This window comes from Crotalus tigris, unplaced genomic scaffold, assembly GCF_016545835.1.
Source record: "Crotalus tigris isolate CLP2741 ecotype Arizona unplaced genomic scaffold, ASM1654583v1 scf7180000024337.5909745, whole genome shotgun sequence".
In the NCBI taxonomy this organism is placed as follows: Eukaryota; Metazoa; Chordata; class Lepidosauria; order Squamata; family Viperidae; genus Crotalus; species Crotalus tigris.
This window is the reverse complement of record NW_024100507.1, coordinates 5,530,996-5,819,353: the sequence shown is the minus strand read 5'-3', so window position 1 is coordinate 5,819,353 and position 288,358 is coordinate 5,530,996. Positions and strand designations below refer to the sequence as shown.

Below are 288,358 nucleotides of genomic sequence, written 5' to 3'. Positions count from 1 at the left end.
TTTTATGTGTTTATGTGTTTTTAAATGCAGGATTTTAAATCATTGGGTTGAGGGGGGCTGAATATGACTGACGTCTGCAAGACGAATTGTTCACCTTCGATCATACAAAAATCCACCGAGCTATTCAGCTGCTTTTTCTTGACCGCAGTCTGGCGCGCATGCTCAAACCCGCCAGAGAAATGCATGCTGGAACTTGTAGCTGCAGAAGAAAAACTTTGCAGGCATGCCTCTATCCCACAATTCCTTTTGACGAGGCGAAAAACATGAGACTCTGTTATGCAGTCCACGCGGAGGGGCGGGCAAATACAGTAAGCGCGCACCTGCGTCACCGCGGAGGCTACAAGCACAAGACATGAAAGAAGGAAAATGGGCGTGGCTCAAACGGCTACGTCAGAGTTGGGAATGAAACAAGAGCCTGTTCGATGAGCTTGCTCGAATTTAGCGTCTGCCCCTTTAAGCTTGTCCGGGCGCGAGAAAAGGCTGTCTCGCGCCTGCGCATGGGGATATTGACCTCGCGCTCGTTTGGCGCCGCTCGTGACTACTTCTTGTTGTTATTTTTTTTTTTCTGAAGGTGGTAGTTGGGTGTGGGGGAGGGTAAAAGATAACGTTTTGCGTTCGATTCTTCCAATTCAACCGATAGAGGCGCCGCCGTTGCCATAGCGACCTGCCCTTGGACGGGCCCGGCCTGGGACGAAGCCCCAGTGGCTGAGGCCATGGAGGAACCGGAGGCAACCGGCTCAGTCTGTGGAGACGCCGCTGCCGCTGTCGCCGCGTCTGAAATGACAGAAATACTAGTTCCTGGCCCGCAGCCGCTGCGGCTGCTCGAATGGAAAGTAGCGACTGGAGCGGCAGCGAAGATCGGCTCGGTGCTGGCCGTCTGCGCGCCTATCCAGGTCCCAGCACGTCCAGGCGAGTCGCCTATCGAGCCCGGCTCGCAGCGGGCGGCCGAGCGAAAGGTCAAAGCCGAGCGCCCGGGAATCGTGCGAGAACTGCGTGCCCAGCCGGGACAAGTCATTCCGCCGGGGTAAGGAAAGGAGGACGAGCTGAGCGGGTGGGCCGATCCCTGGGCGAGCGGGGGGAGCGCCGCCGCCTCTGATCCGTGGAACTCGAAGCCCTCGGTTTCGGCTTTCGGGGTCTTCCTGGAGAGATGGCGGCAGCAGGGCTACGCAGCCCCGCTCGCTCTGCTTGCCCCTAAAGCGCGGTGAAAGATGAGGAGCTTCGGGAAAGCGCGCGAGGGGCAGGCCGTCCCTTCCCCGCCCTCTAGCGCTGCGGCGCCGGTGACAGCCGAAGCCCCGCTCCTTTCCTTTCTTCCCTCCCCAGTCCCAATCCGGCACCGCTGTTGGAAACGGGACGGGGGGGGGGCGGCTTTTGTAAGCCTAGCTTTCCGGCGACTGGCCGAGGCGACGCGTTCCCAGAAAGGTCTGTTACCTGGATCAGAGCCTGCCTCTATATAAGCACCTGACGCTGCGTGAAGTGGGGGGGGGGGAATCCTGCGGTCAGCGTAAGGAAAAGCCGCAGTGTGCATCTTATTAGAGGGCATTGATGAATTGGACTTAAGTCCCTTGGATTTCCCCCTCCCCTTTTAGGGAAGAAGTGGGAGGAGTGAATAATGAAACCAAAGCGTAAAGAGTTCAGAAAGATGAAAGTAAAATCGGGGACTCGAACCGTGCCTCTTGATCAATTTCCTTGTGTTTATATTTTGATTATGTATCTCTGATGACTGTGGGCTTTCATTCATTTTCATTTCTGTAACTGTATTAAGTGAGATGCTAAAAGAAGCCTATACACTGACAAACCACTTGCAGATAAATTGAATACTAGGTCAGAAGAATGGATGTTTGCATTTGAGGCGGGTCCGTGTTTTCTTAATCTTTTTCATGACGGTAGTGTGTGATCATCTCTGACTAATGTTTTAAGTTAATGTTTTATGTCCATCTGATTAAATCGAAAGACTTAGAAATAATTACACTGGCTAACTAGCGATTAGAATATATTTCAAAAGATTTTCAAATTTTAAGATAATGTAAATTCTGTTAAGTTGGACAACTGCTTTCTAGATCCAATGGTTTCAGATGAAGAGAATGTTGAACAGTGTGGAATATTTCACTAGAAATGGTAGATACTGTATTTTGTTGCCAATTTTTATTTATTTACTATATTCATTTGCAACGCCAAATAACACTATTCTCAGAAAACTTTTAGAATAGCATTGATTACTCAGACACATTCAGAGAGAAAGATGAAAAAATATAGCTAACAAATACACTGCACATAAACCAGTGGTTCTCAACCTTTTTAATGCCGCGCCCCCAACTGGTTGTAAGTCGAGGACTACTCAACCGGTCGTAAGTCGAGGACTATCCAACCGGTTGTAAGTCAAGGACTTTCCCTGCCCGGGAACGCCGCGCATGCGTGGTGCCGCCCCCTGCGCCGGCCGAGGCGTAACTGGCAAGGGGCAGTGACGGCGCAGGGCGACCACCGGCTGGGCCACCAGCTGGCCCAACCCAAGGGAGGTAAGGCACCCGCTGGGCTCCATGCACGCCAGCAACCCTCCCTGCGCCCGCCAGCCTCCCACCTCCCACCCCTAGCCCTCTTTTACTTACATTTTTAGTAGTTGCTCAGCAGGGAGGGGTGGAAACTTCCAGACAGCTCGCCTTCGCTGCAGACAACTTGCAGCACCGTTTGCAGAATGGGACTTTTGGCGGGCTCAGCAGGGCAGAGACAGCCTGGACAATTCCTATTGGCTTTTGAAAGCCAATAGAATTAGACTCTACTCAAGAGAGTCTATTCTATTGGCTTCCAAAAGCCAGTAGAATAAAAGGGAGTAGCACAGCTAAGGAAAAGGGGGAAAAAATGGCGGACTGCGTTGTTTGGCGACCCCCGTGAAATGGTCGTTCAACCCCAAATGGGGTCGCGACCCACAGGTTGAGAACCGCTGACATAAACAGTTGTGCAGAAAACTGAATTTTAAAATGATTAAAATGTATTGACTTTAATTTATACTGACCTTTTAGTGAGAAGGCATTATTTAATGGAAAAATTATCTTCAAAAGAAGATGCTTCCAGTGCAGAAAATTCATTTCATTAAATATAACTTTATGAGAAAGAATATTATTCATAAACCTCAGTGTATAGTTTGGAATTCTGTAAAACACAAAACGAGTATTTTATTTAGTTTTGAATTATACCTAGAAAGAAACTAGAAAACGTTTATATTTAGTTTATATTTTAGTTTATATTTAGTTTATATTTTTCTTCCCAGTATTTATCCCTCAAGTGCAGGGTCTTGTTGATCCATTGGTTGTGACAGGAATTGACCAACCAGCTTGTCACCTAAGCCTGACATCATGAGCTGAGATGGGATGACTGGTCCAAAGTCACCCAGCCAGCTTTCATGCCTAAAGTGGGACTAGAACTCACTCTCTCCTGGTTTCTAGCTTGGTCCTTAACCACAGACCAAACCAATTGTCATAGTCTAGAAAAAAGTCCACAGGAAGTGTATTTTAGTAATCTTAAAACAAATATGTTACATACACACTTTCTTAAGGAAGGATTAAATTAGCATGCTGTTTTACATTGCATACTCATAATCAAAACCTGAATGAAAAGCATTCCTGAGTAAAGTCTGGTTGTTAATATGGAATATGATTGCATCCAGAAATTGCCAAATGTCATTTGATTGATTATAGCTCCCTACCTACAAACAGCATCTCTAATATAGTAACTAAAGTAGATAAGAATAGATAATTTGAGGTTCTGAAATCCAAGGAGCTCCAAACAGCAGAAATTTGTCTCAATATCTTTTTTTCCTTTTTTTTTTTTGGGTCCATTTAAAAGAGCAGGCAGATTGTAGTTTTTTTAAAAAAAATATTTAATGTTGGAAGTTATAAACAGAGTTTGGGGTGTTTCATATTTGTAATGTAAAATGGTATATTTGCAGGTCAGCCATAATTTGACATTAAAATGCTATCTATAAAGAGGTCATAAAAATAAACACATTGGATATTGTATGTAATTAAAAATGCTGATAACTATTTATACAAAAAAAACGCAACCATTGAAATCTTGTATGCTGAGGTAAGACTGTCATATTATTGTATAATATATGATATATTTATTTTTCCCACTATATAGTTTTGTGCCACTGTATTGTGGCAATTTAATTACTTGATCAGATTTATAACACTAGTTTGTAAAAAAAAATGGTCACAGAGGGTTGTGGCAGTGTTGACTCTATTAGTCCTGTGAAATTCTCATATACTGCTTTGTTCATAGTTGTGCACAAGTAATGTTAGCTTGTTATGGGATCAGTAATGAAGTCCAGCTGATTTATACCTTATTCCAGCATCTCTTAGTCTGTGTACATGGAACATTAGTACTCACCAGATATTTGAAGGTTGACAGATCATTCCTTATACATCACTTTGAGCTAAGGGAGGGGGATCATAAAATCATCAAAAAGCTAGTGAAGGTTTAACCAACATTTTCTTCAACATATTTTTATGATGATGGATTTTTAATACTCACTACAGCGGTTCATATACCAAAATAGGCTGAATATTACAAAGACATGTTTAAAAACCTTCTAAATATTGAAGATCAGTAATCACATATGCACTTGCATATGCCCTGTTAAATTTATAATAGAGTCTATATATAGGAGAAATAAAGAATATAATAAGAATATTGTTTATTGAAGCTGTTCATAGCTGTTCCTTATTCAGAATGGGCCATAGAGGTCCCTTGTTTGAAAAAATTACGTTTCGTTGGTTGAAAAATTAAAGGACTATTTCTTGTATAAAATAAGATAGCATCTAAACATAAATAATATACATTATGTATTTAGTGTGCTATTTACAGAGATTATGTATAATTTACAGAACCTAGTTTTTATGGAAACGGAAATTTGACAGAGTCCATTTTTTTCTTAAATCAGATTCTTTATTGCTTTTCAGAGGTGTACTGCTAAGGCTAGAAGCATGTAGCCATCCTGTTGTTATGAAAGGTTTATGTGCAGAATGTGGTCAAGATTTGACACAGTAAGTACTATTGTATGGAGCTGGATTTCTCTTAACTTTATAGGACTAAAATTGAAGATTATAGATAGTCCTTGACTTACGACCACAATTGAGCCCCAAATTTCTGTTGCTAGGTGAGATATTTGTTAAGTGAGTTTTGCCCTATTTTACAACCTTTCGTGCCACAGTTATTAAATGAATCACAGCAGTTGCTAAGTTAATAATACAGTTGCTAAGCGAATGTAATAATTTGTAGTAGAAAATCCAGTGTGGGTCTAAAGGTTGGTACAGGTAGTCCTTGACTTACAGCAGTTTATTTAGTGACCGTTCAAAGTTACAACAGCACTGAAAAAAGTGACTCCTAACCGTTTTCACACTTACGACCATAGCAGCATCCCCACAGTCACGTGACCAAAATTCGGTCACTTGGCAACTGACTCATATTTATGATGGTTGCAGTGTTCTGGGGTTATGGGATCACTTTTTGCAACATTCTGCCTGGGAATTCACTTAACAATTTTGTTACTAACTTAACTGTGGCAAGAAAGGTTCTAAATTCACTTAACAAATGTCTCAGCAATAGAAATTTTAGGCTCAATTGTGGTCGTAACTTGAGGACTACTTGTACATAAAACCATAGTATATTGTGTAAAAACTAAAAATAGTCATAATACGGAATGTACTTTAATTGCTTATATGACTATGACAGTATAGAACTAGATTAATCACATTTACTTTTTACTGAGACTCTTTACCATTTCCACCCACATCCCCATATAAATGTATTTATATTTCAGTATTCAGTTAGTTTTTAACAGTGTTTCTCAACCTTGACCATTTTAAGGCATGTGGACTTCAACTCCCAGAATTTCACAGCCAGCATTGCTGGCTGTGGAATTCTGGGAATTGAAGTCCACATGCCTTAAAATGGTCAAGGTTGAGAAACACTGAGTTAGTAGAAGAGTGTTCTCGTCCTTCATTTCAGCACTCCCTGCAAAGTAAGCTAATCACAAAAACATTTGATTAAAACTAAACCAGATGTTTAGTGTCCTATTTACTTTCTCCTCAAAGAGAGGGAGAAATATGGACACTTCCTCTTCCTTATTGAGGGCTAGTGAAGAGCAAATCAAAGGGGAAGCTGGGGAGGCAGCAGTGGAATTGATGCTATTTCTCCCAGTAGCACCTCAAGTCCCCCCTGAAGCATGTGACATTTGCAGTCCAAATCTGGATCTTTAATGAGACTGTCCAAAATAGATTTTAGAAGTTGTATAATATATAAAAAGAATCAGAAATCCCATTTGGGAAAAGATCTTGTGTTTTTTTTTTTTAACTATTGCCCACTCTTTGAATAGATCTGTGAGCACTTGAAGTATGCTGTTTCTCAGGTTCTCAAAATATGATAATTTGTTTACGTTTTTTAAAAAATCTTGCCTTTATTGTTTTCATAAATAGGTCAAGGTAGTGAACATTCCTAATATTCATTCCTCCTCCTGTTTTCCCCACAACAGCCCTGTGAGGTGAGTTGGGCTGGAAGAGCGTGACTGGCCCAAAGTTACCCAACCGGATTTCATGCCTAAGTCAGGACTGGAATTCACAGTTTCTTTGGGGGGGGGGGGGAATAATGTTACCTACCTGGCAATTAAGCACAATTTTTACTTGTGTCCACTGAGGACTACTTGACATATACCGTATATGCTGGCGTACAAGGCGATCCGCCGTATAAGACGACCCCCGTCTTTGTCGCCGAGCCGCATTCCTAGAACGTCGTCTTATATGCCGGAAACTACCAGTATTTCTGGCGTATAAGACGACCCCCGTCGTTGGTGCCGATTTTAGCGCTTGCAGAAATCACCTTATACGCCGGCATATACGGTATATTGTATGAGATGGTTGTGAAAATTCATACCACAGTAAGTTGGTTGGCCCTTTACCTTTTGACAGTTTATCAATTCATTTAATATTCTTTGTTCCCTTTCTCTCAATTATTAGGTTACAAAGCAAAAATGGAAAACAAAACATGCCCGTTTCCACAGCAACTGTATCAATGGTTCATAGTGTCCCAGAATTAATGGTTAGCTCAGAGGCAAGTATACGCTACTCTTTTCTTTTGGGGAGAAGTCCAGAGTTCAGCAAATTTCATTAGAGATATTTCTTCATAATGCATACGGTATCCATCTTAGCCAGTACTGAAATTGAAAACAATTCTAAGTGGACAGAAATCCTTTGCTGAGCTATTTAAAAAAAAAAATCAGCTTTTGAAGATGAAACAGTTGCTTATTTTAAAATGTCAGTGTTAAATAGAAGATGGCATATAAATCATCTAAATTCCAAAAACATGAAAATGGCCTTCTGCTGTATTGTCTGTTACCCATGCTTATTATATGTATGTTTCCTTTTGGGAAAAAAAAATACACTAATATCTGATCCTCTCTCTTCACATTGTTTGTGGTGGGTCATAATTATGGGACTTATCTCTGAGATGTTACATCTGTACCTTACACATTCAGCTTAACATACTAGATTTGGAATACAGTATGCATCCCCAGCATATGTTTTCAGAAATGGTAATAAAAAACTCATGTTTAACTATATTCTGTATATAACCGGTCAAGACAAGATTTTAGAATGATAAATATTTTTTGCATTTAAATGAAATATTATACATACTGTAGTATGACCAGCTATTTATGCATTTATGCATCCTAATGTATAATGACATTAACATATAAGCAGAATTTAGTTGTACACCACTCTTTCTCACAGTACAAAACAGTTATGTAGGAAAACATTCTGCTCCATTTCTTCACATGCATCTGCTACATAGTGTGAATAAAAATAAAACAATGTTGCTAGAAAATTTCATAATTAGAAATGTTAGTATAATCTATTTTGAATAAGTAGGTAGGATTTCAGGCTTGAACCTGAAACATTGCTATTGTACTCTCATTACTCCTCATTACAATTGACAAAGAAATATAATTATATTTCTCTTCTTTTGAGCCTGTGGTGTTTGCATTTAATATGTTATATATTTTTCTTTTAGCAAGCTGAACAGTTGGGAAGAGAAGATCAGGAAAGGCTACGCCGAAATCGAAAACTGGTGCTGATGGTTGATTTGGATCAGACATTGATTCATACCACCGAACAACATTGTCCACAGATGTCTAACAGAGTAAAGCAATTTTATTAATTACTGTCCTCTTTAATAAGTATAAAATTATTTTTAAATAATATTTTAAAGTAAAACTGATTTGTATGAAGTATTTTTTAAATGGTCATGATAGATGGATAGACAGATAGATAGATATGGCGTATTAATTATATAAGTATACAGAGAATGTACCAAAGTTTGGTCCCAATATATAGCATTATATAAATTACATTAAATGTTCAAATCAGTTGCCATTTTCTTCTAAACGCTTTATTACTCATTTGATGCTTGACTATTGAACTTTGCATAGTAGTAGAATACTATAATTTTCTATAGTAGTGTAGTAACTTCTATGGGGGGGGAGGAAAATCATACTGTGATTTGCCTGACTGTACCCGATCCTAATTTCTTTGAAATCCAGCCATGGTTTTCTTTTGGAGCATGCAGATTTTTCCTCATTATTCATATATCTTATCCATATGTATGACATAATGTCTTAAGGTCTTACTGTGGATCTTTCTCTCCCTTAGGGAATATTTCATTATCAGTTAGGTCGAGGTGAACCTATGCTCCATACCCGATTGCGACCTCATTGTAAGGAATTCCTAGAAAAAATTGCCAAGTTGTATGAGCTGCATGTTTTCACATTTGGGAGCCGGCTTTATGCACATACTATTGCAGGTAAGTAGTACTCTGCATTAATAGTTATTCCATAATTGTTAGGCTATTTTTCAGTAACTTTTCAAATCTATTTGCATTGAAACTTTAATTATAATGCTCCTGAAAGCTAAAAATATTAGTATTTCAGTTATGTACTCATTTCTAACAATCCTATACAGGTAGCCCTTGCTTAATGACCCCAATTGGGACAGAATTTCTATCACTCAACTATGCAGATGTTAGGCAAAACATCACATGGCTACATCATTTAGCAATAGCAATTCCAAATAGTCCAGGTTCTTGTCATTAGATTAGGTCATACTCTCCTCCTCTGCTTTGCTCACCTCCACTTGAACTCCCCCCCAACTATATACCCCCTCATACCTTTGCCTTTTTGGCCACCCAGCACACTACTACCACCACCTACTCTTGCAGCCCTCCACCACCCCCACTGACCTTCACCATCCTCTTTCATTATTGATGAGGTACATCTGGTCAAGACAGCTGCTGGCCTTTTGGGAGATCAGGAGAGCAGAGTTGAAGCACACATTGTGGCTGTAAATGTGGATGCCTGCCAAGCACCTGAATTTTAATCAGCTGATCATGGGGATTCTGCAATAGCCATAATGCCAAGGATTAGCCATAACTACCTTTCATTTAGCACTGTTGTAACTTTGAGTGATTGCTGAACAAATAGACACTAAGCGAGGACTACCTTGTTGGAAATTATTAACATTAGAAAGTTTGAAGTTAAATATCCCTTATATAAAACATTTGCTTCTCGCTGGCTGAAGAGGAATGAAGAATATAAATATTTCAACAGACAGTAGTGCATTGTTTGAACCAGTTGTAGAATTGTGTCTCGTGATTAAAATTCAGTGTTGGAATTTTAATCCTGTTTTGATCCAGCATTTTTAAAATTTGCTTGACATTTGTGAATTTTCTGAAAGTATAAAAAAAAACATAATTAAGGATGTCTATAGTTAAATGACCAGTTATGTATTGTGCTGTATATATACTGTACAACTATTCTCTAATACTGTTGCTATTTATCCATATATTCAAGGATTTCTAAGTTTGATTGAGTGGGACTATAAATTGCTTAAATAAATAAGGGTATGAAAACATTGAAATTTTGATATTTTCTAGCTCAGGACTCTGCAGTATTATCTTGGGTTGTTTTTTTTTAACTTTTCTTGGTTTTCAAAGACACTGTCAAAATTTGTCTAGCTGAAAATGCAAATATTTTTATTTGTCTACATGTAAATATTGTTGCACAGGAACATTTGTTGTATAGAATAGGTAAGACCTAGAATGGGCAATTTGTGATGTTTGACCCTATGCTGAATATTTCAGCTCCGAGAACTATTCTCAGATTGGGTGGAACTAAAATTTTCAGCCTATTTTTTACATGCATATGTTTTTAGGTTTGGGCAGGATGTGAAAAGATTGGAAACTTGCAGAGAGTTTGCTTCTTGAAAAGCTTGAAAAGTGTAAAAAAAGAATCAAGCTGACTTTTTACAATTGGGGTTTAATGATATATAGCCCCAGGAACCTCACCCATAACATAAATAAATTGGGCTAAAAATGTCAGCACTCTCCATTCTAGTGTTGTCATAGTGTCTTTGACTATGATCCTACAGCCCCAAGAAAGGGCAGAAGGACACCCTTTAGTCTGAAAAAGGTTTCTTATTCATACTGTAAACCAATATGATCATAAGAGAAAGAATGGAATAGAACATTTTTGTTTTATTAAACCAATATCCTGAATTAATAATACCAGTCAACTTGATATTATTGGAGATGTTTAACCTTACAAATCCCTTTTAGATCAGATCTTGTGCCAAGATTTTTCAAAGCTATTATTAGTTTCAGGATAATTATTTTATGCTTATATGTAAATAATATTGACAATATTATATTATTGTAAGATCTGCCAATTGATTTGAAAACCATGTTTCAGAAGAAAATTAGATTGTTTATTTACATACACATCTACCCGGCCCATAATGAACAATGACCATGCCATTTGCTTAATGATCATATCATTCACTTTATGCCTGTCAGATTCGCTTAATGACTGCTGCAAAAATAGGTTGTAAAATTGGGTCAGTCAGGTTATGATCTGCTTTACAACCATCATAACTTATGACTGTAATTGCCAGGCTCAGTTATGGTCACAAGTCGAGGACTACCTGTATGTTTTATATGCTTATGAAGATTTTGTCCATTTCCTTACCACCTTTTTTATTAAGCTTGTTATATCTGTATGATTCCCTGCTAAATGTGATACTACTTTTTAGAATCATAATGTTTTAAAGTTGAAAGAGGCCATTTGAAGCCTTGATTCATTTTCAATGCAGAGATCCAAATTAAGCATCAGCAACAAGTGGTTCCCAAACACATCCACTGAAGAAGGAAGTCTGTCATGTTTTAAATTAGTTCCACTATGGAATTGCTGTTTTTAGAATTTTTTTCTAACATTCATTTGGGATATGTCTAGTAATGTAAATGCATTATTCCTAGGCACATACTCTAGAATGAGATGTTTTGATTTACCTTCTGACATAGTTTCAGAATAATGCTATTGTGCATCTCTCCAGTCTTCCTTCTCTTCAGGCTAATTATATCCAGCTCATCCAGTTTTTTCACGGGGTTTTAGTTATAGTTTTTCACCTTCTATAACAGTTTTCCTACTTGGAATCTGTTTCAGTGAAGCCAGAATTGGACTCAATGCTGAAGACGAATTACTTCCTGTGACTTGTAACCTGATTTATGTTGATTCATTTGCTTCCTTCCTGACCTCATCACAGTAATCGGTTATTATTCTAAGAACGTTTTCATAGGTTCTATTACCAAGCCAGGTATCTCCTATTCTGTTCCTGTGTATTTAAATTTTTTTACTAAGTTAAAAAGTTTCTACTTCATTAAATTTCATTCTGTTAGTTTCAACACATTTCTCTAACCTGTCAGGATACTTTTAAATTTTGTTTGCATATTATAAAAATATCCCATCCAATTTTATGCTTTCTGCAGATTTGATAAACATTCTTTCAGCTTCTTTATCCAAAAACAAGAGGAATAGGATTGAGCCCTGTGGCATCTCTCTGTTTCTTCAGCTTCATGAAGAGCATTGATAAGAGCACTCTTTGATCCAATTTTTGAGCCAAGATGCCTAATTGTCCTACCATTCAGTCCACACATAATTGCCGAAGAGAATGTTATGGGGCATTTTGTCAAATATTTTACAAATAGTCCTCTATTATTGATGGTAACTGGGAATTTCCATTACTGTGGTTGTCAAACTCACTGTCAAATAACTGTACCATTTAGGTATGGCAGTTATAGCAGAAGTCCCCAGCCTTTTGGGCACTAGGGACCAGTTATGTGGAGAGAGGTTTTCCCATGGATCAGAGGCGGCGTGGTTTTGTGTGCTGCCTGCATCATGTGCATGGGGCTTTCCTTGTTTGTGCAGATCGGTTGTTGCCATGCCGCGGCCCGATACTGGTCCATGGCCCAGGGGTGGGGACCCCTGAGTTACAGTATATCCAGTTGCCATTGTTAAATACAATGTACGAATCACATACTGTTGTTAAGTGCAATTTCATGTGATTCTTATTTGCAACCTTCTGCCAGCTTCCCTGTTGACTTTGCTTGTCAGGAGCTGTCAGTGAAGATCGCAAATGGCAATCACATGACTGTGGAACACTGCAAAGTTGTAATCATGAGGCAGCCGCCAAACACCATCACAATCTGACTGGAGAGACACTGATTATAACTTCAGGGTCAATTGTAAGTACCGCTTGTTCAGCACCATGGTAACTTTGAATGGTCGTTGTATGAGTGGTCACTAAGTAAGAACCATGTGGACTGAAATGAAGATACATTATATCTGTTTGAGTTAAGGTTAGTCTGGCAAGACTTGTCTGGCAAAGCCTTGCAGACTTTTACTAATTAACTACAGTACTTTTAAGGGCCTTACAGATTGAGCTATTTAAGATCTGCTTATGATCAATTTTAAATCTTCCCAAGTATCTGTGCCACTCAGATTGGCATTCCTCACTCAACCAACCATCCTCATCCCTTTCTCATTCCCACTTCCATTTCTGTCTTTTTTTTTGCTTAAAACTTTTAACAGAGGCTTTATTCTCATCAAGACAAACAGAAACCAACTCTTCCACACTTTTCTCTTATCCCAGATTGCTCAGCCTCTCATAGAACTTCCTCAATATATGTCCTTAAGGCTGCCGATGGTAGTTAGATAAGTATTTCAGGACTTCAGATCTGCTGGAGCTTCCAGGAAGGATTCATGGCTATTGCTGGCACTTGGCCCCACCACTCTCATTCTCACCTGAGGCCTAGGACTAGCAATTTGGCCGTCTCCAAGTGACCATTCAGTTTTACCATTGTTCTCCAACTCATCAGATATAATACGTAATGTCTGGCTAATAAGATCTAACAGAACAGAATAACTAGGATTTGGATTAGGTCTGAGTGGTATACAATTATTCATCAGAAGTGTTCTGAAAGAGTACAATTTCATTACCTTCTGAAACTGTTCCAGAATATATGTGCCATTAGTTTTCAATAATGCTTTCTGGCTTCAGCCCTTCTCAGCTGTTGAAATTTGGGTACTCCGGGCAGCTTCTGAAAAGATTTTGGGTTGACTACTGGGGATAGTTTTGAAGATATCTGTATCATTTTTGAGCACTAGCAGGCCATCCCTAGGTCTGATGAGCCTTCTGTGTATGTCACTTAATCAGGATGGGTAATGTCTGTCAAAAAGCAATGTTCATTAAAAACACCTCTTTTCCAAACAATCAGCCCTTGCAACATCTTTGAAATCTCTGGAGTTCATTCATGTTGTTTGATCAATACTACCACAAAACAAGAGTCCTATCCCTCTATCCCAGGGGTGGGCATTAATTTTCCCAGGGGGCTACATGAGAAACTGAAACTGTTATGGAGGGCCAAATCAATGTAACCCAATTTGATGTTCTCAAACTCCATCACCTCAACGACTCAGATTGCTCCAAGCAAAGGGTGAGTACCGCACAGGCACAGAAAAGTATTTTCTCTCGTCGACCGACTGAAGGAGCACACACTGACTGCAGAGCCAGACCTAACTTGGCTTCTTCTCCTGTCCCCTGCAGCGCTCTTATTTACATTTGACTTCTAATTTCCAATTGACCTCATGCGGGCTGGACAGGAACAGGGCCAGATGTGGCCAGGGGCCATAAAATGCCTGGGTCTGCTCTATCCTTTTGGTTGTATGTCTCATGGGGGCCCTTATGCAGCTTGCTCTGAGCTTCTCCACAAACACAAATGCAACACGGTGGGATGAGAGAAATATATGTATGTGTAACATGTTATTTTGGTAGACAGAAGAAAATATAGATGCCTCCCACTTTTGATAAAGGAATTGGGGAAAAAATTCTAAGAGTCATCTTCTGCAAGCTTTCCTTTCCTTACTTCAGAGATCTTTATTCTGTTTTTTGTTTTGTAGCTACATTGCATTTTTCCACTGACTTTTCTTTCATTCTCCCCCCCCCCCACTGGAATTGTAAAATGTTAAATGAAAAACATGTTATGCTTATGTGATGATATAGTTATTTGTTTATTTATTTTGATTTTAATTTCTGTGGCCAAGAGTAGATCTCTTGGTGGCTTATAGAAAATTAAAATTAGAGAACATTCATCCTGGGGAGAAAGAGAATACAAATTGATTACTACAAATGGCAGATTCACATATCATCCTAGCCTAGTGCCTGTGAGAAGAGCCAGGTCTTTTGGGCTCCTTTAAAGAACAGGAAGGATTAGAGTCATGTGGACTTCAGAAAAAATGCTGTTCCAAAGAGCAGGAACAGCAACAGAAAATGCATACTTCCTTGGTCCCATAAGATTACATTTTGTGATAGACAACAGCCTAAACATACCAGTCCCATTATATTTTATGGAATGGGCAAAGCAGTTGGAGAAAGGCAGTTGGACAAATAACCAAATCCTATGCAATCTTGGGATTTAAAGTTTACTAGCATCTTAAAGGGTCTATGACAACTTGCCATGGCCAATTCACAGCCAATTCATCGCGGCCAAATCGCCACAGGACAATTTGCCATGATCAACTTGCCACAGGACAAGAATTACATTAATGTCAAAGAAATAGTGCAATAGAATTATTAAAGAAACGATGCCAAAGGAGGGACAAAATGAAATGTGAATGACAAAATGCCCTGAATGTTGTGCTGTTCAATGTTTTTATCAAGATGAGTAAGTCTCAGAATTCAGATAATTCAAGTAGACTGCTGGGAGACTTGACTAATTCTTTAAAGAGAGAGAAGACAGAAAGATATTGACAGGCTTGAGCAGTGGGCAGGAATTTATATGATGCAATTTAACGGGAAATTGTAAAATTCTGAATCTAGCTAAGTAAAAAAAGGCATAGACAAGATGGGGAGGCTGGCTTAATAGTTGAACAGATGCACAAAATTCAAGTAGCCTTTTACACTACAAATATCTTGGCACAGAGTCCACTGAACCTGGGCAAGTAATAAAGTAAATAACAACATAATAATGCATATGGTATAGCTACTAAAAAGGCAAACACTATCTTGGCATGTTTTAACAGGCATAGAGTCCAGATCAAAGTAAGTAATAATTTTATTCTACTTTGGTCCAAACCTCTCTTAGAATATCGTATTCAAAAAGAACAGTAACGTACTGGAACAGGTTTAAAGAAAACAGTGCGGGGTCTGGAAACCAAGCCATAAGAGAAGCATTAAAGGATGTTGGTCATCTTTGGTCTATAGAAGAGATGATTGAAGGGACATAATAGGCTTTAAATAGTTGTTACATAGTAGACAAAGTCAGCTTATTCTCTTTTATCCCAGTGAGCAGGACCAAACTAATAGTTGAAAGCTACAGGAATTAGATTCAGGATAGACGTCAAGAAGAGAGTCCTGATGTATAGCTGTCAGTTTGTACAGCTGTCACATGGAAGCGATGAGTTCTTCTCCAGAGGTTTTCAAACAGGCTGGATGATTATCTGTTAGATGCACTGCTGGATCCTGCACTGAGAAGTTGGAGCATACTCCTAAGGTTAACTCCAACTCTAGATTTCGTGATAATTGTTGAATTTTTTTTCATAGATACATGTATAGCAGATCATACCTAATTTAAACTCTAGATGGCAGCATTTTGCAGTTAAATGTATGATGTCTATTTAAAAAATATATTTAACAGGCTGATTTTTGAGTAGACTGTTTCAAGTGTATGTTCTTTTATTTATACATTTATACATTCAGTACGTTTTCAGTATAGTGGATGTTGGTCTGAACTCTTCAAAGTTTCATTTCTCCATGCATAATATTTACATATAATATACATAAAACTATGGGAGTTATCCAGAGTTTGGGAGTTGAGTGGCACTATTATGCTAATGTATAGCTTTTGCTCTCTTTTCTATCAAAATCCAATAATTTTCTAAATGAGACTGTAATAGATTGGCTGAGGATGAACAAGTTAGGGCTTGATCCAAATCATATAGGACTATTTCAAATAAATCAGAATGCAGATTAGTAATAGACATTCAATTTGGCACTGAGTGGGATTATATTTACTTATTTAATATATATCCTACCTTTATTATTTCTTTATAAGCAACACAAAGCAGCTAAAATACCTAACACTCCTTCCTCCTATTTTCCCCACAACAGCAACAGCAACTCTGTGAGGTGGTTTGGGCTCAGAGAATGTGACTGGCCCCAAATCACCCAGTTGGCTTTCATGCCTAAATTATGATTAGAACTCATGGTCTCTCTCTTTCTAGCCAGGTGCTTTAACCACTATACCACACTGGCTTTCAATCAAATTGCCTTTAAAACAACTATTCACAACTTAAATGCCCTCCAGTTCTCAGCTCTTTTTGAGGAAATGTTGAGAATTGTAGGTTAAAAACATAGATAAAATGCAGGTTGAGAATGGCTATTGTAAAGAGCCTGAGTCATAGTTTGGATGTGCTTGTGAATTTACCCACAAATAATGAATATGCAGAGAGACCAACAGAAATGTGTTTATGCCACTGAGTCTTGCTCACCAAATAGGTTCATTTTCTGGAGATGCTAAACATGATTGTTATGACATATGCCTAAAATATATTTCACATGGATTTGAACTCTACATGAGCTACCTTTGAAAAATATTTGGTAACACTAGCTATTCCTGAATGCTGCACTGAAGACTATTGACAAGTGCCTGTTAAAAGGGTATATGACTACTCTGGGTTTATATTCTATAAATTGCAGATTAAGACTAAATATCTGAATATACACATGCGCGCGCGCACACACACGCATACACATATAAACACATTATCCTTTATGAGCTTGCCAGACTTTAGGGACTTTGTTTTAATCCTGCCATTATTTAGATGCATTTTTATAAGAATGCAAGAGAAACCATTTTTGTGGCTGTTTTTGTATTTATAATTCTCCATAAAGGAAGGTATGACTAAATTGTCTGCCCTTTTGAGCATGTGGTTTCATATCAAATTATATAATATATTGTTTGATTGTCATGTTGTTCCTTTGCTTCAATGTACTTAAGTATGCATACATTAATTCATACAGACTAGGAAATTATAATTAAGTTCCAAAAAAGATGACCATTGGGAAACTAATTTCTATTTATATTGCTATTTCAGTAAGTCTTGTCTACAGGAGGTAATAGTCAGTTGTGAGAAAGCCTGTATATGTATATATATATATATATATTGGCTAGATGTAGGCTATTAATCTAGTCAGAATTTGTTTCTTAAGTATGTATGTACAGATATAGAAAAATAGTTGACTATGGCCTGGTTTTATTGATTGAAATGTATTTTATTTTAATATATTTATATCCTTTTGTTTTCCAAGTTAAGTGTCTTCTTTCACTTCAGTAACTCTATGCATTTTTCTAAAGTTTATCTGGTGATTATTCTCCTTAGCTAATCTTTTCAATTCGTTATGCCTAGGTACTGCAGGGGTCTCACAACAGGGATGATTCTACATGAATTTGCTGAAATTCTTAAGCAAACGCGGGTGAGTTAAGGTTGAATTTCTATCCTTAACTCTCACATTTTCTTGCTTTTGTGGGTTTTAAGTTATTACTTTAAGATGTAGTAGTACATGTATCTGCTTTAATAAATGACCAGTGATATCTGGAGGTGTTTTGCTAAAAGTCTTTTTAACTTACAGAAAATACTGTGTAGTTGCCAATAAATACTATATTGCTCTAGTGCATTGCATTATTTCCTGAATCACCAGTCATATTTAAACATGGAATTTAGACAATTATGGTGAAAACTTAAAAAAAATTAATATCTGCTTTTAAAAAGCAAGTTTGTATTGATTATCTCTAGAATATAAGTATTATATAACCAGCCAAGCTGGATATTGCCTATCTGATATATAATTTATCAGGTGCTAAATATTTTACACTACTAGGCAAATGGCAAAACCAAGAGATGTATAAGATGACTTTTCATTTTTCCCAGATCAGAAAAATCTGATAAAGCTTTGATAAAACTGATTTTTGTATATCGCAAAGTAGCATACACTATTTTTTAAAAAATAGTTGACAACGCAATTATGATTAAAAAACAATACTAATATAAGGATAGCTATGCAGTATTTATACACGAGTGTTAGAAGTATAACTTAAACCTGCAATTGCAAGAAATTTCTATTGAAACGTTTCCCTTACCTTGCCCATTTTGCTTAAGCATTACAGCACAGCTTTAGTGCTTTGCCTAAAATGCCAAAACATTTATCAACAGAGACATGTTGTTGATAAATGAGAGACATTGTTCAATCCTGAGACTTGCAATGAAAATATATGAATGATCAAGATGAGTATATTGTTAATATTAACAAAATGATACAATGTTGAAAACCAGACATTTCTGGTTTAAATTTCAAGTAAGAATCTATAAAATAATAGACCAGCTTCAAAAAAAAATTGTTTAATATTACTTATTCCAGCATGTTCTAAAGTATTATAAATTATATATCAACTCTTGAATTAATTTGCAGTATTATTATTAGATAATTAGATATTTTGGGATTTAATAATAAATTTTATTTATTAGGAAAACCCAGATGAAAATGTTTGTGTGTATAATTTGTAGTGATTTAGAAGACAAACACATAGTATACAAATCCCTGCAGAAAATGTATTAATACTAGAAAAATTAATTTCAGGCTTTCTTTCCCTTTAAAAGCATTTTTGGACTCTGAAAAGAAGCTTTTTTCCCATCGAATATTGTCAAGGGATGAATGTATTGATCCGTATTCCAAAACTGGCAACCTTAGGTATGTATTGTGAGTAGACTGTTGTTTATGGAATAAATATGCAAAGTATATTGATGGAAATAGCAGATAAAAACCAATTAAACATTACAAGTATTTCCTGTATTTTCATCTTATATTTCAGCTACATGCACAGCTATTTGTATTAGCTAAATTGAATGCTGTGTTTGTGTCTCTGTCTGTGTATGTTAGAAAAATCATAAGTTAGACCTCGGTAGCAAAAATGAGTACTAACTTATATGAACTTTTTAAAAATTGCTATTTTGTAGAGTACATTTTTAAAGTTGGATTTTTTTATAATTTATAATGCTAAATATATTGTCAGGTGCAAGAAATCAGGGACCAAGGCTGTTCAAATGAGTATAAGTTTATTCCATTCTAGCTCGCTGCAAAAATCTGAACAACTAACAACTGCTATTCTACTGCAAATTGACGGTAGATAAGAATCAGTGGAATTCAAAGAGGGCTGAACTTAGATTTCTTGTGGCCTGAAGGGTCTCTAAACTGATGATGCGCCAGACCCTTCCCATGGGCTCAGCTGGTCATCTACATGTATCATGAGAATAATTCTGGTTTTGTTTGTTGCATTTTGATTTTTGTTGTGTATAACAAACATTATAATTGATGTATGTGCCATCTTACTAACATCTATGCATTTTATTTAGACTGTCAGGATCTTGCTATTGCTTTTCCTGGACTGTCTTGCCTGAGCTTTATGTTACTAGTTTTTTGCATGCACTTTATGTTATTACTGACTTTTTCTCTTGCTGCCCCTTCCTCGGTAATTAAGCTAAAGTATCTACTAAGCAAAATGGTATCTGTTTTATCTTCATCTGAAATGGAATTCCTTCTGTACCCAGTTACTGGTTGCTTTAGCCAACAGAGGATCATACTTGACCACTTGGTGGTAGAACTGAATGTCAGATGAACTAAAAAATGGATGTTTGCTTGTTATGTTTCTGTCAACTTGTCATATCCTACTAATAATTATTTTAGAGTTATCTAAAAGTAGATAATCAAAATTAATTAATTTTGCTCCCTGGCTGTAGGAACTTATTTCCTTGTGGAGATTCTATGGTTTGCATTATTGATGACAGAGAAGATGTCTGGAAATTTGCACCTAATTTGATCACTGTGAAGAAATATGTATATTTTCAGGGTATAGGCGATATTAATGCTCCACCTGGCTCAAGGGAAGCTCAAATGAGAAAGAAAGGTAACTGTCTAATATATACAGTGGTGTGAAACTATGTTCTGATTTTCAAGATTTTCATCATACAAAGACAGTTGCCTTCATCTGTGTTTAAGCAAACTATTAACTAATCTAAGACAGTATTTGAAAACCAACAGAATCAATTTTTTCTATTATATATTAGCAGATATCTATAATTGCTTTTAAAAATGATTACAGGGTTGCTAGAAATTGATGTATAGAAATGATTTTTATTGCACGGAAAGTCATCAAATGCTAGTAAGCATTTACACATATCGACTATATTTTAAAAGCTGCCTCCTTTAAGGATAAATCTGCATCAATATTTTAATTGTTCAGAGATTTTTCAACAATATTAGGATAGATTTTCAACAAAAATAAATTGATATAGTGAGAAAGAAATGAAGTATTTTTCTGTGGTATGGTCTCAGCCTGGATTCTTTTGTCCTACTACTTGCAACTTTAGGAAGAGAAGTGAGAGAAAGAAAGTTGTAAAAATACATAATAACTTGTCTACCATCTAATCTGTAACCAGCCAATTAATCTGGCTCAAGCAGGTCCAAATTAGGTACCTCAGTCTAAAAAGGAATTAATAGCCACCATAGGTGCTTCTTAGAGTAGTTCACACGTTGTGTTGAACTATAATTTATTCATAATTTATTAACAGTGGTTTGCCTTATAGATAATAGTAAGATATAAGCTATGATTTATAAACCATAACAGCTGGATTTATATGTTGTGCTTAGCCACAAAAAAGCCCAAATAGGCATAATGCATTGTTTGAACCCAGCCAGTGACAGTAGAACTAAATGTGCCTTATTACAGATTGAACTTAATTAAAGCAGACTGATGAACAACAGCAAAGAGACCCAGTTACACACTTCTTATGTATGCCCCCCACTTGTGCTGGTGTATATTCATAAGTCTCCTTTACATGATGACTGAAAATAAGGATGTAGTGTTCTCCCTATCCCTAATTACATGCCCAGAATGTTCTCTCTGCTGCTTATCTCTTTTGAAAGGTAAGGCAAAAGAGTTAGTCCAGGCTACAGGTGACATTTATGAAAATGGACATCTAAAAATGTAGAAACAGGAGTATACAATTATATATATATTTTCAATGAACTGTGTCATTATCACCATTTTGGTGTTAAATTCTAATAGAATTCACACTATCCAGCTGGTATACTTCAGTTAAGAAAATGATATAAATGGAATAATCTCCTTGATCTCTTGTACTCAGAGAGATAATACATTCTAATTGTATGAATTTTAAATAGAGATATAATCTTGTAGCTGAAGATAAAATAATGTGTTTTTCACTATTTTAATTGTGATCCAATTAAATCTCTGTGCAACATAAAAATACAATTGGCTTAGCTTCCTTCCCTCCCTTCCCCATGGATAGGGGTAGGGAAGGAGGAATGTCATTAACTAATTTCCATGGGGTTTTATTTGTATTTATGTGATTATTACAGAAATCATGCAGGCCCAGGTTTTTGCCTTAAATAAAGATACATTTAATTGGATAATTTATATTCTTTGGTTGATTTATTATCTATACTTGTGTAAGCTAAATTTGAATTTAATTCATATTGTATATTTAATTAGCAAATCATTCCTCAAAATTAATGGATGCGTCTGATCCAGCAGCAGTAATAAAAGATTCTGAAGAAATAAAGAACATTGGAAATGTGGAAGAACAGAGTAATGGCATTAAGAAATCTACAAAAGAAATAAATGGCGATAATTCTGTCAACAGTGAGACTTCGCCAGGGGATTTGAATTCTAACGATAAAGGAACAGACTCTTTGTGTGATTCCGATCAGATAACAAATGTTCCTAATACAAATAATCAGATGAGTGTCAAGGAACCTTGTGTACCTTCAGACCATGAAAACAGGACAGTTATAGGCAAGCAGCAGATTCAAGACAAAACAGCCAATTACTTGGACTTCGAGTTGTCTAGTGATAGTGAAAGTGATAGTGGCCTAGAAGCTAAAAAATCTTTATCCTCTTCTGCCTCAGATAGTGAAAATGAAGGGAAAAGAAGCTGGAAAAAGTCAAAACATTCTGTGCAGGAAGAAAGTAATGTACATTTGCTAGGAAATGATACAAATTTAGAAAAAGATGGACAATTGAACCATTCTGGAGACTCTGCATCTTCACTTACCATCAATACCCATCCCAAAGCTTTTGATTTGGAAACGCATGAGGAAATTGAACAAGATAGCCTTTATAGTCTAGGAAATGGTTGTGTAGACAAGAAGGAAGCTGAGACAGAGTCTCAAAATAGTGAGCAATCTGGTATAACTGTAGGAGAATCTTTAGATCAAAGTATGGAGGAAGAGGAAGATGATGACACAGATCATGATGACCATTTAATATACCTTGAAGAGATTCTTGTCAGAGTGCATACAGATTATTATTCCAAGTATGATAAATATGTCAGAAAAGAAACTGATGAACTTCCAGATATACGGAAAATAGTGCCAGAATTGAAACAAAAAGTATTGTCAGATGTCACCATATTGTTTAGTGGATTGTACCCTACAAATTTTCCTATAGAAAAAACACGGGAGCATTATCATGCTATTGCACTTGGAGCTAAGATTACAAAAACTCTTGAATTGAACGAAGATGACCCCAATAAGCCAACTCACCTTATTGCAGCCAGAGCAGGTAAATAGAAAATAAAATTACTTTGAATTTGAAGAGTGAATCTTCCCTGGGTAGCCTTCATGCTTTTTTCCCTGTTGTATTAGTTAGATCCTTCAGTAAAATTATATAGCTATGTACCGTAAATGCCGGCGTACAAGGTGACTCGGCGTATAAGACGACCCCCGTCTTTATAGCCGGGCCGCATTCCTAGAACGTCGTCTTATACGCCGGAAACTACCAGTATTTCCGGTGTATAAGACGACTCGGTGTATAAGACGACTCCCGTCTTTGGCGCCGATTTCAGCGCTCGCAGAAGTCGTCTTATACGGCGGCATTTACGGTACTTCTTTTGCACTGAATTAAATTAAAATTTAATTTTGATTTTCATAAAACATAATACATCTGAAAATCAATTCTGTCATTATAACTAAAGTACAACAAATTCTTATTAAAGCAGGTTATAGGAAGAACCTCAGAAAGTTAGGACCATTGAACCTGAATTGAAATCAATATTGTTTATATACATTATTTTAACTCTGCTAAGTTTAGTGGGACTTGGGTATGTGCAAAATATAACCAGAATTGACTTATCACAAAAAAATTATTTCCCAGACACTCACATTTGGTTGTTTAAATAGGCACAGAAAAAGTCCGGCAAGCTCAGAACTGTAAAAATCTTCATATTGTAAATCCAGATTGGTTATGGTGCTGCTTGGAACGATGGGACAAAGTAGAAGAACAATTGTTTCCTTTGAAGGAAGATTACTTCAAAACACAAAGGTAAAAAGTAATAATTGATTATATGCAGATTCTCTGGTTGTGTATGACTTGCTTGTGTTTAAAAATTAATGTCCTGCCTTCAGAAATAAAGGTATTGGAGAAAAATCTCTAAAGCTTGTAAGGGAATGTGAGAATAACCTTGAAGAAAGGAAACAATCAGACAAGAGAGGCAGGAGCCTTCAGTAGAAATTCAAGAAACTTAGAAAGGTTAGTCCTCATGGATCAAGCAGTTAAAAGTGACAGTGGAAAGTTTATATTTTCAGATTTCCAAGTTTGATGTTTATCCTCCCAGACAGGAAACATGACTCCATAAGCTAAGTCTACTTTATTATAAGGCTACATTAACAGAATCTTGACCTAAATATATCAGGGTTCTTAGAGGAAACAGATTATCTAGACCCATTTCAATCTGGATAAGTGAAACTACCTTAGGTGGGTGGGTGGGTATGGTAGGCCAATATAGAAGTGTAGCCCTTCCAGACGTATTTGCTCTCAGCTTTTGATAGCATCCTTCATGGTATCCGTTTGGAATACCTCTGGAAGTTAGAAGTGGGGATAATAGTGCTCCTTCAAGAAATAGCTTCAATTGGTATTGGTATGGAAAAGAATAAACCTTACTGAGTTGCCTTTATGATCCTTCATTTTAGAAAGAAGCTTCCTTCAAGTGAGAGAATGGCTAGGCAATTAAGGCAATGGGAGTCAAAGGACTTCTGGGAATGGATTATTTTTAATGGAAACTTACTTTAATGGAATTTCGGGCAAATCTGCCTGGAATGGTTACAAATAGTCCTCAATTTACATCTACAATTGAGCCCAGAATTTTGGTCATAATTTGTTGTGGACATAAGTCAAGTTCCCATATGACTGGACTTAATTTTATAGTTCTATAACTCTATAACTATAAAATCCTTTTTAATAAAAACTTACGTAGTATATATATTTATAAAAACTGGTTGCCAAGTAATCGAAATACAATCACATGACTGTGGGGTGGAACAACAGTTGTAATTTACAGAATGGGTCCTAAGTAACTTTTTTTAAATCCATCATGAACTTGAAATGTTTATTAAGCAATTGGTTGTAAGTTGAAGACTACTTCTAGTTAATAAATGAGGGATTTACTGTTGAATAGACTGAGAATTATTGTGATTAGGCTAGCCATCCTGTGCTTTATTATACTAATCTAATAAATAGTGGTGTAAAAAATAAGGAAGACGGACGATAGAAATAAGCAAGAGCTATCTATTGATCTATGGGATTAAATAACTAGAGCAATACCATTTAGACTTACATAGCGCCTCATAGCATTTTACAGCACTCTCTGGGTGGTTTACAATGTAAGTATTATTTGCATATTGTCCCCAACAATCTGGCTCCTCATTTTACCAACTTCAGAAGAATGGAAGGCTGGGTTAACCTTGAGCCCCATCATGATTGAACTCCAGGCTCTGGACAGAGTTTTGCCTGCAATACTGCACTTTAATCACTATGCCACTGTTAAGTGTTCCTGGGGCAATGCGTAAAGTGCAATATTGTTCCAGCAAGCCTCTGCCCATTCACCGATCGCACATAACACCTTGGAGAGAGAGATTCCATACTTTGATCTTTGACCAATAAACATTGGTCTTATTATATATAAGTAACACATTTTGTTCAATGCATTCTGATTAAAATCGGATAAATAATATTGAATCCTTATAGAAATGACTGTTGTTTTGTAATTATTCTATAAATACAGAAAACTTTGTACAAAATGAGAACATTTTATGTGCAAATTTCTATATCGGTTATGGATGTAGTCAGCCTATACAGTTAATAATGTGGCAGTTAAAGAAGTAGTGAATACTAGCTGAGTTTCTTCCTTTTTTTTTTCTTTCCTATTTTTGAATAACTTATTTATTAGATTCAGTGTCTTTCCTGAAATTAACCATACATTATATAAGTGTGTCCTCACAGTTGTTTTAAAAACCTGAGATAGAAGTGAAATAATTATCTGTTTTGTTTTTCTAGCGCTTTCACATTGGTTCTTATACATATTTATACTCTCTAGCTCAGTTATTTTATTAAAATGCAAATTATTTTCTCTTTATACTTTATATATCATTTTCAATGAAAGAAACAGGAAAAGCTGATTGCTAACAGTGTTTTAAATATTTAATATAACAGAGAAAACAGTCCTGCCATGTTTCCAGATATCCCTAGTGCTTTCCAAACTGCTCTTTTTCATCCAACTCCCATTCATCCAAAGTGTCAGCCTGGGCCTGAAGTCCGACTTTATGATCCCAATACTGGAAAACTAATTAGGAAAGGATCTCCACATTCCAACCAGTCTCCGTATATCCAAGCACCAGCTCCTCCTCTCACTTTACCAGTCCATGGGGAACATTCTTTATTCAGGTATATAAATATATGATTTTCCTCTTTTCTATTATATTAACATGGAAAGAAATCATTCATATTGTATTTATATATTTTATTCTTTTAAGAAGTGATTTATTAGAAAACTGAAAAGCAGTGCAGTGTCCACTTTTAATACTTAATAAAGTATTTGCAATACCTTTCTAAGTAATTAAGAATATCTAATTTCTGTATATCTTGTATGCAATTATAATTGTGAATCTATTACATAGGATGATATAATGTTTTACTCTATCCTATAATTGCCAGAAAGGAAATTATAAAAAAATAGCGGAGAAATGCAGATAAGCATTGTTATATTTTGCAGAGTCTGATGAGTATTTAGGGCACAATAGATGTTATTTTAAAAGCACGAGAGCTATGGCAACAGTTAATTAAAAACTTTGATGTACTTTGCTAAATTGACTTATTTTATATTTTTAATTTTAGTAGCAAAATCTCACACTTCTAAACACAATTTCTATTTTGATAATATTACCTGATAGAATATGAATCACTATCTGTCCAAATAAATTTATAGGTATGCAAAGCACTTTTAAAATTCACACATATGATGAAGTCCTTTGTTCTGAATTTTCTTTATTTTTATAAGTTCTTCTAGCGGTGGAGAGCTTCCTAGACTTTTATCTTGACCCTGGGAAGAGAGGGAAGTAAAAGGGCATTCTAATTGATGCCTCCTTTAGAATTCTTTGAACTATGACAGAGGGAATTCCAAATTGAGCCTCATGATTAATGATATATTTTTCCATTGTACGAATTTTGAAATGGTTCTTTATATTATGCCAAAACTGGCATTTTTGTTCAGTTCCAGTCATAACACTTTTAATAAGGAGGTCTGAATTTTCAGAGCTGTTCAACCACATCAGCAGCTTTTTGATGAAGAAGAGATTCCAGCAAGTGAAACTGAGGAGCCAGGCCCATCTAGAAGGAAGCGCCAGCCAAGTATGTCTGAGACTATGCCACTCTATACTCTGTGCAAGGAGGATTTAGAAAGTATGGATAAAGAGGTAAGCTAAAATAATTGTTCATTAAGATTTAAAAATTTATTAATAATGTGTGAACAGGCCATAATTTTGGCTAGATACAATTATCTTGGACTTCCTTTTGTTAATATGTCCCATGATGAGGAAATGACAGTTAAGCTAAAAGATAACATCTTTCATTTCCATTTATTTAATAGTAGTAACAATAATATATTTATTATGTTTCATCCACTTGAATGAGTTGCAACATTTTTTTTGTTGACTTCTTAGCAGACCTTATTTCAAACAAGTGTGTGTGTATATACATACACACACACACACACACACACACACACACACACACACACACACACACATATATATATATATATATATATATATATATATCTGCAGCTCTGCATCGAATATGTGGAACACCAGCTATAATAACTAAAATTTAGGTAAATTTTAACCTCAATAGATCAATCCTACATCCAGATATTTTAAAATATTCTAAAATTTATATTAGAGTAGTTCTAGGTAAAGTCAAGGCCAAAGAATAATGTAAAGTTTATGGATTCTCCAGAACTTGTCAATAAGATGTAGAGAATACACTGTACATAAAAAAGTTATAAATTAAAAAGAAAAATGGAAACAAACTATGACTCTGTGATGAAATGTGAAAAAAGTCGATGGTGGCGATGCAAATGCTGAGATGTTTTAGGTTATACCTTGGACTAATCCAAATGATCATTCGCCATTTTGGGAAATATAAAATCCAGCTTTCTGATTCAATAGCCTTTAGGAGAACAGAAGATTTTCTTTTAGAATTTTCTTAGTTTCATATCTCAAACATCATCAAGCGATGTAGAAAAAGTGGATACGATTCCTTCTTTAGTTTCCAAATATATGTTGTTCTTTTCTGTCCCATGCTAATAACCTTCGTCCTATATGAAGTTATTGAAATGTTCTCCTCAATTATTACTTATTGAAAAACCACACATAAACAAGATAAATAAGTATTTTTGCTTTGCCTACTTCTGTCATAGAAGTTTTCATGTTTTATTTAATTAAAGCTTTAAATGAAAAAAAATCCTGTACTGCTTTTCATTGAGATTATCAATTAATCGCTAATATTCTTACATTAATTTAAGCTTTACATTATGCCTTCTTGTTTAGAGGAGAGGAGGGTTAAAAGTAATAAATACATTTCAAATCAAATGTGCAAATGTCATATTTTGAATATTCAAATTAAAAAGACATACTTTGAAATATGTTATTTAAATTGGTATTTTCATTTTTTTTCTGAAATTTTTTCACTCCCAATTAATATTCCTTCACAGGTTGATGATATTTTGGGAGAAGGTAGTGACGACAGTGACAGTGAAAAAAAGAAAACAGAAGAAGAAAAGCAAGAACCACATAGTACTACAAACGAGAGTCTAAATTTAAAAATAGAAGAAAGACCGGTATCAACATCATCAAGTGAAAGAAGTTTGACAGGCAGTATACCTAGGTATGTATTAACATTCTTAAATGAATCCTTCACCTTAGGTTTCTGGATTTTAAATACAGAAAACAACTGGTTGCCAGTAGCTCATTAAAGCATGGGTATTTGTCTACCTGTGTATATTGAAGAACAGCTAGTAATTGACTTATAACCATTTGTTTGGTGACGGTTTAAAGTTACAATGGTGCTGACTCACTGGTGAGGACCAGTGACTGACAACTGGTCTCACACTTACAGGCATCACAGCATCCCCCTGGTCAAAAGATCAGAATTCAGGCACTTGACAACAGGAGTGTATTTGTGAAACATGCAATGTCCTGGAGTCACATGATCACCATTTGCTATTTTCCCACTGGTTTCCCACAAACAAAGTCAATGGGAGAAGCCAGACTTGCTTAACATCCATGCAATTCACTTGATTGTGGTGATTCGCCTAACAATTGCAGCCAAAAAGATCATAAAATTGGACATGACCCACTTAATAACTGCCTCACTTAGCAAAGCAAGTTCTTGTCCCAGTTGTGGTTGTAGGCTGAAGACTACCTCTTAACACATTTTTTTAATTAAAAGTTTTACAAATTTATTACAATATAAACCCCCCCACCCCTTCCCGCTCTCCCCCACTTCCCAGAGCTGATTATAGGGTAACAAATAAACAAACATAATCTAATTAACATAAACCAACTATACTATCAATCAAAACCATAACACACTTTAACTCCTTCTCAAAACAGATATTAACCAATTAAAACAAAAATAATAATATAATTAAAACTATTAATAATTATCTAAAATCTACTCAAAAGCAAGGTAATACTTTTCAGTTTCATATTAACACATTTTTGAAGGGTAAGCTATCTGAAATATGAGCAGCTTGTTAGGGAATTCCTAAAATATCAGCCTGCTTTTCATTCTTCTTGAAATCCTGTACCCATCTAAATGTTTATTACAAAATACCCTATAGAACAAAGGGGGGTTATAGCAACCAAACTTGTTTCATTGAATTGATGTTAAGACGAACCATACTTTCATGATATACTTTACTATTGTAGTTTAATAATTAATGTTTTCAGATTCTTCATAACCCGATTGACATCTGTAATCATCCTCTTGATTGCTTATCATTTTCTCCAAAGACTTGTTTCCTAATATTATGTTTCCAAAATATTTAAGATTTAGCTTCATTATTAGTGTTGTTTTGTTCTCCAGTGAATTGTATTTAGTCCTATTACCATTGTGTTCTCCATCAGGAGTCTCTTTGTGGGAATGCAAATAGAATCATTAGATTTCTCAAATCGTCTTCACTACTGCAAAAGGATTAGTATTCTTAGTATAAGGCTACAAATTGGCATGCATAATGAGAGATTGAAGTCTGATAAAAACAGAAAATTGTCTCATAAAAACAGAATGTAAATTTTCCGTACAATATGATTGAGGAACAGTTTGTTAAGTACTATCCGTGCTGGCAGGAACTAATGCATTAAAAAGATCTTTCTCAAAGAAATGGGTGAAAAAGGCAGACACATAGGATTATCTTATTTCTTCTGTGGCAAGAGGCTTTCCTTGAACCTACTACTGGATGTAGCTATTTTTATTTATTTTATTTTACTTGATATAATTTAAGAGACTTCCCAACTCCAGATGATTCAATAATTCATCTTGCAGGGGCTCAACCACCATTATTCCCCCAGGCCTGAGTGAACAGCCAGATTTTCCCTGACTTTCCAAAGGTCATCAGGGAGGAAGCTGTATGGAACCTGGGCAGGGATGCTGTCCTAGAGGCCAAGTGCTACAACCGAGAACATAAATGTTTTCCAGCAGAACAATTTAATAACTTCATCAAATTTGCCGTCAGTTCACTTTACTTTCTATTGCTTGAAAGTTTTCACAGATCTAAGAAAGTCATAAAATACGAGCTTGTAAATGTGACTGATATAGCTAATTGGCACAGCTGTTATTTGGATTAATTATATTTCCAGAAACTATAAAGTGATAGAAGGTGCCAGTAGGCATGTATTAAGATAATCCTGGGATATTGATAGAAAATGTGCTATGATGAGGAGCCTGCAGAAAACCTTAAATAAAATATTCTCAGAAGTCAGCAGTGCTAGAGCTCTTATTGCTATTTAGGAAACCAGATCAGAATCAGTTTTTAATTTATATTTAGATTAGCCGCTAATTCACAGTAATTAAAAATCAAATTTAAATCGGTTGAGATGGATAAGTAAATTTTGAAAATAATTATTTCCAAAAGGTATATTTCAAATAGGCTATTCTTTACTTAAAAGAATGGCATTAAAAATCTGGTTATGTTCAAGGATTTTTGGAACTGCTGGCTTAAAAGATTTTTAAAAGTCATCTGATTGAGCACTTTGGATTATGACTGTAACAAATGTACAGGAGAACTTCCTTTAACTGCCATGTCAATGTATTTTTACTGTCATGTTATATATGAGCTCAGTAGCAATGTATATTATTCCCATGGTTCTGCCATCTTCTTTGTTTTTCTTTGTTGTGACTAAAATTGAATGGCTCTTTATACTGAATTTATTCTTCCTTTAAAAATAAATGGAATACAGATATGTGAAAAAGTACACCCTGTGTACTTTTTTTAAACATGTGGGCAAATCAATATTTTACCTTCATTCAAACAGTATATTAATATAAAGGTGATGTAATTCAACAAAAAGCTATGAAAAAAATGAACTTGTAATCATTTATTTAACTAAACCTTAATATGTATTCCATTTCCTTCTCTGGAAAATTGAAGTTCATTCTTGTTTCACCTGGTATTGCCCCTTTAGCAAGAACAATCTCATTGTTATGTATAAGGTTCACTTTTGGTTGAGCCTCAATCTCATGACAGTTGATCTCATGTTATCCTGAAGCACCCTCTGGTACCAGGAAGAACTCATTATGGATTCTGTGATGGCCAAGACCCAGGCTCTGATGCAGCAAAGCAGCCCTAAACCATAACATTTTCACCTCTGTGCTTTACAGATTGTATAGTTTGTCCTGGTGAAATGCTGTCTTTGGTTTTCACCAAACAGAACTTCTGGTACTGGGGCCAAATAGTGCCAGTCTAGAGTACATAGTTCCAGAAATTCTGCTCTTTGGCTAGGTGTTCTTGAGCAAACTTTAATCTTGCTCTGGTTTAAAGGGAAAAAATTCCAGGCAGCCAAGAATTTCCCCAGCACATCTCTCATGTAGATCTATTTTATGCAGCTTCTTTCTAATGGTAGTCTCATGATCTTCTGTACAGTGGAATGATTGATATGCAATCTTTTTGAATCCCTTCCCAAACTCATAGACATCTATAACCTTCTTTCTGAAAGCCTCAAAGAGCTCTTTTGATCTAAGAATAGTGGTACAAAACACTTCCACAACAAGAGCAAATCAAACTAAACGTTCAAGATTTCAGTCAGACAGATTCCTTCTAGAGCAGGGGTGTCAAACTGCCGGCCCGCGAGCCGGACGCGTCATCCGGAAGCCGCACCCACCCCATTGCCAGCAATGGCAAAACTGTCCCGATACGTTGCACGACGTCATGTGACATCGCGAGTTTGATATGTCTGTTCTAGAGCCTTTCAAATGAAGTAACCATTTGCACCTGATCTGGTATACCAGATTCTAAGGTGGAGTAGTGAAAAATGTAGAAGTTTGTACTTAATTAACATTAAGTTTATGCTTAATTTTTCTACACACAAAATTCATATTTTTTATTCAAATCAGAGTGGACTACAAAATGTAAATAGTGCATCATGTTTATTATATTCTCATTTATCAATATTATTAAAATAAATATTAAATTGGATTGAAAAAGTACAAAGTTTCACTTACTGACTGCCTCCTTTAGTAGCTATTCAAAGTTATGACAGCGCTGAAAAAATAAGATACCCACATTTAATGATATTTGCAGTGTCCCACAATCATGTGATCACCGTTACAATCAGTACTCTTTGTTCTGTGCCTAACATATTGTTTTTCCCATCTTGCAGAGTGGAGAGATTGGAGAGGAAGGGTTACAGGAGAATAAGCACCACCACATTCCTTTTGATGTGTATTTCTCATTGTGTTCCTGCATACTCTTTTGTAATCCCTTCGTCACCAATGCTCTAATTTATTGTAATTCAATATAACTGAATTGTAATTGTAACCCAAAAAGAACTGCTGGTTTCATTTGTAGTCACTAAATGAGAACTTCCTGTTAAAAAAAATCAAAAATGCCTTTTCACATTTATTTGTAAAATTTATTGGCCATGCAGCTTACCCCAGAGTAACTCTAGGTGGCTTACAATCTTAAAAAGATAAAAATATATAAAATCTAAAAGATATAAATGAAAGACATCTAAATCTATATTACACAGTAATTGCAATTAGGATACACAATCTTACTTTTTATTGTTGCATTCATATGCCACTTTATTTAGAGTTCAAGGTGAAATACATGGGAATATCCTGACAGCAATAAAATTTTTGTGATGGGCCATGGCTTCAAATACATCTCGGTAGTTGACTAGGGACTTGAACCTGTGCTTTCAAGCCAAGCATCTTAACCACTAATCTACATATACATATTCTCAAATACATTGAAATATAATGTATGTGCTTTGATACAGATTACATATATTCACATAGATAATACAATTTAGCCAGGTGTTTTCGTTAAAAAACATAATGCAAAATCTCTTAGTACAGTAAACTTAAGAGTATCATAGTGCCTGTTTCTGATCTTGTGTCTGAATTTTTAGCAGAAGTATTACAGGTGAAATGCATTGTGATAATATGTCAAATTCTAATTGTTCTCTTTGAGGAGAAGATTAATAAGGATTTTTGTCTGGTATGCACACCTGAGCCATCTAAAATTACTGTCCTTACCCAAGTTAATATTTGTCTTATTAAAGTATTTTCAGGTGAATCATGGGGAAGTAGGAGAGGGAGGTGGGTGTTCCAAAGCACAGATCCAAGGAAATCTTAGTGCATTTTTACTTTCTTACACATTCTAACAACACTGTTGAGCTTATCTTAAAATATAAATAATGTTTTGGGGACAATTCATCAGAAGCAGTACTGTATAATATTGAAGTCAATGTCAAGTGTTTGATGTTAAGGCGAAGAAAGCTTTTATACTTGTTAAAAAAAGAAATTCTGATTTTAAAATTAGCATAAATAATGTATAGGAAGAATTTTCATGCCACAGAAGTGGTTTGTTTATTTGGTTGTCTGTTTTTAATTCTCAGAACCCTGATAAAGAAGCAAAGCTCTTGTGATAAAAAAAAATTGGCGCATTCAGCTGAACTTTTATTTTTCTTTCTTTTGGGGGGGGGGGGTTTCTTAGTTTCTCACAGAACTCTGCCAGGTTCTCAGAAAACCCAAATGTTCTGTAGAACAGTTTGAAAAACTGCAGGGTACAATCAACAAAATGTTGAGCAAATCAGAAACAAACATAGATACTTGCTCATAGAGTCATTCTGTGATGGAAATGAGCAGTTCCTGTATATGATAAATAAAATAAATATTCTGGGGTTTTGTTATTTCACTAATGGATTTTAAAAGTGCCATTCAGGTTTCAAGGTACACACACTTTCATAATTAAAAGGCATTGGTTTTTATTGAACAGTTTTTAACATTTTTCTGTTCATCTTACATCAAACCTACCCTGTTGTTCCTAAAGCATTTCTGAAGTTGGGAGTTCCCTTCTGCAAAAGGGAGAGATTGAGAGCCATTCCTGAAGGCAACTGAGCTCCCACTTTCTCTTCTAGGCACTTTAATCTTCCTAAGCAAGGCAGGCACAAACCTACAATGGATATTATCATTTTACCTACTACTTGTTTAAGATTTCAGGGGAAGATGTTGTATTCAACATCCAAAGGCCTATTGCTGCAGTAACATGGAATGTCTGATAGCACTGGACTTGGCTCAGTTGATCAAAATTCTTATAGAGTATAGTTGGGTTTTAATCATAATCATTGTCTGTGTCCATACTGCAGGGGTCACAAGCGAAAGCTAGCTGACGATGATGTTGCCAGTGAATCAAGCAAAGGATCAAGCAATGAAGATGAGGAGGGTAGCAGCTCAGAGGCAGATGAAATGGCAGCAGCACTGGAAGCCGAACTGAATGATTTTATGTAATTGAATTTATGCAGGAGTGAGCTTGTTATTTGAGCTTTTTGCAACCACTCCAGATTTGAATGGGCAGGTATTTCCCATCACCTCCAAAAAAAAAGGTGTATATTTTGCAAATCGCATAGGAGGTGTAATGCATTATTTTGCGAGGTCTGAAATAGATGTTTTTAAGATGCTTACTAAAAGAATGTATACTTTTTTAAAAAGGAAAAGTATTAAAGAGGGATTCAGTGTGATATGCCAAAGACATAAGTTCTGTAAAACCTCCTTATACAGCGGTGCAAAATTTTGAACTGAAAGGTTTTTTTTTTTTTAATTGTCATGATGGCTTTGGGAACCAAGCTTCAAAAGAAAAGATCTAAGGAACATATTACTAAGGAACATATTGCATGATTGAGCTAAACGGATAGATGGGATGATTTCCTTCATTGTGAAATGTTATGGAATAAAAAAGTTTTTTTTTTAAAAAAAGGAACATTTTATATTTGTATAGGAACTGAGAAGGCTATATCCAAGCTTTATGAATTCTGCACTTCATGTACCCACCGCTTGCTTCTAAGAGAAATGTAATAATTGACTTTCATGTGTTGTTACTTTATGGATTAGTTGTATTCTTTTAAGATTCCATTTAAATTTTAACCTCTATAATTGCAATTTAAACACGGGCTATGCTGTGTATTACTGTACTGCCATTTAAAAAATCTTTTATTTTCTGCTGTATTTGAAGGGAATGGCTACAAGCTAATTCTAGATAGTATTTTATTTCTTTGAAAGAAGAGATGTAAAGTTTTTTGTACATTCTATTTCATATTTGATCTACAAAACAGATTCTTTTCATTTAATAAAAGACGTTTTATAAGCTGTGGTTCCAAGTCATGAATTGAAATGTTAATTTCCTAAGATGTATCTTTTCCAAGACTAGATATAATGAATTTTTAACTTTATTTTGAATGAAATCAAAGCATATGTGGTAGAATTTTTCTCATTCTTGCTATCTGATCCATTGTGTTAGGTTAGCTAATTGCTGACTAGGAATGCTTATAAATCAGTTCAAACATAGAGTTTTTAATGTGTTTGAATAGATGCTTTATTTTGAGTCATTATTTTTCAAAAACACTTGTTGAGAGGAGATTTTTAATTTTTAATAAAACTAAAACATCAACAATAAATATCTTTGAATGATATGGTTAGGAATTCATTTATAATTTAATTGTGCTTTCAAACAAAAAGATTTATCTAAGTGGAATGTTGGCTGTAATCCACAATCTTGCATCCTACAGATACATTTCAGTTGAACCTGTTTGTTATATCCCCTTGAATACTACCATACACTTTGTTGATGGTCTGTCCAAGAGGGGGAAAAAAGAAAGATCTAACATAATATATAGTTAGCATGTATTAGTAAGTAATTCTTTTTAAAGTATCTTTCTGGTTGAATAGATTGATATAAAATGTACTAATGTCTATACAGCAAATGCATTTTGTTGGCAAGGCAACCACGCATGCTGTTTAGTAGTAAAATTGATCTTGATTTTAAGTGAGCTAAAATTTCTTCCTTTAGTTGTAGTTAAAAAGTGGGATGTCAGCACCGATGCTATGATTACTGCATGCAATGTCCTAAAATTTTCTTTATGAACTGATAAATGATACTATTCACTAGGAGCAAAAGAATAACAGAATAACAAGAGTTGGAAGGGACCTTGGAGGTCTTCTAGTCCAACCCCTGGTTCTAAATATTTGTATTTGCTTTGCCACATAATATGCAATACATCTGGAAACCTTTCTTGCTTGAATTTGCTTAAACTTCTTTTTTTGTATACATACTGTTACTTTTGCCATTGCTGCATATTTTCCATTTGTTGCTAATCAGATATTGCTGGTACTACATCTTTACCTTTATTTTTAAATGAGGAGAGCAGTTATGGTTTTCAAAGCAGAAAAGGCAGTACTGCTGTGGAGGCGGCTTTAGAAGATATCGTGTCCAGGGCATTCCCAATCTTACCGATGGACTGGTTCAAAAAATACTTAAAGCTGCAAGTGTCCTGCTCCTCTCTTACATATTACTGTCATTTCTGCACATTCTATGTGCTATCTAAATTCAGAAAAAGCTTAAACAATATTTAAAATAATATAGGGAAGTAAACTTTACTCCAAAAGAGAAAAAAAGTACATTCAGCATATGATTAATCAATGTTCCACACAATTATTTTTATCAATGCCAAGACAACAGTTTTAATCAAGAAGCTGTGATTTGAAAGTCTTGTGCTTGGATTAATTACATTGCCATAAATTCATTGTGGCAAGGTGTTACAGTTTTTGTTGGGGTTAAAACAGCAACACCTAAAAAAATTACTACAAATTCTTTCTTCTTCCCTTCCTATTCTTGCAATTTGATGCATGATGCTTCTGGTCACAAGGGAACCCAACCGTGCCATTTCTTGAAGCACAGTTGTTCTACTCTGCACTATATAGTCATTCAACTAACTTGGTTTATTGTTCTGGAAAACGTGTTTGACTTATCAGCTGGAGAGAGAAGTATAGCAACCTACGCCCCAAGTGCTTATGCAGCTAAACCACTTACCTCAGCAAATACATTTAAAAAAAAAATCTTCTACACTTCAAGTATTATTTCAGGTTGAAAATTATGTCATTTAAAGGAACTTGAAACAATCCTTCAAAGGACATGTGATAAAAGCTAACATGGAGTTGAAATTCCTCTTTCCAAACATGATGCAAACTCTTCTCTAAAATACTTTTAGTTGCTTGGGGCATCTTCAGGGTTTCAATAAGTCAAAGTGATAGCTACAAGGACACAATTTAAACCCCCACCCCCCAAAAAAAGATTTTCGCATCCAGGTTTTTCTGTTTTTTCCCCAGGGTTTCCCATCTCCCGTTAGGGTTGGGGGGCAGTGGGTGTTAGAGTTTAAGTATGGTAGGCCTGTGTATGGCCTCACATGGATCAGATGGGGAATCTGCCAGGCCTCATGGCCATGCCATTGGCAAGTGCAATGCGGCTTGGTCGAAAGCAGCTACAGAACAAGTGGGGCAGGTTTCCTCCTCACCTGCCCATTTTCTTCTCTGTCAGAGCCACCAAAGAGGCAGGTGGAATGATGGAGGTTCAGGAAGGGAGAGTGATGAATTCCCCCCAGGAATTGCCTTTCTTTGCTTCCCTGACTCGCAGCCCTGTGCCGTTTCTCCTTCGTGATCCACCACCGCCGCATGCAGGGAAACAAGTTGATCGCATGCAGGGAAACAAGTCCCACCTCGGCGCCCTCCCCATGGCCACCCCGAGGTTGCAAGTATGGCACGGAAGGGCATGTGTCCTGCCCACTTCACCACCCTCCCTCCCTGAGCCTCCAGGGCTCCACCTGCCGCTTTGATTGGCCTGACGGCCCCCACTTCACCACTCTGCCCGTCGCTGCCCAGCACAGCTGCCCAGGGGCTGCAGGGGTTGGCCTGGCACAGGAAGGGCATTGCACCCCACCCTCCCACCCCCGCACAGAGTAAGGTTGCCGTACCTACCCCCGTCCAGATACCCTCGCCTCCCCCAAGCATTTTTTTTACTAACCTGCCTTTCAGCTGCATTGCATTTCTCCATTCACTTCTCAGCCTTCGCCGCGTGTTTGTGGGACTATCAGTAAAAAAAAAAGTTCATCAGACTTTCTAACTTCTTGAGATCTCACGAGAAGTTAGAAAGTCTGATTTAACTTTTTTTTTTAACCAGTAGTCCCACAAACAGAGCAAAGGCTGAGTAGCGAACAGAGAAATGCAATGCAGCTGAAAGGCAGGTTAGAAAAAAAACGCTTGGGGGACGTGAGGGCATCTGGACGGGCAGGCACGGCAACCTTACCCTGCGCGGCTTCGGCAGGTGGAGGGAAGAAACTCCAACCCCCCTACGGCAACCTTACCCTGTGTGGCTTCGGCAGGTGTCTGGCAGGCGGAGGGAAGTAACTCATCCGCCACCACTCTTGTTGCTGCATTGCTTCTCCCCCCCATGCACAGCCGCCCCCGTGCTCACGGCCTACTGGTGCCGGTACCTGCAAAAAGTAAGCCCTCCCCAAAAGTAAAACCTAGTGCTTACTTCAGAGTCCAAAAGAAAATAAGATAGGGTCTTACTTTCAGGGAAACATGGTATATTAGTTTGCTTGTTTTGCTACTTGCATCTTATTTAAAGTATTATAGAGCCAAAATGCCATGCATGGCTGCTATTTGAAGCAGATCAGCAGTCAGATGTGTGACCACTGCTAAGTATCGGCATTTCCGCAAGAAAGATAGGAAAAGGCAAAATCAGGCAAATCAGCCTGTGCCCTCTGCAATGACACATGGAACCTCCCACATTTGAAAGCTGTGTAGACTGATTCCTCATTTCTTCATCTTGACTTATTTTTTAACTGCTGGATGTGTTGGAGAGAAATGACCAAGTAAATCCCTATCTCTCAGGTGGCCCATTAAATGTCAGAAGGTGAGCCTTTCTCATCCTAACCTTGTCCTGCAGGGATGTGATTACATGGGGAGGGGGGAAGCAGCAGCCTTGAATTCCCTGGAAGAAGAATGGGATAGAATATATATACTGTAAATAGAGTTTCAATAATATTTTCAGACAACTTATAAAAAACATGTTAATTCACAGACTATTGTATGTGAAAGCACTAACTTGGGCCAGGCCAATTGGTCCAGATATTTGGGACTGCACATCCTGTAAGTTCTGAGAGCAAGCCTATGATTAGGAATTGTGCGAAATTATTTTTGCCCCAACTTCAGCAAACTGGTACACATTCTCAGATGTGAAGAAACAGAACAATGTATCATGACTATGTAGATATTACCTGTGTAAGATTGAGCATTAAATGTAGAAGAAGGGGGGAGGAGGAGGAGGAAGAAAGAAGAAAAGAGGAAAGAGAAAAGAAAAAGGAAAGGAAAAAGGAATGGGAAAGGAGGAGGAGAAGGAGGAGGAGGAGGAAGAGGAGGAGAAGAATTCACTACAGTTCTTAGAAAATGCAGAGCAAAATTTTTCTAAGGAATTTCTCCTCATTTTTTTATATTTTAACTGTTTTTCATATTTTTACAGCCTTTAATGCTTGTGTTATCTTGGCAAGCTTTTTTCCCTGAACTGAAATGAAACTGCACTGCAGATAAGGTCATGAAGTACTGAGAAGCCTGGTTTCTTTTAACTCCGAGCAGATGGCTCGACTTTAGAGGTACCAGTAACAGGATCTGGAACCTAAAGACATTTTCCAACCTGCTTTATTTTCTTTAACAGCCATCTATCATAACAGGAACCACATGCTATTAGAAAAAGGTGATAATGGCTAATGACAACACAAAGTTTATGCAGTACTGCAAAAGAGAATAATCACAGTAATGCTCTCTGAGGCCAAGCGTGTTTAGCATCCTGATAAAAGGAAGTTGATAGTCCTATAGGCCCTGGCAATGTATCACCTGGAAGCTAACAAGACTAGATAGCACTAAGAAGACATTAGCTTTCTCCGTTTTTATATCAAGGCTAGACCTTGATATAAAGGCTAGACCTTCCTTTATAAATCTGGGCTGCATTTTTCATTCATTGAAATTCATAACACATTTTGAAATATAATTTTTCAGCAAGCGATGTAATAAAGAAACACAGGCAGGCCGTTCTTGAAAATTATTATGCAGTGATTTATTTGAGAACAACGCTTATTGAAATGTCACTTTGAAGAATATCAATTATATTTTGTTCTTTTTTCCCTCCGTAGTAGAGCTTAGTGTGGGTTTACATGTAGCAGTTATTCCTCAGCTGAAGGCTACTTATTTGACTGACTTACTTGCAAAAGTTCATACAGAAAGATACCGTAAATGCCGGCATATAAGGCGACTTCCGCGAGCGCTGAAATCGGCGCCAAAGACGGGGGTCGTCTTATATGCCTAGTCGTCTTATACTCCGGAAATACTGGTAGTTTCCAGCGTATAAGACGACGTTCTAGGAATGCGGCCCTGCTATAAAGACGGGGGTCGTCTTATATGCCGGGTCGCCTTGTACGCCGGCATTTATGGTACTTGAAATATTTCACCACCCTTTATATTCAGCATAGGGCGTATGGTCTAGGAAAATTGTGTGACACAGAACTGGATATAGCACCAAGGGTTGCTTTGCAGTTCCCAGTATATCTCCAAGCTTTTGTGAAGTTCTAATTTAAACTTTAAGTTAAAATATATCAAATCTCCTGTTCAGAAAGATGGTTTATAACCATGGTTTATGTTTGGATGTGTTGAATACTGTGGTATTCAGTAAAATATCTTTAAATAAACCACCACTTATTTTTGCACAGAGCTGTTTGATTCTACTGTTGCTGAGTTCGGGTAAATATTAGACCACAGTTTACAAATTTCCGCTATAGCAGTGATGGCGAACCTTTTAGAGACTGAGTGCCCAAACTGCAACCCAAAACTCACTTATGCATTGTCGGGTGCTGGATGGGTGTAGCCTATTGGATGGGTGGGCGTGGCTGCAGTGGTAACAGCAGACTGGGTGGGATTAAAAAGTTCAATCAATCAATTCCAAGATCTTTTTTTCCCCGCAAGAAGTTGAAATTGACTGAAGCTTTTTGGGGGGGGACACGGCAGCGGGGGCCTAAAGCAAAAAGGTTTTATAAAACCCAGCTGAATGCCTAGGACAGGGGCAATGATGTGCATAGCCACAGAGAGGGTTCTGAGTGCCACCTCTGGCACCCGTGGCATAAGTTCGCCACCACTGCGCTATAGTCTTCCTAGGGCAGTTGATAATGAATATTTTTCTGTAATAGTATTCTCCTTTACCAGAAATAATTCATTATACATTCCTCTATTAGAAGTCACACATCAAATCAGCGCTTTGCAGTGTTTTTCCCTCCGGGTTTTGTGGCAACATAGTTATATAGTTATATCATTATCTGATTAGTTTAATCGGTCTTTTCAATGGCCTTTTTATTTTACTCAAAATTCAGGACTCAGCAAAGCATCTGAATATAGGTTCAGGGGTTGTCTTTCTCAACAGTAAATATTCCCTTCTAACACTTTTCACTTGGTTCTGCATGTTCCTTTAGACCACAGGTGTCAAACTCCTCGCATCACATGACATGTCACAACGTATCACCACTTTTTTCGCATTGCTAGAGTTGAGATGGGAACGGCCTCTGTATGATGCAACCGGCCGGGAGGCTGGCAATTTGACACCACTGCTCTAGACTTTGCTTGTAATTAAACCTAGCTATATCAAGGATCCAGCCATTTCACAGAATGGTTGCAGCTTGTATAAACATTTGCTTGGAAAAGTTGCTTAGAGAGTTATCCAAGGGATGTGATTCTGCTGGCTGCAGATTTCTTTAAATATATATATATTGATTCTCCTTCCCTCTTGTAAGATTGGTCTATTCCTCCATAGACGAGCAGAAGAAAGGGCTAGCCGATTTCCTGAACCATGCACTCAGTACTTCCCTTTTCCTTGGCAATAAGTCATGCAGACTGTAGGAGCATTATCCCACACTGGCTGGGGGTATGGGGGTTTATACTGAATAAATGCCTCCCCCTGGAAGAGGGGTGGTGGCAACAGGAATAACACCAAGCCATTGGATTAAAGTAGGAAGTACGGCTAGATGGTGCATAGAATGAGAAGGTTTCTGGGACAGGAAGTAGAAAACCTCTCAACTTTTTACTCTGTAGATTCAGTCAAGCCACTACAGCTATAGAGAAGAAAGCCAGAGCATGTGCTGGCAGCTTGAATGTATAGGTTGGATACTGGTGATCCTGACTTTTCCATTCAACCTAAGCCTCTGTTTTTTCCTCAGAGAAAGAGTGTAATAATTGGTTTACAAAAATATGACCAACTGACTGGATGATACTCCTGCTGTTGTTACATAAAGGAAGACAACGGGATGTTCCCAACTCCATTTCCACATAGTTGTCTTTGGCTGCTACAGTATATTGATACATAACAAAAATACAGTTCTGTAGGCAATAACGGTTCTATGGAATATTTAGCAATCCTGATTCCCTATGGCAACAACAGCAATAGCTGTGTCCTTGGTTTTTCATTCAGGGTTCTTAATAATGAAGCTAGACATCGCATACAGTCCATCACAGACATAACAGCACTTCTAAAAATGTAACAAAACTGGGTGAATAAAGGAGTTAGATTAGAAAATCAGGAGGGCCATAAAAACTAAACAATTCATTGACAATCAAAAGAAAGGGTTATTTATTTCTATGATCTGCACAATAAAACAGAAATGGATTTAGAACAACTAATGACCTGCTGCTGTTATGAGCTGGTCTGCTTTTATCTGTGCTAGAGACCATTTTCAAGACAGAGTAAAGTATCTGCCAGTGCAGTGAAAGACAAGAGTGTCTGACATTTATTTTGTCAAGAATGAAGGGTCCCCCCCCCCCGGGTTTACTTTGCAGAGACCTCTTTTATTAAAAAAGCCTACTAGCTCTTTAGTTAAATATACTTACAAAGCAGCAATGAACACTGCTAATTTACAACAGCAAATATTTTAAGAGCTAATTGGGACCTACTGTATGAAATATTAATTTATATGAAACTTTTATAGTATAATGAATTTACCTTCTTTGTTGAGTTTCTGCCCCTTCTTAGTATCAATTACCTGTACAATAATTACAATGACTTTGTTCATGTCTGTTTTAGATGCAAAAACCAATGCTGAAGGATAATGAAGATTTTAAAAGGATAATGGAGATTTTAAAAACAAACATCTGGTTAGGAAACCTGTATCTGTGAGCCAGATCTTGAGGCCTTTCTGCCACCTAAAAATTAGCTTGCCAAATGTGTTGAGATGTGTTGAATTAATCTGATCAAATTTAGCAGAAGATTAAAGAGAATGCATAATGAAAACCCCACCCCTTGGGTTTTGCTGGGGAAAAAAGATGCAATTTTGTCTATTGTTCATATATTCCTGGAATACATTTTTTGGTCCAAAGCAAAAATGCTACTTTGAACCAAATGGAGAATCAAAAAAAGATTCAAAGAACAAAAAACATAGATTGAATTACTGTGTAGTCATTATCAATCCGCTTAGAATGGCATAGCAAAGCAGAAATGTTAGACTTGGTAGCGTACAATATTTTAGGTTTCAGTCTTTCAAAATGATAGTGTATGATTAAAATGCAGATTAAGACATGATTACATGATTACACTATGAGAAGTTCTCTCAGGTTATCCCAGGATTGCCTTCTCATTTTGTCACATAAGGGATCTTTGTCACATAAAAAAGGGATCTTTATCAGTTGTTGCCAGCTCAGATTCCATCAAGATAACAACGAATAAGCAAAGTTTGGATTTGTGGAGTTTCCTGGGACTTGCTCCTTCATACTTGTAGGTTTGGGAGTGACAGGTTTTCATTTTTCTATATCAGGGCTTTCCAACCTTTTCACCCATTGTACCACTTTTAGGCTATGGAAACATCCGAGTACCACCAGTCGCCTAGCAAGGTGTCAAAAACTTGATGATTAAAAAAAAAAGGAAAAAGTGATAAAGTTATAGGTAGTCCTCAACTTACAACAGTTCCCTTAGTGACTGTTCGAAGTTACAATGGCACTGAAAAAAGTGCCCCCCAAGCCACAGCCGAGCCAGACACCTGCCTGCCCACCCGGCGGCGCTCTTCCTCCTGTCCGAGGTTTTCATTGTTGTGAGCATTTCTGTGAGGATTGGCAGCGGGGGTGGGGTGGGGTGGTGTTTGGTTTTTATTTTCCTGGTCTGCTGGGTGGTTGCAGCAGGTTTTGGTTAATCCACATGACCCTGGGACATTGTGACCATCATAAATATGAATCAGTTGCCAAGCATCTGAATGTAAAGCACAAGACCCTGGAGATGCTACAACATTCCAACTGATTGGCGCTTCTTCTGGGCTCAGCAGAAGCACCAGGATCAGCATCAAGCTCCAGCTGGAGCCTGGTGCTGATCTGGTGGTTTCACTGAACCCTGACAGCCCTGCAGCTCCAGCCATCTCTCGCTCAGGCTTGTGCGGTGCTGCCACTGGTTCAGCTCATTCCCCTCCCCTGCTACCACTTTTCTAGGATGGTCGCGTACCACCTGCCAGGTGCCCATGTACCACAGGTGGTACCCATACCACTGGTTGAAAAGCCCTGTTCTATATGACTTACTCATTTCTGGCTTTCATAATCCACCTTTCCAATTAATATAAGAAAAGCAAAGATATTCAGTCAGGAACTGGGATAGAATCCTTCATCCTGGACAAGATATATAATCCAGGAACACTGCACTCCCCCAGTTTCTTCTGCACTTCTTCTACCTCTGAATCTTGTCAACTCCAACTCACTGAGAATGAGGTCCAGAAAAATGTTTTACTACTAATCACTCCAGTTCTGGAGATCGATAGAGCTATTAAACTCCATTGATTGTCCTTAGCCCACACTATGCTCACTACAAAATAAAAGAATAATAGCTGATAGAACATTTCTCATTTATTGATGATACAAGTATTTTTTTTTTTTGACATAGGCTCCTATTCCAGAAAGTTAACACAAGCTCCTCTTCCAAATTAGGAAGAACCCAGGTACAAACGATACAACCTTCTGCACGTTCAACCGTTTCAATAAGAACAGATCTCTGCTTATAACTGCTGCCAATCAGAATATGTAAGATTGAGAAAAATATATTTTTTTTATTAAAAAGTTTTACAAAAATTACAAAATATACCCCAAAACCCACCCACCCTACCCACCCTCCCCTCCTGCTCCCCCACTTCCCAGAGCTGAATACAGGGTAACAAATATAATAATCATAATCTAACTAACATTAACCAACTATATAGATAAACAAATATAATGCACTTTAACTCCCCTTTAATACAGAATAAACAATTTGCAAATAAACTTAATCATATAAACAAATTAAAATCCTAATTCATAAACAATACGATATAATAAAAATTTCACTATAATAAACTATTAATAATAACAATAATAATTCTAAAATTTAGAGAAAAATAATTTGATGTGATTTAGGGTGCTGCCTGTATTCACATTTTTCCCTGAAAGTCACTGTCATTATTATCTTCATCCATAGTTGTAGGCTCAAGAATTTAATTGTTTACCTGTAATGGACTGTACTAAAAAAAAAGTTCAATAGTTCAGATTTCTAAAGATTGACCTATGATAGCAATGCCTAGGCTGAAACAATGTACCTGAAAGAAACTATCACCTTGTTCTACGTGTTCTGTCCAAAATACCACCTTAGTACATCAATTTCCTTCTTTCAATAAGTGTGACATACGTGTAGGCAACTGTAAATTAATCAAGACACCTCTCACCGCTTGTGAAGAAATAGCAAAATTGCTACTGCTGTTTCTATTCTGGGTGCTGCAATTCTTGAGTGCCAGAAATCATAGAAATGCTCCTGTGGATTGTATTATTACATCCCTTTTTATTTGACAAATAGCCACATTACTAGGCAAAACTGAAGCTTTGCAAGCCAGTGGCCTCATTCGTCCAAATAATATCCTTCTTCATTAATAGTTCTCAAGCTCCCTCTCACACACAAAAAACCCCCACCTAAGTAGAACACAAAAGACTAACTAGAAAAGTTAAATATTAGAAGTCAGCTATCTCTAAATATTACAAAAGTTTATAGAGATTTTGAATAGAAGTCTGAATTTCCTGAATAGACTGCACTGATAAGACAGGTGTTTAATCTGACCCAATGTTTTTCTTATGCTTTTCTGGTCTATGCACCAAAAATATCAGATTTGACCTGGAAACTTTTGCATTGCATTCAGAGCATTACTAAGCTGTGGCTCTTCACTCCCAAAAGTATTTGGATGTCACAAAGTAAGCTTTGATCTTCCATGCCTCTTTTTCTTAGAGAGGAAAGGATTAGCCTTCTATCCAGTTTTCAGGTTGGCAGAAGCTTTGATTCTATAAAAAGAATACAGGTGCAGAAAGTGTTTGGCAAATTACTTTGTTTATGGGCCATTTAGTTGTGGCAAGGAAATGAGAAAATTTCCCCAAAGTATTATGAGAGCAAGTAAAGGCCTTCTGGCTAGGGAGAACTCTAGTGGAAAAAGAGACTACTGTAGCCTTTGTAAATGGCTCTAGATTGGCAAAGTCCTTTGGATGAAATAAAAAACAGGCAGGGGCCACACAATATACTCCACCTTGGGCTTTTTTCCCCTCCAACCCCCCCCCCCAATACTTCTGCACATGAGGACAGGTTTGAAAAAGGCTGCTTCTAAAATGTGGCCTTATTTTTAGAGCCAAAGTTAAATATATGCTTTTATTAAGACTCATATTGCCTTTTGGGGGGTCTTTGTTTTAGAAGCAACTGATGAAACAGGTTGCCCAGAAATATACTGTATAGATTCTTTTGCAGAGCTATAACCAAGTTAAGTCAGCCACAGTTTGGTTTCAAGCAATTTGACTTTATGTGCTAACTTTAATTCTAATATTTCAATTTAGAATCCTGAATCAAGTGCACATCCAACATATGCCAATTGCCATTTCTGAAATAATTTTTGAAACTTTGTGCTGTTTCTGCCCTCCCCCCCATTTAAAAGATGTTAGCTCTTCTTAGTCATAACAATTTCTTTAAATATCTGTTATCATCTGACAAACAACATTGTTAGGCAGCACTTTTCAGACCTGGAAGGATTTCCATCTCCACAAATGTTTTGTATTAACTGAATAGCAACATTTTCAAAAAAATAAATGTGACAAATGCCTTCAAATATGAAATATGCAAAAAGATTTTTTTTAAAATATGAAAAGCATTTTCTCTTACCTGCACTGTCCATGGCATCTGGAGACTGGCTAGAGAATGCCAAACATGTAATCTATGATGATCATTGCCCTACAGCGGCCATTGCATTATTACTATTACCATTATTCTCAGAAAACAGAATGAGAAGTCTAGTCTAACATACCTGCATATATAATAATAGTAATAGTAATAGTAATAGTAGTAGTAGTAATAATAATAATAATAATAATAATAATAATAATAATAATGTTGGAAGGGACCTTGGAGGTCATCTAGTTCAACCCCCTGCTCAGGAAGGAAACCCTATACCATTTCGGGCAAATGGCTGTCCAGTCTCTTCTTAAAAACTTCCAGTGTTGGAGCATTCACCGCTTCTGGAGGCAGGTTGTTCCACTGGTTAATTGTTCTCACTATCAGGAAGTTTCTCCTTAGTTCTAGGTTGCTTCTCTTCTTGATTAGTTTCCACCCATTGCTTCTTGTCCTGCCTTCAGGCACCTTGGAAAATAGCTTGATTCCCTCTTCTTTGTGGCAGCCCCTGAGATATTGGAACACTACTATCATGTCCCCCCCTCGTCCTTCTCTTCATTAAACTAGACATACCCATTCCTTATATGCTTTAGCCTTCAGTCCCCTGATCATTTTTGTTGCTCTTCTCTGTACTCTTTTTAGAGTCTCAACATCTTTTTTACATCGTGGTGACCAAAACTGGATGCAGTATTCCAAGTGTGGCCTTACCAAGACATTGTAAAGTGGTATTAACACTTCACATGATCTTGTTAATGCAGCCTAGCACTATGTTGGCCTTTTTGGCAGCTGCAGCACACTGCTGGCTCATATTTAAGTGATTGTCCACTAGGACTCCGAGGTCCCTCTCACAGTTACTACTATTGAGCAAGGTGCCACCTTGTGCATTTGGTTTTTCTTGCCTAAATGTAGAACCTTACTTTTTCACCATTGAATTTCATTTTGTTAGATAGTGCCCAGTGTTCAAGTCTGTCCAGATTCTTCTGTATCTTAAACCTGTCTTCTGGAGTGTGGCTATTCCTACCAGCTTGGTGTCGTCTGCAAATTTGATGAGTTACCCATCTATCCCCTCGTCCAAATGGTTGATGAAGATGTTGAAGAGCACTGGGCCCAGAACCGAGCCCTGGGGCACCCCACTACACACTTCCCTCCATGTAGATGCGGTTCCATTGAGGACCACTCGCTGAGTACGGCCGGTCAGCCAGCTACGGGTCCATCTGGTGGTGATGCTGTCTAACCCACATTTTTCTATCTTATCGAGTAGTAGGTTGTGATCTACTTTATCAAATGCCTTACTGAAGTCCAAGTAAATTATATCCACAGCATTCCTCTGATCCACTAACTTTGTCACTTGGTCAAAGAATGCAATAAGATTTGTCTGGCATGATCTGTTTTTGACAAACCCCTGTTGGCTTTTAGTAATGACTTTGTTTGCCTCTAGGTGTTCGCTGATTTGTTGTTTGATTATCTTTTCCAGAATCTTCTCAGGTATCGAGGTCAGGCTGATAGGTCTGTAATTTCCTGGGTCCATTTTTTTTTCCCTTTTTTGAAGATGGGAACTACATCAGCTCATTTTCAGTCCTCTGGTAGTTCCCCTGTGCCCTGTAAGATCTACCTAATCTTTTTATTGTCCTCAAAAGGGAAAATCCAACTCTAAGCTCCAGTTAATGGAAATCATTTTTGCTAATAGATTAGGAGAGAGGAATCTGCTCTAACTGACCTTACTCATTTTAAAGAAGCTGGTCAAAAGAAAAAGCACAGAAGGAGAAAAATCACATAGCAAGGCAGTTTGGTTTATTTTTACATTTTGAAAGGGCAATCAAAGCAAATGAGGAATATATGCTTAACGACTGTTTGAAGTTAAGGTGGACCCTTGAAAAGCTACTTATGATCCAGTTTTGAAGTTCCAATATTGCGTGCACACATAAACACACACATGCACATACTCCACTTAACAACTAGAGTTGTTTAATGAACACCACAAAAAAAAAATCATAAAATTAGATCCAGCCACATGATGTCCCATTTTATGACCATCATGACTTACAATCATAATTGCCAAGCTCAATTATGATCAAAACTCAAGGACTAACTACATATGTATTCTTTATATATGTCGCTTTCTATTAAATGCCATGATTTTTTTGATCCCCACCCTTTCACCTAGGGAGACAATCCAAGGGTCAATAAGGGAAAAGAATTCAGCTTGGAAACCTGTAGTTCTATTATATTATTTAAAGGCATCCCGAAAGAGCCAATAGCTTCATACAATAACCCATTCTTTTGCATTTTGCACACCAAAGCATGCAATCAGTGCTTTCCTCCTCCGTGTCATTTTCATTTCATTGCTGCTTAGAATTCTTCCTGGGAGCTGCTTTTTGAGCAACAATAGTTCAATACTCCATGCCACAGGCTTTTTTAAAATGGATTCAGGAGCCTAGACTGAATCATTTAAATTGGCCGGCCAGTCGCCTTCTTGTTCTCAACCCACACACAATTTCCTAGAGCCCTTATGACATTACATAGAATATAGTTGTGTTATTAACTCAGTAGTGACCGTGAAGTAGAATTGGCCAGTGTTGTGTTAGTAATAGGCTTAATGAAGAACAAATAGTTTCTAGTGGCATCGCAAACACTTATAAAAAAGACATTTACTGGTGGTGGGAGAGAAATTATAAACCCCAGTAACCCTGCTGTATATGCTGTATATTTTTGTAAATAGTCGACTCTAATGCTCTAACCACTTAAAAAATGGTGGGTAGGGAACTTGCTGTAATAAAATCAGAAAAGGGGCAAATAGCTGGGTAGGATTGGTATACTGGCTAGCAACCCCTCCATGGTCATTAAAGAGAGGACATTAATGAGTATTGTTGAATTTCAGCAGTACAAACTATTCATCCATGTCCTGACTTAATTGCGTTCTTAGTCCCCAACCAGAGTAGCAATCTCACTTTCTGTACAGCAAGTGGCAATTTTGTGTATAGCGGCTTAATTATTATGCTTTCCCGTTCAACATGAAAGCAGTGCTACTATGCACAGTGCATTCAGAAATCTTGCTATATCTTTGGTCAGCTGGACTTCTAGATAGTCTGCTCTTAAAAACTCTAAAGAGAACGAGACACATTGTGCTAATAAAAAGTTATAGTGGTGAAAAGAAATTCTGTTCAGCACTTGACAGGAATGGGGCTAAATGCATATTTCTCAGTTCCCCATTTCCATTTCATTTATGCAAGACTAATTTTATATTCACCTCGCAGCACTGAGATCAGAGAATGATTGCACAGGGAAATTATCTTTGAGTTGGTAGGAAACGAGCGCTGATAATCAGATATCGATAATCTTTGTGTTTTTTTAAGCTTGGATGATGGCTTTCTCAAATTAATAAAAAAAAAACAAGGGGCCTCAATGTGTATGTTTTGGCTACACATTTTACGCTTCTATTCTCTAGAATAATTTATGATCCACAATGTCTGGGTTCATACATTAAATGTATGCCTTAGTGCAAAGTACAGACCTGGTTTGGTGGTGATTTTATTTTATAGTAGCAAGCCTATGCACTTTTAACTAGGAGTGCACTCCATTAAGCTACATAAGCACAAGATTGCCAAGAGGGGAAATATTCCAAGGCCAACACTGCTGGTTATAGCAAGGATGGATAAGCTGATGCAATCCTACAATCATATACCGGTAGCTGGAAAGGCTATTGACTAGCCTCCAGTTTCATGCAGGAAACTAAGTTAAGGCTTCCCTGAAGGAGATCTGTCTAGCCAATTGCAAAGATACATTCATTGGGAGCCTACCATTTTGCATAATTAGTTCCACTGTCAAACTGTTCTTATTTGGGACTTCAGCTTCCATCAATGGCACCCAGCATAGCCAATGCAAGGAATTATAGAAGTTTGAATGTTTGAATTTAATCTGGGCTGTGAGTAATGAATATGATAGCATTTGAGAATCAGATTGTTTTGTCATATTCACAATTATTCAATTATCTCTCTAAAATTATAATCCAAAAGGATCACCAAAATAAATGCTATTGTGTTCTTATTTCAGTTAACTCCCATATTGACATTTGCTCCTTGTGAATCCTGGTAGTCTTTCTTCGTTTATTTTTTCCTTTTCTCAAATTCTGATAAATAGCTCATTCAAAAAGATAGGTGTATCAGGAACACTTCTAATTATTAGCTTTTCTTGATGAAATATTAGCCTGTTATCTCAAAACTATTAACTAGTCAGTTATGCCTTTCTTAGCTAAAAATACTATTGATTTAAACATAATGTTAAAGATGTATTTATTAGAAATACTTGTTGGTCTTTTTGCATTGGAAAGTATTAATAAGAATTCATTTTCTAGTGCTTAACTTGTTTTGCATTATTACATTAAAAACATCAGATCAAAAACGCATTCAGATTTCTAAAAACAACCCTTCAGTTAATTTTAGTCAAATATATTATTTCTTTTTTAATGTATATTGAGGATTTTACATAAAGTAAATGACAAATCTAAAGAAAAAGAAAAGAAAGAAATTACAAGAGATGAAAGAAATAGAAAAATTCATAAATTTATGAAATATAATCACTTCTAACCTTTTCTTCAACAGTTATTAACAAACCTGTTATCTCCCCTCCCTCTTAACTCTTCCCCAAATCCTTTCAACTCTTTTACTTAACTCTCATCTATTTCAATCATTAAATTCAGAAATCATTTAAACTTTTATTCTTCTTTTAGTAAACGGTCTGTAAAAAGTTCTAAATACTGGTAAAAATAACTGTTGAAATTACTTATATATTACAATAGCAGGTAAATTTCAAACTGCTCTAGTTTGTTGCCATTACGGAAACATGGTGGGATGAAACCCACACATGGAACACACAGCTAGAGGGATTTAAATTATTTAAAAGAAACAGACCAAATAAAAGAGGAGGTGGAGTTGCTCTCTATATAAGAAATAACTACATCTCCACAGAAATAGAGCACAACAATGATAAAAACTGTCTTGAATGCATTTGGGTCAATATAAAAGGGGGGGGGAAATGACATTGCCATAGGTGTATACTACAGACCACCCAACCAAACAGAGGAAATAGATGAACTTTTTGCTAGTCAGCTAACTAAGGTATGTAGGAAGCACATCACAATAGTAATGGGGGACTTTAACTACCCTGACATCAACTGGGAGACAAACTCCGCACCAAGTGGAAGATCAAACAGGTTCCTGGCAAACCTAGCAGACAACTTTGTCTCCCAAAAAGTAGAGAAGGGAACTAGGGGATTAGCCATTTTGGATCTAATTCTCACTAACAGAGATGAAATGATAGACGGTGTTGAAGCCATAGGAACCCTGGGAGGAAGTGATCATGCAATATTAGAATTCAACATTATAGAAGCACAAGCAATAGAACACAGTCAAACTAGAGTCTTGGACTTCAAGAGAGCTAATTTCAATAAACTTAGAGAGGGCTTGGGAAGGATTCCATGGATGAGAATCCTCAAGGGGAAAACAACTCAAGAAGCTTGGGAAATTTTGAAAAATGAGATAATAAAAGCACAGTCTAGCACAATACCAACAAAGAGGAAAAACAACAGCTCTCAAAAGAAACCAGCATGGCTGCATAAAGAACTCTCTGACAAATTGAAAGATAAAAAGGACAAGTATAGAAAGTGGAAAGAGGGAACATAACTAAGTCAGAATATCAGCAAATAGCCCGAGCCTGCAAAGATGAAGTGAAGAAAGCCAAGGCTCAAAATGAACTAAGGCTTGCGACCAAAGTCAAAAATAACAAAAAAAGCTTCTTTCAACATGTAAAAAACAAGAAAAAAGTGAAGGAAATGATTGGTCCATTAGTGGGTGGAAGTGGCAAGAAGGTGACAAGCAACAGGGAGAAAGCAGAACTATTTAACTCATTTTTTGCATCTATCTTTACACAAAGGGAAAAAACAGACCAACCATCAAAAATAGTGCCATAAAAAACAAAACAGAAACACTAGGCAAGAAAATGGTTAGGGAGCACCTGTCCAGCCTAGATGAGTTCAAATCGCCAGGACCAGATGGATTACACCCCAGAGTTCTCAAGGAACTGGCAGATGTGATATCGGAGCCACTGAACTATATTTTTCAAAGATCCTGGAACACAGGGGAACTACCAGAGGACTGGAAAAGAGCTGATGTAGTTCCCATCCTCAAAAAAGGAAAAAAAATGGATCCAGGAAATTACAGACCTATCAGCCTGACCTCAATACCTGGGAAGATCCTGGAAAAGATAATCAAACAACGAATCAACGAACACCTAGAGGCAAACAAAGTCATTACTAAAAGCCAACATGGGTTTGTCAAAAATAGATCATGCCAGACAAATCTTATTGCATTCTTTGACCAAGTGACAAAATTAGTGGATCAGAGGAATGCTGTGGACATAATTTACTTGGACTTCAGTAAGGCATTTGATAAAGTAGATCACAACCTACTACTTGACAAGATAGAAAAATGTGGGGTAGACAGAACCACCACCAGATGGATCCGTAGCTGGCTGACCGGCCGTACTCAGCGAGTGGTCCTCAATGGAACTGCATCTATATGGAGGGAAGTGTGTAGTGGGGTGCCCCAGGGCTCTGTTCTGGGCCCAGTACTCTTCAACATCTTCATCAACGATTTGGATGAAGGGATAGATGGGGAACTCATCAAATTTGCAGATGACACCAAGCTGGCAGGAATAGCCAACACTCCAGAAGACAGGCTTCAGATACAGAAGGATCTGGACAGACTTGAACACTGGGCACTAACTAACAAAATGAAATTCAATGGTGAAAAAAGCAAGGTTCTACATTTAGGCAAGAAAAACCAAATGCACAAGTACAGCATAGGTGGCACCATGCTCAATAGTAGTAACTGTGAGAGGGACCTCGGAGTCCTAGTAGACAATCACCTAAATATGAGCCAGCAGTGTGCTGCAGCTGCCAAAAAGGCCAACACAGTGCTAGGCTGCATTAACAGAGGGATAGAATCAAGATCACGTGAAGTATTAATACCACTCTTCAATGCCTTGGTAAGGCCACACTTGGAATACTGCATCCAGTTTTGGTCACCACGATGTAAAAAGATGTTGAGACTCTAGAAAGAGTACAGAGAAGAGCAACAAAGATGATTAGGGGACTGGAGGCTAAAACATATAAGGAACGGTTGCTAGAATTGGGTATGTCTAGTTTAACGAAGAGAAGGACAAGGGGGGACATGATAGCAGTATTCCAATATCTCAGGGGCTGCCATAAAGAAGAGGGAATTAAGCTATTTTCCAAAGCACCTGAAGGCAGGACAAGAAGCAACGGGTGGAAACTAATCAAGGAGAGAAGCAACCTAGAACTAAGGAGAAACTTCCTGACAGTGAGAACAATTAATCATGGAACAGCTTGCCTCCAGAAGCAGTAAATGCTCCAACACTGGAAGTTTTTAAGAAGAGACTGGACAGCCACTTGTCCGAAATGGTGTAGGGTTTCCTGCCCGAGCAGGGGGTTGGACTAGATGACCTCCAAGGTCCCTTCCAACTTTACTACTATTATTACTCAAACATCAATTGTTTTGAAGTTATATCAAGAATCTTATCACTCTTAATTGTATTAAAATAAATACAGAATAATTAGTAAAATCCAGTAGAACTCTAAATGATCAAAATGTACAGGGCAATATAAAAATATGAATATTTCTTTCTTTCTTTCTTTCTCTGTTTTTTGTGGTGTGGGATATTTATTTATTTATTTAAATGATTTTATAGGGATTTGCACCTCATTGAATTCTGCAATTATCCTTTCTCTAAATCAAATAATGTGTAATTAGTACTGTGTCTTAGATCAATACATTCCTCACAGACTTGTTGAAATGCAATATTTAATCTGCCTGCCCATCAATTGACAATGCACATGTTCCCAAGATCTACTTTTGTCATTAAAAAAATGGATTGCCCTCATTCAGAAACTCTCATCTTCTTTCTATTCTTTACTAATTCTCCAAATCTTTCACATAAACCGCCCAAATTCCTTTACTATGTGTATGCCTTAGATCTGTCCTAAGATATGTATTCAAAACAGATTGTTTTTAACTAGATAGTCATCAACAATCTTTTTTAACTAGATAGTCATCAATTATTCTCTTTCATTCTGAGGTCTCCAATTGTCCACTAAATTCTATTGTGCTTATTCCCCTCTATCTCACCTGATCAAATATACTGTAATTTACTCCCAGACTGCTTTTTATTCAAAATGTTATACAATTTTTTCCCAGATCTTATCCCTAGCTGTTTCGTTATCACTTTGCACTGGACCATAATAGTCAGCAATCACCAAGTTCTGAAGTCCTGTTTTACAGCTCCTACAACAGTTCATGGTTTCTGATATATATGTTAATCCTTCCAGTCAAACTAAGGTCTCCACTTTCATGCATGAATTCACCAACTGTACAAGAGTGGACCATCTTCATCTATAACATTTCCCCTTGTTTCAATCCCTACAGGGTACATGCAGAATACTTTAAGGATAAATATTGATGTAATGTTTTTAGGTTGCATAAACAAGTGTATGGAATTATACATTTTCATATTTATCACTTCGTTCAATGATGTTTGGGGGGCAGAACAACTACTGTATAGAGACGTTTTAATACATACTGCCATGAGATATCACTCAAAGCCAAGATCACCAAACAAAGACTATCATACTTTGGTCATGTCATGCAAGATGACTCACTTGAAAAGTCAATCAGGATGGGAGTGATCAGAGGAAAAAGAAGGGGCCACCCTAGTAGCCATCGCCTGGACACTATGAAGGATGACACTGGGAATGACCATGGTGGATCTGAAGGAGGCAATGTGAGACAGAGAGGCATGGAGAGTGTTGATCCATAGAGTGGCTAAGAGTGGGACATGACTAAATGGCTGATGACAATGCTGCTGCCATGAGATCTCTCTTGATGCAGTTATTACATCGCATTTCTTTGCAATAAAATATTAAATAGAGATGAATAGTGTTGATGTTCCACAAGCAATTAAGCATGGAAAAACAAAGTGAAGGAAGGCTCATAGCTGAAGCCTGCCCATCTCTACTGTTAATTAAGATTGCCCTTTTAAAACATCACTTCTGTCACTTGTATTGTGCCAGCACTCTTTTAGCACTCAGGATGTTATCCAAAATTTCCCTTCTATTTCTATACAACGGATAGAATCCAACGGATTGGATCCAACCCAAAGCAATGTAATCCTGTTACAGTAATTTCTACAACAGCTTCTTTGAAAGGAAAACAAGAAGACAGAGCAGAAAAACAGATTGATGCTATTCAAGTGCCCTCTCTACCTAGCCTCTGTATAGTATTAGTTTGGACATTTCAAAACCATTCTTTGAGCCTTACAATGCTATGAAAAAATAATAACAATTCCTGAAATCAGAATCAAAATCTTACCTTAATGCACCAAACTGAGCTTCCATTTTGGCTGCTCAAAGAAAGAAGAGAGCAAGAAAGATGAATATGGAAGGCTGAGAAGCAAGGAGGTGTTGTGACAGGTCTCCCTGACTATAAATAGCTAAAATATGGCTGATAGGGCAGCTGAATAATCTGAGTTTGGTGATTAGTTATTTGGTAAAAGTTGACAGTTGACAGTATCTGGAGAAGCCCTCCAATTAAAACGAACAATTAAATAGAAAAAAAAAAGATCTCCAAAAATACACAGCTATATTAAAATGGGGTTAAGGCACAATAAAGAGCTAATCAGTAAAAAGGGGATAAATATAAAAAAAAGGTTTTTTAAAAAAATATCTTTAGTTGAATACATTAGTTACATGTCTATCCCTTTTTTTCCACATAGCCATGATGAAATTTAACATAGGAGAATCATTCTTTGGAGAAAGAGGAACACCTCAATATACTTTATTTTGTTAAATTAACATTCACCATTTATTTACTGTGAATTGATGATAATTATAATGTTGTAAACTAGCATTAACCATATCTTATGAATGAATCATTTTCATTTTTCTTTCATTTTACTGAAGGGAAAAGCAAAAAAGCTTTCCAGGTTTTGATGAAAGTTTCAGGACAGGCTTACACTGATTATAAACCTTCTGCAACTTTCTGATAAGGATGCCTGGAGGCAATTAAAAACAATAATATCAGCTCCTGGATTTTTGCTGAGATAATCATTTAAATATGTTTGAAACTCTCATCTAACCTAAATATCTAAGAATCCAGAACCAGAGTTGCAGATACAGTGATACAGAAATGAGCTGAAAAACTGTTTGAAAAAAGTGGTTCAGAGTATGTGGGAGAAAATATAGCACCTTTTTAAAGCAACAGAGACTCATGAAGAAACCTATGTATAGTTATAGATATTTATTCATGGGGATTTGAATTCTCAGGCTAGGAAGACTAGCAATGGTGCTGCAAAGCTATAGCCAATGGTCTTGCAGAGAATTGAAATAAATGGATTTGAAATTTGAATTCTCAGTCCTGCTCTGCAGGTCAGAAAGGATCATACCAGATTAGGGCTTTTCAACCAGTGGTATGGGTACCACCTGTGGTACATTGGCACCTGGCAGGTGGTACACGACCATCCTAGAAAAATGGTAGCATGGGAGAGGAATGAGCTGAACCGGTGGCAGCACTGCACACGCCTGACTGAGAGACGGCTGGAGCTGCAGGGCTGTCAGGGCTCAGCAGAAGCGCCAGGATCAGTGCTGCTTTCCAGCTAATTGGCACTTCTTCAGGGCTGTCAGGGCTCAGTGGAAGCACCAGGATCAGCGCCAGCCTCCAGCTGGAGCTCGGCGCTGATCCTGGCGCTTCTGCTGAGCCCAGAAGACGTGCCAATCAGCTGGAATGTTGTAGCATCTCCAGGGTCTTGTGATTTACATTCAGATGCTTGGCAACTGATTCATATTTATGATGGTCACAGTGTCCCAGGGTCATGTGAAGTAACTAAAACCTGCTGCAACCACCCAGCAGACGGGGGGAATAAAAACCAAACATCCCCCACCCCACCTCCACTGCCAATCCTCAAGAGAAATGCTCACAACAATGAAAACCTCGGACAGGAGGAAGAGCGCCGCTGGGTGGGCAGGCAGGTATCTTGCTCAGCTGTGGCTTAGGGGTCACTTTTTTCAGTGCCATTGTAACTTTGAACAGTCATTAAGTGAACTGTTATAAGTCGAGGACTACTTTTTTCCCTTTTTTTGGGTCAAGTTTTTGACACCTTGCTAGGCGACTGGTGGTACTAAGATATTGCCATTTCCTAAAAGTTGTAGAATGGGTGAAAAAGTTGAAAAGCCCTGTACTAAATAATTGTTTTTTAGGAAAGGTGAATGAATAGCAGAAGCTGCTTAGATCAATATACCCCCTCTACATAAAAAATGAGTATAATAGATATTGGGATTAACTCTATCAAATACTAAAATATAACATTTTTCAAAATGTTTAAAATCTCAAGTCTGACTCCTGATTTTCTTTACAATGAAGAAGTAATTTGTCTTCTTCCAGGATTTTTTTTTAAATTCCTAAATAGTCCCAGAAGCTTGGAATTTCCTGCTATACCTAGGAAATCCTGCCCCCCCCCCCAGATCTGAATCTGCACTTGTGTTTCTTTTTCAATATCATCCAAGTGAGTTAAGTGCTGTTCTGCCACTTTCTGACATTAGAAAGAGAAGTGTTCTACAAACTGATCTGAATACATTCTGAGAAGTTTTGCAAATTACTTACCACAAAATCAACATGAATTTCATGTGGTCTAATTTTAAACCAAAAATAGTTTGCTGCTGTTAAAACGGCTTTTATGTAAAACCTTCATTTTAAATAGCTCTAATTATACCATACAGGGAGAAGCTTTTAGCCAATGAGTGTTTCTAAACAGAAGAGGGTTTTAAGATGCATCTCTTTCTAAACAGATGTATTTTAAGGAAGCCTCGATTTGTTGCTTTATAAAACCTCAACATCCAAAGTTCCCTTTTTTTCCCTTTGATACTGAGTACCTAATCATCCATTATTCTCAACAGTGCATTTTAATAGGCACTGTAAAGTCTTTTATCTGGATGCACAATGAGAAAATCCCTTCCAAAGCTACTTTGTTAGCATTTAATAAGAATGCCCGGTTCAAAGCTGGCTAAATTTAAGAAGCCAGTTCTGACTGATATTAGCAACTCTTAAATAACCTTAAAATAAACAGAAATAAACTCTTCATGGAAGCTACTTGGAAGTAGAAACATATTAAGCACAAATATGTTTTTGCTTCTTTGCTTCAGCTTAATTAGCTAACATGAAAATAACATATACAACATAATCTGAATGGTTTCAAATGAGTTTTCCCAAGGACCATCATAAAATTAAAAATCAGAAGTACTTTAAATATAAGTATTCTGAAGATAGCCATGCCTCTCCGTACCAGTATTTCTCAACTTTGGCAGCTTGAAGATGTGTATGTTGGCTAGGGAATTCTGGGAGTTGAAGTCCATATATCTTCAAGTTGCCCAGGTCAGAAAGGCTGCTCTATATGCTTATTTCCCATCCTTGCTACTCCATATGCAAACTCTGCCTTCTCCCACAAGAGCATGAAGGCTTACCTTTTGGCAAGTCAGACCAAAGACAGGCTGGAAGCTGAAGGCTTTTAACAGGATGTTCTGTATTATTGCAACATGGAAGCTGACAGCCAAGTGTGAAGATATGACAAAGATCCAACAATGATCAAACAAAGTTAAGGTTGTTGTTTTTAATTTTTATTCCTCACCGTTATCATCAGAATACACATCAAAACCATAATGTGGATTCCTTCCCCTTCCTCTCCCCCACCTCCCATTTCCTGACACAACAAAGATTCTAATGTATGTTGTGTAAGAACTGGGAATCATAAGACAGGAATCAGCAGATTCCAGCTAAGTGGAACTGTTGTGTAAGCACAACTCGGTTGCCTCCAAAAGTCATCAGAAGACCAGCTAAATATCCATTAACTCAGAAGAAAAAGAGGAAAAACACTAATTTAAACCCTAGAGCAGTGGTTCTCAACCTTTTTAATGCCACGACCCCGCAACCAGTCGTAAGTCGAGGACTACTCAACCGGTCATAAGTCGAGGACTACTCAACTGGTGCAGCACCGTTTGCAGAATGGGACTTTTGGCGGGCTCAGCAGGGCAGAGACAGCCTGGACAATTCCTATTGGCTTTTGAAAGCCAATAGAATTAGACTCTATTCAAGAAAGTCTATTCTATTGGCTTTCAAAAGCCAATAGAATAAAAGGGAGTAGCAGAGTTAAGGAAAAGGGGAAAAAAATGGCGGACTGCGTTGTTTGGCAACTCCCGTGAAATGGTCGTTCGACCCCAAATGGGGTCCTGACCCACAGGTTGAGAACTACTGCCCTAGAGCATATTTAGACAGAGATACTAATTAATCATGGAGTATAAAACTCATACTTATCTGCAATAAAGTTTCTAAGCTAGATAATTTATGTCTGAGAGTTTTCTGTCAAGTCTAGTCAAAGGATGAAGTATGGATTAAGTGTCTGGAAAATTTACTGCTAATTTTAGGGTGATATTATGGCTGCAGATCCTCTAGCAAATCTTTTAACTGTTGGACAAGTCAACAATGCCTTGTTTTGGGATCAGAACAAAGAGACAAGCAATGCAGCTAACCCTGTTCCCTAGCAGTTGGGATGCAACTCACCCACAACTAGTAGTCCTCACACTATTGCTGGCCAAAGAATCTTCCAACATATTGGAGCAGCTGTCACAGCTCTCAAGTGCTGAATATCCAACTCTGACAAATATCTTGAGAATTCAATCAAGCATTTTGCCTTCCTCACTCAGCATAAACTTATAAATCCCTCAGACAATCATTTGAACCTCTGTTCAATTTCTAATTAGGAGTATAAATAGAAGTTTGTAGAATACCTCTGTGAAGAAAATCAGAAGCCACTTCTTTGTATTTTTTCTTTTTTATTATTTTTTCACCTTTTTTCTTTTCTTGCAATTTTTGCCTTTTCTTTCTTTCTTTCTTTCTTTCTTTCTTTCTTTCTTTCTTTCTTTCTTTCTTTCTTTCTTTCTCTTCCTTATATTAGTTTGTGTTAGTGTTCTTGATTAAGTAAAATTATATTCAAAAAAGAATAAATAGAAGCAAATAAAAAAATTGACAGGAAACACATGTCTTTCATTTGTATGGCCTGTAAAAAACACGTCTCAGTGCAGAGCTTATGTTCACAATTCTGAGGGAACAGCTATGGCCTTTTTTTACCATTCTACATTCTCTTACTGGCTCCATTCTCATCAGACTGCTTTGGAAACCACTAACGTTTAGGGATTTTTTTTCATAAAAGTTTTTTTTATACCTTCATAAACATCAATGATTCCTTGAGGCATTTAATAATTTCTTCTTAGTGATAAACAAGAGCATTTTTGTTATATAAACCCAACTAAATATCAGGAGGAAGGGCAATATTACTCTGTTAATATTATATTAACAAATGCCAGTTCTATCCATTAATTTATCTAATATTTTTCTGCTGCCATGTGACCTAATGACTATTTATGTGTCATAATAATAAGTTCTCCATTTGTCATCCTGAACTTGTTAATAAGCAATTTTGGCAGATGGTTGTGAGTTCCAGTGGAAAACAGAAGAAACTTCTTTTATGTTCTCACTGTCTCCATAGTGTTCTTTTGTAACCTTCTGCTTTGTCTTTTATTTTTCTTCTAAAATAACACTCTGTCCTCATTAGAAAAATGGGCCAAGATCTGGATCATTTCAGCTAACCTTTTCTGTTTTTCTCAGTGCTCTGACATTTTTTTGTTTCCTTTCCAAATATGGTCTTGTTTCAATCTATTTTCTTCACAAATGCTGGTACAGAGTGCCAAAAAGTGAGTTATGGGTTCTTCCTCATATCTGTATTTAAGGTCTGTTCTGCACTCTTAGTGTGTGCAGAAAAGTCAGTGAACTGCAAAATTTTTAGCAGAGAGGATGATGGGTCTATCAAATAGTAAGGTGACCTTTTTTAAGTTCTGTCCTCCCTCAAAAAGTGTCCTCCTACATGTCCTCCTTTTCAATATTTGAAGACTAATCTGCAGGGCTTTTTTTTTTCTCATAGAACACTCAGAACAGCGTTCCAGCACCTTTTTTTGATGTTTTTTTTTTCAACTTTTGCATGAGCTGTGCTACTCCCCCTATTGGCTTTTGAAAGCCAATAGGAATTGCTGCTGAGCACGCCAAAACACCCGGCCAGCAAACTTTGCACATGTAAGTTGTTTGCAGCGAAAGCAAATTGACAGGAACTTTGCACCCCTCGTTGCTACCCAACTACACCATCTCCTAGTTAGTCCCAAAGATACCTAGAGGAGAGTGGAGCGGCGACGCCATGGTAACTTTCTCTTGATTTTCGGCCCTGCTAGGGCAATAATGGCTGTGGGCGCAAGAGGCAGGGGCACCGGGGCTGCTGCGGGTGGGGGGGTGAGGGGCAGCGGTGGCCAGCTGCCCCCCTGTGCTGTGGGAGCCACGGGGCCTGCTCTACACGGGGCTGCGCAGGGTGGGTGGGGGTGCTAGCGGGGCAACTGCAGGCAGGGTGTGTCAATGGCGGGCTGTCCCCCGGGGCCAGAGCCGGCGCAGCTGGTGCTTTGGGAGCCACAGGGCCCGCTCTACATGTTGGGGCAGCAGTGCTGGTGGGGCAACTGAGAGCGGGGGCACGGCATGTAAGCATAATTACAATATAAAATGTTATTGTTACAAATGTTTTTATTATGCATTTATCATATTATAGTGTATTCTGTATTATTGTTGCAATGAATAAAATGTTTCTTTTATTTACGATATTTTTTTCTTCAATTTATTTGTGTCCTCCTTTTCATTGTAAAAATGTTGGTCACCTTACAAATAGGCCTAGAAGAACAATTCCATTTGTATAGCTTTGATGGCTCAGAGATCTTCATGATGTACCTAATTGACAAGTAGAAATTCTTCTTGATTTGAAGAGATGCTTTTCAGGTTACATTAGGGAATATCCAAGCAGGTTGCATAGAACACTCAGAAAAGACATTTGATTTAATTTTAAGAGCATTTTCAACAGCATTCCTCTTTAAATTGGGCAGACTTGGAAACAACAGAAAGAAAACTATAAAGTTATTAATTCTTTCTTCCCAGGCTGTAGCTTTTTAAGCTTCTCCTATGCAATTCAATGGGGATAGTAATATTGCCATTGGATTGCCGAGAAAAGGCAATGATGCTTTGAGGATTTAAAATCTAATCTGGATATTTGTGAAAACCAGCAAATCATGAACTGAATCCTGTAAAGTTAGAGTCCTTTGAATCTATTTAACATCCCTTAAAGTTGAAACAAATACTGCAGGAAAGTGACCATTCCTAAGTTAAAAATAAGTAATCATTAATTAATTATCCATTATTTTATTATTCAATTAATATAAACCATAAAGGCTCATTTGCCTTGCACAATATTACAAAGATTTGTAAAACAAAAGTCTGGAGAAAACAGAAAGGAAAATAATTAGAGGAAAAATGTTGTTCTTAATTCATGTAACCGCCTTGTTTCTACAGTATTCTTTATGGTCATTATAGAAATGAATATAAATATAAATATATTTCAAGGACATTGGTAGGATTAATTTCCATTTTGGTTTCTAAATTAGCTATGCCATTCAGCAGAAGATTTTGACAGTAACTGTAAACTATTCAGTAAAGATCTCTGCTCTTTGTTACAATATAAGGCAAAAATAAAATCCTGCAAGAATACAAAGATGCATTTTTCAGAAGCAGAAATGATATAAAACTACCTATGTAAGTTAATTCAAAATAGTAAAACTAAACAGATTAATGGCCTTTTATCTTGAAGTTAGTAGGTCTATATCAAATAATGCAGGCTAATGTTAAAAATGCCTTCAGTTTAGAGCTATCATCTCTGGGCTGCCTAAATCTCAACAATTACTTGTTAATAGCAGACATACAAAAAACATGGCATAATACAGCAATCTGTATTTTTGCAGCCAGATATAATAAGCCTATTCTAACAAGAGAAAAAGTAAGATCTAACACTTCTTTTATCCCCAAATTGAAAATCAAAAAGGGAAGGCTATAGTTATTCATGCTTACTCAATGAGTAATTACTTTTCTTGTATTTTCTGCTATAGGAAGGCCTTTTAACCTCCTATTCCAAGAAGTGGACAACACCGCAAAGAAAGAATGTTTCTGAATAGCTATTTCGTGACAATGCACAGGTAAAAATATAGCCAGACTGACCTCCTGTATTTTAGTGATCATGCAAATATACTGTATCAGTATATTTTCACTTGATAAACCAGACATAACATTGGAAAATACTTATTTAATGCATCATGTGATCTTTCCTTACTGTAATATTCCTATTATTCATATAACTTTTGATTTTTCATTTTTATTGCTATCTGTGAGCAAAGATTAGTGTAATAACTAATGCATGACAACGACAATCTGAGCTATAGTAAAGTCATAGAACTTATGGACCCCAATCTATTATGTTTGTCCAGTGCTGGTTGATAGATTTAAGATTTCCAGCTTCCCAGTGAAGAGAGAATGATTGACTAAAATTTCAGTCTCCTGGCTCTTCCATCACTTTAACTATTTTAACTACTGTACCATGCTCACTTTCAATGACTAGTCCTATATAATAGTAATCACGAACAGCATCCCTCCCCTCCCCAAGATTTAGTTGGAGGATCCCATCCCATCTTTATTTATATAAATGGAATCTCTTATTGATGTCTGTAAAGCCACCCACACTTTAATGCAGTGGCAATTTATCTGTTGATATTATTGGTTTATTTATTTATCAGACTTGTATGCTGTCCATTTCACCCAGTTCTTAATTCCAGCTATATTCTACACAAAGCTGCCTTGTGGCTTGAACAAATTGTGTTGTCTGAGATGGCAAACTATATTAAAAAGGATATACAAGATCAACGTTATTAGGAAATTCCATAGAGCTGCTAAAGTACTTTGTTTTCTTTGAAACACAAAGCTAGTCAGATAATGGTCAAAGGAGAAACAAAACCATCTTAAAAATATCAGATTGATGAACAGCATGCTTCTGTGTCAGACTTAGTTGAAAAGTACAAAAAAAAAAAAAGAAAGGAAATAATTTACATCATGGAAAGCCTGTAATTTGTCTGAGTCTAATGCCCTTAAAATTCATTACAAATCCACTGTGCAATCTAATTAGTGATTTGGATATTTTTTGCAATTCTTCTGAATATTGCAAATTATATCTGTATGCCATAGGTTACACATCACCATCCTTTAGACATTCTCCCAGGCCATTTTCAATTATTCATTTAGTACAGTGGTTCTCAACCTGTGGGTTGGGACGCCATTTGGGGTCGAACGACCATTTCACGGGGGTCGCCAAACAACGCAGTCCGCCATTTTTTCCCCCTTTTCCTTAGCTGTGCTACTCCTTTTTATTCTATTGGTTTTTGAAAGCCAATAGAATAGACTCTCTTGAATAGAGTCTAATTCTATTGGCTTTCAAAAGCCAATAGGAATTGTCCAGGCTGTCTCTGCCCTGCTGAGCCCACCAAAAGTTCCATTCTGCAAACGGTGCTGCACCAGTTGAGTAGTCCTCGACTTACGACCGGTTGGGGGTCACGGCATTAAAAAGGTTGAGAACCACTTATTTAGTAAGTCTAGCTATCTCTGAAGTACCTAGATCAGTGTTTCTCAACTTTGACAACTTGAAGAAGTTAAACTTTGAGACCTCATTTCCCAGAATTTCCCAGCCTGGTGAGGAATTCTGGGAGTTGAAGTCCATCTTAAAGTTGCTAAGGTTGAGAAATACTAGTCTCTAACACTTCAAGTTTTGGGTTTAGGGTCAACTGACTGAATGTTTTTCATATATCCACTTCCCCAAGTCTTACAGGGAAATAGCTTAATAGGGAAGAACATTCAGTAACATGTAATTTGTAATATTACAACTCTGATATTGATTTCTTATCTCTTTGATAGTAAATAGGTAGTTGTACATTCACTTCTACCAATTCCTGGCACATGTTTAAGACAAGAACAGCATCTAGCATGATGTGAGCTATTACTATGTTTTATACTGCATAAGAATCTGTATCAGACTCTGAACTGTCCAATGGGAACTAGTTAACAGGGTTGATACAATCATTATCTTAATGAATATTGTCCCAGCAGGGTGAGATTTAAGAATTTTATAGCTAATTTACCTGCTTTAACTTTTCCTGACTTTGTCTGATTTAAACTAAAACATGGAATACTGCTGTTGTTTCCATCGGAACAAAAATAGAAAACAGAAGACTTCAGCCTGATGAAGGGGCATGGGTCATCTGGACTGATCAGAACAAAACACAGAAGTTTTCCCAAATCAGTTCCTGGAGTTCTGGAAAAGAGGGTTGGGTTTTTTTTGCAGGATCCAATCTGGGTTAGTCACTGGGACCAGAGGTTTAATCTTCTGAACTGTCGGACTCATGCTGAAAACCATCCTCAAGGAACTTCTTTCTACCAGAATGTGTCACATTCTAGTAGAGAGAAGTTCCCTGAGTATGTGCTCCAGCCCTGGTCCTGGTGATCAACCCAGATTGGATCCTGCAACATTATCCTCGGCTATGTATATTTGCCTTCAGTCAATTTTTTAAAAAAAAATCAGATGGGGATTAGAATGCAAGCACAGCTTGTCCCAACACAATACCATACCATAAGAATCTACAGCAAGAATTCAGAGTTTCAAGGCGAGGGTTGAAATAAAGGGCCGAAATAGCCTCTTCCAACTCTATGATCCTATGAAACTTCATAAACCATGCTATGCTGGACCACTGTGTATTCTGTTATAGAAATGGGAAAACCTTTTTGAACCTTTTTGCCTCTCATGGATTAAACAGAACAATGTATAACATTTCAACCTGCCAGACCTTTTTATCTGGCTAAATATTAGTATGCCTAAAGATATGAAATTGCTGACATATTCTATCACTCTAATTTAACAATTGTTGGCATGATTCCTAAAACTTTTTATGAAGTGTTGTTCCTTTCTGCTATATGACTATATATTATTTTTCAAGGTTGAAAGCCCTTTTAAAGGAAAAGAAAGAATATGCAGCACTTTCATAGATGCTGAATTTATACACTAGTTGTTCTCAAATAACAGCAATACTTAAAATTCCAGAAGCTGGATCTCATTTTTGGATTCTAGTCATTCAGTAAGGTATGATCATTCTTTCATTTTTGAGAAAATAGTATTCAGCAATAAATATATAATATAGGCTTGCTTAAGAAAGTTGGATGCTTGTATGACACTGAAAGGTTAAACATAATTCTTAATACAACTATCTCCAATATTTTATTCTGATTATTTTATTGTGAAATTGCTGTTTGCAACACAAATAGCACTTTAAAATGTATTATATTGGCTAAAACTGAATTCAAGCAACATAAATTGGAATATCATAACTGAATTATACAACTCTGAATGTGTCATTACTTTAATAGATAAAATGGAGATTTGAGAAAATCAAAGCTTTCCTAAATCCAAAGCAGATTAGTTTTGCTAGTCCATATAAAAATTGATAATGAATACACATGATTTCTTATTGAGTATCTTTTTATCATTTTAAAGTTACATAAAAAGAGTCTCCTTTTCATTTCTACTTAGCCACAATATGTTATATTAAAGCACTATTTTAATGTTAAAGTGTGCAGAGGGTAGGATTTGCTGAACAACCTTTTATTTTTACTTGAGCTTTTTCTTGGTGTTTTGAAAATGAGACCAAGTTTAATTAGAAGTTATTCTATGCTGTTTGATATTATGGTGTACATTGGAACAACAGGATATAAAAAATGATAGCAAGCAATGCCTCTCAGTAAGGTAGCTGTATGACTAGGTATTTGCCAGGCATATCCTGAAATATATTAATTTCTAAGAAACCTGAAGTGAGACAGTTTGTTAAGAATTACCTTGAAACACTGTATTTCACATTAATACAAAAGTAATCCATCAACTCTAGCAATTTACTGTCTTTATATAATTGCAAATTTGTCTTTCTCTAGGTCCTGAAGTTAAATACAAGCAAGGGTCTAAGCTATGCTTGAAGAGCTTAGACTATAAATTGAAAACTTCTTATTTATACTATGCATTACTGAGGGCTGCTGACCTGTTTCCTCTTGGTTTCATTTATCATATTACATTGTAAGGTGAGAAAAGTTGTACATATACGTTGCCCTTGTTTCCTGACTATTTAGTGTAACATATGATATATGTTTAAAAGAAGCATGATGAGATTTCCTATATATCAATTACGCTAGCAAATTGAAATGTTATACATAAGATTTTTTTTCAATTTCTGAAATGTTTAGCAATTTAAATATTTTTCTTTCTTCCCCACTGAAGGCAGCTGTATGACTAAAAACTATCCACTATTCTTTTCATATATGTTAAAAGAAATAACTATAAATGAAAAAATAGCAATTTTGGAATTGCACAATTATGTATAATACTTAAATTAGATTAAATATATAAATATTCTTCCGAAGTTAATCTGAGGTGTGCTAATAAACTCTAATAATAAACTCTCAGCCATTATCCTTCATTTTCATGAAGCAAGTAATCTAGCCAATAATTTATTCCCTGACTATGTCTATTTGATATCATAGTTAAGCCCAATGCTTAGACAGAGATTATTTAGAGAAAAAGTATGTATGAAACACAGGAAGCAGATTGATAAATCAAATGAAATTCTAGGTAACTTTTATTGTGTCAAAGTTTAAAGCAAACATCCCCAAATATTTTGGTCAATAAGCAAACAAACATAGCTGTGACTGCTATGGAAATAGGTGGGTCTTACAAATTTCTCAAAATGTCTTCTACAGTGGATGGCCAGCCATAAAATAAAAAGTTAGGAGGAGTATTGGCCATCCACTAGTTCATTAGTGACCAGGAACCCAAAGCCCTTAGACATCTTTAGGAAGATTAGGATAATGATATATTAGACTGGTCTTGAACTTTAAATTAAAAACTGATAAAGCTATTCAGAAGATGACGGTAGATTATGTCTCTCAATAAGCATGTGCACAATACATTCTTAATTCAGTTCTACAAATGGATGGAAGTAATCTTGCCATTATAAGTTTTGTAAAATATTTTTCCCCTCATGGTTCTTTTGTTCTTAATTAAGATAAGCTTAGCAGTAGTTTAAACATCATAGGAAATATTTATCAAAGAGAATTCATGGGAAGTTAACAGAGGTTATCTTGTCCTTGATGGGCTGCTAACTATGATTTCTTTCTTATCCAGAGGGGGAAAAAATCTGCTTATGGAAGATGTCCCTGAATGGTAATTTATAGCTATTAGTGACATCATCTCTGTATGTGATGCTAAAGAAAAGAATTAGAGGCTACTTGTGTCTCATGTAAAAGTACTCCATCTCTGAAAATAATGCAAATAATATCTTCTCTATAAGGAAGGAAGGAAGGAAGGAAGGAAGGAAGGAAGGAAGAATCTGAAGAGGACGTCAAAATAGCCACAGGTTCATGAAATTTTTCCTTCCACACAGGATTCATCTATTTATTAATCTTGAAGAAAAACCTAGTTTTGCCCTACATTTCCAAAAAAAGAACTAATTAATGTTCCTTTTCAATTTAGAATACTTCACTCAACTCACCATTGTTAAAATCAGTGCAAATCTGCTGTTATCACTATGCACTAACTTCACAGAAGCAAATAATTGAAAGAAAAAATATTTCTAGGATCAAACAGCTGTTCCCTATATCATGATTATTTATAATGGTAAAATGTCAGACCAAGGGCCAATCAGTTTTTGTTTTGCATTTTAGATAACAAGACAGTATATCTACTCTGCTCATTATTGATGAATTTGAGCTAAGATTTCCATCCAGCTACTAGGATAATAAGCCTTTGTTCAATCTCTTGCTTCAAACCACACTTTCAGTTTTCAGCCACAGTAATTTGTTCCTGGGTGGTAGAATGTAAACACTGAATCATCTGCCATGTAAGCTTGGAATATTTCCTAAAACTAACAAAATAGTAATTAGACATAGCCAATGTGCAACAAAGGGTACTTCCAGGTGATCATCCCAAAGTCTTCTGATTTCAAACATAAATGAAATAGGGCTTGAGTAACTCATCCTGATTATTTAGATCAGTGGTTCTCAACCTGTGGGTCGGGACCCCATTTGGGGTCGAACGACCATTTCACGGGGGTCGCCAAACAACACAGTCCGCCATTTTTTTCCCCTTTTCCTTAGCTGTGCTACTCCCTTTTATTCTATTGGCTTTTGAAAGCCATAGAATAGACTCTCTTGAATAGAGTCTAATTCTATTGGCTTTCAAAAGCCAATAGGAATTGTCCAGGCTGTCTCTGCCCTGCTGAGCCCGCCAAAAGTCCCATTCTGCAAACAGTGCTGCACCAGTTGAGTAGTCCTCGACTTACAACCGGATGAGTAGTTCTCGACTTACAACCGGTTGGAGGTCGCGGCATTAAAAAGGTTGAGAATCACTGATTTAGATTAATAGGACATTCTGGGAGGAAGTATGGTTGCTTCTGTTTGAATATGGAGCCCATCAAAGCTCACCCTGCCTACCCAACAGATGTGCATAGTGATATCTCAGTCAGTAAATACTCAGCTACTAGACACGAAATGAGTGTTTTCTCTATCACTTAGTTTTGTGCTGAAAATCAAATCTCTTTCCAAACACACAAATAAAAATTGCTAGGCAGCGCAGACTACAATGTGCAGTTGAATAGAACAAGATGCAGCTGGTATTGGCACTGCATGCTTTTTGCAAAATCTCATGACTGCAGCAACTGAAACCTGGAATCTAGAGCTAGAGCAGTGATGGCGAACCTTTTAGAGACCGAGTGCCCAAACTGCAACTCAAAACCCACTTATGCATCGTCGGGTGCTGGGTGGGTGTGGCCCATTGGGTGGGTGTGGCTACGGTGGTAACAGCAGACTGGGTGGGACTAAAAAGTTCAATCAATCAATTCCAACTTCGCAAGATTTTTTTTTCTGCGAGAAGTTGAAATTGACTGATTGATTGAACCTTTTTTTTTGTACACGGCGGCAGAGGCCTAAAGCGAAAAGGTTTTATAAAACCCAGCTGAAGGCCTAGGACTGGGGCAACGGCGCACGTGCCCACAGAGAGGGCTCTGAGTGCTGTCTCTGGCACCCGTGCCATAGGTTCGCCACCACTGAACTAGAGTATCCACCAACAGCACAGACAGATTAGTGGAGGGTGGGCTTAGTCTGTTTCACAAGCAGCTTTAAATCAAAAACATGAGAAATAATAATGTCCAAAACATGAGAAATAGGTTCTACCCATGCTGGCAGGGGAATTCTGAAAGTTGAAGTCTATACAACTTAAAGTTCTTGAGGCTAAAAAACTCTGCCCTTGTGTGTAATGGTGACTGATACCTCAGTACAATGTCTTAAATCTGTATTTTAATATTTAGGCTGGACCTACTGAAATCAATTGGAGTTTATTTATTAATTATTTCTGAAAAAAATCCTTCAATCAGAACAATCCAAAGGTTTGTCTTAATGGACTGCAGTAATGGAAGCTTGCACACATCTTATTCAGCAGTACGAAAGTCAGTTTGTTTCTACTCTGTATCAGCAGGTCTTTTTAAAAAAAAAAAAAAAATCCCTCCCTTACAGTCAGTGTAAGGGAAGTAATTTAGACTAGCTCAATGGGTTTTCTAAATTTTCTCTTAAATAAGCATCTTGGCGGAAAGATTATTTGATTTCATTCTTTGAATGTACAATCTTTCCTGACATGATTTCGCTCAACCTCTGCTGCAATCTATTACTCTCTTTGCAATGTTACATTTTCTGATATCAACACAATTAATCTTAGAGGCTGGTAGGAATGGGATTAAGGAGATTTTTAAAATAAATTTTCTCTTTCAAGCCTGGAGCTTTCTCACAAGGATATAGGATTCCAGCCTGTACAAACTTCATATATTTTAATAAAGTGAAGCATGGCCTACAGCAAGTTTAACTTGATTTTAGTATATTATTAAAACTATGGAATAGTCTTCATATCTTTAAATATTTTCGTAGGTCCCAAAAGTCTTAGGTTCTTGTGTTTATCAGGTAAGTATGGGTGTCAACTGCTTTGTGTCAACCTATTTTTTTAGTGATTCCTGCAAGCCTGTTGCTACTGTGCAAGGCAGTAAGAAATAGAATAAAAATAGTCTTCTACATATTTTACAGCTTCAAGGAATTGGAAGATTCAAGGCACATCTCTTGTCTCTGTCTCTTTCTCTCTTTCATCTCTTTCTCTTTTCCTCCTTCTATGCTGCATTTATAACTGGAGTAGTGACAATAAAGATATGAATCTTTCAGAGAGCTACATTAACCAATAAAGTTCATAACAACTATGACCAAGTCAGGCAGTTGGAAAATATAATATAAATATAAAACTTATAATTGCCATATTATTGTGTTCTTTTAGACAATTTGTCTACTTTTTCACTTTTTTATGGTAAAATAATATTGCTGAGTGTTATCCTGCTGAACATTTTAAAATAAGAGTAGGAAGCTACATTCTGCCTTTGTTCCCAATTAGCAGCATATCACTTGCATTGAGCTTGCTATTAGTATCACTAACCTTTTTCAGTGTTTGACCCTTATAGATAGATTACATTATAGATGCATTGTTATGAAGTATTTTAATGTTTTTATTTAAATACATTTAAAATACATTAATATAGCTACAGTAAAGAGTCATAAACAGATTATAGAATGAGATTCCCTTACAAAATGTTTTTATTGATCCTGCTGGATTAAAATGGTGAAAATCAATAACTGACCGATTCAGTTATAATTAGGAAATTCATTAGGAAAATATAGTACTGGGCTGAATGCTTTTAACATCAGAAATGTATATTTAAACTAACAGAGACAAATGATGCAGGAAGGAAGAGCATAGAGATTAAACAATGTATCAGATAAATGTAATATTTTATTATAATTTTTTAAAAAAGAAAAGAGTGAAATTATATAAATAAGCAAAGGAAATAACTATGTAGTCCAATCTTTGTTATCATTTGCCTCCTATGTTTTTTGGAGGTGGTGATTTTTGTTGAAGTGTTTAGTTTTATAGTTTTATTATGGTTTTTTATGTTATTTATGTTTTTTATTGTGAACCAACCTAAATTGGGCAGACATATTAATGTTTTAAATAAGTAAATAAATACATTTATGGGCAGATGGACAAACGTATTAGTTTTAAATAAATAAATTCTACATTTCTCACTGCTTAAAAAATGGAAAATACTGTAGCTTTTTAATAGAATAACAAAATAACAGAGTTGAAAGGGATCTTGGAGGTCTTCTACGTCAATCCTCTGCTCAAGCAGGAAATCGTATACCAGGAGTGTCAAACTGCCGGCCCGCAGGCTGGATGCGTCATGCCGAAACCACACCCACCCCATTGCTGGCAATGGAAAAAAAGTTGCAATACGTTGCAACACATCACGTGATGTTGCGAGTTTGACACCTCTGCCCTATACCATTTCAGACAAATGATTGCTCATTCTCTTCTTAAAAACCTCCAGTATTGGAGCACCCATAACTTCTGGAGGCAAGTTTTTTCTTTAGCAATAGGCACTGCTGTGGTAGAACCATTAACTATAATTCCAATTCAGCATGCAGTTTTTTTCCCTGTCACTTTTAAGATTAAATGCAAATAAAAGGGGCAACACAAGATGATATTTAAAAAACTATATAAAACCTGTGTCAAAGAGTCACCAATTTTTGAAAAATATTATTTTTTTTTAATTGGGATTTTGTGGTTACCTTGTTTCCTTTTTCCTAAAAAGCATTAATTGCATTAGAAATTGAAACTATGGTAAAAAAGTATATTTCAAAATTCCAAAAAGATAATAGCTATAATACAATTGCATGGCTGATGGTCAGTATATACCTTTTAAATTATTCATGCTTCCTTCTGCACTACAGAAGAAGTCAAACTAAGATGCCGCAAAGATCAGTACATACTGATGTTATTTCTTGTGGCAACATGCTTGCTGGCTGGGAAATACATCAGCCAGGAAACAAAACTGAGATTAGTTGAATACAGAGTGTAGATTTAAATTCCTCCAGTATATTTAAATGGCCCAAAAATAGTTTTGCTAAAATTCAGATAAACATCCCATAAACAGAGATGGGTTATAAATTAAACATTAGACTGTGCAATTGTATGTATCACTATTGAAATATAAGTCTGATTTTATTTGGCCACGTTACATAAATATAATATATCAGCCTAAGGGGAAATGAACCTCAGGTAAAATAATAGTTCTTGAAGACTGTGCTGCCTGAGGCTAACTAGAATTAATTTTAAATGGATAATGTCTTTTTAAATTACTGGTAGCATTAAAGGAGGACTAGATCAATCTTACAAAATTACAAAGCAACTATGTAACACTGATTAATATTTGAGTTCATTACATCATCATAAAATAAAAAATAAAATTTGGGATCCAATTGCATAGTTATCTGGAATAAGTTCCACTAAATTCAGTAGTGTGTGTGTGAGAGAGAGAGAGAGAGAGAGAGAGAGAGAGAAAGAAAGAGAGAGAGAGAGATACCCACACCTATGCACATACAAACAATCCCATTTACTAATCGAATCAAACCTTTATTATGCGCATAGACCAACAAAAGGAGAGTTAGCCAATTAAAGGGAATAAAAGGTACATCAAAGTCTAAAATAATAAATTTTAAAACACTAAAAGATATAAAACAGAAAATATATATAATAACAAAAATCTAAAAAGAATCTAAAAAGTGAGGTAGGAACATTAGATGGATATAAAGCAGCATAAAGGTTAATATAGACTATATCTATCAAATTACAGAATATTCTAGTATGATGAACCAGCTGCTCATTTAGTCTAGTTGATGGCACAATTCATCATCATCTGATGGATTTTAAGTGCTGCTGCACAGAACCTGGTAACATCATATGTTGTGGCAGGGTGGGTATCTGAAAACAAAGGGACAAAGGTGTTCTCATCACCTTTGAAGAAGGCAATGGTATGTCCCTTGCTTCAAGAGTCTTTTGTTGATCCAACTGTTTTAGACAATTGTAGACTTGTCTGTAATTATAGACTTGTCTCCAAGCTTCTTTTCTTAGAAAGGTAGTGGAAAAGATAGTGGCCCTACAACTCCAGAAAAAAAAGCATTATTGGGCCCTTGGCAGTCAAAAGGCAAACTAATACAGCATGGAAATTACATTGGTCATGCTTGAAGTTGATCATTTGAGGGACTGGGATGAACTAGAACAAAGAGGTTTTGGTTATAATACACAATACACAAAGGAGAAAATATGAGAGGATTGAAATTTACATGATGTTCCAATCTTGAAGAGAATTTTTATAAAATAATGTATCATTAGTAAATGTCATCAGAAAAATTGTCTAGAATGGGTAATGATACCTCAAATCCATGTTGATAATGTGAACAAAAAGAAGGGACACTTTATCATGCAGAAAATTTGGGATACCAAGGCATACACTAATTCAGAGGATCTTAAAGATTGAAGGACCTTTCAATTGAACCTGGATGTTTTTGTTTTGGGATCGATGGGAATAAACAGCTGGAAAAAGTCACAGAACTTTATTTTTATGTATGATAACTGCAGCAAGATTATTATATGCACAAAAGTAGCAAGTTTTAGCACTACCATAGTGATTGAGGAAGATGATGGAACTGGTAGAGATGCTAAATTGACTAATTAGAAAATAAACAGTATCTACATTTACTGCTGACTGAAAACACCTTTTAGACTTTTGCATGAAACAGAGAAAATGAACTTAACTTAGCGAACCACAGAAATCTCGGTTCCTGCAGTCTTCTATTGAGGAGCAGTGTCCAGAGTATATGTGGACAATCTCATAACCTCTCCTTTCTCTGGAAAGATTTTGCTAGTCAGGATCCTGCTCCTTCAGGGATCTCTAGCTCACCATGTCCTCACTGGAAGTTTCCACTTGGCTCACCTCTATCAATAAGGTATGTATTTTAGTACAAGTTCATGACTTCAAGGAGCTTAAATTACTAATATTTCTTTATCCCATCCACCTCCACATCCTAAGTGTTGTACAAAAATTTAAAAAGCTTTTCTAAAAAATTAATTAGGCAGGAAAAAAAGTTAATCAGGAAAAAAAGAAACCAAGGTGAACAGATGTGACCTAGTGTAATCAAATGTTTGAAAGGAGAATTGGTTTTTAGATGCAAAAACATTCTAGTGCTGAAAGGTTTTAAGGAAAAAAAAAAGTATGTAGATATACAATAGACTTAATTAAAGTATTAGTACATGTTAACAAAAGAGTCCAAGGATAAACTTACATAACCTATAAAGAAAGAGGCAAAAAAAGTTAGTCATAAGCAAGGAAACTATTCATTCAGGAAATTTAAATATAAAATGGAGAGAGATATCTGAAATAGGAAAATTTAATACTATATTGCTAACTAAATGAGAGTTAGCACAAATACTCAAATAAGTACAATGTTTAGAAAAGAATGGAGAGTTTAGAGTAAAAACTTGTCAACCCTCTTGGGTAGACCAGACAGAAAACATAATCAGATGAACTAAATGAACTAAATGTAAGGCTACATGAACATTTTGAGTTAGAAAGTACAAACTTTCTACCCTCCACGTTTACCTGCTTACTTCATTAGGATGGGTCTTACTTTTTTTTTCCTGACCATTCAGTGACTGCAGCCCCCTGCCCCTCTCATCTGATCATTTCCTAGGCATTATCTCTTCTCCCCATTCCTCAAGGTCACCCATGCATCCCATTACAAAACTGGAAGATGAAAGCTAAATGTGAGTAATAGTCAATGAATATCCATAGACAGTTCAAATCAAAGCTCTACAATAGGAGAATGAAATATAATTTATTAAATATCTCTAATTAAAGAGTTGATTTGGAAATATTACTCAATTTCTGGCAGAACAGATGACCCTGTAAGAGTAGAAGGCCAGAGGTCTTCAACCTTCTCTCCTCTAAGCCCTCTGGGATTTCATACTCTGCCCCCAACTTCGGATTTCTAATTGGGATAATGGCTTGGTAGTTCCTTATGCTCCTACCTTTCTTCTAAGGAGCACTACACCTGCCATTGATCCCAATGCTTGTGTATGACAAAGCCTCTCACGCTCAATGCTTTCTTTCTAGTAATTAACATGCTAAAATACAAAAAGCAAAATAATAGTGTAAGTTGGTGGCTATGCAGTAAAGAGACATGACTAGTTGACCCGTGTATTCCTTTTTTCCTAATCTCACCAGAAATAAACAACACAACATTTTATTTGTGTGTGTCTGTGTGTGTGTGTACACACAAATAAAATTGCTTTTTTCCTAATCTCACCAGAAATAAACAATATAAAATCTCCAGTTAATAGCTTTGATAGATCAAATATTGATAGAAATATTGAAGTACATATATTAAATATGTATAGAGATATCAAGTTGAAAGATATGAAAATATAGTGAAATTGGATTTTAAATAATATAGTATAGATAAAGACTTTATAGAAAAAATAGTTAAAAGATTTTTAAAGTTTTATTATTAACATTAATTTCTAAGACAAAAACCTTTTTTGTAATATATTTATACAATGTGCAGCAATTTTTATATATTATATTTGGTTCTGAAAGAAAAAGCTAAAAAAATCTCATTGGCATTTTAGATCATAATTAATATTGATATAATCTCTTGATTTTTACCTTCAGTGGTCTAAATTATCCAAACATCAGAGTGTTAATAATCTTTAGTCAATACTATACAAATACCACTATATCAAAGAATATAATGGATTATGTTTTACACACACACACAGATACATATATACATATATATATTCTAAAAAATAATTTAAGTCCACACATCTTAAAGTTGTCTAGTCTGAAAAACATTGCTGTATATCATTACATCAATGCATACCTTTTGTTTCAGGTTTCCTTGTTCAAGATGACAATTTTTATTGATTAATAATAATAATAATAATAACAATAATAATAAAGTTGGAAGGGACCTTGGAGGTCATCTAGTCCAACCCCCTGCTCAGGCAGGAAACCCTATACCATTTCAGACAAATGGCTGTCCAGTCTCTTCTTAAAAACTTCCAGTGTTGGAGCATTCACCACTTCTGGAGGCAGGTTGTTCCACTGGTTAATTGTTCTAACTGTCATGAAGTTTCTCCTTAGTTCTAGGTTGCTTCTCTCCTTGATTATTTTCCATCCGTTGCTTCTTGTCCTGCTTTCAGGTGCCTTGGAAAATAGCTTGACTCCCTCTTCTTTGTGGCAGCTATATATTTTTGCTGGTTTAGTGCAATTTAATAATACAGTGTGCCTTCAACAAAGCGCATAACAGCTAACCAGTCAAAAACAATTATAACATTAGAATGCCAAGGAAAGGAAATACAAATTTGACACCAGAAAATTACAGAAACATCACAATTTATAATTTATCAATTTAAATAATAAAATAGCTAAGCCTGCTAAACATGCAGTCCCGTACCATTCTTTAAATGAGAAAGCTCTTTTTCCTTTTTTGTCGGCCACTAGTGTTAAAATCTCACATCCAAAATGTTTTTGTTCATCACAAAAGTAATTGATTAGTGTAATATCCTTGTTGTGATTATAGCATGGGCACATACTATAGAGAGATAACTGTCGACCATTGATCGAGAACCTTGGCCTAACTCATTTGGTGAGAAAGTACAAAATGGTTGAAATAAGCGGATATAATTGATTGGTGCACAAAACTCACTAGCAAGCGAAAAAAGAACAAGAGCCAGTAACATCGCACTTTTGCAGTGCCACTACTGTATTTCATAGTACAGATCTTTCCTTCCTTCCTTCCTTCCTTCCTTCCTGCTAATGAACTCCTCCTCCTAAAGATATTTCCTTATGTAACAAATAGACAAAAGGTATGGTTATACACTACACCCATTAATAGTGTACATATATATACTCACTATATATGTGTGTGTATGTGTGTGTTTGTGTTATGTAAGGGGACAATTATGAGAAGTTTTACATCAAAATATATTTTACTCTTTATACTGTTTCCATCTTCCCCTTAAAATATTAACAGAGTCCACAATAGTTTGATAATCAGTTTCTCCACTAGATAATTGATAGTCAAGCTTAAACTAAATTAATCAAGTAAAATAGCAAACGGTGAAATCTCTTTCTTAAACTTCCTCAAACTTCCAAATAAGTTACTAAGATCTAATCCACATATTAAAGAATAGCACAGTTAATTAAATTAGGTCTCCCAGAAGAAATGCATGTTCACAATACACATACACACTTCTCAAGTGTCACCCTAGAATCATCAGGAGACACTCCGGAGAAGCTCTCCTTATAAAAATCTCCTGAACCTCAATTCTCTGCAGTCTGCTCCTAAAAGCAAACTGTTTTGCTTTTAGGAATAAATATTTCTTCTTTCCTCACATCTGTCTGGAGCCCATTTTTATTTATTCTTGCACAGCCCCAGCTTGAGTTGGAACCCCAAATTATTCTTCTGACCCTTCCTTCCTTCCCTTTCAATCTGGGGAAGAAAATAATGCCAAACCACTTCCAAAAATCTTGCCAAGAAACCCACTGGAAGTTTGAATGTTTGCATGCATACAACTCAACACGGGTGCCCAAATGCATGCCTGCTTAACAGCCCCCTTCCCCATAAGTTCCAAGATACTAAAATGGTTAATGTTAATTGTGGAAGTTCATACTACTATGATTACTGTTATTTAGGTAGCATTCTTTTGAATTGTTTCTATTTCATAATATTCCATTTCTCTTGTTGAAGCAATAACTTGCAATTGACCCGTCTCTTTATCTACCAAGTCCCCAAGATAAACTCTCATCTTGAGCTTCCTTTGATCGCAGCATGCAAAAATCTAAGGGGCAGGCCAGCTGAATAGAGCATATGTTGTGAACAGAAAAGCCTACGATTATTAAGTGAATGTGTGTGTGGGGGGGGGAATCCGAATTAAATGTCGTGAGTAAAGAAAAGTGTTAGGCTGCTATTTTCGTTGGGTATCTACCTCATGCCCCGAAAGTTCAGGGTGGGCCCGGCCACCTCGACAACGCCCTGCTCTTTCGCCTCCGAGCTAGCCAAGACTTAGCAAAGCTCCCGCGGGCTCTCGGCGATCCCTTAGGCGGCCCCGACACCCTCACACCCAAAGGTGGGGCGCAGATAATTCTCTGAGGCCAAAGAAAAGCGCAACCTGAGGGGGAGCCAGTCCGGTTGCGCCTTTTCTTCTGGGGGTTTCGCGGCGTGAGGGGGCGCGGAAGGCGGTGCCTGAGGCGAGGCTGAGCGGGGCGGGATTCTTCCCACCCGCCTCATTTCGCGGCTGCCGCTGCTTGCGGCGCTTGGGCTTCTTTTTTGGGCGAAGCGAGCGGGGAGGAAGCGCTTGCAAGCGTGCCGCCCAGTCTCCGGAGCTGAAGCATCGGGGAAGAGGGAAAGCCGCCGCGCCTTCCCGCGACCCCTGCCTTCCATCCGCAGCGCCAAAGAGAAACTCCGAGGTGGGTGTCGGGACTCCCCAGCAAATGCAAGCCAGCTCTCAAGGGCGAAGGAAGGCAAGGGATCACTAGAAGACTAGAGGTGAACAAGGGGAAAGTTTGGGTGGGAACCTCAGTGCAACCACCTTAGCGGAAGAATCGGGGCCGTAGAACTAAACGGTTCGGACAAGGGTGGTTATAGCAGCCCAACTTTATGCATGCGCAAGCCTGTTGAGCAAGTTACAAGCAAGTGCGTAGAATATAGGATTACAGCGTGAAGCCCCTTAGCAAAACGTTCTTTAATTTGCGCTCTTGTTATGCACCTGCTTGCATGGCTGCTGTCTGTGGTGGCTGCAAAAGAGTTGGTTATACCGCCTCGAGGTTGTTTTTAACTTGTGAAGACTCAAACCTATGGCTTCTTTCTATAGCAACAGGGTTAGAAATGTGACTGTTTCCTTGGGAAATGGGTTTGTGGACACTTCATCCGCTTTCCTCCATCCCTCTTCTCGTGAATTCCTCCATTAAGTAAATGGCTCGCATCATTTGACCTCTCACATCATATTTTGGGCAACTGTCTCTTCCCGTTAACTTCTACCAGCATATTCCATTAGGCAGGAGCAAAGCAAACCTAAGGAAGAGCATGTCTCGGCTTAACGGTTAATTACTGTATTTGTACTCTCACTTTGTAAAGCAGACTATAAAAATACATCGGGAAAAAGTGAAATAATTTAGTTTTCCATTTTATTTCAAAACACCAGTTCCTGTTTTATTAAATTATCTTTTAAATTGCCAGAACAAACCATGTGCAATTACAATTGTAATGTGTGGCATAAGAAGTCTATGGCACTATAATTTGGATATGGGAGTATAAATTACAGTAATATTTTGAGGCACAAAGTAAAATACCAACTAGATCCTGCTGCTGGAGCAATAGCTATTTGGACCACTAGTCGATACATAAAAAAAAATTGATCCAGCTTGACTGTTTTGGAAGATTATTCATATGCAAATATATTTTCCTAGACCTGTGATAGGGAAATAAAAAAATTATGATATAATGTAATTTAATTTATTTAATTATGATGTTAATTAATGCTCAGTTCTAAAAATATTTTGTTATGGCTCTTCCCTAATAAAAAATTGGTGGATTTCATTTTTTTGGAAGGGTGCATAGTGCAGCTGATCTGAGGTTTCAGATACATTTGGCTAGAGCATTCCAATACTATTTTTTCCTTTTTAAATGAACCTCCTTGAATTTAATGCAATTTTATCTTAAACATATAGCTGAATAAAATGTATGAACTTCAGAACAAATCAGTAAGCAAGCTGTTACTTTCTTAAATAAATAATGAGATACCCAGATACTTTATATATTATATATAGTATTTATAGATATTTTCAGGAAGCATAAGCTATGTTTATTGTACTATGTACAATGATGTAATTTAAGGTTTCATCTCTGTAGGAGATCTATTGCATAGGTACAGTTCTTGATGCCTAATAATAAACTTTTGTTTATAATTTAAGTGATAAATAATGCCTTACTAATAATAAGACCTGATGTTTATAGATGTGGAAGCATGAAAGTCAGTTTCTTATTCATGTTCAGAATGTGTAGTATTTCATGTTTGCTATTCATGGCTGTATGGTCTTTACCAAGTCCTAATCAAGTTAAGGAGTGTTTAACTTAAAACAGCTTCTCATGAAATGGCTTATCTTATGAAACTCCTATGTAAAGAGAGTTTTTGCCAATTTCATCATAAGAAATGTCCTTAAATTTTTATCTTTAAATGTTTATAATATTTCCTGATCTGATAACAAAATAATTGAAATTAGATTTAATTTTAGTTCCAGAAATGAGATTAAAATTGCTTCCCAAAAAGTTTACTTCATTGAAAAAGTAGGTACTTTACTATAAATAAAGTTTGTTTTTTTTAAAAATGTATATTGTTTTCTATTTCAGTCATATACTAATGTAAAAGTGTCCCAAATTTTGCAAATCAGTATAATTTCATTTTTAATGTAGGAAAAATAATTGCTGTAACATGAAATAATTTTCCACTTTGAATGTCTTGTTGGACTATTAAAGGCTATTTAAATGATTTGTATGAAAAGCATTTTGGATGCATATAAACTGGCTCCAGCTCTTCCAAAGAATTTCATGGCTTAGCAGGCATTTGAACCCAGATCTATTCAGTATTATTTGATGCTTTATCCATTATCATGCTTACTCAGTGACACAGCAATGGCATTTTGTTAGTTATGGTTTCCAGCTCATTGCTATAGTATGCATTTAAAATATACATGCATTTATTTGGAAGAGACATCTAGAAATAAAAATATTGTGAAAAGAATATCAGCATTCTGAGTGTAAATAATTATCACATCATCTAGGAGGCCTACAAGATGTATCATTGATGGAAGTTCAGCTATGGGGAAAATTAATATTAGTTCATTAATTGATTTTCTGTAGCCCTCTAAACCTCCAAAAACTTGTCCCAAAGATTGGGAATTATTTGGATAATACAGTGAGCTGTTTAGGATAGAAAAAACTAGTGAAAATCATGTTCCACTTTCATTACCTTATTCACAAATCAAAATCTCTGCTGTATGTGGAGCTATTCTTTTACAATAGTTCATAGTCAGGCCATCAAATTCAGTGATGTATAACTCATAAGTACATGTATATATAAGATTGCACCCTTTGTATCTTATAGAGTCATGTTTGATACTTAGTTGGAATAAAAAAACAAGCAAGCACAAAGGTCACTGATTCTTGAGGTAGAATATTAATATTTTAAATGAATAAATTTTATTTCTTAAAAGATAATGTGACTTGCAAAACAGTTCTAAAAGATTTCACCTGTGAAGCACCTCTAATTAAAAAATCATAGCGACAATGAAATAGTTTCCCAGCCACAAAAACCTTTTGAAAGAAAAATGTCTTGTTCTTTCTTTAAAAAGTTTATTATTATTATTATTAACAACAACAATAATAATAAATTAATAAATAATTAATCCACTGGGCATTGTGTAAAAAATACGACTTGCCTGTGTCCGAAAAGTCGTGGGAACATAGGATGGAAAAAGTTGTTGAGAATGAGAGGGTGAAGATCTTGTGGGACTTTTGAATACAGACAGATCGCCATTTGGAACACAGCATACTGGATATCGCAGTTGAAGAGAATCAAAGTGTACAGCTGATTGATATCGATGTACTAGGAAATGCCAGAGTCAAAGAAAAAGAACTGGAAAAAATTACGAAATATCACGACCTGGTCATCGAAACTGCATGATTATGGATGAAACGTGTAACAGTGATACACATTGTCATTGGGGCCACTGGGAACTATGTCCAAAAACTGCAAAATATTTTAAGAAACTGCAGCTTCCTGCAATAATTCCAGCAATGCTATACAAAAAACTGCGCTACTCGGAACATCTTACATTTTAAGGAGGTACCTGGTTGATACCTAAGATGCTGGCAGCAACCCATGTCAACCATCAGCGCCAGTCAATTTGAATGTTCAGTTGACTGAGGTTCACGTCTAAATAATAATAATAATAATAATAATAATAGTAAGGACTCGATAGGTAGACAAAATGCCAAATCCAGTCTGAACATCTGGCTGACTGTGCGATGATTAATAATAATAATAATAATAATAAACAACCTAGGTGAATTTATATACTGTAAAGAACTATTTCTATACCAAACAGGACACAGACTAGCAGGAGGCATACACATTTAAAAATAGATATTTGTAGACAGTACTCAGAATCAAATTTTAATTCAGCCATATGGCATAATTTTTCCAATTTGGGAATAAAAAACTGCTTGCAAAATAGTTTGATATTTGTTTTCCCAAGTAGCTTAAAATTCAAATGTAAAAATACCACATTACAAACTATGGAAATAAAACTATACCATGAAGTATTTCCATCATGTACAAAATTTAAGTTTCTAAAAAGCGTCACTTTTGTTCTCTTTAAATTCAGAATTATCAAGTTTGTATGGAATGAAGAGTAGGTTCTCAACTATGAATGACATTGGTATGGGTATATACAATTCCATAATTTTTGCTTAGCTTTTCCCATTTCTGTTACTGTATTATCAGGATCTTCTTTTTGCATGTTATCCAAGTTAAAGATCCTGACTGGTTATTTCAAAAAGCTCTAGCATTCATCATCATAAATGTCTCAATTTAGGGGATATTGGCTGGAAAGGGAGCAATAAGGTAAAACATTCTTTGGGTAACATGCTAAAAAGTCATTTCTATTTTTTTTAGCTGATCATGATAGCATGTATAATGATAATCTATGCCAAGTGCAACTGATGAAGTCAATATTCACTGGAAATGAGCTTTATTATACCATTATCTCAGCACCTTCCCCACATGCCTAACCATGGCATGGATATGCCTCAGCAATTTACATGTTTTTTTGATATGTCTCCATGTTGTTGTCGTCTATTTGTCTCAACCCATCATGAAGAAGGCTGTTCAGTGTTAAAAATAGTGCTTTCTTCGTTAAGTAGCCAACAAGTGGTAGTTTTACCATAGATACAATCTTAACAGGCTTCACCAACACTTTTGTTGGTGGCAACTGTCAGATAATTTTGGGGTGGGAGGGGGAGGATGGGATCAGCTTAGTTCCTAATGGCCACTTTAGACTCATGCAGATGTATCCCTTGCTCCTCGGGCACTCTCTTCCAGGGTTGGTGTACTTGGGGAATGGAAGATTTTGTTCTATCATACTGGGCTCTCCTCCTGTATACATCCAGATAATTTGAATATTTGGATCTGCCCAATTTTTCACTTTGCTTTTTGAACAGTCATGTAGTGCTTTTCTGGGGGAAAAAAGATGTGATTGGTGAAATGGTAGAAAATGGTTTGTGGGTCCTCCTGTTGGACCTGTCAACTATTGTTTGAATTGCCAGTTATTTCATAATACATTTAACTATATGACATGGTTTACCTATCTCTGTGCTGAAGGCCCGACCCAGAGAATTGGCAGCTTGGGAGCTTCCCTTTCCCCTTTTCCTACCACCTCCCCAAACCTTTGGAACTGATCATTAGGATCGGAGATACACCAGGTGAATGGGCAGCCTCGGAAGATGGCTAAACCTACAAAAACAATTGTCAGTCACTGTAGTGTTGATAGTGTTGACTGATAAAATTGAGGAGGTAGAAAAAGGGTGGCCTTCCCAATACAGGAAAAGGGCAACTCTCCTCCGGCTACAAGGCAGAAGACAGCCTTTTCCTCCTGCTCACAGATGGGAAGAAAACACTCAGCAATGGGAAGAACTTTCAATATGAGGACAATGAAGCAGAAGTTTCAGGAACACTAATTTCTAAATGCTAATTTTAGGCTTTCCCAGGTAATGATAGAATTGTAGTTGAACATAACTGTTGGAGAGCACTTGGTTGGTATTTATGTATTTACTGATTTAGCATTGAATTAATTTTAAAAGGCTGATATTTTATATTTTTTCGGAAGCACAGTTTAATTTTTTGACTTCCCTGGGAAAGAAAAGTGTATATAACAGCAGGCAACTTTCTCTCTCCTTTATTGTTTAGACCTCCTAGAGGTTGCACTGTGATATGCTGTATCTTTACTTAGTTCTCTCTCCCAGTCCAATAAAACCAAACCTGTATAATGTCATTTTATGGATCAGTTACTCCGTCATAAAAAGAATCCTCACATTCATTAATGGACAAACCACTTTTAACACTGAATGAGGATATTACAAGTATGAAGAACTTCTAGAGAGATCTTCAGTTCCTCAATGAGAAAACAGCATATTGGAATATGCTAGGGAAGCTGAACAAGGCAAAAATGTCTGTCTGGGAATTTGTCTTCTGCTATATCAGATGTTCCGAACCTTTTGGGCACCAGGGACTGATTCTCGCGGATGGGGCTTTGCTTGTTTGGGCGGACCGGTTGCTGGCATGCCGTGGCCCGGTACTGGTCCATGGACTGGAGATTAGGGACCCCTGTCCTATATAACTCATGGATGGCCTCAGATCTTAAAAGCATTTTGGGATAGATAAATAAGAGGCTCATGACAAGATGAGCTGAGAAGATCTATTGGATTTGCTTTTGATCCCAACAGGATAAATGACCAGCCATTAAATAGGATTCCCATAATTTAAGACTTATTTTTATTGCAGGATATTTCTCTCTAATGCATAGTTGTTAAGCGATTAAAGCCAATTGCCTTAGAAGTCTTGAGTCTAGTACTTAATGACAAACAGCAATTTCAAAGCTAAGAATAGCTTTTAACCTAAAGAAGTCACTTGTGTATACTTTTAATGTGGCATAGAAGGTGGAAGAATGCTATTTTTAAACTGGCAATATATTTTTAGCCAATGTACTCTCTATTATAGTTAAGGAAATAATCAATTTAACCCACTCATGTGAAAACAGAAAAAAAGCTTTCAGTAGCCTCTGACCAAATCATGATCAGTTGTATCTTACAAGGTATTTGCCTTGATAAAACTTTCATAGAGCATGCTTGTCAAGGAAGAAAAAGATTGTGTAGGTAAAAAAAGCTCATGGAAGAGATAGATCAAGGGAAAACATGTATATTGGATGGAAGGAAAGAAGGAATTTTGATTGGATGGTGGAAAGTGTTTTATGTAGTTTGGATTTTAATATCCAGAATTATTCAGCAATGGAGTTGTCAGTTATACATAGTTTATATGGAAATTAAATGTTCTTGCAGTTTAGATAAAATATTAACAATATGAAAAATAATGAATTCAGTGTATTGTCTCCAAAATACTATATCTGTAGGGTTTGTTATTAAAAAAATCACAAAAGTTTATAATCAGAAATTCACAAATGCTTTATGGTAATGTAGTTAATCAAAGCAGATTATTTCTACTGCAAGATTTTTCCCACAGAGGATTCCCACCCCCAATTATAGCAAAATAAAGAGAATATTTAAGGACTGGAATTCAAAATCCCAGTGTTTTAGAAGACAATAGAGAAACTGGTGATAACATGACATTATCAAAAGAGATGAGAGACAAATTTTGCAGCCTATTATGCTCTCAATTCTGTTAAAATGTCCCCAAATCTTAATATATTTTTTCAGAATTACCATTTTGAGTGTGTATGAATGGAAATGGGAACAGCTTGTTTCCAAGCACCCATATGGCCAGACCTGATTTTTACAACTGTTTTTACAGCAGTTGTTAAGTGAATCATGTGGTTGAAAGTCTGAATCCAGGTGGCCCCCGGAAACCAGCAAAAGTCATTGCAAATTATGGTCATATAAGTGTGAGCTGGTTGCCAAGTGCAGGAAATGCAGTGGTAGCACAACATTTTATAATAGCCAGAAGTGTTTTTACAGGCCACAAAGTACCTGTTTCATAGGCTATTGGAACTCCTAAGAGTCATTAAATGACTAGTCTTAAGTTGAGAACCACCTGTAATTTATTTTCCTTCTAGTACGTATGAGTTTTGCGATATGTCATGTCCATTATGGAAGCCATTTTGCATGAGGATCCAGAACATGCTCTCAGAATTTCATATGTGCACATGAAGCAGTTTTTGTTTTGCTTCCAGCTACTCTATGAAACCTTTTTGAACTTGAAGTGAAAATTGATTAGATTTTTTTTGTTGCCTTTTGAGGGGGGAGGGAGCTCATTTAGTCATCATCAAAGCACCAAAGCCAACTTGTCAATGAAAATAACCAAAACTGAAAAGAGACATCACTTTGCATTAAGCACATTAACTAAGTTTATAGGGTCATAAATTTGGAGTGATGTTATATGAATAATTTCTCAGCTGAGATTTTTTTTTGTTTAAAGTACAGTACAGTAATCAAGGTGATTGCTTCTGCTGATGATTTCAAATGTTTGTCTTAGGCAGACTTTGGGCCAAATTATCATGTCTAATAGTCTAAAGCAAAGTGCATTAAATAAAAGACATACACGATATATCACTTTGTAATAGAAATAGAATTGTTTTCTATCTTTTGAGCAGTGGTGTAGTGGTTAAGGTACCAGGCGAGAAACTGGGAGACAGTGAGTTCTAATCCTGCCTTTGACGCAAGACAGGTGGGTAACCTTAGTGTAATCACTTTCTCTTAGTTCTAGGAAGGAGGCAGTGACAAAATCTTTTCTGAAAAACATTGCCAAGGAAACTGCAGGGACTTGCCTGGGCAATTTTCGAGAAATTGAATAGAAGAGGAAAAAAGGCTTTGAACAATCTGTATAAAAACATTCTTTCCATTCTTGTGCAACATGAGTTGCATTCTGATATTCAAAGTGCTAGTTTGTTCCATGCAAATGTTACGATGTTGCACATAATTTTTACCTGACTCATCTTACTTGACTCATTCAAATTAAGAGATATCCCTCGACTTATGACCACAATTGGGATCAGAATTTACATTGCTAAGCTAGGCGGTTGCTAAGTAAGACAAACCCGATTGTACAACTTTTTTGCCACCGTTGTTAACCAAATCGCTATAGTTGCTAAGTGAATCATGCAGTTGTTAAGCAACTCTATCTTCTCCCATTGATTTTGCTTGTCAGAAGCCATCTGGAAAGATCGCAAATGGTGATCACATGACCCTGGATGCTGCAACTCTCTAATACATGTGGTTGCCAAGCGCCTGAATTTTGATCACATGACCATGCTGCGTCAGTTTTAAGTATAAGGACCAGTCATAAATTAGTGCCGTTGTTACTTTGAGTAGTCACTAAAGAAATGGTTGTAAGTTGAGGACTACTTGTACTGTCTGTTGAGTTATTGATCACAATAGGCATTGAGAATCTAACTAAAATCCTCTAGCCAGTCTATTGAGTTTGTACGATTATGTACGTTATAGATCAGCCTTTCAGTTTAAAAATTGACATCTTCTTAAATAGTTAAAGAAGACTTAAATTTAGCCCAGAGATTTTACTATATTGAACCCTTCAATCAAATACTTGAAACCATCATTAGATTTCTAGTTTAAAACCAACAAAATATGGTTTTAAAAATTTTAAAAATTCAAAATTTTCTGTTTTTTAAACAATGTACTACAGCATGGTTGTCAGACTGCCGACCCGCAGGCCAGTTGCATCATGCGGAGGCCATGCCCACCCCAGCTCCAGCAATGTGAAAAAAGTCATGATATGTCGCGACAAGTCACGTGACGCGACAAAATTGACACCCGTGTACTACAGCATGGGTTCCCAACCCCTGGTCCGTGGACCGGCATGCCAAAAACTGGGCTGTGCAAACAAGCGAAGTCCCATCCACAGGATGCAGACAGCATGTGAAACCACACCCCTTCCAGTCCGTGGAAAAACCTCTCTTCACAGAACCAGTCCCTGGTGCCCAGAAGATTGGGGGCTGCTGTACTACAGAGAATTATAAATTTATTGGAAAGCTAAATCAAACAAAGTAATTTCTGTATTTTTAACTAAAACGTTAAACAGCAACACTGAAATAAGTTTAAATTGTACTTATGTATGCTTGTATGTGTTGATGGTATATTGACTTGATTCCTTGACTCCTGACAACTGCCTGGATTAGTCCCTGTGCTTTTCTTGACAAGATTTTGGAAGTCGTTTGCCATTGCCTCCTTCCTAGGAGAGAGTGTGACTCTCCTCTCTCTCCCTCTCTCTCTCTCTCTACACACACACACACACACACACACACACACACACTTTAAATAACTTGAAAAAATTACATATTTGAAATATTTACCATATTTACCAATTGTCTCTAAAGATTAATTGGGACTTTTAAAAAATTATTTGCACCCCAGATTAACAAACATTTGAGGAAGAATTGCAGATATTCAAGCTATGTTTGCCTTTAGTTACAATTTTAGAGTAGACTATAGATATGCAAGTTCAATCCTACTGTGCTAAAATAGTATTTTATTACATTAAAACCCTTCTAAGGACTGCTGAAAAGAAGCCAGAAAACAAACCAAACTATAGAAAAGTAATGAATAGATGATGAGATTCTTTGATCATGGTCATGGGACAACCGTTAATATATGTTGCTTTTAATTGATAAGAAGAATTCTCTGAAGGTGTCAAACTTGAAGTGTGTATGTGTCTGTGTGTATAGTGTTTGAAGCAGTAGTAGCTTAAATATAAATAGTCTATCAACGAAGGCAGGTCATCCCAGTATTATATTGAATTTGAATAAACAAGAAATCTAACTATTTTTCTGCTAAAATATCTTGCTGCTCTCAATGGATCATCTATTCCAGTGGTGGTGAACCTATGGCACGGGTGCCAAAGGCGGCACTCTGAGCCCTCTCTATGGGCACGTGTGCTGTCGCCCCAGTCCTAGGCCTTCAGCTGGGTTTTATAAAACCTTTTCGCTTTAGGCCTCCGCCGCCATGTGCAAAAAAAAAAAAAAAGTTCAAATCAGTCAATTTCAACTTCACGCAGGAAAAAAAAGTTCTTGCAAAGTTGAAATTGATTGATTGAATTTTTTAGTCCCACCCAGTCTGCCGTTACCACTGCAGCCATGCCCACCCAATTGACCACACCCAACCAATGGGCCACACCCACCCGGCACTCGACAATGCATAAGTGGGTTTGGGGTTGCAGTTTGGGCACTCAGTCTCTAAAAGGTTCGCCATCATTGATCTATTGCTGTTTTTCTTTGCCCCTAAAACTTTTCCTTCCTTGATTTTCCTTAGCAGAATAAAGATAAATGATAAAAGAGGAAAGAAGAAAATCCTCAATGCCTAGGAAATTATGTTATTATTCAAAAACTCATTGCATTTTCTCAGGATCCTATGTCAAGGGCACTAAAAGACAATGCCATATAAATATTGTGCACAATTCTACCTTAACTATATAAAATATGATAAAAATCCAATACATACTATTTATTATAAAACATAAAGCACAATTTGCAATGACTACTGTATTGTAAAATTTATTTTGTCCCAGTATAACATAAACTAGACTAGAACCTACACAGAAAATCATTTATACACATTTCCACTTTTGGAAAGGAAAACAATTGGATGATAAATCACATATTTTTTAAAAAAAACTTTCATTGACTTATCTTTTAAATCACTATTTACTTTTGAATATTTGCATTCCGAGTTCTAGTGCTGCTTTGTGGTGTTAGTTCTAGTCCCACTTTAGGCACGAGCGCTGGTTGGATAAATTTGGGCCAGTTACCCAGTCTCATCCCAAACAGGGTTATTATATTTGTGAGGAAAACAGGGATATTGTGTATGCTTGACACTTTACATTACTTATAAATTAATAAAGGGAGGATAAAAATCTAATAAGTAAATTTAAACAATAGATACCTCCTATCTTTATATACTAGGTAAGACATTTCCATTGTAATTCACTAGCAGCCTACATTAAAGACAAATTAGATTTGTTTTCTTACATGGCTCAATGGAAAACAGACTTTGATTCTAAGAAAGCCATTAGCAGATGAGTGGTTTATTGGTGGTCTATGTTTTGAACATTGTATTTTATATTACTTCTGTACCACAGAATTAGTTCTGTTATTGGAAGTGCAGATGAACACATATTTTCAGTAAATTAGACATAATTTAAGATTAGACAATCTATGACCATTGGGTTATTGTTTTGCAGATACTTCCTCACCAGATTCATCAATTCTTTCAATAATGGCAGAGCTTCTAATATACTTGAAAAGTTCTTAAAAGTTCAGAGAGATAGAGATGTATCTGCCTTGAAAATAGCCCATACTGAATGTATAGCACAAACATCAGGGGTTGACAATAGGAAATGTTTTATGACGTTTTGTTTTATGTCATAAAATACTTTATAATATTTTTTATGTTATAAAATGTTTTATAAAATTTGCCAAATTTCAATTTCACAGGAATCATGAGTCCTGGATTTTGGACGCAACCATTAGAGGCACCTGGATTGAAAAGTTTGGTCCTGTGATCACCATTTCACCCAGTTCAAGGTTATGAACACGAGAGTTTCAGTAGTATACTAGAAAACCAGGGACTGGTTGAGAGAGATCCTTTCAGAGACATTTCCTTACCAGATTCCTCAATGCCTTCAACAATGACAGAATTTCCCTGGAAAAGTTGAGAAACATTTAGAGAAGTATCTGCCTTAAAAATAGCCCATGTTGAATTGTATAGTACCGAAAATGTTTTAGGACATTTTGTATTGTGTCTTATACTGTTTTATAATTTTTTATGTCATTAAGTATTTTATAAAATTTGCTAAATTCCAATTTCATAGGTCCCAGATTTTGAGGATATTTGTAAGGTCGCCCATTTGAGGTAACTCGGTTCAAAAATAGTTGCTACATGATGTAGTGTTTTCCCTAGTTAAATATTATGGTAACAAAAGTCTTAGTGGTATTTAGATAGGTAGGATTCATAATTTGAATTCTTTTTCCTAATCTGTTTAGGAATATCAGTTTTTCTTTTAAACATTTTTTTGCTGCCATTGTATTTGTTCTCAGAAAAAAAACACAAAATATATGTTTTAACAATAAGTAGATGAGATGGGCAGCACATAATTAGATAAAATGGGCAGCAAGCACATAAATAGGGATATGGCTAACATATTTAAAAAGAACAAGTTTATTTGTAACAATACAAAAATGCAGGAGATTCTCAAGTTAACAAGCACAATTGAGCCTGAAATTTTTGTTGTAAATTGTTATGGCCATTGATTGAGACACTTAAACTTTTATAATGAGTCATTAAGCAAGTCACTATAGTTGTTAAGCAAATCACATAGTTGTAATCCAGTTTATCCAAAGTATGCTGCAACTGGTCATAAATGCAAGCCAGTTGGTAACCACCCAAAATGTGATCACATGACTGCAAGGGTAGTCATAACCTTGAAGATATTTTTTTGAGTCCACTGTAACTTTGAACGATTGTTAAATGACAGTTGTAAGTCAAGGACCGTTTGTAAACTCAAGATTCTTTTGTATATGTTTGCCTCATTATAGTTACAAAGGACAGAGAAAGTTCAGCTATTTAGAAATATGCCATTTTTCCCCTTAAAATGCAGACTAATTTTTTTCTATAACTCTTTGAAGTTCCTTCTGCTGCCTTAGTCAGATTGTTTCTTCCTAACACAATCTCATCCTTAGTTTATACTCCTAAATTGATTAAATATTAAATCCACAGTGGCTAGTGGTAAGGTAAGTTTGTTTCCTTACAGAAGCAATAGTGCAGATCATAAATCTCACACCAGACCCTCTGAATTTTTTTTTACAGGGCGCTAAATGCATCACTCCCTGATGGAACTTCATCTTTGTTTCCAGAAGCAGATTATGTTTTTAGTTCCTGTTTCCTCACAACTTGTTCCTCCAAATTCTGCTCTTCTTCCTTCTGAGTCATCTGCAACAATCTCTAGTGGTCTGCTAGTTCAGTCAGTTGCTGGCCTTCATATAAGCTTTGCCTTCCAAACCAGCACTCAGCTGATTCATAGCAAACCCGGAATTCAGCTATTTAATTGGCAGCTAACACAGACTTCTTGTTATCCTGTCAACTCATTAAAAGACCAGTGCCAGATCATCTTTGATTTCTAGGATATCTTCCCTGTGACTAAAAACTGAATGTATTTAGTCTCTGGATGAGTGCGTATCTTCAGCGCTATTCACTCATATGATTAATATTTAAACTCAGTATTGTGTAACTCAGTTGACACAGTTCTCACAAATTTTAGATTTTTTTAATACTAGGATACAAATATTAACTTTAAAGATGATAAACAGTACTGAAATTGTCATACCCATTGTCATGTCTTCTACCATATCAGAACAAGGATAAAATGGTGTTCAAATTTTAAGAGGTTATAAACAGAAAGATGTAATCTTTCCTATAGTATTTCTTCCATTTTCTGTTGTCAGCATGCCAACATTCTATACAAATATATAGAATATACAAATGTATAGAGCAGTGGTGGCGAACCTATGGCACGCATGGCATGCCCCAGCCCCGCCTCCCCCGTGGCCCCTTCCTCAGCAGCAGCCCCCCTGGAAGAGAGTCACCCCCAGGTGCGGCCTGCACAGAGCAGCGCAGCCAAGCACATGGCAGCCGGGCAGCAGGGACAAGACTCCACCCTCATGCCCTGTTGCATGCAGATGATACTGCGGGGTGTGGGCGGAGGGCATGGCCGCCATGGTGGTGCAGGGCCATCTGGGCAAATTGCGGCGGGCTGTGGAGGCAGCAGATGGCCCTGTGGGCACGGGGCGGGGTGGGGGCAGAGTGGGCGGAGCATGAGGTGGGGCAGGGTGGGACGGGGGACGGGGCGGTTTTGGGGCACTCAGTCTCTAAAAGGTTCGCCATTACTGGTATAGAATAATGTATGGAACTTTAAACTGACCTAAGTATTTCAGAAGGAATAAATAATTTATACAGTCTTATAGATGTAAATCATTTAAGACCCTCAAGTTTTATTATGCCAGCCACTAAGTAGACTGAATACTTTTAATAAGCATTAGATCTGTTTAATAAATAATGCTTAGTTAAATCTCATGGGCCATATAAAATAGTTTAAAATATAAATGCCTATTCTTTATTCTCTGATCTAAACAACTTTGGTGTATGTTTTGTAGTATTGTGATTTTAAAGACTGGCCATTATTAAAATCATTTTCTGAAAGCTCAATGAAAATGTATGGTACGTTCATCTGAATGTTATCTGGCTACAAGATGTGTTTTGCCATATTATCATGAGCTGTAAGGGGTCCAAGTTATCTCATAAACTCTTTGACATAGTGTTTGGAAATTAAGAAAGTTACCCTTTACTTTTTTTTGCCTACCAATTAGACTTAACTCCTGGAAAGGACATGGACAATTCCATGCAGATTTCTTGGAAGCACTTTGCCTTATTCGAGGGCTGAGAGAGAGAGAGAGAGTAGCCCAAAGACCCTCAGCTGACTTCCATCCCTAAGTCAGAATTGGAACTCAACTTTCTCCACTCCTAGTTCAGCACTTTCACTAGTAGATCAGATTAGCTCTGAAATATAGTTAATCCTTGATTTACGACTATAATTGAGCCCAGAATTATGGTTGTAAGACAGGGTAGTTATTTAGTGAGTCATCATATGACTGATCCAATTTTACAACATTATTCTGTGGCAGTTGTTAAACAAATCCATCGTTCGCATGTGCATTTTTTGACAAAAAGTAAACACCAGTTTCTGGCAAAAAATGTAAGTCGTGGTCACATGACTGTGGGATGCTACAACTGGCCACAAATGTAGAGGGTTGCCGAACACCCAAGTATGAACACCTGGGGAGGAAGCTATCAGAACTTCAAATCTGGGTCATAAATATCTTTTTGAGATTCATTGTAGTTTTGAATGGTCATTAAGCCAAAGACCATCTGTAGTGATAATAGCAAAGAATGGTTTTATTTCTCCAACATTAAACACAAACTTCATAAGAAAAATAGGAAAGGAAAAACAGCAAATAAGTTAAAGATCCCATGGAAACAAAATATATACAATATATAACAACTTATTTTTAATAGTAATTTTATTAAAGATTATAGTTATAATAGTAACAACTAATACAAACTGCAAAAGGAATAAAAAACCGGGCCACAGAAGTGAGTGAGCGGGTGCATGCAAAACTATCCCCTCTCCCCCCATCGCCACCTCCGCCAATCCGACGACCCAGAAAGGTTGGAGACTGCTGCCATATCCCATCTCTTATTTATAAACAAATCCATAAACCTTCTCATTTCAATTCAGACGTCAGCAAAAGTCTAAGGCAGTGGTGGCAAACCTATGGCACATGTGCCAGAGGTGGCACTCAGACCACTCTTTGTGGGCATGTGCGCCATCCCCGGAGATGGCAACCGTCCCTCTTCAACCAGCCACCAACTAACTTGCTGAGGTCCTACATGGCTGGATGCATCCCAGCACCCATGCACTCACTGGCCTCTGTGAGTGTCAGGTGTCAGGCAGCCGCCACCCTAGCCCCTTCCTCACCTTTCCCTGTGACAATGGCACCCCCACCTTGCCTCACCTTGCCTCGCCTCACCCCTCAGGACGAGCCTTCTGCCCACTGCCCCACCTGCCAGAGACCCCCTGGATCTCCCCCAACCCTGGCTGGCTCCCACAGACGTCCCTCCCCACGAGCAACATCGAGGTGATCACACCCACCCAATCTGCCATGCCCACCTGCACCCGGCGATAAATAAGTGGATTTTGGTTTGCAGTTTGGACACTTGGACTCTAAAAGTTTTGCCATCACTGGTCTAAAGGTTACCAGAAATAACAATACACGTATGTTAACCTTGATCAAATAAGCTAATTTTTCTTTTCTCCTAATAATCTTGATCTTAATGCTTTCAAATAATATTACAGAACTTGATTACTTCTCATTTTTTCTTTAGCCCTTATAAAATTCTTCACAACTTTTAAAAAGCCTCTTTTATAAATCCAGTATAGGAAAATTATCCAGGTCACTGTCTTGATTTGTTATATGTATATTACTTTTAATTATTTCTTCTGTTATGTCCAGTTTATCATCCTTCGTCATGTGATTCTTGTAGTCTGTCAATTTTAAATCCACATTCAAGTCAGTCTGGATCTTATCAGGAAGAACATGTTCCTCTTCCATGATATCTTTTAGACACAGCCTATCTATAGAGGCAAAAACCTTTAAAATTAACTCTGGATTTGTTGTTCAAAAATATTCATTAATTATGTCCAGTGTTAAAATATTTGGCTTAATTTTACAAGTGTAAGTTGAGTTTGAGTGTTCTTCTCCATTAATTGTAGTCTATAGTTCTTTTAGTTTCTTTTTATGTCCAATTTTTAACATTTGTTATTTTTAAAAAAAGCATTTTCCCATGAGAAGGATTCTTTACAATTCGTCTAACTTCTTATTTCAAATTTATCTGTATCATTAATCCATTTGTAATTTCTTAAAATCAAAGCTTTTTGCTGTTTATTAACCCCCACCAAAAAAAATTAAGTTCTTAAATCTGTATTTAAAACTTCTTTAGCTAAGGTTTGAAGGAAACTCTCCCATTGCCGTAAAATGTGTCAATCCAAAAATTCCTAATAGCTGAAAAACAGTTGACACGCAATTTCTGAAAGTGATTAGAAAAGGAAATAAGTGAACTTAATGACCTTTCAGAGGTTCCAATGTGGTTGTAGCAAGGTAGTTGTTCTCTTGTCTCCCAGAACTCTAGGTCTGCAAGAGACCACTAACTTGCAGTTACTTTGTGGGAATCTCAAGTCCTTTCCTTGTCCCATGAGGAATTATGGAGCTCTCTGGTTTTTTATTCCATGAGGTTGTCAGTTCTGTTTTGTGCAGAGCTATCTTCACCCTGTCATTTCTTTCCTGGAACTCTAATAGCATATTCTTCAGTTAAGCAGAAGTAAAGGTAGTAGACATAGTATATATCAACATATCAAAATAGGCAGTGCTTTTTTTGTTAAAAAAAAAAAAGGTGCCAGAACTCATATACGTCATACAACCTGCCTTGCCTACCCTACAAGATTCCATCCAAAAAGGTTGCCGGAACTCCGTTCTGGGCGTTCTATGACAAAAAAGCCCTGAAAATAGGATTCTAAGCATTTTTTGTTTTAAAATATTGGGTGTGTGAGAGAGGGGAAGCTACAAACAGAAATGATGAAGACAAAGTAATCATTTAATTTACCAAATCTTATCTAAGATACCAATTTCCAAATATAGTCTCAGTACAATTGATTTTATTGAAGCTTTGCTCTGATTTAGTTTTAGTCTTTAATAAATAAAAATAAACTGGAAAGGCTTTTTGCTTTAACCTGCATAATGAAGGCTTGTATCTTTTCTATCCCATCACCCATGATTAATCTACAGCCTTGAGACCCTTAAAGATTCCTCTGTTTTAGTTAATTATGCAAGATGTCCAGGGACAATAGTCACGAATAGTGTAGAACATTTATTTAATTTGTGTAGTCCTTCTGTACACAGATGGTGTTACTTGGCCTACAGCCTGATGCAAATTTATATGACATTCATATTTTCTTCTAATCATTGGCAAGAAAGAAATTAGAATTATACTAAAACTGGTCCATTTTTAATACATGTAATTCATATAAGATCTTCTGTAAGAAGGTAAGTTTTCATGAATCTTCTGTAGTCATTCTTTAAGATAGAACTGCAATTTATCCTAAGCTGATTTTCATCTGACACTCTTAAACTCAGCCACTTGTAATTTATTAACTAAAAATAAAGCCTTCATGTGATTTTTTTTCCTTCTCCAGTAAAAATTACATTTTAAATCTTAAATTGTTTTTTTCTGACAAAATGTTATTTCAGGGAATGTAAAGGAAAGTTTTTGACTAAACAAAGGCAGTTGGGACTGAACTGCTAAAAATCCCATTATTCCAACACAGTCAAGGAGAGATGTAGAAGGTATATGAAGACTTTTCTGACTTTCTGAAGGACCACAGGATGCCATTTGGAGATGCTATGATGTCATCATAGATGTCATGGCTGAATTTGCTTGGTCCATTTTGGGGCCTTTGGTCGTATTGACAGCAATGATTCTTGGGCTGCTGGAGGACCACCACCACCAAAGAGATGATAAAGGGCTTCATGTTTGTCAAAACTTATATTGTCCATCTGCTTTCCTTGGCTCAGCTTTCCTTGCTCATGGCTCACATCTAACTATTTCTGTAGTTTGTTTTTTCATGCACAAAGAAAAAACCCTTAGAAAACATGGATGACTAATTGTTCTTAAATATGCTTCGGAAATTGTTTCCACTGCAGTCCTGGGTCGCATTATGGTAAAGATTAGCCTTTCTGTCTGAAAAAAAGGGCCTGAACATATTTCTAACTTATTTCTAAAACAGTATAGGAGAATTACTATATTTAGACTTAAAACAGCAGTAGTTTTCTAGAAATTATGGAAATAAAACAACTGTAACAGTTGCACAATTATCTAAGAGTACTTTTTAGAAAAAGAGATGGAGGTTGATTTACGAATGTAATTTAGGTTTTGTAAGAAGAAGACAGTGAAGAAAACAGGAACAGAAAAAAATGAAAAAGACAAAAACCTGATTTTTAAAAAATTTGGTTTGGAAATCGAGTGGGGGAGGAAATTTAGGATTGCAAGATAGATTCCAGCCATGATTTGTAAACTTAAGAAATGCAAAGGAAGGAAGGAAGGAAGGAAGGAAGGAAGGAAGGAAGGAAGGAAGGAAGGAAGGAAGGAAGGAAGGAAGGAAGGGGAAAAAATAATAAAGATCTCTATTGAATAATTTGATGTAGTTGAAAAAAATTCATTTTGCTAATCAATTTAATGATATTGGTAAAAAAAGTATAATAAAATATTGATTTGGACCCAAAATCCTTCAATATTTTTATTAATGGCAAGATGAAGGGAATGTATAATAATTTCAGGTTTTGGATAGACACCCAAAAACACTGAGGAACAGACACTCTGACCTATAGCTAGAAAGTTCTTACACCTTTTTTACTACCAGAGCAGTATCATCAACATATTTGAGGTTCTTTTTTCTTTTAATCCAGCCTTACTCATGATACATTTATGTTGAAATATCCATCAACTAATTTGGCTTACAGTTACAAAGGAGTTTATGTAATTTAGTCAACTATCTTGAGTATTATTTTCCTTCAACCATGTTTCAACTTAATAGTAGATACAGAAAGAAACTACTAATATTCCTGGTACGATTTCTTCTAGTGAAATGAAAGGGGACTGGGATATTTCCTTTGATATATACATGCAGATCATATAAATTTTTACTAAAGAAATAATATTAATGTCTAATTTCCTAGAAATGTCTCATCTCTGGCAGAAGAGAACGCTAGTTAAAAAGACAAAACATTTACAAAGAGCAAAACTTCTTGTTTTGTAATAAATTATCAGCTTTATTTGTAGGTATACATTTCAGTCTTAGGCACACTTAGAATGGACCCATTAAAATTAATGGGTTAATCATGATTAACTTTCTCCATTGAGTTCTGTAACTTTCTCCATTGAGTTCTGTGCGTCTAGTTCAGATATAAGTAAATTGAGATCAAAGCCATTATATTTATTTCATTATGCAAGATTTTGCATTGCAAACATTAGACTAAAGAGGCATTTGTCAGGTTGTCAAAAGAGAGCTAAAAGTGTCCATAGCTTTCCATGCTGAACAAGAAAATGCTGAGGCAGTGCTACCCCATTTCATTTATGTGGAGGAACTGTAATAAGCTTGCAAAGGTGGGAGCATTAAATCTTGTTCTTCCTCTTGTGAAGTGTTCTTTAGGGAACTACACTTCATTAAGAGAAAAGGAAATTCATTCCAACTTGTTGCCTCCAAATAAAAAAGGATGAGATAAGCAATGGACCACATTTATTACAAATAAATAATTGGACGCTGTTCTACACGAGAAAGAGCCAAGAGCTATCAACCTAGGAAGTGGATTCAAAATAATTTTGAAGAATATAGAAAGCAGTCACATCAGAGAAGCTTTTTCATAGTAAGATCTGAAATCATAATATGTATTTCCATGGTTTCTGTTCAGTTTGATATTCGTAGCATAATTCAGTTTTTCTTATTTGTAAATCTATTCTCTTACTTGATTGTCTTCTTCAAGTTTATTGAATTTGTTGTAGCTAATGGAGTGCCTAATCTAATTTATCATGTGTCTTAAAACATTTTTTTACTTTGAAAGCTAAGAACCAATGCCACCTGAGAGACAGGCAAGGGACATCAGAATAACATATAAGATGTCACAATGAAAACCCCTCCTTTTTTGTGTGTGCATCGAGATGTTGCATGCATGTGATGTTGCTGTCAACATTCTGATGAAATCAATAAAAACCAGTGGCTGCCATTACCAAGAACAGTAAATTGTGGGATACTGCTTAACTTCAGTATTATGAAAATGCTAGTTGAATATAGTTTAAATTTTGTATAATGATGACTATTTGCGTAGTCTTTGCAATTTCCTATATAGGTCTGATTGAAGATTGAAAGGGAGAACACCATCAAATAATTACTGTTAAGGACAATTCCATTTTAACTTTTAGATTGCACATATTTAAATTGGAGAAAGCTAACTTTCTTGTATTGCAAGTTGAATATTGTTGAGTTGGAGGCACACATTATTAGTTCTTTTTGTATTTAGGTCGAATATCTAATTGGTAATAACTGCATTATAGAAATTTTAACGAAAAAATGGATTGCATATAGTAAAAAGATAACAAGATAAATATTATTTTAAAAGACATTTTTTATTCAGCCAGCACAAAATGTGTGTTTTTGTGTCAATTTTGTTTTCATGGGTCAAACTTAAACATACTTTTAGCAATAAACTGGATATAAACATAAAATTTTTTTCAGCTTTTTGAACTATACAAATGATATTTTGCATTGTTATTTAGCACAATGCATTCTCAGAATTGTATCTTGAAACATAAAAGCATATTGTACCTTAAGATCACTAAAAATACTTATCTACGCTGAAAGAATAATACGTATTTATTTCCCAAGTAAAAAGCATTATATTTCAGAGTTTTATGAAATTGTAGCTATGTAATATTTATATGTTATCATTTTAAAAATCTAAGTGTTATATAAGAAAGATAAAAGACATCATTCATAGTATCAAAAGAATGTTACATCACAGGAGTTATATACCACATGCAGCAAATAATACAGACTTTTTATTTAGGATTCTGTTTCTAGGGGTTGTTTTTTTGTTTGTTTGTTTTTTTGGTTCTCTTCCATTGTATCATATTATTAAAGCTGGTGCTAAAAATCAAGATCTTATGCTTTCTGATAATTTTCCAAAGTTCTCTGCTTAGTACATATGGTGGTAATTTGGAGGGCTAAGAATGAAAAACTAGAGAATAAATTTTGATAATCTTATATTTTAGTATATCTATACTAAAACTATTTTTCTGTATGAAGATATTGACTAAGTATATAACCTACTTTTCCTAAATATTTTGTTTACAATATAAGAAAAATAAATAATGTGCCAGTTGACAGCATGCTCCAGTAAAGGATAATAATTCACACATAATTACAACATTACTTAGAAATGCTTGATTATAGTGTGCATTTTTATAATTAGTATCTGACACTTCAAAAAAGCAGTGAAAATCACCATTTAAAAAAGCCCATACATTTCAGAATTGAAACATAAAGCTTCAAAAATATAAATGATAATAAAGGAAACAGGAACAATGTGCTAGAACTTGAATTGATTTTTGCCATCAAATATAAGGTTTGCAAATTATTGGGGGTAATAAGAATATAATGTTCTTCACATACAAAGAATTTTTATGAGTGATCTACTTAAATATATTGCATTCCTTTACAATCCACATAACTGTTTTATTCGTAGAGTGATATTTGTGAATGTCTTGGCATGTGCAATATCCCAAGTGGCATCTGAGGATCTCCAAATTATTATTTTTAATAATGACCAAAATTTCAAACAGGTCTTTCAAAATATTATTTTAGTGCCCATGATAGTTTGGGCACTTATAAAGATTGCTAATCCTTATTCTATTTATTAAATCTCAACATTGTATACAGTAATTCCACAGTTAAAAAGAAAACAGCCATTTTAAAATAGACCAGTGTTTCCCAAACTTGACAATTTTAAGGCATGAGGACTTCAACTCCCAGAATTCCACAGCCAGCAATGCTGGCTGTGGAATTCTGGGAGTTGAAGTCCACATGCCTTAAAATTGTCAAGTTTGGGAAACACTGAAGTAGACTAATAATTAAATGAGGAATTTGGTGAAATTCATTGTGTAAAATAAAAGGCATTAAATAAATAATGAAGAACCTTGGAATTTGATTGAAGAGATGTAAAGAGCATTTCTCAATTCCATGTGTGAATTTTCCTCATTTTCTTCAGAGGCCTTGGGCCTCACTGAAGACCTTACTTTCATAGGCTTACAGTGGTACCTCGGTACTCAATTGCTTTGAAACTCATGGAATTTGGTTTTCAACCACATTTTGATGCGAAAGTTTTGTTCTGATACTCATCATTTGTTTGGTACTAAACTCACAAACTAGAATTTGTCGGTGCCCGCTGCTTTGTGACTGACTACATTATTGCTTAAGGAAAATTTTTGTTTGGTACTCATTGTTTTTGGTACACATTGCACCTCCCGGAAGCAATGAATGATGAGTACTGAGATACTGTATAAGTGAGCAACCTCTGTAATGAAAAGGCTTTTGTGCAATTACATTCTTTCTCAAGAGCTCTCTGCTCAAATGAGGGGGGTGGTTTCCTTAGTAGAAATAATACTGTTTCCCTCTCAGGAAGAACAACAGTTTTAAGAATATGTAAAGGTTCGTGGGCTTTGCAGTTAGCATTTAGATAATTTTGATTTAATAACTACATTTTTTAACTTTATAGAAAAAAGATGAGTGAGTTTCAGGTATTTTCAGTTTGCAGAGTTGGGAGAATGCCATACCTCTGTTATGTTAACGCATACATCTGTAAGTTTACAAAGCCTGTAGATTTTATTGCAAAATAGATAAGGTCATCTGTTATCTGGAACCATTGATGCATTCTCTTTTCAAAATCAACTTTGAATAATGCAAAATGGTTATAGCTTATTGCAGCAATAATTCAAACTAATTGATTGATTACAGGTAGCCCTTGACTTACAACCATTCATTAGTAACCATTTGAAGATATAAAGGCACTGGAAAAAGTGGCTTATGACTGGTTTTCACACTTAATGACTGTTGCAGCATCCCTGTGGTTATGTGCTCAAAATTCAGACGCTTGCATATATTTATGATGGTTGCAATATCACAGGATCAGGTGATCCCCTTTTGAGTCCTTCTGACAAGCAAAGTCAATGGGGAAGCCAGATTCTCTTAAAAACATGTTACTAACAGCTGCAGTGATTCAATTATTAACTATGGCAAGAAAAGTAAAAAATGGGGCAAAACTCAATTAACATCTGTCTTGCTTAGCAATAAATTTTGGACTCAATTGTGGTCGTAAGTTGGGGAGTACCTGTATGTGTTATTAAGTCAGTGTTGACCCTTACCACCCACATAAACAGACCTTCTCAAGGATGATCTGATCCCAGTGTGGCTCTATTTACTGTATATTCCAGCTGTGCACCCACTGCCACTGTCAATCTACTTTACTGCTAATCATTCTTTTTTTTTTTCCCCTTCCACTTTTCCCAGAATTGTGAACTACTCAGTGAAATAGGGTTTTGACACAAAGTGTCCAAAATACTATAATTTGAGCCTGCTCGAGGATGCCTTGAAGAACTTGGATTGATTTATTCTGTGATCCATTACTTTGCTTCCTTGGATATCCATGTTATTCTCAGGAATTTTATCCATCACCAAAGTTCATTCAGTACTCTTCCAATCCTACTTCTTTGAATTCCAGCTTGTTCTGATCTTTATAGATGTAGATGTCATACCATCTGAATATATTTCCCATCTTCATTGTTCCTCTACCAGTTGCTGGTCCACAATGTATTTCTTGACTCTTGGTTCCCTTACTGTTGATATTGATTCTAAAAGGCAGAAGCTGTACACCAATTTAGTATGTTCATTGCCAGATTTTAACACTGGTTGTTATACTTTTTGTCATTAATTTGGGATTCTTTATATTATAAAGATTCATTTCATCTTTCAACATATTCATGGTCTTATGTTCCGTGATTTCTAATGTAATTCTCTTTCTGCAGCTTTGCATTTTCTTACCAATATCAACAACTAGATTTCCTGAAGGTTTTAATCTAGCTGTCTCATAACCATCATTAGTACTCTAAAAGATCCTCAGCAATTTTCAGTAGTATATTGAATGCTATCTGTCCTGAGAGGCCATCTTCAGATATTGTCAATCACTTTATTTTGTCTAACCATATGGCTTTCTTGGTAAAATATAGGAGTGGTTTATCATTGCCTTTTCCATGCAGGATGAAATTATTTATTTGCAATGTCATTAAAGTGATCATCTACTTCCAGTATCTTCCTGTATTATTGCAAACAATGAAATTGCCCACTTCATTTGGGCAGCTGCAATGACCTTCATCCCTTGAGTGACTTTATTGGGAGTATATACTCTTGAGGTACATTCTCATCATTCTTTGTTCATCTTCTCAGGAATATTCATCTGATATCAATCCTTCAAGATAGGCCAGGTTATGACTTCCGGTTTGCCATTGTGGCTGCTGCGGCCGCTGGAAGGCAAGCACCGTCTTCCGCATTCATTTCACACCACTGGGGGACCCTGGGAAGGGTTGAAAGTTGCCTGTAGGGGCGACAAGCAAGGAGGGGACCCCCACTTGATCACGGGAGGGCGGTAACCCTTCCACTTGATCCAGGGCAGCCCTCCAAACTGGCGGACGAAAGACCGGCCATAGAAATATGGCTCGTTACTAAGCTGCAGACAGCTGAAGTCAAACTTACCTTACCACCAGGCACTTCTAAAGCAGCACGGATGAGACTGGGTGAGATCTGAACCTCTCTTCAATCCTAAATATTTTCTTCTCCTGTAAAAGCTGCCCAAAGTACTTTCCCCCCTGTGAGGAGAGAGGGAAGGGAACTTCTATCCCACCCTCTAAGAATAGTGGTGACTGACTATCCAGAGGAGTTAAAACAGTGAAAGAATAACCTTAAAGTAACTGGATTTATATGCTTTAAAATTTAGGGACCAAAAAGGTTCTTATCTTTACTGAAGACTTTGGTTTTATTTACGAAAAAATAAAATTGGAAAAAGAATTATAAAAAGTTTGGACTTAAAAAATCTTAAACGGCAATGTTGATATCTTGTGGCCAAGTTTGATATTACAACTTGTTATTGTCTAAAGGAGACTTGGCTTGAAGCCCAGACTATAGATAAGACTTCTTCAACCTTGACAAATATCAGCTGTGAAGAGCTCAGCTGAGTTCTATACTCAGTTATAAAATTATTTTCATTCTCTGACTTTAAAGCTTTCAACTTAACAAACCATTAAGAGAATATGGATGAAGACCAGGAACAGATTCATTTTATGTTGAAAGCAATACATGAAACCATTCTTTCAACTTGCAATGAAATAAGATGCTACAGAAAAGAACAAGATGTCAGCCTAGATATACGAACTCAAACTTTCCAGCAGATCTGTAACCAAGCGGGACAAATAATCTTGGTAACAATCACAAAAGTCAGAATGCTTTCATTTTTCAAACCTGTTTTTTAATGAAAGGATTTTATTATGTACTATGTGGCTAGCTTCATAAAAAGCAAAGCTGAAGTTCTGAGCCTTTTCTACTCCCACTGATAATTCCTATTCAGCATTATACATTACAAAGAAAATGATAATAATCACTATATCTTAGACGTGTACATCATTTTGCACCTAACACAATTGAAGTAATAATTTTAAAAATCTGTTACATTTTATTGGGCAAAAAAGTGAGGTTATCTCTTTTTCTTTTGGTTAAGGTATTTTTTCCCAACGCTATTCTTGGAATTTTAATTCCTGCTATATATACATCAATTAGAATTTATTATGTAGATGAAACTATATAAAAAGTATAGCCACAACTTTATTGCATTTCACTAAAATGACTGCTCAGAATATCTAATAGGACTATGCATATTTTGAGAATAATTTTGAAGAAGTATTTTGGATCTTGTGTGAGCACAGCTCCTCTCTACTGTACAATAAAACAGCCTATATTTTTTCAAACTTCCATTCAAGCTTTAAATGCTGCTACTTTAAGATGTCCAGTGGTTAATCTTATTCTTAATATAGCAGCATTTTTTATGAAAACACATGGAAGTCTGAAAAAGCCAGGCTGCTAATGAATAGCAGAAATTTGCTGTGTTTGTGCTCACACAATATCTATCATTTCTAATATTTACATAGTTTAATATTAAGTACATATTTTTATTCTAAAGAAAAACTGAACCTGGAACCTCTTTCACATGCTGTTAAATTGAAATCTGCTTGGAAGAGGAAATTATTAAAATATGGAAAAATATTAAGTATATATAAAATATAATTATTTAGATTAAGTTAAACAATTTTATCTTGACTCCAATCTCTCCTTTTGCCTACTCTTTTGAGTGGGCTCCCAGGATGCCATATTATTCTCTTATTTCTCTCTATATCAGGGATCCCCAAATTGGTCAGATATTGATGAGGCTATCCATGATTGTTGTTGTTATTGCTGGTTACACCATCAGCCAAATGGATCTGGCGTTTTTATCCACCTATTGAGTCCTTCCCAACAACCTAGAATAGGCAGATGTTGATGTTTGAAGTGTTAAAGGTATTGTAAGCTGCTCTGAGTAAAGCTATCTGTTGCAATTGATTGATGGTAATTTTGTCATTGACAATGGTATTCAAGTGGCACTCCAGTTATTTTGGGATTACACCTAAAGTGCCTATCACTATTGATACTATCTTCTGTAAACACTAGTCCTTCTTCTGTTTGGGGGTTTTGGTATTTTGTGATTTTCTCCAGTTCTTTCTTTTTCTATTCTGCTGTTCCCAGATGTCCACTATTCAGTCTTTTTTGCCTTTCTTATCAACAGTTGTTAAGTCTGCGGTATTATGTGGCAGGTGGTTGTCTGAGCCAGAGTACTTTAGCTTCTTCATTTTCTACTACTTTGTCTATTTTGTGGTCCCACCAATGTATCATTTTTGTTACTTTGTCATGCTGTTTGTTTCAGTCAGTCTGTATGATTTTGCAGCAGCTAACTAGGTGGTCTACTGTTTCTTCAGCTGCTTTGCAGAAATGGTATTTGCTGTCTGTTGTTTTCTTTTCAATTCTGGCTTGTTTGCATTTATTCTTTTTATATATATATAAATATTTTATTAATTTTCTAGTTTTACAATCAAGTACTTAATAGACAACGTGTTGTCTGGGTCCATTAGTAATTCAGTGGTATACATTTACTTCTTCGATCCTAGATCCAATATTGCACCAGTAGTACCTGCTTATTTATTCTTAGGGCTTATTATTTATTCTTAAGGCTTGCTCTTATGCAGCCAAAATTAACCCCACATTCTGTTCCTTCAATTTTCCTGCTCTTAGCTATTGCCAGGTCTTGTTATCTGCTTTGCCTGCTAGTTTTTTTTTAAAATGTATGACCCATGTAATAATTTGCCTTACCATGTCTACTTTCTACCTCTGTTTGGTGTTTCTTGTAGACCAGTTTGATGTCTCTGGTATTTACCGGTAGTTATTGTTGTTATTATTTGTTATACTACTAAAGTAGTATTTATTAAATTATTTTCATATAATAAATGTTTGGGGGTTGATGAACAACCTGCTTCATGAAGGGGTCAATGAACTGAAAGGTTTGGAGACCTCTATGCTAGAAAGAGAATTTACAAATTTGATCCCACTATAGAAAAAGCCCCTTTATTTAGCTCTGCTTGCTTTGACTCCTTTCTCAGTGTACAGGCAGAATAATTTTGTCAAAAATACAAAACAAAACAGGTTGCTTAGAGGCTAGTAGTCAATGCTAATGATAAATCACTTCCCTGATATGACTATATACATTTTTTTGTTTGAAATAAATTTTTGACGCAGAATTTGTGTTGATTTTCATTGGAGTCATGTACAAATCTGTGCAGAAATAAGCTCGATGGAATTCATTGTGACAATTTTTCTGGAATAAAATTGTTTATCTTTTCATGAACTCAAATTCCTTATTCGCTTTTTATCCATTCCCAGTCTCCCATTTCATTTGTTGATCCTGCATGTGTAATTTGTTTTCAGGTTCGTGTGAATGAATATTCTGATAGAGTCAACTGGACACACTTTAAATATGGCTAATTAAGTTTGCCAGGCATTAGACATATTTATTCTGAGATATCTGGTTCAGGAATTGGCTATTGGAGAGATATACACACTTAACAGACATATGCAAGGAGGAAAATTTATTGTTTAAAGAACAGATGAGGGCTTTGGGAACAGTTTGAGACATGCCAGGCTGTGATAACTGAATGGATAGAAGCCGTGGATAAATTATTCTAAAACCATTTCTATTTTTGAATATGATACAGGTATGAGATAACGCTCATAGAAATCTGTTCAAAGGAAAATGCATGTTTCATTTTTTTTTATTTGAAAGAATCAAAACTTCAGATTATTTCCCCATTGTTAATAGGATTTGAAAACATAGCACCCTTTGACAGGATGAGGAAAATAAAATCCTGGCAAGTGTAAAATGTGTATGTGATGTTTAAAACTGACACATAGTGACTTTAATATGTCTAGAAGAACAATATCTGTTATATCTGAATTACAGTAGCTTGTGCGTTGCTTAGAAACAAAATATGTCAGTCGATTTTCCATATTTTTGGACTTTAAAAAACCCCAACCACTCCATTGCCATCTCTGGATAATTTTTTTTATAATTTTCATATATATGATGACACGTCATAGTAGGAGGCAGGTAATTTAGATTAAATTACATTTTCAAACAGGAATGTTTACCCAATGCAGCACATGGACCATTAATAATAAATGCAAATTAACCATGCATTTGGAATCACAGCTTAATTCTTAGTTTGTACAAGATCATGGCTTCTTGTACAAACTAAGAATTAAGTTGTGATTCCAAATCCAGCAATTATTCTGCTGCTGTTGAACTGTGCTTTTTGGAAAGGATTCAAATGTAATTAAGACATAGCATGCTGAACTTTAGTATGGGCAAGCTAAATTAGCAATTCAAATTATGGACCTTTTAATATTATTTTACATTTTTCTTTCTAATTTTGGAATCTCCTTCCAAACTGATCATAGTAGGGCTTTTCCGAGCACCAATTTAGCAAGTGACCATGCAGAAACATTGGCTTAGATTGCTAATTTGTTAATGGGCTTACATTAACGTTCTCATCATTAGGCAAATGAAACGTTTTCTTCAACTTATGTTGCTGCAAGCATATTTTTCATATTTTGGATATTGTTAGGTCTAATGGGTGCACACACACACACACATACACACTGTCTTCTCATTCCTCTGTTGTTTTTTCAAGGTGACATACAATGCCTCTTCTATGTATGTGAAGAAATGGAAAGTTTAGGAAAGTTAGAGAAGTAAGTTAGATGGTTGCTGGATGGTAATAAAAAAGAGGGGTTGTAGTGACAGGAAGTAAGTCTAGGGTTGGTAAAGTAATGATTTAGGAGTAGAAATGTTGGATGAGATTAGATGAAAGGTGAAGAATTAGGACAGTGTTTCTCAACTCCGGCAACTTGAAGCGGTCTGGACTTCAGTTCCCAGAATTCCTCAGCCAGCTATGCTGGCTGGGGAATTCTGGGAACTGAAGTCCAGACCTCTTCAAGTTGCCGGAGTTGAGAAACACTGAATTAGGGGAAGATTGTTGGAAGGACTGATTAGTAAGAGGTTCACTGCTAAAAAGAACTATTTAGCTTACAAGATATTCCAAGAGCCGAGTCAAGACTGCCTACTAACTACTACATGTAGTGAAAGTAGATTAGTCCAGTTTTGGATCAGTCTGTTCTAGGTATTATTTGTATTTATTTATTATGTAACTGTTCATGACTCAGACATTCAATTGTCATTCTCTGTTGAATATTTAAAGGCTTTACTGCTTATCCATAAAGGTCCACAAATAAAACTGAGTAGTCTATTCTTATCTGATCTTTTTTTCCCTCTTTTCTTGAGAAATAGTTGTCAGAAATCTCAAATCTCTTCTCTTTCTTAATATATGGAACATCTAATAAAACTTCATTTATTGTGTCTCCAAATTTTAAAGAAGTATTATGCTCCTTTGTTTTAATACTACATTTTTTTCTTTAGAAATTGTGCTGTCCGTGTTTTTAAAATTCAATATATTTATTGAATTTCCAATAGTGCATCTTGTTCTAGATTAATGTTTTTCAAACTTGGCAACTTTTAAGATGTGTGGACTCCCACAATTCCTCAGCCAGCTTGAAGCTTATATATCCTAAAATTGCCAGGCTTGTAAAACTCTAATCTAAAACCAAAATGCTCTTTGAGTAAATTTTCCATTTTTCTAAGTCTTCTCTACCGAAATCCAAACCATGAATATTTTAATGCAGTTCTGTTTTTGCTATTAGTAAACTAGTTTCTATGTTTAACTTTGACTTTCAAATTCTCTGATATGAGGTCAATTCTTGTTTTGCTTGCATGGGTTTATTATGCCCTTTTATTAGAGGTTGTTAATTTATCACATTTATCATGTGAATAATATATGAATATTAGGAGCTCCTTAGATAGACGTAATCTATATTCTTTCAAGCTTTTTTTAAATGTGGTCCACAACACAACTTTTTGGATTTTTCTGAAGGCTAAAGCCTCACTTAATTTTGAAAAATATTTTTAAATATTGTATTTATTTAAAGATTTAATAACCAACCTTTTGATTTTTACAGATAATTAAGTAGATTGTTATGATAAACAAAATCTGGCATGCATAGGAAACCTCATAATCATTCAACCTATGGTTGATGTTAAAGATTAGAATGTGCTTCTTTCAGTGCTGCAGTTCTAAAATAACTTTGCCATATTAAATATACTGCAGTTTGAAAACAGTATAATCCTGTACATATGCATTAGAGGCTAACCTGTCCAACTCAGCTATAAAACAAGAAAGAAAACTCCAAATACTAAAATGGCCAGGAAAAACAATTAGAGTCAAGACAAAGCTAAAATTGATTTAAATTCAATTAAAATATAGTGAAATCAGCCCAGTACTAGTAAAATGATGATTTCCATGTATTTGATTATTTTCTCTTTCTGTCAAAATTACAATTTGTTGTATGGACACTGTGAGCTTACATAAGCAGCCTGGAGCCTCAATTGGGTCCCCTGATTTTAAGTGCTTTGAAGGCCGGGGTATCTTTCTGTTCTTGAGGTAAAATAACGGAAGGGGAATTCCTGAGGTGGCAGCATCAGGTTGCTAATAGCAATAGAGCTTTCAGCAGTGGTGCAACAAATTACACTGCTATCTAATGTGTAAATCTGAATGGCATGTTTGTGATATCAGATAGAAATATGTAGGTTGTATCATTTGAATGATGACACAGTTGACATCATTTGCCTTGCATGTGGCCATTCTTCTCATGCCTGTTGGATGAAGTAACATAGCATATTCCTGTCCAAGAATAGTTGCTAGGCATGACTGCAGCTAGTGCTTAATAAAGCTCTATATTATATATCACTACTGAGAGGCACATGACATGGATTTTGTAATTTGGAACCTTGGAACAGATTTGGCTATCACTATATAAGAAAAATACACCACTGTCCATTGGAACATCTCCTTTCCCTCAATCTTCTCTATCAAAACCCTCAACATTTTATATGTTCATCTATATATTTGTGTGGTTAAAATACCAATTAACATTGTTTGGCAGTCTAATAGTTGAAGTCATTAAACTGATATGATATTTACATAGAGAAGTGAATCTTAGCATCACCACAATACAAGCAGAGAATAGAAAATTTTATGTACACTAAAAAAATAAAGGAATTTGGTAGAGGGGTGTCTTCGTTTTTCATCAGAAATAAAATGTTTTTTAAAGTTTTCAACTTTTGTTCTACGTATGCTGAAATGGAAAAAGAATCTCCTGGCTTTTGATTGCAAAAACTAAACTAAATTTAAAGAATACCGCAAAGTAATGGGATGAAAATGATGCTCATATATCTAGCTCTGAATATTTTATCTCATTAATTGATATGTTTTTTTATTGCAGTTATATTGATGGTGGAGGTAAATATTGTTTTAAACTATCCTTTTTAACCTCTATGATTTTATTTGAAATGAGGCATTACATTTTGTGTGTAGTGAACCCTGTTGAAATGTTGAAATATTTTTTACATCCCATAGGGTTTATATAGGATCTAGAGACATTACTGTAAATAAAGACAGTGATAGTGGCTTTTGTTTCCCAATTTGCCAGATTCTCATTCATTTTTCTAAAAAAAATTAATATACAATAATATGAAATGAGGTGGAAGAGGAAGCTTGGCAAGGTATCAAGAAAAAAGTTCATTAGCCTAGCCAAAATATTTCCATAATAAGAAACCATGCTATCTTTGATAATTCAAATATGCGCACCTTGATACTGTATTTTGATTACATTAATTTTTTTCTGAGAAATAATTAAAAACACAGAGTTTAATATACATTCTACACACACTATAGAAAGTTAATATTTCTTTGTAAAATTATTTCACATGAATGCCAACATTATTAGCTGCATTAGAATATTAGTACTTCTTTGCATGGATTTTCTTATTTGTGCATTTTTATTCTAGGACCTTAAAGAACAAAGTGCATAAAGTTATATAAGAATATTATGATGACAAATGTAAATCTCAATATCAGACTCGGATTTTTATTTTTGCTTAAAATATGCTAAAGACAATAATAAGAATAAAAATAAAGAAATAATTTTTATCTTTAACTTCCATAAAAGAAAAAATCTTGCAGCTTTTCATGAGAAACTGATTTTCAGAGGTACTGAATTCATGAGAATGAAACTTTCTCGTCTTTTGCTGGAAATAATACCATTAGCAAATAAATTTGCAGAATATTTTTATATATTTTGAAATAGTATAATCGAGCCATATTCTAATGAAGTACAATTAAAACTGGACCAATATTATACTCAGAATATCTGCTACCGAAATTTAATCAATCAATGAGCTGATTATACCACAGGATGTATTGATACAAATATAATCCATGCTAACAGTAATTTGGCTTGAATTTTTTTTAAATTTAGCTTTAAAGATCCTAGTCAACACTACCAATTTATCATGATAGGTTCAAGGAATTAGTATTGTATGATTCTAAAGATAATGGCTATTGAAAATTAAATGGGTTAAAAGGCTATAACAAAAAACATTACTTTCCTATTTTGTGCTAATAAGATCTTTTCTTCTGTTCCGTCATGCCCATTTTTTGGAAACTGCCTGTGCAAGTCAATACAACTTTCTTGGCAATGTTTTTTTAGATGTGGTTTGCCATTTCCTCATTCCTAGGGCTGAGAGAAAGTGACCAGCCCACTGACACCCAGCTGGCTTTGTGCCTAAGGCAGGATTGGAAGTCATGTTCATATAGTTTCCTCTTAATAAAGGAATCCTTAAAAATGTGATCCAACTTCAGAAATAAAATTCTACATTCTATCTGCCAATAAACATTAATGAATGTTTATTCCATTTTGATAAGAAATAAGTTATTTGGCAATTTCCAATAAAAGACAAAGACAGGTAAGCTACCTGTGAAAAATCTGTTTCTCCTAAAGAGTTGCAAGATGTTTTTTTTTCCTTCATGACAGTTAAAGAATGAAATGTCCAGAAGATATTTATAGGAATTTCAATGTAGAAAATATGTGGGAATTCTGATCCATCAGTGTGTTCACACATGATCCATCCAATTCCCTTCTTCCTTAAGTTGTCTATGTAGAGAACTGTAGGGCAGAGGTCCCTAATCTTTTGGGCATCAGGGACCAGTTACGTGGAGAGAGGTTTTTCTGCGGACTGGAGGGGACGGGTTTTGTATGCTGCCTGCAATCCACTTGTTTTGCTTGTTTGTGTGGACCGGTTGCTGGCATGCCGTGGCCCGGTACCGGTCTATGGACCCAGGATTGGGGATCCTTGCTGTAGGGCATGATGCAAGGAGTCAAAGCAAAATTTATGGGGGGGGGGATTAACAGCTCTCCACATCTTGAACTGCCCCTCCTTTTAAAGTTGCTTTTCCTATTTAACTTGTGTGACATATGTTGAAAATTCTCATGTTGAGATTTATTGAAGATTTACAGGTAAAGATACATGTTTGCATATATTTTATTATATTTGTCGGACTCTGAAATGTGAAAACTGTTTTCCCAGTTATTTTCTGTACACTGTAGAAATATTGAGGAAAACCAGCAAGGTTTCTTGAGAAAAACACCATGTAGTTCAGAACATCAGAAGGAGTTTGTTTTGCCTTTATTAAAAATGCAATTTCTGACACTAATATGTACACCTTTTCTATCCTCACTAGTTAATACTCTCATTTCTTCAACTGCTCTGGCCCGTTCATGAATGTAACAAATGTATCAGGAAATGGCATTGCTGCCTGGGAATGCAGACCCCGAATTTACTGCATACTCTTATAACAACTTGGAGACACTTTGTGATGTGCAGACAAAGAAAGGCGTCTTCTACAAAAAAGCAAAACTTCTCAGTCCTGGGGAAGACTTGTATTGCTTTGCCTGTAGGGAGGACCAAACCAGGAATGTGATAATCAATGTAGGTGGCATAAAATACAAAATTCCATGGACCACATTAGAGAATTGTCCCTTGACCAGGCTTGGAAAGTTAAAATCATGCAACAACTATGACGAAATAATGGATATATGTGATGATTATGATGTCAACTGCAATGAATTCTTTTTTGACCGCAATCCTTGTGCCTTCAGGACCATCATGACTTTTTTGACCGCTGGGAAGCTAAGGCTCCTCAGGGAAATGTGCGCGCTCTCTTTCCAAGATGAACTGGTTTACTGGGGGATAGAAGAGGAACATCTGGAATGGTGCTGTAGAAGAAGAATACGACAGAAAGAAGAAGAAATGGCAGAGGCTACCTTATTTGAAGACGAAGTAGAAGCTAACGAAGCACCCCAATGTGCCTTCAAGGACAGCGGCCGTTTGCCTTTGTGCATGAGAAAGCTCAGGGACATGGTGGAAAATCCTCATTCAGGGATCCCAGGAAAAATCTTTGCTTATATATCGGTTTCTTTTGTTGTCATCACTGCAGTTACCCTCTGCATTAGCACCATGCCAGATCTCAGAGAAGAAGAAGATCGGGTAAGTGTACGCTATAAAAATAATGTTTGCACAATTGTAAACATTTCCAGAGGCTTCTGTGTAATATTTGCTTTTTTAGCTTGTCTCTGTTTGTGCATATGTGCATATGGAAGTAACATAAACTTTATCCCAAGCCGATGTTCTGATTGAGATTAGCGTAGTTATAATTGCTTTTTTGCTTTTAAGTTAATATTGTATTATATATTAACTTTCTGAATTAGTTAGAACAGATACCTCAATAACTGTATTTGGGATATTGTCCCGATTCTTTTTGTCTTCTCGTATCAGAAACTTTAGCTGAATCAAGGCTGGATTTTATTTTTGAAAGAAGACGTTACAATGGACAGAAAGGGGATTTCTTTCCCCTCTGCTGTGAAGGGAGATAAATTATCTGGGATGATGAGGGCCCCAAACCACAGCAAATTCAAATTTGTGAAACTAATAGAGTTGAAAACTGAACAAGATTGGTTTTGACTGTCTACAGTTTCCCTCCCCCACTACACTTGGCTGGGCAGGGCCGCGTATCACCTGCCACGTGCTAATGTACCATAGGTGGTACGTGTACCACCGGTTGAAAAGCCCTGAGCTAAAGGGCTTTCCTGAATTGCACAAAAAAATTCAGGACTACCTGTGTTCCATTGCACCTTTGCTGTATATAAGAAACACATTGTGATAGTGGCGGATATCTATAGCTCAGGGTGGAGGTTCGTTCTCCGAGCTTGTGGGTTGGTTTCCAAATGTTTCATTACCAGACTAGGAAACATCTTCAGTGAAATTTATGGAATGTCCTAAATTCCACTGAAGATATTACCTAGCCTGGTAACGAAACGTTTGGAAACCAACCCACAAGCATGGAGAACAAAATTCCACCCTCAAGAAACACTTTATTCTTAGACAAAAAGGAATTACCTGAGGTTGATCCATTTGTTGTGGGCAAGGCTGAAGAGTAGTAACTTGACAACACTATCTTGATCAGTTTGAAGAATGTTGGGGAGAGGGTTTTCTCAGAGCGGTTAATTTACACAACCTGCACCTGATGATTAACGAATATTTTCCTGCTACTTGTCAGACTTAGCTTGCTCAACTCTATAGGCTTTCTTATTATTTTTCATTGGTATTCTCTTCTGTTCAGAACAGCAAAATGTGATATTAAATTTCTCTTCCTATGCCAACAACAGTTTTATAGCATGGGCATGTCCTGAATAAGTTAAATTCCATTTAATGCAGGTTGTGTAGGAGAAGATTTTGATGCACCTATGATGTCTTTCTCCTTCTGCTTCTTGCAATGATTAGTTTGTTTTTTATTTTTGTAGTGTGTGAGACGGTGGAGATGGGACTAAAAGTAAAATAAACAAGCCAATATCTTTAAAACAGAGCACAGGAATTATGTTTTCAGTCCAAAATATGGCTTGAGGATAGCTAAGAAGAAATGCACTTATAATCAAAGCATCAGGGAATGTGGTATAATAATTTTTAGACAACCAGTGCTGTCAAGAAAACTACAAAAATATAGTTTCAGGATAAAACTGTTAGTCTTACTTGGCTGATAATAAGCCATTGTCAAAATGCAATCTCCCTAAAATAACACATTAATATAATTAGTGGTAGCAACCAAATGGTGGAGATAGTTAAAATTCAACAAAGAAATGATAGGACACTTATTAATATGCCAATGGAAAAGTAAAGCAAAACATCATAAAGAGCCTTGAATTGTAGCGCCTATTTCTAGTCTAGCGTAAGTATGAAAGAGGAGCAAATCTATTTTGGCTTTGCAGATCAGTGGGAGCAATCTAATATTAAGATGATACTAGGTGTCAAATAAAAAGAAGCATTAGAATGCTTCCAAGCAGCCTGTAATCACCTGCTAGATTATTATAATAATTACAGCTAGCTTTTGGACTCTTCCAAAGCCTATTCAATTAAATATAGTTACTGGTTTATGCAGAGGACCTGCATAAGTGTAGGAAAGAAAACTAAAAAATCATTTTTAAATGTTTCTGTTGCATAATTTTGGCATCCTCACTCAGAATTGCCAGAATAACAAGTTAACAGCCTTGAAAACTTGTCAAATTTGTAGTTCTTGAAATATTATGACAATTTTGTTTTTGTTTATTTTAATTAACTTTATCTTTGCATTAAATAGTGCTTTTAAAGAAAAGGGAGTTGGAAAGTTCTGCTGCTGTTTATTTGGTTTTAGGTAGACTTTTGTTATCAATTACCAAATGTTTATTGTTTATTTGCCACTTTTGTATGATTTCATGCGTGGAAAGAAGTTTGATTGCTGTTCCCTCTTTTGGACAAGGTCATTTTCTGTCCTTACTGATTGTTCAGACTGTCTAGACCAATTTATTGTTATTAGCCACTTTGTCATGTTTTACTGCTGTCATCTCTTCACAATATTCTGAGACAGTTCTTTCTTTATACTCCCCCATTAATCTTATAATAGTTTATCAATTCATTAGTCTCTACTAAGGAAATCATGCAGTTCTTTTTGTCTCTGATTGGATTCCTTTGCTTGTACTAAACTGATCCACATTTTTCCATTTTTTGTATTTATTGGTTTAGATTGTCTGCTGGTATTGCAACTCACTACTTTTTCATTTGTGCCCATTGTTTTCATCTGCTTTCAGCTTTTCAGTCTGGTCTTGATTTACTCTATGTTTTCCCCACTTCTTCCATTCATTCACCAAAATGGCCTCCCATAGTATTAACATAGTATATCAGTGGTGGTGAACCTATGGCACACGTGCCAAAGGCGGCACTCAGAGCCCTCTCTGTGGGCACACTCACCATGCCCTGGAGATGGCAACCATCCCTCTTCAACCAGCTGCCCACTAACTCGCTGAGGTCCCACATGGCTGGATGCATCCCAGCACCCATACGCTCACTGGCCTCTGTGTGCAGGGGCTGATGGTGTCAGGCAGCAGCCGCCTCGGCCCTTGCCTCACCTTGCCCTGTGATAATGGCACCCCCGCCCTGCCTCGCCTTGCCTTGCCTCACCCCACAGGACAAGCCTCCTGCCCACCGCCCCACCTGCCAGAGACCCCCTGGATCTCCCCCAACCCTGCCTGGCCCCCACAGGCATCCCTTCCCGTGAGCAACATTGAGGTGATCACACCCACCTTGGCCACACCCACCCAATCTGCCATGACCACCACAGCCATGCCCATCCAGTGGGTCACACCCACCTGGCACCCGGCGATAAATAAGTGGTTTTTGGGTTGCAGTTTTGGCACTTGGTCTCTAAAAGGTTCGCCATCGCTGTAGTATATTATGCATGACTTAATTTCACAAGTGATGTATAGTACTTCATTTCCTAGTACTAAATATGCTAATGAAGTGACTTCTAGTGATTACGAACAATGAATTAACATAGTTTGCATTTCTCAGATGGTTATATTTTAACACCTTCCATCACAAGAAAACTCATCCTCAGAGTATTACATTTTCAAATATTTGCTGCTAGGCTGACTACTATATTGGTACAGTCTGGAACAATTTAAGCTCGTAGTTGCATCTAGTAATTTGATAAAAAAAACATTTAGAAAGTTGGCTTGCCCCATCAAATTGTAGAGAGTTGTTCTATTGTCATCATAATCAACTTTATCCAGTGATGACAGTAAAAAACAAGAAATTGGATGAGACTGCACATTTTAAGATTGAAAGCAAAGGACAGAGCTGTCTTCTCCCATCTCATCCAGATTCTTCTTCTCCCATTATCAAACCTTCTTTGCTAAATGTGTTAGTTCCTCTCATCTTTGAATGATGGTGTGTAAATATATTTTTATTTGCTATTTTGCATATATATGTTTTTCTAGGCTTGTTCCTTCAGAAGGAGCACGTAAAGAATTATCTAAAGGCAACTTTTTAGTTTTTCTTCAACATTTTTATTCTTTTTGGAGATTCTCTTCCTTCCTGGAGGAGAGGAGATTATAGCCAGGAGATATTTGATTGGTGGAGAGGTGTAGGAGATGACCAGTCTGAGCCCATGGGAGGGGTCAAGTGTGTCATCAATGTGGATCCCTTCATGTCCACAAGAGATCTTAAGTCCAGTCCTCCTTGAATTCCATTGACTCGTATCTATCGGCAGTTCAGATTCTTATGTAGAGGTAACATAAAATAAACTTGTACTCATTTCAACTTAACCCTGGCTCCTGATTTCCTGCATCTGTCAGTAGGATCAAAAAGAAGATGCATGAATTTAAAACATAACAAGAAAAGGTAATTTTTACTTTCTAAAATGCCAACTGCCTATTTTGAATCTATTTTAGAGTATTATTTGTTCATTGGTATTTTATAAATATATGCATTTCTGACAGTCCATGAGAATGATGCTAGATAACCATCTGAGACTGGAAATTTGCCTTCATTTATTAAACTAGGTATGGGTGGGAGGGAGAGATGTTGCTTTTAGAATTATTTGATCACTTATCTTAAATATGCTACATATTATTTTATGAGCACGTGTAAAATAATTGTCCTAAAGATTCAAGTGTTGCTATTCAATATACAAGTGAAGAGAAAAGGAATGCTTTTAGATATGACTTAATCTTGAACTGTAAGGTCTCACACTCAAAGTAATAAACTTTGTGCCAAATCATGCAAGAAAGCTCTTAGAGACCTCAAGAATACAGAACAAATGTAAACTAAAACAATTCAAACAGATATTTACCTAATGTTTTAGGCAGGTGCCTATTTGCTAAGGATTTTTGAGAAAGCTGTTACGAATTTGTGTCTTTTAAATGTAGAACTTGGACTAAAACAGCGGGTATAGGGAGGGAAATGTCTTGGCACAGAGATATAGTCCAAAGCCAACACTAGGTTTAATTGCATATTTTCAATCAAAAGGATTGGTTGCTGCTTAGTTAGTTTCTTGGAGAGGTTTTTCATGAGCCAGATGACTCATTTGAAACAGATTGTATCCAAGAGAAATGTCAAACTCCTTGTTCAGTGGCAGGAAACATGACCAGACGTCCATAAGGAAACCCCCCATTCCTCCTGCTTCAGCAGAACAAACCCAGAGGCCTGGGTTAGCAAATGAGTAGCATAAAATGTCCTGGACACTTTATCATACTAAGAAAGGAGATTACAATCTATGGGTGTGATTATGAATACTATGGCTATAGAAGAGCATGCAGAAGTGGTTCACAAGAGTACATTTTTGAACTGGGTTTTTAAATTTATAATAATAATAGTTTTCCCTCACATTAGTACATTCTTTCTTCAGTTCTTCAGTTTATTTCAGACAAACTACAACATTACATTGCTTTTTGACATAATTGCCATTCAAATTGAGGCACTTGTCATAACGTCTTACAAGGTTTGAAATTGCTTAGCAAAAGTCACTTGGCGCCAAATCTGGGCTCTAGGGGGGGTGATTGAAAACATCCCAGGGGAACTGCTTCAAAGGATCTTGGGTGTGTCTAACGGTATGCAGGAGAGCATTATCATCAGCATGCCCCGACGCTTGTTATGGATGGCTCATCTGAGTTTTCGTGACGTTGCACAGTAGACTTCTGAATTGATGGTCAAACCACTCTCCATAAACTTCACAAGCAGTACTCCTTTGGCATCTTCACATTTGGCGGGATTTTCTATGGCACCACTTCCAGTTGGTTCATGATAATGCTCGCTCGCATACCACTAGACACACCCCAGAACGTTTGAAGCAGTTCTATTGGGATTTTTTGATCAGCCCCCCCCATAGCCCAAATTTGGCGCCAAGCAACTACTATTAAGGAATTTCAAACTTTGTAAGACGTTATGATAAGTACCTCAATTTGAATGGCGATTATGTCAAAAAGTAATGTAATGTTGTAGTTGTCTAATGTGTATAATAAAAGTTCTGTATCTGCGAGTGTATGTCATTGATAACCAAATGGAGGTTTATTTCCAAATTGCCCTCATATATTCTTTGCATGTTCACTGTAATATGGAATCCCACGTCAGAATTTCTTTAGAAATGTGTCTGTCAGTAAATGTAACGGGAAAAATTGAAGTTGAAGAATCGATTATAGTATCTTAAGAATGGAAAATAAAATTGATTTTAAAATCATGGCATTGCCAGGGTGTGATACTTTAGCATTTGTTAACAAGGAATATATGGTACTGGCTGGCTAGTGACTCTAGATCCCACTTAGTTTTAGAAAACCATTGGCCTCTTCCAGAGATAAAATTAAAAGTTGCCTTTCTGGCTTCAATCCTCAGAATAACAAGGAATAAGAGCAGATGTCTTGGCTGGCCTTGTGACTCAGGCCTTCTGCCCAAAAACCCTGGAAGAACTGGAACCAGTGGGATAAAGCTGCCAGAGAAAATATAGGCAGAAGAATCAGAGATGTTTTATTTCTTTGCAGTGCTATTTTGCTCAGCTGTGTGTTAATATTCTTTGTTCGTCTATGTCATAGGTGTCAAACTTGCCATGTCACATGACGTATCATGACATATCGTGACTTTTCTTGCATTGCCAGAGCTGGGATGGGCGTGACCTCCTCATGATGCAACCAGTCCGTGGGTCAGCAGTTTGACACCCCTGGTCTATGTCTTTGTATGTTTGCTTGCTATTGAATAGTTGTTAAATGCAGATAAATCTAGGAAACAAGAACTCAGTTCACATCCCTTATTTCCCAAGTACCCTCTTAATTGTATTTTTGAAAAATAAAAGTTTGATTCTATTGTACTCTACTCTACTCTACTCTATTTGTTATGTTACAAGTATTACAATACTTGTTATTGAATACTACAATTGAATAATAATTTCATCATCAACAACAACATAGTTGGAAGATCTTCTAGCCCAACCCCTTGCCCAGGCAGCGAATCCTATACCATTTCAGACAAATGGCTGTCCAATCTCTTCTTAAAAACCTCCAGTGTTAGAGCACCCACAACTTCTGGAGGCAAGTCATTCCACCGATTGATTGTTCTAACTGTCAGGAAATTTCTCCTTAGTTCTAGGTTGCTTCTCTCCTTGATTAGTTTCCATCCATTGCTCCTTGTTCTGCTTTCAGGTGCTTTGGAAAATAAGTTGATCCCCCTCTTCTTTCTGGTAGCCCCCTTAGATATTGGAACTGCTATTATGTCACCCCCTAGTCCTACTAGTGAGTTTGTGTGTGTTCTACTATCACACATTCCAAAGCCACATAGACATCATCCCCTTTTAAAGGGAGACTCTGGAGCCATTTTTATAAACGCCTTATCATGTTCTGTGCTATTCAGATTCTAGGAAAAGGGGGAAGCATTTTCCCACAAGTAATAGCAGCATAACTACTTCCTTGAGTAAATACATCTTCAGTCAGTTGGGGGAACAGATGCACAGACAACCTGGAGTTCATGTAGAGGGGGTAAAAGGAGGGGATCCCAGGAAGAGACCAGATAGGCTTGTGCTCTGTGATCAGGATGGTTAACTGCCTAAAGAACTGTTACTTAGTTATCTGTGTAGTGATTTCTAATTTTTGACTGTGAAGTGGGTAAGGGACAAAAGATAATGTAATCTTCTAACCTGGATCCCCAATTCATCCATTAAATGACATTCATCGTCATCATTACCACCATCATCAGTCATCCAAGGAAATTCTATTTTCAATTGTTCCTGGAAGTGTAAAACTAGCAGGACACCTCAGTTAAAGCATGGGCTATTCAAAGCATGGGCACTGCCATAGAAAAGCAGGACCTACACCTTGTGGAATTGGAAGACTACCAACAGTTTCTCTCAAGATAAATGAGTTGGTGAGATTGATTCTGATTGAAGAGAGTACTGATGGTATTTCAGTACCAAGCTATTTTCAGCTTTAGAGATAATCACCAGCATCTTAAATTGCACTCAGAAGCTAATTGGAAGCCAGTGCAGGCAATAATGATATATTACTAACAGCAGCTGCCAACCAATGAGCAGACAATTGCATTGTGAACTAATTGAATCTGTTGGGTGGTCTTCAAAAACAGCCTCACATCTAGCACATTGCAGTAATCCAGACTCAGGATGATGTGCGCAGGAATTATTCTCCTATGCCAGGTGTCATGCCTTGCAACTGGTCTAGATAATCTGCTTCTAAAGTGCTTGAATCACAGTGTTATAGCAGGAATGGAGGAAGCCTACAGGGTTTTGTCGACTCTAAGTTTCTTCCTACACCATTTCTTACACTCTATTCTATTTTATTCACCCAGACTGAATAAAGTTTCCTTAAAACAAAAAACAATCATAACTAGCTATCCAAAGCATCTGCATGAGTCTTCTCCATTATCAAAGTTCAAAAGCATCAACAGACTCCTGCTTCTTCAGAGCCCAACTTTCACTTCCTTAAAGTGTCATTCCCTGCATGAATCTGATCTTCGTAGGTATAGACACATTGCAATATCTGAATATTTTTTCCAGTACCTTTATTGTTATCTTAGCAAGTTCTAATCTATAGCATCCTTCTTTAGTGTTGGTTCCCTTTAATTGTTGATATTCAATAATAATACCCATGCAGCGAAAAAAACTATAACTTGTTTCATTCATGGCTTGGTGTACTGTGAACACAACGGCATGGAGACATGGCAGGAAAAAAGATGTTGCTAGAGCATGTTTGTACCAAACTCTTTGCAGAAGCAACAAGCCAAAAGAAGAAAAAGAAAATTTTTCACTCTTTTGCCTGTTATTTTATTAAGATGCCCTCACCCCCCAAAAGAAGTTCAGATTTGCTTCAGGAAGACAATACAATAATGTACTGTAAATCCTGGTAAGAGATTTTGGATTTCTTCCTCTGGGTCTAACTCCCAGGATTCCCTGTTTATTATATTTTGATAATTTAGTTATTGGTTTTTAGTTCCAGAATAAAAATGTTTATATGAGAGAAGAATGATGGCTAGGAAGAGATTATACTATAGAAATTATACAATTATATATGGCATTGGATATTTTAATCCTTTTCTAAAATGTTAGGACCTAGAGCAAGCAATACAATGTACTGGCTGGAAATAAAGTACCTTCCACAATGTATAATTAATGTAATTCACTACCACTGGAATCATAATTATTCACCACACAGTTGATGTTGGTTTTATCATTTGAAAGCAATTTAGGAAGAATGGGTCCATTGGTGGCTATAACCTGTAAGAACTAAATGTGAAAGGGAAGAAGTGAAGGAAGCGTATTGCTTATACAGCTGATCATATTTGAAAACCGAATGCAAGACTAAATGGATCTTTATTCCAATCCAAAATCTAGTTGTGCCAGCTATAAAACTATAAAATATATGCACAATGAAATGTGGAAATAATTCTCAGTTCTCCTTCTGAAAGAAATTGAATGTACGTGAACTTTTAAAAGAGAGATGTCAGCTGTGTGTTTTCTCCCTGAATTACATGTTCTTTTCCCATGTTACAATTTTCTACTTGAGGCTTCTTTGTTTAAAAGGTTCATTCCACAGCTAGAACTAGTTCTTTATGATCAGCCTATTTTATAATATGCATGAATGTGCCACTTAGTTCTCTGGCAAATTATCTTTGCAAATTATTTAAATCATTTTAAATCATTCCTTTCCGTAACAACTTTAACAATATTCCAGTATGATCTAAAATACTGGAATGGAAATATGGCGAAGTTCGATTTCATTTTTTCCCATATAAGATATGCATGGTTATCTACTAAGTAGATAACATTCTGACTTTTGTTTTTTGTTGATCTGTGACCTGAATAAAGACTTGAATTGACCACTGTTGTTTTCCCAGATAAAAACTTAAAAATGTTTTTTGGATAAGGATAAGGTGACCAACTTTTTTACAATGAAAAGGAGGACACAAATAAATTGAATAAAAAAATATCGTAAATAAAAGAAACATTTTATTCATTGCAACAATAATACAGAATACACTATAATATGATAAATGCATAATAAAAAACATTTGTAACATGTTGTAATATATTGTAATTATGTATATAATATATTGTAATATATTGTAATTATGCTTACATGCTGCGCCCCTGCCCGCAGCCGCCCCGCCAGCACTGCTGCCCCGCCGTGTAGAGCGGGCCCCGCGGCTCCCAAAGCACCAGCTGTGCTGGCTCCGGCCCCGGGGGGGCAGTCCACCATTGACACACTCCGCCTGCAGCCACCCCGCCAGCACCACACCCATCCTGCACAGCCCTGTGTAGAGCAGGCCCCGTGGCTCTCACAGCACGGGGCAGCCGGCCACTGCCGCCCCTCACACCCCTGCCCGCAGCAGCCCCACTGCCCCTGCCTCTTGCGCCCACAGCCATTATTGCCCTAGCAGGGCCGAAAATCAAGAGAAAGTTACCGTGGTGTCGCTGCTCCAGTCTCCTCCAGGTATCTTTGGGACTAATTGGGAGATGGTGTAGTTGGGTAGCAGGGAGAGGTGCAAAGTTTCTGCCAATTCGCCTTCGCTGCAGACAACTTACATGTGCAAAGTTTGCCGGCCGGGTGTTTTGGCGCACTCAGCAGCAATTCCTATTGGCTTTCGAAAGCCAATAGGGGGAGTAGCACAGCTCATGCAAAAGTTGAAAAAAAAACATCAAAAAAAGGTACCGGAACGCCGTTCTGAGCGTTCTATGAGAAAAAAAAGCCCTGCAGATTAGTCTTGAAATATCAAAAAGGAGGACATGTAGGAGGACACTTTTCGAGGGAGGACAGAACTTAAAAAAGGAGGGCTGTCCTCCCTAAAGGAGGACAGTTGGTCACCTTAACAAGGAAATCTTACTGCTAGGTTTGAAAGTGAGGCTGGAAAATTGTCATCGAAAACAGGGCTTTTTTTGTCATAGAACGCCCAGAACGGAGTTCCGGCATCTTTTTGGGATGGAACCTTGTAGGGTAAACAAGGCGGGTTGTATGATAGGTGTGAGTTCTGGCACCTTTTTTTTTCACAAAAAAAGCACTGATTGAAAGTAACATTATGCCTATGTGTTGCTGGCTTCTATTGATGGAAATGAGAAGCTAGTGGTTGTTTTCCTACCTTTTTCTTTTTTGTTGTCTAATTGGGCAAAATTACCTCAGTTCTTTGTCTGGTTTTAGGGGTTTTTTTTGCCAGAATAATGAGGGAGCCTAGAATCCTACAGAACCTTGACTTTGTTTAACAGCCTTGTCCTTGCACATCTCTTCCAGCAAATTATATCAGTTGAGAGAACAGTAATTTAGAAATGTCATATCTGCCTCCTTTCCTTTTCATTAAAATATTTCAGGTTCCTTCTCCTCCTCAGTGTAAAAAGTGATCTAAATCACTGTTAGACCTTTGAGATATTCCAGACAAGAAGGATGTCTGTGATTACTGTTTCTATTGTAAAGTTGCATTAACAGAATCTTGCAAGTCTGAAAGACACCCTCCTCTTCTTCACTTTTACACTCCCCAAAACTACGGAGAGTCCCTTCTGATACACTTTTGCTCTCCCTTCTCATTAGGTCTGAAATTTTATCAGTCCACAGTCTACAGTTGTGGTTCTTCCTCCTGTCCCCCAAGGTCCTTCCCATATACCATCACAACCACTCAGTAGTCCCTTGAGCAGACTTGTAGGAAATGTCTAATATTTTTTTTCCATAAATGATGGTGGATTTTAGGAATTCAGCAAGTCAGCACTCTTTTAGCTTCAGATAAAAGGAAAGTGCATTGCTGGAAAACAACTGTATAATTCTGTTCAGTAGTGTAAGTTCCACTACCCATATGTCTATGGAGATTCTCAATCATGTGGGTCCAGGGTCTCCAAATTTGGCAACTTTTAAGACTTGTGGACTTCAACTCTCAGAATTCATTCTGGGTAATTCTGGGAGTTGACGTCTACAAGTCTTAAAAGTTGAGAAGTTTGAAGACCTTATCCAGGTCATGATTGTCCCAAAGGTGCTTCTTCCAAAATTCAATTCTGAGCTGAAAAAATTTCTTGGATGAGAAACAAAATGTTTTCAAAGGGGGGAACCCCCCCCCAAAAAAAGTCCAGTTGCCTTTTAGAAAAAAAACATTTGCTACCCATATGTTGCCTATTCCCCTGCACCCAGAAATCACATTGTCAAAATTCAGCAGCAAAAAGACTGGTTTTCAGTGGTACAATTTGTGGCGTTCTTTTTTTTTTCAAAAGTAAAGATAGAAATGGAAATGAGAAGACTGTTGGAAGGCAAACCTTGTTCCACCTTTAAACCCTGCACTCCCCTCATCAAGTACATTGAATTTGTAAGGAAAAATATTTCATGTTTGTTCTAATAGCCTTGGTTTGTTCTGTTTTCTTTTGGGAGTGATTAACATTCACACATAACGAAAAGGTATATGCAGCTATATTTGGAATTGGAGATGAAATAGCCAAAGAAAAATGATTATTCATTGTTGCTTAAGTGTAGGGTCGGTGAGTATTTTTGCAGCCTTTAAGTAACAACTTTGTTCATTTTCCAGGAAGGAGTAATATTCAAACAGATCTCTTACCTATTGGATTTTTTTTAATGGCAGTTATTAGTTTTAATTTAGAAGGAAAATGTTTTGTAGAATAAGCTTTTTTAAAAGCTTTTCCAATAAAATTGTTTAATGTAAAGTAATTACTACTTTTTTTTATTTTGCCAGAATCAAGCCCCAGATTTAGTGTGAATTTGGGATTTGGTCCTTGGGGAAAAAAGCTGTTTTTAAACCCATTATTCATGCTAGTTGGAGGGAGTTGAAGTCCACATATCTTAAAATTGCCAGGTTTAAAAACTGCTCTCAAGGGTTTAGGTATTTATAAAAATAAAGTCAGTCTGATCATTATTTTTAGAGAAATTTACTATAAATGTTACAAATTCATTAGGAAAATGAATACTTTGAACAGTTCATGTGATAAGGAGGCTACTGTCTGGGTAGGTCCATCCCATAATAAATCTGTTGATCTCAAAGATGCCAATGCATAGAAATGCATTTAGTTTAGCTTTATATCGCAGCTTTAAACTGCAACAGATTACTTACAGGAACACAGAAGACACAACACAAGAGCATTTTTGGCATCTTAAACTAAAGATTTTTGGCTGGCTTGCTAAATAACTCTTAATTTTCTGCCTTCCTTGCAGGGGGAATGTTCCCAAAAGTGCCATGACATCTTTGTGCTAGAAACGGTCTGTGTGGCTTGGTTTTCTTTCGAGTTCCTCTTGCGCTCCATCCAGGCGGAGAGCAAGTGTGCCTTTCTGAAGACGCCGCTCAACATTATAGACATTTTGGCCATCTTGCCCTTCTACATCTCTTTGATTGTAGACATGGCTTCTCCCAAAACCAGCGACAAGCCTGGGGGAGGGGGAGTTGGAAACAAGTACCTGGAGAGAGTGGGACTGGTGCTGCGGACTCTGCGAGCCCTTCGCATCCTCTACGTCATGCGCCTGGCAAGGCACTCCCTGGGGCTGCAGACACTAGGACTCACTGTGCGCCGCTGCACCCGGGAATTTGGACTGCTTCTCCTCTTTCTTTGCGTCGCTATGGCACTCTTTTCGCCCCTTGTCTACTTGGCGGAAAACGAAATGGGCGCCAAGCATGAATTCACCAGTGTTCCAAGCAGTTATTGGTGGGCTGTGATATCCATGACAACCGTCGGCTATGGTGACATGGTGCCTCGCAGCATTCCAGGGCAGGTTGTGGCCCTAAGCAGTATCTTGAGTGGCATCCTGCTGATGGCTTTTCCTGTCACTTCCATTTTCCACACCTTCTCGCGCTCATACATCGAGCTTAAGGAAGAACAGCAGCGTGCTGCTAATAGGCAATTTCACGAACTGGAAGAAAGCAACCACTTTCCAGAAGACAGCAGCTCTCAAGAAGAAGAGTCCTCCTCTTTGCGGGGCAATAACGGAGCAGCGATTCCCGTTGAAATGGAACAAGGGACTAAGTATTGCTGACGCGAAGGAAATTAGAATCTTGGAGAATAGAAGGAGAAAAATGGATGGAGGGGTATTTATGTCTTAAAGCAGGAGTCTCCAAACTTGGCAACTTTAAGACTTGTGGACTTCAACTCCCAGAATTCCCCAGCCAGCATGGAAGTTGAAGTGCACAAGTCTTAAAGTTGTCAAGTTTGGAGACCCCTATCTTAAAGTAAACAAACTACTTAGATCTCTTTTTACAATCAGAAAGACTGTCTTTTGAGCAACAGCTTACATGATCATAGTGCTGAGAATTGGTTGGCTTTAATGTAACATCCTTTAGAATTTCAGAGACTCTCCAGCAATAACGATGCTGCTAATTGCGCTTTCAAAGGCAATTTTCAAACTTGTTTCTGTTGTGTGTATGTGGGAAGAAATAACACAGCTAATGTATTATTAAAAGTATCCAAAGTCAGGTAGTTCTTGTTCCATTCATTCGCTATAGAAGCTGACAGATTGCCCAGCAATAGTTTCTCCCTAGCTGTATCTCTAGTGGATTCAGGTTGCGGTGTACATTATGAAGTATGCATAGAGGTTAAAAGGGAAAATTTGCTATATGGGTAGGAAGACATTTTGAAATTAATTGCGAAGCCAATCTCTGCGTTGCCCATTATTTATTTTTTCCTTCAATAAAAAGGCCTGCTTTAGTTCTTTATGCATTATTGCTATTGGCAACAGGAAGTTTTGCACCTTAGCTTAAATCAGGTGGGCAACTATGGCCCCTTTACAACCTGTGGACTTCAAATCCTAGAATTCCTCAGTCAGCAGGTCATAAAGGGGCCATAGTTGTCCACCCCTGGCTTAGATGGTGTTTCCTTTGTTCAGATTTAAATGTGTGTTGCTTTAAAATGATTCTAGTTGAATTTTTTTCCGTATGCCTGATCCATTGGTACTAAAGCCATGATATTTTTAAAATGGACGAAGACACTTCTGAGGCATTTATAGCTGGCTGGCTCCAGTCCTCTTTAAACTAAACAGCAAAATTGGGCTTTCATTTTATTCCAATAATTATCACCTGCAGTGTTAGGTTAAAAAAAATGGGAAGCTTTTGCTCTTTTCTCAATAATAATAATAATAATAATAATAATAATAATAATGAAATTAATGCTATCAATAATAAAAAGAATTGTATTGGCCTGGAGTTGAACATAGGATAAACCACAGAACATCCAGTTAATGTTAGCCCTGGCCGTTGCAAAGATGCACAATAAAGGAGGAAGCACAACACATTTGCACTTCTTAATTTCTTCTGTTTGCAACAAAAGTTTTGTTCCATGGGGCATGTGGGATTTACAAAATGTGAGATAAAAGCTTTTGGTTTGGATGGATTTTGACCCTGCAAATCTTTTCCTCATAGTTAAAAATGTCAGAAACAACCGCACAAGGGTCACAATGAAGCGGTATGTTTGAAGTATATTTTCCTACCGGAAGGCAGGAGCCTTTTACAGTAATTAGTAATTGTGATGACTTCCAAGTCCCGGATCTAAGCAAAAATTAAGAGCCTTACCGCTTTTGAAAATAGAGGGTCTTAGTGCCGAAGGTACTAATAAGTAAGGCTGAAGTCCACTTACTCTTTCATTTGTATTGATTCTTGGTCCGCAAGATTGTGATGACGCTGGGAGTTTATGCAGTCTTGTTTTGTATGGCTGAGCTATATTAAACATGTCATCTGTTAGCAAGGAACATTGTAAAAAAAAAAAGCTTCTTAATTTCTATTTGCTGATTCTCATTTGTTCCAGTTCATTTTGAAAATAAGAAAGGAAAATAAAATTACCTTGTGGCACATAATCTAAAACTAGTTTTCTTTTACCTATGGAAGCCATTTCTATCACACACAAACTATTTGTTTTCCATGTGCATTTAATATTGATTTAATATGTAGAACTGTACATCATTCACAATTTTTCACATAGGAAAGTGTTTCTGGACTTAGGCTGGAGTCAGAAGAACCCAGGAAAGATAGAAGAAGCTAAGCTCACACTACAATAGAAAGTCCATTCCTACTTTGGAAGTGTGACCAATTAATAGTATAACTTGTTCCATTTTCCTGAGGTCTACTAAAATAATGTGATTAATTTGGAATTAATCTCTCTTCTAGCTAGTTTAGCAAATAATAGGCACTTCTACAAACCATTTCAGCCCCCTATAAGTAATGTGAAATGGTCCAAAGTAACCATCTTTGCTCTTGTTGATTTCAGAATTTTGAGCAGGAATGCTTTCACTTCAGTGCCAATCAATGCTCTGCTTAAACTACTATTTGTCCTGGAGCAAAAACAACTTCCATTCCAAACCAAAAGGAAGTTACATACATGGCTAACACTCCCCCAACATGCATTTGGCTATCATCCCCCCACCCAATGCATTAAACCTATCTGATCCTCATGTATTAAAGCCTCATTAAAAACTATAAAGGTAGCATCATGCTCTGTACTTCTTGCAATCAAATTCATTTATCAAATTTATACTGGCTGCCCATCTCACAGAAAGTGACCCTGGATGGTGTTAAACAATTCAATAAAATTATATAAAATAGTCATGACCTAAAACCATTATAAGCAATCATTACAAAAACACTAAATATTATAACAACAGAACTAAAGAAGGAAAATAACAGTGGGATGTTAGTAATGGAGCCATTTCACAAGTTCGCCCCTCCCCTGGAGTTTTCAGGCCTGCTGGCACAACCAGATCTTCAGGGACCTGCAGCAGCTCAAGAATGATGACACTGGCCTCATCTCTGGAGGGAGAAGACTCCGTAATCCAAGTGCCACAGCAGAAAATATCATTGCCTAGGGCTCCCTAGATGATGGAATCTACAATATGTCTACTCTATTAGAAATCAGGAAGACAGTGCCTCAAGTATCCCGGCCCCATGTCATGTAGGTCAATACCAGTGCCTTGGACTGGATCCAGAAACAAACTGTTAAACCAACGCAACATGTGCAGCAGAGGTGTAACATGAGTACTACCAGGAACATACATAACTGTATTTTCCACCAGCTAAAGTTTCTGGATGGTTTTCAAGGGTAGCCTAATGTAGAATACATTGCAATAGTCCAACTGGGAGATGACGAGGGCATGAATGACTGTGTGCAAGCCCCCTTGATCCAAGAATGGTCTTAACTGGACCACAATATACAAAGGCCTTCCTAGTTATGTGTGCCATCTGCTCCTAGAGCAGGAGTTAGGAGTCCTGGAAGACCCCAGATTGTGCACAGGGTCTGTTTGGGGCAGTACAATCCCATCCAGCATTAGAGATGCTTCACTGTATGTAATACCAGTGAAAGGAGGCAACATGTAATTTTTAAGCTACAGGAAGTGGAACTCATTGTAAGAGAAAGTTGTGCCATTTCTTCCTCATAGGACCAACTAGAATCTTTCCTTCTCCCAATACAGAGAGAGGGAGGGACGGACGGAGGCAGGGAAGGAAAGAGAGAGAGAGAAATTAAGCAACTTGTTCTTTGCTGTATAATAGAATGGAAAGGGGAAAGAAAACTTCTCACTTTCATCCCAGCTAGTCAGATTAGCATTGCCCTTAAAGTTGCTGCTAGAATGGTGGACAATCAGGAACTCAGAGGGACACAGAGACAAGAGGTACATCCAATGGAGAAGCAGAGTCCGTTTTGTTTTTGTTTTGCAGTTTTGGGTTACACCATTTAGTTGGAAATAAGATGGCTTAGCTTCTGAACTCATTGTGCAATCACCATGCAATTACAACACCGGTTCTAAACTGGCAGAGTCCTGATGCGTAGTGCCTAATGTTGTTTGGGGGTATGAATTGGAGCAACAGTTGTCAGCCATTTACCCAAGGACTGTTTAAATTTTTGTATTATACTAGGAGCATAGCTGCTGCTGCTGCTGCTGCTGCTGCTGCTGCTGCTGCTGGAATATATGGCGCACTCTGCCAAAAGAAATGTTAGTGCAACTGACAGAAGCAGCGCTTTTTCTATGATACCCAGACTTCTAGATCAGAGGTCCCCAACCTTGGCCTTTTTATGACTTGGGGACTTCAACTCCCAGAATTCCTGGCTGAGGAACTCTGAGAGTTGAAGTCCACAAATCATAAAGTGGTCAAGGTTGGGGACCCCTGTTCTAGATGGCAACAGTATCATTTTTTTCTATTTTTATGTCCAAAAACAAAGGAATACATGTAGTCCTTGACTTACAACACAAATGAATCCAGAATTTATGTTGTTAAAGTGAAACATTTGTTCAGTGAGTTTTGCCTCATTTTACTACCTTTCTGGCCACCGTTGTTAAGTGAATCACTGCAGGTGTTAAATTAGTAGCACAGTTATTAAGTGAATCTGGCTTCCCCATTGACTTTGCTTGTCAGGAACTCGCAAAAGGTGATTACGTGACCACAGGACACTGCAACCGTCATAAATATGAGTCAATTGCCAAGAGTCTGAATTTTGATTACGTGACCCCGGGGATGCTGCAATGGTCATGGAGTGTGAAAAATGGTCATTAGTCACTTTTTTCGGTCCTGTTAATAATTTCAGTCACTGAATGAACTGTTGTAAGTTGAGGACTACCTGCAGATTAAAGCAGCACAATTTGACAAAAATAAAGGCAGAAAGGATAGGACAATGTGCTTTAGTAGAGTAACTGGAACCTTCAGATTATCACACCGTCATATATATAGGATTGTAGATGTGATTCAAATATCACATTCTAAGGCTTGTGAAGAGATTCTGGTGCTGCAAAGAAAAACTAGATTAAAAAATGGTCTTTTGAATAAATAAAATTCCTCATGCAATTTTTTATTGGAATTTGAAATAGTTGTCTCTATCCTACAATCCTAACAAAATTCACCATGCAGGATTCATTGAGTTCAGCCTGTACTTTATATTGTATTCTGGGCAATAAAGTATATGAAATGTTTTAACTTTACATGCCAAAACGTATAAAATAGTGTTTTGCTGTAAACCGATGGATCAGAAGAGGAGGTCTATTGGAATAGGTCAAAGATCTATTCAGAAAGTTGTTATCCAGAGGTCTGGTTCTGTGTGAATGGTGTGTAATAAGTGCATATATTAACATCTCATTAGATCAGGGGTGTCAAACTCAATTTCATTGAGGGCAGCATCAGCATTGTGGTTGCCCTCAGGGGACCGGGTGGGTGTGGCCAGGGGGGATGCGGCCTACTGGGTGGGCGTGGATGGAGTGGATGTGGCCTACTGGGTGGGTGTGGCCAGTTCTACACCATTTGTGTCAAGGGTGCCTGTGGGGGCCTGGGCAGGAGTGGGATAGATTTGAGGGTCTCTGGCAGAAGGGGTGGGACTAGGGCAAGCACCAAGGCATGGTCCACTGGAGGAGCCTCACTGTTCCTCTCAGACCATGCAGGAGGAGGGGGCTTATGGAGCTAAGACTGAATGAGTTTCAGCATAGATGGCCACCACAAAATTGTATATTGGCTCCCAGCTGGCCTGGGCCAGGGCCAAGGCAGAGGGGGCCATTCCCTCACTGTTTCCAGGATGGCTTCGCGGGCCACATGAAACCATTCACAGGCCGCATCCAGCCCCCGGGCCTTGTGTTTGACATGTCTGCATTAGATCATTGGTATCTTGGAGAAATAAAATCTTTGTTATCAAAATGCATTATTTTAAAGTATTACATTATTAAAACCATCAATTTTAGAAGACTGGCCATTGAGTATAAATGAGTTGTGCTGGAAATGAGTATGTTACTGAATTTCTTTTGTGCAGTGGTGCACAATCAGTCCTGAACACAATAAACAGCAGCCTTATTTCAACACCAGAAACTCAACTCAGTTCTCCTGTATGTATATACAAATTAAATGTTTTCTTTCTCAAGTTCAGTATACCTTGGAGGAAGAAGCCAGGCTAATTGAACCCACATACAACAATATTTCTTCTATTACATTTGAAAAGAAAAACAAATAATGCACTTGTGTATAACTTTATTTTTTTTAAAAAAAAAATCAAACTGATCATTAATGAGTGCAATTGGATTTTTCCATACATTCAACATGTAGCTAAAATATACAAAAGTTCTTTACAGATTTTTTTTTTAGGAAATAGTTTCCTAATTACAGAGGTGTTCTTTGGATACTCTTACAGATGTATCAGACCTGCTGCTTGATGAAGAGTTTACCTGTGACTAAGAGAAGGCTTAAGCAAGTGATGGACAACCTGTATCCTATGGTGAAATGTGGCCTCTTAGCATCTCGAGAACTTTTGAAATTTGATGGCAACATAGCCAGTTTTCAGGGAAATGGGTCATCCATCCTCCCACACCCCAAAAAAAGCTAAGAGAACATTTATTCTCCCGCATTGCTAGAAGACATGCTACACTTCTCTAGTTGATCAGGAGAGTGAGCTTTACCATTGTCTAATTAAGATTGTCCACTCTTGGTTTAAATCAGGAATGTCCAATCTTGGCAACTTTAAAACTGTTGGAATTTAACTCCCATTATTCATGCTGGCAGGGGAATTCTAGGAGTTGAAGTCCACAAGTCTTAAAGTTGCCAAGGTTGGACAGCCCTGGTTTAAATGTTCAAGCCATGGCAACAAAAAACGCAGCAATTGGCTCTCTTCTATGTAATGGATTAGTTATGATCCCCTGGAAATCAATTGATATTGATCCTAAAACCGTATGTGGGTAGTGTTAAAATGGCCCTTTTCTTAAATACGTGGCTATCTGGAGTTCAGGAGTGACCCACACAGTTAAATACTGCACATGTGCATAAAATCTCGGGTTTACTTGTAGTTCTGTGATGTTCTGAGCCTATATTTTAATAATGACAGCAGAAGTTAAGAATCTGTGGACAGTAACTCATCTGGAAAAAAAAGTAGGTGTGTGTGGAATACTATTAATTTTACCTTCAATAACACTTGTTTTAAAAAAAGAGGTATTTGTATATATTCAGGCTACACTAACGTAATAGTTTAATCCCGTATCTCTTTTCAAAAGACACTGGGAAAGCAAAGAATATTACCCCATACAAAAACAAAACCTAGCATTGCAAGTTTAATAAATTCTGTTGTATGAGTAGAAATACAATCCTCGCTACAGCAGCACACCAGGAAAAACTAGGATGAAAATGTATAATTTAAAAGACGATTGCCACCCTGTTCTAACACAGTTAGAACATTTGTGAAAGAGAGAGCAATGCAACATTCACATTCAGCCATGCTACATAAAATCAGCTTGGTAAGGTCACTTCAGGCACTAAGGAATAAGCAATGAAGCCAGTCAACAGCACAAGTCTAGTCAACTACAACATTTCACACCAAGCTCTCATTATAGCGGCTTTCCTGAGGTTTTCTTTATTTGCCAGCCGGGCAGAGAGAACTCCATTAAAGCGATAGCCAATTAACATATTGCCTCATCCTTTAGTTGCCTTATCTTAAGTTTTTTGCTCTTTAAGGAAGGGATCGAGTTCCTGGGCATTCAGAATTGCCCTAGTGAAATTGTCCCTCAGACCTGAAATATAGGAGAGGACACATAGCCAGATCAGATGTGCAAGTGGAAGAGATTCAAGCAAAGCTTCTGATAGATTCCCACTCTTGCAAAGATGGAATTTTGATGTCTTCAGGTCAGCCCAGATTTGGAAGAGAGAGAACTGGATGAGGCAAGGAGGAGATCCAGCTGAAGACTTTTGGTCAGACTTCAATATATTTTTCTGGATAGTTGAGGGGAATCAATGAATCGGCGTTTAATAAAATCCCCCTCCATGTAGGCCAGGAGTCCTCAAACTTGGTCACTTTAAGACTTGTGGACTTCAACTCCCAGAATTCCCCAGCCACATGCCTGGCTGAGGAATTCTGGGAGCTGAAGTCCACAAGTCTTAAAGTGGCCAAGTTTGAGGACCCCTGATGTAGGCTATATCTAACAACAAAAGCACATACAATTTTGTTAAGGCTACAAGAAGAGAGTGGTTCCTGAACCACTGTTGAATGCATATATATATATATATCTCATAGCTATGGAAGCAAATTTGCCTTGACAAGTTAGTCAAGGAACTTTTAAAACAATACAAGCAATGCTTTTCTTGCAGCCCAATCAAATCCCAAAATAGACTTACATAAGTCTGGTGAACTTGTTTTATAGATTCTTCAGTTTCTCTACTCTTATAAATATGCCTCCCTAAGTGCTTTTTCATTCTCCCTTTTCAGTTACTGGCGATGGCATTGCTAAAATGAAGCAACTTTCAAAACTTTAATGGACTCAGAATTACTATCATTTATCCCCTCGTTTTCAGTAGCCCCACTTCTTCCCAAACATAAAATGACATTTGGTATTAAATATTTAGAAAAATATCACACACAAACATCTATGTAAAAAAAAAAGTTTGCCCTATTATCCAGCACTAAAGTATTGCCCTCTCTTCTCTACCCTAGTCTAGTAGACCATCTCTTTCACAGAGAGAAGATTACTCAGATAATGTCTTTAGCTTAAAAAGCAATACTACTGTAGTTGATCTGTGCAACTTAAGAGTATAACTTTACAAATGTCATTGTGCTCGCATTGCGAAGACAAGATTTGGCTTTTCCACCAAACAAAAATACAGAAACAGAATGCAAATAATGCCTAAACTAAACGCAGACTTTCTTTCAAGCTCCTCCACTTTAACGATAAATCCTTTTTAGATTCTGTTAGTAATTTCTCCAAGGTGTCAAAATTACTCATCCTTCTGAGCTCTCTGAAGACTTACTGTGCATTAGTCTGTTCTGTTTGGCTGTAGTAGCATTTGTATCAAAATCACTAATCACTTTGATGTATTTATACATCACACTGGCCCAGCAGTGTGCACATATATATTTAACACAGTTGCACAAAATCTATTTCTTGACATTATTCACTAAATCATTTCTTCCTAGTATCAACTCTTACAATCTTACCAAGTGTGGCCTACCACATTTAAAAAAAAACAAAAAAACAGGTTCTGCACATTCATCTAAGGAATGTAACATATTCCAAATACATAGCCCATATGCATATAAATAGGTAAATGCTTCGGACAAAATACTCCAACTTTTATGACTGACCTTTGAAAAAATAGTATTGAGAACATTAACAACCAGCCCTTGTGATACACCCATTTGTCTGTGCACAGATATTTAGAGAAGTGAGTAGAACGGAAGAAAATAAAAGAAAACCCTTCACTGTAACCCCAAAGAAGACAAACCCATTTCAATAGATATGCAACCCAATGAAAGAGGGAAAAATGCCAAAAGAAGTGTCCATGTAGCTATGTAACTTTGATTCTTCTGTTTCTAGTTCCTCAGAAACACAGTAAGTACAAGCAGCGTTGAAGCTAAAACTGGCTCCCAGCCTCTTCTACATCTACAAGAATAAGTGCTTCTGTTCTGTGCTTTAAAGTGCCTTCGTACTGGCTGGATGTGATGAATGAGGAACAGGTTTCTGTGGGTAATAGCTGAAAAAGTAAACCTGCAAAAGGATGGCCATGTCTACAAAAACCTGGAGAAGTCCACACACTGAAAACTGGAATGGAGCTTGATTCAGGAGGAAATACACCGTCTTGAAGGTGTCACCACTGGTCCACATTAGCACCATCTTTACGCTTAAAAGAGAGAGAAAAACAAATCAAAAATAGAAAAAGAAAACAGTAATAAAAGTATTCCCTGACATTCTACTAATGGCAAAACAAATATGTCCTTTTCATGAAGAATGAAAATATTACAATGTTTATCCAAAAAGCTATCAAGACCAGTAAGGGAAATAAAACAAACTACAAATCACTGTCATCAATGCTCAAATATAAAGAATGATAAAAGTTTGATCAAATGCCATTGCAATGATGATAACATACAGCAGTGATGGCAAACCTTTTAGAGACCCAGTGCCCAAACTGCAACCCAAAACCCACTTATCGTCGGGTGCCGAGTGGGTGTGGCCCATTGGGTGGGTGTGGCCCATTGGGTGGGCGTGGCTGCGGTGGTAACAGCAGACTGGATGGGACTAAAAAGTTCAATCAATTCCAATTTTGCAAGATCTTTTTTTTTCCCGCAAGAAGTTGAAATTGACTGATTGATTGAACCTTTTTTTTTTTTTTGTACACGGTGGCGGAGGCCTAAAGCAAAAAGGTTTTATAAAACCCAGCTGAAGGCCTAGGACTGGGGTTACGGCGCGCGTACCCACAGAGAGGGCTCTGAGTGCAGCCTCTGGCACCCGTGCCATAGGTTTGCCACCACTGACATACAGGGTATATCTTTAGTTCTGCTCCTCTGCAAAGTAGTAAGTCACAAACTTATCAAGTTCATCCAGATCAGGCCATACAACTTCATATGACACACAGCGAAACGTGTCTTTTAAGGCTAGATTAATTTACACATACACATAATTCAGACACATCTCTTAGATTTTTTTAAAGGTACCCACATAAATAGATGTACTTAACTTTGATCCAGCTTAAAACGTGCAGTGCTGCTGGCTGCAGTCATGCTCAAAGTGTTCCTTAAGCCATGCAGTATTTCATATTTTATAAACGGGTAAAAGAGTCTGAGAAATGACAAATTGCTGAAGGCTAAAAAGGAGATGACCTATTTCAGACTATAACACCTTGTCTTAACAAGTGAGCTCTGGAGAACTCTTTTTTTTTGCCCATGAATAAAATCTCCTCGCTCTACTTTTTTTAATTAAGTTTTAATTAATCATGATAATTAGTCAGGATATAAAATGAGGAACACAATTTACCAGTGTTTCTCATTTTATATGAACCAAGATATAGGGGTTCCAGCTTCAAAATAAACCAAGATATTCAACTATATTTAAAATAGAAGTATGCTTGAAACACTTGTTTGTTCTGAGTATGAAACCAATGCATTGTGTTTAGGAAATCAACTGAACCATTTTGGATGAATCATGGAGCATCTCGAAATGAAACAGGGAATATCTTGATTGATTCATGTTTCAGCTTAGAGATGTTTCAGGTGGGTCCTGCAGGATGAACAAAGCAAGCTTTGGGCACCTTGTTCCTCTCTACTCTCTGCTTTTGTATGGTTTGGGCAGCAAATCTTCCCTGTCCTTAGCTACCCCATTTGAATTCAAAGGTGGCATAACCAAAAAACTTTTCTTCTCTGGTATCTTTGCTTAGCTGCTGCTGCCAATGACCTTGCCACTAATGTGTTGTCTTCCACCATACAACATCTATGCCAAGATCCAATATGCTTGTTCTGGGTTCGTACCTAAAATGAACACTTTGGTCAAGATGTGGACCCCCTGAACCTCACTGTTCCATGCAAGACCCTTTGGAACATTTTCTGTGATTTCAAAGCTAGACACACCTTCCACAAATGGAAAATTAAGTTAATTAGAGGTTTCTCGATTTAATGGCAGCATTTAAACAAGGATGTTGCATATGGGAATCACCTGGATACAAAGTCTGTCCTATGCTGCCAGGTAATCAAATTTTGTGGGCACCAAGAAATAAAGCAAATATCCCAAACTATAGAATTTACTAAAAAAGAAATAATATATAACATTATTTTAAGCCACTGTTTTTTAGTTTAAAGCACAATATTTTTTTCTCATAATACTAAAATGAAAGCAATCTTAAATAGCTTTTATCATTTAAACACTATTTTCATTATAGAAACTCAAAGACATTGCCAGCTTTTAAGTGACACTGTCTTAGCACATTATAAACGCATAATCTTTTAAATGGAAATTATAAGGAATGTCCAGTAAAAGCTTCAGAGCTGTTAGAATAATTTAAAAAGGCATTGTGCATCATGTACAAAATATAACTGAAAACCATGAGCATTTCAGGTCTTATTTACAATTTATGATGTGCAAAAATGAATATGACTGAATTCAGAAATGGCCCAGCTCTTATCCATCCAGTGCAGTAAGAAAGGGAGTCAGAAATGCAGGTTAGAGATAATAAACTTTATGTTAAGACCCCAAAATGTCTTCAAACGTTGATGAAAGAGAGATGCACGATCTTCAATACTATCTTCTAAGAATAAGCTTCATCATGTAATGTAGTTAGGACTTGCTGAAACTTGTAAGGTAGCAAAAATATGTATTGTATCTGTGAATTATCAAAATCTGATGACTAAAATTAAAAAGCTATATTCTACAGAGACAAGCTATTTACTACTTACTAAGAAGCTATCTCCTTAAAGACAATGTCCGAAAACTCAAGTAATTTATACAAAATATATTTTAGAGCAGGCTAAATTAATTAAACATACCTTTCCCCTAAATAAAGTAAGTTCTTTTGCAATGCAACTTGATTTCAATGGGACTTGAATTCAAATAACCTCATCACAATTCAGTCTACTATCTGGCTGTCCAATCTCTTCTTAAAAACTTCCAGTGTTGGAGCATTCACAACTTCTGGAGGCAAGTTGTTCCACTGATTAATTGTTCTAACTGTCAGGAAGTTTCTCTTTAGTTCTAGGTTGCTTCTCTCTTTGGTTAGTTTACTTCATTTGGTTCTCCTGGTAATTCATGTGGATTGGAAATAAATATTCCAAGGATCAGTATGCCTATCTGAGCAAACTATCCCCAATAATCTAGAGAAGTATTGAAATTTTCAGAAGAAAGTTTGTGTCTAACTATATCATCAGTTCACGTCAGAAGTTCCCAAACTTTCTTGATTAGTGACACTTTAGCGTCAGTAATATTTTCACAGGTCAAAAGATTGACAGAAACACAGCTTCACAAAGATACAATGTTGCAAATGGATGGTGTCAAACTCATTTGCAAACGGACATCACAAAAAAAAATAGAAAGTATCTTCATAGGAACCATGGTACACAAAAATGACAACTTTAAGGTTCCATGAAGAGATCCATTATCCAGGAAGCAATAAATTTCAAGATGACTATATCCATGAATTTCCCAAATTTCCCAAAGAAAGAAATGGTTGAAATTTTGGAATGTCTTTTGCATGGCTGAGAGCCAAGGCAGCCATTCCTACATGAGATCTTATTTGATTTCTGCCTAAAGAAAGATTGTTGTTGTATCTGCCTAGAATTTTCTCCAGCACTCAGTATATGTGAAGTTGCAATAATGAACACTATAGATACTAATGAAGCTTTTATACATCCATAAACACCAGGAATGTAACAGCAGGATTAAAGATAACTGTTAATGAACTGTGGTCTCTCTTTTCTTTTAAAGAAACACAAAACTAAGTAATTTAGTGCACAGTTTGGGTACCATTTCCTATAGATCCAATCCTACACTTTCACACAAAGGATTACAAAGCTGAAATAAGTTGTTTTGGGTTAATGACAACCCTTCTAATTTTTTTTTTAAAAAAGCAAACTGCTAACAGTTCTCTTTCTCATAACCATGAAGTGTTTTATTTAAAAAAATAGATATGTTTTCCATATTCCATATTTATGCACAAAGGCTTAGGCTTAGGACCAATGTCCCAAAAGCATAAATTGTTAAGCAGTGCTTTAATCTGTAGCTGTAGTTCTACAATATGATGGAGTTATTCTGACTATGGTACAATCCATGACATGAAAATTTCTGCTTCGTGTATGCTCCCATTTTAAGATATTGTTGCCTCTTCGCTGCACATCCTCCCACCCCCTCCTGCTTCAAAATAATGGAACTTTTGCATAAGGAAAAGGAAGGAAATCAACCTAGCCTTCTGCAATCAAAAAGAATGGGGGGGGGGGATATGTGTCTTTTCTGCAAAGGCTGAACAGCTGCTCAGGCTCACTCTTACTTCTGAGGACAGAAGAGGAAAAAAACAAAACAAACCCCCCAACTTGCAGGAAGCTAGAAGCAACACACAATCTGCCTGGAAGCAAGAAAGAAAGCCAAGTGCACGGACAGATAGGAGTTTTATTACACAAAGGTTATTTTCCCAATTTTGAACAGCTGCTCCACAGAACAATCTTCCTCTCCATTAATTAAAAAAAGCAGATATGTAGCAGGGTTGCAATTCGGGGGTGGGGGGGAATCCAAAAGTGTTTTGGGGGATTAGAAATATGCTAAGAAGACTTGGGCTAACCAAGTTCATGTCACCTTTCCCCCCCACACACACACACACAAAAGACATGACATTAATGTAGCGTGGAAATTCACGGACCAACCTGAAATAGAACTATGTCCAAAAAGCTACCAAGTGAATTTGATTAATCATTCATGAATGTCAAGAGTATATAAATAGTGAAAGGAAAGATTAAAAATAAAGGCTACATTCTATATGTATGCAACACTACCATTCAGTGGCCATAAAATTCCAAAGCATAAAAGCAAAAATAATGTGTGCACAGCATTGAAGACGAATGCAAAAAAGATTCACAAACCAGGATCTGTATCAGGGGTCATAGTGTCAAAGAAGTCAATATGGCAGCGGTGACCGCAATCAAAGCACTGCCCTTTTTTCACGGGCATTGTATCACACATAACAAAGAGGAAGGGTTTTGTTTGTAAGAGTGCAGCTACCATCTCGACTTTTTGACCCTGCCCCACAGAGAGACAAACTAAAGTTTCTTACAGCCCTGTTAAACAAAAACCTAAGTAAAGTATGCAAAAATTGCATGAACACTCAGGACTATATTTTCATAGCAGTATAACCTGTACCGGTAGTCCTCACAATTGAGCCCAAAATTTCTGTTGTTAAGTGAAGACGTTTGTTAAGTGAATTTTGCCCCCATTTTATGACCTTTCTTGCCTCAAGCAAATCACAGAAGGTTGCAAAAAGTGATCACATGATCTTGGGACACTGCAACCGTCATAAATATGAACCAGCTGCCAAGCATCTGAGTTTTGATCACATGATCATGGGGAGGCTGTGAAAATGGTCATTGTCACCTTTTTTTCAGTGCTGTTGCAACTTTGAACAGTCACTAAAAGAACTGTTGTAAGTCGAGGACTACCTGTTTCATATGTACTAATGCACATTTTGAAGATGGTTTGAAAGAATGGCTGATTTTAATCACCCCGTCATTTTTCATTGCTGCTGTTTTAAGGAGTCAATGCATTAATGTGAAAGCAGATCCACTTTTTTCAGGCTTGTACAGAAGCCAGAAAACAACAGCTTCCTTCAGCGAATAGGAATTTGGCAAGTTCAAAAGTTCTATATCTTTTTAAAGAATGCAAGCCCTAATATACCCCAATCACAGCTTCCCATTATAGCTAATGTTTCTATTACGAGCACATTTTCTGCAAATCTTCTAAGAACCATCATCTAAATGGCCCAGATTTAAGGGGGGGGGGGAACAGAGTGTCATCAAAAACCAGAGGTGCCAATTAGGAAATGCTGCCGGCTTCGGGATGATCAGAAAAACAAATCCATATTAGTCGGGAATCCGATCTATAAAATACTGAAATGTACTGCAATATGGCTAGTTAAATAACAAGAGGAGCATCCAATTTTGCGACAATACATATGGCAGAGAAAACAAAAGAAGCAGTGGCTGGGTTGGAAGAAATGCTATTGCCAGAGGCTCAAGCGACAAAAATAGCATTTCCGTGCGATGTAACTCACTGCCATGATGTCCAATGTCAAGCATGCCCCTCTAATATAAGTGCCTTAGAGCGGAGCATTTAAAAGTTTCAACACGGGAGGCAAACAAGAACAATCCATTTACGCAATGCAGACCACTGTATTTGCAACAGAGGATTTAACAGCGGTAATTACATGCATAACAGGAAAGAATATTACAGATAGTCCTTGACTTACGATCAGTCAGTTATGATGGATCCAGAGAAGGGGACAAATGACCTGAATCTGAAGCTCTGACATTCCCCCCTCCCCATCAGCCACATGATCGCACTTTGAGCACTCAGCAACACCACCACATTTATGGTGATTTGCAGTGTCCCAAGTTCACTTGAGCATGTTTGCAAGAGTTTTGCCAAAAACTGGCACCTCACTTCCAATTTACGGCAAAATGGCACCATAGCAAACAATGGATTTGCATAACGGCTACGCCGTTCATCTAACGACTGCAACATTCGCTTTATGACTGCTACAAAAAAGTTTGTAAAATCAGGTTGGTCACGTGACCTGTTTTGCAACCATTATAACTTGTGGCCATAATGGGCAGGGTCCATTACAGTCGTAAGTCAAGGACTCTCTGTATTCTGTACTAAAGAAATATATGGTTTGTAGTCTGGGACTCTGCTCTGATTGTTTCTCCAGATTTTCAGGTGCTGGCAATGGCAAAAAGTTTGTGCATCCAACTTCAGTGCAAGGCTGAAAATCCATGATTAAATCAACCTGTTCAGAGCAGATTACTAATTAATTTAGTTTACTATAGTAAAATGCAGGGCTTTTTTTGTCACAGAATGCCCAGAACAGAGTTCCGGCACCTTTTTTGAATGGAACTTTGTAGGGTAGGCAAGGCGGGTTGTATGACATGTGTGAGTTTCAGCACTTTTTTTTTTTTTTTACAAAAAAAGCACTGGTAAAATGTAGTCTGAGGCTCCATGGGGCAAAGCACAGCAGGGTGATTTTGGGCCAGTCACTCTCTCTCAGCCCATCCCACCTCACAGGATTGCTGTTGTGGGGATAATAGGAGGAGGAAGGTATGTTGGATGTGTGAACCAACTTGAGTTATTTGTAAAATAATATAGACAAGAAATGAATGGATGAATGAATGTCTCTTAGGATTCCACAAAAATCAAAATTATTTGCCATCCTACGTCAAAAAATAACACAGTATTAAACCCCATCAAACAATTGTGAGAAGCAATAGTGGGAGGGAACACATCAATCTTTTCTGTTTCAGAAAAGATTACCCATTGCACTACACACATAGCCCAGTCTGTAAACTTCATGACAAATTCAGAACACGTTTACAGGGTTAACTTAAAAAAAAAATCTAGGAATGTGCAACGTTAAGCAAAAATAAACTTCTCATTCAGATTTCTAAGATTAGGATAATGGTAACTGACTTTTATAATATAAACTGTGAAATTAACCATTTCAAAACATACATGATTCTTCCATCATTATCTCCTCTCTCACACACAATCTCTCCCTCAGGTGGGCCATTAAAACAGTGTGGGTAATATCTAACTGTGGAAAGTATTCTTTTATTAGTCTTCCTCCTGAGCGTTTTAGTCCGCTATAAGATTCCCAGCAGAAATTTCTCCATTATTAGACTCATCAGTCTATGGCCTGAAGCTGCTTATGCCAGGATTTTTGTTGTTAATTCCTCGACTTTTTGCTTAGTTATTTCTTGCCGTTTCCTTGGGGCTCTTTCTGAGAAATGGAGAAACACACAAGGCAGAGACTAGACCCCAGAGGCAACGCCTATTCACACGTTGTTGTTTTTTTTAAAAAAGGTACGTTTCTGTGGTGCAGTTTAATAAGAACATAATCAAATCAGAGAAACACTTGTTTTCTGGCAATGCACTATCAGCCTTGTTGACCACAGAATTAAATTTTTCAGGATCTTAGATTATTTCAAACTTGCGCTCTAAAAGTAGGTCAATAACTCCACTACCTAAACTACAGTAAAATTTCAGAAAAGGAAAATGAGAGGGCGATATTGGTATAGTTGCATCCAAAACACGGATATCTGAAAACTGGAGATGATGCTGTCAGTTTCTTCCTCCTGGAAAAATACAGATAATCCTGGCTTACCATCCACTCATTTAGCAATCGTTTGAAGTGGCAACTGCACTAAACGAGTGGGGCTTACAACTGGCCCTTGAACTTCTGGCTGCCACAGATTCCTCACAGGAATGTGGTCATGATTAGGCACTTGGAAACTGGCTCACAAGAGAGTTGCCATGTCCCATGGTCATGTGATCACCAGCGCAACCTTCTCTGCTGGCTTCCCACAAGCAAAGTCTCTAGGGAAGGGAAGATGTCCTTGGTAAGTCCCCCCTGGCCTTCCTGAGCACACGCCCTACCATACCACATCCACATCTGGCTTTCCTGCACGTGCATCTTGTCATGCTGTCCCCCTAGCCTTCCTGCACATGGGCCCTTTCCTTGCCTCCCTTTGTCTCCCCCAATTCATGCAGGGCCTACACCGGCCCTCCCAGGTCCTCTCACACGACCCCTAAACTCTTTACCAAGGACTCCTTCTGCTTGCCACTTAACAATATGTTGGGATTACAACAGCAACCAGACTGCTTGGATTTATCATTGCTAAGCCAATTTCAAAGCACAGTTTTGCTGAAAATTATTGCTTCTCAACTTGCCAACAAACCTGGGGGGAGGGAAGGGATTGGAATGTGAGCTGTGAAGATTAAGAGGCTAGCCCAGTGTTTCCCAAACTTGACAATTTTAAGGCATGTGGACTTCAACTCCCAGAATTCCACAGCCAGCGTTGCTGGCTGTGGAATTCTGGGAGTTGAAGTCCTCATGCCTTAAAATTGTCAAGTTTGGGAAACACTGGGCTAGACCATGATATTCAAGGACATTCTACCAAGCATCTGGGTAGACTTAAAGATGCTTTTCCATAACAATATTTTCTTGCTCAATTGGGGAATGTGACCTGACCGAGAGGGAGGAGGAAGAATTCTATGCTTTTAATATAGAGGTTTGGGTGGGGTCTGGCCAGAGATGGTTTTGCTTTCGCTGAATTAATGCACTCAATGAAGTTTTACATTAAGAGATTGGAATGTCTCAAAGATGCTTATTTGGTTGGGTTCATCAGTCTGAATCTTGACAGCCATGCTGGCATGTGACATACGTTTTATGACTGCATTGCTTAGGGATGGCAATACTAGTCCCAATTACCATTGCAACCTAAGGACTATGTATAGCATTTTAAAATATTTAGAACAGAGTTGTGTAATCATCTAACTCAGCAACTCCCAACCTTTTGGGAACCAGGGACCAGTTCTCTGGAGGGCAGTTTTTCTGTGGACTGGGAGTGGGGCCTGGTTTTGCACGCTCTCTGGATCCTATACATGTGCAGATGGGGTGTCGCTCACTTGCATGGCCCAGTTCCTGACGGGCTGTGCACCAGTGCCGGTCTGCAGCCTGTGGATTGGGGACCCCTGATCTAACTGAAGGGGGAACCTTACACTCTCATTGACGGTTGCAGATCTAATAATTACATAATTGGAGAAAAGCATTTATTACACCTCATTTATTTACCAGGAATAAGCTGCCTCACAGTGAGGTGAAATCTCCTTCCTTGGAGGAATTAAAAGTGGTTTAGACAATAGAAATCTCACCAAATGTCAGGGAGACAGTTTAGCAACAGTGATAGTGAAACATTGGGGCAGAGATTCTAGAAAACCAGACTTAATTTAGGGCCATTGCATCTCAACTCTAGCCTCTGTGTGCAAAGGGAGAATTGGGAAGCAGAGCTCCTCCATTCCTTGCAATATTGAAAAAAACAACAACATGAGATCTCTGCACTAATGACAATGATGTATTGAGCCATATCAGAAAACTGTTCCTCTGAATTCTGGGTGCGTTCAACAATTTCACCAGGAAGCTGTGTTGGCACAAGTACCAATTTGTCTATCTACTTATCTTATTCTGCCACATTCAAAATCAGTTTTACAAGGTTCAATCCACACAATTTATGCAGCAGAGAGTCAAGACATAATTCTTACAATGTAAACACTGCAGTCAAAAAACCTTGTCCCAAATAGCACTGGTGATGTTTTTAAATGTAATTCTGATTATTTCATAATGTACCTTTCACATTTCATAAATCTGCCATAATTTTCCCAACATAGGCTTCATTTCTAGGTCTGTGTAATTGGGAACCCTGCTGAATAGAATGGAAGTCCTTCAGAGATCACATTTCAGGGCAATGAAAAATTATTGTGTAGCAGACAGAACCATTTATCTATCTATCAAATTTATATAGTTGCCCATCTCACCACAGGCAATTGGGAAGCACACAACAAACAGATAAAACCACATATAAAAATTAATAAATATTAAAAATAAAGATCATTTTGAAAAGTTTTGTAAAAAAAAAAAACACACACACACACAGCCCGGCAATGAGGCCATCTAAGCATCTCTCTGGTTCCCTGGAAGCCCCAGGTCTAATAACACAACCAGGTTTTGAGCGTCATATTTTTAGACAAACCTTCTCAAAGAATGAGTCCATCAATGTGTATGATGAAAAAGCAAAGGTAGCAATAAAAGCGTGTTTCAAAGAAGGATGGATTTTCAGATGAATAAATATTTCATCATCTGGAATCAAGTTTGATTCCAGGTAATGGTTATATGCAACTACCAAAGTGTTTTGGCCCTGCCTGTTGCTGGGAATTTTTCCAACTTTTCAGCCCAATACACAGGCCTGGCATTTCCTTGTGGCTTCCATCCTCTACAAAACTGTGATTCAACTAGTTTAGTTTTTTAGTTTAGTCATGATCAGTTAGATATTTCTACCTAGCCAAGTAGGAGAAAAAGAAATAGAGATAGATAACATTCCAACATAAATCAATCATTACAGCAAGCAGAAACTGTTAAAAATCAACAACAAAGCTCAGGTTATTTATGCCAGGGATCCCCAACCCCCTGGCTGTGGCTGGTACCGGGCCATGGAAGTGGCCACTTGCGTGCGGAGCGGGCAGGCAAGCATGAGTGCACAGCTCCAATTATGCAAGTGGCAGGCGTGCGTACCGGCTGCTTGCGGGAATGGAGCTGCTTGTGTACTCACTCACCATTTGCCTGGAACTATCATCCGTCTCCCCCACCCACCAGTTCGCAAAGCCAGAAAGATTGGAGGCCACTGATTCATGCAACTCTCCTCTTGGTATAGATGAGAATGCATACTAACCGGAATACAGGATAACAGGAACAGCAGACACTGCAGGAGAACAACTGATGAAATATACAGAGAAACCAATAATGAAAAAAAAATAAACTAGATAGGAAAATTTATATCCTAAGAGTTGAAGGGTACAGCAATATCCAGAAATGGGTTTGTGTATCAACAAAGGAACATTTTTTCCCCTTAAAAAAGTGATATGTCAAAGAAATGCATACTAAATAAGCAGAAGTGAAATTTATAGAACAGCTGAAAGAATTTCAAATGCCTCATGTGCCGCTTGTTGACAAACAATGCTGTAAATTATGGCACCTGAGAAGAAATTTAAAATAAAGTGAAGAAGTCCCCAAACTGGGGGTAAACAGTTGGAATGTAATAATAATAATAATAATAATAATAATACATGGATGATCTGAAGCTGTATGGAAAAACATCATCTGAAATAGAATCGCTGCTCAACACTGTCCGTATATATAGCCAAGATATTGTAATGGAGTTTGGCTTGGACAAATGTGCCACACTTACTATCAAACAAGGAAAAATAGTGAAAACTGAAGGAATCAAGATGCCCCACGAAAATAACATTAAGAGTCTGGATGAGGAAGAGTACTACAAATACTTGGGTATCCTTCAAGCTGACAACATCAAGCACACTGAAGTCAAGAAAAAGATTAGAGGTGAATACATCAAGAGAGTGAAGAAGATCTTAAAATCCAAACTCAATGGAGGAAATACCATAAAGGCAATCAACACCTGGGCAATCCCAGTCATTAGGTACACAGCTGGAATAGTGGACTGGACTCAAGCAGAACTAAAAGCAATGGATAGGTAGACCAGAAAAATAATGACAATGAATCATGCCCTTCATCCACGCAGTGACATTGATAGACTTTATCTACCAAGGCAAATAGGTGGGCGTGGAATGCTACAAGTACATCAGATGGTTGAAGAAGAAAAAATGGCTTTGGAAGAATATCTGAAGAACAATGATGAAGATGCACTGAAATTAGTATATCAGGAAGGCTTACTAACTACTGGAGAGACCAAACTGGCCTACAAGAAAGACCAAATGAAGAACAGAATAGAGGCATGGGAAGACAAAGCACTACATGGCCAATACATGAAAAAAATAGCTGGGAAAGCAGATAATAATAAAACCTGGCAATGGCTAAGAGCAGGAAAATTGAAGAAAGAGACCGAGGGACTAATTCTGGCTGCACAAGACCAAGCCTTAAGGACAAATGCATACAAAGTCAAAATTGAGAAGACAGCAACAGACAGTAAGTGCCGCCTATGCAAAGAAGCTGAAGAAACAGTGGACCACTTGGTAAGCTGTTGCAAGAAGATTGCACAGACTGATTACAAGCAGCGGCATGACAAAGTAGCAACAATGGTGCATTGGAAGATCTGCAAAAAATATCATTTGCCTGTAAGCAAAAACTGGTGGGATCATAAAATAGAGAAAGTCATAGAAAATGATAAAATTAAACTGCTCTGGGACTTCAGAATTCAAACAGACAAGCACCTGCAACATAACACCCCAGACTTAACAATTGTCGATAAGAAAGACAAAAAAGTCTGGATAGTGGACGTGGCAGTGCCTGGAGACAGCAGAATAGACGAGAAAGAACTGGAGAAGATAACAAAATACAAAGACCTACAAATAGAAATAGAAAGACTGTGGCAAAAGCAAGCAAGGGTAGTACCAATAGTCATAGGCTCCTTGGGCGCAATCCCAAAACAACTGGAGCACCACTTGAACACCATTGGCATTGACAAATTTGCTATTAGTCAATTGCAAAAGGCGGCCTTATTAGGAACTGCTTCCATCCTGCGACGATACCTGTAATACCATCAAACATCCACATCTGCCTATCCCAGGTCCTGGGTAAGGACTCGATAGGTAGACAAAATGCCAAATCCAGTCTGAACATCTGGCTGACTGTGCGATGATCAATAATAATAATAATAATAATAATAATAATAATAATAATAATAATAAAGTTGGAAGGGACCTTGGAGGTCATTGAGTCCAACCACCTGCTCAGGCAGGAAACCGTACACCGTTTCGCTCATTTAGTGTTCATTTAGTGTCCCTCTTAGCAAAAGATTTTGTGCTCCAGAAATAAAGGCTAATGTACCAGCTTTGCCAAGTATTTTTGTAATAACCACTTTATTCTCTCCACAAGTTCTCCAGTGGAATATGATAATGGAATATTTGGAGTGCTGGCCAATTCTGATAGCCAAGCTTGAACTTAGCAATGAAGAAATAGCTGGATCTGCTAGGGCCAAAGTTCTTAATGTGGGTTTCAAAAGAAATATTCAATCTTTAATCACTATTCCCAAGTCTAATTCAGTTGTCTTGAACAACATGCAGGGATAACTTTTATTTTTAATCTTGCTGAAGCCTGAGAAAAAACAAAAGTATCCTTCAAAAGAAAGATGGGCAAGGACATGTGAACCATAGACATTAATAAAGAATGAAGCCGGTACCACCCGTTGCTCATTTTCTTAGCAATATTTTCAATACTTTCTAATCAGTAAATCTTTATCTGTTGTTGAAACAGGAACCAATTACAATATGGGCATCCATTTTTGCAAGTGCTGACTATAATAAGATACCAATAGTAACTCATGTCAGAGCAAAAGGTCCCCTGTTCAGAAAATATAAATATATACTGGTGATTTATTTTACCTATTTTTGCAGAGCAAAAAGCCAAATAAAGATATAGAATATAAAAAATAACCAATGACAGAAACAAAAACTTGGCAGAATTTGTATTATGCACAAACACACAAATATATGTGAAATTTTAAGCAGAAATAACAAAAACGAAAGTTTTCCGCAAGTCCAGGTCAACTTGTAGTGATATGCTAGCTTACAAATGTTCTTCTCTTGGGGAAAATGCTAGTGTGGTTAGCCACTGCCTTGCTTCCAGACTTTGTTTCTTCCTAATCTAGTCTATAGAGCAAATAGATAGATTGGATGGATGGATGGATGGATGGATGGATGGATGGATGGATGGACGGAGAGATGATTGATAGATGATGCATGCATGGATGGATAGCCCCAACCAATTAGTTGCTTATTCTGAGATCAGCTCAGAAATCACCAAGATCAGTGTTCAATATTCAACACTGTATAGTTAAGAAATATTAAGAAAAGTACATTAGCGACAAGAAACTTCACCCAAAAAACCCCCAGCGAAGATGTTAGCTAGTCCGGTAACAAAATGTTTGGGAGCTAACTAGCAAAATCGGAGGACAAATCTCTGCCTAAATCTACAATCCGAGCTACAAATATTCTCTACAATTAGGAAAAGTCTTACTAATACAACTGGTGAACAATGTAAATTCACTGCCTAATCAGGTGGCAGCACTTGGTCAACACTTTGTGAGACTGAAACCTAAGCAGAGTATGGTCTTTGAACAGGAAACGACCACAAAATATCATAGCTGCAGATTAGGCTCCGGAGTCAGAAAACATCCCAAAAGAAATCGATGACCAATCTCTGTGGCACTGGCATGAAAATGGCACATTTGTGACTTGTTCTTACCTTTCATGTGGAATTCAACTAAGTTCTTTGCTGTGTCAATTTCTGCGGCCAAAGTAATTTGTTGTACCTTTCAAATCATACTGCTCCAATGAAAGACGCACTGCTTCGAATCCTCAACAATGAATTGAATTACTGTATTCCCCTAATTAAAAGAAATTAAAAGATGCTTGCTCTTGGGGAGGAAAGCTATGGCAAATCTAGACAGCATACTAAAAAGCAGAGACATCACCCTGCCAACAAAAGTACGTATAGTCAAGGCCATGGTTTTCCCAGTTGCAATGTATGGCTGTGAAAGTTGGACCATAAGAAAGGCTGAGCGCCAAAGAATTGAGGCCTTTGAACTATGGTGCTGGAGGAGACTCTTGCGAGTCCCCTGGACTGAAAGGTGATCAAACCGGTCAGTCCTAGAGGAGATCAAACCTGACTGCTCTTTAGAAGGCCAGATCCTGAAGTTGAAACTCAAGTGTTTTGGCCACCTAATGAGAAGGAAGGACTCACCTAATGCTGGGAAAGATTGAGAGCAATAGAAAAAGGGGACGACAGAGAACGAGGTGGCTGGATGGAGTCACTGAAGCAGTAGGCATGAGCTTAAATGGACTCCAAAAGATGGTAGAGGGCAGGAAGGAGGAACGTTGTCCCTGGGCTCGCGATGGGTCAGACACAACTTCGCAATTAACAACAACAACATTCCCCTAATAACTTTACAGGAAGCTGAGTACTAAAGAACATGCATCCAGATAATCTCACACAACAAACAAGAATAGAATTTCCTTGCCCAATATGTAAATTGTAGTTTAAACAGTTTTAACATTAAATATTTTTTTCACTAAAATGAATTTAACTGACATTAAATGGAACCTGCTTTATTATGAAATTATGCTGTTTTTCTAAATCAGCTATGCACAGGACTATTTTTATATGACTTTATTCAGTAATGTCTTTGCCATACATGACAGTTTAAATGATCATAATGAGCAGGTTTGAATCTGCTCTAAAATTAAGGCCAGGAGGGAAAATGCATGAAATTAAAGAACCTAATGAGAATTTAAATGCAACCAAAAATTCAGGTAGGTATTGATGCAATCCATCTCCAAATTTCTAAATAGCAGTTTTATGGATAGAATACAGGTAGTCCTCAATTTACAACAGTTCTTTTAATGACCATTCAAAGTTACAATGGCACTGAAAAAGTCCGGAAAAAACGGACTTATGACCATTTTTCATACTTACGACCATTGCAGCATCCCCAAGGTCACGTGAACAAAATTCAGACACTTGGCAACTGGCTTATATTTACGACGGTTGCAGTGTCCTGGAATCATGTGATCACCTTTTGCGACCTTCTTACAAGCAGTGTCAACGGGAGAAGGCAGATTCATTTAACAATCGTGTCGCTAACTTAACAAATGCAGTGATTTCACTTAACAACTGTGGCAAGAAAGGTCGTAAAATGGGGCAAAAAAAATCTCTTAACAAATGTCTCACTTAGCAACAGAAATTTTGGGCTCCACTGTGGTTGTAAGTTGAGGACTACCTGTATTTTTTTAAAAAAATATATCTTTTTTTATTTTTTTTAAATCTGAGTCTGTCCAGTTTCACCTAAAAAAATGGAATTCCTGAATGAGCAGGTAACAGAGGCCAATCTTTTGAGGCCAACTCTGAGATCCCAGGGCAACGCTTAGGAGTTCTAAATTCAAAGCTCATTCCGGCATGCATGCCGATGCGCAACCCCTCGGAACAGGAATTTCTTATGTCACTTTGCAGCAATCCGTCTGGCGTGTCAGCCGCACTAATAATCTCAAGAACGAGCAAGATGTCCAGTCCCATCTATCAGAAAAATCAGTTAACTGGGACTGGGAAAGAAAGAAGAGCTCCAATGTTATTTTGGGAACTATGGTATGAAGCAGAAACTGTATCCCCAAGTAAAAGGATGACCTAATACAAGAAGTTTGTTTCAGCTAACTTTGGGACAGGGGCAGAGATATAATGCCTGACTCTTTAGCAACGTACCATAGAGAAAGATGATCCTGGGTCACATCCACAAAGCAAATACAGCATCATCTTAGAATGTGCTCATGGCTGGTAGACTTAGTTTTTAATAAAATTAAGGACAGATTCGTGTAACTGAAAGCCACCGAGAATCCCACAGACATCTGAGACAGCAGTTAAATACTTAAATCAGATTTAACAATGGGTGTCCGGTTTTTCCTTTTCAGGTTTTTGAAGCGTTCTTAAAATTAGCAGCTCTTCATGCTGGATGAAACCCACATGCTAGGGGCTCCCCAAGAGAAACCTTGTTTCAAGGATCATAAAGGCGGCAATAAGAATTCTAACTCTCAGTTGTGTTATTTGTCTCTCAGACACTGCAGATTTCCTACCCACACTGCTTTGAGTGCGCTATCAGAAATGGAAGCTATAGATAGGCAGATTTCCAGCTCCTTATGGACGAGAGGTGATAAAGACAGAAATGCTGTTTTTTCTTAAGGCGCTGCTACCATGACAATATTGCAAGCTATTCATTACTCAGCGCAGAAGTATTAGTTCAAACAGTTAAATCTTCAAACAGCAAAAGCAATGGCACTTTTGAATTAGGCCCATGACAAGTGGAAATGAAACACTGTACACTTAATTTGAGGCCATGCTGCACGTTAGGAAAAATGCATGAGTTGCGTATTTCAAATTTCAGAGACAATTTAGAATGCCAAAGGGGCAATAATCTACCATTTAATTAGAGATTAATCTTGTCTGGGGAACTATTTTAGGAATTGGAAGACCAAACCAAAACTCATAATTATCAACAGAGATTAATTTAATACTGTTGTCTTGCAAATCTCTCAAGAAAATGCAGCATATTAAGTTCTTCATTTCTTTTAACTGGGACATCATGTCAGTAGTTCATACTGTTATTTAATGATTCTAAGACCAGTCTAGGCAATTAAATATTAGATTTTAATCCATAGCAGTTGTTCAGAATCTGTCTTTCAAAGTATCGCTCATAAATATCTATCAAAGAGTACACAACATACAAACATCCAATCTTAAGAATTATATTTAAATATATAAAGGTATATTTTAAAAAATTGTTTAGAGTTTTTTTTGCAGAAGATAGAAGAAGTTCTATAGCATGGAAATTGGACAGTAGAAGAAAATTTATACTGATAAGAAGGATATGAAGAAATAAAACAGCCTGTCTCAGGAGAGGGTGGACTCTCCTTCCTCCAAGGATGTTTGTATGGAGCCAAGATGTCATCTATCATGATTGGTATAGTAGTAGTGACTAAATTAGTAGACCAGCGAAATGCCATGGACATAGTATACTTAGACTTCAGCAAGGCATTTGACAAAGTAGATTATAACCTACTTGTTGGTAAACTAGAAAAATGTGGGGTAGACAGCATCACCACTAGATGGATTTGTAACTGGCTGACAAACCGTACTCAATGAGTAGTCCTCAATGGTACTACATCCACATGGAGAGAAGTAAGCAGTGGGATACCACAAGACTCTGACTTAGGCCCAGTACTCTTCAATATCTTCATTAATGACTTAGATGAGGGAATAGAAGGGGAACTCATCAAATTTGCAGGTGATATAAGCTGGCAGGAATAGCCAACACCCTAGATCAGTGGTTCTCAACCTCAAACCATAGACTTTCTTGAATAGAGTTTAATTCTATTGGCTTTGAAAAGCCAATAGGAATTGTCCAGGCTGTCTCTGCCCTGCTGAGCCCGCCAAAAGTCCCATTCTGCAAACAGTGCTGCAAGTTGTCTGCAGCAAAGGCGAGCTGTCTGGAAGGTTCCACCCCTCCCTGCTGAGCAACTACTAAAAATGTAAGTAAAAGAGGGTCAGGGGTGGGAGGTGGGAGGCCGGTGGGCATAGGGAGGGTTGCTGGCGTGTGTGGGGCCTGGTGGGTGCCTTACCTCCCTTGGGCTGGGCCAGCTGGTGGCCCAGCCGGTGGTTGGCCTGCACCGTCGCTGCCGCTTGCCAGCTATGCCTCGGCCGGCGCAGGGGGGCGGCACCATGCATGTGTGGCACTCCTGGGCAGGGAAAGTCCTCGACTTAAGACCGGTTGGGTAATCCTCGACTTACAAACGGTTGGGGGGTCGCAGCATTAAAAAGGTTGAGAACCACTGCCCTAGATGATAGGATCAAGATCCAGATGGATCTTGACAGACTTGAACACTGGGTCCTATCTAACAAAATGAAATTCAATGTAGAAAAAATGAAGTCTTACTCTTAGGCAAGAAAAACCAAAAGTACACATATAGATTGGGTGAAGCCAGGCTTAATAGCAGTAACTGTGAAAGGGATCTTGGAGTCTTAGTGGATAATCAATTAAATATGAACTAACAGTGTGTGGTGGCGGCCAAAAAAGCCAATTGCATTAACAGAGGGATTTAATCAAGATCATATGAGGTACTAATACCATTCTATAAAGCCTTAGTAAGACCACACCTAGAATATTGTGACTAGTTTTGGTCACCACACTATAAAAAAGATGTTGAGACTCTAGAAAAAGTGCAGAGAAGAGCAACAAAGATGATTAGGAGACTGGAGGCTAAAACATATGAAGAACGGTTACAGGAACTGGGCATGGCTGGTCTAATGAAGAGAAGGACCAGGGGAGATATGATAGCAGTGTTCCAATATTTGAGGGGGTCTCGCAGAGAGGTCAATCTATTTTCCAAAGAACCTGAAGGCCAGACAAGAAATAATGAATGGGAACTGACCAAGAAGAGATTTAACCTAGAAATGAGAAATTTTCTGACAATGAGAACAATAAACCAATGGAACAGCTTGCCTTCAGGAGTTGTAGGAGCTTCATCACTGGAAGCTTTCAAGAAGAGACTGGACTGACATCTGTCAGAAATGGTGTAGGGTTTCCTGCTTGGGTGAGGGGTTGGATTAGATCGGTGGTTCTCAACGTTTGTGTGACGGTGACCCCTGTCACACAAACGTTATGCGCATGCGCGGCGGCGCGCACATGGGGGGCACCGCCCCATGCGCGGCATGCATGCGCGGCGGCGCCCCCATGCACGGCACGCATGCGCGGTGGCGCCCCGAGGGGAGAAAATGGTGGATCGCCGCCCTTGGCGACCCCCGAAAAATGGTCAATCGACCCCAAATGGGGTCGCGACCCATAGGTTGAGAACCGCTGGATTAGATGATTTACAAGGTCCCTTCCAACTCTTATTCTATTCTATTCTAGTTTCCTGCACTGAGCAGAGGGTTCAATTAGATTATCTCTAAGGTCCCTTCTGGATCCCATCACCTCCAAGTATAACTTAACTACTGACAATAATCTGAATCAGGTATTTTAAAATGCAGTAATATCCTTCCTTAATCTAAGTAGCCAAATTTGGCATATTACACATAAGGGGCATCTAAAACCCAATAAATGGAATTCTTTCCCAATTTTTTATTGGCCATTGATAACAAACTGCTTCCACTCAGTTCTCTGTAATACTAAATCCCATGTAATGGTTACCAATATAATGATAAAGTGTAAGCAATAACTTCTTTGGTGGAAGTGCAAGCCATATGTTCACTTTGACCAATGGTCAACAAAGAAAATATTTTTTAAGGGTGCATTTATGAAGGCAGGAAGGATCTCCAAAAAGAGAGGGAGGAAGGAAGGAAGGAAGCTTCAAAACTGAATTTTTCTTCCTACCAAACTTTCCTACTACCAAAATCTTTCTTACACATGACTCATCTGCTTCTGTATGGCATCCGTTGAACAGTTGAAGTCCATTCAACAGCATTAGCATAATATTTACTGGGAGAGGGGTTTGCACACTTTTCCAGTTCTTTTAAATAACATGGCTGAAGTGGTTAAAAAATCCTTCATCTTGCATTAACCATTGTACTCTGCAAATTATATAGTTCAGCTATTATTTTTATTACATGTAGGTTTTCACGTTGAAGAATCTACTAATATAAGCTGAACACATTTTTAAGAGTATTAGAACAATATTTACTAAGTAGCAGAAAGGTTATCTGTATGCAAACGGACCCCAGTGATATGAAAAATAAAGGCTCACCTTAAGCAGTGTCTAAATCAGAGGCTCATTGCATTTATAAATTGCTAATTTTCTTTCTCTGCTTGTTCAATCATTATTTTTAAATATTTAAAAAAGGAAATCAGTTTACTGATAGTATGTGAAGTTTTAATATGCTGTCTCACCTTGCAAGGATCAAGTTTATTCTGTATGCCTACATCAAAAGCTTAGATTTATTCACTGAATCAAATCCCATATCAGAATTGCTTTTATAGAGAAATTTGCCGGATTCCACACCGACAGCCAATTATCCATAGACTCAACAAATAATTGCTTGAGGTGCGGCATTATAATGCTCAAAAAAGAACTCTTATTCCAAATGCTTTCCTATGTGCTGTAGTCAAACAATGCTCCTGGGCTGACAATGATTTGGCTCACCAGGTTCTCATTTGAGGCAACCTGGTGTTACCCTAATTAAAAAGTCAGAAGAAAGAAATAGTTGCAGCCATACTGACCAAAGTCATTCAGGTCAAGGTGGTAGACAAGGGAGCTGTAGAGAGGCTATAAAATAAGGACAGGTAGATGACAGAGGCCAATATTGAAAGCATGGGATTTACCAAATAAGCATGAAGGTGATGAAAAGGTTGATGGCAGAAAAGGCAAAACGCTGGTTCAAAGCATAGTCAAAATTGTGGAAGCTGATGAGCTATATTGGTAACAAAAAACACAGGAGGAGGGAAGTAGTAGTAGTAGTAGTAGTAGTAGTAGTAATAATAATAATAATAATAATAATAATAATACGACGATATCTGTAATACCATCAAACATTCACATCTGCCTATCCCAAGTCCTGGGTAAGGACTCGATAGGTAGACAAAATGCCAAATCCAGTCTGAACATCTGGCTGACTGTGCGATGATCCGTAATAATAATAATAATAATAATAATAATAATAATAATAATAATAATAATAATAATAATAATAATAAAAGTTGGAAGGGACTCTGGAGGTCACCGAGTCCAACCCCCTGCTCAGGCAGGAAACCCTACACCAGTGGTTCTCAACCTGTGGGTCAGGACCCCATTTGGGATCGAACGACCATTTCACGGGGGTCGCCAAACAACGCAGTCTGCCATTTTTTCCCCCTTTTCCTTAGCTGTGCTACTCCCTTTTATTCTATTGGCTTTTGAAAGCCAATAGAATAGACTCTCTTGAATAGAGTCTAATTCTATTGGCTTTCAAAAGCCAATAGGAATTGTCCAGGCTGTCTCTGCCCTGCTGAGCCCGCCAAAAGTCCCATTCTGCAAACGGTGCTGCACCAGTTGAGTAGTCCTCGACTTACGACCGGTTGAGTAGTCCTTGACTTACGACCGGTTGGGGGGGGTCACGGCATTAAAAAGGTTGAGAACAACTGCCCTACACCATTTCGGACAAATGGCTGTCCAGTCTCTTCTTAAAAACTTCCAGTGTTGGAGCTTTTTAAGAAGAGACTAGACAGATTTGTCTGAAATGGTATAGGGTTTCCTGTAAAATAAAGTTAGAGGAGACATTCAGCCTTGGGAGAAATGGAGTTTAAATGCTGACTGTCACAATATGAGAACTACAGCAGCTACACAATCCTGGAAGAGAGTACAGTGTTTATTTACTGTGTTCCCCCAAGGTAATCCAAAGAAACTTTTTGTCTTTGGATCCAAAGGGTTGAACAGCTCTAATGTTAACATCAAAGAAGTCTGAAATGACATACTTATTTCCAGATTCTACAAATCAGATGCTATAGGCCTCATTAATTCAAAATTTAACTCTCATTTAAATTAAATGTTCTTTTATAGTAAGAAATGATGGCTGACATACTAGACTCTTCACCAGAAAGAACTTAAGTAATTACTTCTTTGATGTTGCTAATGTGTCATTTTGAGAGATTGAGCATTTAGTAGCCAAAGAGTTGAATGACCACAGTTTATTATCAGTGTATAGCAAAACCTGTTTTGCTTAACATATCTTCAGAAAAAAAGTATGAATTATTTTAAAGATGTTATATTTGAGTTGACCTACCTAGCTTCTTTGATCTATACCACAGAAAACAACGGCCATGCCATTACTATTTGTAACACATTTCACAAATGTATGCTCCTATCATAAGTGTCATATATTCTCTGGCAGCTGTGAAAAAGGGAATTAACATATGGTGGAAAATTCTCAGCAAAATACCAAGCTCTTATGGTTTAAATTCTTGCTATAGTCAATCACTAATTGTATTTTTTTTAAAAAATCCTTATGATATCCTTTTATAAAATTCTTAGCATTTGGGAATATTCTTTTCTAAACTCTTTAAGAATGCTATTAATAGAATAATCCTGTAAGGTAGGTGAGATGGAGAGAAAGTCCCAACAGTCTAACCCAGTGGTGTCGAACTGCCAGGCCACAGGCCGCATGCATCATGGCGAAACCGCACCCACCCCATTACCAACAATGGAAAAAAAATCACAATACGTCGCAACGTGTCATGTGACATTGCGAGTTTGACACCCCTGGTCTAACCCAACCGTCTTGCGGCTTTGTCCCGAACTGATAAAAGTAACAAGAACGGTTGTAGTCCACAGATGTCAACCCTTTAAGATAAAATAAACTCCAGAGATTTTTGAAGTAAACAGTGAAACCTATTTAATGGGATTGCTAAAGAAAACTCTCTCCACCCCACTAGGGTTGATGAATTTATTTTAAATAAATAGATTTAAAATAGAACTCTCCACTACAAAAAGGCTGATGCGACAATGCTCTACAGTTGATACACTGTATACATACCATTCTTAATTCTAGAAGGCATGCCATTTAGAATAGAAATTTTATATCCTTATATTGTATTGCTATTTAAAAAAAACAAGCTAGTACAGGAAGAATTCTACCTTTCTTTTAAATAACAGCAGATCTGGAGAGAAAAAATTGCATTAATTCAGTTCCCAATATATCATTAAGAAAGAGAAAGCAACAGAATTCATGAAAGGCATAATTAAGATAGGATTGCAGAGGGCAAGCAGGTCTGGCATCAACACAATAAGACTAAGGGCTGACAGTAAAAGACTTTACTGCTCCCAGATGCTAAGTAGATTAAAAACAAGCATTCAGAAAGAAATTGTGCAGCTCACTCAGAGCTAAGAGCTCTGCCAAATTCATAGAGTGCCTCAGGCTTCCATCCATGAGGGAGGAAAGAGAGCTGAGCCCCAGAGCATCACTTCAAAAGTTTTTCTCTGATTGGAAAAATCGAAATGGCAAAAAAAAAAAAAGGTTCCAAATGAGAGCCTGAAAAAAAAGAGAGCACTTTCAATGAAATTCTTCTTAGAAGTTAATCCAATTCTATTCATAGCAGACAATTATAAAGCACTTCTGTGCATACAAGGGTAACACACCTTACAGCCTCAAAAAAAAAAAAAAAAGTCAGAAAGTTGAAATAGAGACATAGGTCAATTTGGCTTTTTTAGAAGCTATCAGTTGTAAGAAAGCAATGCATAGCCAGCATATATCAAGGGCAATGGCCGTTAAGAAGCAGGGCATGCATTCAGTAGGAGATTTCACTAAATTGCAACTTGACTTTGAAAATGGAATTTATCAGCATTTTATGACACCAAGAGCAGAAGTAACTCTGTGGAAAGACAGAATACTAGCTATGGTGAATTCATTAAAGGCAAGCTCCATAATGGGCATAAGTCAATGACTATCTGTATATGCTAAATCTAGGGCAGGGGTAGGCAACCTTGGCTCTTTTATGACTCGTGGACTTCAACTCCCAAAATTCCTGAGCCATCTGGGAGCTGAAGTCCATGAGTCATAAAAGAGCCAAGGTTGCCTACCCCTGAATTCCAGGGCATAAAAAGGTAGAGGAGAACCTGGAGCGCTATGGTCCATGGGGTCATGATACGACTTAGCGACCAAACAGCAACAAGGGTAAAATGTATTCAACCAGCCTAATGATAATATTTGTTAGCATATTAGGTCTACCTATATTTTGAAAGTTATTTAGAGGTGCTTTGGAACCTGGATAAATACAGCCCTATCTGAAGCCACTTGGCATAATTAAATGAATAACAGAGAATCAGTGCATTCACATGAAATCTGAAGTGGCTTTCCTCTATTTTTTTTCAAAATGTGCAGGGCAAAGTCATAATTTTTATAATGTGTCAATCAGTCTATATATAGATTCCCCAGCCTAGAGTATAAGCCAATAAATCAAACAATGCTTATTTAAAAATGAAGGGGGGAGGAAGCTCAGGTGATTGTGATGCATCATTACATTCAAGTTTGTAGAACAAACAAAGACAGTATATTTCCTAGTTTGGGAATTTTTTTCAAGGTTGTATACGCTACATATAATTACACTGACACACACACTGTTCTAATATTACATTTTTCTGAATCTTCCTTGCCTCCCAATTTCAGTCTTGCCATTTTTGCTTTGCAAAAGGAGCTTTTTACAATTTTCTACCACCAATATTCCCACAATATTAGAGCTAAGGCAGAATTATGAACATACCATATATACTTGTAGATAAGGCAAGGATTTTAGGTTCCAAATTCTAGCAATTGGAAATTGGAATTGCTTTATCTATGGATGGGCTTATCTACAAGTATGTGGTAATGCTTTTTTTAAAATATCCAAAAATACTTGCAAATAAACCAACCCAGGGTTAAGCTGACTCTTTAATTTTAAACCAAAATACCACAAAAAGTGCATCACCTATGACTAATTTAGTTATAAAAAATATAAAAAGGAAAATTTTGAGGGTCAGCTTATCTGCATGTCACTATTTTCAGGGTATCTAGGCTACAAATTTGACGGTTTGCTTAGCAGCAGAGGGGTTAATAAGCATATATGGTATTTTTATGTTGCTGTTTTTAATTGACGAAATTCTGGGGCTGTCACTTATGAAAAGAAAACAACCACATTTCAAGAATGCAGAAATTATGGTACATGCATACAATCTTACCTCATTCCTTCAGTTGACCTATTCTGATAATTACGGTAGAGCTGCGGGATACCCACCATGGCTTCAATGAAAACAGCAAGGAAACCCAGGGTTTCAACAAAGATAATGGAGTCAAGGGAAAGGTAAGTGATGCATCCTGTTACCCCAGTGAAAGCCAGAACGCACTGCACATAATCTGCAAACTTGTTCCAGTGCCAGAAAGAGTTCAAGTCAAAATCTGAAAAACAATGTTTATAAATAAATGAAAATCAAAATGGACTGCTTTGCCAATTCAATGCCACTTGCACTTCCAAACATGAGAGGAAGACAGGATTATTTGGAAAGTATAAGGAAACTGTCATTAAAAAACTATCATTAAATAAACTGAGGCGGTAACTTATACAATTAGATCACTGATAAATCATAAGGTTATAACAATAGGGAGAGAGGATGGTGTGGAAAAATAAATGTATAATGCAACTCAAACTGAAAACTGCCTTCGTGAAATATTGTAGGGCAAGCAGTTACATAAACCATGATCAGGAATATCATTTGTGCAAAGTCTGAAGTTGTGGAGGGAGGGAAATAGACAACATTTGTCCTCCCGACAATGGTTGTCTCACAAAAGCCAAGTTTTATAAGAATCCAAAGCCATCCATTCAGAGAACAATAAAGAACAAGAAAATAGATTCAGAAGTCATGTTAAAAAAGTACTAGGATCCAATGGCTATGGTTGTGCATCAAAGCACACAACTTCCATCAAAAGATTTTCACAGGATTCGGAGATTTTCAGGGTTGATTCTTCCCTATTGATTATTTTGTCAAGAAGAAAAATATATTCACCCTGTCCTGAGAATATTCATCCCTTTTCTGGGGCTGGGACTTGGGTCACTGTACAAATTAGTATCTATCAATTAAATGGGAAATCTTCGCTCCCAGCGATGGGAGGCCTCACACTTTCTTCAGCCATTAAATTATCAGTCGAGAAGGATGGGAGCTATAGCCTTAGGCATTGAAGGTTTGGTATAATTTACTGCAACAAGGGTTGATTCTCTAGGGCAGGGGTAGGCAACCTTGGCTCTTTTATGATTCGTGGACTTCAACTCCCAGAAGGAATTCTGGGAGTTGAAGTCCACGAGTCATAAAAGAGCCAAGGTTGCCTACCCCTACTCTAGGGTAAAGGAAAAGCAAAAACATGTTGAAAACATTGCTTTTCTAGGGCCTCGTGATGACAGACAGACAGACAGACAGACAGACAGATAGATAGATATTGTGACTTCTTTCTTCTAATCTCCTGGGATCAGAGCAGGTGGCTGCACCTAACAGTCTTTCCCGATTCCTAGGAAAACTAAGTAGAGATGGACTGGGTTGGAATTTGAATGGGAGAACCCAAGCAAATCCCAGCCTTGTTTTAAAAAAAAAAAAAATCACAGAAAATGTAAAGATAAATTGCTTCCACATGGTGGCCAAGGAAAAACAAGGATGTATCTATCAGTCAAAGTTAACTTTTAGGCATTATCAGAAGGCAGCAAAATTGTGTGACTTTTTTATAGCAATCCTGACATTCTCTTGCTTGCATCTGCTGCAGCAATAAAAAACATTCTTCGCCATTGCAAGCCATCTTATTTGCCAGATAAAGATAGGAAAGCTTTACTTTACTGCAAATTCCATCTCCCAACCAAAATAACTGGGACATAAAACAATTCTCTGAGAACATTAAAAATAGAAATAATTTATTATCCCTTCTCTATAAGTACTGCCTAGCTGAGATTAATTGTATTTCAGCTATAATGAAAGCCTCACCCCATAACAGACTGGTCCACAACTGTTAGCTGAGAGCAATAAGCCATACTCCGGTGTGTTTGCAAGATAAAACCGAGCCTGATAGATCTGAGGGAGGATCTGCTTAATTCTGTCAATAATGTATGAGAGCAGTATTCAACTTGCACAAAATAGTCCTGTACTTGTGCTTCTCCCAAAAGGAATTTATTCTAATGAAGATGAAGACCAATCATTACATATTTTTAAAGAGAACAGGAGATATTGAAATCCTATCCCCCAAACACTACATTTAATCAATGATTAACATTGCTCTTTGTTTCTTATTCAGACAGAAGAGATGATGAATCTAGTCTCCCAGAGATAAATGGCAAGAGGATGAATATGTATAGAATCGTTTTTCAATTTATAGAATCGTTTTTCAATTCACCACACCTAAACAATGTAGTATGTTATCAAGCCTTTATGCTCTGAGGGATGCTTTCATTAAAAGGATTTGCTTATTCAAATAGGACTCCTTTAGAAAATAAGGGGAACCTTAATTTAAATATGAATTATCTCCATAATATGAAGTTCAGATTAAGGGAACAATCTTCACTATTTAGTAATTTAGTTCATTCAACTGGGAATAACAGTTCTTCGGGTAACTGCAGAAATTAAATCTATCTGTCTGTCTAAAATGTATCAGAACTCTCTCTCTCTCTCTCTCTCTCTCTCTCTCTCTCACACACACACACACACACACACACACACACACACACGCCATAACAAAGTTGATATCAAGATAGGAATAAGGGTGATTTCTTCTGATATTTTTAAATGGCAATGAGAAAGCAAAATTCAATTACTTTATCAGGGTCTAACTTTTCCATCTACATCTAAGCCATAAAATGTGATTAAATTAAGCTAGATAAGGTTAAATTAGGACTCCTATGATAAAACTGAAATTTTGTTACATCTACCCCACTGAAGATTTTAAGCTCTAAGAGATTAGTAGAAAAGTCAAGGACATCAAATTAGGATACAGGAAATCATTTTTCTAGCTCAGCGGTGTCAAACTTGGGCTGGATGCGTCATGCCAAAACCGCACCCGCCCCATTGCCAGCAATGGAAAAAAAGTCACACTATGTTGCAACATGTCACGTGACATTGCAAGTTTGACATCCCTATTCTAGGTTATCCCCCTCCCCCCACAAAATTCTTAAGCACTGTTTGAATTTTCACAACTAGAATTAATATATTATTCACATATAAATAAGACGGGTCTTTATTTTTTGTTTGAAAGCCATAAAAAAGACTCTGTCATGTTTTTTGTCTTTAAGAGACATAGGATCACTCAGCTGGAAATGGATAATATCCATCTGAAAGATGATCAAATGTGGTTTCTTTCTGAAAAAAATATTTTCTCTCACCGTTCTATAATTAGCAAGTGTAACTGTCATTTTAAAATGAAAACTGAAAGAATGGAAATCTGAAGAAAAAATTAAGTTAGAAATTATGACATCTTTCCTAACAGTAAATTCAGATAGTTTTGTCAAGTAAGAAATTTTCAGTGACCATTTCCCCCTCGGAAAACTAAAGCCCTGAATGATATCTTACGTTAAACAAAACTTTAAACCTTTTTATAAGTTAGCTTCTTACATCAAATATTAATATGAGATTTTAAAGTAGAGATTAGGAAAAGATATACAGTTATCTAAGAGCTTAACCATGAACAATTTGCACTATTTATCTATTGTTACTAATGATGCAAGTCTAATGCAGCTGCTCTGGTTTTCATCTTTTTCAGCTCTTATATAAAAAGAAGAATTTAGTATTAAGCTAGATACACCCATGGAATGATCAATTGGTTGAGTAAAGATTATGTATGTGTTCCCATTTTTACAGCAGAAAAGGTAATTTCATCAGACTTTAGTTATCTGTCCAAACGGCAGTGTTCAAGCCTGTGTGTGGAGGGAATTCAATTACCAAATTGGAGAAGGGATCAAAAGATAATTAAATGTAGTAGTACTACAGCAAAGACATATTCAATTTTTTTTGACAGATTTACATGATTAGCATTTTATTTTTATATATCTCATCTTCATGGAGGAACATGTTTCTTTAGCAAAGGAATAAAGGAATAAAATTGTGGCTAGAAATAACAATAAAATCAACAATCTTTAAAAACAATCGTAAAAATATTTCAATAAAAAACAATATAAATCTGAAAGTCTAATTTTGGGATATTTGTTTTCCTATTAATGCTGAGGTAAACAGACATGTTTTCCTCTGCTGCCTAAAAAAAGATGGGGGGCAGCTGGGAATGGGGAAGATGGGGGGGTTCTTGAGAATCAATTCCATAATAAGTGTGATACTATTGAGAGGTTCCAACAACCACTCTGTGAGTTAAACTAGGGGTCTCCAAACTTGGCAATTTTAAAACTTGTAGACTTCAATTCCCAGAATTCCTCAGCCAGTAGAAGTTCACATATGTCTTAAAATTTCCAAGTTTGGAGATCCCTGAACTAAACCAACCTGCAGGAAATAGCAAGGGCTCCCCAGCCAATTTTAACGCAAGAGCTGAATGGCACTAGGTGCATCAGTTTTTCAAATATTAAGCTTCTAAACCTTATTTAATTTGCAGGAAACATTTTTTCAATCGTCTTCCAACAATTTACAAAACAAAACAAAAATCCATCTTATACGCATACTTTCTACAGAAATATCAAAGTCCCAACTCAGTCCACTATATGTTCCTCTACAATTCCCAAACATGATAGCCACAACATGGCCACAACCACAACATGACATCCCAGAGATTCCCTGCCCCCTTCACTTAATTTTGAAGAAACTTTTAATTTTCAAACTAGCATGCTGAAAGCAGATTTCTGCCCTATTCATATTGTTTTCATATCATGCGAAGAACTACTTCTCTGAAGAAATTACAATGCTGGGAAAGGCAGAAAGAAATAGAGGATGACCAGATGTAAGGTGGATGGATTCAATTACAACAGTGATAGGTACCGCATTGGAAAACTGGAAGGACCAGCTTGGAGAACAGAAAATCCTGAATAAAATCTAGCAATGATTGCCAAGAGTCAACATGGAGCTTGATGACACCAAATCAATCAATATTATCATTTCTACAAATTCCTCTGGACTTCATACAGAAAATCCTCAGAAAACAAAATAAAGCCACTGAGGCTTTTCACTTATTGTTTTGCAAAAGCTTTTGTGGCTCTGCTGGGAAGAGAACATATGGCCCAAACCATAGAAAAATACTGATGTATACCTAAACATAATGCAACAGAAGGAATCAAAGAAAAACATTTATGAATGTCTATGAATGAATAGAAAATTTTACAACTTAGAAGGAACTTTTATTTTCTATCTTTTTTTTCCATTTTCACAGCTGGAGAGGTAGTTTGGTGTAATGGTGATGGCCTAGGAAGCAGGATATTACAGGTAGTCACAGGTAGTGACTGCTCGAAGTTACAACAGCACGGAAAACAGTGACATATAGCCAGTGGTGGGATTCAAATATGTGAACAACCAGTTCTCTGTGTAGATGCCGCTTCCGGAAGTCCATTCTGGGCATGGGCAACAAAAATTTAGCTACTGGTTCGGCCGAAGTGGTGCAAACTGGCTGAATCCCACCACTGCGTATGGTTGTTTTTGACACAACTGTTGCAGCATTCCAAGAGTCACATGACCAAAATTCAGGTGCTTGGCAATTGGCATGTATCTGTAATGGCTGCACTATTCCGGGATCATGTGATCATCATTTGTAGCCTTGCCATCAGGCTTCTTGCAAGCAAAGTCAATGGCGGAAGCCAGATTTGTTTAATGACCGCATGACTGACTTAACAAATGCAGCAATTCGTTTAACAACTGTGGCAAAAGGTGATAAAATGAGGCACAACTCACTTAAGAACTGCCTTCCTTATTAACAGAAATTTTGGGCTCAACTGTGGTTGTAAGTCAAGATTACCTTTATTGGTTCTAGGCCTCCCTTAAGATTGAAAACCAGTTGGGTGACTTTGGGCCAGTAACTGAAATTATACTTTACTAGCAACAGAAACATTAATTAATTAATTAATTAATTAATTAATTAATTAATGTTTAGACGCCATTCCTATTTTGACCCTTAAATTATATCTATCGTGGTACCTTAAACTAATAGTAAGATCCATTTCAGCACCTTTCACACATATTTACCAATATATAACATTACATAGCTAATTTTGCATTATTATTTTTTTTATCAGAGGTTGCCAACCTTTTTGGCACCAGAGATAGGTTTTGTGGAAGACACTTTTTCCATGGACTGGAGAAGGGAAGAGGAGCATATAATCTAGACCAGTGGTTCTCAACCTTTCTAATGCCATGACCCCATAATACAGTTCCCCATGTTGTGGTGACCCCCAACCACTTATATATCACTGGGTGCCAGGGGCGTGGCCAAAGGGGAAAAAAATGGCGGACAGCCTTGTTTGGCAACCCCCGTGAAATGGTCGTTCGACCCCAAATGGGGTCCCGACCCACAGGTTGAGAACCACTGATCTAGACCCTTGCATGCACAGTTTTGCTCACCTGCCGCTCATCTTCAGCTGCATGGCCTGCTTCCTAACTGGCCCATGGCCTAGACTTTGGGACCCCCCTGATTTACATTATTTAGGAGTTTAATAAATTGCTGCCATCCAGATCTCTCCCTATGAATTTGAGTTTTGAATTATTTAACATTCTTTTCGTACTAAGTACCAGGGGTAATGCTTGGACGATAGCCAGAGGTATAAATAATATGTGTAATAATTTTCAACTGCTCTATTTGTGTCCAAAATCTGCTCCGGAAGGTTGGGAGATCCTTTAGGACAGGTATGGGGATGCACGGCAGGAAAGAGAAATCCCATCAGGCAAGCAAAAATCCACTTGCATGATGCTAAATGAATGTTACATTTCCTAAGAGAGTGCTGTTTTGCTTTCTGGTCAATTATGACCTAATTGTGCTGAACCAGATAAGAAGCAGCAATTCCACTTGATTAAACCTGACTCTTGTCCAAGTCCCACATAAAGCAATGGCAAAAAAAAAATTTAGAATAAAATATGGTACCTAGTTGAATGAAATGCTGTCATTCCATTGTAGGAGAGTCTTTCAAAAAGCTCCCAGATTTTCCTCAACACAAGCCATTCTTATTTATTTATTAAATTTATACCATAAGGGAAATGTTGGGGGCACCTCTTAAATAACGCTGAGTATTAAAGTAAAATAGATCCTAGAGAGGAGCCAAATGCAGGAAAATACATTGCTGGCTGATAGAAACTTTAGGTTCCTATCCATCCATCGAGAAACCTATATCTCATTGTATGTATCTGGCTGCATTTCCCCCTGGATTATATATATATGCTGTACCTAGGAGAGTGTGGATCAGCTCTTGCAACAGAAAATCCTCTTATCCCAACCCAGTCCAGTAGCTGACAACAGCAGATTGCAACATTCCAGGATTCCCAGCTAAAAAAGAACATTGCCTTTCCAAAAAGAGGGTTCTTCCTACAAAACTTCAGCTACTAAGCAGAGAGAGAACCCGAGTATAAAAATCACACTGCTAAATCATTTATGTAGCTCTCCATCCACAACCATTATAAGTATACATAATAATTAAAGCTTAGTCAGGATGATAATGTCCTCATGGCTACGGGTCATACTAGTTGGGAATTACGGGGCATCTGTGCAAAATATCTGGATGGCACCAAATTGTATAAAGTTGCATACTCTAAATAAATTGTATGACATTCCTGCTCTGGGGGAAAGGGAAGTTCAAAGAAAATCAAGCAGAGATTTATTCTGCCTTTCTCACCAAAGCTACTTCCAGCTAACTTTTTTGCAAGGATCCCTGAACCCCCGAGAGCTTTTTTTTTAACGAATGGATGGATATTTATAGTCAAAGCCACCTACTTTCATTTATCATATCACACCATATACCTGTATTACAAATGTTTGTTCTTTGAAGAATTTTTCCCATTTAAAAAGGTTTAAGCTCTCTACAGTATTCTTAAAACAAATTAGAAAACCAAGTCATATTTTGTCCCAGAATAGTAGAGTAATGGGAACATCTACAATCTGTGCAAAGGCAGACATTTTACACCAAACCCTTTCCAACCTGGTTTCCTAGAAACTGCAGGACCTAGAATTTCTAGGCACCATGAATGTTGACTGGAGGTTTAGAAAGATGCAGTCTTATCATCTTTGAAGGAAGTCAGGTAGAAGAAAAACAGATACAGCCTGTTCTCCCCACTATACACTGTATTTATTTGAAATCAATGGGTAAGAGATGACCAGGCGGAGCCCGAGGGCAGGGTCAAGCACATCATCAGTTTGAAGTCATTACATTCCCACAAGAAACCTAACTCCAGTACCTCCCCCCCCCATGAATTCCGTTGACCCTTATCTAACACCAATTTGGCTTTACCGTTAATAGATCATTCTCAAAAAATGGCTCCCGAGGACAGGAAGCACATTTACCAGAACGCAAGCCGGGTGAAATTATAACACTTCCTCTCAGGGTGCCTTGTTTTTTTCTGAGTCTACAGCACACTTCAAAGCAAACCCTGGGTTGTAGTCTCTCTCTCTCTCTCTCTCTCTCTCTCTCACACACACACACACACACACACACACACACACAAACAAACAAACACACACACACTGATGGAAAATATAAAATCTGCATGTCATTTTCCATGAACGACTTTGAGTTCAATGCAGGGCTAGAGGCATTGTAAAAGAAATATAAATTATTCACACAAGCTTCAGATTTTTGTTTGACACTTTTGTCAAATTATGATTTTGAAATAATTCCAATATCCATAACCTCTTCAAACACATTTTATAAGACACATGGATGTTCATTTAAGATATTTTCAGTATATATTGAATATCTTTTTCTTTCAAAAGTTCCAAATACAGAAAAAAAAATGCAGTTTCTCTTCTCATTCCCCTGGCTGCTGGTCAGTACATTTAACATGTCTAAATGTTTGCTGGACAATGATTCAATCACATCTCAGATGTCAGAACATGCTTTTTTGCTGCACCTTCATACTTTCCCTTAAGACTTGAGAATAATGTACACATTTTTCTAATTGGAACAGCCTGATGTTAATATTTTGAAAATCTAGTGGCACCCTCAAGTGTTCAAATATAGCAATTGCAGCTTTGGTAGCATTTTCAGATACAGTACTCAAACGTTTTCATCTTGGCATAAAAGCTCTTTTGTCCAGACTAACTTTTTATCTAAATTGTCCATCTCCAAAAGTATGAATCTTTATCACTGACATCTATCATAATCCATGCATATTTGTATCTACAATTACGCCCCCTGGATCGACCCATACACTTATGGTATCTACATTATCTAGTGCAATGGTGGGATTCAAATATGTGAATAACCGGTTCTCTGTGTGGATGCCGCTTCCGGAAGTCCATTCTGGGCCTGGACAACAAAAAATTAGCTACCGGTTCTGCCGAAGTGGTGCGAACCGGCCGAATCCCACCACTGACCTAGTGGCTAAGGAGATCCAGCAATGTTAGGCAACCTGGTGCCCTACAAATGTTTTGGATTGATATCAGACCCAGCTTACATGACCAATGATGAAAGACTGTAGAAGTTACAGCATTACATGGTTATTTCTCAGATATTCCCACTGCTTCCACTTTATTAAACAAACCGCTTTGTTAGGAATAAGTCTAGGATAGTCCATCCCCTTCTGTCTTCCTACACTGGCTGGAGGAGAAAATTCTCAACAACATAGGTCAGGAATTTCCCAGAATGACCATGCTTGGCAGAGATACCTAGCAGATGATGAGGCCAACTAAATTCACCATTATTATTTCTTCAGGCTTCTTTTGCTTTTGGAAACTGTCTAATCTTTCCTGCCTGGAGAGTTGGAAATGGATACTACCAGTAACAACAGTGCTATTTGTATTCCATCTTTCATATATTTTAACTATGATGCTCTCAATAGTGCCATCAAATCCATTTCCATGGATTTTTGGACAAATGCCAGTATTTTTAACATGCAGTGCAATTCTTTCTTCTTTTCTATTGCTATTTCTTCTTGAGCAAGTCCTGTACTGTATTTAGAATATTTGTCATCCTACCAGGTCTCAGCTACACCTTTAAATTATTTATTGCCCTATAATAAAAATCCAAGCTTATTCCATTTAATTTCTATAATCCAAACTTGAATATGTAGAATAATTAAGGCAGTGAACTTTATGAATTAATGCTTTTTCCCAATTTTTCATTGAACCATTTAATAAGTTCTAGTATAGTTATTTCCATTCACTCTATAGTACATAAATTCTTGTTTATAGATTTCCTTCCCCAATCCCAAAATTCAATGTAAGGTCCTTCTGACCAAGTTGCACATGATTTGGCCAAGCACAGCAGAGACCCAATCTCTCCTAAGGAACCATTGCTCTAACATAGTGGTGGCGAACCTATGGCACGGGTGCCAGAGGTGGCACTCGGAGCCTCTCTGTGGGCACACATGCCGTTGCCCCAGCCTTGCCTCCCCCCGCAACCCCCTCCTCTCCAGCAGCCCCCCTGAAGGAGAGTCACTCCTGAGTGTGGCCCACACGGAGCAGCGCAGCCAAGGACATGACAGCCAGGCAGCGTAGACAAGACTCTGCCCTCACACCCCATTGTGCACAGCTGATGCTGCAGGGTGTGGGCAGAGGGCGTGACCGTCATAGCTCTGCTGGGCTGCCTGGGCGATATGCGGCCGGCCCTGGAGGCAGTGAGTGGCCCTGCGGGCAAGCGGGGTGGGAGATGGGGGCGGGGCAGGGGCAGGGCAGGGGGTGGAGCAGGGGCAGGGCCAGTTTTTGGGCACTCGGTCTCTAAAAGGTTCTCCATCACTGCTCTAACATAAGTGTTTTTCAAATTTGGCAACTTTAAAATCTTGGACTTCAACTCCCAGAATTCTGGAAATTGAAGTCTACGCATCTTAAAGTTACCCCGTTCAGGAAATACTACTCTAACAAATCATTTTCAAAATTCTTCTTTCCCTCTTCATCATCTTTCATGAATTGAAGAATGTATGCAAATATCTACCAAGCTCCCAAATATTCCAGTTTTCTTCACAGATCTTTACAGTCCAAGATGTGATCATAACTGATCTTGATAGTTATCACTTGTTCTGGTATAAAAGAACAGGAAGGGATATATGCAATGGTGGGATTCAGCCAGTTCGCACCAGTTCGGCAGAACTGGTAGCTAATTTTTTGTTGCCCAGGCCCAGAATGGACTTCCGGAAGCAGCATCCACACAGAGAACCGGTTGTTCACATATTTCAATCCCACCACTGGATATATGTCAATTGGCTTAATGAGTCATAGCAACTTTCCCTCATTCTTGGCTCTGCTCCCAACTGTACTTCATGAGCAGTGAATCCAGACAGCACATATTTGTTCCTCATAGTAAGAAGTCATCTTCTTTGTCTTTTTGTAGATAGCAATTGCATTGTGCTGCTGTTCAGCTGTCCAACCTCTCATCTTCTGTCTAGCCCAGTCTTTTGTTTCTTCTTTGCAAACTCAGAAATTTGAGAGCCTTCTCCAACAGCTTATTACTGAATTCCAACATTGTAGATTATCTTCTGTAAATACCTCTTGTTTCTCTCACTTTTGTTTGTTGGGCTTGCGACTTTTTTTGATTCTTATTCTTATGAATCATTATGTTTTCTTTCCGTTCCCGTTGTTCTGTTTCTTTTATTTAAATCTAATAAACCTTCATCCTGCCTTACAATTTGAAGCACTTGCTTCATAGACAGCTTGTTTTGAGACAAAAACATAAACCTGCCACAAGTATTTTGGGTCATGCACGCATAATCAGATCTGTTCTTTTTCACTTCTGTTTCTTAACCTAGAGAAATGTTTTTGGACCTTCTTCTACTTACCTAAATTCTTAGGTTGACCATGTACACAACATCAACTCAGAGGGGAAATTAATTAGGGGCTTCATACTTGAACTTCCCTGCTATAGCCAATGGCCATGACCTTACCACAACTAATAAAATGTGATAACACTTGTACCTGTGATACTTTATCACTATTAATTTTAAGACTAATATAAATATACAATGTTTTGTCCTCTTTACTTTAAATGGGCAAAGATAATCCTTGCTGAATATTATCACTGATCCAATATCACATTTTACTTACACAGCTGAAGTTTCAAGAGAAAAAAACGATAAAGAACAATAAGTTAAGGCAGGGTACCCAATCATAGCGCATTCTAAGAGTAACACTTCCAGTCTGGATAATCAATAAACAATTCCATTGGTGGCTTGGGGAGATATAGTTCTAATCTGGGGAACACTAAAACAGAATATGTTTTCATTCCACTCCCTTTTTAAATCATCTCTTTCTTTTTCCAGTTTCAAGATGCAAACTTCATACAATTAAAAGCTAGAATGAAACCTCAAAGAACCGCATGCTGAGCAAAGTCACAGCATTGGATACCAAAGACAAAAAATGTATCCTATAATTGAAAGAGTCCTAGTTCAATTTAACAGAACTCTGTTAGACTCGTACTGTTTAAACTGGTTTCCTTCAGAGCAGTAAGGAATGGAAAATACAATAGTTACAGAGACAGACTAGATTCTATCATTAGTGAAAGTAGGACCCTGCAAAATAGGGCAACAGTACTGAAATATTCATATACCAACCAATTAAGATATTTATATTTAATCTTGCATTTTTAAATAAGATTTCCTTTAGGTAGGCAAACTCATATTAATCTATGCAAAATGATAATTAGATTAACATTCATAATTGGAAACTGGCTGGTAATTTCAACAGATGGGAAGGAAGAATGAAAGGACATTGTTATAGGAAGTGTGGGGCAGTGAAATTTCAAATACAGGAAAAGCTAGAAGAAACCACCTGGCTGGTTTTAAATAAGAATGGCTTTCCCCCCCCCTCCCAAAAAAATAGCAAGTTGTTAAAAAAAAAGACCATCTTTACCATTTCAATTGAATTGATAACAGCAACAGTAATTTTCTCCCCAGGTGAATATGCAGCAATAATCCTACTATAGGAGATATTAGAAAAATAATTTCCTAAAAATTTCCTAATTATCATTTGAAAAAACAAATATACCATCAACGCTATAATAATAAAAGTTAATATTACCACATAACAAATCCTTACGGTCAAAAATATTGTGCCAGTAGCCAAAATGGTGAACTATATCAGTCAGCTTTGAAGACAGACAACAATCAATGAGAAAGTTTATCATTTATATTTAAGGTTGGGTATGAAAAAGAGAATATGTATTTTCTTTCAACCTCACTCCCCCTCCCCCCAAAATTTTATTTTGGAATTTTTTCCAAAATGTTCCAGCTGGGCTGCAGTTCAGCAGAACTGTATTCTGACATATTTTGTTTATTCTGCTTCAGCCAAAATCTTCGGGCAAAGATGACACAGTCAGTACATCTCATCCCTCTCATCTCTTTGCGGCTCGGGTTACACCTCATCTGCTGATTTGCTCCTTTTCCCTTTCTCCCTTTAGCTCTTCTTTAGCTACGGTACCAATGTTCTTGCGTTCATGTATAGCATACTGAACCAGCCATCTGCCACCTATCATCCCAGCATTTTTTTTCCTTATCTCCACTCAGCCATGTTAATGTCCTTGGCCTGCTCCCTTTCTCCCCCAGCCCCCCAAAACATAAGTATGTGATTTTCAGTCGAGATAAGTGATGGCGAACCTTTTAGAGACCGAGTGCCCAAAATGCAACCCCAAACCCACTTATGCATTGTCGGGTGGGTGTGGCCCATTGGATGGGTGTGGCCAATTGGGTGGCCATTAGGTAAGCGTGGCTGCCGTGGTAACGGCAGACTGGGTGGGACTAAAAAGTTCAGTCAATCAATTCCAACTTTGCAAGATCTTTTTTTTCCCACGAGAAGTTGAAATTGACTCATTGATTGAACCTTTTTTTTTTTTTTTGCACACGGCGGCGGAGGCCTAAAGCGAAAAGGTTTTATAAAACCCAGCTGAAGGCCTAGGACTGGGGCGATGGCGTGCATGCTCACAGAGAGGGCTCTGAGTGCCGCCTCTGGCACCCGTGCCACAGGTTCGCCATCACTGATCTAGATACAGACCATCCAGAGTAGTTGTTCTGCATATGAAATGCTTGTGTGGCAAAATTTTATACATCCCTAATTCAAGAGGTGCTTTGAAATGTGCAGGACTACAAATGAAGCTCTTCTCCTTCGGTCATTAAAGCAGTCATGTTCCTTGTGTGGCTTCTATGTGAGGCTGCTTTGGAAGTGTTTCTGCATGAACGAGAAAGAAATGGCTGTGTGTGTATGTGCACACAGACCCAGCCAAAGCAGATTTCAAATCAACTATGCATGCAAAATATGCAGTTTTAACAATGAGATGAGAGGGGAGCTTCGTTTGCACTCCTATATATTGTGAAGTATCTCTTTATACACTTCTATTATGTACAGATCCCAAATGAAGCAGAAGGTATATATCTTTTGATGATCATCATTACCAGATTTGAAACTCCTCAGAGGGTATACAACTGAAAAAAAATGTTATATATCAATATTACCACCATGTAGTATAAATATAAAGCAGGATACTAAACTCTAAATAGAAAAACTAAATAGGAAAAAAAATCAAACTAGCCAAATCATAAAAATATAGTAACTTCAAAGCATGATGACAACAAAACAAGAGACATCACACAAGTATTTGTTCTCCATTCAGATAAAAAGGAAATTAGCTTTAAAAGCTAAAGACTTGACAGAGCAACTGCCTAAATTAACAGTTCCTAACCTTGGTTCTGTAATCTCAACCACTGGCACTGCTGAGTAAGGATTACAAAGCACACTAGTTAGCATCTGGGTTAAATTTAAGTTAGAACCCATTTAAAAAGCTAATTGAGAACAAAGCAGCTTTATTAGATGAATCATCTTTAGCCATCAAACAAAAATGCAACTAAACCATTATAGCATTAACACAGAAAAACTTACTCAGGTGCTAACAACTCTGCAATAAGAAGTTTGTGCAGTCTCTTGATTTAGAGCAGTGGTTCTCAACCTGTGGGTCAGGACCCCATTTGGGGTCGAACGACCATTTCACGGGGGTCGCCAAACAATGCAGTCCACCATTTTTTCCCCTTTTCCTTAGCTGTGCTATTCCCTTTTATTCTATTGGCTTTTCAAAACCCAATAGGAATTGTCCAGGCTGTCTCTGCCCTGCTGAGCCCGCCAAAAGTCCCATTCTGCAAACGGTGCTGCACCAGTTGAGTAGTCCTCGACTTATGACCGGTTGAGTAGTCCTCGACTTACGACCGGTTGGGGGTTGCAGCATTAAAAAGGTTGAGAACCACTGATTTAGAGATTCTTTTAAGATAATACATTGAACGCTATTTAACTGAATATTCTTTCTTAGAGAAATTAAATGATTAAGACCAACAATTCATCAGTTTTTTCTAATTAGCTCTGTAAATAAGACAAAGGCTTAATGAGAATAGTAATCTGCACTGGAATTCATTTTTATCTATTACTCTTGCATAGATAAGCCTGACCAATATTTTGTTTCTATTTGAAAAAGGGATATTGTAGCTGCTGCCTGGCATAATAACAATTAGATTTCTGAATAAAGCATTTAGATAAAAGCTTTGTACTGCTCTTCTTGGTAGTGATGATGGAGACAATTAAGAACAATAAATAGTTTTCTGGACTGCTGAAAAAGAAGAGAATCAGTTTCTGCTCTGAAGTTAATGCCAAATGACTATTTCAAATAATCTCCTTCAATTTATATAAACCAGCGGTCTCCAACCTTTCTGGCTTGGTGGACTGGTGGCAGTGGTGGCAGCAACAGTGTGGGGAGGAGAGGGGGGTGATTTCGTGTGCATGCGCACCACTTTCACAAATGCAGGTGTGCATGAGTACGAACACACTCACCCACCACTTCCGGGGCCCGATTCTGAATGGCTGCAGCTCGGCCCTGGCCTTGGCCACCCTTTATATAAACCAAATAGTCTATAGTTCTCCCAAACCTCTGAGTCCATGTGGCCATTAGAAGTTACTATCTAGCACATCTGGAAAGCATCACATATTATACGGTATCCAAAATTCCTTTCAGAAAAGCTACATTTCAAGGAGTCATTTCTTGTGGCATCTTTTTCAGCAATGATTCACCAAGTATTGTCCGAAAACCCCTTTGGAAGGGTTCTGTATTCAGTTTCTTCCACATGGCAACACAAGGCTGAGTAAGGACAAATCTCCAACGGCATCATTTTTCCATCCCTGAAAGTCAGTACTTCTAGCTATGGCCTCCTAACCTTCCCAAAATGGAGGGCAACCAACTGCTTCTTCTGGCATGAATAGTCTGGAAAATTCTAGTGGCACTAAGCCATACCACACTTGATATACGAAGACCAGACCTTTAATCAGCACTCAGAAGCTAAGAGATAATCAATACATGTAATCAACAAACAAGTGAAATATAAGCCAAGAAACCATACCTTTGAGCAACCAGATCACTGTACAGGTAGTCCTCAACCTATGACCACAATGGAGCTCAACATTTCTGTTGCTACGCAAGACAGTTGTTAAGTGAGTTTTGCCCCATTTTTTTACCTTTCTTGCTACACTTGTTAAGTGAACCACGGCAGTTGTTAAGTTAGCAACATGGTTGTTAAGTGAGTCTGACTTCCCCACTGAATTTGCTTGTCAGAAAGATCGCAAAAAGTGATCACATGACTCTGGGACACTTCAACCGTCATAAATATGAGCCAGTTGCCAAGCTACTGAATTTTAATCACGTGATCATGGGGATGCTATAACAGTGTGAAAAGCGGTCATAAGTAACTTTTTTCAGTGCCGTTGTAACTTCAGTCACTAAATGAACTGCTGTAAGTCGAGGACTACTTGTGTGTCTGATATTTGAAAACAGCCATATGTGCATTTTAATATGATTATTTCAAGATGACAATTATTATTTACAATTTACTACTCACAGTTTCTACACAATAGTTTTTATAATGCTCAACTGGTTGAGAAAACAACACTCCAGCTTAGAGAAAGCACTGATTATGTATCATTATTTAAATAAAGAATTTAAAAAAACTAAAACTAAAATTAAACCAATGGAAACTTTGACAGGAGTGGGAAACCCAGGCTCTGGTCCTTTCTTAAGTACAAAAGCCAGCTGGATGGTTTTGATCCAATTCTTATCCGTAGAGTGAGAAGTCAAAAAATATCTATCCATCAATTCACAATGCACCATTGTGATAGGTTAGCCCATAACCTTCAAAGGAGACTTTGCAGTGCATTGATTCATATAATACATACACGTGCACACTCATGCATGCAAATACTTTAAATGTGTCTGCATGTTGTTCACACACACACACACACACACACAATCCCATCCAATTGTCACAAACTGTTGAATGAAACACAAATTATTGTGTGAAACACGATGAATAAAGTAAATTTAAGAGGATAAATCCTATAATGTCAAATCTAGTCATGGAATTAACAGGAGAAAAAAAAATATGGGAAACACATAAGGGGTAAAATTGAATGTGCCTTTTCCCTTTGTGATAAAACCCAAATGAAGATGTTGTTGTTAAAAAGATGCGGCATGGATAGTTTCTTCTTAGAAATGATAAGCATGCATGCATTTCTAAAATGTCAAAAAACAAAACAAAAATAAAACCTAAATCCCAAGCAAAAACAAAAAAGGAGTGGAGGACAGATGGTGTTTCGATGGCACTCTCATGCAACAAGGGTTTCTAAAGTACATACCTAGAAAGATTCTCTTGGGAGCTGTTTTGATTTCTTCATCCTTACTATCTGCAGCTATATTAAAATATTGAAGAGAAAGCAAAGACAAAACAAAATAGTTTGACTCCTCATAATGGCAAGCTGTGAAAGTGCTCTAAATTAGCTTAAAGTTAAGACAGCTTTATGACAGTCATCATGCTAGAATGCTCTTTTATATTAAAAAAAAGCAATTTAATTCACTGGATTCTGATATTAGGCATTCATACTGTGCTCCCCAAAATTTAGAAAAACAAAAGAATCATTTAGAAAACATAAAGGACAAGAACCATAGCTTAAGCAAATATTGAATGCATAGATCAGTATCAAGCAATTACATTAGTCATCTATTTTACATCGCTTTACATTTTTTCGCTAAGAGGATTGTGGGAAAAAAATTAAGCAAAGGTTTAGCTTAAATAAATCAAAACAGCATGTAAGAGCTCATCTCAGACGATAAATGATGCTTTACAATAATTCAAGAGATAAATATGTACAACAAACTTATCTTAAATGCCAATAATTGAATTACAATATGAATAACAAATAAAATTTTAAGCTATATTCACTTATCCAAAGTGGTACAAAACTACAAAACCAGCAATTATTTTCAATTCTTTGTAGCCAACAAGATCTATTGTTTGATAAAAAACAGTTAAATTCTGTTCAAAACAATTCTCTCTAAATTTTGCAAATCTAGGAAATTGATATATGGATATTGAAAAAAAAAGTAAATAAATTGCCTTTGATCACCACATATGTGTATCTCTTACACATACACTAAACCCAAACATTCACATTTACAAATTCATGTACAAAAATAAAAAGCATGAATTCAAAATAAAAAGCCAACAATGCATACTATCAAAACAGGTTTTTGGATATTTCAGACCATTAATTCATAGAACTTGATATTTAAATCATACAAGAACATGAGAAAAAATTTCTTGCATTAAAATTAGAAAATGACATTTCAGAAAACACTCCAATGTATGCTGCTTACTAAGGTAATAATAAGGAAGATATACAGTATTTGAGTGAATTACCCTTCTTATGCAGAACAAGTTTCGTATAAGAATAGACCAGAAATATATAAATTAAAGAACTTTGAGCTACAGATTGGGTCATAAAACAGATGACTCAAGAAAAAAATTCAACAGTGAAGGCTCAATATTGACTGAAAAGCAAAGAGGAGACTAGATCTTAAAACAAATCTTTGATTCGCAACAATTTAACAAATATTCCAACCAGCACAAAACAGACTGTTTATAGATCCTCTAAGATTTTCCCATTAAGATTTGTTTCATGTAACACATTCTGTCAGTATTAGGCAATGTGAAAATCATTAATTTCCTCCCAGAATTAGCTGCATGAGTGAAGGAACTTGGTTTTTTATATATACATACACTAAAGCTAACCATCCAATCAGAAAAGGACAAATATGGATTTAGGAGAATTAATAAGATGAATGGACATATGGATGGATGGATAGGAAGGAAATCTAGCAAGTCTGCCTTCTTTGCATTGCCATATCACATATATCAGACGCTTGCACTTCCAGAATTCCCCAGCCAGCATGCCACCTGGGAATTCTGGGAGTTGAAGTCCACACATCTTAATGGCTTCCAAGTTTGAAAAACACTGGCATATCTGAATTGAAGAGGAGGGGAAAATAAGTGTGCGTACGTCTGTAAATTATATACATATTTCATGGGCTCATGACATCAGCTTTTTCTCTCATTTCTGTTATCAACCAACTTTCTTATCATCACAAAATGAAGAAGGAACATTTACAAAAGCTGAAGTATGAGAAAACTGTAGAATATTTGTTGTACTGCAACGGAAATATATATGCATGTGATAGTCATTCCCTATTCCCACGTTTTGTATTTGAAGGTCACACATAACTTGATGGAAGCCATTTGAACCTCTAAGAGATAAGAATGCTGACTAGCTTGTCCCACAATTCATCTATATGTCACAGTGTTTGTTATCACCACCACATTCATGATAGATGGTACGACTGATCCATAAAATGATGGAATGTTACACTTCTGAGCAGAACAATGAGTACAAAATGATATTTCAAATGGATATCACATGACTTTAGAGCAATGAATGAGATACCAAGAAGCATATGAGTATATAATAGCAATCTGGGAAAGAATGATCTTTCATCTATAATTTTGCAAAAGAGAACAACAGAAGCCATTTCTATAGTTCACTACTCCTATAAATAGGGTCACTGTTTGAGAATTGCTTTGATTAGGATTTAGCATATTCATACACACACAAATAAAAGTAAATGCTTTCAAAATAAATTACATTTCCTTAATTGGGATGCTCTTTGTGTGTTGGATTATCAAAACAGAGTTTTGCCAAAATATAATGGAGCCAAAAAAAAGAGAGGAGAAATAATGTTATACAGAATTAATACGCAATGATTTCAACCAACCTGAAAAGGAACGTCGTTTTATATTCAACTCATTGGCCACACGTACTTCAGTGCACAATTTCAGCATTAATAACATTGTGGCTATCATTATAATGCTTTGCAATAGTAAAGGTGACTCAAAATGTCTCCCAAACCTAAAAGAAGAAAAAGAGATATCAAGTGGTTGAACAGCCAAAATCTTAATAGTTGAAATTATAAAGTGCAAGCACTAAAAGGGAAAAAAGACACTTTCATAAAACAAAATTCAGATTGGATATAAATTAATTTTCTGATTATCAAATTCTTCCAAGAGTCAGTCACCATCTTAAATCTAAGTAGGGAACCAGCATATAAATCTATAACTAGAGAATCTTCTGACAAAATCACATAAGATGCCAAATAAATTGTTCTGGATAATTGTAGAAAAATATAACAAATAATGGAGAACAAAATTAGCAAATTAAGACTAACTTTTTTACATATTGGAGAGAAAATTATAAAATAATGGTATTGGAGATTCTTAATTTTAAATACAAAATTTTTGCCAATGAACCAAAATCTATGCCCAGAAAATCGGTTTTTCCCAGTAAAACCACTAGAGGGAGATCCATTCTCCTCCTAAGCATTTACACATCATTAATAAAATCATACACATGTAACAGTTTCACAAAACACATTCAAATATCTTAAATTAATACTTAATATTCATATATACTATCATTTTTAACTTACCCATTCATTTACAGTATGGCAAGTGTAACCAACTAGGCTTTCTCCAGCACCAATTAGGGGACTGGAGGCTAAAGCATATAAGGAATGGCTGCTGGAATTGGGTATGTCTAATTTAATGAAGAGAAGGACGAGGGGGGACATGATAGCAGTATTCCAATATCTCAGGGGCTGCCAGAAAGAAGAGGGAGTCAAGCTATTCTCCAAAGCGCCTGAAGGCAGGACAAGAAGCAACGGTGGAAACTAATCAAGGAGAGAAGCAACCTAGAACTAAGGAGAAATTTCCTGACAGTTAGAACAATTAACCAGTGGAACAACCTGCCTCCAGAAGCAGTGAATGCTCCAACACTGGAAGTTTTTAAGAAGACACTGAACAGCCATTTGTCCAAAATGGTATAGGGTTTCCTGCCTGAGCAGGGGGTTGGATTAGATGACCTCCAAGATCCCTTCCAACTTTATTACTATTATTATTATTATTATCATCATCATTATTATTATTATTATTATTATTATTATTACTATTATAAATTCCAGTGGCCTTAATTTTGCAGGTGATTAATAAGGCATGTGTTCAGACAATCCAAAAATGAAATTATAATCAATAATTAAGAAATACTGTTTAAAGAACACTGGGGGCTAATAGCACACAAAGCAATAAAAGACTCACTTGGTATTTAACACTTGTGCTTGCAAGTTTGCTGATAAACATAAAGATCTTAACTGTCTTTGGGTCATTCAGTTCAGGGAGCCAAAGTGAGTTCCAGGAAAGGCAGTAGTGAATTTAGCATCCTGGCTTATTGCCATAGCAAAAAGAGAAAGCTTAGCAAATGCAGCATTTTCACATACACATATGCAAATGTCCTAAAGGCATGGACCTTTTATGCCACTTCCCATAGGCATAGAGGATAGAATAGAGAGAACAGGCAGAGAAAACAAGTTTTCTGGACAAAACGGAGAAAGAATTCGCTTGCATTTGCAACACTGAGCAGGTTTGTACTATCCAACCTTTGGAATAAAAAAACCAAAAAGCAAAAGGAGAGTTGCTGGTGTCCTCTGGATAAAAACAAAAGGGAAAGAGAGAAAGCAAGAAAAAGGAGAGAAACATGTTCTCTTCTAATAAGCTGAGTGGTTCAGAGCACTGGGAAGGGGGGATTTTAATAAATTATCAGGAAGGTGTCACCCAGAAAGATTTGTTTCCTGGATTGATGAGAAAGGGGAAAAGGAGGAGATCTTTAGTATCAGAATCTATGATGATCAGGATATTTTTCATTATTATTCTAACAAAAGCCTTCACTGAAATTTCTGGGTTTTACAACAGCAACAAAGCATAACTAACTAACCAGTGGAATTGTTCCAATGGTTCCAATGGTTCAAGATTTACTGTTTAGGGTTATGTTTATGTATAAACATTTATATAGCATATTCTTCTTTTTAAGAAAGTTTGAAGCCACCAGATCATACCTTGTCCCTCACAGCGTCTCTTGCTTTTGGACATCTGTAATTTCATATGTATTAATCAGTCAATTGGAAACATGGAGAGAATTCAGCAGGAGTGCTTACAGAAGTTTTACTAAATACATTGGGACTATCTTGCCTGAATTTTAAGGGAATCTCCAAGTGCCTATGATAGAATGGAATCTTTCAACTGCAGACTATACGAACCACATTTATCTGACATATGTGAGAGCTTTCTGACAATTCCCTTTGTTCTTGAGACATGGATATTACGCAATATTGCATAATATCCCACAGTCAAAAGCTTTCTCATCTCCTTCTATGTTTGGGCTAAGTATTACCCCCAAAGGGTGAAATCCAACAGATAAAAGATAGCTGTAGCCAAGAAATTGTTTGTTGGTGTGCAGTCACTAAGTTGTGTCTGACTCTTTGCAACTCCATGGACCATAGCATGCCAGGTCCCCCTGTCTTTCAGTGTTTTCCGGAGTTTGCCTAAATTCATGTTCATTGCGTCAATGACATTATCTAACCATCTCATCTTCTGCCGTCCCCTTCTCCTTTTGCCTTCAATTTTTCCCCAACATCAAGGACTTTTCCAATGAGCTCTTCTCTTCTCATTTGGTGGCCAAAATATTTGATCCAAGAAATATTTCTCACCAAAAAGAATTCAAAACTATTTTATATGGGCTAAATTATGATTGATTAGTATCATTAACTTCTATTACTTTTTAATTCTTGAGGATCTCTTTTGTAAGATGAGAAAGGGGAGACTATAAGAGCAGACTGAGTACTGTATATTAATGGTGTTCTTTGTGTCAAACTATGGAAGCAAAAGTTTGTCTTGAAAGAAGGATAGAAAGGTGACACTTTTGAAGTTTGGTTTTGGAAGACTCCTGAAAATACCATGGACAGCCAATAGAAATGGATCATAAAACAAATCAACCCAGTTTTCTCACTCAAGGCACAAATGACCAGGCTCAATTTATCATATTTCGGACACATTATGTAAAGCCTTGGCCCTCTGAACAAGGCTCTTATGCTGGGAAAGGTAAGACAAAAGAGAAGAAGAGGACGACCACCAGCAAACTGGATGGACTCATTTACACTGGCGATAGAATATAATAGAAAACAGTGTTGGAAGGGATCTTGGAGGTCTTCTACCATAGTCCAACCCCCTGCTCAGGGAGGAAACCCTATACGGTTTCAGACAAATGTTCCAATCTCTTCTTAAAAACTTCCAGTGTTGGAGCATTCACAACTTCTAGAGGCAAGTTGTTCCTCTGATTAATTGTTCTGTCAGGAAATTGCTCCTTAGTTCTAGGTTGCTTCTCTCCTTGCTTAGTTAGCTGCAGCATTGAAACAACTGAAGGACCAGGTTAGGGATAGTTCATCAGAGAAGATGAATGTGGTTGCTAAACGTTGACATCGACTTGACAGCACATAATCTATCAATCAATGAATATATAAAGTACTGCAAAAAAGGAAGAAAGATTATCCTACTACATATTAGTATGAAATTATTAATGAAGAAAAACATAGGGTAAAGTTATATCATAGATATCATCAGATGCCAGGATATACATAATACAATTTGATGCTGGTTTGGATAATAGCTTTTCCTCTGGGAATGACCAAAATACATTTCCAAAGAATGTGAATATTGCTTGCTCATGTAACTATCAGAATGACTTGCCAGGCATATTTAATGCAAATATGCTTCTGTTATATATCTCATTATCTTGCTAAAATTCAGTCAACCATATAGATAGAGACACTGAAAAACAGCTTTTCTAATAGAAGAGAATATCTGTAGCTCAGGATTAAACTGTGACATCCTTGGTATTGTCTGAGCTTGATTGCTTGCTTGCAGTCCTTTTATTACCTAACTAGTTAACATCGTAAGTGCCTAAGTGCATTGATGATGTTACCTAATCAAGTAATGAAGTATATGAAACCAAACAACCAAATTCAGAGAACACCCAGGACTCCATATTAACTTTGTTTGCTTGGAGGTATTATTCTTACAGTAGACCTATTTAATATAATTTTCTTCAGGGCGTAGTCAAACATCAAGCCAAACTGAGAGTGCAATTAAGGGAGAGGAAAGCAATACAACATACAATTCTCCTCCCCTAAATATCAGAGCTAACTTTAAGACATTCTGCACCCATTAAAAAGTAATGTTAATTTGGTCTACATTTAAAGATGAACGCATGATTTATAGCAGTGGTTCTCAACCTGTGGGTCGGGACCCCATTTGGGGTCGAACGACCATTTCATGGGGGTCGCCAAACAAGGTTGTCCGCCATTTTTTCCCTCTTTTCTTTGGCCATGCCCCTGGCACCCGGTGATGTATAAGTGGTTGGGGGTCACCACAACATGGGGAACTGTATTATGGGGTCGCGGCATTAGAAAGGTTGAGAACCACTGATTTATAGTATTCCTCAATCTATAAAATGAGTATTATAAAGCCAACCTAAAAGAACAGAATCCACGGGATGTTTTTCACCTAATTAAGGCTATCAGAGAAATAACCAAGAACAAATCACGTTCCATCTTCTGAATATTGCATGACCTACTCCGGAAAGATTTTTGCCTTATGAGGCTTGAAAACATAAAGTTGAGTGCTGTAAAATAAACCGTAAAATATCATTTGCATCCCATCTTACACTGGTCTTTCTCAACTTAGTACTCTCCAATTGTGCTTGGCACTCTAAGCAATTACTAAAATTACAGTAGGATTGTTGTTCAAAACATTTGCAGAGCACCAACTTTAAAAGAATATTTTATATCATCATGAAATGGTTTCTCCTGCTATGCCATAAGTATATGAATGAGCCTACGCAGAAGGATTAATTATTCTCACATCCTGTGGCTTGGTACCAATGTAATTTAATTCAAAAGCCACAGAAAAAACTATGCAGATCACTTCTACTGCAACAAAACATAAAAACTGATTTTAAAAAAACTATTACTGTACTATTTTCTTTTCTAAACTCCAACTTCCTGTAATTTTATATCACAGAATTATATGACCAGAAGAGACCTTGGAGGTCTTCTCATCCAGCCCCCTGCCCAAGGCAGGAGTCTTTATATCATCCCAGACAAAAGGTTGTCCATTTTTTCCGTGAAAACCTTTAATAATGGTACATTCATAACTCTGGGAGGCAAACCATTCCATTAATTATTCTCATTGTCAGGAAATTCCTCCTTTTCTCCAGGATGGATCTCTTTTTGACGAGCTTCCACCTATTGCTTCTTGTCCTATCCTGAAGTGCTATGGAAAATAAACTGACCCACTTTTCCCTGTGACAGCCCTTAACTATTGGAAGACTTCCCTAAGCCTTCTCTTTCAGTGCCGTTGTAACGTCGAACGGTCACTAAATGAACTGTTTATGGCTGTTACAGCATCTCCTTGGTCACGCAATCAAAATCAGATGCTTGGCAACTGACTCATATTTATGACGGTTGCAGTATCCTGGGGTCATGTGATCACCTTCTGCAACCTTCTGACAAGCAAATCAGTGGGGAAGACAGATTCTTTTAACAATCATGTTACTAATTTAACAACTGCAGGGATTCATTTAACAAGTGTAGAAAGAAAGGTTCTAAAATGGGGCAAAACTCAAAAATGTCTCACTTAGTAACAAAATTTTTAGGCTCAATCGAGGATTGCCTGTAATGCAAAGTAAACTGAGAAAGTCAAGTATCCTTTCTCTAAAAAGCAGCCCATTAACAATATTCAACAGAAGGAGTCGGTAATAACGAACACCAATACAATTCTTCATTTCCTGAATTTTCTCTCAGCATATATTAATATAAATGATAGAATCTCCACTAAATACTTCAGTAAATTGTTTTGGTCAAATTTTCCACTAGAGGCTAATGTACAGTTGTCTCGTCTATGTGCACGAGAGAGGCAAAAGATATCCAGAGAAAGCGCCTAAGGGACTTTCAAAACATTTTCTGCCATTTCTTGAATTTTCCTATAACAGGGCAGCTTGGAAATTTAAATGAGTCAATGTTTTAAAAGTCTCTAAAAATACAGTCTTTTCCCCATAATTAATTACTATAAAATCTAAGACGGTGTGAGGAGAGAAAGCAGCACTGGTCCCATTCATCAGAAAGAAGGTCCTACAACTACCTGGCATAAAAAAGAAGCACACCATTAAACAATCGTCTTTTTAAATACCTGTCACTAATAAATCAATCTGAAAAGCCAGCCTGATAACAGCCTTGTGCTGTTTTGTGATTTTGGTCTAGTTTTAAAAGAGGGATTTCTGGGCTCAGCACTCCCCTTGTATAACACTCAAGCTGAAAGGCACTTAGGTAAGCTGTAATAAACTAGCCTGTTCTGCCTGCTGAAGTCTGCTTTCCTTGTTCCTTATTTTTGCCACTTATTTTTCCCCAGAGCTGGAGCAAGGTTGGAGCTGTTTTTCTACTGGCCAGAAAACAATAAGTCTGTCCCCACCCCTTCCAATTGCAGGAAAGCACTCAACTGATTTCATTGCAAACAAAACACTAATAGAGGAAACCTGATAATTCCTTTGGATTAGCCGAAGGAATGTATAATTCAGCAGCTATTCAGGTACTGTATTCCATAAAATAGTTCAGCAACTAATGTTATGAATACTTCAAGTACATTTTGTTCTCCAAGAAAAATAATCCGCAGGAAAAAGAGGCCCTAATATTTCATAATATTCTCATCAAATTCTGGCTTCAAAAAGAGATGGTTATGTCCAAGCTTACATTATCTGTTCAGTTTCGTCTGACTTAAAAATATAAATTATAAAATACAGATTTTTATGCTAAGAAACATTACATAAACTGCATGAAGAGTGATATTTCTGAGCTACCCAAATTTATATAATTATACAGTTTGTACCCCAAATAACATCCCAAAGTGCAATACATATTTATGATTGGAAGTCATGTATTCTGTCTGTCTTGTATGAACACCCTGACATAGCTGGGATCAAATTTCATTAACACCTATCTCTGTAATATTCCTACAAAAGGATGTAGAAGATGCTTTAGGAAGGCATCTATTGTCTTACATTTATTAAGGTAGATTTCTTATTTTTATTACTTAAACATTTTAAGCTTTTTCTTCTCCTAAATTCATGCCTACTGCCTTCACTTTCAGGTTTTCCTTAGTTGCTGAGGAATCCAATCCAATCCAATCAAAGTTTAGGCCAGTTCAAGATGAGAAATAGCAAATATTGCTGTCATCACAGCTAATCATGGAACATTTTAGTCACTCACCAATAAACTCCTGGAAAAAAATGTAGTATAGTGCTAGATTAAGAAGCAAGATTAAACTCTTTGAATTGATATTTTGGGCTAGACACCATCTTTCAACCTAACCACTTTCACAGGTTTACTGTGAGGAAAAATTGAGAAGGATGAGAGATACAAAGAAAGACACATAAACAATTTATCTCCCTACTTATTAGGCTTTTTGGATTGAAAAAAAAAAAGACCTAAATATATTTAAATTGCAGAAAAGTACTCTATTTTGAAGATCCTTTGGTATTATGTTTTTTTTTGTATTTCATAATTACAACAATGTAATAATATTACTCAGGAAACTTAGTCCCCTAAATAAATGAAGGCACATACATTGCCTCAATAATATTCTATTTACAGCATGGTAATAGCATTTATGACATAGGCATTTATGACTGAGGCTCTGAAGACTCTGAAATAATTATTACACTGGTTTGTGAGGGGAAGCACCATATGAAAAGTAAAGGTAATAGTCTCTCTCACTTATCTAACATGTGGAGGAAGTGCAGAAGGAACATATGATCCTCCAAATGTTACCCAACTGTTATTCTCATCATCCTGTATACTAGACACATTGACAGGAACAAAAGAGACTTCACCAACTTCTAAAGGGACAATATGCTTCATTCTTCTCTCTAATTTCAATGATACCCTTGATTAGCGGGGCTCAATAATGATTCAATGTACATTATTTCTTTAAACACAGAATTATTTAATAAAGGTCGGTTTCGATCAGTTAACATCCCCAAAGAAAACTATAAAGCAAATAATAAAAATCTAATTCTTCTTCAGGCAGCAAAGAAAGAAAAATATAAGTAGCAGCCTATCTTTTTTGAAAGTCAGACCCTCATGGCGGATGGTAGATAAATAAAACAATTTAATGTAATCACGAGAAAAGCCAATACTTCTATTTATCTCCAAGAGTTTTATTCCGCATTACATTCTTAAAATTATAGCAATACCTCCTTAAAAGATCATCTGTAACCAAATTAAAATCTGAGGAAAGCCCTTCCCACAAAGATTCATGGATCAAACTAAATATATAAGGCTAATGGTTTTGTTTATGTTTAGTCATGAACACCGATCAGTTATATTGCGATGAAAGATGCTTTGTAGCAAGACCAGGATGAAAGTCTTCTGAAGTTGAAGAAAAGGCCGACAGATAACTGTGCTATTCATCCATTAGTGGGAATCCTAGAGATAAATATTTAATACGAAGAACAATGTTGCTACTCTTAAACATTTCAAATGTCATATGACAGACACAATTGCTTCGTTCTTACACATAGATTAGGTCTGCCATGAAAAGTGTGAATTATCCCAAACTAGGCAATTGTCATTAATATGGTCCTGTTTGCTGCATTCTATTACGTGTATAATTAGCACGATCTATACTGAAATGTATTCAGAAAATATAATGTATATTTTAAAATTAGATTAATTTTACATTTCACCATTTTTATTTTATGCCTCACACTTCCACATAGGAATATACATGAGAATCTTACAATGCTGCTGTATAATTGAAACATGTATCCTATACATAACATATAATAATCAGCCATTTTCCAGAAAGATATCTATGCTTGTCAACTCCAGCAAAAAATGAAAGTCATTGTTGTCATCCTAACATTACATAAACCTTTGCTGATCACTACAAAAGGTTGTCCCAAAGGTGCTTTTTCAAAAGGCAACTGGACTTTTTCAGTTTGTTTCAGTTCATCCAAGAAGCTTCTTGGATGAGAAGCAAAACATCTTCAAACAAAACAAAGGAGGTCTAGTTGCCTTTTGAAAAAGCACCTTTGGGACAACCATGACCTGGATGACAAAGAATCTCCATAGACATCTACAAAAGCTTGTGCAGTACTCATTTAGGCTTTAAAGTAGGGGTGGCAAACTCGCAATGTCACGTGACAGCAATGGGGTGGGCGTGGTTTTGCTATGATGCATACGGCTCGCGGATCAGCAGTTTGACACCCCTGCTTTAAAGCTTCATAACTTTCTCAATTAGTCACAACAATCTACAGATTGAAGAAATGGATTAGTGGATGTTACAAAGTTTTCAAATAATACCAGATCATTTCATTTCAGATAATTGGGGCACAATGGCCTAGTACAGGCCGGACGTGTCATTTGGAAGCCGCGCCCACCCCATTGCCAGCAATGGCAAAACCATCCCGTTATGTTGTGCGATGTCACGTGAGGTCGCGAGTTTGACATGTCTGGCCTAATAGATAAGGTGCTTGGCTTGTCAACTGGAAGGTTGGCAGTTTGAGACCCAAGCACCATGTGACACGTTGAGCTTTCAGCTCCTGCCAACCTCACAGTTAAAAACCATGCAAATGCAAGTAGATAAATAGATACCACTTCACTGGGAAGGTAACAGAGTTCTGTGTGCCTCGGCATACAGTCATGCTGGCCACATGACTATGGAAGCATCTTGGAACAATGCTGATTCCCTCAGCTAGGAAACAGAGATAAACACCGCTCCCTAGAGCCAGGCATGACTGGACAAGGGAAACCTTTCACTTTTTATATCCTTATTTAACTGAGGAATTTTCTTTGCTAAGGGTGGGGAGACTTCAAAGTTAATGATAAAATGTTACTTTGAAATATAAGGGGATACATATCTAACACTTGTCTGCAACCCCTTAAAACAACTTTGTCATTTCCCATGAGTCACAAGACTGCCATCTGATCTTAAGTACTGTAAAGGCACTTTTTGGTTTAAGGAGTTGCAGACATTTCCGATTAGCATTTGCCTAATCTTAAAGGATCTTTTTCCCTTCAGTTCCGAAGTGCCACATAACCTTGTTCTTCATAATACATTTAATTGTTCATCAAGCTTATTCTATGTTTGCTAGATAAATATTGATAAAGCCTCCACAGCTAATTTCAAAAGAGCTTTTGTTTGGTTTACATGTGTTCAATCCTGGCAACTTCAGGCTGACAAAAATATACAAGTTTTCCAATACAGCATACAGAGTATATTTTAAAATATCAGATATCACAGATTAAGGACCTTCATTAGGTATCACAGGTTTAGGGCAACCACAAAAATGTCATTTGTGTTTCACCCAAGTATCCTTTTGAATATACTCATGAAATATTGACAAAGAACCTAGAGGGAGGCCAAATATAGGTGATATATTACTTATACTTCAAAGGAGTTTCATGGAATTTGGCAGCACAGTAAATCTCTCTCTCCCTCCCTCCCTCTCTCTCTCTCTCTCTCTCTCTCTCTTTCTCTCTCTCTCTCACACACACACACACACACACTTTTTTTCAGGTATCGATAGATCCTCCAGAAGTACAAAGAGAAATTTAATTTTTAAAAAAGAAGCAACTTACCAAAAGAGTATCCTTAAAATGTTTGCAATTAATAATACTAAACACACGTAGGTTGAAAAGCCCTCTGCGTTCTGTGTTCTTTTAATATCTCGGTATTGAGGGATGTATGGCACTATACCACCAAACATCATGGCTGCCGAAGCCCCCCAGGATATCAGCTGTTGAACTGCAGATACCAGCCATTCCCAGCCATCTGCTTCCATCATGGGCAGGATGATGTCCCTTAGCATGAGGACAGTTGGTTACAAAAGGGAAGCCCCTTTTCACTTCCTCAGGATTTACTGACTTGTATTCATATCTGATTAATCTTCCAATAGGCCATGTGCCATTCTTTAAGCAACACTAGAAAAACAAAGCGAGAGGAGACAAAGTCAAAACTTGCAAGGAAATTTTCAGTCGCATCATTAGAAAATAATTAGTCAAATCATAATGAACTAGAAGAAAAGACAATCTATTTGTCTAAACTAGTGCTTGCTCCACCATGCTGACATTCAAACAAAATATCTGTGTTGTCAAGAATGGGAAAGCTTAACAATCTTAAAACTAAGTATTCTAACAAAATATACATACTAAACCTTATTAGTTAATACTCATGATGTGCAGCGTGTTCCTTTGTTGCAATTAGTGTTCCAGCATAGCAAGCTTTCTTAAATTAATTCCTTTATAAGTCTGCATATTTTTTTATAATAAACAAAAAATTCTGCAGGTTGGATAGCACACTTATAATTAATGGCATTAATGGCAGAGCCATGGTGGCGCAGTAGTTAGAATGCAGTATTGCAGGCTAATTCTTCTGACTGGCAATTGCCAGCAGTTTGACAGTTCAAATCTCACCAGGCTTAAGGTTGATGACTCAGCCTTCCATCCTTCTGAAGTTGGTAAAATGAGGACCCAGATTGTTGGGGACAATATGCTGACTCTGTAAACCACTTAGAGAGGGCTGTAAAGCACTGTGAAGCGGTATATAAGTCTAAATGCTATTGCTATAAACATGTAATACTTTTAGGACTGATGATGTAAGATAACTACTTGTAAGACAACTCCTGTCCATAATAAAGGCACATATTTTAATGAGACACACATCAGAAGCAATCTAGTAGCTTTTAATTAAATTTAATTAGTTGAGAAAGGTGTTACCAGATTCCTTTGGGTTTTCGGCCATCGTGAAAGAACATGTCTTGCCTTTTACAGCGTCTTTAATAAAATAGACTTTCCTATTGAAAATTCCTATAATCATGAGTTTTAATGAGTAGAAATTCTACAGAGACTGATAAACTGCTGTTGACTTATTTGGTCAACAGCAATACAAAAGAGATTTTTACTCAAATTAGCATTGTTATAGAGAAAACATTATCCCTTTTCAGAAAATACACAAACATTCCTCCTCGGGCATGGGAGAGAAAATCTCTTTCAAGACACTCGCTTACTAATTGAATACTGAATAACTTTCTTATTTAGCAAATTATATTGTCACTGATTTTCATTTCCTTAAGAGCTATTTCCATCAATCAAAATTGTTTTTAATCAACAAACTCAGCTTCTCTCTCACGCACACACTACAAATACGACAGTTGAACTCCCAGAATGCCCAGTCAAATCACAAGGAATTCTGGGAGCTGCAGGCCCAACTCCCCTGCAAGTTTATTTAATTTTTCTAAGTAATTCTCGAACTATACCGTACTAACTTCTTGGTCAGGGGAAATGATTAACTATCTGCTTGTCAAGGAAAATTAATACAGGTGTGTTCAACTTACAACCGCAATTGAGCCCAAAATTTCCATAGCTAAATGAGACATTGAGTTTTGCCTCATTTTTCAGCCTTTCTTGCCACAGTTCTTAAGTGAATCACCACAGTTGTTAAGTTAGTAAGACAGTTGTGAAGTGAATTTGGCTTCCCCATTCATTTTTTCAGAAGATTGCACAATCACCCCAGGACACTTCGACTGCCATAAATACATGCCAGTTGCCAAGCATCTGAATTTTGATCACATGATGCTGCAATGGTTGTAAGTATGAAAAATGGTCATAAATCACTTTTTTCAGTGTCATCGTAACTTTGAATCGTCACTAAATAAATGGTTGTAAGTCAAGGATGACCTGTCCAGTTAAACAAAAAGAATACAAAGAAATTGATCTATGAAATCATGACAAGTAGTGAATCAAGAGAGATGAAAGAAGAAATAAGACTGTATTCTCTGCTCCTAGAGGAGAGGTCCCAGGAATTGGAGAAGGTAAGACTCCCCTTCAGACTTTCTGCCTCTTCGGCTGAACAACTGGGACCCCAAATTACGGAGTCCCAGCTGAGTCCTCTCGCTAGAAGACCGTTTTATCTACAGCCCTTGCCTTACCAAGGGAGACGGAGAGAGAGGAAGTGAAAACACCACTTTCCCCTAAGTGTTTTCTCCACTCCTCTCTGAATGGCCAACCGCGGCTCTGACACAAAACGCTACCGGTACTTCTGCTTTCCTTCCACGCTCCCTTAGCAACTCCGTCAAACTGCCCAGCTTCGAAAAGCAGAGGGGCGGCCAAACGGGCGGAAACCTAAGCCACGAAAGAGGAGGTAAGGGGGCTGCAGGGGGGGGGCTCGCCCTCTTCTTACCTGGGCTCTTGCCAAGGCCCCTCGTCCCAAGAATCGCGCATCTCCCCCTATTGCTCGAGGGAGCCCCAGCCCGGGGCGCCGCTCCCGCCCCAGGCTGCGCTGAAGCCACAGCTGCGCTGCGCCGTTTCCGTGCCCGAGGCTCCCAAAGCCACAGGCACTGCTGCTGCTCCTGCTGCTACCGCCGCCTCCTTGGGCGACTGGAAACAAGGCGCTGGCAGCGGCAGCCCCCAGCAGCGAGAAAATGAGCCCCGCCTCTGTGACATCAGGAGAAGCTGAAGTGCCTCCGTCTATGAAGAAATCCGCCCTTCCTGCCTTTCGTCGTTTGGGTCCTAGAGCCCGACCAGTTCCGGAGAGAAAGAGACTCACTAAAATCCTGGGAAATTGCAGGGGGAGGGAGGGAGGGACGGGGGGAACGGAATCTCAGTTTCCGAAAGAGAACGTCGAGCTCGTTCTCTTTGCTAAACAAGGATTTAGATGGGGACCCCCCACACACACACACACCCAAGATCATGGGATTTTTTTTTTCTTCCCCCGTCAGATACGAGAAAAGAAAGGTGTTGGGAAAATAGTCAAATGTCATATTATCACAAAGTCTTCATGCAACAAAGTGAGCGTGTTTCATGTAGAATATAAATAGATCGGAGCTGTTTCCAACGCTTCTTTAAAATGTCATAATCACCAAGGGCGGTAATATACTATTTTTAACTAAAGTAGTATTTTGAAGAAAGAAAATATGGGGGGGGGGGAGAGACATGTTTGTGCTTGCACTAAATGCCTTAGAGTTGTTTCCTATTATTCAAATTTGTTACAGCAACCCAACTCCAACAGACAGGGTGCATTTTAACTACTGTATGTAAATTCTTGCCTACTGTTGCTAATTGGTAATTATGTCTCAGCTTCCTATGAAATATTCAAGACATCAAAAGTGGTATAATAACTTCAAACCTTTCTGATAAATCCCCTCCATAAAACTAGCAGCTTGCAGGGGTTTTTTGTATAGTGTTCTGTAAAACTGAATTTAACATTATCCAGCAAGAAATCCTAAATAGTTCTAAGTTTCTTAGTTCTAAGAAACTATATAGGATTGGCACCAGGAGCAAAAAAGGAGCCCCAATCAACAATGTCTGGCAGAAACCACAACCGTTGAGACGGAAGGAAATGTAAAGATAGGAGGCCCAGCTCTCATGCTGTTCCATCATGTGCCCTGGAACTTGATAATATATAGAGAGAACTTATTATTCAAAAGTGTTACAAGGCCAAAAGAGCGTTTCCTTTATCAAATGTTTTATCAGACAAAATAAAATGAAATAAATTAACAGTCTTTCAGCAGCAGAAACAACAGGAGTAAATGTGTGTGTAGGGGAAAAATACACAAGCTAACTTAGAGTCCTTTTAAGAGCTGAAGCTAGGATAGGCATCTTTTCATTAAACTCAGTGTTGTGAGTTCACATAGGGGAATTTGGGAGGAGGGTAGTATTACCAAGAGTCCTTGCAGTTTTCTTGAAAAGATATCCCTAACCCTAACTTTGAACGATCATTAAATAAATAGTATTAAATCTCTATTAAGAACTGCAACAAATACATCTTATTGATAGTTCCAAAAAAAAAAGCATTTTAGAAGGCATTCAATATTTGTCACAATACCATGATATAGGCTCAGAGTTTTGAAGTTAGATGGATAGTTATTTGAAATCTTACAGGTAGAACTGCATTTGGATTTCTCAATAAAAAGTAAGCATGACAGGCTACTAGTTAGGCTGAAGTTCCTGAAACACTTCAATCATTCTACATGGGAGTTCTTGAACACTCTATTGAGGTCTGGCTTCTTCAGCCCAATAATAGCAAAATAAAAAGGAAGAATATTAAAATTTTCATGCCTAGATGTGGCATGATTTGTGCCAAATCCAAAACAAGCAGTATAGTACAGTACAACCTGACATATAAGGAAGTTTTTCATGAAAAATTATTTTGTTTTAAATCAATTAAGCCAAATCCTCAGATTCACAGTCATTCATGCCTTAATCACCTTTCAACTGAATTATTTCACAATAAGCTCAACATTGGGCTCTCCTTGAAAAACATTTGGTAGCTCCAGATGATCCAGAATGCAGTAGCAAGAATAGTTATGGGCACGGTTCATTTGTGTGACATCTGCCTTTCATCATATGTCCTAGTTACCAGTTGGTTTTGGGTACAATCCAAGGTGTCAGGCCTAGTCAAAGAACAATGTAACCCAATCCAGTCAAAATACGATCCTCTATTTTCTTTTGCCATATAGATAGAATCTTGCCAGACTAAACCTATACCACCCTAACCTAATGAATATACCCTGAGAGATTTTAGGGAGTGGTTATACTAAATCTTCCCATAATCCAGCTCTGGACTGTGCTGTTTCTTGTCTTGCCCCCTCCTTGGAACGTGCTCCCTCCTTCCAGGGAATCTGCTTCATTACTATAGTCCATCACAGTGGTGGTGAATCTATGGCATGGGTGCCAGAGGCAGCACTCAGAGTCCTCTCTGTGGGCATGCGCGCCATCGCCTCAGTCCTAGGCCTTCGGCTGGGTTTTATAAAACCTTTTCACTTTAGGCCTCCGCCGTCGTGTGCAAAAAAAAAAAAAAGGTTCAATCAGTCAATTTCAATTTCTTGCAATGTTGGAATTGATTGATTGAACTTTTTAGTCCCACCCAGTCTGCCGTTACCACCGCAGCCACACCCACTCAATGGGCCACACACACCCAATGGGCCACACACACCCGGCACCCGATAATGCATAAATGGGTTTTCGGTTGCAGTTTGGGCACTCGGTCTCTAAAAGGTTTGCCATCACTGGTCTATCACATAAGGTGGTAACTGTCATCTATAAAGCCCTTCAAGGCTATTGACATTTATAGGACTACCTCTTTTCAATAATATTTGCTTATCATTATCCTGTCCTTTTGACCCTTCTAACCTTTAAAAAATCCAAAGACCTGCCTCCTTCTGGAGGCTCTGGGGCAGTGTCATTTGAGTTTGATTCATGTTCTGCATTCTGGTTAGTTTTCAACAATATGGGCTGTTAAAGTTGCTATTGTTATTATTTTTTGCTTTTAGTTTTGTTTTTTTAAAATATATTATTAAATGGTCATATATCGCCTAACATTGCCTTGGTGATTGAGGGAGCTGCCATAAGATCTTGAGTTTCAACAGATGTTTGTTTGTTTACATAAACAATTTATGTTCATTGCAGAATGGATGATTAGAGGAATGATCTCTGGCTCCTGCTCTAATGGTGATAGACTCTAAAAAGCTCCTGTCACATAAACTCAGAGGATGTTTAAAAATATCAGAAGCCAGTTACAATACTAACACATTTATGTTAAGGATAGAATAGTACACCTGACAACATTCCAGAATATACTATGAATTATATTTAAACAATATGTGATATGGTTGTAGGCTAGCTAGATTACTCCAATAAGGCCAGGAGAGCCTTTGTGCCCTAAATAGCTTTTCCATGTCAGCTTAAATAAGAACATGTATTTCATAGATACTAGAGGTCATGCATCTCATGTGTCATTCTTCTAGTATCTTGTTCCATCACTGGAGGTTTTTAAGAAAAAATTGGACAACCATTTGTCTGAAATGGTATATGATCTCCTGCTTGAGCAGTGGGTTGAACTAGATACTAGAAGACCTCCCAGGTCCTTTCCAACTCTGTTATTCTGTTCTAATATGTATGCCTATGACTCAGCTAGAATGTGCTGAATCAAACTATGATGAAGGAAAGTGTTATAATTTCCCCCAAAACATTGAGTACAGGTTAGCTTCAAACTATCAAAAAAAAAAAAAAACCTGCTACCTTTTGTCTATTAAGGCATATCTGAGCAAGGAAGAAATAATCTGTTGAAACTGATTATACCCCTTTAAACACAGGAGATAAATGAAGTATCAAATCCAGACTCCTTTGAAGATGGTCCAATTCGGCAAGCACTCCAGATTTCCAAGTAGCAGCTAATCTTCAGAGGCATCCACTTTTTCATTAGCTAGTTCTGCCATCAATTGCACACTCCTCCATGTGTTGGTTTTCAACAGCATCTCCCAGTGTCCTCAGAGAAAATAAGATTTCTTCAGTTCATATGTAATTTGGAAAACATTGCTTCCCCTGCTGTGTAAAAAAGTGTAATCAACTGGTGTAGGGTTTTTTAAAAAAAAATCAATTCCTTGTTTAATCTAATTGGATTCTCTTTTTTACCCTTTCCAATTCAACAGAAAATTGAAAAGAAAATATGTAGATGAGCTCATGAACCTGTCTGTCAGCAGGATAAGTCTCTGAATACTGACAGAACTAGCCAAATTTGGCATGCAAGGAGTGGGGAAGAAGCAGCAAAAGGGAGATGAATTTGAAATGGGCTGATCTGGTTGGGGGCTACACAGATGACACAAATTTCCTGGGCAGCTTCTCAGAATGCTTCTGAGTGCACTATGATATCGCCCTTTCCCAACTTCCCAATTAGGTGACCTAGAACAGAATTACTATTACAAACAAAAATAGCCTTGTTCTAGTAAAACCTGTCCTACCAGTCTCATATTTTTCTTCAATGCATGCAAGCCATCTATATACTTAAGGATGATTAGGAGTATTTAAGAGGGTGTGTCACCTCTGTTCCTTAGCTCTTATGTAAAAAAAAAAAATCCACCATCCAATGGCAGATCCATTGAAGTATCACCACTTTCTTTTGAGTAAATTATTAAACTTGATTCCTGGTGACTTTACAGACATACGGATGTAGGTTTTCTTGGCAACAATATAGAAGTGATTTGCATTTAAGATATTTTTTTTTTACCTTTGCAATCAAACCCACAATTCTGATACAGGTAGCGCTCGACTTATGACCACAATTGAACCCAAAATTTCCATTGCTAAGCAAAACAGTTGTTGGGTGAGTTTTGCCCCATTTTACAATCTTTCTTGCCATAGTTGTTAGTAACATGGTTGTAAAGTGAATCGGGCTTCCCCATCGACTTTGCTTTGTCAGGCTGCAAAAGGTGATCACATGACCGCAGGACCCTGCAACCATCATAAATACATATCAATTACCAAACGTCTGAATTTTGATCATGTGACCATGGTGTGTGTGTGAAAAATGGCCATAAATCAGTTTTTTTCAATGCCATTGTAACTTTGAATGGTCACTAAATGAATGGTTGTAAGTCAAGGACTACCTGTATTCCTTGGAGAAAACTCATATAAGACTAACCAGTCTCAGCCCTGCTTAGGTTTCAAGCCAAACAAAGTCAGTCAAGTTGTCGCTTTCTTTTCTTGCAACAGGCTGGAAAGAACTATTACTGATTTTGTGAGTTTAAGGTGGTAAGGTGTTAGTCTTGCCTTTTCCTACGGTCTCTCTTTTCTCACTAGATTCAAGAAAATGTATTTTATACAGATGTTTTTGAAAATACTTGTCATATAAAATTAACATTTTAATGTTATAGTTTACAAGTTTTAAAATGCTACTAGCAAAAATATCATACTTTTTAGTCTTTGATTTTCATTTCTGTACTATGTTTTTAATATTATCCTAGTTCCAGGCTTTTTATTTTTTAATTCCTCATCTTGATTTGAATTATATTGCGTATCTTAATTTCATGTTAAAATAAGGCAGCACAGCTTCTGAGAATACCCTTGTTTTTCCAAATAAACAGCTCCTGGTATTAAAATTAATATTTATTTGGACCTAGTTGATTTTCAAGGTAATTTCACTACAATATTTCTTACAAGGATTTTGGCTGAGTCTCCTTCTGGTGAGATGGTGGCAAACAAACAAAACACAAACAAACAAACAAATAAATTTTACACTATGGCCTAAGGCTTTCTAGATCAGGCATGTCAAACTCGTGATGTCATATGACGTCGCACAATGTATCGCGACTTTTTCCCCATTGTCGGCAGGGGTTTTAGTGTGACGCATCCAGCCCCTGGGCCTGCAGTTTGACATGCCTGTTCTAGATGTACACAGTAAACATACTAAACAATAATTTAATATTTCTGTTTCCAGCAAGACAGGTTTGTTCCATTCATGTGTTATGCACTTACAGAAACCTTTGGGTTGGATCAAAATGCAACCTTTCTACATCATGAACTGCCTACACAGTTGCTATGGGGAAAAGAGGAGTGGGAGCATTATACAGACTTATCTTGAACTGGGTGAATGAAAGATGGAATATGTGCTCTTCTCTTGAATGAAGCATTTGCAGCATAGATGCACAGGTGACTGCTTATGGGCCATTAAGTTGCTATAAGCATGCCTGGCTGAGGAATTCTGGGAGTTGGTCCACAAATCATAAAAGGGCCAAGTTTGAAGACCCCTACTATAAACTCTCAGCAATCACATATTGTAGATCAGTGGTTCTCAACCTTTTTATATGGCGACCCCCGGTCACACGGACGCGGCGCGCATGGTATACCCCAAATCTGTATTTCTAAAAGCTGGCCTTCTCTTCAGGTTTCTGCCTGGGGAAACTTGGGCTAGTTTCTGTCTCCCGTAAGATTTTTCTCCATTATTTCTTTGGGGAAATATAATATTCTGCCTTTTTAAATATCCCCTAAAATATTTCTTTCTCTAGGAGGGTGGGTGGGTGAGTGCTGACTTTCTACATCTGTTTTTGTTTTTTTTAGGATTCCTACCACAGTGGGGGAGAAATCTCCAATTGCTACTGGAATATTTTTCCTTCCTTCCTTCCTTTTAAAACAATAAAAACAATTAAATACTACTTTAATAGTCCTATGAATAATAATAGTAACAACAACGAGATAACTCGAGGCTTCTCTTGCTGGCTGCTGACCATCCAACCTTGGGTAGCTCCTCAGCTATTTTAGACTGATCATCAAGCATATCTCAAGGCTGAACTTAACAACCAACAACATCTTTCAAACTTTAAAAACCCGGGAAAACTTGATATTTTCGCCGCTTAGAGGTGAGCTGGGAATAAAGTATATCCTTTGTAAATTCTGAATCACAGGCAACCAAAATAATGACGCGTCGGGCACGTGGCAAGGAGGAGTGGAAAAGTCACCGTCGCCTTTCGCATTGGTTTTTTTGCAGCGCCGGAGGTCGTAGCCGTGTAACCGCGCCGGCGAAGAGAAAGCCCGCCTGGTATGTTCGGAGAGCGGCAGGGAGGCGGCTTTGTCTCCGGAGCCACTTTCCTCCCATCCAGGGCGGCAATTTGAGTAGAAAAGAGCGGGCGAGACAAGTGGCGTCGGCGGCGGAGAAAGAGGGCATGGCGGACAGTGACCCTCAGAGCGTCAAGGAGCTCTCTCAGTTTGTGAGTACGCCCGACGCTCGCCTGAGGCTTTGCCGATTGCGCTGGTATGGTGCAGAAGTCGTGTGTGTGGCAGCTCTTTGTAGGCAGCGTCCCCAACACAAATATAAACTCGGTGTTAGCAATTGGGAACTAAATATAGCCGAGGAGAGATCGCGCGACAGAGATACACACAATCACTGTGACTCAACAAGGAAGAGGACGGGTGCTGGGCTAAGGAAGATGGCCCTTGATGCTCTCTGAGCTTGGTTGGTTTTTTTGCAGACGTTTTGTTACCCAAACTAGGTAACATTATCAGTGCTGGTCGGCTTTAACATCTTCACTAAAACTGATAATATTGCCTAGTTTGGGTAATAATACCTCTGCAAGAAAACAACCAAGCTCAGAGAACACTAAGGACTCCTCATTTCAACCATGAGCTACAAATATTTTCCTTTATCGGTAAGGCAGATGGCATTTATAGCTACCTCCTTACACCCTCTGCATCTTGTTACCTACCTATTTTTACCTACTGCATCCTACCTACCATAAGGCATAAAGCTATCAAGGTATCTCCTCAGCTGGCAAGTTGTGATGGTCCTCTCATAAAAAAATATCTTCCACAGCCCATCTCTGGTGCATTCTGGTCCTCATAATCCAAGATTGTGGCATTGAGATCCAGTATCAGTAGAGGGAACAACATTTGGGAAAAGTAATAAGATTTTCAGAAAGTTTCTACATCTCTTCACTGAAGATTAGTGCCTGTTGTTCATGGGACCAGAAACTCTCATGCCTTGGAGTGTGGGGGGAACGAGGCCAACTTTTTCTTAATCCAAGGGATTTCTTTCAAGAATGTCTAAATAAAAAAAAAAACCCTCTTCTTTTAATACTATGTAAAATTAATAAAATAAAATAATAAAATACTGTTTAAAAATTAGCGATCTATAAGAACACTTCCATATAAAAGTTAGATATAATCTCAGCATTTCATATTCTCTGTTTTATGTTCCTTTTTTAAACTCCTTTTATAGATCATAGCATTTTCACAAAATACATTAGCTATTTTAGGGGAACTCTCTCCTTTATCACAGTAGATGAAATAAAGCTCAGTTCCTCAAATAATAGACTGCCATTGCTTTTTATGCACTGTAAACAATCAAGCTAAGGCTGGATGAGTCCAGGAAGTAGCTTAAAGTGGTAACTTGTCTAACATTATAGGTGTATTTTTTCACCTACAGGCAGAAAATCTCCTACAACAGCTGCAAGAAAACTTTGAAGATCTGACTGATAAATTATCTCTAAAAAATATCCTTTTCAGATCCCTTTCTAAAATTAATATGAAATCATTTGTAATGGGCTTGACTAATCACTAAAGTTTCCAAAATATGTTTATAGTTTTGAGTTTATCTGTCAAAAATAAAACAGGGCAAAGGTAAACTGGAAGATGATAGGAAATACTTTTGGGAACTAGAAGTGAGATTTTAATCGGGTTGTTTTCTGATAAGAGTTTTGTACAAGAGGAATTCTTCTAAACAAGACACTGGATTTTAGCCACTCATCATTTTTATTTCCTAAGAATACTTATGGAGACTATCAAAAGTCTTTGTAAATAGAAGTCATTTCAGAAGCTGCTACTTTATGGTATAGCATGTCAACTTCCCATTTGAATTTTTCACTTAAGAATCTAAAAAAGGGAATGTTACATAAAGCAGTAAGCCTAGTGAATTTATATCAATTTTAGAAAAGTATTAATTTTCATTTTACAGCAAGAGTTATGCAGCATTCTTAAATACCATTAATGGTTAAGGTACCAATTTAAGTATATTAGATCCTCCTATATAGGAGAGTTATGGTGAGATATATTCCTCTTCAACTTTATGAACTGAGACAGTGCTGACAGTATATAGGAAACTATTAAATAATAGTAATATTCTTTTAAAATAAACTAATAATCTTGCCTCAACAATTATATTTGAACAGATGATGTTCAGTCTTGAAACACTTAACTACAATATTATACACATTATAAGCTTTTAATGTCCTGTAGCATACATTCAGACCAGATAAGGCAAGAAGTATGAAAACAATATTTTTATACCTAATAAAATAGAACAAACATCATTTTGGACTTTTTTACAATAGAAAGGAACCAAATGTGAATCCTGTTATTTTTTGTTTATACGCACTATGTATTCTTTTCTCAGATAGATTAATATAAACTCCTAATAAAAATGAATTAAAAAATGCAGTGCTCTTTAACCTTTTACTGGATGAGATGGGTGAACGGATAAATGACTTGGAAAAGCATGTTGCTGAACTAATGGCTGAAGCTGGAATAGAAAATGCTAATGAAGATTCTGAACGGTGAGATTCTGATTGTATAAACTAGTCACATTACTGTTGTAATAGCTAAAAATCTCCTATGACAATAAATTTAGCATAACCAATTCAAAAGAAAACCATCCTTTAAAACAGGGGTGTCAAACTTGCAACGTCATGTGACGTGTTGCGCTGTATCGTGACTTTTTTTCCATTGCCAGCAATGAGGTGGGCGTGGTTTTGCTATGACGCATTTGCCCGGCAGTTTGACACCCCTGCTTTAAAACAAATTCTTGTTTACATTAATAGAAGAACAAGAACATAGCTAGCTTATGACAGAGTAAGGATTTCCACAACTGAAACTCAGTATTCAGTGAATCCATAGAACCATACATAATTTGCACTATCTTTTGCAAGGCACTTTCAGTTTCCCAGTCGAACCCATTAATTCTGAGATCTCTCATCTAAAAATTCAGCAGATCCATCTTTGTTTTAAAAACTCAGCCACAGCATATTCATTTGCTTACTGCAGTTCAGAGAATAAGTTATAATGTGCAAAATTTTGGAGTGATTGCCAAGAGTGCCAGGACTTACCTGTTTGTAAAGAAAGCATGAATATGCATATTTGTACAAAAATAATTCAGGTGATTAATTCAGCAGACAGAGCATGTTGAGCTAGTGTCACCTCTCATAAGAGTACTTTCTGTATTTGAAAAATTTTGGAAAATAAATGATTTGCCTTTTCATTCAGTTGAAAAACTAGAAAGATTGAGAGATAGTTATTTATATGCTAAATTCACATCTGGTTTTCCTAATTTTAACTCACTTTGTATGCTAATTATTTTTATACAGAACCAAAGACATCAAGGAAACACTGGATAGAACATGAAGACTTTAAGACTAAGTACGGTCTATGTTTGTACAAATGTTAAGATATTTGTTAAAAGACTGTATAACTAAAGGATACATACTATATCATCAGCTACAAAAAAAATCAAGCTGTAAATATTTCTGGCCTATATTGCTATAATATAGAATCATGCAAATGTGATGGGCAGTATAGAAATTTAATACATAAATAAGGAAAATTCTTACAATTTTTTTTTGCTTAAAAGTGACATTAAAGGCTGAAAACTACTTCATATTAACATTGAATTCATGACAATTCATATACATTTTTGTATGAATATATTTATAAGCTTTTATACCAAGTTTAGTTTCCATTTTCCCCTTGAAGTTTGTTTTCTTAAGACTATCAAGTACAAAGAAAGCAGAGTAAAATTCCATGCTAATAGTTAAAATTAGTGTAATCTCTATTTCGATTAGTTTTCCTCTATTGAGATCGTTTTTGAAGTCATATTGCTATATCTAATGCAATTCTGAACAATTTCTACCATGATTTTTAAAATAATATTCCTAGGAGGCCCTTCAAGGCTTAACTACTGCAATACATCCTATAGGGAACTGCCCTTGAAGACTACCCAGAAGCTTCAATTGATCCAGAATGCAGAGGCATGGGCAGTAACAGATATGCCTGTGTAATACTCTTGCTTTGTGAACTGCACTGGTTGCCAGTTTGTTTCTGAGTGCGATTCAATGTGGTGGTAATTACCTATGAAGCCTTACATAGAATAGGGTCTGATTATTTGAGGGACCGCCTACCTCTTGTAGTAACTGTCTAGCAGATTTGATTCAGGTTTTGCATACTCCAATTGTTTTGATTAAACAATACCACCTCTCAGCATCCAGAAGTGCATATTCTCTGCTGGAGTGCTTGCCCTCTGGAATGAGGTTTTCCACAAGAACTAGGTGGTTTTTATATTGTTGTTTTAGAGCACGGGTATCAAACTCAATCGTATCATGTGACATATTGCGATGTTTTTTGCCTTTGCGGAGCAGGGATGGGCATGGCCTGTATGTGACGCATCGGCCAGCGGGCCACCAGTTTGACACCCCTGTTTTAAAGGGTCTTGTACACCCGGCTCTTTGCCCTGGCCTTTGACTACGATGGATGTAGTATTTTCCAAGGATAACTTAATTTTTGCTTTTTTTACCTTTTGCAAGGACTTTTATTCCTTGTTTTTATTGCATTGTATTGTTTCTTTTGTTTTTGCTTGTGAACTGCCTGAAATTGTTGGGAGTTGGACATTGTACATATTTACTAACACAAAATTACGATTTTCAGCAAATGAACTAAGGAAATTAGATAACTGAAGGATGTCAGAAATATAACCTGAACCTGGATGACCTTTTTCATATATCATGCTAAGTCATAGTTTGGTTCATCATGGTTTAATGAGTAAGCAAAAAACTGGATACATTTGTGCAATACTCTAAGTTATAAAACATGATTTACAAATTGCAATTTGTCAATCACACTAAACCAAAAATAAAAAGATCACACTGGTTTACTGTATGTGAAATGATCTGTTTTCTGCTTATCTTATATATAAGCCTATGTATTTTGTACCCACTTTTGGTATGTTAATAACATTGCCTAAGAGCACATAGTTGAATTCATCACTGTATAAACCAGTGGTTCTCAGCCTGTGGGTCAGGACCCCATTTGGGGTCGAACGACCATTTCACGGGGGTCGCCAAACAACGCAGTCCGCCATTTTTTTCCCCTTTTCCTTAGCTGTAGAATAGAGTCTAATTCTATTGGCTTTCAAAAGCCAATAGGAATTGTCCAGGCTGTGTCTGCCCTGCTGAGCCCACCAAAAGTCCCATTCTGCAAACGGTGCTGCACCAATTGAGTAGTCCTTGACTTACGACCAGTTGAGTAGTCCTCGACTTACGACTGATTGGGGGTCACGGCATTAAAAAGGTTGAGAACCACTGGTATAAACTGACATGAACATGTTCAAATGAGGACATGATTTTGAAGTATGAGTATTTCAGGGATCATATTTTTTTTAATTTGTCAAGTAAAACAGCCTTTTTGATGTAAGTAATATTCAACATATAGTTGTTTAAACTAGTGTTAGTTTTCTGATTCGCCTTTCCTGTAAGAACTTGAGGTTTCTTACACAGTGATCTCCAGCTGTTAAAATATTTAAATACTGAAAACCACCCAGATTAAAAACACTTTACTCAATATTCAGAGAATAGAATGGATGTAGAGAGAATTTTTAACTCAGGGATTGGCAATCTATGGCCTGTAAACCAGATGTAACCTACCACTCACATTCAGCCTGTCATCTGAAAAAGAAATATATTCACCTAGTCCATAAGATAGAGGAAGACCTTTGCCTGCCTCTACAGGCAGCCATTTTGGCAATGATTCATTAGCTGCCCATGGAGAATTCAGGTCCCCCGAAATCCTGACAAAAAGCTTGTCTCTGGTTCCTACATTGAAAGCTTCCGATAACTGCTTTAACAAGCATCCAAATCATTTTAATCAGCAGATCCTAAATACTAGAGGACATCAAGGCAGGAGAACCAGATGCCATTTACAGATCATAATATCACCAGGAAGGCTTCTTCTCTGTCTTTCATGACAATTTATTTTATAGTGAGAATGTGAAGTGCCAGATAACTTAATTTTTCAGGACTACCTGTGCCAAAGGTAAACTAGGCTCATTTGATTAGGCATCTACAGCAGCTTTTCTAACACTGGCATGAGACATGACTGCCCTATTCCACTCAGAGAAGTTTATATGCATTCCTAGAGTAAATACATTTTTAAAAAGAGACAATACATTATAGAAAAAAATATAATTATTTTTAGAAAGCACTTGCCATTTTAATTTTTTTTATATTCAAAAGTAAATTTAACTTTTATTTCCGAAATCAATGACATTTTCCCATGAAAATCAGGAAACGTTATTTATTCACTTCAATATATTCACAATGAGATTTAGCTATGGAAGAATTCTCCTATATTAAGTCTGGTTTTAGGAAGTTTCCAAGAAACACGACTTGAAATAAATAGCCAAAAGGTCAATATCTGTATTTGGTTGAGTAGTCTTTGGGTGACACAACGAGACCTCTTCCTTTACGAGCTCCTCGATAAACTGTTTCTATGATGTCAATCATCTCTTGTTTGTCTTCCATTGCCCAGTTAATTTTGTTGTTGTTACCTGTGCCTAAATCGATCATTATGTGCTTGTTTCTTTAAGAAAAAGAGAAAAATTATACAAATATTTATTTTATTGTTTAACATTTTATATGCATACCTCCTAAAGCAGTGGTGGCGAACCTATGGCACGCGTGCCAGAGGCGGCACTCAGAGCCCTCTCCGTGGGCATGCGCACCACGGCCACTAGCAGCTCGCGCAGGTCCATTAGGCTGCCGTCGCCCGGAGCAGCAGCCCTGCCCAGCGCAAAGCAGGCAAAATGGCTGGCTAGCAAACTCGAGTAGGGATGTTAGAGTATCAAGGTGGCCACGCCTACCTGGCCACACCCACCCAGTCTGCTGTGACCATCCTAGCCACGTCCATCCAGTGGGCCACACACCCCGCCCTCCCTGAGGGAACCACAATCCTGATGCGGCCCTGGCACTTTGCAATAAATAAGTTGGTTTTGGGTTGCGGTTTGGTCACTTGGTCTCTAAAAGGTTCGCCATCACTGTCCTAAAGTATTTCTGCATATATTTGTATACCCAGTGAGATAGTTATTAATATGTATACAAACTTTCCTTTATCCCAATGAAGTCAGGCTGTAATGTTATCCCAAACCAGTGGGCTGTAGTTGACTTTAATAAAATTAGAAAGTAGTGGTGTCCCATTAATAAAATTGTTAATTTTCTTTTTCACAAATTATTACCAATGTATACTTATTGGAAATAGTGTTATATTACCAGGCATGTGATGAACTTCCACATGACATACGTGGTTTTGAAAGGTACATAAAAATACAATAAATTCAAATGACTAATTTAAATAACTTCCCATATCATATCCAAACAGAAAAGAACTCCACACATTTATGTCATTTCTAGAATTACAAAAGACTCAGTTAAGAAAATTGATAAACTCAGGCAAAATTAAAGTTTAATATCAAATTAAATTAATTATAGTTAACAATTGTGGCTTATTGTGATGGAATGTAATGGGCCAGATTCCCAGGAGGGAGGGGCTGCATTCCAGAAGAGTAAGAGGCAAGCCAGACCCTTTCTAAGAGTTGTCAGAATATATACACTATGTAGTTGTAGGCTATTTCAGTTTGGCAAGACTGATGTCAGGCCCCCAAAGTCAAGGAAAATACTTGGTGATTCTTCCAAGCAGGATTTTTTATTTTTCCATACCTGTAGATAAAATCTTGCCAATTCGTCATCTTCAGGCTGGTGTTTTCAGCTTCGTGCTTTGAGGAGCTCCTCGAAGCACGAAGCTGAAAACACCAGCCTGAAGATGACGAATGGGACTTCGTCGAAACGTCGCCAAGACACTTCCAATTTTACGCGGGAGAAAACCCGAACAACCAAAGACCTACATACATACATACATGGAACTATTAGAGAGGAATCATGTTCACCCTCTTTCTCTCACACAACTATCTGAACTGAGTTGCTGCTTAGTCCTCTGGCATACACTCCCTACCTCTTTTCTAGGAATCTGGCCCACTACATTCCATCATCCTTACAGAATGTAGTGGGCTGGAGTATTTCTCTTTTCAGCAAATAATAAGCTTTTCTCTCAGACTGCTACAGAAGGCCAATAGTTATGCTGGCATTTTCTTCTTAATAACTATATACCAGAGATCTCCAATCTTTTGGGCACCAGGGACCGGTTCCGTGGAGAGAGATTTTTCCACAGACCAGAGGGGGCATGGTTTTGTGTGCTGCCTGCATTACGCAGATGGAGCTTTGTGCGGACCAGTTGCTGGATGCTGCGGCCCGGTACCGGTCTCTGGACTGGGGGTTGGGGACCCCTGCTACATACAGAACAGCTCTGTAAACTATATGCAAAAACCAATATATAATTCTAACTGGGAATGCCACGTTCATTGCAAACTCTATCAAGCTGTTTTGCATGACCTGTTCTGATCCAAAAGCAGTGTCTAACAGGAATGAATTATGGGACAACTGGAGATACACTAATAGGTAGTCCTAATTTAGTGACCACAATTGCAACCAGCAATTCTGTAAAAGCAGAAAAATTGTGTGACTATAATAAGCTTATGATCTCAGTTCCCCTTCGGGTGTTAAGTAAAACATTGTATGACTCTGATTTATGATTTCACTCCTGTCTTCTCTGTTAAGTCTGCCAATGCAAGCCAGTTGCAAAGCACACCAATAGCAGTCACATGGCTGGGGGACACTATGACAGTGCTAAATGCAAGGATTGACTGCAAAGCTACTTTTTCCCCCTGCATTGTAACTTCAAATGCTTGCTAAGCTAGGTAGCTGATAAGCGAGGACTAACTATGGTAAGGGAATGCCACTTGCCTTACCGTTATGATAATCATAAAAAACACTTCTGTCATATCTTTCTAACTCACAACTAATTCACCAGGACCTAAAGCATAAAATTGCAAGTCACCTCAATAAGACTGGTGTTGTCACTTTTCCTTACTAATGCTGGTTTGTTGCCACAAAAAAGTTACTTTCAGGTTTAGATTGTAACTTAATGACATAATAACATAATTAGGCAGGAATTGTAAACCCCCCTCCCACTGAACAAACCCTACTGAGAACATGCAAGTTAAAAAGCAATGTAAGAATGAAAATATACCTGAAGAAGAACATAACTGTACAGGGATCATACAGTTCGTACATTTTATTAAAATCCGGTACTTCTGTGATATCTACTAGATAAATTACAGCAAAATTTTTCACCTAAGGGAAAAAATAATATATTTATAGTGTAAATGTATTTATAAATTATTTTCATAATATTGTAAGCTTACACAGAAACACATGCATAGGTTTTGACTTCTTAGAGAATGCAAGAACATAATGATATCCAAAACATGATGCTTGAAACAGTTAGCCACTACAGCTATATTTAGGTAGATTCACCACCAGTCTATTTAAAAGATCCATTTTCTAACAATAAACAAAGTTCAGATCATTCCCCCCCCCCATTAGTTTTGCTATTAAGTAATAATTTTTACAGAAGTATCAGATTATTTTATACTCCCTTTTCATATCACACATTTCTGCCTTTCAGAATAAAATTCCTTCAGTGACAAAAAACGCAGAAATTTCAGTAGTAAGCATATTTGCTAATACAACATGTTAACTTTTACAAGGAAGCAAATGCATCCAATTGGCTGTTACTCACCAAACATCTCACCCTACCTATTTCTATAAAATCCTATTTATCACTGACAGCTATTTTTGTTTTAGAAGTGACACATCATAATTTTAGGAGAACATCTAAAAATTGCAATAAATAAAACAACGGCAATGAATGAAATTGGGATATATATATACTTGAAAGAGCAAACAAAGAATAAAGGAATGAATATATACATTATTATTTAACTTAGCACTTAATTAAACCTCATATTTTACTCATACAATTATTATTTTGCAGTCTTACTCATTTTGCTAATATTGAATACACATTATATAAAATACATCTAAAGATAGTAATCTATAAATTTATTTTAAACAGAGAGGAACATATACTTGATAAGATAGAGAATCAACTTTAAATATGTTCTCTCTTTCATGGAGGATGCTATTTCCTTTAAAGTTCTGAATCTCCTCTCAGTATACATTAATAGATTTTTAAAGAATTCAGGAGAAAGTAGCAAATATTGCTGTAAACCTCACATTCCTGTAGAGCTCTACTGAACTGAAATCTGAATAAAAGACATAATATAAAGGCTTAAAGACCACATTTTTCTTTTATCCAAACTTTACAACTTCAGTAAAAGTTCTTGGGGAAGCAATATAAGCCAAGTGTTTAAAATATTTTTAGAACAATTTATTGTACAACTCACAAATATTTGCCCTAATATATTTACATGCAATAAACCTACCAATGAAAACTAAGCTTATCTTCCACTATAAATCACAGACATAACCTTCTTAGGCATCTTTAGAAATCTGACAATAATTCATTAGCGAATACAACCTTTGTGTTGATCTTGAAACAATTAAGTACTATATTGTCTCAAATTTTAATTAGTAAAAAGAATGGTTATTTAAAGGTGCATATTTTCACTTTTGATCACTGCCAATTTAGAAATGATATGCATCACATAATGCAGTACTGTTTCCTAAAATTAAAAATCCATAGAGGGATAACTAAACTCTTAAGAATAGACAAGGTAGAATAGAGAAGCTGAACTTCCTAAAATGTACATTTTTTTGCCTCAGCTGACAAGAAACCATTTTTGGTCTAGAATCTCTCTCTGTCTCTTTCGTACACTTCAGGACAGAAGTGTCAAGCTTGAAAGTATTCATACTGAGAAAAAAAAAGAAGGAAAACAAACCAGCAGAAGAAAATGCTTTACTGACTAGAATGTCTATGGAAAGAAGTTACCAGGACTGAAACAGGCCATGTTGATGGGGTTAACTGCTTTTTCTTAAATGTAAAATGCAACTGCAGTATATCAACAGTTTGGTATGATATAGAAATATGTATTACAACTAGAATTATTTACTCACTCTGTACAGCAGCGATATCCAAACAGAGCTCATAAGCCAGAGCATGGGGTCACCCTCTCTGCTATTTCTGCAGAGGGAGATTTTTAAATACAAAAGTTATATTGTTCTCTTTCTTCCTTCTGTAAAACTGCCAAATTCTCTGCCAAGTATACTAGAATTTCTATTATTGTATGACCCGTTTCAACCCAGTGTCTCAAGTGATATTCTCTCTCAACTCAGCCTTGAAACAATAGGCAATGTTTAATTTTTTTTCTTTGACAAGTATGAAAATAAAATATTTAAAAAATCATCATAAACCAAAAGTCATAATATTTTAATTCTGGCACATTATTGTATGGTATTACACTGAAGATCGTTTATATCTAATTTAGACATTTTAACTTACATACAATTTGACATATAAGCTAGTGTCTGCATAACTCAGTGAGACCATATTATCTCTACTGAAATGATCACTGGTTGCTGCTTGATTTCTAGATGAAATACAGAGTGATGGTGATTGTCTAAACATTATCTCTTTTGAATTTTAAAAGTCCTAAATGGCTTAAGTTCAGTTTGCTTACCCTAACAAGAGTGCTGAGATTTTCTTTGGTTGCCATTAGTTCATCTTGCAATGATTAAAGTCAGATATTCTCAATGGCCATAATGAGCCCCAAAATTCCCATCAAAAATACAGAGATTAACAAAGTTGTTGGATAAAGCTCTGAAAACATATTTTAAGTTGAAATTTTTAATAGGACGTTTTTATAATTTTCAATTGTATTATTATTTGATTATCTATAAACTAGGGACTCAGCAATATAGAAGAGCTTAAGTAATTTGCACTCAGGTTTAATAAAACTAAATTGTCTTTTTCTGCTGAAACTATACAAATTACATCATTGTTGCTATTTGCATGGTTTTCTTAATTTATGCAGAAGTTTAAATATTTTCTTCAATGCATTATTTTTAAAAAATTGCATTTGTATAATGTAGAACCATACATAAAAATAGAATTAGAACTTTCACTATAAGTTTTTCAGCTCATGGAAGTATTTAGAAACAGCACATCTTTTACAAAAGAAAGCAAGAAGAATATAGAGTTTATTTATTTATTCAATTCTTTTTCCTTACAAAGCCAAATTGTTTCCTACACTTCAAGGCTCTAACTCTCAGGAGCATATTTTCAAAGAGATCCTTAGAAGCTGGTATTTGAGCATGTCTTGCTCCATAAGGAGAATTCTGTTCACAGCAACCTATTTTTAAAAATTTAACTACACTATGCAATTTTATGGTTATAGTCTTTACGCAATACCATACAGGTAGACCTCATTTAGTGCCCCCCATTGGAACTGGCAACTAGGAGGCTAAGTGGAAACTCACCGTGACAGAATTTATAATTTTACTTCAATTTTCCTTTGGTTTACAATGTCAGAAGGATACAACCCCCAATAGCCAGGTGAGCCCAAATAGCGGAGAAAGTTTCTGGAACTTAATACAAGAGAAAGCCAGTTAAAAGGGCAAATCTTATACTGTAGCCCTTTTTCCCAACTTTCTCACTCTGGAGAACACTCATCCCAGTGCTGGGATAATAAACAAAAAGGGAATTAATGTTTTTATTTACATTTATTGGAAAGGAAGGGATTGCAAGAGAGTAAGCAGGCACACAGTGGGGAGTACATATCAAAAGGAATATGCTAGCACTGTTTGCCTAGCAACACAGGAGCAAGCAAAAACCAAAGATGTGGAACTGATGAAAGTCTTATCAGGTACAGGAAGCAGCTGCGAGTCTGCCATCAGGCAAAAGGTTCTAATCAACTAATTAAGATCACAGAGCGGATCTTCTTAAACTTGAGGTTAGCAGTTTTTAGGGATGCATTGTGCTATGGAGAAAAGCAGCTCAGGAATAGATAGCTTGTTTAGGCAATCTCTCCATTCTGGGAAAGGAGGGAGGGAGGAACAAAAAACAGGTCAGATACAGGACAATGTGTAATGACTATAATGGAAAATACACGGCTAAGAGATGCTGCAAAGGTTGTAAATTTATTTCATTTATTTATTAAATGTATATGCTATCCATCTTGCTTCCAAAGCAAGCCTTGCAAGCATAGCTTATAAAGTTACTTATTCATTACCATCATAAGACAGTTGCTAAGTGAGGCCTACCTATAAGTATCAAATCACTGCAATCTTCCCTACATTGTTCACATAAATCAAAAATTACAGTTTACAAAATATTTTAAGCCCAGAATAGGCTGCTCCAATTTCACCAGAAATATTTCAAGTTTGAAATATGGCCAAGGTTAAAACACAGCTAGTAAGGCTGGAAGAACGACAGAACATTCTTGATGCAAACTTAAAATAGTCCAAACTCAAAACATTTTGCACTTCTCTAGTTAGGGTATAATTACAAGTGAAATTGAGATTGCCCCTTCCAGTTTAGTTTCTTCACTCCTGCCATGTTTTTTATACATTTGCTTTCTGAGGCCACAAAACACATGGTGCATTCATGCACATTAGTAAATCAAGATCCCAGGGAATCCTAGTTTATTGTAACAAAGTATTTTACAAAGTATTTCAGTAAAAACAATTAAAATAAACAGAAAAACAATAAATTGTACCACCTAAGCCAGATTTGGGGCTTGCTGCAAGGAAGTTATTCGCTTTCCATTCCTAACCTTTTTGAGAGCAAAAGCCATGATTTCTAATTCAGAAAACATACCATTCTTGTCAACAGTTCACATACCATTTTCACTGTTCATCCATATCATCTCTATATTTTTGCCTTTCTAATAGATAGATACCATATGCATCAAATTAAAATACCACCCTCCACAACCACAGTGCCCTCTGAGATATTTCAGTAGTAGCAATGCTGGACAAGAATTGCAGCGAAGCTGTGTGAAGAGGCTGTGGCTGGAAAAAAAAGGTAAATGCGCTGCATCTTTTTACAGTATGGTGTTATATATATGGGCATGAAGGCAACATCCCTAAGCAAATAGAATTAAATGATATATATAGGAAACATGACTAATAACCAAAGACAAATCAATTCTCTCTTAATTTATCTAAATTCACTTTTTTGTTATTGCATTTCTTATATTTAGAATGTAAAAGGCTCATTCTTAAAGCATGTAAAGACATCATAGCTAAAAATAAAATACTGAAATTCAGTGAGTTTAGCAAATCACTGGAATGCAAAGATGTATTTAATGTTTTCCAATCTTTCTGAAAGGGAATCTTTCAGGAAAAAAAATTCACACTTCTTGATTGCAGTTTTTTACGCTATTTTTGAAAAATATATCTAGTAACAGAAATACATTTTTCTTAAGCACATATTCTAAGCATGTTATTAATTAAAACACAATACTATGTTATTTCTCCAAGTCAACTAAAACATTATACCTTTTCAGCAATACTATATAAAACTTCATCCATTTTCATACATGTTGGATCCCAATCGTGTCCAAACCGATTAACTACCACACGATCCTCTTCTGAAAGAATGGCCTGGTCTACTTGCCAGCCATTGTGTAAATGTGGAAGCATGTACGACATCTTGAAAAATGTCTATCAGATCTGTAAGAGAAGTACAGAAAGCAATTTATAATTTTGAGAACACTAAGGGTTTGCTTAGTCACCCAAATAATGAACATAAGAGGTCAAGATACTGTTATTTTATAGTTATTCCATTTTTAATTTAAGATTAGCTTCCAAAACTATAATTAGAATCCAAAATATACAGTGAAATATTTATTTGTGAAATAAAATAGATCCTTCAACCTCACAGAATATTTTTTTTGTCCAGAGAGAGAATACTAGGAGATTTGCAAATAGTCAGGAACTGAGTGATCATAAACATAACTAGAAAAATTGCATTTCCAGTAAATGGAAAAATTTGAAGTAAATTTTGACAAACAAATATTACAGCTTCATTTTTATTTTTATAAGGCACGTGTGAATATACAAAGAATGTTTTTGGGAGGGAAAAATCAAAGAGCAACAGTGAAAATTTTCTAGAAATTTCTAAAAAGCAGAAAACCATAAATGTAATACTTCTGGAAACTTATATTAAGAAACATATTGTTAAAATACATTTTGTTATTTGCTGCGTTACCAACTCAATCATTGGTCCATTAATAATTATTTATTTGTATATAGTATGTTTAGATGTGTATCATGTATGTGTTTACTTTGAGAACGGGCAACTAAATTTCATTTTGATCTGTGTCGTTGTGCCCACAGTAAAAAATGACAATAAAGTTTATCTTATTTACTTATATAGACAAATAGTAAAAATGTAAGATATTATGGGAGTCATAACTACAGCAGTTCCTTTTGCATTTAAATATGTAATGCTGATATTACCTTATAATTTTAGAAACTTCTCTTTCACTTCCCTAAGGTGAAGTACATGAAGTCTAGTCACGTTTCACATTACCTAAAACAGAATAAAAGGCAATCACTGTTGTCATATTTGCAATTGTCAATAATGTATTCCCTTCAGTTCCAAGCATACACTTATAGGGCAACTCATATAGGTGTGTTTGGATTAATCCAAATAATCTTTTTGAGGTACAAAAGAGAATAAGCATAAGAAATCAAGAGTAAAACATTATTACTTTTTTTGTATATTTCCATACGAAGGCAGAATGAGAAGACTTGGTTTACACTATCTAGAACAGGACTTTTCAACCAGGTGGTACCACCTATGGTACATTGGCACCCAGCAGGTGGTATGCAACCATCCTAGAAAAGTTGTAGCGGGGGAGGGGAATGAGCTGAACCGGTGGCAGCACCACACAAGCCTGAGCGAGAGATAGCTGGAGCTGCAGGGCTGTCAGGGCTCAGCAGAAGCGCCAGGATCAGTGCTGCTTTCCAGCTGATAGGCGCTTCTTCGGGGCTGTCAGGGCTCAGTGGAAGCACCAGGATCAGGGCTGAGCTCCAGCTGGAGCTCAGCACTGATCCTGGTGCTTCTGCTGAGCCCTGAAGAAGCACCAATCAGCTGGAAAGCAGCACTGATCCTGGCACTTCTGCTGAGCCCAGAAGAAGCACCGATCAGCTGGAATATTGCAGCATCTCCAGGGTCTTGTGATTTATATTCAAATGCTTGGCAACTGATTCATATTTATGATGGTCAGTGTCCCAGGGTCATGTGAAGTGACCAAAACCTGCTGCAACCACCCAGCAGACGGGGGGAATAAAAACCAAACACCCCCCCACCCCACCCCTGCTGCCAATCCTCAACAGAAATACTCACAACAATGAAAACCTCGGACAGGGGGAAGAGCGCCGCCAAGAGGACAGGTAGGTGTCTTGCTCGGCTTGGCTAGCACTTTTTCAGTGCCATTGTAACTTCGAACAGTCACTAAGCGAACTGTTGTAAGGCGAGGACTACCTGTACTTTATCACTTTTTTCCTTTTTTTTGTCATCACGTTTTTGACACCTTGCTAGGCAACTGGTGGTACTCGGATATTGCCATATCCTAAAAGTGGTACAATGGGTGAAAAGGTTGAAAAGCCCTAATCTAGAAGCTAAGGACACTGGAGCTCAGGATTACTAGTACAATACTCCCAATTCAGCATCTTTCCCCAATATTGACCTAGCATGGCATGCAAATTCTGCAGTATCTCTGCCCTTTCATCAGCAATGTCCTCCCAAGCCCTCAGCTATGCATAGTTCAAAGTGTTATCCTAACTGAGGAATCTGAGGATCCATTCTTTTAATATGTAAAAAAACGACAAAGGGACAGAACTTCTGGGTTAATACAGCAACTTGGATTTTACTGCAGACTTCTCAGGCAAGATGATAAGTCATTAATCTTGGTGGCCTGGGGCTCACCAGGTCTTTGCAATTACTCAAAACATGCCATATCAATATTTAAGATACCTTGGTGTTTCCAGCATATTGATGCATGGTTCAGTTGTTGAAAACTTTGCAGCCTGTCATTTTTTTTTTTTAGTTAAGCAGTGGGTATTATAATTTTTTGTTTGAACACCAATTATATAGCCGATTCTATAGGACAATGATATAACAAGACACAGCGAAATTAAAGACTTTTTAGAAACTCTCTAAAAAGCAGGTGGTTTCCTAGTTAAAAAAAAAGAGTGATGTGAGCAACATAAGCTTTAAGGCTTTTTTGTGAATTCAAAGACCAGCCCCAGAAAACAGATCTAATCTCCAAGCTCTTTGGAGCGCAGCATGCTATCCCCTACAGCAGCGTTTCTCAACTTTGGCCGTTTTTAAGATGCATGGACTTCAACTCCCAGAATTTCCCAGCAAGCAGGATGGGGAGTTCTGGGAATTGAAGTCCACACATCTTAAAATGGCTAAGGTTGAACAAAACACAATTCTCGAACACGTACCCCTTCTTCCTCGCCTACCTCTCCCTCCTTCCCCTTTTCCTCCGCCCGCATCATTCCCACTGCCTCGGGAACCGCCTTCGAACCACAGCGTACAACAACTCCTTTTTCTCATCAGCTCTTCCACCACTCACCAAAAACAAAGAAGCAAACAACCCGGCAGGACCATGGCCGAAAGCCCGCCAACGCTCACGCCAAAGAAAAACCCTAGAGCGTCGCAAGGGGAGGAAGCGGCGCCAGCATTCGTTGTTTTCTCCGTCACTTCCGGAGAGGTCAAAGCGGGATAGGAAAAAGGGGGAAAATGAAGAAGAGAAATGATCAGTCAGCGAGAGAAGTCCGCTGAGTAGAAAGTTTAGGCAGGGGCTGCCCTTGCGGAGAGATAGGTGTCAGCGCCTGAAAGAACCCATCTATTTCTATTGAGGGCACAATGCGTGGCAAAACAAAAAACCCCAAACCCAAATATCAGGGCTGTCCCCGCCCTTCTTCCTCCCTCGCTATCAGTTACTGGAGAAGGCGGTTCGCTGAGCGTAGCGGAATTTTAGATTTCCTCCTTTCCCACGTTATGGCTGATTCTTCGGGTCTATCCGTAAGCAAACAATATTAGGGAGAGCGAGAACAGATTTCTCAGCCTAATTATACCTTTGCCTTCTTGCAAGCGCTTATGAGTAGCAATAATTAGTAACATAAGTAGATATTTCTCTGTATCTCTTTTGTATCTCTATTATTAGATTTTTATAAAAACTCAAGGAGGCGAATATACTTAATATTCTTGCCTCCTCTGTTCCTCACAACAACAACCCTGTGAGGTGAATTGGGCTGTGGGAGAACTGGCCCAAAGTCCCCCGAGCCAGCTTTCATGCCTAAGGGAGGCTAGATGAACTCGAAATCCCCCATTTCTGGGCCAGCACCTTCACTACTATACCAAACTATTTCTATTAATATCTAGATAAATATTAAATATATAATCTTATATATTTAAGATTAAAATAAAAGATGTTGTTTGATTTCTCTATATAGACAATCAAAGAGAAAGCTCATCGCGTGGAAAAATAATTGATTTCTGATAACTCATTTTGATTGGCTGATCTCATACAATATGCTGGACTAAAATGTTAGCTAATTTATGATTCAGTGACTGTGTTTGGATAGTAAAGTGCCCATCCATATTAGTTCAGAGTGATTTTCTCAGTTTGCCTATCCTATGCTGTGTGATTCAGTGGGTTCTATTACTATGGCTAATCATTAGTAAACTCAATGCTAGCGCCGGTGCTGAGGCATTCAAACTGATCAAAGACTTGGACTCAGTCACAAAGAAACTAGGACAAAAGATACTATTGAATTGCAGGATAGAATAACATCCTAAGTCAGATTTTATCAAAAATGGCTTCTTGAGGAAAACACAGTTGCCTTGGTTCATGCAATTTGCTAGGATTAAAAAAAAAACAACACTAAATTTTGGCTTAGCACAATGTTAAGAACCAAGTCATTTAATATTTTCAGATAGAAAAAAAGTGTAAATAATGACTTGTTCAACTCAATTTTGATTCTCACAGACTATGGACACAAGCAATTTTCTTGGTAACTTGTGGCAAGTGAAATATGTAATAATATTTTATCTGCCAATAACTATGACTAGTAGATTAAACTATAACAAAATTACTTGCCATAGTTTTTCGAAGTACTGAATGGCTGACTGAGGAATTTTCCTAATTCAACCTTTTCCTTCTGTCTAATTTTCAGTGTTTCTGTACACATAAACTCTAAACATATGAAAAGACAAATGTGACATGGAACTTTTCAGTAACTATATTACATCTTTATTATTCTAATACAGCTTGTAAACTCTTCCAATACATATATGATAGCTGAATATAAAACTGGAAGACTTCCTTGCTTCCTTCCTTTTCAGTGTTTACAATGTGTGGCAGAGCATACTTTTAAGAATGTCTGTTGCTTTGTATATTGATGTCCCCATTAGCCCAGCTTCTGATAATTATTTCTTAAACCAATGTTAACACATTTTTTTCAGCATCAAAAACTTAGGAATTATGTTCAGATGTAAAGCTTTTCGTTTGGCAGAGATACGTTGGTTTAAATGGGCAAAGAAAAACATTACTTGTGTTCAGCGCTGCAAGACTAACCGAAAGAGCACTGGGGAAACACTACTAAGTGCATATCAACCCACGGTTAGTACCAGAAAAAAAAATATTGCAAAAGTTAAAAGATTTCATTCAATACATCCAAATCTTTGGCCAACAAGTGGGTATATTTAGAATTCTGAGAACCTGTCGTGGGACAGTTTCACAGAATGCCCATTATGGAGAAGGGACTTGTGTATTCACAAAAAGTAAACAGGTATTCACAAAATGTATCAGATGATTAACTGCTGATGAGGATGTTCCATGCCACCCCTTCTTGCCCTCAAGATGCTACATATCACCCCCAACTTACTTTGTCTTTTTCTAGGAAAATGGACACAGTTCCTAGCAAAATAATGAGATGGGCCAATCATAGATTTTATTTTCCGAAAATACCTGTATGATCATTTGGGGCTGAGAGGCCTTACTGATGACTCTGTTGGTGGTATTTTGGCAGCTATCTAACTCTTTTAAAATTAAAGGAATGTTTTAAAACTTTTGAGAGGGAAAGAATTGTATAGACACTGAGGGACTCATTGATGTGCTTTGGCACCACACTGAAGATCCCAGATACACTGAATTATATTAGCTCAAGATTGCTATAGACCTAATTTCAGTCCATAAATGAAAATGTATTTCATAATCTTTATTGAAGAAGGAGATCTTGGTTGGGCTCCAAAAACATATTACTTAACTAAGTGCTTGGACTTTTTTCATGGATTAAAAATAGCTAAAATTGCTTTTTATCCATTGGGGCAAGAAGGACTTGACTGAGGGCATTATTAACTTAGGGGTCAGTAGCTAATAGGCTTTAAGCCAAGTATAACCATCTGAGAAGTGCCTCTTGTTCCAAGTTCTACAAATCTTAAGAGAAAGCACTGTGGAGGATAACATCTGAAGTAATGAGTTTAGATCATTTTAAGAAACTGGGATTTTTGGCCAGCTCTATAAGCAAAATATTTTGGCTAGCTCTATAAGCAGAACCATGTTAAGCTACTGCACAATAAGCAGATAAAAAATAGATGAGTGACAACTAGTGATTATCCTTTCAAACTGCCTTTAATATGAATTGAATGTACAGGATATGCCGTTACTGATCACTTGCAGTAGGCTATCCATATTCGAAGGAAAGATCCAGCTTCTGTGCTACATTTGTGATTTAGCATAATCTAAAGCATATTTCGGGGATTGAATCTAAAGTGCTGTGTAGTCCTGGCATATTGGGATATTTCTTTAGCAACCTGACTCCAAGCTATTTAAGATATGTAGGCTAATGTCAACACATTGACCTGGGCCCAGAAATGATAATGCAGTGCAGTACATAATGGTTATCTCCTAAAAGACCTTCATTTTTTAGGATTTGGGGATCTAATCACCCATTCCTAGTGATTATTGTCTGTCCATTAAGATCAGTAACAGAAGATGTCACCATTCTTTAGGAAATGTTATGTACAGACTCCACCAAACAGTAGTTTAAAATAATAGTATTTTACAAGCCAATATATTCTTCCCACTCAAGAGTCTTATCTTTATAAGTATACAAATGTCAAAACCCAAGCAATTCTTCCCTAATCCTGAATTTCCAGGCAGTATGCTAAACTTCAATCTTTGGTTATTTAAAAGATTAAATACTTCTTAACACTTACTTGCTTTCTCAGTTGAATGTTTCTGATCATTATCTTCTCTTTCAATGATTAATATTTATATGTATTTATATGTAAGGGTGTAGGTATATACATATGTATGTATATAGCATATTTATATGTGTGTTATGTATGTGTACACTTTTGAGAGCAGGGAACAGAATTTCATTTTTAATGTGCGCCAGTGTGCCCACGGTAACAAATGACAATAAAGGTTATCTATCTATCTATCTAGATTATGGAAAAAGAACTGCCCAGTGTTTTGATCTCTGAAATAGGCGGTGCATTTGGTATATTAGAAAGCCACGTAGAGTTTCTCAAGAAGCATTTCAATCTCGTCACCATGAAGGAATTTCAGAAAAGCAAAGAAGAATCCCATGAAAAGATCAAATCTGTTTTTGTATTTGAGCGTCTACCAGCCATTGACCAGGAGCTTCTTGAAAGCCTGCCCAACCTAAAGGTGATTGGAAACTCAGGAGTAGGAGTGAATCATTTGAATCTGAAATTAATTAGTAGCTTTGGAGTTAAAGTGACCAACACTCCACACGCTGTTTCTGATTCTACTGCGGACATTGGGATGGCATTAATGTTAGCATCTGCCAGAAGATTAGTTGAAGGTAAATAAGTTTCTTCTGCAGTTGTTTGGCTAATATTGAGCTTTTCCTATGATTGTTTTAAGCCCACCATCTGTTTCTTCACATACTTATTTTCAACTAGCTGCTTGAGTGAGAAAGAATTAGAGCTGTAAAAAAGCAACAAATATCATTGTAAAATTGATACTATAACACCCATGTTTCCTCTATATGATTTTTAGAGATATTAGTCAACTCCTGCCACTTAGAATACTTTAATCCAGTGTTTCTCAACCTTGACAATTTTAAGGCATGTGGACTTCAACTCCCAGAATTCCACAGCCAGCAATGCTGGCTGTGGAATTCTGGGAGTTGAAGTCCACATGCCTTAAAATTGTCAAGGTTGAGAAACACTGCTTTAATCCGATGTGATTCAATCTGAAGCCCTCCAGGCTATCCTTCTATGTCCCCTCTGTGAGGGAACTCCTTCCCTAGAAAATCAGTGGAGAAGCTGGCAAGGAAGATTGCAAACTGCTGTCAGTTGCTGAGAGGACTCCTTCTTCTCTCTGGGGGCTGGCTGAAAGAGCTGCCTGCTGAGGGGAACTGAACTCCTTTGGCAGGGTAGAGAAATGGAGCTCAGCTCCTGAAAGTCTGAACTCCATTCATGATGTTCCCTTCCAGGTGCGAAGGGGAGCTGAACTCCTTTGGCAGGATGGAGAAACAGAAAGTCTCAGCTCCACTCCTGCACCCCGCCAAAGGCATTCCTTCCATGTGCGGAAGGGAGCTGAACTCCTTCAGTGGGGTGGAGAAACAAGAGTTCAGATCCTGAAGATATGAACTCCATTCACGCACTCCACCAAAGGTGTTCTTTCCAGGCACAGATGGGAACTGACGTGCGCAGAAATGGGACTTAAATCCTGATGATTTAAAATCTGTTTCTGCACCCCATGGAAGTCTGTCAGCCAGCCCCTAGAGACGAGAGGGACCTGAAATCCAAGCAGGATTTTCAACTCCTGAGTGGAGAGGCAGCGTGGTAAGGAAACAACACAAGGGTGCCTTAGAGGTGGGAGAGGCCCATTGCAGGCCATGCACAAGTGTTTCTCCCCCAGGGGCTGAAAATCCTGCTTGGATTTCAGCAGGAAGGATTTTTACCTCCTAAGCAGAACCTCCCAGAGTGTTCTCTACCCCCCCCCCCCCAAGAGACACCCCATACTCCTTACCTGGGACTTGGCCTACTTAACGACCCACGTAATTGCTTAATGACTGCAACCTGTGAGTGCAGGGATTGTGGTTGTTGAGTGAAGCAGTCATGTGGGAAATCACTTAACACTTTGCTTAATGACCAATATTCTGGTCCCAATTGTGGTTGTTAAGCGAGGACTATCTGTAGTGGAAGGAAAGGAGAGAGAATGTAGCATCTTTAGAAGAGAGGTATATCCAGTCTGGAAAGCATTCTGTGAATCTTATACTAAAGGATCACATGATTGTTTCAACTCTTCATACTTCGTTTTTTTAATGCTGTTAAAATTGGGAGGTTACAAGTATTGTTAAATAATTTTAAAAATGAGTTGAGATTAAGCAATTGCATTCAGTTGTATTTTTGTCTTGATTTGTTCTCCAATTTATTTTTTTCTATAACAATGTTCTGCAGAAGTTACTTAGGTAAATATCAACATGTAATATAAGCCAAAATATTTCTGAACACACTCACCTATTCATCAAGGACTTGCCCCTTAACACCACAAGAACAATTAGATCTGTTTGTCAGTCTTTTTTTCTGCAGAAATGGTATACTTAGAAATCAGGAAGGAGGAGGGATTTCCTCTTTGGCCAAAATCCTAGCAGGCAGGTGGATAAATGCCAGATAATAAGACTAACCGCTGCTGTTTAGGGTCGTAGGAAAGAACTAGGAAGCCACAAGAGAGAAAGGGAAGCATAATTTTTATCCCACTAGAACAGATACCTCTCTTAATATTTTTTATTCAATTTCTTTTTTTGTGTGGTAGGTTGTCATCTTGCAATGTCTCCAGATACTACGAATTTTGCTGTTAATTGGCTAGGAGTAGAAGTCAGCAGGGCCACTCTTGGTATCATTGGAATGGGCAACATTGGTTATAAAGTGGCCAAGAGGGCAAAGGCTTTTGACATGAAGATTCTCTATCACAATAGGAATCGGAGGTAAATGTATTTTGAGACATATACTGTAGATGTGATATGGTATAATATGACATGTTGGTATGATATATGATAGGGTACGATATACCAGAGGTCTTCAAACTTGGCCCTTTTATGACTTGTGAAGTTCGACTCCCAGAATTCCTCAGCCAGCGTGCCTGGGTCAGGAATTCTGGGAGTTGAAGTCCACAAGTCATAAAAGGGCCAAGTTTGAAAATCCCTGCAATATACTATATATTTTGGGATTTAAATATGAAACTCATTTAGTAGCATTGGAGAGCCTTTAAAAATATTTTCTACTAACTGCCCTTTAGCGGTGATCTTTGGCCAAAAAACTTGACTAGAACTGAAATTATGAATACTATATATATATATTTGCAGGAACTTGGCCCAGTGAAATATATATTTCCTTAGTGTTATTAGAGTGGCAATAGAAATGCATAAACATTCAGGCAAATTAAATCCAAAGGTTATTAAGCTATTGCAGTGGTTCTCAACCTGTGGGTCGGGACCCCATTTGGGGTCGAACGACCATTTCACGGGGGTCGCCAAACAACGCAGTCCGCCATTTTTTTCCCCTTTTCCTCAGCTGTGCTACTCCCTTTTATTTTATTGGCTTTTGAAAGCCAATAGAATAGACTCTCTTGAATAGAGTCTAATTCTATTGGCTTTCAAAAGCCAATAGGAATTGTCCAGGCTGTCTCTGCCCTGCTGAGCCCGCCAAAAGTCCCATTCTGCAAACGGTGCTGCACCAGTTGAGTAGTCCTCGACTTACGACCAGTTGAGTAGTCCTCAAGTTACGACCGGTTGGGGGTCGCGGCATTAAAAAGGTTGAGAACCACTGAGCTATTGGATTGAGACTAGTTATGAACATCCCATTTCCCTGAACACCGGCAATTAATAAGGATGTGACATCTGTTGCCAGGTTTGCTTCAGATCTGCTCTGAAGCAGAAGCTAGCAGCATGGCTTCTGAGACATCATAATGTATTCCACATCTCACATGGCTTTACTCAGATGCCATTTCATCAATAAGTAGCAGCCATGTAATCGTAAACCCTGTAATCACAAACTATTTTAATTTTATATTTGTTTCTGGAGAGAATGCTCTTTAGAAGCAAATTTAGGATCTAATTCATCATCAGGTTGCTAATAAAAAAGATGTCAGATATATACATAATGCAGCACGCACAAACATGCTTTCTTCAAATCCATGTTTCATTAGTATTATGGAGAATAATCTATGTAAGCAACCATTGTGTGGATTTTGAGTTGTTACTAACAACCGGCACATTTAACAAATACTCTGCAGCTTTTATTTTTGGAACAACAAAAAGTTTGTTATGCAAGGCAAGAAGAACCACAGATATTTTCATAGGCTGCACTGAATAGGAAAAACACTGGAATGGAATGCTGTATTTAGACTTAAAATAGCAAGCTCTTGAAGAATGGAAAGTATTTCTCATTTATGCTGTTCAGTGATTGTGCCTCCCAAATAACTCCACCATGAGAAGCTCTTATAAAAAAATTGTTTTCACATTTATTTCTCCCAGAAAAGAGGAAAAAGAACAAGAGGTTGGTGCCGTGTATTGTAAAAACATTGATGACTTGCTTCAACAGTCTGATTTTGTGATGCTGGTTGTAAATTTGACATCAGAGACTCACAATCTCATAGGAAAGAGAGAGCTAGAACTGATGAAACCCACAGCTACACTCATCAATATCTGCAGAGGTAGGATGCAACACTATCCAAATGTATATTACTGTTGTTTAAACCATCAGTGGTTTCAAAAACACTCTTGGCGGATCTGTAATCTGAGCTTTTTCTTAATTATTTCTTGACAAAATTTCAGTCAAGCAAAATATATTAGATTAAAATTTAGATGGACAAACTACTGTTGGTGTCAATCAAATTGAACTGCTTCTTGTTAAAATAATAAGACTATACTTCTAACACAACTTATTCTTTCCAGATCAAAAATATCAAAGAGGTAACAAATTTATTAAGTGATGCAATAAACAGATCATCTAGTCATTTCATGATATTTTTTTTAAAAAAATAGAATCTTGTGAATAAACATTGAAATGTGAGCATTTGCTGCAGTATTTTTTTCTATGGATGTTAGAGAAATCTGACAAATGAAATGATAGGATCCACAGTATAGATTTTGTTGCTGTTCACAACTACTAATCTATTATATAAAAAATGAACAATGCTGTATAATTGTAATTTATTGTTAGTAGAGAATTAATTATATCTTAAGCATTAGTATAGTAATTTGGCTCCCCTCTACATGCTGTTGAGGATTGCTTTTGTAAGTCTTTTACAATCGGTTCTTGAGCAATTTACAATCATGGATTTGGACAGATTTTGTGGAATATAATTAAAATATTTATTTTAAGGTGTTGCAGTCCTAAGTATTTGTTATTGGAAATAAATTCTACTGAGCAAATTTATTTAAGTCCAAGTGCCTGGTACAGAATTCACCTATATATCTCATAACAAGCAGCATCCATTTTCACTTTTAATGTTTCTTTGTTATATCTGTGTCATCCCCAAATCCCCTTTCTTTTAGGTGCAGTTATTGACCATGATGCATTGGTAGAAGCTCTCCAAAATAAGGTTATTAAGGCTGCAGCTCTGGATGTGACCTATCCTGAGCCATTGCCAAGGTAAAATAATACAATACTCATAGATCAGGGTAAAAGGACAATAAATCCGGCAATGAAATAAATAATGATGATATTGTATAGATTGAGAAGATCATTCTTAATATAGGAGTTCCTATGTTGGCCCAATTTACTATCTTTGCCACCCATTCATTTTCTTTGTGTTATGGAGAAGGAAGAGGAGAATTAATTGTAATCAGACACCTTTAGAGCTGGAATGGCAAACTTTACCAAAACCCCATAAATTTGTAGTACTGTAATCTGTTAAGGACTGCAAGTCTGAATGGCTGAATTTAAAGTCAGAGCCAGTGGTAAGCCAAGCTACCTCTTTTTTTTTTCCTACCCCGGAGGTTGTTTCCAAAGTTTATGAAATTATGACAAGAATGAGTGGCTTTTCCACTGATCTCTGCAGTTGTCTCACCATTGGTTTAGAGTTTTTCGTAATTTGTAATTTTCTTTAGACAGACTGAAATCCAAACTTTTAATTTAAACCAACTAGAAACCTACAAGGAATTGGTAGGATGGAAAATAAATTAGAAGCAAGTCTACACACTACAGCAGTGGTGGCGAACCTATGGCACGGGTGCCAGAGGCGGCACTCGGAGCCCTCTCTGTGGGCACACATGCCGTTGCCCCAGCCTTGCCTCCCCCCGCGACCCCCTCATCTCCAGCAGCCCTCCTGAAGGACACTCGCCCTCGAGCATGGCCCACACGGACCAGCGCAGCCAAGGACATGGCAGCCAGGCAGTGTAGACAAGACTCTGCCCTCACTCCCCATCATGCAGTTGATGCTGCAGGGCGCGGGCAGAGGGTGTGGCTGCCATAGCGCTGCTGAGCTGCCTGGGCGATTGCGGTGGGCCCTGGAAGCGGTGAGTGGTCCTGTGGGCAAGTGGGGAGGGGGATGGGGGGCAGAACAGGGGCAGGCGGGGGGGTGGAGCGGGGCGGGCCAGTTTTTGGGCACGGTCTCTAAAAGGTTCGCCATCACTGCACTAGAGGGTTTTCTGTATAATAATCTACTTATAGTCAGACTAGGACAGCCAATTTGTCCTTTACCCTTATCATACAGATAAAAAAAAAAAAATACTTCCAACTCTTACTCTAAAATTAAAAATAGTCTGCATTGTTTCTATAATCCCATATAATTCCAATTGTCAAATCCCAACATCAAAATTATATTTCTCTAAGTTTCTCACAAAAATTCCATAAGTGGCTTCATCAACAACTCATCACTGTCTCCTAAAATAAACCAGATATCCCTTCATTTCCTACTCAACCCATTTTTTATCAAGTCACTTCTAAATTTTCAGCTCTTCTAATTAATCAGCAAAGATCCACTTAAGAAATAGCAAAAAAACACCTAATAGTTTAAATGTATGCCACCCTTTTCATTTTATGCTATGCAGATTGAGATTTTGGGAATGAACTGAGGAAGCCTGAATATAAATTCCCATTCAGTTATTGACCCCAGTAGACAACTTTGGGCCAGTTACTTTCCCAACTTAACTAATTTCATAGGATTGTTGTCATATGGATAAAATTATATGATACATTCAGGTTTGCCTTGAGTTGTCAAAAAAGTGGGATATTTTCTAGGGTGAGAAAGGTAAAAATCTTTCCTAGGACCCTTTCAGACCATAGTCCTGTGTGGATGGAGCTATACTTGGAAGGTGGGAACAGAAGGCCTTGAAGACTGAATGAGAATTTGTTTACTCGGGGAGAGTTTGTACAAAAATGTAAAGAGTATTGGGGCTTCCGGTGGGAGGCGACGGCGATGGCGGCTAGCTTTTAGCCGTCCAGCTGGGGAAGTGTTAGAGCCGCGGAGCGCAGCGCGCATCAGCTGGCCCGCGGCTCGGAAATCCCTTCCCGGGCAAAGGGAAGGGATAGAGAACGCAAGAGTAGAGGTAGAACCCCTGAACCCCCTCTGGATTTATTTCTAGAGGGGGTGAAAGGAGTGTTCCCTCGGAGCTCTTGCTGATCTCCGCCTCCCAGCTGTTTTTGCTTCCTTGGAAGCAAAAGAAACCGCCGCTTCTATCTCCGTGTTTACAGCATTTTGGTGAGTAATTTTTAAACGGACGGAGCAGTTTAAAGGACTTTTTCTTATATTTTAGGTGTTTATTTTTTTATCTTTTGATTTTTACTATTTTTCCTCCTTTTCTTTGTTATACTAGTGAAAGGACTTAAGATGGCGTTTTGAAAGTGTCGGAGTTTTTTTTTCCTTTCTCTTTTGTTTTACTTTCCCTTTTTAAGGATTGTTTTTTGCTTTTGCTTTTGCTTTTGGCTTAGAAAATTTTTTTTTTGAATTGTTTGCTCTTTTATTACTTATTCTTGGGATTTATTCTGGACTTTTAATGATTATAGTTTGTCTCTTTTTAAAAATTCTTTTTTTCTTTTTTTCCTCCTCCCTTTTTGGCTGGAGGGGAAAGGGAAGTGACAATTGTGCTTTTTAAAATGGCTTCAAAGAGGCAGCAGCCTTCCTCAGTACCCAAGGTTATTTCTTCTCCTATAACTTCCACTGCACAGCTACAACAACAATCTAAACATGCACCACCGGCTCAGCCACCACCCTCCCCTCCTCTACCTGGACTTTCAGTGCAAGAGGTTAGAGGCATAATGGGAGAGATTGTAGTTCAAATGAGAGAGGAAATGACTCAATTTGTTTCACAGATTAAATCAGAAATTAAATCTGATCTCAAAGAAGAGATAACGGGGATAAAGTCTAAATTGCAAGAAAATAATAATGAATTACGACAAGATATACTGGCAGCTGTTTCAGGTTTGGCTACTGTGGTGGTTAAGCTCGATGCAAGGCTTGAGGAAGTGGAAGACAAAGTTGACTCTTTAGATGACAAAATTCAAGACGTGGAAAGGAAGGTGGACTCCTCACAAGAAGATATTTTGATGTTTCAATACAGACAAATGGAGTATGCTCTGAGGATTAGAGGCCTCAAGGAAGATATGAATCAAGATTTGATGGAGGTGGTTCTTAGTGATCTGGCGCTGGCTTTGGATATGGATAAAGGAGAATTACAGAGAGAAGTAGAAAAAATTTATAGACTCAACTCCTGGATTGCTAAGCAGAAGAATTTGCCCAGAGATGTGGTGATTTACTTTACAAAGAAGTCCCTGCGGAATGAGATTATACAAGTTTTTTACAACAAAAGATTTCAGATTGCCGCCCAAGATGTCATCATTCTAAAGGAAATCCCATCTAAAATTTTAAGAAGTAGGAAAGACTTTGCTTTTTTAACCAATGAGCTTAAAGCTAGATCGATGCCATTCAGATGGGAAATTCCGATGGGTATCGTTTTGAGCCATGCTGGGACACGTTACAGATTGAACACAGTTGACAAAGCTAGAGATTTCTATACTTCGGTCCTGAGTGCAGGCTCAACTTCATCTGGTCGGAAATCTTTGAGTGCTAAGGAACCTGAGCAGCAATCTGAGGCATTAGATTTGGTTTCCGCAGGGATGATAGAAGTGGCAAAGCAACGCCAAACGGAGGCTAAAGAGCAGAGGATGACTCGTGCAGCTTATAAGCGTAAAGAGAAAGAGCAACGTAAAAAAGAGCCCAAAGAGAATTCTCCTGGAAGTGCATCACCGCCGGTGGGAGGAGCAAGACCCAAGAGTTATGCAACACACGCAGCTCTGTCAGAGTTTGATGGTGTCTTCTCCAGGCTGCGTGCCAAGGGAGATGGCAAAGTTTTTGACCTGGAATGTTAATGGATTGAATTCTCCTCAGAAACGGAAAAAAATCTTTTATTATTTGAAACAACATACCAATGATGTTATTTGTTTACAGGAAACTCATATTCTACTTAAAGATCAGAAATATTTAGTTAATGCTCGTTTGGGATCTCATTTTATATCTCCTGCACCTGGGAAGAAAGGGGGAGTTGTTATAAATGTCAAACAAAACCTGCCAGCTTGTCTGGTAGAATCAGATCCCCAGGGGAGATATGTGATGATTGAACTTGGTATTTATGGTAAGAAAGTACTTATAGTTGGACTTTATGCTCCAAATCAACAACAGGAACAATTTTATAAACAGTTACACCAAAAAATAACTTTGCTTGATTATAGATCGGTGGTATTAATGGGTGATTGGAATGGTGTCTTAGATACACAAAGGGATAAGAAAGGTTCCTCTCCTTTTCTTAAACAAGCAAGGCTACCTAAAGCCTTTTTTGATATGAAAGAAGACTGGGAATTAAGGGACTATTGGCGGGAACGTAATCAAGAGGAGAGAGACTTTACTTTTTTTTCTGACAGACACCAATCTTTTTCAAGAATTGACTTTTTCTTGATTACCACGGATTTGTATAATAAAGTAAAGAATGTAAAGATTTTTCCTAGATCACTGACGGATCATAGTCCAGTTTGGATGGAGTTGATTCAAGAGAAAGAGGAAAGAAGATCCTGGAGAGTTAATGAAAATTTGTTTAGACAAGAGAAGAATGTTCAAAAACTAAAGGAGTGTTTAAAGGACTATTTTGCTTTGAATATGTATAAGGGGACTTCAATGTCAATGGTATGGGATGCAGGTAAAGCATTTATGCGCGGTGTTTTGATAAAAATGAATAATTTTTATAAGCGAAATCAGACTCAGAAACGTAGAGAACTTGAAGATGAAATTAAACTAAAAGAAAGGGCTTTGATTCTAAATCCTTCTGATGAAAGTACTAAAGAATCTGTAAAGTTATTAAGGTCACAATTTAATATGTTGATAGCAGATCAAGCTGCAACCAATTTATTATTTATGAAACAAAATACATTTTGTAATGCTAATAAGCCGGGGAGATGGTTGGCTTATCAATTAAGAAAGAAACAGAGACTGAGAATAATAGAGAAAATAAATTATAAGGGTAAACTAGTTTCTCAGAAGGAATTAATTAAAAAATCTTTTTTGGATTATTATCAAAACCTATACAAATCTACTAATGTACAACTGTTAGATATAAATAAATATTTAGCTGAGGCAAGTTTTCCTAAACTGACTGAGGATCAGAAATATGAAATTAATGGTTTAATTACTAAGGAGGAAATTGCCTCAGCAATTCAACAATTGAAATTAGGGAAAGCACCGGGTACGGATGGGTTAACAGCTGTTTATTATAAAGCTTTAATGGAGGAGATGATTCAACCATTAAATGATCTTTTTAATGGTATCTTACAGGGTTTAGAGATTCCTCCTTCATGGCGTAGTGCTTTTATATCATTGATTCCAAAGGAGGATCAAGATCTTACTTTACCAAAAAACTATAGGCCTATATCTCTTTTAAACGTGGATTATAAGATATTTGTAAAAATTTTGGTAAATAGGCTTATGAGGGTGGTGCATCATCTTGTGCATAAAGATCAATCAGGGTTTATAACAGGAAGGTATATGAAAAACAATGTTAGACAAATTATTAACTTATTAGAATACTTAGATAAGAACAACCAAGTTCCTGCAGGGCTCATATTTTTAGATGCTGAAAAAGCATTTGACCAACTGAATTGGCATTTTATGCTAAGAGTAATGGAAGAAATGAATTTTGGTGAAAACATATTACAAGCCCTTAAGGTAATATATCAAAAACAAACAGCACAACTTATTGTTAATGGAGGTTTGTCGGAGGTTTTCACAATAGAGAAAGGTACTAGACAGGGGTGTCCTTTATCGCCATTGTTGTTTGTTTTAACATTGGAAATATTATTGATTAAAATTCGAGAGTCTCAGGAAATTAAAGGAATATATGTTAATAAAAAAGAATATAAGTTGAGAGCTTTTGCGGATGACTTGGTTGTTACTTTGTCGCAACCTGATTATTCTGTAGTAAACTTATTACAGTTGATTCACCATTATGGTTTGGTCTCGGGTTTTAAGATTAATGTAAATAAGACTAAAATTTTACCTAAAAATTTGTCGAGTCAGGAGAAGCAGATTTTGGTTAACTCGACGGGTTTTGAGATTGTTAATAAGGTAAAATATTTGGGGGTGATGCTGTCTGTTTCTAATGCAAAACTATTTAAAAATAATTATGAAAGGTTGTGGGTCGGGGTACAGAAAGACTTGAAGAATTGGGAAAAGCTGCAATTATCCCTCATGGGAAGAATTGCAGTGATAAAAATGAATATTCTACCCAAGTTTCTTTTTTTGTTTCAAATGTTACCAATTTTGAAAAATGAGATTAATTTAAATGAGTGGCAGAAGGGTCTCAATAAATTTATTTGGGCAGGGAAAAAACCAAGGGTTAAGTTCAAAATTATGCAAGACTTCCGTGAGAGGGGTGGACTCAAGGTACCAAATTTGAAATTATATTATGATGCGGTGGTTTTAACATTAATTAGTGACTGGGTAAATTTGACAAACTCTGAGATACTTTATCTAGAGGGATGGGATTTACTTTATGGGTGGCATGCCTATTTAATATTTAATAAAAAAATAGATTGGGCTTTTAAATCTCATATTTTAAGAATTTCTTTACTTAGGATTTGGAGAAAATATTATAAAAGTGATTTTAAAGTACCATTATGGGCTATACCTTGGCATGCGATAGAAGGAATAAAAAGAGGGGTTAAAATGGATATGGTGTCTTACAGACAGTTACTTAAATGGGATGGACAAAACTGGCAATTAAAATCACGGGAAGAATTAGCACAAGAAAATTTTACTTATTCTTGGTTTCAATATAGGCAACTACTAGATAGATGGAAGATGGATTGTAAGGTGGGTTTCCTTAGAGAAGATGAAAATCTTATTAAGCAACTGAAGGATCAAAGACAAACCCACATTAAGAGAATTTATGGGGTTTTAGTTGAATTGGACTCAGAAACGGAACTAATTAAAGATTGTATGATTAGATGGGCGCAGAACTTTGGTGAGCCAGTTTCATTGGACACCTGGGAAACTATTTGGGTGAGAAATGTCAAATTTACTCAAGCACAGAATCTAAGGGAGAATTTTTATAAAATGTTTTATAGATGGCACCTTGATCCACAAAAAATGTCTTACATGTACCCTGACGTGCAACCTAAATGCTGGAGATGTGGTTATAAGGAGGCTTCCTATTATCATATTTGGTGGTCATGCAGAGAGATAAAAGCATTTTGGATCAAAATATGGTGGAATATCCAGAGAATTTTTAGAAGGAGGGTAAAATTTACTCCGCAATTATTTTTGTTAGGTATTGTTACAGATTGTGATACAAAGGAGGTTGTATTGATGTTAAATTTGATCACAGCCGCGAGGCTGTTAGTTGGACAATATTGGAAGAAGGAATCTTTGCCTACATTGCAGGAATGGTTTTTTAAAGTAGCTTATCTGGCGGAAATGGCAAAGATTTCGGCTTTCTTAAAGCAACAAACGCAAGAGAAGTTTTTTGCTATCTGGGACAAATGGATAAAATTTATACAATTTAGATTGGGTATACAAAAATATCATATAGCTTTTTCATAAGTTTTATTTTTATATATATTATAGGTATCTTTTTTGTATATATAAATATAAAGTTTTTAATTTAATTTTTATTTTTTTTTATTGCTTAAGCCTATATTCTGCTCTGGGAAGCTCAGGGGGGGGGAAGGGAGGGTTTTTGGGAGGGGTGTGGGGTGGGGTTTTTTTTTTTATATGTATTGTTTAATTTTCTTTTTCTTCTGTATATGTTGTTTTTTGTTTTGTATTGTTCTTGTTTTTCTTGTAAAATTTATAAAACTTTTAATAAAAAAAAAAATGTAAAGAGTATTTAAAGGAAGTAAGCTCATATTGGAAGAAGGATTCGTTGCCTACTTTAGAAGAATGGATATTTAAAGTTTCTAACTTTGCAGAAATGGCAAAAATTTCTGCTTATTTGAAGGATCATACACAAGAAAGATATATTATTGTATGGAGAAGATGGATAGATTATATTCAGAAAAAATATGGGACTATAAAGTTTCATTTATTTTATGAGTAAATTTTATAGTAACTGTTGTAGAGATTTGTTTATATGACTTAATTTAAGGGGAGTTAAAGGTTAAATATGATGTTTTTTTCTTTTTTTTCTTTTTTCTTTCTTCTTTTCTTTTTTTTTATTATTGTTAACTTTCTTATTAATAACCCTGTTCTCTGCTCTGGGAAGCGAGGGGGGGAGGGTTGAGGGTGAGTGGGTGGGTAATGATAATATAGTCATGGTAAATGCTTGGGCATTTCCCCTATGCTGCGTTCATGTGTGTGAGAGGGATGAGAGGGGAGGAAGGAGCAGGGAGGAAGTAGGATGGTTAGAGGAGAAGGGGAGGGGAAGAGAGTAGGAGGGGAGGAGAGAAAGAGGAGGGAAGTAGGGAAGGATTAGAGAGGGTGGACGCGGCCTGGGGGGAATGGGCAGGCGGTACCAATGGTTAGGAATTTATTTTAATTGAATTGTATTTTGTATGAATAAATGGAAAATAAAAAACTTTTTTATTAAAAAAAAGTGGGATATAAATGCAATAAATAAACTAGGTTCTGAGAAGGTGTGTATTTGGAGTACACAAAACACATTTTAGAGGTTTTGTCTTTTAAAAAAATAGAATGATCACATTTCATTCATTAATCCTCCCAATGATGTCTATGAGAACGATTCCCATTCTCTTTGGCAATACCAGGAGTAACGCTAGAGGAAGAGCTATTGAAATAGCGTAGCAGCAAGTAATGGCTGTTTGCAGGATGTGCCTCTTGGATAGTATGGATACTACCTCACAGAAAGGTTTCTATAGTAGAAACTGAGCAGCAGAAGTTAATATCCTTTTTGTCAGTTTCAGTCTAGCTCAGGCATGTCAAACTGCTAGCCCATGGGCCGGATGCGTCATGCCGAAATCGCGCCCACCCCATTGCCGGCAATGGGGAAAAAGTTCCGATTCATCACGTGATGTCACGAGTTTGACATGCCTGGTCTAGCTGTTGTTTTACAAATCATTTGCTGCAACTGCAGTGTGCTGCAGCTGCCAAAAAAGCCAACGCAGTGCATTAACTGAGAGATAGAATCAAGATCATGTGAAGTATTAATACCACTTTACAATGCCTTGGTAAGGCCACACTTGGAATACTGCATCCAGATTTGGTCACCACAATGTAAAAAGGATGTTGAGACTCTAGAAAGAATGCAGAGAAGAGCAACAAAGATGATTAGGGGACTGGAGGCTAAAACATACAAGGAACGGTTGCTGGAATTGCGTATGTCTAGTTTAATGAAGAGAAGGACAAGGGGGGAACATGATAGAGGTATTCCAATATCTCAGGGGCTGCCACAAAGAAGAGGGAGTCAAGCTATTCTCCAAGCACCTGAAGGCAACACAAGAAGCAACGGATAAAAACTAATCAAAGAGAGAAGCAACCTAGAACTAAGGAGAAATTTCCTGACAGTTAGAACAATTAATCAGTGGAACAACTTGCCTCCAGAAGCTGTGAATGCTCCAACAATGAAGGCTTTTAAGAAGAAATTGGACAGCCATTTGTCTGAAATGGTATAGGGTTTCCTGCCTGAGCAGGGAGTTGGACTAGATGACCTCCAAGGTCCCTTCCAACTTTATTGTTATTACTATTACTACTATTACTACTAATACTACTACTACTATTATTATGGATCATCACACAGTCAGCCAGATATTCAGACTGGATTTGGCATTTTTGTCTACCTATCAAGTCTTTACCCAGGACCTGGGATAGGCAGACGTGAATGTTTGATGGTATTACAGATATCGTCGCAGGATGGAAGCAGTTCCTAGCAAGGCCGCCTTTTGCAATTGACTAATGGCGAATTTGTTAATAATATTAACATTAATATTAATATTTGTCTGGACTTGGCGAGTCTAAATTATCTTATCCTGCTTTCTCTGCAGAGATCACTTGCTATTGCAGATGAAGAATGTCATCATAACACCCCACATTGGCACTGCTACAGACCAAGCCCTGCTCATGATGACAGAAGAAGCAGTAGAAAACATCCTGGCAGTTCTCAATGATCTTCCCATTCCTAGTGAAGTGATCTCCAAATGACTTGACTGAGAATATACAAAAAGAAAAAAAATCCATTAATTATCAAGAACAGGAGATTAACTTCTGAGAAATATGACAAATAGCCAGACGACATATTCCTATCAGTTTCAAAATATGTGACTGTGATTATTTTTTGTAATTAATTCTGTACGCCGCCCAGAGTCACTTCAAAACAAGATGGGTGGCAAATAAATTTAATAAATAAATAATTAAAATCCCATTGAAAAAAAGTTTATTCTGAGGCTTTTGATCATGGTGGTTGGGCTTCTGATACTTTCATCCCTTTATCTCTAGCAAACAGATACACAGGCTTTGTAAAATAAGAACAACAAATTCAGAAGAGCTAAGGCTTAAGGCTCTGTTAAACATCACATCAAGGTTCAACCTCAATGTAAAAATCTTGAATCGTTCCAGCATAGTAATATTTATTATTTGAGGTTATAGTTTTCATGTTTGAAATGATCTTTCTCCTGCATTCCTCATCTGCAGATAATTGTTGCCATCTTTTGACAATTACATGAAGAAGAGTGCACAACCCAAATATAGCAAAGCATGCTGCCTTGCACGTTTTGTTTGCTAGGCTGGATGAGAGATTGCTTAGCTGTTAAATTTTATTCAACCATATTTTTTGAACAAAATTTTGACTTGAGTTCACACAACCCATTAACCGATATACATATTATTAATTAGTTGCTATAGTTGAATTGACACAAAACCAAGCAAAACATAATATTGCCAAGCAGTACATGAATCAAGACATAGTTTTCTGATCTTGACTAGAAAATTGTGACTGCTAAAGCTTTCAAATTTTTCATGGCATTCAAAAGCTGAATCCATTAATGATATAATAGATTGTGTAATGGTATTTTAAAAGGCACAAAGAACAAATTGTTCTGAACACCCTTGCTTTTTGTGTTTTTTAATGGAACAAACAAAATTTAAGACAAAACTTAGAAATAAGGAACAGGAACAAAAAAATGTTTATATTGCTGACAGGGAGAGAAAGAGATACAAAACACTTTAAACTTTACAAATGCAATATTTGTAAAGATAAAAGCACTAAAAGGGATGCTTAATTATTGATTATTTTTCTTCTATTTTTAATTTAATTTATGTAATTTTCCAAAATCAGCACTATAGCTTCTAATACAAATGTAGCATTTTCAGAAAGGATCTTTATTTTCAAACTATTCTGATCTACAAAGAGACTTGAATGATAACTTAGAATATTCATGCAATAATTAGGAAATAAAAAAAGTAATAGTATTTTTGTTCTTTCTCTGTACCTACATAATTTCTTTAACGTAATGAAATTAAGAACCAGTAAATAATGCATTGTGGTTCTTATGGACTTAGCATTTGGTTATTTTTTAAAAAAAAAAAAACATGGTATAAGCCCACCAAAATCAACTACACTTGTAATTTATTAGTAGAAAATTAAGTAGATACATTCAACTGAAATACAAAGACTGAAATATGATCTGGAACATAATCCAGTTGTATTTGGTTACAAGAATAGTTTAAGAAATAACTTATTAAGTTACAGCTTGATTCGAAGTTCCCCATTAAACTTTGCCCTTTTCTTATGAAGGATCTCTTTGTACTGTAGCTTGAATTATTACCGGTGTATAGAATCTGGGTAATTTAGAATGCTCAGAATGTTCACAGAATGATCATTTAAATTTTAAGAGACTTACAGATTCAGAAAAAAAATGCTTTTCTTGATATGCTGGTACTCTTACCATTTTTTAATATTTGTTTAAAATACCAGTTATCTGATTTTTCCATTTGTTTGTTCCAGTGTATAAGTAATTTCAGCTGAAAGGAGTACTCTTGAAGGTTAGGATAAATACATTTTTTCTCTTACATTCTAGTTTAAATAGCTATTTTCTGGTTAAGACAATGCTCCCAAAATAGAATTAACCAATAGAAAAATTATGAGAGGTGATTGCCAATAATTAAGAATTTCACTAAAGAGAAATACTCAAGTTTAGATAAATAGGACAATAAAGTCTCTCTCTTCAAATCCTTCTTCATCAGTACAAGCTTCTTGGATGAGTTTAGCCAGTTTGAGAGGTAAATTAGTTGTGAACATAAAACAGAGGGGGGGAAACTCTAAATTCCAAAGTCCTCCACTGTTGTCTTTGGAAATCTGGCTGGGAGATATTTAAAGGTTATCTTCCCAAATTGTACTTTGAAACAAGTAACGATTCAGAAGCAAGCTAAGCTGGATAGTTTTCAGCAATGGCTGATACTTTTAGCAAGGTAATTTATATCTGCTGAGGTGGGAAAGGAGGAACAAAAAGTGCCACTGATCAACATTGGCAAACTTGTACTTTGAATCAAGTGAAATGGAGAGGGAATTGGGGAGCTTTGAGGAAAAAAAGGGGGGCAACTTTAAGTGCTATATCTGCAGCAGTACATCAGCAATTTTTTCCCACCTGTCGTTTGCCTGGGTATTTTTGCACAATCTGTTAATTTCAATGAATGGGAACAAGTAAATGTCTCCCTCTTCAAATCAATAAAAATAGATCATCAGTTTTAATGGTGACATCTCTGAAAAAACTGTTAAAGGTTAAACTGTTATTATCAATAGGCTTTTCTAAGATCGGTCCATCAATAACTGTATACTGTTGTTACAGAAGTATGTGTTATAAAGGTAATACCTATTTGTTTTGTTTAAGTAGATTGTGGAAGAACAGGAGCTACCATATACATTAATAAACGTCATTGGCAGTCCAGATGGAGTTTATGAAGATCACGTAGAGTTTCTGGAAAAACATCTTAAACTTGTCACCATGCAGGAATATCTGAAAAACAAGCAAGTGCTTAGTGAAAAAATCCAAGCAATATTTATGTGGGCCCATAAACCTAAGGCTACCAGGGATCTTCTGGAAGACCTACCTAATTTAAAAGTGATTGCAGTCTCTGGTGTAGGAATAGACCACCTCGATTTAAAACTGATCTTCAGCTTTGGTATAAAAATAACTAATACACCTTTTGCAGTGACCAGTGCAACAGCAGATATAGGGATGGCTTTAATGCTAGCTTCTGCTAGAAGGATTGTGGAAGGTACAATTTAATTTTTGATAACTCAATGATAATATGTTGAAAGAGGGGAGAGACTGAGGGTCCTTTATGCTGTCTGAGCTTGATTGATTTCTTGCAGACATTTCATTACCCCAAAGTAGGTAACATCCTCAGTGCACTGATGATGTTACCCAGTTTGGGTAATGAAACGTCTGCAAGAAAACAAACTCAGAATGTGCCAAGGATTCCTCATTTCAATTCTGAGCAACAAATATTCTGCTTTATTGGGGGGGGGGGAGAGAGACTGTTTAAATCTTTTATGTTTCAAGGTAATTAATTTTCATGGGTTCATATTGTTTTTTAAAAAGCTCCCTTGTACATATAATGTAACCAAGTATTTTGCCATTGTCTGTTTCCCAGAAAATTTTAAATTTTCCAGTTTAGTCTACATCTCTGAAATGTTCTCATGTTTCCCATTCAGGAACTAGCAAGGTTTGCCTCTATTTAGGGATTATGTGGTGGTTTGTCAAGATGTAGCCACCGGCTGAACTTATGAACTATCAGATAATGGATTTTTTTTAGTTCATTAACCCCTACCCCAGACCTATTTTTTCTGCATAATTATTGAATGAGGATTCCCCTCACTTTATGTTTTACAAGTGGTGAATTCTATCTGCAACTTAATTACATAATTAGCAAGGTGCTCCCCACGCCTGGAGAATCGCTGGTTATAGCAGTAAAGGCCTGGACAAATCTGTTCTTTATAACAAAGGTAGATTACAAGTCACCTCTGATTTTACAATTTTTTTTACCACAATTATTAAGTGAATTACTGCAGTTTTAAGTGAATCATAGGATAATTAAGCAAATCCAGTTTTCCTCATTGACTTTGCTTGTCGGGAGCTGGCTGAGAAGGTCAGAAATAGTGTGACACGATCACATGACCCCAGCACAGCGCAACCATTAGAAATGCAGGCTAGTTGCAAGAACCCCAATTTTGGTCATTTTATCATTGTAGCTTATTGAAGCCTTTTCAAGGTTTCAGCTTGAGTCCAATTTGATCACATGACTGTAGAGATGCTGTGATGGTCGTACATGTGAGGACTGATCGTAAATCACTTTTTTCAATGTTGTTGTAACTTCAAACGGTTGCTAAACAAATGGTTGTAAGTGGAGGACTACGTGTAAGACCAGTCTTGAAAATTGTTGGAAAGAAAATTACCTGAATCTCTACCATCATTGAGCTAGAGAATCATTGGCAGTCAACATTATTCAGGGGTCTTCAAACTTGGCCCTTTTATGACTTGGGGACTTCAACTCCCAGAATTCCTCAGCCAAGACCCCTGCCTTAGCCCATTTTCCCCCTCAAAACAGGAACATTTCTTTCAAGTTGAATTCAGCTTCTGGTCATGACCTATACAGGAAGTCCTTGACTTACAACAGTTCGTTTAGTTAAAATGGCACTGAAAAACATGACTTATGACCATTTTTCACACTTATGGCCATGGTGGCATCCCCATGGTCATGTGATCAAAATTCAATTACTTGGCAACCAGCCTGTATTTATGATACAATGTCCCCAGGGTCATGCGATCAGCTTTTGTGACCTGGCAAGCAAAGTCAATGGGGAAGCCAGTTTTACTTATTAAGTTAATCATGTTATTAACTTAACAACTGTTATGATTCACTTAACAACTGTTACAAGGAAGGTTGTAAAGTGGAGCAAAACTCACTTAACAAATGTTTCACTTAGCAACATTAACGTTGGGCTCAATTGTGGTAGTAGCTCAAGGACTATCTGTATTTTCCATGTCATCTATAAGGAAGATGTTGCTTCTGCTTTCTTCCATAATGTTCTTTTTTTTCCTACTTCCCAATCCAGTTTAAAGATTTGGTATTGCCCAGACAACTGCCATCATAGCTTCCAAACCCAGCACAGTTAAATTTGACAATAGTGACATCATAGACTGGTTTTAATGCCATAATGAAATTGTAGAATATAAAAACAAGGAACGTGTTCTGAGCAACCACTTACTAATGGATTCAGTAGAGAATCTCCGTACATTGTAACTAGGATTGTGAAGATTTCTAGGTTTCCTTCAAAAGGCAGTTGAGACCTTGCTACAAATACCAGTAACAGAAAGTGGTGTGGCACCTGCCCACTGTTCAAAATCAGTAAGGTCAACATGGTTTGCCACAAAAGAGTGAGACCTGCACTATTGATTATTGATTGATTTCGTACTACCACAATCCACTTCTTTTTGGTTTGTTTTTAAACATCTAGGTTATCAGATTGCAGTTTCCCCTGACACTAACTATTTTAATGTCAACTGGTTGGGACAAGAAATAACTGGTTCAACTCTAGGAATCATTGGAATGGGCAGGATTGGTTACAAGGTGGCCCAAAGAGCTAAAGCTTTTGAGATGAAAATTCTTTATCATAACAGAAATCAAAGGTAACCAGTTCCTGGATTAGATAATATTTACATTATTATTTTTTTACTTTTTTATTTTTACCTTTCTCTTATGCTCACCATGAATAACTCCATTTGTCTCCCATTGCAGAGATACCTGTACAAAACAGTATTTTTTCCTAATCTTTCATAAATGTATATTTTAGATCCATAAACGAATATTGTCTGGGAAGGTATGCCTGCATCAGCTGAAGAGACCAGTAGGAGCTAGACCAGGGAATCTCCAAACTTGGCAACTTTAAGACTTGTGGACTTCAGCATGGCTAGCTGAGGAATTCTGGGAGTTGAAGTCCACAAGTTTTAAAGTTGCTAAGTTTGGAGAGCCCTTAGCAAGACAAATTCCATATCTGCTTCACTTTCACTATACTTGCCAGTGAAACAATATATATTGCACATGTATCAAGACCTGTGTTGGGAAAAGATAGAAAAAAAAAACATTTCAACATTGAATCAGGTTAATATGAACCTAAGTTGCATTGGCACTGGTATGAGAATGGGAGATATTCTTCAGGAATGGTTAGAATGAGGCATCTTTGTAATGGGTTAGAGGCCATGTGGATATACCAATATGTTCAGATTGTCTTTGTCACTAGTTCTGTGGAGGTATGAAACATCAGTGGAAATATTGCTAACATTAACAATTAGAGCTAAATGATTATGTCCTGCAGAAATGAGGCAGATGAGCAGGTTGTTGGTGCAGTTTATTGCCAGAAGATGGAAGATTTACTTCAACAAGCTGACTTTGTGATGTTGACTGTGAATCTGACCCCTCGGACTTACAAGTTGATTGGGAGAAAGGAACTAGAACTCATGAAGCCCACTGCCACTCTTGTCAACATCTGTAGAGGTAGTATAATGATTTCAAACTCATTATAGCCACATTTTCCTTGAATATGATGAAATGAAAATCATTTATGACATGAGGGAAAGTAAGAAATTACAAATAAAATTCTGTCAGGAAAATTTAAGGTAGTCTATAACTCATCTGCATCATCTCTCAATTAAAGAGCTTGAGATATTGTAATGTTTTCAAATACCCATACTGGATTAAACGTATTCTTCCCAGTTCATGCCCCATCCCATTTTTTAGAATTCCTGGCTAACATTTCCCTAGCTGCATATCTCCTTACTGCTCTAAGGAACGGCCTCCTGAAATACCATTTTCCTCCTTAGATGGCCATTATCCATTTTACATTAGGATTATTTTTTCTCACTACTACTCTTGTGCTTCTGATTTTCAGTTATGAAAAAGTCATCTCCAGAGGTACAACATACACGGAACATGGTGAATAAGGGACTATTTTCAGTTAACTAATCAACAGAGATATTGAAATGTTTGCTTTAATTTGTAAATGTTAGTCATTATCTAAAACAGACATGTCAAACACAAGACCCAGCGGCCGGATGCGGCCCGCGAAGTGATTTCATGTGGCCTGCGAAGCCATCCTGGAAACAGTGAGGGAACGGCCCCTGCTGCCTTGGCCCTGGCCCAGGCCAGCCGGGAGCCAATGTACAATTTTGTGGTGACCATCTTGGCACTTGCCCTGGTGGACCATGCCTTGGCACTTGCCCCGGTCCCACCCCCTTCTGCCAAAGACCATCAGATCTGTCTCACTCCTGCCCAGGCCCCCATAGGCACCTTTGACGTGAACGATGTAGAACTGGCCATGCCCACCCAGTTGGCCATACCCACTCCGTCCATGCCCACCCAGTAGGCTGCACCCACTCTGGCCACACCCACCCTCCCGCCCAGGGCAGCCGCAATGCTGATGCAGCCCTCAGTGAAATTGAGTTTGACACCCCTGATCTAAAACATCTCCTTGAAATAATAGTCAACCTGAGGACTACAAATATTAATAAAAGACTCAAATGTACACATGCAACAGACAGGTAACAGTAAAGCATTTGCTTTATCATTTTTCGAAAATAACCACAATTGAATTCCTTTCCCTTAGGTGGATTTATGCTTGCTTTCACCTTCTTTCCGTTCAAAATTTTCTGAAATATCGAATATTTTTTAAATTCACAATTCCTTAACCATTCCTTTCCTGCCAAGAAAATTATGTTTTGACAGTAAGAACCTGTTGGCAGCAGCATATTATTCATGTTCTTCACTATAATATGGAGTTGCTAATTATTTTAATTGCCCTTTTCACATATTTTCCAAATATACAATATTTGTGTGATATAGTGTGTTTAGCAAAATAGAATTCAATGTTTTGATCAAGGTTGCTTCGTAGAGTTGTATGAAGTCATAAAAGGATTTCTCCACTAAGAACTTTTCTTTTTCTTAACAACTTCAAACTGAGTTATTGTATATATTAACTGATTAATTCTTGTAACCCAAAATCCCTTTTCTGATAGGACTGCATTAGTTCAGATCCCATTTATTCAAAATTGTCCTCATTAAAATATAAGGAATTTTTTTCTTTGTTCCAATATGGTTGTTGCCAGAAATGTCAACCTGTTAGTGTGAAAGGAGTGTGTCACATTTAACAATGATTTACTGCTCTCATTCAGAGAAATGAGTCTCCTGTTTTAGTTTGGTAAATAGTATCTCTTGATAGAGATAGTAAAACAATTTGTTCTCTTGTTTGTTTTTAAATTCAGGTCAAGTGGTTGATCAAGATGCACTGCTGAAGGCCCTCCAAATGAAAACAATTAAGGCTGCAGCTTTGGATGTAACGTATCCAGAGCCACTACCAAGGTAAAAAAAATCATGCATTTAGTATTAATATGTCAGTGTGAATTTTGGGGCTTTGCTTATTCCTTCATTTTATAATAATAATAATAATAATAGTAAAGTTGGAAGGGACCTTGGAGGTCATCTAGTCCAACCCCCTGCTCGGGCAGGAAACCCTACACCATTTCGGACAAATGGCTGTCCAGTCTCTTCTTAAAAACTTCCAGTGTTGGAGCATTTACTGCTTCTGGAGGCAAGCTGTTCCACTGATTAATTGTTCTCACTGTCAGGAAGTTTCTCCTTAGTTCTAGGTTGCTTCTCTCCTTGATTAGTTTCCACCCGTTGCTTCTTGTCCTGCCTTCAGGTGCTTTGGAAAATAGCTTAATTCCCTCTTCTTTATGGCAGCCCCTGAGATATTGGAATACTGCTATCATGTCCCCCCTTGTCCTTCTCTTCGTTAAACTAGACATACCCAATTCTCGCAACCGTTCCTTATATGTTTTAGCCTCCAGTCCCCTAATCATCTTTGTTGCTCTTCTCTGTACTCTTTCTAGAGTCTCAACATCTTTTTTACATCGTGGTGACCAAAACTGGATGCAGTATTCCAAGTGTGGCCTTACCAAGGCATTGAAGAGTGGTATTAATACTTCGCGTGATCTTGATTCTATCCCTCTGTTAATGCAGCCTAGTACTGTGTTGGCCTTTTTGGCAGCTGCCGCACACTGCTGGCTCATATTTAACTGATTGTCTACTAGGACTCCGAGGTCCCTCTCACAGTTACTACTATTGAGCATGGTGCCACCTATGCTGTACTTGTGCATTTGGTTTTTCTTGCCTAAATGTAGAACCTTGCTTTTTTCACCATTGAATTTCATTTTGTTAGTTAGTGCCCAGTGTTCAAGTCTGTCCAGATCCTTCTGTATCTGAAGCCTGTCTTCTGGAGTGTTGGCTATTCCTGCCAGCTTGGTGTCATCTGCAAATTTGATGAGTTCCCCATCTATCCCTTCATCCAAATCGTTGATGAAGATGTTGAAGAGTACTGGGCCCAGAACAGAGCCCTGGGGCACCCCACTACACACTTCCCTCCATATAGATGCAGTTCCATTGAGGACCACTCGCTGAGTACGGCCGGTCAGCCAGCTACGGATCCATCTGGTGGTGGTTCTGTCTACCCCACATTTTTCTATCTTGTCAAGATATCTTGTCAAGATAAGTATTCTATCCCAAAATATATTCAGGCTCATTTCTGCTCATCTAGACTGCAAGATTATTTAAGATAAGATAGTTGGCCATTCATGCCAAAGAAAGCAAATGTTTTTTATTAATCAATAGGGTCATATTTGACTAAATAGTATATTACTTTATTGATTGATGTGTGTTGTCAGCTCTTAGAGACAACATTGATAGATTTTCTCCATGAATATTATGTGATACAGTGAGTTGATTTAAGTTCTCCAAATGTGAAATTAATCTGCAACAGGAATGTAGCATAATTTTTTAGCCAAGCAAATAGACAACAATTATGGAATTAACTCATCAGAAGCTGCTGAGTAAATTCCATAATTGTGTGTGTGTGTAATCATGTGTATGTAATCATTCCATAATTGTGTGTGTGTGTAATCATGTTCAATTTCCTGCTTAGTGTAAAAATTCAAACACAAACCAATCAACATTGTGGGGAAAACAATAAGTATGCACACAGATAAAGAACTGCATTTAGATTTATAAGTATTTAAACATGAAACTTAATTCTATTATTAATGCATCATTTCCCTAGTCACACTGAAAAATTGGTTTTAAATGTTCCAAGGCAAATGATATATGCCCCCAGAAGAAGGACTTACAAATGCTTAGGACATCAGCTTTCCCTTCTGTGAAGGAGCAACTCAAAACAGCCTAAGGATCTTAGAAGGACTGATTGGTCTTGCTCGCCACAGGAAAGGACAGGAAACTGAAATGGAAATAGCAGACAGTAAAACTCAAATGCTAAAGATTAATTGTTTGTTTTTTTATGATTATGTTTGTCTTACATCCAGTAGTTCAAGGCAGCGCAGCTTCCTTCATATTTTTCCAACAGCCACCATTCTACCGTATGAGAAGACAGGGCTAAAAATGACCAGCTCCCCATGGTTCAGGATAGACTACCCTTTTCAAGTCATACCTGGTTAGTTAGTTAAGCTTAGTCTTCTCAGTAGTTAAGCTTGATGTACATATATTATACACAGAACTGTAGCCACTTAACTGGGTGAGTGTGTTGTGAGGATTAGATTTATCTCAGTCCAAATCTATGTCCCAGTTCTTCACAATTAGTTGTGTTGTGTGGGAACATCTAAACCAGTGGTTCTCAATCTTTTTAATGCCACAACCCCCAACCGGTCGTAAGTCGAGGACTACTCAACCGGTCGTAAGTCGAGGACTACTCAACTGGTGCAGCACTGTTTGCAGAATGGGACTTTTGGTGGGCTCAGCAGGGCAGAGACAGCCTGGACAATTCCTATTGGCTTTTGAAAGGAAAAAAATGGCGGACTGCGTTGTTTGGCGACCCCCATGAAATGGTCGTTCGATCCCAAATGGGGTCCCGACCCACAGGTTGAGAACCACTGATCTAAACTGAGTCCATTGATAAATGTTTCAATCCTCAACTCTCCACTTCAGAATTCCCAATGCTTGCAGTACAGAACACATTTCTGCAAGATGGTTTAGCTGCATATTATGTTTCCTGCAAATACTCTCCTATGAATTGGCTTATGGGATAATAAACACTTCCAAGGAAAAATGGACAGAGTTCACGTATTCCCCATTACTATGCTTGTGTGCTACCAGCAGCAGCAGTGAGGAGATGCTTGAATTAAGAACTGCGGAATATTAATGATCTGATTCTACTTTCTGAAAACTTTGCAATACCAAAATATATAAATGCCCATATTCAGTTCAGTTCCATAAGCATGACACATCATTATATTTTCAAGTTTAAAAGAAACAGACAACTTTTCTCTTTTTTCCTTCAGAGATCATGCTTTATTGCATTTAAAGAATGTCATCATAACACCCCACGTTGGATCTGCAACTTCACAAGCCCGCCGCCATATGATGAAAAGTATGGTTGAAAATATTCTGGCTGCTGTAAATGGCCTCCTGGTCCCTCATGAAGTCCATGAGTAACACATGCCTTGTTGGGATAAAGTATTTTATATTTGTCTTTAAATGTTTATACCAGGGTTCTCCAAAGTTGGCAACTTTAAGCCTTATGGACTTTAACTCCCAGAATTCCTCAGCCAGTCACGCTGCCTGAGGAATTCTGGGAGTTGAAGTCTACAAGGCTTAAAGTTGCCAAGTTTGTAAATTCCTAGTTTATACCAAAGTAATGAATTTGATTTGACAACGGATCTCCATTTAGCTTCCTTGGAAAAAGAATAAGCATGCTTTGGGGTATGTATTGTTCATTTATGTTGTTCTGTTTGTTCTTTATTAAATGGAATGAAAAACAAATTTGAAAAATAGATATTTTTACTTTATTATTTTTTATTATGTCATCTCTTTCTAGTTAAAATGCATTGGATGAGTGTCCCAGTGGTATGATACAGTATTTGAAGGGCTTGTTGTCAAGTAAGGATTACTGCTATAGGTATTTGAGATATTTTTCCAAATATCATTTGTGGGATAAGCTGTTATGTTGAAAATAGCAGCTGACTTAATGAAGATTAAATTTCATTAAAATTAACAGGACATATTCCCAAATACTGTAACTATTTCAGTTATGAAATAAGGCTATTATGTATGCATAAATATATATTCTAATAGAAAAACTTTGAGATAATTGATGTGTTTAGGAGTGCATATACCATACTTGTGAGATTTGGGAACATATAGTTTGTTATCCTACATGTTCAATTTTTGTAGTGTCTATCATTGCAAATACTTTTATGTTACTGAAGAACTCCTGGATTTTTAATCCTGTAAAATATTATTGAGGTGAAATTTACAAGTTCATAGTAGAGCAGTAACTCTCAGATGTAGCTGGAGTTACAGATTATGGGAGCTGCTATTTTTTTTTTAGTTTGGGCAATAGGAAAACATGTCCCATAATAGAATCAGAAAAATAATAAATACATACATCAGCATAGTGTAATATCAGACTAGGTCCGGAGAGACCCACATTTGATTCTCTTCTAAGCTATGGAATCTCCTTGAATGACTTTGGCCCAGTCACTCTCAGCCCATTCTACTTCGCAAGGTTGTTGTTATGGAGAAATAATAATAATTATATTATCCCAAGTCCTTGGGAAGGATTCACTAGGTGGACTAAAATGCCAAAATCCAGTCTGAACATCTGGCTGAGTGTGCAGTGGACCACAGTAATAGGTGCCTTAAGTGCAATCCCAAAACAATTGGGGCACCATTGAATACCATCAGCATCGACAAATTTACCATCAGTCAATAGCAAAAGACAGCTTTACTCAGATCAGTTGACATCTTGCAACGATCCCTATTCAATGTCCACATCTGTCTCTCCCACGTCCTTGGGAAGGACTCGATAGATCAGTGTTTCTCAACCTTGACGATTTTAAGGCATGTGGACTTCAACTCCCAGAATTCCACAGCCAGCAATGCTGGCTGTGGAATTCTGGGAGTTGAAGTCCACATGCCTTAAAATCGTCAAGGTTGAGAAACACTGCAATAGATGGATACAAATACCAGATCCAGTCTGAACTGGTTGACTGTGCCCGATCCAAAATAAAGCAAGCCAAGCTGCCTTAACTCCTTGAGAACAAGCGGACAGTAAAGCTACCAAATGGGTCACCGTAAACGAGGTGACTTTATCGAAGCTCATGTCCCCAAGAAGTCCTTCCTAGTCGCTGGGGGCGCTGTAGGAGGATCTCTCTCACAGGCGAGTGTAGTGAGTGCGCATCCGGAGGAAGCGCGCCTCGGCCCGCCTTCCCAAGCGTTCTAGAACTCTGGGTTCCAATGTGGAACGTTCGAAATGGCTTGAGGGTGGCTGTCACCGCCGCTGTCACCTCCGTAAGAAAACAGGCGAGTCTGCCTTGGTTGCTTCCCGCTTTGGGAGGCCCGTCCGCGATCACCTGCCCCGGCTGTTCTCGGGCTCTGCACTGTACCAGACGACTCTGCCGATCCCCTAATGATTTGCTCAGAAAGTTCCTCGTTAAAAAAAAGTGAGTGGATCCCCTCCATTTGTCCCCGACAAATTCAGCGGATGCTGAATTACGGAGCGATAATGGCTTCGTGGATAGGAGACGTTTGCTTCTTTCATCTTTTCAGGGCCTCGCTCATCCTGAGCTGCGTGATAGGCAGGGTCGCTCTCCTAACCGAGATCACTTGATCGCAATTTTTCCTTCTAAATTACACCCCTCCTGATTTTTTTTCTTGTTAACACAAGCTTGATCCCATTTTTCGGGAACGTCCGACCCCCCCCCCCCATCGTTCTCAGAAATAATAGAGTAAAATAGGCGTTGCACTTGCAACTCTATCCCTTATATCAGAGGTCCCCAACCTTGGCAATTTTAAGACTTGTGGACTTCAACTCCCAGAATTCCTCAGCCAGCTGAGGAATCCTGGGAGTTGAAGTCCACAAGTCTTAAAGTTGTCAAGGTTGGAGACCCCTGCCTTATATACTCAGAAGCAAGCTGTACTTAGGTACACGAAACGAAACTAGTTCCGAGTTAAAGATACTTAAGTGTCAGCCTTACAAAGTCATACTTTGCTTGGTTTTAGAAGGCAGCTTCAGTGATTCACTTGACTCATTTCAAGTAAGCATGTTACACTGATTAGGACAATACCTGCTTGTACAGAGTTCATACAATGCTTTTAAATACTATTATCTGACAATAATAAATGCTTTATTGAATGTTTAACTGTTATGAATAAGCCTGTATTTAAGTTAGTCTGTTGTGACATAGGTTATTGTAAAATACTGAGTCTAAGCTCATACATTTTGGAACTCTGAATGGCCATCTTCATTTGCTGATTTGACTTTTACTCGTGTGTGATATGAACCTTTAGTTATTCAATATTTACTATGTTCCAGTAAGGATGTATTTCTCAACCTTGCCAACTTTAAGATGTGTGAAAGTGCATGCAAGCTGAGAATTTTGGGAGTTCAAATACACACATTTTAAAGCTGTCCAAGTTGAAAAACTGCTATAAGGGGCAATAGTAAATTATGATTTTAATGGGGAAGCATGTCATGTTTCTTCATGAACAAAAAGTATAACTAATGAGTGAGTTGTGATCACTTTTTAAATTATTTAGTGGATTTTGCAAAATAAAGTAACACAGGAAAATATATTTTATAGTTATTAAAGCATAAAAGTTATTTTTTTCTTAATCTTTAAAGGAAGAAGTTTTGGTATTCTAATCCTACACTTGGATCTGAAATGGTAAGAACAAAAAATGCCTTAATCTAAAGGCAATGTCTTAATCAACATATTTCATAAATTTTGTATAACTCCTATATTATGATAATTGTACTAGATCATGTGGCTTTCTTGGGAGGGGGTTCAAGTTGCATAAAGCAGTAGCAGCTACTTGTGCTTTCACTGAACTTGTATTTCATACTGAATTAGAAATAAGTAAATAATTGTTATGCTATTATATTTTGTCATTCACAGTTTTCATCAGAGAGTGGTGTAGGAATAGAATAAAGCCATGTTAACACCTAAATAGCAGCATTGGGTTGTTATTTACAGATATTGTAAAAAGGACTCAAATGTTTATATAGAATATGTATATAAAAATAGCAAAATTTAAGAATATACAGTAGGTATTTGAAATAGCTATGCTGAAAAGTCTTGTTCATAATCTGGTTACATAGAAGAAATATGTCACCTCGATAAACTACATATATTTAAGAAAATGTGATATATGAAGAGACATATGATAAACATATATAGTTGGAACTATTGTTTAATATTATGCTTGACCTCCCCATATGGTAGGCAGTTCCTTTTAAAAGTTAAAATATAATGAAATGTGATTATTATATATATATGTAATCATTGAAGTCTAAATTCAGCGATATAATTATGAGATGTAATTGAAATTCACCTCTTTGTTTCCAGTTTTCATTTCAGTTTCTATAAAATGGTAGGAATTGCTGTTTCCACTTAATTATTATTCATACCAAGTTGGTATTAAAAGTATAGGAAAATAAGAGTAACGAAAAGCAGAAAAACAATGGCGGTTCTACTGGATCCTTAAAGAAATGCACTGCTCTCTAAACAGTTATACCTAATGCTAAAATTATTTGTTTTCTGCAATTTCTTTTTTTTTAAAGCTGCACAAATCATCCAGCTTGACAGATGTTTTAAAGCTGTCACCTCCAAAGGTTAGGAAACAAGATAGCATTCGTAAGAAAACTTTGGACGTTCTGTTTTTTCAAGCTGTGAGGGACCTACTGAACACCCCTCTAGTTGGCCAAGAACTTTATAATCTCAGTGTGGAAGTGTTTAAGGCAAGTACAAATCATATCAGTCCGGCAAAATCATTTAATTGTGTGTCAAAAGCAGAAACATCTGATTTTGTAATTGCGTTCAGGAAACTGTGCAGATGTTGCTGTGATTTATTGCATTGGATTGCATTAAGAACTGTTCTACATGTATTGCATATGGTTTATTGCCTTTCTTTATTGCATTGGATTGTCATGGTATCAAGAACAGTTTTACTATATTATAAATCAGAGGTGGCTCAAGAATTCTGGGAGTTTATGGAGATTCTCAGTCATCCAGGTCATAGTTATCCCAAAGATGCTTTTCCATGAGGCAACTGGACTTTCTTGTTTTCCTGTGAAGACGTTTCGCTTCTCATCCCTTCTTCAACTCTGACTGGATGGTGGGGAATGGAAAGATTTATACTCCTGCAGACAGCTGTTCATTTGCATTCTTTTAGCGAGTCGTTAAAGCTACCTGGAGGCTTCTCTGTGTCTTAAGGGTCACCTGAGTAGTGCAAATGGGTGTGAAACCTTTTTGGAACTGCTGAAAGGACTGTGCTGTAGACTGGAGATAGATGATGTCATATTCTTCCCCCTCTGTTGAGAGAGGGCTGTCAGTTTTGACATAGATGGCCTCTTTGACCCCTCTTTCAAACCAGTGGTCCTCTCTGTCCAAAATGTGGACTTTGCTGTCTTTGAAAGAGTGGCATTTGTCTTTTAAATGCAGACGGACTACTGACTCATCCAATGGGACCCTGAAGACACAGAGAAACCTCCAGGTAGCTTTAACAACTCGCTAAAAGAATGCAAATGAACAGCTGTCTGCAGGAGTATAAATCTTTCCATTCTCCACATCCAGTCAGAACTGAAGAAGCTTCTTGGAGAGAAAGAAAATCCAGTTGCCTCGTGGAAAAGCATCTTTGGGAATTCTGGGAGTTGAAGTCTATAAGACATAGAAGGGCCATCATTCTCCACCTCTGTTATAAATTGATAATGCCATTTTATATCAGACCTGCTTATGCTATTACATTTAGTTTGCAGTCCTACCCAGCTGGAAGTTATGGAAAAGAAGCTCTGTAAACACAGATGTACCATTATTCGTGATCTTCTAGCAGGAGGGCTTAACATATTAGTAATGGCTGTAGGCCCGTGGTTCTCAACCTTTTTAATGTCGCGACCCCCAACCGGTCGTAAGTCGAGGATTAAATTGGTTGTAAGTCGAGGACTAAATCAGTCGTAAGTTGAGGACTACTCAACTGGTTGTAAGTCGAGGACTTTCCCTGCCCGGGAGCGCTGCCCATGCGTGGTGCTGCCCCCTGTGCCGGCCAAGTCATAGCTGGCAAGCAGCAGAGACGGAGCAGGCCGACCATCGGCTGGGCCACCAGCTGGCCCAGCCCAAGGGAGGTAAGGCACCCGCTGGAAAAGGGGGAAAAAATGGCGGACAGCCTTGCTTGGCGACCCCCGTGAAATAGTCGATCGACCCCAAATGGGGTCGTGACCCTTAGGTTGAGAACTGCTGCTGTACGCAAAGGATTCAAAAAATCCTTATTACACGAATGGTATCACCTTGAAAGAGGCTATTACAGGTAGTTCTCAATCTACAACAGTTCATATAGTGACCATTTCAAACTTACAACAGCACTGAAAAAAGTGACTTATGATCATTTTTTACACTTCTGACCATTGCAGCATCCTCACGAGCAAAATTCAGTTCTTTGGCAACTGATTCATATTTATGACGCTTGCAGTGTCCTGGGGTCATGTGATCCCCTTTTGCAACCTTCTGACAAGCAAAGTCAATGGGGAAGCCAGATTCACTTAACAACCATGCAACTAAATTAACAACTGCAGTGATTCATTTAACAGCTATTACAAGAAAGGTTGTAAAGTGGGGCAAAACTCACTTAACAACTGTTTCACTAAGCACTAAGAAATTTTGGGCTCAGTTGTGGTCATAAGTTGAGGACTACCTGTACTTCTCTTTACATTGGTGTTTAACCCTAAACTCTTCAGGATTTTGTTTCTTTGGAAGATCCACTTCCCAACCATTCTTTTCCAATAGGGAAGAGGAAAATTTTTTGCTCTTTTATAGAGAGTTCCCAGCATCTCTGCTATCTTCCTTGTTTTTGTTAGTTTTTAATATTTGATATTTCGTGCTTCTCAGTGGTGGGACATTTTGCTTTCCTGCTACTGTGTTATATTAAGTATACATTGACTTTCTCTGATTTAATATCCAAGTGTATGGATAACTTGCTTTTGTCATTGGAGAGTTGGGGTATGTTCAAATGTTTATAAGTGTAGCTATTTCATTTCTATATATCCCATGAAATATGTAGAAATGTATTGACATCTAGATTTCTTCAACACCTCAATAATAGTGTAATTCCGATTGGTTTTCAGCAGAATTAAGATTAAACTCAATTGTATCTGCAATATTGGAACCTCCCTACTTTAAAATGGAAGTTGTACTTCTTGGGAAAACTGTATTTATATATAACTGATAGCTTCTTCCATTTTCTTGTGGAACAATTATCCTTCAATTTATATTCTTTTTCTTTCTTGGGTAATAATTCCCTCTTGAATGTTTGTGAAGTAGAAATATATCTTCTTTCCACCGCCAATCATTGATCTAATACAGGGGTTTCAAATTTCATTGAGGGCCGCATCAGCATTGCAGTTGCCCTTGGGTGCCGGGTGGGTGTGGCCAGGGTGGGTGCAGCCTACTGGGTGGGAGTGGATGGAGTGGGTGTGGCCTACTGGGTGGGCATGGCCAGCTCTACATCGTTCGCGTCAAGGGTGCCTGTGGGGGCCTGGGCAGGAGTGGGACAGATCTGAGGGTCTCTGGCAGAAGAGGGTGGGACCGGGGCAAGCGCCAAGGCATGGCCCATTTCTTCATTCCTCACAAAGGGTGACACCTCCCCAGCATGCAGCCAGGGGGCGGGGCCGACCCAGCAGGGGCTGGTTCCTCGCTGTTTCTAGATGGCCTTGTGGAGCTAAGACTGAATGCGTTTCAGCATAGATGGCCACCACAAAATTGTACATTGGCTCCCGGCCAACCTGGGCCAGGGCCAAGGTAGTGGGGGCCATTCTCTCACTGTTTCCAGGATGGCTTTGTGGGCCGCATGAAACCACTTCGCGGGCTGCATCTGACCCCCGGGCCTTGTGTTTGACATGTCTGATCTAATAGCACTGTTTTTAATAGCAATCTCCATCACTTATGCAGATTTGTAATAGAATTGTTTGTAGTGCTCCTCTCCAATATGAAAATTTAGTATTTTAAATTTAGTATTTTAAATTTAGTATTTTAAATTTCTTAGGCTTCCCTCACGTCAGATTTTTCAACATGTCGCATATATTGGAAGAGTTCCGGCAATGCAGAAAAGGATGAACACATTCAGCAAATTCTACAGAGAAAAGCATCATATATTAGGTAAAAATATGGTGTATCTATGGTCAAGCAAATATCCCTTAAAGAATTGGCTGGTGTTGGCCTTTAGAATGGGGATGCTTATAAAAAAAAATACAATGGGACTCCTTCACATTTTGACACCTAGAAGTGACAGAACAATGGCCCACACGTAGTTTTCACTTTACAACTATTCATTTAGTAACTGTTTGAAGTTACAATGGCACTAAAAAAAGTGACTTATGACTGTTTTTCACACTTGTGACCATTTCAGCATCCCCATGATCGGGTGATCAAAATTTGGGCGCTTGGCAACTGACATGTATTTATGACAGTTGCACTGTCCTGGGTGTCATGTGACCACCATCTGTAACCTTCCCAGCTGGCTTTTGATAACAAAGTCAGTGGGAAAAGACAGATTCGTTTAATGACTGCATGATTCACTTAATAACCGAAGTGATTCACTTAACTCTGGCAAAAAAAGATAATAAAAAGGGGGAAAACTCAATAACTGCCTAGCTTAGTGACAGAAACTTTAAGCTCAGTTATGGGCATAAGTTGAGTACTACGTGTATTTATAACTTAAACCTATTCCCTCCATCTTTCAAAAAGAAGCTTGCAGATAATGCTTTTAGGTTGTCTTCATACATAATCATATAGACGTTAGAATATTTTTTTCTTTCTAGACATCTTCTGATATCATATCGTATCCGGGTAAATGTTCCTTCAGTAATATTTGTTAGGGACAGGGAAGAGGAGGCTATAAGAGAGGTAAGAAAGAAATTTCCTATATGTCTGCATTTTTAGAATAATTTAATTGAAGTTCTTTTCTTTAAAATTGTAGTTTACTATATAATAGGCTAGTTTCTTATAATGCAGTGGTTCTCAACCTGTGGGTCGGGACCCCATTTGGAATCGAACGACCATTTCACGGGGGTCGCCAAACAAGGCTGTCCGCCATTTTTTCCCCCTTTTCTTTGGCCACGCCTCTGGCACCCGGTGATGTATAAGTGGTTGGGGGTCACCACAACATGGGGAACTATATTATGGGGTCGTAGCATTAGAAAGGTTGAGAACCACTGTTATAATGGGTTTGTCTTTATACAACCTTAAGATAGCTAAATCTTCTATTTACATATATAGTTTATATAGGTATTATATGTTTATGTGTATAATACGTATGTAAAACTACATAGCTATCTTATGCTTTGTAAAGGTAGAGTAACATAATTAGGAGAAAAAAAGATTGTGAAAGAACTACATGGCTCATGATTACTACCTGGTGCCTGTTACAAATAGTTGTAGCCAGTGCTTTTTTTGGGGGGGGGGGGAAAGGTGCCGGAACTCACACACATCATACAACCCACCTTGCCTATCCTACAAGGTTCCATCCAAAAAAGGTGCTGGAATTCCGTTCTGGGTGTTCTATGACAAAAAAAGCTGTGGTTGTAGCAAGACCAGCTGCTGCATGAGAGTCATACATTGCTTTACAGTCACCCAGTGAGGCTTGCTCTGACCTATGTTAAGGAACCTGATGGAGAATAGCAATAGCAATAGTATTTAGGCTTATATACTGCCTCATAGCGCTTTATAGCGCAATGTAGAAGCACTATTTGAATATTGCCCCCAACAATCTGGGTCCTCATTTTACCGACCTTGGAATGATGGAAGGCTAAGTCAAGCTTGAGCCCCATCAGGATCAAATTCTAGGCTATATGCAGAGTTTGTATGCAACACTGCACTTGAACCACTGCACCTCCTTGGCTCTTATGTGTTGGAGCTAAGTGGAGGAAGCACTTGCATGAGGAATGTGACCATAATTTCCAAAACTTAACTCCCACCTCCCAAGGCTCAAGATCTCATTATTTGGAGTTTTGTAATCCTAGGGTTTATGCTGGAACAGAACTCATGTGAATGAGAGCTACTTATACATACGGTTACAGAAAAATCTTCAAGTCCCTCGAAGATTCCTTTTTTAATAGTAATTTTATTAAATATTATAATTACAAAAGATTATAGTACATTTTTTAAATGTAGAAGAATAAAGAGTAAAAGGTACAGAAAAGAAAGAAAAAAGGAAAAGGAGAAAGTAAGAATGTAGTTAAGAAAAAGAAAACAAATATATAAAGAAATGACTTCCCGCTTTATCACAAGTATAATTTTTTTTAGTAATTTATCACTTTCTCTTAAAATACAACAAAGGATCTCTTCTTTCCCTAAAGCCATCCATAACGCTTTGTCATTTTAGTCCTGGTGTCAGTAAAAGTCCATTAAGGATTATCAGAGGCAACAGCACATCTATTTAAAGCTAGATCAGATAAACCAACTGTATGTTCCTTTAGCTTCAAACAATCTTAATCTTTAATCCTTTCAAATAATATTCTAAACTAGAATTTAATTTTTTCTTTGTCCCTTCTCATGAGATTCTTTAAAACTAATAAACCTTCCTCTTTTGTAAATCTAAATTAGGAAATTATCCTCTTGGTTTAGTATTTGTATATCCCTTGTAATTATTACATCAGCCTATTTCTTTTGTATGTCCAGAGTAGATGTTTCCATGTCATTATTGTAGCCTGGCATTTAAAAATCCACTTTCAACTTAAGTCTCAGTCTTTTCAGATGTTGTCAGAGGCAGATGTTTCTGCTGATACTATTAAAATTAACTTCTGAGTCTGTTTTTCAAAAATAATCTCCAATATGTTCAAAATTTAGAATATTTTGCTTTATTTTGTAACTGTAAGTCAAGTTTATGTGTTCTCCTTTCATTATAACATTTATACTCTCTAGTGTTAAATTTTTAAAACCTTATGTTTTTTTTTTTAAAAAAAAAAGAATTTTCCCACAAGGAGGATTCTTTGTAATTAATTCCAAAGAACACTGTTAGTCCATTTGTAACTTCCTAAAATCAAAGTTTGAACCATCTTTTTGCTGTTTATTCCTGCCATTTTTTAAAAGTTCTTCAACCTGTAGTTAAAAATTTTCTTTCGTTAAAGATTGGTGTTATCAAACTTCTCAATCAGGTTTCTAATAGCTGAAAAGCAGCAATTTCTGAAAGCTTGTTATAGGTGCAAGAAATCTTATTAGTATCTATATTAGGACACAACTGAATGATATGTAAATACAATGTTGATGATTGAAAGATGGTTTATCAAAAAATTTACAGATGTTATACGCACAGTTTGTTATACTCTGTCCCGTTATAGAATGTATTTTAAGTTTCTGTTTTTCTTTCTGTAACATAAGGTAATACTAATAGCACTGTTAAAGCCAGGGAAGTTGAATCATGTCCATTTTTGTTTTTAAAATGTACATTTAATAAAATTTGTAAAAAAAAGAAAAAGAAATCGGGAGCCAGGGTTAGGTCCAAAATGAATACATGTTTATTTCATGTTACCTCTAAACAAGAATCAAGGCAAACTGATAATAGATAAGAGTCTGTTGTGAGCGTGAAGGGACTCTAAATTGATGATGCGCTTAACCCTTCCCTTGGCCCCTGCCCAGTCATCTCCTACAAAATGATTACAAAAGAAAGTATGCAAATATAGTATGTTTAAAGGTACCAACTACAGTTGAGCTATTCCCTCATTTCCCAAAACTCTAAACCTGCTGAAGACTGCTATTTTGTGTTCTCCTTGAGAAGAACAGCTGTCTGGAGCATCTGTAGGTGATACTTCGCCTTGTCTGGACAGGAATTATTGAAGAGCCGTCCTATTCACCGTCTCTTCATTCTGCCTCAGTCATCTTCAGTCCACCATTTCTTCCTCTGGAGGTCCCACAATTTTCCCAAAGACCCTTAATATTTTCAATTATTTTCATAAAATGATACAGATTTCATCTCTTTGTGAGAGCCTTGAAAAAAGTCCCATTGACCACAAATAATTTTCAAGATAAGTGGAAGTCTTCCTTTTAACATTGGGTTTATGCTTGAAGCCAACACACAAAATGTATGGGATTTAGAATTTATTTATATTAGGATTGTGAATAGAACAGTCTTATTTCTGGACAATTTCAGCGTTTTCTTTCCTTTTACATTGTTACAGGTTGAGAAATTATTGGCAATTGCTGATATGGGGCCTGAAGAAGAAGAAGAAAATGAATTAACTCAGAATGATTTCAGGTAAATTAGTAAAGCAACTGCAATCCTGAGCTAGTGAAAAATATCCTTAATACAGGTAGTCCTCAACCTACAACCTACAATTGAGCCAAAAATTATGTTGCTAAATGAGAAATTTGTTAAGTGAGTTCTATCCCATTTTACGACTTTCCTTGCCACATTTGTTAAGTGAATCACTACAGTTGTTAAATTAGTTAACACGGTTGTTAAGTGAATCTGGTTTCCCCATGGACTTTGTTTGTCAGAAGGTTGCAAAAGGTGATCACATGATCCCAGGACATGGCAACCATCATAAATATGAGTCAGTTGTCAAGCATCCGAATGTAAATCACGTGATGCTGCAACGGTCATACGTGTGAAAAATGGTCATAAGTCACTTTTTTCAGTGCTGTTAACTTCAAATGGTAGTAAATGAACTGTTGTTAAGTGGAGGACTGCCTGTATCTATTAAATGCCTTTTACTAAAAAAAAAAGACTATAGAAATTTCCAGTTGAGCAGCTGAAAGACTGATTATATAACATGGTTTTTCTATCTTTATCCCCTCTTTTAACTACAGGGATGACTTAAAAACTCTGGGAGGGTAAGGGACACTTCCCCAAGTGTTACAAATTGCAGGGAATCAGCAAAAATCAGGTGTATATGCAAATATCAGATATTCTAGGCCTGTTTGTTTCATTGTTTACTCCATTTCTTGCAGTGAGGAAAGATCCATTGTGGCTGATACCCATGTGGACCCCTCCATCCACACAAATCTATTTGGAATTGATCATGAAGCATTAAATAAGCAAATAATGGAATACAAAAAAATGAAAAAGAAGGAGGTACTGGAAGGGACTTCAATACTAGAGACCCAGTTGGCTGAGATCCGGCAACACCAAAAGAAAATGAGATGGAAGAAAGCTAGGAAAACTTACGACGATGACCTTAATCCTGAGGAATATTTGATGGAGAGATACAGTAAAGATTATTGGGACAGTGAAGTTTCACCTTTAGAGAATGAGGAACTGGAGTACAAGCCAGAGGAAGATGGCAATGAATTAGAAAAAGAAAAGTAGAACTCTCAACTTTAAATGAATTTATGAAACTATGGGTCAGCTTGAACGACCCCGTTACAAAACATTCAATAATTGTCTTATTGAATGGAGAATATATTGCAGCTGACGTTTTCCTCATTTTTCCTCTCCTTTATGATTCATTTCCCCTTTTCCTTATTTACATAACCATAGTTTGCTGTTTTATCCCACTCCGGCAGCCTATGATTAGTTTTATTAAAATTGACTTGTTAACCTGCTATAACCCTTGTGGAATCTTTTCAGTTAGATGAGCTATAAAAAAGTACAGATAGTCCTTGACTTCCATTGCCAAGCAAGACACTTAAATGAGTTGTACCCCTATTTTTTGTGACATTTTTTGCCAGGGTTGTTAAGCAAATCACTGCAATTGTTAAGCGAATCATGTCGTTGATAAGTGAATCCGCTTTCTCCATTGACTGTTATTTTTTTTATTATTATAAATTTTTACAATTTTACAATAAAATCCCTTACCCACTCCCTCCCAGCCCCCCCCCAAACCCTCCCCCCTTCTTCCCAGAGCTGAATACAGGGTTAACTAAAATTTTTTTTTTTAAAAAAAACCATTTAAACTTGAATACAATTCAAACAAATATAATTACATTCAAAAAAACAAATTTTAGAATACTTTAACTCCAATATATATAAAAAAGAAGAAAAAAAAGAAAAAAAAGACAAAACAAGTCTACATTTCTAATCATTGTCTTAAACTTTAAATATAGATTATTCAAAAACTAAATAATATTTTCTAATATCATACTTATACTGTATAAAGTTTATCCATCTTTTCCACACCAATAAATATTTCTTTTGCGTTTGATCTTTCAAATAAGCCGAAATTTTTGCCATTTCAGATAAATAAGAAACTTTAAAAAAACCATTCCTCCAAAGTCGGCAAAAATTCCTTCTTCCAATATTATCCTATCAATAACCTTGCCGCTGTAATTCAGTTTAACATTACAACAATTTCTTTGTAATGTTAATGTCAGATACAATACTTAACAAAAACAATTGTGGAGTAAATTTTATCCTTCTATTAAAAATTCTTTGAATATTCCACCATATCTTAATCCAAAAAATTTTTATACTTTACATGACCACCAAATATAATAATATCATATATCTTCCGGTTATAAAACCTGTTTAATCCGTATGTATTACTTGATTCAATATAATCATAAGTCTATTAGCTAAAATTTTAGAAAATTTTTTATAATTTACATTCAAAAGAGATATAGGTCTATAATTTTTTAAAAGCCCTACCCCAAAACGGGGGGTCTCTAATCCCTGTAATATATCATTAAAAAGTTCCTTTAAAGGTTCTATCATATCATATCAAAACCCCACGCATATAAGCTTTACTTGCATCCCATACCATTTAAATTTAAATACCCTTTAAGTTTCTGAACATTCATTTCTTGTCTAAATAAGTTTTCATTCAACCTCCAAGATCTTCTCTTTTTCAGTGGCCAGCTCCATCCACACAGGACTGTGATCTGTCAATGTCCTTGGGAAAATCTTTACATTCTTTACCGTTTATATGCTGCACAAGTCATTCTCTGCTCCTTCATCTCAGCTTGTTGAAACCATTCAGCCTGTTTTCCAGCTTTCATCAATACAACTTCTTCAGATTGCTGTTCTGACTCCTTCTCCAAAACTTTTAACATTATCGGTGGTGATGAGCGCGCTCCCAGGACTGAAGTATAAAACTCTCTTGCTTTAAAAACAGTATTAAGTCTATAACGTGTCCCCGCATGACTCACCACAATTCCAACCGGGATATCCCATCTAAATGGCATCTGCCTCTTTTTAAGTTCATCTGCTAAAAAAGCAAACTCTTTTCTTCTTCTTAAAATTTTGGATGGGATTTCCTTTAAAATTATTACATCTTGTGCAGCAATCTGAAATCTCTTGTTATAAAAAGCTTGTGTGATTTCATTGCGTAGAGATCTTTTCCCAAAGTAAATTACCACATCTCTTGGCAAATTTCTCTGCTTTGCCACCCAAGAATTAACTCTAAATATTTTTTCAATTTCTCCAGATATTTCCTCTTTTTCTCTATCCAAAATCACAGCAAAGTCATTTGCCACCATCTCTCTCAAGTTTTCTTGCATATTTTCCTTCAGACCTCTGATTCTTAAAGCATACTCCATCTCTCTATATTGAGACATAACAATTTCATCTTGTGAAATTTCCCTCTTTTTTTCCATCCCTTCAAATTTTTCCTCCAATACATCCACTTTATCTGCTACTTCTTCAACACGAGAATCCAGCTTTTCAACAAGAGAAGCAAGTCCTTTTAGAGCCAGGACTATATCTTGCCTCAAAATATTGTTATTCTCTACTAAGATCTGCTTCACTTCTCCTCTAATTTGGCATATAACATTTCCCATAACATTTTGAAGGTCTTTTACCATAAGTAGTTGTACAGACAGAGAAGGTGGTGGTGATCTGGATTTAGGTTGTTGCGCTGGTAGTATCGCCGGAGAAGAAGCCACCTTAGATACTGTAGAAGTTAGTTAGCGCTTTGAAGCCATTTTAAAAAAAAATTTCTTCTTTCCTCCTCCTTAAAAAATACGAGAAAAAATCCCAAAAAATAAAAATAAAAAATAGACAAAAAAGAGAGAAAGTAACTCCTCCTATTAAAACCCACAATCTCCTTCAAAAAGCCATTGTAAGAAAAAAAATGAAAAAGAAAAAAAGTAATAAAGTAACCAAAGCCTGTTCCGTTTCCTTTCAAGCACTCAAAAAAAAAAAACACCTCACATCGCCATTTTACTTTCCCTCTCTACAAAAAAAGTGAAAAAAATGAAAGTAATTCTTTAAAATTAAAGTCCAACTAAAAACAAAAAACAAAATCCACTGATCAGCTCTGTCCGCTTTCTAAATAACTCACCCGTTCTCTTTAATCGCGGAGGTGGGAGCGGCGTCTTGCTTTGTCCCAAACAACAAGGAACAAAGGCTTCTGAGAAGCGGAGACACCCTGAACTCCGTGGAAGCACTCTTTTCACCCCAAAAAAAAACTCTGGGGATTTCAGAGGCTCTACCACTATTCTGGGTGAACTCCCCTCCTTCCTTTAGCCCAGGAAGGAGGTTTTAAACCGCGGAACAGCTGATTTCTGCTGTCCTCGGCGGTTTTAACGCTGTCTCAGAAGGATGGCTAAAAAATAGCCGCCATCGGCAACGCTGCGCCACCGGAACCCCCTCCATTGACTGTTATTGGAAGCCAACTGGGAAGGTTACAAATGGTGGTCACATGACTCCAGGATACCACACCTATTATAAATATATGCCAGTTACCAAGCATCCGGATTTTGATCATGTGACCATGGTGATGCTATAATACAGAGGCCCCCAACCTTTTGGGCACCAGGGACCAGTTCCGTGGAGAAAGGTTTTCCTGCGGACCAGAGGGTGCAGAGTTTTGTGCTGCCTGCATCCCACGGATGGGGCTTTGCTTGTTTGTGCAGACCAGTTGCTGGCATGCCGTGGCCCAGTACTGGTCCACGGACCGGGGGTTGGGGACCCCTGCTATAACAGTTGTAAGTGTGAAAACCGGTCATAAGTCACTTTTTGGTGGCTGCTGTAATTTTGAAGGTCACTAAATGAATGGTTGTAAGCTGAAAACTACCTGTAAATCAATAAGTAATCTTGTTTTAATGCATGGTCTGACTTACTACCGGTAGTTGTAAAGGCCAGGTAGACAAGGCAGTTCATAACTTGTAATTTCATTGTCAATGTTACCGCCTCCTGAAGACCTTATTTTCTTATGAGTTTTTATATGTTAGAATTAGCCTTGTGCTCAAGACCTAATGATTAGGTTCTTGCCTAGCATGTTCTGATTAAATATTCCACAGCATCAGGAAATGTTCAGGTATCCCCATCTACCAGTATATGCAATAATGTTGGATATTATTTAAGCATGAAATGGACATTTACAGACACCAGGCTAAAAACTGGGAGACCGTGAATATCAGCCCAACCTTAGCTGGCTAACCTTGGACCAGTCAATCTTTCTCAGCCCTAGGAAGAAAATAAGAGCAAGCTACTTTTAGAAAATGGTGCCAAAAAACCCACAATGGCTGGTCCATACAGTTATATCACAGCTCATACAGGAGCCATTGTGGCGCAGTGGTTAGAATGCAGTACTGCAGGCTAATTCAGCTCACTGCTAGGAATTTGAACCTCACCAGCTCAAGGTTGACTCAGCCGTCCATCCTTCCAAGGTCTGTAAAATGAAGACCCAGGACCCAGATTATTGGGGGCAATATGCTGACTCTGTGAAATAACTTAAGAGAGGGCTGTAAAGCACCATGGAGCAGTATATAAGTTTAAGTGCTATTGCTATCAAGAATCCAGATTGATTTGAAAGTACCAACAAACAACATTTTTTAAAAAACGACAAGGGCAAATAACCTCCATCAGAATGTCTGGAATGCTATAGGGCAAGGGTCTTCAAACTTGGCCCTTTTATGACTTGTGGACTTCAACTCCCAGGATTCGTCAGGCAGCATGCCTGGCTGGGGAATTCTGGGAGTTGAATTCCACAAGTCATAAAAAGGGCCAAGTTTGAAGACCCCAGCTGTAGGGCTTCATTCATACAGACACTAGGAGCTGAATTCAAACTTGAAGGTATGTTTAGCTTTTTACCAATACATGTTTAGTGGTTTTCTAATGGACCAAAAGCAACCACGTTAGATATAATCCTAAATGCAAAGTCACACAAGTGTGCGGTTCCGCTCCCATACTCTGACACACCAGAGGCGGTCAAATGAGCTTGAGAAGGTGCAGAATTTTATGTGCAAAAAGGATATTAGACCAAGTAAATCTGATCTTTTGCAAAGAGAATTTAGCTTTCAGCCAACAAACCAGCTTTTATACAATAACAATAGGACCTCCCAGTGGCAGGAAATAAAGATAACTATGGCCTGTTCTTGGTTATAAGGATAGTCAGGCATATTCCTAGTTATGGCCTGTTTATGTCACTGATCTTCAGCAAACCACCAGGTGCGTGAAGGAGATTTTGCCTATGTAGAGATGTTATGGGAGAACAATGTTCCTGGAAATCATACAATGCAAGGATTAAATGGGGTCTTGAGAATTATCTAGTGTAGCCTGCCCAGTACTCTACAGAGATCTAACCAATATCTTGGTCTTTTTGCATTTTTAAAAGTAGACATGCTATTTTAGATTATCTAAAGGAGAAAAGCGGGTGATAACTTCAACAATAAATAAAGTGGAAATTGTGCAATATTTTCCCAGGAAATATGTACTCCATCCTTAAATGTGTAATCTGATATTGGAGAAAAAAGCAATCCTATACAGAAGGTGCATTTTGGAAAAAGTGTTGTCACTAAATCATTGAAATGAAAAAATAATAATGTGGAAAGAGCCCGTTATCTACTGGCCCTTATTTACTATGGATAAGAAAAGTCAGTACAGGTAGTTCTTAACTTAGGACCACAGTTGAACTCAATTTCTGTTGTTAAGTGAGACAGTTAAGTAAGTTTTGCCCCATATTACAACCTTTCTTGCCATTGTTGTTAGGTGAATCACTGCAGTTGTTAAGTTAGTAACACTGTTGTTAAGAAAATCTGGCTTCCCCATTGACTGCTTGTCAGAAGATCATAAAATGTGATCACATGACCCCAGGACACTGCAACCATCATAAATATGAACTAGTTGCCAAGCATCTGAATTTTGACCACTGCAAGGGTCCTAAACATGAACAATGGTCATAAATCAGTTTTTGCAGTGATTTTGCTGTTGTAACTTCGAAAGGTCACCAAATGAATGGTTGTAAATCAAGGATTATCTGTACAGTACTCGAGTTACTATAAGGCAGCGGTTCTCAACCTTTTTATACGGCAACCCCCGGTCACACGGACGCGGAGGCGCCCCCATGCGCAGCGCTGCCCCCCCATGCATGGCGCGCATGCGCGGCGGTTCCCCCATGCACTGCGGCACCCCATGCGCGGCACGCATGCGCGACATCGTCCCCATGCGCGGCGCCGCCCCCTGAGGAGGAAAAATGGCAGATCGCGTTGTTTGGCAACCCCCGTAAAATGGTCATTCGACCCCAAATGGGGTTGCGACCCATAGGTTGAGAACCGCTGCTATAAGGTGACCAACTTTTTTACAATGAAAAGGAGGACACAAATTGAAGAAAAAAATATCGTAAATAAAAGAAACATTTTATTCATTGCAACAATAATACAGACAACTTGCATGTACAAAGTTTGCCAGCCGGGTGTTTTGGCGCACTCAGCAGCAATTCCTATTGGCTTTCGAAAGCCAATAGTGGGAGTAGCACAGCTCATGCAAAAGTTGAAAAAAAAAACCATCAAAAAAAGGTGCCGGAATGCCGTTCTGAGCATTATATGAGGAAAAAAAAAAAAGCCCTGCAGATTAGTCTTCAAATATCGAAAAGGAGGACATAAAGGAGGACACTTTTTGAGGGAGGACAGAACTCACAAAAGGAGGACTGTCCTCCCTAAAGGAGGACGGTTGGTCACCTTAGTTACTACCTAGAGAAAACGAGGTCTAATATATAATTCTAATAAAGATACACTCACTAGGTAGTATTTCTGCAACTTGCAGGAATTATATTAAAAGCAGTGACAAGCATCAGCATTATTATTCCAGATCTCGGTTTTCTGATGTGTTAGTATTTAGTATAGCTGCACATGCTCATAAACTATATCCAAAAATACCTTTTTCTACTCCAATTTACGCCAAAAATGGCACTAATTCTTAACGTAAAATTTGTTATCTGCAGACCAAGAGATTCTATTTCACATGCTCGACTGAATTCAGCGGATCTTAGAGATTACAGTATAAAACTGTATTTATGCTGTAAACTTAATTTACTACTGCAGCAACCATTCCGGCTGAAACCGAAATCAGCACAGAAATTAAACGGAAACGTCCCGCCTCCGAAGTACTTTTTAAGAACTGGCGGTCGAGCCACCATTGGATGAAGTAGGCGTGACGTATCCGATTTCTGCCGCTCGCCCGGGACGCCACCTGTTGGTGACTGAGCGTTAACGCTGCTGACCGAGACTTTTAATGGGCAGATGGACTGAAAAATTGCGGGAGTCTGGAAGAAAGTTGTCTGCGCGATTTTGCAGCGCTCGATTTTCAGAGTTACCTTTCCTTGTGAGTTGCATCTCCTACTGTGACTTCGTGAGGTTCCGTATCTTACTCATCCCAGCCACAAATAGTGGGGATGGGAGGGGGGGCGGCACCGTTCCGATCTCATGTGCTTTTCATGCCCTGCTGCGGTCTCGAATTTCTGAAAGATTCCCCTGGCGCTTCCACCCGATCCGGTGCACTCGGTGGCTGAATCCTTCCTCCAGATTCAAGGGAAGTGCCCCATTCCCCTTCTTCTACACCGGGTGCTGGCGATAGGCGAGGATAAAAGCAGATCGCAGCTCCGGAGGCTTTAGGCGCAAGTCTGCAACGGGTCAGGGTCCGAGCCAGTTGGGCGACGCTTGGAGTGATTGGCGTGCAAACGGCGGCATGCAGGATTAGGGGGAGGTCTGCATAGCTTGTTAGAGTATGTGTGGCTTTACATAAAACGGCAACCAAAAAAGAGCAGTTGCTTGCCGTGACATTGGAAACTTCAAAGCAGATTTTTAAAAAACAACAACTTGGCCTCTAAGATGGGTAGACTTCAACGTCCAGTATTCACACATCTTAAAAGTGGCAAGGTTTGAGAGACGCTGCTTCCAACTAACTGTCTATGGAAATTCTCAACCATCCAGGTCCTGGTTATCCCGAAGGTGCTTTTTCCAAAAGGCCACTGGATTTTCTTGGTTTTCTTTTCCTTTGAAAACGTTCTGCTTCTCATCCAAGAAGCTTCAAAGGGGGGGGGGGAGAGAGATGTCTAGTTGGTTTTTGGGAAAAGCACCTTTGAGATGCTGCTTTTAACGTTCCCCAGACCTCGCAATATTTTTCTAGACGCCAACGAGTCTGGTTGCCTCGGCAGTTGCAAATTATCCTGCCCAGGGAGCTTCCGCCTGTTTCGGGGAAGCGACGCCACCGAAGAACGGATGAGCGATCCGGGGTACGTCCAACAGAGGCCTTGTCCCCCAGCATTCAGAGAATGGAGACAGCGGTTCTAGGAAATACAATCGCTAACACGCAAGTTCAGGGATAGTGTATATTTTCAGGATTAACGGGAAAGTGCCTGTTCTTGGAGGAAGTGTGTGGCAAATGAATGTGTGGATTATGCGGTTTGCTTCCCCCCCCCCATTTACTCAGATCTAACCTATTGTGTTCACTGAGAATTATTTGCCAGGTTTATAACGGAATTCGCAGCGTGCTCCTAAGGCCAGTTTGTTAAACAAACCCATTCTTTCTGTTCATTCAACACACTAAGCCAAAACCAAACAGTCTTCTTGTGTGACCTGTGAATCCAGTCAGTGAAACTCCTAAATGGATCTACAGCTTCACAGTTCGGTGCACTTTTTAGTATTAAACCCTACTGTGTTAAATGGGATTTACTTGTATGCAGGAATTCTGCCAGCACTGTAATATTAAACATGCTTGCATGGTATTGGAATTTACTTTCAACTAAATAATTATAGAAGCATAATATAAAATCAACAGAAAAGAGTGAACGGGTGAGTTAGAAGATTTGGTGTATATTTCAGGTCTAAATTTAAACACATACATGACATGAAGTGATTCAAATTTTGTAGACTTCTATCCTTTCATTTAATTTCAGACTTGGTTCTACATAAGGTGAGGTTGCGATTACCTTGCTTGGTTTTCAACTAGTATTTCCATTTTAGTAATAAAGAGTGCCCTTTTTTCTCTTTGCAGGTCTGCAAAATGGCAGAAAGACCAATGTGGGAGCAAATTGGAACAAGCTTTGTACAACTGTATTATCAACAGTTTGATACCAGTAGGGAACAATTAGGTGCCCTTTATGTATGTATCAACACATCTTTGCTTAAACAGTGATTATCCAATTGATGCAGTGAATGGATTATTGGCTTGAGAGCTCTGTTGTTTCTACTAAAACAGCAAAAGTCGTAGTTCGAAGATATTAATTGAGCAATTTCAAGCAAGGCTGGTGGAAAACAATTACAGATGGTCCTTGACTTATAACTGATTATAACTGATTCTCAGCAAGTGTTTGGAATTATAATACATAACCTCCTCCAAAGGTGGATGGGTTGAAGTTTAAGTAGTTCAGATAAAGTAGAAATAGTCTTATTGTATATAATATTAATGTTTTAATTTTGAGAGAGGAACTGCTTGGGCATTTCCCCTGGACTGCATCAAGAGGGAGGAGAAGAAGGTGAGAAGTAAGTAGGAAGGTTGAGTGAAGGAGGAGAGGGGGTGAGTGAAGAAAAAAAGGGAAAGAAGTAAGTTGGTTTGAGGTGGGATGCGGTTTGGGGGGAAATGGGCGGGCAAGACCGAATGTGGTATGTATCAATTTGTTTTATTTTTTATCTGAAGTATTTGTAAGATTGTTATGTATTGTAAAGTTGAAAATAAAAATTTTTACAAAAAAAAATTAACCACAGAAAAGGTTACATAATTGGTTGATCACATGAATATCTTGCTTCATGACCGCCAAGAGTTATGACCATAACGGGCAGACTCTATTACGGTCATCAGTTGAGGACTGTCTGTAGCTACTTCACTTTTGCTTCATGCTGGCCAGAGTAGAAGTTTGGCAGCTTGTTCTCAATAGGCAGTTTGGCCTTTGTATTTATAAGTCATGGTTTTGGGTTGGCATGGCTGGTGAGCTCTTACTAGGTGTTCTGGGAGATTGGGCTAGTTTGGATTGAAATCCAGCTCCTTTTTATCCATATCCCTTTTATGGCTTTTGGTCTATGTCCATTATAATTTAGCATCCCTTTTGCTGCTACACTATCTTTGCTCCCATTAACACTGTGAGTGTGCACAGATGGAGATTAAGCTAGAAACCAAAATGGACAATCTTTATTTTCTGGAGAGCAATGTATAGGCTAAACTTTTAAGAAATTCCTGTTAAGTGATGAATGGAGAAATTGAAGATGCCAGTGGCAAAAAAAATTGATATTGGTACATATTTTTCGCTTTTCTTTTTTGGTAGCTCCTTCCTGTCTCTCCAGCTCCTTCTTTTCTTTCTTTCTCTGACAGGTTCTGATAAGAATCATTTCTATCTATCATTCCGAGTTCCAGTATATAGAAAATATTGCAAAAGTCTTGGGTGGGTGGGTGGGTAGTTCATTGAGGATTTCTTGCCCGAGGCTAGATCTGTGATTATTTATTTGTATATTTTCTTTTCTTTGATAATTTCAATATGCATGTTACTGAAACATGTCCCTGTTTCACAGACAGATGCTTCCTGTTTGTCTTGGGAAGGTCAGCAGTTCCAAGGAAAAGCTTCAATTATGGAAAAACTGATGGTATGTTATTTATCAGGCTATAATACACAATTGATTAATGTTATCTGAAACATTTCATGCAGTGACTTTAAATAATTACTTGGAAAACGCTTCTTAATGGGAAGGCCGGATAAAAGTCCTCATGGAATCCCTCAATGGATTTCTATGGATATGTGGTATCTTCTGAGGTCTTAATGGGTTTTTTTATATATAACAGACGCTTCCTTTCCAAAAAATTCAACATAATATAACATCCCAGGATCATCAGCCAGCTCCTGATAATTGTATCCTTAGTATGGTTGTTGGTCAATTGAAGGTGAGATTTGTTATTGTTTTATCTTTGGTTGAAATCTGTTCAAAGCTTCCAAGATTTAACATTAAAGCCGGAATATTAAGGCATCCAGAGTGTGTTTAATTGTTTTACAGTATTTTTCTCAAAGTATGTTAGTTGCAATATAATACATAAAATAGCTCTATCAAAATAGGACATCAGATCCAGAACAATCTTATCAAAAGCATTAAATATTTTTTATGTATTTCTGTTGAAACTGGTGAGCCTCAAAAATGCATGCATTTGCTTGCTTTTTTCTATAATTAAATTATTGAGGAATTTGTCTTATTTATGAATTTATTAAGCTTGTATTCTCTCATGGTAGGTGGACAATGATCCAGTAATGGGATTCCATCAGATGTTTGTTCTCAAAAACATGAATGACAAATGGGTTTGTTGTAATGACATATTTAGGTTGGCTCTTTATAATTTTGCCTGAAATTTCTGCTCTTGGTTTACACTTACAAATATCATATAAAGGTTGGTTTTAAATGTGTTTGAGTTATTTTCTTTCTGTAACTGCAATTGAAAAGCATTTATCTCCTGTTAATTGAAATATTTAAAATAGTTGCAATATTAGACATCCTTTGATGTAAAACATTTAATACTTCATAAGAAAATAGTTTGTCCTTTTTAACTATATGAAGCTTGTGGAGATACACAGTGTATATTTCCTATACAAACAACAGTTTGGCAATAAAATAATTTGTATGCAGTTTTAGTGAACCAAAAAGAATTGTTATGTCTGTATACCTTTTTTTCTCATGATTCAAATTTAATTACATTTTCATATTATTTCTTAATAATGTGATGTTTATTCAGAAAACTAATCACCATTTGTTGCAAATGTTCTTTAGCCATGTACAAACATATGTTAATTCATGTAAGGGTGTCAATGATGCAACAGGGCAAACTACTGAAAACTGAAGCTGATTAAACTGATGTTATAAATCACCATATGAAAAAGAAATATGATCAATTGGTCTGCCTTCTATATTACAAGATTCAATTCAAGTGCCAACATGAAAACTTCCCATCCACAATATTAATCTAGTTTAAACAAGATAGGGTCATGTAGTTAGTTTTTCAAAATGGTAACAAAGAAGTGGTATAACTTCTGCTACTTCCATCCTCTTTCAGCCTGTATCTTTGTAATACCTTGTGTTTGAACAAAAATCCCTTCAATATATAGCATGTAACAAACAAAAACCCCATAAATTTATACCATTCTGTTTTCATCTTATTAAAAAAATGTTGAATGCAGTTTCTAAAGTAAGATGCCTTTTTTAGGAAATAAAATAGATCATAAAAATATAAACATGCAGTTTTCAATTTGTAGTGATTCTGTTGCATAATGTACCTTGTTTTCTTAGCAGTGAGTAGTTTCTTACTCAGATTTAGTTTCCTTTGAAGGGAGATTGCTGAAGACGAACTGGAATTTTGTACTATTTAGATTTATTAAAAGAGGTTCAGTGTTTACCACCTAAATATTACAACTGAGCTCCAATCCATGTCTGTGAAATTGGATTTAAAAGGAACCACTTAGCATCCCAAAATGCTTTCAGAGGTTAAAACACAGCCTTCTGCTTCATTGCAATCTATAACTCAGACATTGATTATTTTCCCTTTGCTTGGAAAAAGGGGAAAGGTGAGTTTTTAAATATTATTTATAAGGACTGTTGACTTGAAGGCATCAAAATAAATATTTTTTCTTCATTTACCATGAAATGTTTTTTTTTTTTTTTTAAATGATGTGAATCCTGTTGTTAGGCCACTTATTTCATGATTTCAAGGAAAAATACACTTTCGAAGAAAAAGATATGTAATTTTCCTTGATTTCTATTATATTATCAGGCAATGAGGTAGGGCAATTCCAAAATTATTCTGCAAGATGAAAACTTGAGAGCTTTTGATAGTATTGGATGGAAGGATAAATGCCATACTTGAGGGAAACGTACATCTAATAAGTATAGGGACATACATAAAATGCTTCATGGGTTGAGAATAGAGCACTGTTAATTTCAGTAGATGTTTCTCTTGCCCCTTAGATATATGCTGGTCAGCCCCACATTTAGCATATGAATGTATTTATATATCTGCTATAGAAAAAGTATATGCAAGTGGGATGCTGATTGCCCCATATCTTCTATCTTGTAATATTGCTCCTAATTTAGAGCCAGTTTTAGACTGGCAAAATTCATGGACTGGAAGAAAGGTGAGTGCCCCCTCCCCAATTGTGAATGATGCATTGTGTTAGATTCTAAAAGTTAGAAGATTACAACTTGAATATTTGATTTTCCAATGGACTGTTCTCCCAAGAGAATTTTCTCACCTGTGCTATTTGTTGATTCTCCATATAGGAATATCAGATACTTACATATCTCAAAAACAAGGTAAACTGAAGCTATAGCAGGGGTGTCAAACTCACAACGTCACATGACATATCACGACGTATTGCAACTTTTTTGCCATTGCTGGCAATGGGTGGGCGCGGTTTCGCTATGATCCATCCGGCTTGGAGGCTGGCAGTTTGACACCCTTGAGCTATAGGTTGTTCTCCTTTGAATGAATTCAGCACATCATCCCTGATTAATGGGACTTCAGTATAGAGATGTCCGCAAAGAAAAAAAATGAATGTTTTGGTTTAATAGTGAAAAATCTTTCTAGGGATTAGCTGACGAAAAGAACGGAAATTTAAAAAGGCATAAAAACTTATTCCAAAAAACCTATATACTTTGGTTTGAAACTTGTCAAGCATTTTTCAAAAGCCAAACTATTTGAACCACTGTAACTTAAGCTATCACATCAGTCAACTCTTCCTATTTTGGTCATCTACTTAACTGTAACTGAAGGAGATATTAATTATGTGCTTTGACTCTCTTCTTTGAATTCTGTCCCCTAATGCTGGTCTCTATGGTCATATAACATTTATGGAAAAAGATTGTGCCTGTGTTGGAAAGTAATTATTAGAAAGCTGAACTAATGCCATTTTAGAAGGGACGTTAGTATTTTCCCATTATAAAGGAGCAAGAAGGTCATGTAGACAAAAAAAATGAGAAGAAACCATTATGCTTAAATAGGAAAGTGAGGAATTGGGGTATACCTTACTATATTAGGAAAGTTAATCTTGACCGTTTTAGAAGTAGGTATGTGCAAAATAGTTGCTTATTTTAAAAAAGGTAAAGGTTTCCCCTGTTTAGTTGTGTCTGATTCTAGGGGGCAGTGCTCATGTGTTTCTTAGCCGAGGGAGCCAGTGTTGTCCAAAGACAGTTCCACGGTCATGTGGTCACCATGATTATACATTGAGGTACATGGAATGCTGTCACCTTCCCACTAAAGTGGTACCTATTTACCTACTCACATTTGCATTTTTTTCAAACTGCTAGATGGACAGGAGCTTGGGCAAGCAACGGGAGCTCACCCTGTCACACGGGGCTCAAACCTGGATTGTCGTCTTTCCAGCTGACAAGCTCAATATTTTTAACTATTACGATTTATAACTGATCATAAATGAATGTTGTACCCCTTGCACAGGGCTGGCCAACAATTTTGCAAGCCAGCCAGATGTTCTTGTTAGCCAAAGGCTACCCAAGGACTCATCTGATTGTTGTCTCTCAGCAATGGGGGCTTTTTACCCCTTGAGTGCCTGCTTATTGGATTTTTGGGTGAGTCTAGGCTGTAAAGCAGGGGTGTCAAACTGCCGGTCTGCGGGCCGGATGCGTCATGCTGAAACCGCGCCCACCCCATTGCCGGCAATGGAAAAAAAAGTCACGATATGTTGCAACACGTCACGTGATGTTGTGAGTTTGACACCCCTGCTGTAAAGAGATTGAAGTTTGACCCACAGTGCTTCAGATCTCAAATGATCCTTACTCTTAAAGTTGTTAGAGTGGATGTAGAGATGAGTGTGGTACAGATAGGCCTTGATTTACAACTGTGATGTAGCCTGCCCGTTACAGTCACAAGTCATGACGGTTCTTAAATAAGGCATCCATGTGATTGCCTCACCTAATGACCATTATCCTCCCTCTCTCAGATGTGGTTGCTAAGTGACAATGTGGATTGTTAAATGGACAGAGGGAAAGAGCTGCCTGCTGAAAAAAGGCAGGCCGTTTCTCTCTGTGCACAGAAGGGGATTCCTGCATTAGGCCTCAGAAACAAAGCTTGGATCCTGAAGTTCCAAGCTTCCTTTCACCTGCCCAGCATGCTGTTCCCCTGTCCCCTGAGCACTAATCTTTCCAGCCCTTAAAAACACTGCAATCACCATTTTTTTTATCTTGAAAGCCAGCAAATGTAGTCTTTCTGTAACAGGAGTCAGTCTTTCGGTCCACCTTTCAAAATGAGCCTGTTTGCTGGCTTGCAGCAAATGTCATTTTTCTGTAGTAGAAGAAAGGCTCCCTCTCCCCTTTCAGATTTTTACATGCACCTCACCCCACCTTGTGCAACTAGATCAGTGGTTCTCAACCTTCCTAATGCCGCGACCCTTTAATATAGTTCCTCATGTTGTGGTGACCCCCACCCCCATCCAGCTGGCTGGGGAGGGGGGGCAGGAAGGCCGCTCCGCCCAGCCTGGTTGGAGAAGCGCCATTCCTCTCCCTCTTTCACTCTTTCTCGTTCTTGTCTTTCTCTCTCTTCTCTCTCTCTTTCCTCTTTTTCTCTTTCCTCTCTCTTTCTCTTTTTCTCTTTCCTCTCTTTTCCTGTTTCTCTCTTTCCTCTCTCCCTCTTTCCTCTTTCTCTTTCCTCTCTTTCTCTCTTTCCTCTCTTTCTTTCTCTTTCCTCTCTCTTCTTCTCTTTCTCTCTTTCCTCTCCTCTCTCCCTCTTTCCTCTTTTTCTCTTTCCTTTCCCCCTCTTTCTCTCTTTCCTCTCTCTTTCTCTCTTTCCTCTTTCTCTTTCTCTTTCTTTCTCTGTTTCCTCCCTCTTTCTCTTTCTCTCTTTTCCTCTGTTTCTCTCTTTCCTCTCTCTCTTTCTCTCTCTCTCTTATGGCAGTATCGTCAGGGGTCCCCACCGGCCAGCCTCCGCCACATCCTCAGCCGAACAGGCGGGGAGGGGGAGCAGGACAGGAGGCAGCGGCTCTGGTGGCGGCACAGCTGCATTGTTGGGGGTCCCCGCCACCCCCGCCAGGACTCCAGGCTGCCCGGCCTCGCCCTCTGCCCATCGATGGAGCCGTGGTGGGGACAGTGCCCGCCTGAGCTGCTTGGGGGCAGCAGGAGGAAGAAGGAGAGGAGGAAGAGGAGGGCAAGGAAGACAGCGCCGGGCCCCAGGAGGAGCCTCTCCTCTCCTACCATTGCTGCATCTCCTTCCTTCCTGGCAGCCTGGACTCCAGCGCACCTTCCCGGCCAGCAGGGCCAATGGTCGGGCTGGCTGGGGATCGTAGGGGCTGGTCTCCCTTGGGTCACGGCTTGCGGGAGGGCTGGCCCGCTCAGCGGAGCTTCCAGCAGGCCACTCCCAGCAGGGATCCCAGGGCTTCCCTGGGTGGCTCCAAGGCCACAAGGCTGTGGCTGCGCTTTTCCCAGGGGGTGGGGCACCCAGGCGCAGGGCCAATCAGGAGCCCTGCAGGAGGTAAGTCTGCCTGAGAGAGAGAGAGAGAAGGGAAGCGAAAGTGCCTCTCTGTCTCTCTGCAAATGGCGGAGGAGGCCATGCGGAGACGGATGCGGAGCGGTGTCTTGGTTCCTAAGACCATCAGAAATATGTGTTTTCCGATGGTCTTAGGCGACCCCTGTGAAAGAGTCGTTTGACCTCCCCAAAGGGGTCGCGACCCACAGGTTGAGAACCACTGAACTAGATGGTGGGACAGTAGATGAGGTCATAACTAGAACTTATTTTGGAGTAGAGGTTATATTAGGCACACACGTAAAAATCAAACTAGGGCTTATTTTCAGGATAGGGCCTATTTTCGGGAAAATATGGTAAAACATATAAAGAACGGTTGCTGGAATTGGGTATGTCTAGTTTAATGAATAAAAGGATTAGGAGTGACATAATAGCAGTGTTCTAATATCTCTGGGGTTGCCACAAAGATGGGGGAGTCAAGTTATTCTCCAAAGCACCCAAGGGCAGAAGAAGAAGCAACGGATGGAAACAAATTAAGGAGAGAAGCAATCTAGAACTAAGGAGAAATTCCTTGACAGAACAATTAATAAGTGGAACAACTTGCCTCCAGAAGTTGTGAATGCTCCAACACTGGAAGTTTTTAAGAAGAGATTGGACAACCATTTGTCTGAAATGGTATAGGGCAGAAGTCAGCAACCCATCGCTCTGGAGCTGCATGAAGCTCTTTCATCCCTCTGCTGCGGCTCCCTGTCCTCTGCCGTCGTGTGCAGTCCCACAAACAAAAGAAGTTTGTGGGACTAAAAAAAAAGTTCAATCAGTCAATTCTAACTTCTCACGGAAAAAAAAGATATTGCAAAGTGGGAATTGACTGATTTTTTTTAGTCCCACAAACTTCTTTTGTTTGTGGGACTGCACATGGCAGTGGAGGAAGTGACGGAGGACCGTGTCGGAGCTGGAAAGAAGGTGCTGCGTGGGACTGATCGGGGGTGGGACGGGGGGGGGGGTTCTGCCAAGCATCTTGTACGGAGCCGGGGAAACAGGCCAGGTGGGGGGAGCTGCCAATGCTGCTGCCATGAGGCTTGGCAGATCCCCCTGAGTGGCCATGATCCCCGCTCCCCAGCCAGCCAGCCACCATCACCTGACCTACTCCTTGCCTGGCTGGCCGGGTGGCACAAAGCCTCACCGCTGTTCTCCTCCTTGTCCTCCCCATTCAAACGGCCACCAGTGGCTTGAGTGCCTCGGACGGAGCCAAGTTGAATAAAACGGAGGTGCAGCAGTGTTATTGCTCTCAAACAATAAGAGCCGATGTGCTGCTCACTTGTGTACGCCCACCTTATTGAGAGCAATCCCGCTGCTGCACCTCCACTTTCTTCAGCTCGGATGGAGCCGAGGAGCCACTGGTGACCTCTTGAATGGGGAGGACGAGCTTTGCTGCTGCTGCTGGGCTACGCCTGGGCTATACCCTACCACTGCCTCCCAAACTCCACCTTCGCCATTGGAGGAAGCAGCAACGGCAGTGGAGTGCTCCATTTGGTGGGGGGGGGAGCAGTGGCTGTGGGGTGTTCCATGTGTGGGGAGGAAGCAGCAGGGTTTTGTGGCTCCCAGCGTTTTCATGGGAAAGGGGTCCAAATGGCTCTTTGAGTGTTTAAGGTTCCCGATCCCTGGTATAGGGTTCCCTGCCTGAGGAGGGGTTTGGACTAGAAGACTTCCAAGGTTCCTTCCAACTGTTATTCTGTTCTATTCTTATATGAAAGAAGTCATCCTGGTTCTGATTCTGGCAACTTCCTTTACAATTTTTGAAGATTTTCCCATTTTCTCTCTATTTTACCCTGTTGAAGGATGTATTCTTAAAAACAAAATAAAATGCAACAGGCTGAAAAAATTGCTTATGGGGTAAACAGGGAAAGCTATACTTGCAAGTCTTATTTAAGGCACTGAAGGAAATTAAGTGTCTGTGGAGATTCTCAGTCATCCAAGTTGTGATTGTCCCAAAGGTGTTTTTTCAAAAGACTTTCTTTAGAAAATCCAATTGCCTTTTGAAAAAGCACTTTTGGAAGGAAATTTACATATCTATACATTAGATGCCATTCATGTACTCTGGAATACAAAATTACAAATAGATATAAGTACTATTGTAAACAGTAATCTTGGATTGTAGATTTCTTCCCGTGGATAAAATATCTCTTTACTAAGGTATTCATGGGAAAGAAAAGGCAATCAACATTAACTTTATTTAAGATATTCCTTGCTGAGTAAGACTTCATAGAAAATAAGTTTCTTGTACCAAGCTTAGACATTAAAGGAAGATGTATCCAGTATCTGAAAATCAACAGTGAATTTATGAAATTGTTTAGTTTGGGAAAGCAAGTATCTCTCACAAAACACAAGAAACAGTAAGTGCTTTTGTTTAAAAAAATTGTTTGCACAACAATATGCTTTCCTCATTTTGGTTAATTTAAATTATTTTTTTTAAAGAGCCCAGACAAGAAGCACTTTCAGACTTACAAGATTTCTTTCCTCTCACCTTTAGAGTCCAGAAAACCAGAATGGTCTTTTCTGAGATATTTGCCAGGTCTCCATTGCTTCTGCAGGCTAAGGTGCCACTTATTTGACTGTTGCCTAATCTGTAGTTCTTCCTTCTATCTTCCAGATCATTCCCACATACCATTAGAGTTACAAATATTCTTTTCTATTGAAACCCTTTGTCAGTTCTTGGCATGCACTTTGTCCCATTACTTTGCTTATCTACTGTATATTGAGAACCCTCTATGTTCAGGACATAGCACAAAACTGAAGGAAATAAAAATTAAGTAACCTTAGGGCTAAGTTGTGGAGACATCACTCTGGTTAAGGACTGTGTATGCAGGAATTAAGAGTTGACACTGACCTGATGAGACATTATCAAATCAAATCAATCAAAATATTAGTAATACAGATCTCAGGACAATTCAGTTTTATGCATAGAATTAAATAAGGTGAGTACTGTAATGTAAACATTCCAGTACAATGAGATTCTGGCCAATAATTTGTGTTTAACAATGATATGTGTAGAATTAATAAATTCTTCCTCCCCTCTGCTGTCTTCCCAAATCTGCTCTGGAGAATTGGGAACTCTCCATATTTGGGGATTGGGATAGGGAAAAAAAAGAAGGGGAATGTTCAATTGTACAAAGAATTCAAGTTGTTTTGAGAATCATTTTTATATTTTTATTTATAATAAAACTTACAATCTATCTTTTCCAGAAGGTTCTCAAAATATTAAAACCACTTTTTTTCATTAAAAACACAGCTAAACTGGTGATTGATAGTAAAACAGCAGCAAAAAGTATTAACTCAAATGCCCCATTGCCGTATGAGAAGCAATCTTAAAATAGTAGTATATTGACAAGTTGAGAGAGAAAATAAAAATGTCTTTCATGCCAGAAGAATAGTAAATTTGGCACGTAGATCAGATATACTATTAGGCAGTCTGAGCTAATGGTGATCACTAAGAAGGCCTGTTATGGGCAAGGACTTTTTAAAATCTTATATGGGAAGGTACCTGGAGTAAGACCAGTAAAGATGAAGTATGGGTTGGGTTATATGGGAAGAGGTGCTCCTTTAGCTATTGGTGCCAAACTATGAAGAGTTTTAGAACTAAAAGTAGCATCTTAAATTAAGATTGGAAACAAAGTAGAAGTTAGAGAAGATGGTGTACTATTGAAATAATATGATAATAACATCTAGGTACTGTTGCTGAAATATTAAGAAGTAACTGAAGTTTCTGGATTCCTTTCAAATATGGCATATATAAGTTATTGCTTTAAGTAAGAAATTTTCAAGGCAGGGAAGACTATCCAAGTAAAGCTGGCTCTATGGCCTAAGCTCATCCAAGCGGTTCATGCCACAGAGAACAATTAAGCTTCTAAAGACACAGATCTAGGAGTACTTTCAAACTGCTAATACCTTCTTTTAGGGCAGGGGTAGGCAACCTTGGCTCTTTTATGACTCGTGGACTTCAACTCCCAGAATCCCTGAGCCAGCATGGCTCAGCTTGAAACCTTTCCCTTTCCCCTCAGCATGGCTGGTTCAGGAATTCTGGGAGTTGAAGTCCACATGAGTCATAAAAGAGCCAAGGTTGACTACCCCTGTTTTAGGGGAATAGCAGTCCAGACAAGAAAAACATATAGTAATTCCATCAGTATTCTGATGATAATCCAGTATTTTATGTAGGAGGCAAAAACAAGACTGCAGAATAGGTAAGTATGAAGAGTCTCTGAAGGATTATTTCAGAAAGATTATATCAATACAAATTTAACAAATCTATCAAAATAAGAAAAACTGAAAAGTTGTACACTTGTTCTTGACCCATTTTTTCTTTTGACATCTTGGACAACGATAACGAAGCTAGCCAAGAAGTCTAAAAAATAAAATAAAAAAGGTAACAAAGTCTATACTAGCGGTGACTATGTAGCTTGATCCTAAGCTCCTTCAAAATTATTTTTCATTTTTGAATCATCTTCAGATGTATACACTTTATTCAAAATTCCATCTCAGAACATGTTTGAAATATTTTCTTTAACGTATAGAACTGCACCTACATGGGCAGCTATAAGTCTAAATCAGGGGTGTCAAACTCGCCATGTCACATGACGTGTTGTGACATATTGTGATTTTTCCCATTGCCGGAGCTGGGGTGGGCGCAGTTTTGGCATGACACAATCGGCGCAGGGCTGGCAGTTTGATACCCCTGGTCTAAATAAAATTAATTATAATCATGACCGTTTTTGTAAACTTGTT

The 288,358-nt window shown here is 37.5% G+C and overlaps 9 protein-coding genes across 18 annotated transcripts; 7 read left to right on the top strand and 2 right to left on the bottom strand.

The window, feature by feature from the left end:
* The first annotated feature begins 340 nt into the window (after positions 1-340).
* Positions 341-35,707, top strand: CTDP1 (CTD phosphatase subunit 1). Its single transcript, XM_039325406.1, has 13 exons — positions 341-1,024; positions 4,956-5,039; positions 7,008-7,101; positions 8,062-8,190; positions 8,700-8,850; positions 19,091-19,181; positions 20,228-20,394; positions 22,003-23,073; positions 23,691-23,832; positions 25,999-26,229; positions 27,098-27,257; positions 28,556-28,728; positions 34,713-35,707. The coding sequence occupies exons 1-13, from the start codon at positions 714-716 to the stop codon at positions 34,852-34,854; spliced, it is 2,946 nt and encodes a 981-aa protein (XP_039181340.1). The 5' UTR covers positions 341-713; the 3' UTR covers positions 34,855-35,707.
* Positions 35,708-78,901: 43,194 nt separating this feature from the next.
* KCNG2 (potassium voltage-gated channel modifier subfamily G member 2) lies at positions 78,902-132,418 on the top strand. The gene is made up of 3 exons (XM_039325508.1): positions 78,902-81,270; positions 116,116-116,921; positions 129,929-132,418. The coding sequence occupies exons 2-3, from the start codon at positions 116,166-116,168 to the stop codon at positions 130,739-130,741; spliced, it is 1,569 nt and encodes a 522-aa protein (XP_039181442.1). The 5' UTR covers positions 78,902-81,270; positions 116,116-116,165; the 3' UTR covers positions 130,742-132,418.
* A 4,253-nt stretch (positions 132,419-136,671) lies between these two features.
* Positions 136,672-199,642, bottom strand: SLC66A2 (solute carrier family 66 member 2). Of its 3 annotated transcripts, none has more exons than XM_039325380.1 (6): positions 199,403-199,641; positions 196,804-197,145; positions 186,001-186,134; positions 183,531-183,584; positions 165,968-166,184; positions 136,672-140,315 (listed from the first exon to the last, which is right to left on the bottom strand). In XM_039325380.1, the coding sequence occupies exons 2-6, from the start codon at positions 197,031-197,033 to the stop codon at positions 140,108-140,110; spliced, it is 843 nt and encodes a 280-aa protein (XP_039181314.1). In that variant the 5' UTR covers positions 197,034-197,145; positions 199,403-199,641; the 3' UTR covers positions 136,672-140,107. The 3 variants fall into 3 exon arrangements, with proteins under 3 accessions (XP_039181314.1, XP_039181316.1, XP_039181317.1); XM_039325383.1 differs by lacking the exon at positions 136,672-140,315 and adding an exon at positions 162,501-164,285 and having other exon boundaries at positions 199,403-199,642; XM_039325382.1 differs by lacking the exon at positions 183,531-183,584.
* Positions 199,643-206,443: 6,801 nt separating this feature from the next.
* HSBP1L1 (heat shock factor binding protein 1 like 1) lies at positions 206,444-211,413 on the top strand. The gene is made up of 4 exons (XM_039325464.1): positions 206,444-206,702; positions 207,917-207,983; positions 208,946-209,042; positions 209,850-211,413. The coding sequence occupies exons 1-4, from the start codon at positions 206,658-206,660 to the stop codon at positions 209,884-209,886; spliced, it is 246 nt and encodes an 81-aa protein (XP_039181398.1). The 5' UTR covers positions 206,444-206,657; the 3' UTR covers positions 209,887-211,413.
* A 1,304-nt stretch (positions 211,414-212,717) lies between these two features.
* On the bottom strand, positions 212,718-224,171 carry TXNL4A (thioredoxin like 4A). Of its 2 annotated transcripts, XM_039325391.1 has the most exons (5): positions 224,036-224,171; positions 221,907-221,979; positions 220,944-221,117; positions 215,671-215,774; positions 212,718-213,111 (listed from the first exon to the last, which is right to left on the bottom strand). In XM_039325391.1, exons 3-5 carry the CDS (start codon positions 221,094-221,096, stop codon positions 212,940-212,942), a joined length of 429 nt encoding a protein of 142 aa, XP_039181325.1. In that variant the 5' UTR covers positions 221,097-221,117; positions 221,907-221,979; positions 224,036-224,171; the 3' UTR covers positions 212,718-212,939. The 2 variants fall into 2 exon arrangements, with proteins under 2 accessions (XP_039181325.1, XP_039181326.1); XM_039325392.1 differs by lacking the exons at positions 221,907-221,979; positions 224,036-224,171 and adding an exon at positions 217,560-217,626 and having other exon boundaries at positions 220,944-221,111.
* A 15-nt stretch (positions 224,172-224,186) lies between these two features.
* On the top strand, positions 224,187-243,318 carry LOC120299979 (probable 2-ketogluconate reductase). 3 transcript variants are annotated; one of them, XM_039325386.1, is made up of 7 exons: positions 224,320-224,487; positions 225,981-226,087; positions 227,918-228,299; positions 230,261-230,432; positions 231,981-232,159; positions 233,004-233,100; positions 242,932-243,318. In XM_039325386.1, exons 3-7 carry the CDS (start codon positions 227,921-227,923, stop codon positions 243,086-243,088), a joined length of 984 nt encoding a protein of 327 aa, XP_039181320.1. In that variant the 5' UTR covers positions 224,320-224,487; positions 225,981-226,087; positions 227,918-227,920; the 3' UTR covers positions 243,089-243,318. The 3 variants fall into 3 exon arrangements, with proteins under 3 accessions (XP_039181318.1, XP_039181320.1, XP_039181319.1); XM_039325385.1 differs by having other exon boundaries at positions 225,931-226,087; XM_039325384.1 differs by lacking the exon at positions 225,981-226,087 and having other exon boundaries at positions 224,187-224,487.
* A 1,620-nt stretch (positions 243,319-244,938) lies between these two features.
* On the top strand, positions 244,939-254,838 carry LOC120299981 (probable 2-ketogluconate reductase). Of its 3 annotated transcripts, none has more exons than XM_039325389.1 (7): positions 244,939-245,353; positions 245,776-246,160; positions 248,403-248,574; positions 249,261-249,439; positions 251,203-251,299; positions 253,312-253,439; positions 254,284-254,764. In XM_039325389.1, exons 1-7 carry the CDS (start codon positions 245,333-245,335, stop codon positions 254,304-254,306), a joined length of 1,005 nt encoding a protein of 334 aa, XP_039181323.1. In that variant the 5' UTR covers positions 244,939-245,332; the 3' UTR covers positions 254,307-254,764. The 3 variants fall into 3 exon arrangements, 2 of the variants coding, with proteins under 2 accessions (XP_039181323.1, XP_039181322.1); XR_005554516.1 differs by lacking the exon at positions 253,312-253,439 and adding an exon at positions 254,820-254,838 and having other exon boundaries at positions 244,942-245,353; positions 254,284-254,704; XM_039325388.1 differs by lacking the exon at positions 253,312-253,439 and having other exon boundaries at positions 244,942-245,353.
* A 1,280-nt stretch (positions 254,839-256,118) lies between these two features.
* RBFA (ribosome binding factor A) lies at positions 256,119-267,536 on the top strand. Its single transcript, XM_039325387.1, has 7 exons — positions 256,119-256,446; positions 257,628-257,670; positions 258,567-258,743; positions 262,037-262,149; positions 262,812-262,896; positions 266,166-266,242; positions 266,938-267,536. The coding sequence occupies exons 1-7, from the start codon at positions 256,241-256,243 to the stop codon at positions 267,293-267,295; spliced, it is 1,059 nt and encodes a 352-aa protein (XP_039181321.1). The 5' UTR covers positions 256,119-256,240; the 3' UTR covers positions 267,296-267,536.
* Positions 267,537-274,338: 6,802 nt separating this feature from the next.
* Positions 274,339-280,122, top strand: LOC120299999 (nuclear transport factor 2-like). Of its 3 annotated transcripts, XM_039325431.1 has the most exons (6): positions 274,972-275,094; positions 275,253-275,378; positions 276,140-276,247; positions 277,648-277,719; positions 277,916-278,014; positions 278,355-280,122. In XM_039325431.1, the coding sequence occupies exons 3-6, from the start codon at positions 276,149-276,151 to the stop codon at positions 278,466-278,468; spliced, it is 384 nt and encodes a 127-aa protein (XP_039181365.1). In that variant the 5' UTR covers positions 274,972-275,094; positions 275,253-275,378; positions 276,140-276,148; the 3' UTR covers positions 278,469-280,122. The 3 variants fall into 3 exon arrangements, with proteins under 3 accessions (XP_039181364.1, XP_039181366.1, XP_039181365.1); XM_039325430.1 differs by lacking the exons at positions 274,972-275,094; positions 275,253-275,378 and adding an exon at positions 274,339-274,468; XM_039325432.1 differs by lacking the exons at positions 274,972-275,094; positions 275,253-275,378 and adding an exon at positions 274,556-274,775.
* The last annotated feature ends 8,236 nt before the right edge of the window (positions 280,123-288,358 follow it).

Bases quoted from the DNA above. Each gene is read 5' to 3' on its own strand.
- CTDP1 (XM_039325406.1), top strand. From the start codon at position 714: ATGGAGGAACCGGAGGCAACCGGCTCAGTCTGTGGAGACGCCGCTGCC. The intron at 1,025-4,955 runs GTAAGGAAAGGA...ATTGCTTTTCAG, and splicing joins GGACAAGTCATTCCGCCGGG to AGGTGTACTGCTAAGGCTAG. The intron at 28,729-34,712 runs GTATGTATTAAC...TCCATACTGCAG, and splicing joins TTGACAGGCAGTATACCTAG to GGGTCACAAGCGAAAGCTAG.
- KCNG2 (XM_039325508.1), top strand. From the start codon at position 116,166: ATGTATCAGGAAATGGCATTGCTGCCTGGGAATGCAGACCCCGAATTT. The intron at 116,922-129,928 runs GTAAGTGTACGC...CCTTCCTTGCAG, and splicing joins TCAGAGAAGAAGAAGATCGG to GGGGAATGTTCCCAAAAGTG.
- SLC66A2 (XM_039325380.1), bottom strand. From the start codon at position 197,033: ATGCTAAGGGACATCATCCTGCCCATGATGGAAGCAGATGGCTGGGAA. The intron at 183,585-186,000 runs GTTGGTTGAAAT...ATTTTAATATAG, and splicing joins AAAACGACGTTCCTTTTCAG to CTGCAGATAGTAAGGATGAA. The intron at 140,316-165,967 runs GTAAGATTGTAT...CTCTCTTTTAAG, and splicing joins AGGTCAACTGAAGGAATGAG to CGTAAAGATGGTGCTAATGT.
- HSBP1L1 (XM_039325464.1), top strand. From the start codon at position 206,658: ATGGCGGACAGTGACCCTCAGAGCGTCAAGGAGCTCTCTCAGTTT. The intron at 206,703-207,916 runs GTGAGTACGCCC...TTTCACCTACAG, and splicing joins TCAAGGAGCTCTCTCAGTTT to GCAGAAAATCTCCTACAACA. The intron at 209,043-209,849 runs GTGAGATTCTGA...ATTTTTATACAG, and splicing joins GCTAATGAAGATTCTGAACG to AACCAAAGACATCAAGGAAA.
- TXNL4A (XM_039325391.1), bottom strand. From the start codon at position 221,096: ATGTCGTACATGCTTCCACATTTACACAATGGCTGGCAAGTAGACCAG. The intron at 215,775-220,943 runs GTATAATGTTTT...TTTTTCCCTTAG, and splicing joins TATATAGTATTGCTGAAAAG to GTGAAAAATTTTGCTGTAAT. The intron at 213,112-215,670 runs GTATATTTTCAT...TTTTTCTTAAAG, and splicing joins ACAGTTATGTTCTTCTTCAG to AAACAAGCACATAATGATCG.
- LOC120299979 (XM_039325384.1), top strand. From the start codon at position 224,329: ATGCGTGGCAAAACAAAAAACCCCAAACCCAAATATCAGGGCTGTCCC. The intron at 228,300-230,260 runs GTAAATAAGTTT...TTTGTGTGGTAG, and splicing joins TGCCAGAAGATTAGTTGAAG to GTTGTCATCTTGCAATGTCT. The intron at 232,160-233,003 runs GTAGGATGCAAC...CCTTTCTTTTAG, and splicing joins ACTCATCAATATCTGCAGAG to GTGCAGTTATTGACCATGAT.
- LOC120299981 (XM_039325388.1), top strand. From the start codon at position 245,333: ATGGCTGATACTTTTAGCAAG. The intron at 246,161-248,402 runs GTACAATTTAAT...TTAAACATCTAG, and splicing joins TGCTAGAAGGATTGTGGAAG to GTTATCAGATTGCAGTTTCC. The intron at 248,575-249,260 runs GTAACCAGTTCC...TATGTCCTGCAG, and splicing joins TATCATAACAGAAATCAAAG to AAATGAGGCAGATGAGCAGG.
- RBFA (XM_039325387.1), top strand. From the start codon at position 256,241: ATGTGGAACGTTCGAAATGGCTTGAGGGTGGCTGTCACCGCCGCTGTC. The intron at 256,447-257,627 runs GTGAGTGGATCC...TAATCTTTAAAG, and splicing joins AAGTTCCTCGTTAAAAAAAA to GAAGAAGTTTTGGTATTCTA. The intron at 266,243-266,937 runs GTAAATTAGTAA...CATTTCTTGCAG, and splicing joins TTAACTCAGAATGATTTCAG to TGAGGAAAGATCCATTGTGG.
- LOC120299999 (XM_039325430.1), top strand. From the start codon at position 274,379: ATGGGCAGATGGACTGAAAAATTGCGGGAGTCTGGAAGAAAGTTGTCT. The intron at 276,248-277,647 runs GTATGTATCAAC...CCTGTTTCACAG, and splicing joins AACAATTAGGTGCCCTTTAT to ACAGATGCTTCCTGTTTGTC. The intron at 277,720-277,915 runs GTATGTTATTTA...TATATATAACAG, and splicing joins CAATTATGGAAAAACTGATG to ACGCTTCCTTTCCAAAAAAT.